This window comes from Schistocerca cancellata, chromosome 5, assembly GCF_023864275.1.
Source record: "Schistocerca cancellata isolate TAMUIC-IGC-003103 chromosome 5, iqSchCanc2.1, whole genome shotgun sequence".
NCBI classification, from domain to species: Eukaryota; Metazoa; Arthropoda; class Insecta; order Orthoptera; family Acrididae; genus Schistocerca; species Schistocerca cancellata.
Genome location: NC_064630.1, coordinates 443,905,816 through 444,194,173, shown reverse-complemented (window position 1 = coordinate 444,194,173; position 288,358 = coordinate 443,905,816).

The window sequence follows — 288,358 nt, the reverse complement described above, 5'->3', positions numbered from 1 at the left end:
CTGTTTTACTATCTGACTTTCCGTCAGTTACTACGAATTGTGACCTCTCTGACAGGAAATCACGGATCCAGTCACATAACTGAGACGATATTCCATAAGCACGCAATTTCACGACAAGCCACTTGTGTGGTATAGTGTCAGAAGCCTTTTGGAAATCTAGACGTACGGAATCAATTTGAAACCCCTTGTCAATAGCACTCAACACTTGATGTGAATAAGGAGCTAGTTGTGTTTCACATGAATGATGTTTTCTAAACCCATGTTGACTGTGAGTCAATAGACCGTTTCCTGCGAGGAAATTCATAATGTTCGAACACAATATATGTTCTAAAATACTGCTGCTTATCGACGTTAACGATATGGGATTTTTTCCTATTACCTTTCTTGAATATTGGTGCGACCTGTGCTAAAGAGCTAGCTGTGTTTCACAAGAACGATGTTTTCTAAATCTGTGTTGACTGTGTGTCAATAGACTGTTCTCTTCGAGGTAATTCATAATGAAGGAACAAATTTTGCGTCGGGCTATTACGAACGGAATAAGAATAATTTAATAGCTCTTTCCGTAGATTCGTTACTCAGAAGTGAACGGCAGAAATTAATGTAGAGAGAGTTACAGTACGATTAAACGTAATAGGCCGCTCTAGGAAACCTCATTGGAAAGGGGAACTTTCCATTGCGAGATTAATTTGAGAAACACGGAATTTCACTGATCAAGTTTTCGGACGTCAACAACTCTTTAAGGACGCAGTGACAAAAGTAATTCATCATAAGTGAAGAGCTCGCCGCGGTGGTCTAGCGGTTCTGGCGCTGCAGTCCGGAACCGCGGGACTGCTACGGTCGCAGGTTCGAATCCTGCCTCGGGCATGGGTGTGTGTGATGTCCTTAGGTTAGTTAGGTTTAAGTAGTTCTAAGTTCTAGGGGACTTATGACCTAAGATGTTGAGTCCCATAGTGCTCAGAGCCATTTGAACCATAAGTGAAGAAGCAATAGTTGCTATAAGCACATAACAGTTGATTTGATACCAAGAAATTGTGAAATTAGCTCTGACGAAGAGTACTGTAACGCATTTCGATTTTATTAATAATATGGTAAACTGAGTGCATAATTTAAAGCCTGTGACTTACTGCACCCTATACAGATAAGTTTTTGTTGTTTAGGTTTTAGTTCTTGTATGTCACTACCATATTTAAAACTCTCAGCTCGCACATGATGTATTTCGCGAGTTTCTATTTCCTCCATGTCACTGAAAAAAATGCGATGGATGCACTTCTTTCGTGAATAGAAAAAGTAATACTCTTTCTTGAAACAAATACTTGAATGTATTTACTGTTGAGATAGGAAGCTCTGAGTATTTTGATATTGATAAGAAGTCAGATGTGCTTCTTTAGGTGACTAACCTTTCTTCCTGTGTTAGTTCCGCAGGTTTTTACAGCAGCTGACAGCCGAAGCACAGACATACTAGCCAGCGTACAGCAGACTGAGCCTTATGATAATTTACAGGCAGTCCCACGTCCAAATAAAAAACCTTTTAAAGCTTCCGTTAACAATATTGTACGTTCTACGCTTTGCATTTTCATGCGGTAGTGAAAAATCATGTCTTTGGAGACTGTCGCTACGCACTGCAAAGAATGCTGCTTTACGCTTCCATGGGGACACATAATCCGTGCTGAAAAGTCTCAGAAGCTCGTGCGTGCTGCTTTCTTCCTTTCGCCGCTGTTTCAGATTGCCAACAAAACTCCAGCCTTATCCTCGTAGAGCTTTACCTTCTACATATTTTTCTTTTCCTGCATCAGGCTAATGGTCTCTTCAGACTAATTTTCAACCAAATTTTTCTAATTATTCCATCAAAATCCTTGTATCGCGTGATCTATATTCCTTTATCCTGCTACTTTAGCAGCACTAATTCGTCAACCGTTTTCTTGTTTGTAATTTTCCACTTCAGCGAACACTCTTCGTTTTCTTATTTACCAATGACATTATTAATTCAGTTATTATGTTACAACTCCTTTTTTTTATTTTCTAAAAGCACTATCGTTCGTTCTTCAGCTGACAGCATTCTTTATTATTTATTAAAAAACTGTTAACGATTCACTACCACAAACACATCACTTTGCTGAAGTTTATTTTTAGGTTTCGTTTGTCTTGCTCGTCAGTATTTTGTGTATACAGCCATAGATCGTTTGATATTTATGTATTAGGGGGACCGGAACTTTATGTCGTTTCTGTGTACGTCGATATTCATATCTCACTTATCAACTCCGTGTGTACATCAAAGTCATACCAAACCCTAGAAGACATCATATGCTTTTTTGAGTTTCGGAAAGGTATTAACGCAACAGGTGCTATCAAAAACTACCCAAGTGCATTACACGTTCGTAAATGCCGAAGATGACTTTTTGAAGTTTAAATCAGGTAATTTGACCAATTTTGACATTTCCGACCCATATCATTCAGGAAGACCAATTTAGACAATTCTTTAGTTTCAACATTTAGTTTGATTTTGACCTGGTAACAAGCATGTGTGGATTGTGGCATTCATCCTGCAAATATTTGTAGAGCACATGTTGCCACTTAATGTTTATTATTGAGATCAGGCAGTGTCAGTGCAGCCTCAGTAGGCCAGGCTTGAAAATGAACCTGAAGGTTCGAATCTAGATGCCTAATAATTACTGTATATATTAACAGAACCATTAATAAACGGTTTAAGGACTTTAGACAATGACAGAGGTAGAAGTAAATGCGTATCTTACAATCGAGGGACTACTAAACACTCTTAACAAACCTTAGTCGATCATCAAAGAACATTTGCAACAGGCTCCTAAAGACATAGATGACCGATCTTCCACATGGAACTTATTTATGGGTTCAGCGGCACAATACACAAGCGTCTTATGATCGCTTGCTTACTGGAAACGAAAAATGAATTCAGGATTTGGCAGCCGAAGACTTCCGGCATAAGAAGTCACTCTCATTCTGCCAACGGCTTTGTCAAAGAGGGCGGACGAGCGGACAGAGGTTCAGGGCTCTCTCTTGTCGCTGGAAAACTGCCCCTAAAGAGGGAAGGGTCAGCTATGATCAATGGCATGAGGATGCAGAAGACAATGAAAACCATTGCAATAAAGACACTAAACGTGTATCCACAGGACATGTGGCCTGTAATTGAAAAAGTCTCATGATGATCTCTCCATTGGCAAAAGAGTCTGGAATAGTCCCCCATTCGGGTCTCTGAGAGAGGACTGCCAAAGCGGTGGTGACCATAAGAACAAGACTTAATCAACTAAAGAATAACGTTCTACGAGTCGGGGCACGGAATGTCATAAGCTTGAAAGTGGTAGGGAAACTTGAAGATCTGAAAAGGGAAATACAAAGGCTCGATCTAGATATAGTAGGGGGCAGTGAAGTGAAATGGAAAGAAGGCAAGGATTTCTGGTCAGATGAGTAGAGAGTAATATCAACAGTAACAGAAAATAGTATAACAGAAGTAGGATTTATTATGAATAGGAACGTAGGGCAGAGTGTGTTACTGTGAACAGTTCAATGATAAGAGTGTTTCTTGTCATAATCGACTGCAAACTAACACCATAGTTCATGCCATACATGCCGACGCCACAAACCGAAAATGATGAGATAGAGAAAGTATATGAGGATACTGAAGGGGTAATACAGTACTTAAGAGGAGATGAAAATCTAATATTCATGAATGCAGCTGTAGGGGAATGAGTAGAAGAAAAGGTTGCAGGCAAATATGGCTTGGGACAAGGGATGACAAAGTTCTGTAATAAATTTCAGCTAGTACTAGCGAATACTCTGTTAAAAATAACAAGAGGTGGAGGTATTCTTGAAAAAGACCCAGTGATACGGGAAGATTACATCATGGTCAGACAGAAATTCCGAAATCAAATACTGGGCTGTAAGGCTTATATAGGAGCAGATATAGGCTAAGATCACAATACAGTAGTGACGAAGAGTAGGCTGATGTTTAAAAGATTAATCAGGAACAGTCTGTACGCAAAGACGTGGGATACAGAAGTACAAAGGGATGACGAGGCACGCTTGAAGTTCTCTAAGGCTACAGATACAGCAGTAAGGAATAGCTCAGTAGGCAGTACAGTTGAAGAGGAATGGACCACTCTAAATACAGCAGTCATATAAGCTGGAAAATAGAAAATAGATACAATGAAGGTAACTGCGATGAAATCATGGGTAACAGACGAAATACTAAAGTTGATTGATGAAAGAAGGAAGTACAAAAATGTTCGAGGTAATTCAGGAATACGGAAATACAAGTCGCCGAGAAAGGAAGTAAACATGAAGTGCAGGGAAATTACGAAGAAATAGCTGCATGAAAAATGTGAAGAAATCGAAAAAGAAATAATCGTCGGAAGAACTGACTCAGCATACACGAAAGACAGAACAACCTTCGGTGACACAAAAAACAAGGGTGGCAACATTAAGCGTGCAACGGAAATACTGTTAAATACAGAAGAGAGAGCGGATAGTAGAAAGAGTACACTGAAGGCCTCTATGGGGAGGAAGATCAGCCAGATGTGATAGAGGAAGAGTCGATTTCGAAGAGATACGAGATGTAGTATTAGAATCAGAATTTAAGAGAGCTCTGGAAGACTTAAGATCAAATAAGGCAGAAGGGATAGATAATATTCAATCAGGATATCTAAAATGATTGGGAGAAGTGGAAACAAAACGACTATTCAAGTTGGGGTGTAGAATGTATGAGTCTGGAGACATACCATCTGACTTTCGGATAAATATCGTCCACACAATTCCGAAGACTGCAAGAGCTGAAAAGTGCGAGAACTATGGCACAATCAGCTTAACAGCTCATGCATCCAAGCTGCTGACAAGAATAATATACAGAAGAATAGAAAAGAAAATTTAGGACGTGCTAGATGACGATCATTTTGGCTTTAGAAAAGGTAAATGCACCAGATAGGCGCTTCTGACGTTGCGGTTGATAATGGAAGCAAGACTAAAGAAAAATCAAGACACGTTCATAGGATCTGTCGACCGGGAAAAAGCGTTAGGCAACATGAAATTATGCAAGATGTTCGAAATTCTGAGAGAAATAGGGGTAATCTGTAGGGAGAGACGGGTAAAGTATAAAAGTAGACGATCAAGAACGAAGTGCTTGGATTAAAAAGGGTATAAGACAGGGATGTAGTTATTCACCATACTGTGCAATCTCTACATCGAAGAAGCAAAGATGTAAATAAAAGGAAGGTTCTCGAGTGGTAATAAAATTCAAGGTGAAAGGATATCAATGATACGACTCGTTGATGACATTCCTATCCTGAGTGAAAATGAAAAATAATTACATGATCTGCTGAATGGTACGAGCAGTCTAATGAGTAGAGAATATGGATTGAGAGCAAATCAAAGAAAGACGAAAGTAATGAGAAATATCAAAAATTAGAACAGCAAGAAACTTAGCATCAGGACTGACGGTCACGAAGTAGATCAAGTTACCTAGGCAGCCAAATACCCGAAGACGGACGCAGCAAGGAGGATATCAAAGCAGATTAGAACTGGGAAAAAGGGCGTTTCAGGCCAAGAGACGTCTACTAGTATCAAACATGGGCCTTAATTTCAGGAAGAAATTTCTGAAAATGTACGTCAGGAGCACAGCATTGTATGGCAGTGAAACATGGACTGTGGGACAACCGGAACAGAAGAGAATCGATGCATTTGAAATGTTGTGCTATGGGCAAATGTTGAAAATTAGGTTGGCAGATAAGGTAAGGAATGGAGAGGTTCTGCGCAGAATCGAAGAGGAGAGGAATATGTGGGAAACACCACAAGGAGAAGGGACAGGATTATAGGACATCTGTTAAGGTATCAGGGAATAACTTCCGTGGTACTATGGAGGGCTGTAAAGGGCAAAAATTGTAGAGGATGACAGACATTGGAATGCAGACAGCAAATAATTGAGGACGTAGGATGCAACTGCTACTCTGAGATGAAGATGTTGGCGTGGCGGGACGTATAAACCCGTCAGACGACTGATGAACCAAAAAGAAAAAAAAAGAATGATTATCCAAACCGCTAAAGGCGGTAGCTGTGCTCGAAAGAATCCCAACGAAGCCATGTTTACTCCCTACAAGGAACTTTTGTAAGGATGGACTATTCATGGGGTCGTTCATTTTGAAGTGCTGAGACCTGGACAGATTGTGATTACAAACTTTTACTGTGAATGTCTGAATGGAGTAAATGAATCTTTAATTGAGAAGAGCCCGCGATTGTCAAGAGAAAATGCGTTCTTCTCGAACACGGTAATTAACAACCACACTGCGCAAGACGAACTATGGAAAAAATTAATGAATTGGAAGTATTTCCACATCCACCACACTCTCACGAGACTGCGCCATCGGGCTTTTATTATTTCGATTCCTACAAAATTCTCTAAGTAGCAAAAATGTGATAGAGTGGAGAATGTCCAAAATTCCATCTCCAGATATTTTCTAAAAAACCAGTTGATTTTTATCAAGATGCATTAAAAATTTTCACACTGGATGGAAAAAGGTTGGCGACAGCGAGAGTGACTACATCAATCACTAAAAATAAAAACCAGTTAAATATTTATCTGTTTGAATTTAATGTAAGAAAAGACATTACTTTCCGTTACCCCTAATATATCTTTCAGTGTCTTTTCTTATTGACACCTGATACACACATCAAAAAAAGTTTTGCATCACCCCGGTTCCCAGAATTCCTGAAGATGGATGTTGACTGTGGATGTTGTATCACAGACACAGTCCCTTTGACGGTACAGCGATGTCACTAAACTCGCCCAAAGACGTAAACAACCACTCATGAGCGGCGCCCATTAGACAGAGGGGGTCCGACAGCCGATCAGTTGCAGTCATTCCACCAGGAAGGAGGTACCGGCTCGTGTTGTCTGTAGTTCAACCACGCCTAGACGGTCAATACCGCGGTTCGATCGCGTCCGCATTGTTACTTTGTGCCAGGAAGGGCTCTCAACAAGGGAGGTGTCCAGGCGTCTCGGAGTGAAACAAACCGGTGTTGTTTGGACGTAGAGGAGATACAGAGAGAGAGGAACTGTCAATGATATGCCTCGCTCAGGCCGCCCAAGGGCTACTACTGCAGTGGATAACCGCTACGTAAGGATTATGGCTCGGAGGAACCCTGACAGCAACTCTACTATTTTGAATAATGCTTTTCGTGCAGCCACAGGACATCGTGTTACGACTCAAACTGTGCGCTATGGCTGCATGACGCGCAACTTTACTCCCGACGTCCATGGCGAGGTCAATCTTTGCAACCACGACACATTGCAGCGCGGTACAGATGGGCCCAACAATATGCCGAAGGGACCGCTCAGGATTGGCATCACGTTCTCTTCACCGATGGGTGTCGCATATGCCTTCAACCAGACAACCGTCGGAGACGTGTTTGAATGCAAACCGTTCAGGCTGAACACCTTACAAGGGAATGGTCAGACGTGTCATGTCGAAACCTGTGTTGCTTTTCTTACCACTGTGAGTTAACATTGCAAGAAGTCTGTATGCAGAATTTTAGCTGCTGGCATGACCTGGAAGTCTGTAAACAATTTTATGAAGTAAGTCATTATTGTCGCACGGTTTCCGCGCTTATAACTGCCTCTTGTACAACCCTGACCTCTCTCGCTACGTTATACCAACGCCATCTAGGGACGACGTGGCGTTAGATACGCGCCGCTCTCTTGCCACAGCAGTGAGAGAGCTGATTCCCCCAGTGATGCGATCGTATGATAATGAAACATTCGTTGACAAATATGGCTGATATGTTATCTACAACATTCTTTCCAAAAAGCTATGAAATAGACACAAATAAAAATACGGTTTAGAACACGTCAAAATTTTATTTCTTGTAATTACCGCAAAAATGCGAAATATTGATGCAATGTTCAAAACATAGGTTTTTTGTGCACCAAGAACATACAAGCAAAGACGACATATGACAGCCCTGCGAATCACAGACGTTGTTAGATGTCCGTAGACAAAACTGGGCTGGTGTTAGGAATGAATCAGGCCTAGTATCAATATATTTCGAGGAGTGCCACGCATATTTAATCAAATTCTGAAACCGTGGGGAGAAAAATTGATAATGTACTACTGATTGCAGCTTGAGAATATTGTCACGGTGATAGACAGGAAATTGCAGTGACCTACACACAATAATTTTCTGTGTTAGTTTTCTGTAAAATGCCTTTCACTGACGGAAAAATTCTCTGTCTAAAGGTTGAATTACGTTCGTCGTGCCGGGTGGAATCTGAAGTATCTCTACTTGTCAGGGTGGGCTCGAAATACAGCTTTTAATGAATCAGACCTTTCATGACCTGACCACGAATCTAGAAGGAGAGGAGAGTTGTTCCCGCAGAACGGAAGAAAAGCATGACGCATGAAAAGTATAACGTTTTCATTTCCCATCTTTCTTGACTTCGATGCGTCTACCACAAGATTGTTTGCGTAGAACATTGTTCTTTTGACACGTGGTCCAAAACGTCCAGTTGGTTCTCGAAGACACACATATAGTTTAGGCAGCAATGAACCATCCAGACTAATTATGGGCATTATAGTGTATGAATGGGTGAGTGCAGTCGTGGACTGCGCAATCGCCTCAATATGTTTTTCCCCTTTGAATGACAGTGTTCTTTTCGCACGCATTTCTTTTTGAAAACCTGACTGATCTGCATTGTACACGTACGATTCGCTAAAACTATCGATCCTATTTTTTGCATTCGTAAGAAAAGCTTCTATCATATCGATTTGTGTCACTTCATTTTCCGACCTGTTTCTCGATACAAATTTTGTTATTTTTCTTGCCACAATTTTATGTGATCTTTTGAAGCGACTAATCCAACTTTGAGAAGCTGTAAATTCTTTAGCGCTTATCGCGTTGGCAATCTCTAATGCCCAATCAAGCAAAGTTGTATCGCTGACACTAAATGACTGTTGTCTGGCATCGGTAATTAGCTCAAAAAGTGGCGCATTTATCTCCGTCGCAATTTCCAGTCGACTCTTACGCGTCGTCCGGCGACTTCCTTTTTCCATCTATACAATTCACGCTCAGAACGGACAAAGCGATACTTATTTTAAACAGTACTGACACGTAGGAGTTTCTTACCACTTTCGTTCAACTACTACGTCACCGCTTTTTCTTTGTCTGATAACGTAATTGTAGTTGCTGGTGTTACTTTAGGAGATAATTGATGATGGTACGTGGCACTATCACTCGAAGAGTCTTCATGAGTTCAACTTTCGTCGGTGTTTCCGCCGTCTATAGATTCACAGTCTGCAATATCGAGTGTTTCAGTTGTTTCTAGCCACATGTCTGCGCCATTTACATGCTCGTCTAGAAGTTTAACAACCATGTCGCACAACACATAATCTTCACGCGTGTTTTCTGTTGATTGTTTCATTTGGCGTCTCTGGTATATCTCCATGGCAAGCAGCAAAACATTTACAGGATTCACCATCACATGTGAGGGGAGATTGAATGTTCACCGTGAAGTGGCTTGCGGAGTATAGATGAACATGTACAGAACATCTTTCACATCTCTAACCAGTTTCAGGACGGTATGTTTCGAAATACGTACCAGAAATTAAAAGGACGTGCATGCCACAGAAACGAATATTCGATTCCCCTTTCCACCAAAACCGTGCAGCGATATTCCTTTTAGTGAACGCTGCGATAAGACGGCCGCGCTTCCCGACTATGCGCACAACGCCCGCGACTCGCCATTTCCAGGGGTGGCCAGCCGTCACTGCAAGCGCCAAGCAGGAAACACAGCCATGTTCGTGATTTTTTTTAGGTGACTTCCAGTTCATGTCAGCAGCTACAATTTTGCATACGGACCTTTTGCACAGTTAAATAATAGTGCTAAAAAAAGCAATACATGTTTCGGCATGACAAGTCTGACCATTCCCTGTTAGACACACTGCCCATCGAATGCAGCAAGGTGGAGGATCCCTGCTGCTTTGAGGTGGCATTATGTGGGGCCGACGTACGCCGCTGGTGATCATGGAAGGCGCCGTAACGGCTGTACGATACGTGAATTCCATCCTCTGACCATAGTGCAACTATATCGGCAGCACACTGGCGAGGCATTCGTCTTCATGGACGGCAATTCGCGACCTCATCGTGCTAATCTTTTCAATGACTTCCTTCAGGATAATGAGATCGCTCGACTAGAGTGGCCAGATTGTTCTCCAGACATTAACCCTATCGAACATTCCTGGGATTGATTGAACAGAGCTGCTTATGGAAGACGTGACCCACCAACCTCTCTGAGTAATCTACGTCGCATCTCCGTTAAGGAGTGGGACAATCTGGACCAACAGTGTCTTGATGAATTTATGGACAGTATATCACAACGAATACAGGCATGCATCAATGCAAGAGGTACCGGTGTCTACAACAATCCGGGTCACCACCTCTGAAGGTCTCGCTGTATGGTGGTACAACATGCAATGTGTGGTTTTCAAGAGCAATAAAAAGGTCAGAAATGATGTTTATGTTGATCTTTATTCCGATTTTCTGTTCTGGTTCCGGAACTCTTGGAACGGAGGTGGTGCAATTTCTTTAATATATTTATTAAAGCCAACTTTAGATGTTCACTGATCATTATGTTAAGAATGTCATCGTTAAATCGCTCTAAGAGTCACTGATGTTAGATATCTGACTAATGAATATTATATACCTTGAATCTCATATAGTATTATTTGAATATACGGACAACAGCTTGCCTTTAAATCTGAATGTGTTGCTTAAACTACCATGAATAGCACATTTCAGGTATGCTGCTTCTACAGACAATACTGGCCTAATAGTTATCGGTCCAGATAATACCAGTTACGCAAACTGTAAAATAGGATCACAACTGCAATGGTCGTGTAATGTCGGGGTATCGTGTAATGGTATGGCTCTTGCGAGATGAAATCTGAAAAAATTATCAAAATTTCCTTATTTCCAGATTTGTTTGTTGTCTGCGAGAACATCCCAATTTTTGGAAATCTCACATGAAGGGCTTTACAGCCATTATATTCGGCTACAAGAAACTCTTCTTAGATCAGTTGAGAAGGCAGCAGTGGCAGGATGACATAATGTGGTGTGAGTTACCGATATGTTGTTCGGCACGGGTATCGCGAGAAAGACCACCTAAATTATTGTCCTTCTCCGCGATTGGCTGCTGCGTTCGGAAGTAGTGCGGCAAAATAGTAATCTGTTATTAATATTGGAAAACCTAAGTGACCTGTATGGGCAGGAAATCTACCAACACATACGGAAACTGGAGCTGCTGGGGATGAGGAAGGTGAAAATGCTGAATGATTTGGCGTTCCTTAAAAGGTGCCGAGATCATCATGTCATCCCGAAATTCATCAGGGTACGGCCTCAAATCGATACGAGAAGAGCAAGAACCATTTACTATATGGCCAGCCATGCATTATTAAGGGAGAGGGTACAACACCTCCGGAGCTTCACAGACAACAACAGGCAACTGTACAGCATGCATTTCTGGCTGTCAACTACGTTATCAGCGAAGGACAGGGATAACATCGACCGAATAACCCACAACCGGTCCTGCATGGAGGAGTACTTGCTCAGCAGTCGACAGAAAACGAAATTTGAGGAGCTAACGGGAAACAAACACCACTCACAGCTCGTACCGTGGTTAACATCTCGACACAGACCATCAGTGAGGTAACGACGTCAGTTCTGTCCAACAGTTACAGTTACGCCCACAAAGATTCCCACAGAAGAGGTCATTCAATCTGTGGAGGCGCCACTCCACCAAGTACCACGTGTCGAAGCAGAAAAGATAAGGCAAGAAACTGTAAGAATGTTGCAAACAGCAAAACCACCCAGAGCCAATATCACACGTGAAGATAGACCATTAAGGAGCTCAGGAATAACAAGGATATTGTGGTCCCGCAAGCGGACAAAGGAAACGCTACGGTTCTGATGGACACTTCTGAATATGAAAAGAAGATGGACGAACTGCTAAGCGATCCCATTTACAGAGTACTAAGGAGTGACCCGACGGCGAGGATAGGCAGAAATACGAAGGCCCTCGTAAAGGGCTCGAGAATTGATCCTGACGCAGCTAAGTGACTAATCACGAAGGTGCCTATTCCTCCTAGAATCTACGGAGTACCTAAGCTCCATAAGGAGGTTTATCCAATGAAGCCCATAGTGAACGGAATAGAATCACCTACGTATTATGTTGCAAAACATCTGGCACCTAAGTTACGCCGTCTTGTGGGACAAACAGACTCCTACGTGAAAGACTCTTCCCACTTCATGCAACTGATCAGGGAACAGCGAATAAAGCCATCAGACATTATGGTCAGTTTTGACATCAAGTCACTCTTCACTAACGCACCTGTTGAGGAGACTATGCGCATTCTACAGGATCGGATCCCACCAGATATCAGCGATCTGGTGCGCTTATGCCTGTCATCTACGTACTTCACCTGGCGGGTAAAATATTACGAACAGTTACAGTTAGATGGAATGACAATGGGTTCCCCGCTCTCCCCTGTAGCCGCGGACATCTTCATGGAGGGCTTTGAACAAACGGCCCTAGATTCTGCTCCGTTACGTCCCACTTGTTGGCTTCCATATGTGGACGACACATTCGTTATCTGGCCTCACGGTGAAGAGGAATTGGGAAACTTCCTCTAGCACTAACTTGCCTGCACAAAAATATAAAGTTCACACGTGAGACTGAAAACAATGGTACCATGCCATTTCTGGGTGTGGAAGTATACAGAGCTGTCGAAGGTAAACTGGGACACTAAGTGTACCGGAAACCAACGCACACTAATCGGCACCTGCCACGGAGAGCCACCACCACCCAGCTCAAAAGTATTCTTTTCTGCATACGTTAAGTGCCCGAGCCTACCGGATAAGCGATGAAAATACCGTCAAAGAAGAATTAAAGGAGATACAACACACGTTTCCTGCCAACGGCTATGATGACAACATCATAAGAAAGGTAGCTCAAACCAAAGGGAGCAGAACACGAGAAGAAGGCAAAGAAGAGAAGCTTCCACTGGTACGCTTACCATATGTAAAACGCGGCAGTGAACGGCTAGGCAAGGTGCTCCGCCGACGAGGTTTCAAACCGAGTTTTCGGAGCAGTCACAGGATCCACGAAATGATAGGTTCCACCAGGGATGTAGTCAACTATCTTAACACTGCAGGTGTTTACGAACTACGGTGTGAGTGCGGAGCTATCTACATAGGAGAAACAAGGAGACCAGCTTACGAGTAGCAGAACACGAACGCTATGTACGATTACAACAACATAATAAATCGGCGATAGCAGAACACCACCGTGACTGTGGAAAACCTATCAGGTTCCAGGAAGCCCGAGTACTGGCGTAAGAATCGTGGATACGAGAACGCAAAATACGGGAGGCGATCGAAATTATTAAGCAGCTTGACAACATCAACAGAGAAGATGGCCACAAACTCCCAGCGTCATGGCTGCCGGCCATCCAAGACCAACGGGCCGTAAGCGGTCGCGGGGCAGAAGCTACACGGGACACGGACAGCTGTAGAGCAACTGTCAGTCCACATCCGCGCACACCAGGAGGAAAACTTGCCGACCAGAAGCCGAACGCTGATTGGCGGATAGCTACCAATCGTTGACGAGATGGACATCCACGAATAGCCTCTTTCCTTCCATCTTCCCTTACGTCATGACTAGCCAATCATATTAGAGGGCCAATTAAAAGTTTTACAACAGTGATGTCAGACATCGATGGTCTGTAATAAACAGAAGCACGTATCCCCATGCAAAGCCAGTCGTGTCCTGAGGAAGTACGTTGCAATTAGGCCGAAACGTCGGTTTTCATTTATTATTGTTGTTAGTTTTTTGGCAATGACGCGGCATAATACCCAGAAGAATTTTAATCACTAAGCAGCGTATTTTCTTGCATTTCATATTAAAGCACCTTCCAATAGCGTGCTATCATTCCACTATTTCACAAGTATTATTAAACAGCAGAATAATAAACAACTGCTTAACAAAAAGGCAGACGAAGCATTTCGGTGACCTTCAGATCGCGCCCAACTTGGATGGCGGGCGAAGTGGTTCGGATGTAAGATCAGGACCGGTTCGGCAGTCTCGGAGGACAGGCATGTTGTCTCCCGTGGTCGTTATGAGTAAAGACTTAATTAGGAATGTCTAGTTTTGCCTCGGAGGACAGAGACGTTCTCTGCCGCGGTCGGTGTCAGTTAAGACTTCATTAGCAATTTCTGTTTATGTGGACATCTAATTGAGAACAATTTGATAGTAACTATGCAAATACGCAGTTCATTGTTTTGTTTTTATGAAGGTGTGAAGATTGGAGAGTATTTGTGATCCATAAAGTGGAATATAATTGTGCAGTTTCTCGTATTCTGCTAATAAAAAGCGAGTGGCATACCGTATAAACAAACTAATTGAAAATTTAGTTATTTATAAAATATGAGTTTCTCGCTAAGAGTTTATTACTGCCGTAACATAATGGATTCACGATCTACCTGCTGTTTTCTGAGCACAGGACAACAGCTATAGAAGACTGCAGTTTGCTGAACATAAATTAGAACCCACGCATTCCACTCAGGGCAGTGGACGCAAATAGGCACCTCGCCTGTATCTACATCTACATCTACATCCATACTCTGCAAACCACCTGACGGTGTGTGGCGGAGGGTACCCTCAGTACCTCTATCGGTTCTCCCTTCTATTCCAGTCTCGTATTGTTCGTGGAAAGAAGGATTGTCGGTATGCCTCTATGTGTGCTCTAATCTCTCTCATTTTATCCCCAAGGTCTCTTCGCGAGATATACGTAGGAGGGAGCAATATACTGCTTGACTCCTCGGTGAAGGTATGTTCTCGAAACTTCAACAAAAGCCCGTATAGACCTACTGAGCGACTCTCCTGCAGAGTCTTCCACTGGAGTTTATCTGTCATCTCCGTAACGCTTTCGCGATTACTAAATGATCCTGTAACGAAGCGCGCTGCTCTCCGTTGGATCTTCTCTATCTCTTCTATCAACCTCATCTGGTACGGATCCCACACTGCTGAGCAGTATTCAAGCAGTGGGCGAACAAGCGTACTGTAACCTACTTCCTTTGTTTTCGGATTGCATTTCCTTAGGATTCTTCCAATGAATCTCAGTCTGGCATCTGCTTTACCGACGATCAACTTTATATGATCATTCCATTTTAAATCAGTCCTAATGGGTACTCCCAGATAATTTATGCAATTAACTGCTTCCAGTTGCTGACATGCTAGATTGTAGCTAAATGATAAGGAATATTTCTTTCTATGTATTCGCAGCACGTTACACTTCTCTACATTGAGATTCAATTGCCATTCCCTGCACCATGCTTCAATTCGCTGCAGATCTTCCTGCATTTCAGTACAATTTTCCATTGTTACAACCTCTCGATATACCACAGCATCATCCGCAAAATGCCTCAGTGAACTTCCGATGACATCCACAAGGTCATTTATGTATATTGTGAATAGCATCGGTCCTACGACACTCCCCTGCGACGCACCTGAAATCACTCTTACTTCGGAAGACATCTCTCCATTGAGAATGATATGCTGCGCTCTGTTATCTAGGAACTTTCAATCCAGTCACACAATTGGTCTGATAGTCCATATGTATTGCAATCTTAGTACAAATGCGATCATTGGCAAGTCATTTGTGGCAACACAGAGGTGGTATTAAGGAGAGAAAACTTCTAGGGAAGGGGTTTATCATACGCGCGTGCGTATATATCTCCTGCTGTTTTTCTACCTAAGCCACAAGCGGCTGGTGGGCACCAAGGCGTCGGCATTTCGTCTGCTGCAGCAGGACTCTCTACGCATTCCACAACGGACCAGGCCGAGCACCATAGTCTTGCCAATACAGCAGAACGGCGGAACTCACTTGTATGAATAGCCGTTAATTCTAGCAAAGTTATTCATAATCCGTGCAGATTCTACTACAATGAGAGCCTACGCCGGCACGGAAACACTATGGATCAGCAAGCACTCACTAATGGTTTGGATTTCCGCCACCACTGGACCATCTTCTAGCACCAAGTCCTCCCTGGACTTGTCAGCTCTCTACTGATGGACCGCCTTCAGCAGCCAGACTCCTGTCCTGGGCGGCAGCAGATCGCGACCGGGGCAGGACAGCCACCGCCCTCCAACGCTGGTGTGGGAGAAGTGGCCCGTCGCGCCTTCGCTCACAGGGGCGAGTTCCATACACGGAGACTGTCATTGTTATTCCTGCCAGATTTCCTGTAGACTTCCGTGCCACTGGCGAATCCCGAGAGTAGCAACGCCGCTGCTGAGGGACACTCTACTAAGTGGGCTTCTTGGTGTCAGCATTCCTGGTCGTAGACGTCACGGCCGGCGACTTGGCCGACAGCTGACCACCGCAGAGCACTATTACTCAACCATGTCACGCGCTAAATCGGGCGTGGCGCCGCGCGAGGTAGCCGCTCGGTCTTGTGCTCCCTCCAGTTCGCGAGGCTCCCCCCCCCCCCCCCCCCACCCGTCGGCATGGGTATGTGTGTTGACCTTAGCGTACTGTCGTTGAAGTTAGTTTAAGTAGTGTGTAAGCCGAGGGACCGATGACCTCAGCAGTTTTGTCCAACAGGAACTTACCACAAATTTCCAATTTTTTTCTGGCGTGACCACAGCTATGAGCGTAGGAGCTTGAATCTCAATAAAGTATTGTTTTCCTGTGCTTCCAATAGCTTGCAACTCACCACAACTCACCGCACCAACGCACCACTGCACAGAAGTCGCTCTTCACTCCAGATCACTTCAGTACAAGCAATTGGTCGTAGAATATAGCGAGAAAATTAATAAGCATGCACACAGAAAATACACTGTCTGATTAGAAGTATCCATACAGTCCTATGTAAAGCGGAACTGACAGCTAGATGTCTTGAGAAACGGACCCACCACTCCAAAAGTAGGCAGAGAGTACTATGTTACCAGAAGAGAAGTAGTCACAGTAGAAAAGGTCAGCCAGGAGAGCTCAGTCTCTTCGATCATGGACAAGTCATTGGACTACACGAGTAAGTAGCCTATCAGAGAGGTTCCAACCTTTCTAGAGTTGCCCAAATTGACTGTTGGCAATGTGGTCGTGAAAAAAATATACCAACCACCAAAGCTAAATCAAGACTAGGCAGGCTTGACAGAGACGGACCATCGAACATTTTCGAGGGTTGTTGCAAAAAATCACCTGAGATCAGAAGAAGGACTCATCCGTGATTTCCAAAGTGCTACCAGGTAGCACAAGAACGGTGGTTGCGAAGTTAAAAATAATGGGGTACAATGGTCGAGCCGCTCCTCACAACCGACATACTTCTTTTATCAGTGTGAAACTATGGTTGCGGTGTGTTGTGGCCTGACGAAACTGTAGTCGCCTGGTCATAGCTCTATGTTCTTTGATTACTCTGGGAGATCACTGATCGGAGCTGCAACGTATGAAGAATTTGTTCACGTTATTACAAGAACTATAAAACAATTTGTTCAACTTTATACAATCCATTGCCACAGGAGTGTGTCGACTATTCAAAACTGTCTTTCAACAGTAAAACATGACTTTGTGCGCCCAGTTATAAACTCTTCGCGAAGTACAACACTTGCAAAAGTACAGTATCATCTCAGACCAGAATAGCACAGGTGTCCTAACTAGATAATGTTGACTGCTTCATCGGAGGTCGCTAACTGAGGCGAGTGAATCCATGCTCGACTATTGACGTTCGTGCGATCGCATTGCGGTCCTGAAAGAGAGGACGTGCCTTCAGGAGTTCCTCCCATTCGTCTTCATGGATTGCAGCGGGAAATCGCAAATGCCTATGGTATCAATGCGAGTTGTCGACTTCGATGTAGCGCTTTAAACCTGGGACGTTACCATAAGTCGAAAGGGTATACCTATAAAAATGAACAGAACACATATCAATGTCCAGCAGTTAGCCTTTTGCCAAAGAAAGAGAGTTTTACCTTCTTCAGGAAACGATACAAATATTATTGTAAACTCTTCCAGTCTTTTACTAAAGAAGCGAAAAATATGCACCATATAAGAAAGTAGAGTGTTGTGGCAGTAGCATTGAAAAGGATGTTTTGTGGATTCCAGCAGCGTCAAGTAGTTAAAATACCACGAGCTTTCGACCAAGTAATCCTACGACATTTCAAGTGTAATGACTGCTGATGGACTGCTGGTATACCGTTATTACTCCATCTGATGGCTGTGGCGTCTTTGCCTTATGTGGGCATACGTTTACTCGGCTTTCGATGTGAACATGGCCTCTCGATCGCTGGATCCCGCATTGTAGGATGCCGTTTCTATTAAGGGTATTGTCTCTCATTTTTGTTTCAATGACTTTCTTAATTACGCTTTTCCATAAGCCATTAGTGGGGGCCACGACAGAGGTGTCGTCAAATTTGTGTTGATGAAGTGGTCCGTGACGTCCCTGCCTGTGCAATAACAGGCAGTGCCGAAGAAGCATTCCAGTGAAATAGCTGAAAAAATGTGTCGTCAAAGTGAGTCAGTACTGCACAATCATCTAGTTCTCAGCTACGTTTAAAATGTCAGATCTGGAACTCATTTGGAAGATAGTTTATAATCAAACATTCTCGAGTTTCAAGCCGCGTCAAGTGGTTTACTGCCCACGTGCTTTCGACAGAGATCTCTGCCATTTTCTAGTGGATGACTGTCGTTTGGTTGTCATTGCCGTGCTAATATAGCCGCGCCGTCGATCGTGACGTCGCTCGTGTCGTCACTGGTGCTCGGTCCCGCACCATATAAGGTAATGTTTTGGCCGCGCGACTGCCAGGTCCGCTTCAACTCCCTCAGCACCGGATCCGTCGCTGTACTCAGCTGCAGTCCTCCGTCTCCATTGAAGGTGTAGTCAGAAATTCTATTCTCTATGGCCTCGTTTATCAAGCTATCCCAGAAGCCATTATTCCGTTTAATAATAGACATCTCATCGAATGCAATTCGGTGTCCGTTTTCCAGGGCACGTTCTGCTACGGCTGACTTTTTGGTATAGCGCAGACGTTAACACCTCTCATGTTCTATGTGGCGCTGTTCAATAGTGCGAATAGTCTGGCCGACATAAAACTGCCCACATCCACACGGTGTCTTGTAAATTCCTGGCGTTCTGAGGCCTATATCGTCTTTCACAGATTTCATTAGTTGCCGGATCTTGCCGGAGGCCTGAAGATAGTGTCTATTTTATGCCTCTTCAGGAGCCGACAAATCTTCCCTGTTGTCGAACCACAAAACGGTAACAATGCAACCTGCTTGGTGTCTTCTTCAGAGGTCTTCTTCTTTTAAGCACCAGTGACGTTATGAGCGACGGCGCGGCTATATAAGCACGGCAATGACAACCACACGACAATCATCCACTTGACAATGGCCGAGGAGAGCTCTTTCGAAAGCTCGCGGGCAGTAAACCACTTGACGCGGCTTCAAACCCGAGAATGTTTTAGTAACGGATATCGCCGTGAAAGCATGCATTCGTATATAGTTTAGAATCATTTACAAAATTTGTACAGAACACACGAGAAATAAATATCCATCTCCACTTTCTGCTCGGTAGTGGCTGACCACTTGGGTAGCTCCTTGAACACATTCCGATACTATCCGCTCAACACGCCCATGTTCCAAGGCAGCCAAGATGTAAGGCATCACCAATCCTTTTCAACGCCATCCCCACTCCTATGGATCAGAAAGCGAGTTTATAGTGCATTGGAATGTCATCCAGTTTTGATCTGTGTTTAAAGCTTCAGGTCTAACGATCTTCAGGAAGCTCGTTTAAAATCAACCGCAAAATCTGTAGTGAACACGCAGAAAGAGAAGAAAGTGACCAAATAAAAATATGGTAAAAAGAGAATCTTCTTAACACTGTAGTATTAAATTAAGAAATTCTTCAGGATATCTCAGCGATATGTTATTCAATGTGTGATGAAGTTAAGTGTTAGGCAATCTTTTCCAAGGGAATTTGTTTGGAGCATAGCACTGCACAGACAGAAAAATGGACGATTAATAATTTGGACGTAAAGGGACTAGGAGGTTTGGAACTGTGATGCTATAGGAGAATGATGAAGATTAGATGGGAAGGAAGAATAACTAATGACAAATAAACGAATGGAATTAAGTGGAAAAAGTTATGGCACAAATTGCCTAGAAGAAAGGATCGTCTGATGGGACACATCCTGAGGCATCAAAGTATCGTTAATTTGTTAATGGAGGGAAGTTTACGGGGCAAAGGTAGACCAATGTTTCACTGGAGAACTGGTTCAAACAGGTGTATGCTGCAGAAGTTATGCAGAGATGAAGAGGAGTGCTCGGAAGAGCCTTGTGCGGAGATCTGCATCAAGAGAGTGGAGACCCAACAACAAGTGGCTCAGTACGTATGCTGTTGCTTTTACAGTTGCAGAAAGTTTGAATCCTGGTTTTAACTAGAACCAGATATCGGTGGATCTTGTCATTAACATTGTGTTACGAAGTTCAGCTCATTGTTGGCAGCGAAGCGTCGCTCTTTGCTTCATTACATTTACATCGAAGCGAGTAAGGCAGCTAGTATGTGAACGTGGGCCACGGGAGGCGGCGAGCATGAGGGAAGTTCCCTGAGCGCGCTGAGTGCGCCTAAAGTTTCGCTGCGAGTCCCCGGACCGCAGCTATAGTGGTTCGGCCGCAACTCGGCTCTGCTGGGCTCTGCGCCGTCCGTCCTTGTGCCACCTGACGGCAACAGTTGGCGCGTGCTTCAAAGAGGCCGCGCTCGCAGCCGAAACTCGTGCGGGGCTGTGCAGGCGGCGTAATCTAACAGTTGCGCCCCCCTGTCACGTCAGCTACGCCGCGACCAGCCGGCGCGTGAAGCGGGCCACAGCGCCGCGCGCCGTAATTGCGATTAGCGCCGACACAGGCTCAGCCAGCCACCCGCCCTCAAAGGTCCCAGGTTCAGACGCGGAGCCGCATGTCGCAACTAGTGACGGACCCGTGCTACCACTGAAAACGTGTGTGTGCGTGTATGTTGCCAGGTGGGAGGCAATTACCGTAACTGCCACGAAGCGTCAAACGAAAGGCAGGTGAAGGCTGCGTAACTCATCCTTCAGCAACGCAACACGCTCGAGAGACTTTACAATTGATAACAAATAACGGAAGGCAACTCAACTCTCTCCGTCGTCCTCACACTTCTTTTTCTTCGTTAATTCCCATTTTAGGCTATTTACTGCCGTTGGGGCTCCCCCATCTTCCTCTAGGATATCGTTTACCTGTTGGACTGTACTTTTTGATTTTTATTGGTAACCTTTACACAGTGCCTGACCAAAGGAATTTGAACACCTACTAGTGAACATTAATAAGAATTGAAACTTCCTGGCAGAATGAAACTGTGTGCCGGACCGAGACTCGAACTCGGGAGCTTTGCCTTTCGCTGGCAAGTGCTCTACCAACTGAGCTACCCAAGCACGACTCACGCCCCGTCCTCACAGCTTTAATTCCGCCAGTACCTGGTCTCCTCTATTAATAAGAATTGTTTCAACTCCACGCCTTTATGACGTCTCCAACTCTGCTGGAGACGCTTTCAGTGACTTGTGTGAATGTCTGTGGTGGAATGGCAGACCATTCTTCTTCCTCAAGAGCCGAAACCAGAGAAAGGACTGACCTTGGACGCTGGAGTCTGGAGCAAGCCGACGGTCTATCTAATCCGAAAGGTTGTCTAATGTATACAGGTCGGGAATCAGCGCAGGCCAGCCCATTTCAGTAATGTTACCTCAAAGATGATTCTTGACTATGTTTTCTCATGATGATACCATCATCATCTTCAGACCGTTCCATTGCACGCAGTACACAATGCACAGTAAGTGGACCACATTCTAACCACAAAAAACATCCCACACCGTAACACCATATGTTTGTGCTTCAATACTGGTAATGCACATGATGACATGTAACGTTCTCTATGCATTCACCAAACCCAACACTTTCCATTGGATTGCTACGGGATGTAACGGAATTCGCCACTCCATACCACTCGTTTCCAATCACCCAGCTTACATCTACATCTACATATATACTCCGCTAGCCACCAAGCAGTGTGTGGCGGAGGCACAATTCGCGCCAAAGTCATATTTGCCCCCGTCTGTTCCACTCGCTGATCATGCGAGTGAAAAACGACTGTCTGAACGCCTCAGTACGAGCTCTATTTTCCCTTATCTTTGAATGGTGACCACTGCGCGATTTGTAAGTTGGTGGTAATAATATATGCTCTACATCCTCGGCGAAGATCGGATTTCCGAATTTAGTGAGCAGCCCCCTCCGCTTAGCGCGCCGTCTATCTGCAAATGTATCCAACTTCAAGTTTTCTATGAGATTTGTAACGCTCTCGCGATGGCTAAATGTACCAGTCATGAATCTTGCCGCTCTTCTTTGGACCTTCTCCATTTCTTGAATCAGACCCAACTAGTAAGGGTCCCATACACATTAACAATACTCTAAGACTGGACGAACTAAGTAAGCTATTTCCTTTGTTGAAGGACTGCATCGCTTCAGGATGCTACCAATAAACTGCAGTCTAGAGTTCGCCTTGCCTGTTGCTTGTGTAGTCTGATCATTCCATTTGAGATCATTTCGAATAGTCACACCCAGAAATTTGACGGACTTTACCGCTTCCAAAGACTGCGCATTTACTTTGTACTCGTACATTAATGGGGAGTTCCCCTTGTTATACGCAATAGTTCGAACTTACTAATATTGAGAGATAACTGCCAGTCATTATACCACGCATTCATTTTCTGAAAATCCTCATTTATTTGTTCGCAACTTTGGTGTGCTACTACTTTCCTGTAGACTACAGCATCGTCGGCAAACAGTCAAATGCCGCTGTCAATACCATCAAATAGATGGTTTATGTAAATCGTAAAAATCAGCGGACCTATTACGCTGCCCTGGGGCACACCTGGAGTTACGCTTGTTTCTGTTGAAGTCACCCCGTTCAGGACGACATACTGCTCCCTGTCTGATAGAAAACTATCTACCCAACCGCATATGTCGTCGGTTAGGCCGCAATAGCGCACTTTTTAGAGCAAGCGACAGTGCGGAACTGAGTCCGCCTTTCGAAAGTCGAGAAATATGGCATCAACCTGAGAGCCGGTACCTAGAGCCTGTTGTATATCATGCACAAAGAGGGCCAGCTGTGTCTCGCATGACCGCTGTTTGCTAAAACCGTGCTGGTTTCTGCAGATGAGTTTCTCAGAGTCTAGGGAGGTCATTATGTCTGAACACAAAATACGTTCCATGATCCTACAACAAATCGGTGTCAATGAAATTGGCCGGTAATTATGTGGATCCGATTTTCTACCCTTTTTATAGATTGCTTTGACCTGGGCCTTCTTCCAGTCCCGTGGAACTTTCCGCTGTTCCAATGATCTCCGATAGATGATGGATAAGATGGTGCTATATTTGTAGCATAGTCAACATAAAATCTTACGGGGATACCGTCTGGGCCAGATGCCTTCCTGACGTCTAAGGATCTTAACTATTTTACAATCCCAGATGCACTAAACACTATGTCAGCCATCCTTGCGTTTGTTCGATAATTGAAAGGGGGAATGGTGCTGCAGTCCTCTACGCTAAACGAGTTTTTGAAATCTAGGTTTAGAATTTCTACCTTATGTTTATCATCATCAGTTACGTTACCTGTACTGTAAGCAAAGAGAAGGTATTGAATTATTTATAGCGTTCATAGATTTTACGTGCAAACCAAAATTTTTTGGGTCCATTTTCAGAATCTGCGATTAAATATTGCTTTCAAATTCGTTAAAAGAATCTCTCATTGACCTTTTGACAGCTGCTTTCATTTCGCATAATTTCTGCTTGTCAACGGGGCAATGACTACGTTTAAAACGACTGATCAAAATTCTCTGCTTTCTCAGCAACTTCCTAATATGTTTGTCGTACCAGGGTGGATCCCCTCCCTCCCCTATATATTTGCTAGGCACATACTCCTCTAGCACATGGTGGACAATGCCTTTAAATTCCGACCAAAGATGCTCAATATCTTTGTGTCCCGCGGTGAATGCTTGCAGTTGACTATGAAGATATTCATTAATGACACTTTTACTTGCTTTCCCAAACAAGATAACTCTACCCTGTTTCTTTGGTTTTTTTGCAACATCTATTGACATAGAAGCAACAACGACATTATGGTTGTAATACCTTCTTCCAGATTAACTTCCTCAAAACGATCAGGTCTGTTTGTTGCCAAGATATCTAATATGTTCCCATTTCGATTTTGCTTTCCAACCAATTGCTCAAGGTTGTATGTTGAGAGCCCTCTTAGAATGACTTCACGCTAGTCTTTGCTTCTGCCCCCTGTGATAAAACTGTAATTCTCCCAGCCAATGGATGCCAGATTAAAGTCTCCAGCTATAACTAATGGATAATTTGGATATTTATTTCCTATGTACTCAGTCAGCATTGTGTGGGAGATCAGTGTTGTTGTATGGCTTATGAGGAGCTGCTGGATCTATACAAAGTCATTCTCCCAGCTGGACTACTGGTAGCACTTTGGAGACCACGAGTAATTCCTTCCATTGATTACATGCGACTGTTAACAACGACCCTCTGCAATGCTGGAGGGTTCCTATGGGTCAGTACGTGAGGTCTGCAGAGTCTAGGTTTAGCTGTGGTTGTGTTTCCACTTAACAATCAAATCACCAACAGTCGACTTGGGCAACCTGAAATGTCCCCAATGGATTTGTTACTTTGGTTGGTTGGAGGAAGGAGACCAGACAGCGTGGTCATCGGTCTCATCGGATTAGGGAAGGATTGGGAAGGAAGTCGGCCGTGCCCTTTCAGAGGAACCATCCCGGCATTTGCCTGGAGTGATTTAGGGAAATCACGGAAAACCTAAATCAGGATGGCCGGACGCGAATGGATTTGTTACTGAGTTCACATCCAGTCACTAGTCCACATTAGGACTCACAATGCTTCTGCACCGATCGATGCTCTTCTCTACTCAGAACAAGATACTCCCTGCCAACTTTTATACTGGTTGCTCTGCCTCTCCTGACATACTGCATACAGGCGAATTCCGCATATGGCGGTCCAGATGTTCATTCCACAATATCTTCCTTTTTTGTAACTTTTATTTTACTCTGTCGAAGTTCAGTTCATTTATGTTACCATTATTTCTGTGTTAGTTTACATTTTCCCAGCATGGTATGATTTTTTATTGTTCTCAGGCACTCACCTGGGTGTCGTCATCCAAATATTATGGTACATCCGCAAGATGACTTGTTGCCAACTTTAGAGGTCCTTACGACTTGTCTTCCTTTGAGAGACGTCATACGCTCTTCCTCCCTCATGTTATCGAACTCAGGAACATTATGTAAAGCGTATATTTCGCCTGCCGATCTAGTCAAAAGCCTTAACCACTGGGGACTCTGAAAATCAGAACCTTGTTGCATCCAATACCAATGCGGTAGAACGTACGTTGCTAATCCCATCGAGACTACACAGGAAAGAAGTGCGGGACACAAACGCCAAGCGGCACACATATAAGGAACAGCCAAGTCAGGTATGGCTGAGGGCTACCTCTCTGTTAACCTGCTGTGAAGTATAACGGTAACAAGTTGTTAAAACGGGCCAGCTCATTTTGCGATCGTGCATTTAAGGAATCTGTACAGCTCAAAGCACAACGATAATCTGAAGAACGATCACGCCACACTAGCTGAAGATCTAGATTACCCCAACCCGACGTGGACTTGCCGCCTCGGCATCGGCAGCGTCTAGAGCCCCATGGTGGTGGCACAGAATGCAGTTCCCCCATTATCCCGAACGCTCGGCAGCAGGTATTCTAGCTGAGGTGGTGTGAGAGCTGATACATCAAACGACTGGGAGAAGGTATTCACATATGAAAGTGAGGCGAAGTGCCTGTCGTTCCAAGAGTTGTGTGAGATAGAAGTCACTGACATTTTGGCATAGAAAAGCCTTGGCTGATGAGAGTCTTAAATGTATGGGTGCTATATTTCTTGTGAGTTTTAGTCTATTGTAATTTCTGAATGATTAGTAAGTGAGAGTTCCAAGGAAGTTTGTGTTGGTGGTTAGTCTGATATTTTAGTGTATTATTCCTATGGTGACACACACGGATTCAGGATAATGAAGTATGGAGTGCACGGCGATGGCCTGTCAGGTGCCCTGGGTGCTAATGAGACACCGTTAGCGGTCTAAACATTTATTAGTTTTCGTTTTGCAATTTGATCATGTTTCTGTGACACCAGCCATGGCAAAAGAGGCGTCTCGCTAGATTGGCATGCACTGACGTCAACTTCAGCAATCAAGAGGCTGTCGGTTGGATCACGGCTGCTAACACAGCAAAAGCGGCGACGTGCAAGATGGCTGGCCCAGCTGCTGGAAGCTTCGGTTGTCTAGCAGAGACGCCCCTGATTTCGGTGTCACGTTTCATTAGGACGCACTCATCTAACTAGAGCCCCACTAAGCTTTCAGCAGATCTGTACGGGACGCCGGTGGTGGTGCAAAGTTATGCCATGGCATCTCCACCAGAGGAAAGCTGTGGGCGCCAGTATCCGTTGACGGATCAAGCCAGGTGGCAGCAGCAGCTAGCGCACCTCTCCTGTGTGTTGACAGTTTGGCAGTATGCAAATACAATAGTTTGGCTCCCAGGAGCCAATTGTAAAAGACTCCAAGAAATCCCATTAGTGGGGGGAGAGGTCGGCAGCTCACAACAGCTAAGTCCAGCAAACCACACTGGTGTAGTAGTAGAAGCCCGCCCAGTTTGCCAGGATATCTAACGCACTGCTTTCTGGGCGGGAAGGCGTGCTGGTCCCCGGCACGAATCCGTCCGGCGGATTAGTGTCGAGGTCAGGTGTGCCGGCCAGTCTGTGGATGGTTCTTAAGGCGGTTTTCCATCTGCCTCGGCGAATGCAGGCTGGATCCCATGATTCCACCTCAGTTACGCTATGTCGGCGATTGTTGGTCAAACACTTTCTCCACGTATGCGTACACCATAATTACTCTACCACGCAAACATTGGGGTTACACTCGCCTGGTGTGACACGTTCGCGGGGGTCCTCTAGGGGCCGAACCATACAATAACCCTGGGTTCGGAGTGGGGCGGCAGTCGAGTGAGTGTACTGCTGTGGTCTGTTGTGGGGTTGTGTACCACTGAAGGCTGTGGCGGGGACGTAGCCTCTCTGTCGTTTCTAGGTCCCCAGTTCCATAAAATACAACACATCTAGCGAACGGCTGTCAGCACATCACATGTCCTGCCTCGTAGCTGCCTCACTGCAACTGGTATAGAATGGCCCCAGGGCTCAAGTATATGTGCTGTCTATTGGAGGCAATGGCAACCACTTGGCCAGGATGTCCGAATATGGCCTGTTTTCTGGGCTTGTCAGGGTTCTTCAGCACTCCACAGTATCTCAGCTACAGCTTCCAGTTGTTCATATTGGCACTTTCTGCCATTTAAGCGGGCTGATAGATGTTCTGGTGTAAGATTTATGTGTTAGTATGGCATGATGTTATGTTCCCTTCACAGTGAAGTCGTATTGCTGAACTGCTGATTCAGACACCTCACTATAGAAATGTATAGCAATGGCCTTGGTTATGTGCCACGATATTTGCAGTACCACCTGTTTGACATTCTATTACGACACTACTCTCCATCCTGTCTTGGCTTGGCGCATTGCTGGCTGGCTTTTCATTCGCCCTTTGTATATTTCTGCGCACATCAGTTCTGTGGGACGGAATGTTTGAGTTGTTTTCCTGTATCTTGGTTGTTTTCCACAATTTCCCTGGATACGGCAGGACTGTTGGTTTACTGGTTATACCAGGAGGTTATCTTGTTCTAATAGACCTAAAACTGTGTCGAGATGATGGATAGTAGGATCAACTGAAACCAAAGTATCTTCAGCATATTGGAGGAAGTACACAAGATGGGAGGGAGGGGGATGCAATTGCGTAGAGAAGGTAAAGGAGAGGTGATAGTGCAGATCCTTGGAACATACCTGCATTTGGATGGATGATCAGGGTTGGGTGCTGTTGATCGTTGTATAAGGGGAAGTCAAATGTAAACGAAACAAGTGGAAAGAACATAAGTAAACTGTTACGTGCTTTGAAGGTAATTACCTTAACTGTCAACACAATTATCCCACTGTGACACGTGACGGTCAATGCCTCTGTGGAAACATATTTGTGGTTGCCTACAGAACCATGATTGTTCCCAGGTGTCCGGAGCATATCAATGGCAACAAGGGCCTTCCTTCATGGCTCCAAAAATAAGTAAATCACACGTGGAGAGATCGGAACTGTATGAAGGACATGTGAGGGTTTCGCAGCAAAACTTCTGGAGCGTACTCGAAACAACCTAGGCAACGTGTGGGTCTCCCAAAGGTTGTTTCATCTACGCTCCAGAACTTTCGCTGGAAAGTCCTTACACATTCTCGATACAGTCCCAGTCCTTCCATATGCAATTTACCTACTTTTGGAACACTGAAAAAGAAGACTTTCGTGGCCGACCGTTCATTCTGGACGATAAGGTGCACTCCTGGGTATTACCATGGTGCCAAAGGTAACCACAAATATGTTTTTCATAACATCACTGACCATCTTCTCTCACATTGGAATAAACGTATTACCAGTTATGGCTATTGGTTCTGAAATAATAAACAGTTTACTTATTTTTTTTCCAACCATCCAGTTATCATTTGACTGCCCCTTATATACGATGGAAGATTATTTAGAGAGGACGCGTTTAGGCACATGTAGTTTCTTGGAAGCGGGTACTATTGGACTTCGAGAAGAAGACCGTAATACCAGACACAGTGTAGGCTTTTTTCGATGTCTTTAGAGAGACGTTATTCGTTGTGTTTTTGACGCGGGTCGGATGCTGAAGCACGTGAAAGTTGACTGTCGACAGAGAAGTTCGAATTAAAGCCAGACTGAATAACTGGGTACGAGAGACGTTGTGCAAATAAAAAAAATGTTCAAATGTGTGTGAAATCTTATGGGACTTACCTGCTAAGGTCATCAGTCCCTAAGCTTACACATTACTTAAACTAAAATATCCTAAGGACAAACACACACACCCGTGCCCGAGGAAGGACTCGAACATCCGCCGGGATCAGCCGCACAGTCCATGACTGCAGTGCCTTAGACTGTGCAAATAAATGGTAGTAAAGTAAACCGCAAAATAGCTGGCTTGCACGTCCATTTCTTTACTGTCACAAACGGTCGCGATGCATTAAAATAGCATACTTAGGTGAAAACAGTCACACATTAGCACACCAAGACGCCCGCAACGTTCGTGGTCAAAAATCACCGCACAATTCGCCACGAGGTCCTGTGTTATTTATTTTGACGACTTCCCATTGAAAATTCCCTTTAAAATTTATTATTTTCGTTTGTGTTATTTGACAAAATCCACTTGAAATTTACAAATTTATTTTTGTTTAATTTTGAGCTGGTGCTGGCTTGTTTTGTTGCCTGTAAATTTATTGTTATTTAGCTTTACGTGACATTGTGTGTTTCCAACTGCGAGAGAAACGAAATACATACGCCTGCGAGAATACGACATGGATATGGCCCTTTTTAGAATCTTTCTAAGAATATGCAAATTGATTAAATCCTGAACTTTACTATCAATCTCGTTAATTAAACAAAGTCGTCCCTGTGCGCTAATGACCTGCTTAATAATGCTATTTACGAAATGGTCAACGTTCTTCGATAATTTTCTAGCAAACTGATCCTGAAATGAAGATATCTTATCTAGTAATGTAATGGCTAGGAAAAGCGGTGCTTGCTGCTCGCTGTGCAGCAGTTAGAAATTGCTAGTTACAGTTGCTGAGAACTTAGTACAATGCTCCAAACAACAAGAAAACTATTTAATACAAATCGCAAGTTAGACACTCTGTAATAATGACTTGAATCGGAGATGTGGACAATGCTCGTAGGTGAAATATTTCCTTTATAAACTTTTTTAAAATTATGTGATACATTCTTCCTTGCATGAAATTCATTTTACAACATTCATTAACACTGACAAAGGGCAACAATGATATCAAACACTTACTTTCACAAATGTTAGACAAATAATTCATGAATATAAAAATTACGTTCCAGTGAAAATTACTGTCTTTAATAAAAAAAAATCTAAAGTTATCTCATATGGATGTTTCATTCAACAATGGTTACTGACTACGAGCGACTGTAATGCGACTACATAAAAATTAATACCATCCTTCCTCTTTATGGGCTTTTCTAATCTCATGCATCTCATTTGATTCTAAATCGCTAATCGAATCTTTCTCATGTTTCGCAATATTCATTGTGTTTGGTCACATGGTAGTGAGAATTTAAACCAGTTTTTGGAACACCGAATTCATTCCACCCGAATATTCAGTTCACTATGGAGGTGGAAAAGAATGGATGCCTTCCCTTCCTTGATGTGTTGGTCAGAAGGAAGACTGTTGGTACGTTGGGACATTCTGTTTATAGGAAGCCTACTCACACTGACTTGTATCTGCGAGCCCATAGTTGTCACCATCCAGATCAGCGTGAAGGAGTACTTCGTACTTTGGTTAACAGGGCCCACGTTATCTCAGACCCTTAAAGTTTGGCAGCTGAGCTATCACATCTCGAAGTCACTTTTCGTCAGAATGGTTATAGTGAGAGGCAGATCAAACGTTCGTTGCGCCATCAGCCTTCTGTGCAACGGGTGAGTGACGATAGCAACGAAGTGGCACCTAAGTCTACGGCCTTTTTGCCTTACGCAGGAAGAATTTCCAACAGTATTGGCCGTATTTTGAGGAAATATGATGTGAAATGTGTTTGTCGACCACCTTCTAAGATTAAGGCCCTGTTGGCGTCCGTAAAAGATGATCTTGGTTTGCGTAAGGCTGGCGTCTATCGTATTCCTTGCAGTTGTGGCATGTCATATATTGATCAGACAATAAGGACTGTGGAAGACCGGCTTACAACAGCCGAGCAAATCCGCTTTTGCAGAACATTGCCTTGACACCGGTCATCCTATGGAATACAACAACACGGAGATTCTGGCTTGCACGTCCAGCTATTGGGATAGTGTTATTAAGGAAGCTGTTGAAATCAAACTATTAAGCAAACTGATAAACAGAGATGGTAGATTTTGTTTAAATGCTGCTTGGAATCCGGCTCTGTCTCTCATCAAAAACACAGGGACAGAATTAGTGCTACCTCACCTGTTGAGTAATAGTCACCGTCGATATTTCTGATGTTGGTTATCTTTGGTTGTGTGTTGACTCTCCGGTTACTTGTTCTGTGTGTGGTATCTTCCTTGTTTCTCCCCTGTGAACCTAAGTATTAAATTCCCTTGCACATTGCTCCCTCCTTGCAGTTGTGCCTTGAGAATGGCAGGGTGTGCTCCTGTCGAAATATCGGCGGTGGTCGACGACGTCACCCGGCAGCAAACCCGTAAGTTATTTGAAGATTCAATTCGCCGGGAAAACTTAAGGTCTCACAATATTCATTTTACTTAAACACCGAGGCTTTTAGCTTTACGTCTACACGAGTCCTCTGTTTGGCGTCTATCTCACTACTTCTCTGAAGATAAAACTCCCGAGCTCCTACCAAGGAGCGATGACGAAAAGAGCACATCTTCCAGCGACACAGATACTCAGACCAGAGATTACGCGCGAATAATAAGCAATTCAGAACTGACGCTTAACGTCTTAGACATCCAGAGTGTCTACAAATTACAGAAATAAAAATAACGGACTCCCAATAGACCAGTTTCTCCCTCTTCAAGGATTTGCTTTTTGACTACGAAAATAGCGAGCTTCTTGGTGCCGTAATGTGTGACTGTATTCAAGTGAGCATGCTGTTAATGTAGCACAACTGATTGTGACAGTAAAGAAATCACCAATTACAACTGTCTTGCTGTTCATTTTGGCTCCATTCATCACGAAATTTAACGGCTAAGGATGCCCGCGTTACGAAGTTCTACAAAGTACCTCGCACAATATACACTGTATATCAATAAGAATCACCTGACTTGGCATGTCTGTATTTCTGAAACTAACAAACTTATACAATGAATTTTGTTTTCTGATGAACAGGAAACTCAAAAAGTTTTTTTTTCGCATCTTTTCATAGGTGTTCAATACGCCGCCTTTGAGATGCACGGCATATGTCAATGACATATTCGAAGTGTTCCCACAGTGCAGCGAGGATGTCTTGAGTTACAGCTTCCACAGGTGCTCTTATATGAAGTCTCAGTTCAGTCTCTCCACACGACATAATCACATACAGCAAGGTCCGGCGACCTTGAACGCCAGTAATGTAAGGCTGAAACATTTGGTCCAGTGCGACCGATCCATCGTCGAGTAGTCCTTTGATTTAAAAAAATACTACACTTCCAGATGGCACTGTGCCGGTCACCCATCCTGTCGGAAAATGAAATCGTTCTAATCAATCTCCAATTGAGGGAAGAGCAAGTTCTCAAGCGTATCGAAATATATGCTTCCTGTAGCAGTGTTATCGGCAAAGAAAAATGGACTAGGCACCTTTTCCCCTGAAACTAAACAAAACACATTAAGTTTTCTACATCTACATCTAAATCGGTACTCTGCAAAACACATTAAAGTACCTGGCAGAGGTTTCTTCGAACCACCTTCACAATTCTATATTATTCCAATCTCGTATAGAGAGCGGAAAGAACGAACGTAATCTTTCCTTTCGAGCTCGGATTTCCCTTATTTTATCATAGCAGTCGTTTTTCCCTAGGTAGGTCGGCTTCAACAAAATATTTTAGCATTCGGATGAGAAATTTGGTGATTGGAATTCCGTGAGAAGATTGCTCTGCAACGAAAACCGCCTTTGTTTTAATTATGTCCATCCCAAATCCTGTATCATTTCACTGACACACTCCCCTATTTCGCGATAATACAAAACGTGCTGCCCTTCTTTGAACTTTTTCGATGTACTCCGTCAGTACAATCTGGTAAGGATCCCACACCGCGCAGATGTATTCTAAAATAGGACGGACATTCGTAGTGTAGGCAGTCTCCTCAATAGATCTGTTACATTTTCTAAGTGTCCTGCCACTGCAACACAGTCATTGGTTAGCCTTCCACAACATTTTCTGTGTGTTCCTTCCAATTTAAGTTGTTCCCAATTGTAATTCGTAGTTATTTAGTTGAATTTATGGCCTTGATTTAACTGATTTATCGTGTAGCCGAAGTTTAACGGATTCCTTACAGCACTCATGTGGATTACTTCACACTTTTCGTTATTTTGGTTAATTGCCAATTTTCGCACGACTCATATATATTTTACAAATTGTTTTGCAATTTGTTCTGATCTTCTGATGACTTTACTAATCGATAAACGACAGCGTCATCTGCCAACAATATAACACGGTTGCTCACATTGTCTCCCAAATCGTTTATATAGATAAAGAACAGCAAAGGGCCTACAACACTAACTTGGGGAACGCCCAAAATCACTTCTGTTTTATTCGATGACTTTCCATCAATTGATAAGAACTGAGACCTCTCTGACAGGAAATTACAAATCCAGTCACATAACTGAGACGGTATTCCCTACGCACGCAATTTCACTACAAGCCGCTTGTGTTTTACAGTGTAAAAAGCCTTCCGGAAATCCAGAAATACGGAATCGATCTGAAATCCCTTGTGAATAGCAATCAACACATCATGTGAATAAAGAGCTAGTTATATTTCACAGGAACGATGTTTTCTAAATCCGTGTTGACAGTGTGTCAATAGACCGTTTTCTTTTATGTAATTCATAATGTTCGAGCACAATATATGTTTCAACATTGTGCTTCATATTGACATTAATGACATGAGCCTGTAATTTAGTGGATTACTTCTACTACCTTTCTTGAATACTGGTGTAACCTGTGCTACTTTCCTATCTTTGAGTGATACGTCCGTTAAACCCACTGGACAGAACAGGTAATTAATATTGTGGAAAGGGCCAAATAAGGTTGGGGTCAGTTTTACCTTCTAATTGTAATTCATTGTAATTGTATAACACTTTCAACTGTTTGACGGATGAAGGTCTCTAAGAAAGAAATCTTAACAAATCAATAAGATAAAAATCAAATTAAGACAGCAGTAAATAATTAAAAAGATATCACAGCAATGTAGATAGAACCAACATATGCAAGATGCAATACCAAAGGGCTTAAGGCTACAATTAAGTTACAGAATTTAAAAATATATTACCATAATCTTTTAAAGGCAGAAGGCAGCAATGTCCAAGCTTGAAAGATAAATTTAAGAATTAATTTTGCAAAATTTTTAAGAAAAAAGGAAAATAACCATAAGCCTTAAATTTTAAGCAGCTGAAAACAGATAATTAAACACCGGTGGCACTCAGAAGCCTCCAGGAAGGTCTGTCTGCCCTCGTTGACTTACGCGAGACACGTGGTGAGCCCAGCTACACTTGATCCGTCGGAATCCAACCAGGGGACAGCCACGGACCGACCGACACAACGACTTGTTTCCCATCAATCAGTACATGAGAACTGAAACAGAAAATGTTACGGAAGTAATTATCCATAATCAAATATGTACAAACACTAGGCGTTGGTCACAGGAAAACCTCCCCAACAGCGAACCACCGATACGAACCACACAACATGAATGGACGTGGCTTGGGTACTTGAAACCACTACTGAACTTTGACGTCCTGGGTCGGAGACCCACGAAACTTGTAGAGATCGGTCAGCTCCGCACACGCTCCGACACTGCGCAGGGACTGGTAGCGGACCCCGCTGACCGCACCGCACGGAGATGTCCTCCCTCGCCGCACCAACCGACCGATGACTGCCTGCGACTGCTGCTCTGTCGCGACTGCACTGCTGGTGCGTCTCCCACTCACTTCTAGACACACAACGGCGGAAATACTGGCTCGGACCCAACCATGCAGAGGAAACACGCCCACTGGCTAAGCGACATCCCTGCACTAGGAAAGGACCGGCCGAAGTTCCACAAGATGGTAACTGAAGGGGCCGCGATGCGCTCAAGAACCAGTTACACGTCGCCCGATGAGACGACCGACTTCTCAGAGCTAGTATGTCGCATTGCAACTCCCGACTGGCAGCTCCGGACTGCACTCCATACGCGTTCCAACTGAGTGGCAGATCCCAACTCCCGACCCGAACTCGCTGTCCGAACTCGCGACGCGAACTCTCCCAATTCACAACCCGAACTGCGACTAACTACCTTACAACAGACAACGAGCGGGAAGTAATAGCAGGTGAGCAAATATACTACGAGAGGGGATGTATCGATACGCGCTGCTAACGCCACTCACGGTCTGGCAAAGCAGCAACTCAGTGACAGTAATAATTTAAATTAACGTAGTGAGCTGGAAGCACGTTAAAAACAGGGTGTAAAATACATGATAGCAGGAACACGAGCCAATCACGGCTCATTGTGTACGGATCTTTCGTCAAGCGGGTGGTTCTAAATGATTGTTAAATATGGAGCTATTGCAGCAGCATACTCTGAAAGGCACCTAATTGATATACAGTTTGGACCAGGAGACTTGCTTTGATTAAGTGATTTAAGTTGCTGAACTGCTCCGAGGATATTTGATTCTACGTTATGTTTGCAGTACCTCTTGATTCAAATTCTGCAATATTTACTTCGTCTTATTTTGTGAAGGCATTTCGAAGCAGAACTGTTTTCGATAGTATCTCCATTGCTATCGCGCAGAGAAGGCATTGATTGTGTTGTCTTGCTGCTAGCATAATTCACTTATGACCATAATGTATTCGTATTTTCTGCCAGGTTTCGAGACAAAGTTTCGTTGTGAAGACATTCTAAGCATCTCGCATTGAAGTCCGCGCTAAATTTCAAGCTTCTGTAAAATATCGCCAATCTCGGAGATTTTGCGTTTGTTTAAATTTGGCATGTTTCTTTTGTTGTTTCTGCAACAGTGTTCTGACCCGTTTTGTGTACCAAGGAGGATCAACTCCGTCGTTTGTTAATTTATTTGGTATAAATCTCTCAATTGCTGCCGATACTATTTCTTTGAATTCAGGCTACATCTGGTTTGCATTTACATTGTTAATTTGGAAAGAGTGGAGTATGTATCTCAGGAAGGCGTCAAGTGTATTTTTATTTGCTTTTTTTTTAATAGGTATATTTTTCGTTTAGTTTTGGAAGATTTGGTGGTTAAAACATTTGATCTCGCTACGACAACCCTGTGTTCACTAATCCCTGTATCCGTTTTGATGCTAGTTATTAACACAGAATTATTTGCTGCTAAGAGGTCAAGTGTGTTTTCACAACCGTTTACTTTTCGCGAGCGCTCATGAACTAATTGCTCGAAATAATTTACAGAGAATGCGTTTAGCACAATTTCGGATATTCCTTTATGGGTACCTTCAGAATTAAACATGTATTTTCGCCAACATATCGAGCGTCAATAATTAAAGTCACCACCAACAATAATTGCATGATAATACGCTCAAGTTTCCTTTGAACCTTTCAGCAGTTGCATCATATGAATTGAAAGGTCGGTAAAAGGATCCAATTATTATTTTATTCCGGTTGACAACAATGATCTCTGCCCATATTAACTCAAGGAACTATCTACTTCAATTTCGCGACAAAATAAAGTACTTGTAACAGCAACAAGCAGGCCACTGCCAACCATGTTTAGCCTATCCTTTGGGAACACCGTTAGGTTCTTCACAAAAATTTCGACTGAACTTATCTCCGGTTTTAGCCAGATTACAGTGCCAATAACGATTTGACCATCAGTGCTTCCTATTAGCGCTTTGAGCTCCGATACATCCCCAGCACAGCTACGGCAATTCACAACTGTTATTCCCATTTTGAAGAGTCCCTATCGTGTTGTAAAACTTCATGTGGTTGAACTGTACCCCCATATTCTCACATTATGACGATACACCTTTCCATTTAAGTGGAGTGCTGCGTCGTCACAGCCGGCCGCTGTGGCAGAGAGGTTCTAGGCGCCAGTCGGACATCGGAGACATGTTGAGCTGTCGAGCTGCACGGCGAACGGATTTCTGCGGGCTCCTTGTGAAACTATGGCGGATCAGTGTGTCAAACACTCGGTGACGGCCCGACGATTTGCCATTACACAAACAACCTGTTTCTCGGAATTGTTCATGCCATCGCCTAATGCTCTGTGCTGTAGGGGGATCCACACCGTACCTAGAACGAAAGTCAGCTGAAGAGTTATTACTGACCCGCACTGCGCAAGACGTAGAACACAAAACTCTTTTTGTTGTCCCAATGCCATTTTTACTGGATCTGAAGTGGACGCACACTCCTACTTAGCGGAAACCATATAAAACTCGAGAGTTTGCTCTTTGCAACAGTACGTTGTTCACCCACATATCTCAAATAATGAAACATCTCAAATAATGTAACATCTCAAATAATGTGATTTTTTAAATCAGATGATTCTTTTTGATAGGCCCTTACGTATATCGTGCAAGATACTTACGGATGCGTTGGGTAAGGATTGTGCCAAGGATCTTATTGATGTTGGCGTAAGCCTAAGTGGTCGATAGGAAGTGGTTTGCTGAAGTTAGTTTCGCCGTGTATATGTGGTCTGCACGCTTGCAAAAGAAACGAGAGCGCTGCACGTGTAACGTGGCGCCCTGCCGGGGACGGAGGATCCTGAGGACTCGGCGGCGCTGTGGGCGTGCCGGTGATTACCGAGAATAGGCGGAGCGTGCAATAAATCAGCGACTCCGCCGGCGCTGCCGGCTGCCGCTGTTTAATATCCTGTTCCGACAACATTACACCGGCGTAAACACCAGTGCTGGGATCAATGCCGGGGCTCGCGACCGCGGTGCGCCGGTCGGAGCGCGAAGAGACCTCTGTCGCTAATGTTAATAATTTAGCGCTCGCGGCGGAAAACGGATCAGCGGCAAAGATAATTGAGTAATATCCTGTTTAAATACTGCGCCGAGCGCGGCGCTGGCCGCCAATATCTGCCGGTGGCCGCCGCTTTGGTGCCGGGCAAACTCCAAATTATCTAATGAAGTACTGCGTAATTAGGGCGGTTCGGTTCAGCGGCGTACAAGTTCAATCAGCACGAGGAAGAAAACGATTAATAGTGTTTTTTTTGCAAATGTATCATTTCCATTTCTCTCTCCCAGCCTAATTAACCGCCGCTGCTACTGGATTTAATATGTCTACGCTCGGAGCAGCTTACTCCCTACGTAAATGCACAACGATAATTAATTGACCCTTCTTCGCAGCTCCAAAAACGTTACATACATAACGATGTAGTTAGACTAGCAATGTTACAGTAAACGTAAAGAATTTGCTTTCGTATCAGTATAATGGGGTCAATGCGGCTGCCGTTGCTCAAAATAAAGTTTGCATACGAACAATTAACGTTACGCTTCCAAGCCTGCTGTCAATGCCAATTAACATTAAAGTTTACTGTGACCAGGAAAAATGTATTTTTATCTTCCCTACGCCTTTCAGGGGTTTACACTTCCCTTATATGCCATGTATGTCTTGTGAGTACGGCTTCTAGGTTCAAATGGCTCTGAGCACTATGGGACTCAACTGCTGTGGTCATAAGTCCCCTAGAACTTAGAACTACTTTAACCTAACTAACCTAAGGACATCACACACATCCATGCCCGAGGCAGGATTCGAACCTGCGACAGTAGCGGTCGCGCGGTTCCAGACTGTAGCGCCTTTAACCGCTCGGCCACTCCGGCCGGCCGGCTTCTAGGTAACCTGTGCCATTGTATCCAGTCTTCTATCGTATTTACATACATAAGCTTTGTTTATACTGAAGAAAAACGGCACCTTTGCTTACATCTGCGCTTACAAAATGTACGTGATTTTGCATAGGATATAAACAACAGTTCGACATTCTTCTAAAACTACATTTGACCCTCGTCGACAACTCAGTCACAGTAATTGTATTTTTAATACACAGTTGTGCGAAACTTAAGGGCGAGCTAGACGAATAATTCGATGGAAATGATTTAAAGTGCTGTAGCATGCTAGCAGAGGTCTCCCAGTTGTGAACAGAAATACAGAAGTTACTATAGCGTTAAATGGGACCGACCTACAACACAAGGCTGTTGGAGGAACGAAAAAAGACGGTGTGTGCCAACCAGTTTGCAGTTACGCTGCACTGTTCCAGAGACAACATTTGACTCACTTTACTCGTTGAAGAATCATTGGGAAACTGGAAGGAGGACGAAGTGTCACGAGTGTAGGCGAGGACTTTGATGTAGTTTACAGCATTGGATGCCCTCAGCATATAGGAAAGTCAAAACTACTGTCGGTGAAATAAGAAACAAGGCTGGTCACATTAAGAGTGCAAACGGGTATTCCACTGTTAAATGCAGAGGATAAACCGGATGGGTGGAAAGAGTAATTGAAAGCCTCTATGGGGTGGAATATTTGTCTGATGTGACAGAAGATGAAACAAAAGTGGATTTAGAAGAGACAGGGGATCCAGTATTCCGATCAGAATTTAAGAGGGCTTTGGAGGACTTAAGATCAAATAAGGCAGAGGGGATCGATAATATTCCATCAGAATTTCTAAAATATTTAGAGGAAGTGGCAACAAAACGACTAGACACGTTGGTGCGTAGAATGTATGAGTTTGGCGAGATACCATCTGACTTTCAGAAAAATATTATCCACACAGTTCCAAAGACTGCAAGAGCTGACAAGTGCGAGAGTTATCGCACAATCAGCTTAACAGCTTTTGGATCCAAGTTGCTGATAAGAATAATATACAGAAGATTGGAAAAGAAAATTGAGGATGTGTTAGATGACGATCAGTTTGGCTTCAGAAAAGATGAAGGTCCCAGAGAGGCAACTATGACGCGACGGTTGATAGTGGTAGCAAGACGAAGGAAGAATCAAGACACTTTCATAGGATTTGTCACATGAAGAAAGGGTTAGACATTGTGTAACGCTGTGAAATGTTCGGAATCCTGAGAAAAATAGGGGTAAGCTGTAGGCACAGACGGGCAATGTATAACATGGACGAGAACCAAGAGGGAATAATGAGAGTGGACGACTTAGAACGAGGTGCTGGGATTGAAGAGGGTGTAAGACAGCAATGTAGTCTTTAGCCACTACTGTTCAATCTAGACGTCGAAGAAGCACTAATGGAAATGAAAGAAAGGTTCAGGAGTGGAATTAAAATTCAAGGTGAAAGGATATCAATGATAAGATTCCCTATTGACAATGGTACCCTGTGTGAAAGTAATGAAGAATCACACTATATGCTGAGTGGAATGAACGATGTAATGAGTGCAGATTATGGATTGAGAGTAAATCGAAGAAACACGAAAAAAATGAGACGTGGCAGAAATGAGAACAGCGGGAAACTTGGCATCAGAACTGACAGTCACAAAGCAGATGAAGTTAAGGAATTCTACTACCTGGGCAGCAAATTAAGCAATGACGGACGAAGCAAGGAGGACATCAAATGCAGACTAGCACTGGCAAAAAGAGCGTTCCTGGGCAAGGAAAGTCTACTAGTATCCAACGTAGGTGTAATTTGAGGAAGAAATTTCTGAGGATTGAAAGGTGGCTGCACTGAGTCACAGCGCCAGAGATTGCGCCAAAGATTATTATTCCGCCGCCTCCACTGGGCGCAGTAGTAGTTCAGAGGATGTCAAGAGCAGCCGTTATTCTGTTGAGCGAGAGAGTAGACGATCTGAGTGTTAGCTGAAATGTTGTACTGTTCGGTTGGTGTAACGTATAGATGGGAGAAGATGAAGTTGTCAGAATATATTTGAGAAAGGAGATGGGCTTGGGATTTATGATGCTGGTGTAATGGAATATTTTCGTCAGTATATAATGAGATAAAAAGGTATTATAGTTTTCTTTAATAACAATCCCTCTTGCTCACAGATACAGTCTACAAAGCACCTGGCTTGTGTTCATTTATTAGACTTGGATTCTGGTTTCTATGTGCAATTATAGTATTTCTGGTTTTTCAATTAGTTCATTGTAAATGGTGTTTAAAATATTTTGTCTTATTGAGAAAGGACCGAACCAGATACATATACGTTGGGTCACACTACCACACACAGTACAGTTACACTTGCGCTTTGTTGTTTCGTAGCTTTTACAGTTGCAGGGGACTTAATTAATCAATTGCGTTAATGGAAATTCCTTGTCATTCTTTATTTTTATTTTATGGAGTCAGGTTAGGTGCTAGTACTAGTCAGGGCCAACGGTTACGAGACTTCGAAACCGGTCACACAGCTAGTAAAATTATTCCATTTATTCATTAATATTAGTCTTTCCTTTTTAATTATGCCCCCTTGCAGGATGCACGTTTGGACCATAGCATTGTATGGTAGCGAAGCAAGGAGTGTGGCCAAACCGGAACAAAAGAGAATAGAAGCATTTTAGACGTGGTACTACAGACGAAAGTTGAAAATTAGGAAAGGAATTTGTGGAAAACACTGACAAGGAGAAGGGACAGGATGAGAGGACATCTCTTAAGACATCGGGGAATGACTTCCATGGTACTAGAGGGTTTTGTAGAGGGAAAAAACTGTAGAGAAAGAGAGTGATTGGAATACAGCAAATAACTGAGGATGTAGGTTGAAAGTGTTACTCTGAGATCAAGAGGTTAGCATAGGGGCGGAATTCGTGGCGGGTCGCACACCAAATCAATCAGAAGACTGATGACCCAAAAGAAAAAGAAGCATTGGATCAGGTGCATGGGGAGCTTCCGGAATCCCAGGCGCCGCTGCCTGAAGAAGAGAAGGTGGTCGAACATGGTCAACTACAGCAGCAGATGACAGCTAAACAATGCTATACGCAACACAGGGCCCACGTTGAAACAGGGAGTACAACTGCAACCACATTTAAAAGGACTGCAAGGCATGCAATCCAGTCTCACTCTTCGCAGCAATACGGCGACTCCATGGGCGTGGTCTGTTTGCCCGACGATCAGTAGATAATGTTCCGTTGACACCCGCACATCGGCGGCACCGTTGCCATGTTGCCACGAGCACAGGGACTGGACCAACAAGGAGTTCGGTCGTGTTCTCTTTTCATATGTGACCTTATTCAGGCTGAGTAGTGACTCCGGACGTATCCACATCTGTCATACGTGGGATGTGGGTCCTATGGAGGCATAATGTTGCATGGGCGCACTAACCTCCAAATCTTTGAGCTGAGTACACGCAATCAATACCTTCACTGCGCGATAACAACAGTGAGGTCACTGATGACAGTGCCACTAAAGCCGAGTTTTTAAACACGGTTTTACGAAACTTCTTCATCGAAGAAGACGAAGTAAATATTCCTGAATTCCAATCATCAGCAACTGTCAAGATGAGAAACATAGAAGTAGATATTCTCGGTGTAACAAAACATCTTAAATAATTTAATAAAGGCAAGGTCTCTGGTTTAGATTGTATAGCAGTCTGGTTCCTCTCAGAGTACGCTGATTGAATAGCTCCATATTTAGCAATTATATACAACCACTCGCTCACAGAAAGATACGTACCTAAAGACTGGAAAATTGCTCAAGTCACACCAATACCCAAAAAGGGAAGTAGTAGTAATCCGCTGAATTACATACCTGTATCACTAACGTCCATTTGCACTAGAGTTTTAGAACATATACTGTATTCGAACATTATGAAGTATCTCAAAGAAAACGATTTATTGACATATAGTCAGCACGGATTCAGAAAATATTGTTCTAGTGAAACACAACTAGCTCTTTACACTCATTAAGTAATAAGTGCTATCGACAGAGGATGTCAAATTGATTCCATATTTTTAGATTTTCAGAAGGTTTTCGACATTGCTACTCACAAGCGTCTTCTAACCAAACTGCGTGCCTATGGAGTATCACCTCAGTTGTGCGACTGGATTTGTGATTTTCTGTCAGAAAAGTCACAGTTCGTAGTAATAGACTTAAAGTCATCGAGTAAAACAGAAGTAATATCTGGCATTACCCAACGAAATGTTATGGGCCCTCTATTGTCCATGATCTATATTAACGACATAGGTCACAATCTGAGTAGCCGTCTTAGATTGTTTCGAGTTGATGCTGTCATTTACCGTTCTTGTAAAGTCATGAGATGATCAAAACGACTTGCAAAATGATTTAGATAAGATATCTGTATTGAGAGAAAAGTGGCAATTGACCATGAATAAAGAAAAGTGTGTAGTTATTCACATGATTACTAAATGAAATCAGTTAAATTTCGATTACACGATAAATCACACAAATCTGAAGGCTGTAAATTCAGCTAAATACTTAGGGATTACAATTACAAATAACATAAATTGGAACGATCACACAGATAATATTGTGGGTAGAGCAAACCAAAGACCGCGATTCGTTGGCAGAACACTTAGACGGTGCAACAGACTGCTTGCACCACGCATATCCGCCCTATTCTGGAGTACTGCTGTACGGTGTGGGGTCCGCGTCAGGTGGGACTAATTGATGACATCGAAAAAGTACAAAGAAGGGCAGCTCGATTTGTATTATCGCGAAATAGGGGAGATAGTGTCACATACATGACATGTGAATTGGAGTGGCAATTATTAAAACAAAGACGTTTTGCGTTGCGACAGAATCTTCTCATGAAATTTCAATCACCAGTTTTTTTTCCTCCGATTGCGAAAACACTCTGTAGTCACCCACCCACATCGGGAGAAATGGTCATCACGATAAAATAAGAGAAATCAGGGCTCGCACAGAAAATTTTATGTGCTCATTTTCCCCGCGTGCCGTTCGAGAGCAGAACGGTAGGGAGACGGCTTGAAGGTGGTTCCTTTAACCCTCTGCCAGGCACTTTATTGTGAATAGCAAAGAAATCACGTAGATGTAGACATGTTCACTCACGAAATTTTAAAAGCTTTAGATAGTAAAATAACAACAGTTGGTATGTTCTGTGACATGTCTAAGGTATTTAACTGTGTGAATCACCGTATTCTCCTACATAAATTGAAGTTTTATGGTGTGGCTAGCCAATGGTAATGTCAAGGTAAGCAAAAGTATACTGAGATTTGCACTCAGTAATTCTATCAATTTAGTCCGAGGACGTAATTCTGACTGGGGAGAAAGCATGTAAGGGTTTCCCGAAGGCTCAATCTTAGGTCTGCTATTGTTCCTCATATGTGTAAACGATCTTCCGTCTAACGAACAATAAGTAAAATTACTTCATTTTGTAGGTGATACTAGGATTGTAAACAATGCAAGCATACACACAGAAACAGAGGAAACGGCAAACAATGGTCTTAAAACGATCATTGAAAGGTTTTCTGCGGATGGTCTCACCTTCAGTTTTAAAGAGGTGCAGATGTTCAGTTACGCACATTTAGGGGGATTTCACCAGCGATAAGTGTAACACATGGCGATGAAATAATAAAGTGGGCACACTTCAAAATTCTTAAGTGTCCATATAAAAAAATCTAAATGGGAAAGATCACATTTTGGAACTCATACAATCGCTTAGTTCAGCCACGTTTCGTAACGTACCAGTATATGGTCGTTAGGATAAGTATGACATGAAGTGTTGACTTTAGGTGTCAGGCTGCCACATTTACAGGCTTATATGAATTTTGTAACACTCTTTTATCATTTATCTGATCATTTTAAAGCTCAATTTATTATACTGTCATTAATTTCATTACATCTCTACCCTGGTTCGGCTGTTACTAATGGATACGTGAATATAAAACACAAAATATTCTCATTTTGTAATTCCTGGATACGTTTCACAGGAAATGAAACTAGCTTCTCGTTAATAATTCTGTAAATAACATTTGCACATGTTAAGAACGTTTTCCAACTAATAATCTTCATGACATAAGCAACATTATACAAGCATTGATATCGAACATATTTGACGAATTCCACTCCCAAAAGATAAAAGCCGTGTTCAACTTTAAGTCTGAGTGTGGGAAGAATGAATTAATACGTAACTCCGTGTTGTCAGTCTGCATACAGCAGCAATTTTTTGATCGTAATCCATAAATTATCTGTTTGTAATAATGCATGACGTAATGAGCGATTGTTAAAACAATTTTTAAGCAGTGTCAAAGCAGCCATCTGGGTCTTAGTTTCCCGGCAGCTTTTGTGAGCCACTTTTGTTACAGTTTTGCAATCGAGTTACGAAATAAACATGTAATGCTGAAAGAGAAACTTCGTGTCATCTTGAATTTCTTGTTATTTCTCTTGACATTACCAAATCATTAGCTACACTGTCAAGAACTGAGTGAGCTGCAGCAAATTTTGGTGGAGCAGATACTCGCAAATACCTTTACAGCCACTGCAGCATTAGAGATCGCCAAAAAACAAATATGAGTATTTGCTACTAACTGTAACGCCCTGTTGAATTTTTGTTTGCACTTAGAATCATTGAAAATATTGGGGAGAGACAAATCACTAGGCGACATATTTTGGGTACTTTTATTCAACAATGTCATATGGAATAATCTTGGGTGGTAACTCAGCTTTATGGAAGAATGACTTCATCGGTCAAAAACGTGCTGTAAGATTAATATGTGGTGCTGATGCACGATCGTCTTATAGACATTTGTTTAAGGGGTTGGGCGTTCTGACTACTGCCTCACAGTATATTTATTCCTCCATGTTTTACATAATTACAATAGCGCAAAGGAAAATGACGTTCATTACATCGCTTTAAAGTTGTCCTGAGCACAAAAAATTATACACAATGCTGCAACAACAGTTCTTGATCACATACCTAGTGATATAAAATGCCTGACCGACAACAATGTAAATTTTGAAAACAATTCATTCACAACTCGCTCTATTCTGTAGAAAAATTTCTATTGTAATGCCATATTTATAAATCAGTACGTGATGTGAATGTTCAGATACCTCGTTCCACACTGTTACTGAAACTAGCTATCATTATTTCACGTGTTTTAAAGTGAATATGCCGAAGAAGTCACTTGCGTAGACGGAATGCTAAGTATTGCACGCTCTCACACGGTACCAAGAAGGAAGGGAGTAAGAAAGACTAGAGTTTAACATCCTGTCGACACCGATGTCGATAGAAAAAGAGCAAATGCTCCGACAGTGCAAGGATGAGGAAAGAAAATCTGTCGTGACCTTTCGAAGGATCTGTCACGATATTTGCCTGGTGAGATTCAATATAGGGAAATCACGGAAAACATAATTCTGGATGGCTGGGCGTGAATTTGAACCGTCGTCCTCTAGAATACGAGTCCAGTGCGCTAATCACTGCATTTTCTCCATTTTTTTTATTATTTCTTCTCCTCTTTTCTGCTATTGGGGCTTCCCGTCCCAACCTGTCTTTTCGCTCTTAAGCAACGCCCCCATGGACGGCCTTCTCTGCTATACTTCCTTAAATACGGTTAACAGTTTCTGTTGTCGGTTATTTTCCTTTCAATTGTCTGTGCTCCTTCAGAACTGGGAGTAAAAAAAGAAAAGGTTACTTCTTCGTGAAGTAAATTAATGTAACACATCAAAGTTGGCTGTTACTTTCCTCCTATCAGAATTTAATTTGCTGTTTTTACAGTTCGGTTATTTCGTGTATTAATTATCGCAGACTCATTGCAAAGATGTACTTCTACAGCTAGTAGGCTATTGATTCTGAACAACGTAGTTAACTTTGTTTCTATAATTTCAAAATTTTTTGGCTAAAATGATCAACACCTTGAATGTGATTATTATTTATTCAGGTTATGTCAGAGCTGCGTACAATCTGTTGGTAGTGACTAGTATCGAACGTTAACGTTCATTCTCAAAACATTTCCTACAGAAGTTATTACTCGTATTACAGACGAAGAATGCAAATTACTAAAACCATTAATTATATGCAGAGTCCACATCTCGTTTTAATGGAAATATCGAGTAAGACATACCTACATTTTAAGTGTCTGTTAGAGTATAATTCCACTGATACACTCGTGTCAAATTTAAATCATACAGCTGCACGTAGCAGATGTGATATGACCGTTATACAGAAGAGGTACATTCAGCACACTATCCTGTAGTAAAGGTCCGCACTGCAAATGTGTTTCCAGGGACTCGATAGATGCCACTATTTGCTTATCATGTATTCTTGCACGCCGTCTACGTTTGAAGCCATTAGTATTCTACACAGAAATTTACTAGCAGAGAAAATCGGCGATGCACAGGTGCGTACTTACAGCTGTGCGTCCACGCCCGTACCCCGCAGTGCTGGCCGTGAGCTTAATGTTTGTGACTTTATATCTCCTCAACTGTGTGTGGGACAGTGATATAATTTCGTAGGTACATTCAGGGGCATATACGGATACTGTCTGCAAAATGAGTTGCAAATACAGTTAAAAGCAGAGAAGTAACATTTTTAAATATCATTTACTATGCAGCAATTTTTCACGCATCTCCCTATTTATGACGTCATATCACGTGAACTATGTAACAAACAATGATAAAATTATGTATTTGCATTCACTGCTATAAGTGCTTACATTTACAAAATTTGTCGCAAATGCAGTTGGTAGTAAAGAAGTAATAAATTATAACGTAGTGCCTCGCGCAATAAAATAACGGAAAAGCAGTAAGCGATAGGCTTTTCTCTTTTCGTCATTTTGTAGGAATTGTCAGAAAATTTCGTAAAGGTTTGAAATTATGTGTAGAGTTTGTTGCAAATTGCGCGCCGTGGGCTATGCTTCTTTTTCACCCTCCCCCCTTTGATAGGTGATTCTTACCCCCGCAACGATTGTTGCCTGACAGTAAGATACATCTGTACCACGCTTGTTGGAATCGGTCCAGTCGTTTAAGAGGAGAAATACATAGATCCATTTTTGTAGTATGTATGGATTTAGTGTTAACATGCGCTGAATAATTACGACAAAAAGCGCATCACAGTTCTTAGCTACATTCCTGAATAAAGACTTATCTAAATTTTATTTTTACTCTCACAAAGTTCTCTTAAAAATCTTGACCTTACACGATTGTAATTGTTATATAACACGTGATTCGAGATACATAGCAAAAGAGGGCATACAGGTATTTGAGTGACACGACCTCTGTTTCTGTAATAATTTAATACCAATCACATTAATCTTCATGACGCTTCTGTAAGCAAATAAGTTTTATAATAATTCACTGTGAGTCGGCAGTATGTTTCTTGGTGCAGAATAGCATCATTCGCCCATGAAACAGCTTTAAATCAAAGTTTTAACTACGTTTTATCACAGATAAGAAAAATTTCGTCTTTTGAAACAGAATGTTTTACCTGTGTGTTCCAAATATGTTTCGCCGATTCATGATAGGCATCTTCAGTAGTCTATAACGGAAACAGAATTTAATTGTTCGTAATTTGGTAATTATGTGCAGTAATTGTTGGTAGCTCATAAAAATTTTGTTACTGAGAACTGTATGGCTATGTTTTTAACTTACATTACGGTCTGACCTTTTCATGCAACCATGTATAACTTTGTGTGTAGTAGATGCACATAGTACAAGTTCCTTCCAATAAATGTGTCACGTTTAGACGTTTCTGTACACATAACTTACAATATAGCACACAGCACTCGTTCTTGATCACATTCTCTAGGGCTCACGGTGGTATCATGAAAGCTGTAGAGGGTGATAGTAGGGTGCGGAACGTGGAGAGGGGGTTGGAATGTGGGAGGGATGGGTCACTCTCTGCGCGCGCGCGTGTAAGTATGCGTGTGTGTCATTTTTTATTATGTTCTCCATTTTTTCATCTGTGATAAACGGCGAATCATTTTGAATATTGTTCTTCTGTTATTGCACATACGGTCACTGGGCACATTTTCGTTCTTATTTATTGCCTTCTGTGTGGGATATTCTTCCTGTAGAGCAAGCATTATCTTCTTTTTCTTTTTAAACCGTAAGACTGCCATATCTGTTTTTATCTCAGTGTGGTGTTGATTTTTGTTTATTAGACGTCAACGAGACGTTAAACCCTAGTGTTCTTTTCTTTTTCGTTATTATTTGTGCGTTATGCCCTGTGATGTCCGGTGAATGACAAGAATGGACATTTATATTAAGGTTGTGATGGTCCTTGGGTCTCTGAAATGATGAAATAGTGACACCGAGTACGCGTGATTTCTCTATGATGACACTGACAGGAGATATTGCCACTCTGTGCTACTGACGAATCGGTCCGGGGTGATTATTGCACGGTACACTTCGATTCAGTATTGTTAACATTTTCAGCCATTTTTCCTCATTTGCTACTTCACTTACGCTCTATCCAATAGATAACGATGTATAACGAAAATTGTGTATTATATAAGTGAATGTCTTATTTGTGTGTACCAAATGGCCTTCGCCTATTAATGCTAACCATCTTCAGTGGTTTCGTACACATAAAATATTTTGAATATTATAAAAAATTATATATATAAATATCTGAGATCACGTCTCTCCATTATCACATTGCCACGCAATAAACATCGGTCGTCTGTAGCATTAAGAAAATTATCATAATTATACATATTTTGATTGGAGATCTGTAATGATTTTGGCAGCTCACATACATCTAATGTCTTTATTAGCAAATATATGTGTTTTTCACTTATATTAGCTTAATGTCTCTTTCATACATCCATTTGTTGTTCTGTATGTACTAGAAGCACATAGGACAGGTTTCTTCCAGTAGATATGTCACATTTAAACATTTCTCTGTACAACAGCATGCTACTCATGCTCTTGCTCACATACTTTATCGCTGACTGACAGACCGTGGGGGCAGTAGAGGCTGGGGGTAGGGCACGGCGCGGAGGGGGGGGGGGGGGGGGAGACGGAAGAAGGGCGTGTGGTGAGGCACTACATGTGTGTGTTTTAGTTTTTATTTGTAGCGTAGTGTCAATTAGTTTGAATATTGTTCTTCTGCTATTGCTCTTTTGGTCACTGAGCATATTTTTCTTTTGATTTGTGACTTTCTGTTTGTAATACACGACACCATTAAAAGGAAAGTACAAACAGAGGATATCAAAAGAAAAAATCCAGATATACCAACACATAACAGTAACAAACGATGCACAACAGAAAACACATCATTCAACACAAAGACCCAATAGAACACCATAACACACCGCAACCAGCTCACACACTAGAGTAGTAACATTTTTGAAAACATGAAATTAATATATCTTCAAGACAAATAGCACAACACAAAAGAAATTAAAAACTGTGACAGAAGAGAGTTCGGAATATATAGATTAACATGTAATAGTTAACTCACATTGGGATGACCGTAAGAAATTTTAATGTCAAATAGAAAGCACATATAAGGACAAAGAATAGAGAATGCAACCACTCCACATACTCAGACATCTGAAGAGAACAAACTAGAATTGCGGCAGGAGAGAAAGAAAATCAGCCATGTTCTTTTCAAAGAAACCATCCTGGTATTTACTTGAGTGATTTAGGAAAACCTCGAAAAACCTAAATTTTTATGGCGGGAAGGGATATTCAGCCACTGTCCTCCTGAATGAGGATGTGGTATACTCATACATGAGCAACTCAACCGCAAATGTATTTCTCCAGATGGTATGCAACTTCTGAAGCTGTATATTATCCAACATTTACGATCAGTTGGGAAGGACTGTTGCTGTTTTCCCCCTGAATAACGTACCACTACTACTACTACTATTACACTATTACTATTACATAGTAGCAGTAGAGTAGTAGGAGGAGGCTACTTCTACTGATACTACCACGTAGTACTAGTAGTAGACTGCTCCCCCACCTGCGTAGTAGTAGTAATAGCAGATGGAGGACGAGGAGGAGTAACAGTAGTAGTTTTATGCATCAGCTGATCATTTTTACAGCGATGAAGGAATATGACATGGTATTCAGATTAAATTTCAATACCACATGTTCATTATGAACAACGAAAATAACACAATTCATACATACAGGCATTTACACATTTAAGGTGAAATTTAACAAATGGAAAACAAGTAGTCGGTTGTAGCCTTATAGTAAGAACTGCACTGGCGTTTGTCTGAACTTATATAGGGAAGCCAAGAGAAATCTAAACCAAAATGTGCATATGAAGGCTGGCCGGAGTGGCCGAGCGGTTAAAGGCGCTACAGTCTGGAACCGCACGACCGCTACGGTCGCAGGTTCGAATCCTGCCTCGGGCATGGATGTATGTGATGTCCTTAGGTTAGTTAGGTTTAAGTAGTTCTAAGTTCTAGGGGACTTATGACCACAGCAGTTGAGTCCCATAGTGCTCAGAGCCATTTGAACCATTTTTTGTGCATATGAAGACTGGAACCCCTACCCTTCCGGATAATAGAGCAGTCTGCTGAAAATAGTGTTTCTTCGTTCTTCTTATCCCTAGAGCAGAAAACTGGTTTGCATAGAAGACATATGTAATGTAAAAGGCTAATGCTGCACTATTCATTCACTTCTCATTCCCAGTCGCTGCACACACTACATACAGTATACTGTAGTGTCACTACCAAGTTCCTTAGTAAACGTAATAATTCTTTCAGTAAAAGTCATAAGAAGTAGTGAGAAAGCCGTCGTGCAGTTTTGCATTAGCCGCAGGCCGTAGTCGCAGTGTGGGAACAATTGGACCAGTATAATATACGCAAATGGGGTTGCCAGAGAGGCTATCTGCACTCAATGAAAAACACCGTACAGCTTAAAGACATTAGCAGGAGGGTCGACGTGACCACACCAGAACAAGTCTACATCTACATCTACATTTATACTCCGCAAGCCACCCAAAGGTGTGTGATCTCCTCGGGAGGTAAAAGTAGGTGGAAGCAATATATTCGATACCCCATCCAGAAACGCACCCTCTCGAAACCTAGACAGCAAGCTACACCGCGATTCAGAGCGCCTCTCTTGCAGAGTCTGCCACTTGAGTTTGCTAAACATCTCCGTAACGCTATCACGGTTACCAAATAACCATGTGACGAAACGCGCCGCTCTTCTTTGGATCTTCTCTATCTCCTCTGTCAACCCGACCTGGTACGGATCCCACACTGATGAGCAATACTCAAGGATAGGTCGAACGAGTGTTTTGTAAGCCACCACCTTTGTTGATGGACTACATTTTCTAAGGACTCTCCCACTGAATCTCAACCTGGTACCCGCCTTACCAACAATTAATTTTATTTTATTTTATTTTAAGTTCAAATCGTTCCGCACGCATACTCCCAAATATTTTACAGAAGTAACTGCCACCAGTGTTTGTTCCGCTAGCATATAATTATACAATAAAGGATCCTTCTTTCTACGTATTCGCAATGCATTACATTTGCCTATGTTAAGTGTCAGTTGCCACTCCCTGCACCAAGTGCCTATCCGCTGCAGATCTTCCTGCATTTCGCTACAATTTTCTAATGCTGCAACTTCTCTATATACTACAGCATCTCTTGTTACGAGCGGGGTGACAGGGTGCAAGTTTTAGTGGAACACATGCGCCTCGGAGCGTCTGCATTTTGAGACAGATGCCTTTTGTTACCATAGTCCAACAGCACCACCATGATGCCAGGACCAGGCCTGACCGTGAGATGAATCAGAATCGCCAGCAGACAGCCTAGTGTGGGTTCGAGACCGGGCTGCAATTCCTGCCACCAGCAGTAAGTACCTCACGGGACTTGGTGGCTCAGCAGCGCCAATCTGACGTCCGCACATCAACCTGTCAGCACTGACTTCCCACGCCGAGACTTAGTATCACAGTGTGAGGCGCCCTCCGACTCCTACTAGGGAGCAGATGGCCAGGCGTCGTTGTCGGCAGACCAGTAGCGCTCCAATTACGATACGACGTTGGCCTACAGAAGCCACCGACCGTACACGAGCGTGCCGTCCGCTTTGTGGGGCGCCTACGCAGCATCCTGTTACCAGGGCGGAAGCCACAGCCCACATGTCAGCGCCAACCAGGGTCAACAGGGTAAGGCGAGTTTCGCCTCGCCGAGCCACAATGAAGCCTGTAGAGTGCTTGAATAAAAGCCTTCTGCATTGTCAACAGAGTTTTCACTGGGCCCGCTAGCCTGTCGCCACAATCAATTACCTCTCCGCATGCAGCTGCACACATCAATACTTATCATATTTCGTAATGTAACACTACTGAGCCGTGGCGGCTCATATCGATAGTGCCACTCTGTTGGTTTATCTTTCCTGCCACGGTCAGGGCGGTAAGGAGCGCCCTCTGGGGCCTACGTGAGGAGCAACGAGGCGAGGTAGTGTCGGGGGTGTGCTCCGGGACGTGGTGGAAGACGGTTGTCGGGTGACGCAGTGAGTGTGGTACCGGACCTATCGCATGGAGATATACAAGTTGGCTCTGAACGGAAGGCGCCGTAGCAAGCAGCGGGAAGTGGGCGTCCTGTAATTGTGTGAATGAGTAACGATTTTTGCATTGGATGTCCCAGTGGTTCCCGAGAGTTGCGGTGGCTGCTTTCGGAGAATTGGTAAGAGCTTGTGTCTACGCTCTTTTCCGTAGGATGTTGCTGCCTGCCATTATAAATGGGTAACAATCAGGCGCTTGTATTGACTATACGGGAACTGGTGACGTAAAATCACATTTGTGATTGAGTCTCACTTGTACTGTGACAGTTTACAGGCGAAAACTGTGGTGGTTTCATTAGGTCTGGTTCTTTGCTGTGCAGCTAAGGGAGTCAGTTATTTGGAGTAACTGATGGAGCACCACTATGTAGGTCTAAGAGATACGTTCTCAACGTTTTGTATATGGCTTTGCGAATCGAAATCGTGGAGGAGTACAAGTGTCAGTAATTTGCTATTGTACTGATGGTTATGTTGTAAAGACTGTTCTCTGGTGTGTTAAATCACGCGCTGATTTGTAGCCAATCTGAGCAGAAGTTACCATTGCTACTTGCTTATGTGCTACTGTCCTTATGATTGGCGTTGTGTGTCTTTTGATTGTGGATGTGCTCACGTTTAAAAAAAAAAAAGAAATTACGGCTACTATTCATAAGGGTTGTATAGTAAGGAAATTTCCTAAGCTTTTATCATATGCTGGTCTGTTTGCGTATCACATTGGCTTTCTCTGCAGCAACTGAAGGAATGTGTGTGGTGGTTCAAGATTGTAGGCTGACTAGTATTTGAACTGGTGTTGAGGTTAAGGCCGAGATCAGCATCCCGCAAACCCGCACGCTGCGCGTGGTTAAATGTTCCGCTATTGGGGAGCCGGCTCTCTGTTCTTGGATTTTGTAAGGATACGTTATGAGTGCATCGCTGTAGTTTTTCGCGTGCTAAATTGCGGGGTGCCGGCGCGGTCCAAGGGCTAGACTTGTGATGTATGTTATATTGAAAGGGAGTTAACTGTAACAAACTTAAGAGAGCTTTTAGTTTGTTTTAGGTCTGTACATGGAATGATGTTGATATTTTGTCGATTGCGGCAATAACTTCCTGTGTGGAGAGATCCTCTGAGGGACTTGTATTGGACTGTTGCAATGCAGTCCATCTTAAACGTGCTGCTTAAAACTTGGGACTGCAGCTCTCTGATGTTATATATTACTGTTCAATCTTAAAGGTATTGGATGTAATATGGGTGTTGAGGATTATGTAATTAGTTTTGATCGCTGGTTCCTTAAAGGAAGTATTTCGTTTTAAAATATGTGCTTGGTCAGAGTCTATTTAAATATGATTTTATCTCATCATTCAAATTTTCTAGTCTTGCTTTCTTAAAAGGCTTTCAGTTAAATGATTGCTATTTGCCTGTTTAAATGTTAGAGTGACTTAAAGGAAAAGAATATTATTTTGTAATTTGTACTCATTGTTCCTTTTGGGTAATACCTGACATGTGTTCAATAAATGAGTTCTCATCTTTTGCATCGCAACATCGTATTTGCTAGCATGAAAAATTGAGTTAGCATCCGTCTATAATACAGCGAGACGTCAAGTTAAAAAAACGGACAACATAGTGTATTAGTATTACATAACGTATAATTTTGTGTAAGATTTTTCAGTGATTAAAATATATTCTTAAGGCTCAGTATGTCCATCTTTATGCAATATGGTTGTGGAAATTCAGATGTTCAATGTAAATCTCAACTCGAAACACATTCAGCTGTCTAAATTGCTAGTTTTATTTTATTTCTGTAACTAGTTTCGGAGTTACATTACGCCATCTTCAAACCTTCTGACTAACGTGTAGGAAGAAGCGCAGCACTGTACAGTCGAAATAGGGGCCAGCGTTAAGTGTGAAAGTCATTTAAAAATTTTATGTATTTCATAATTTACTGGTGTTATACTTTTTAATAAACCACTACTCCATGTTATTTAAGGAATCCTTAGCTCTAAAGAACATGTTGCTTAACAGGTACGTTTTAAGTGTCTTTTTAATGAGCATTTTTAGTAATCTCTTTGATCTCTGTGATTAATTTTTTGTAAGTTTCTTTTCTTGGCAGTAAATCTTATATAAAGGAGTATATATATATATACCTTTATTCATTATTTAAATTGTGATTTATGCACATACAAGGTAGGAAAAGGCACATTTCATATAGTACATACCATTTATACAAACTGCAGTTTTGAAAAAGCAGACAGTACATGCATAATATTATTAATATAGTTATAAAAACAAATAACAAGATTGAAAGAATAGGATAGCTAAGAATATTTGGTCAGTTATACTAAGAACTCAGAAACAGAATAGAAGCAGAACTCTTTCAGTTTCACTTTAATCATACATACATTTTGTATCTGCTACAAATAAGATGGCGTGCGATTATACAAGATAATTCTAACATGATACACTCCTGTACGAATGCTGTCCTTCCTCTGTTGGTATGTAGCTCATGCTTCTGTCTAATATCATAAGAGCGGAATTCACAGCTACACTTGAAAATATTTTCCTTTTTTAAGATACTTCTATTTGTGAAGATTAGTGGTTCTTAAATACATAAACAAGGAATGGGCAGTATATACTTACAGGAGTCTCTATATTTAACATGCTTTACGTTTCTAACAATCTATTTCCGTAACCTGTGTTTTTTTGCTACTTATGGAGTTCCTCCAAAACATAATTCTGTACACCAGTTGTGAACGGATACAGTTGTGGTACACGGTAACCACTGATGCGTGTCTTGTATTTTGTGGGAGGATTCTTACTTCATATACACATGTATGTAACCTTTCATTTACATTATTCAAGTGCACCTCCCATTTCATGTTTTACTCAATACGTAGACCTAAAATTTTTATCTCACCCACAGAAGAGATAATTTTTCCGCCAGTGTTAAAAATCGGGGCAGCATGGAGTTTCTGTGAGTTGCGGAAATTGACTGTCACTGCTTTTTAGAATATGTAATTACCCTGTCTGGTCTGAACCACTGCGTTTAGCTATATTTTGTAGGATGTCTTCATCACAGGATTTTATTAGGATATTAGTGTCATCTGCAAAATGTACTTTGTTCTCATTAGTTACTTTTTCTGATAGATCATCAACATAAAGAGAAAAAGAATGGGCACATAAACTGATCCTTGAGGGACTCCATATGTGGTCTTTTGCTTGTTACTATAAAAAGTTAGAATATTTGTGTTTTTTTTAATGTTGTATTTCATTTGAGTGATCTGTTCACCATCATGGATATAAGAATGGATCCATAATTAGTTTCTACAACAGAATATCATTCTCAGTTATTTCAGAAGCTTCACTAAAGTCAAGGAATATGCCAGGGGCATGCTGCTTATTATCTCCTGAAGTTAGTATTTCATGTAGGGAGGCAGAAACAGCTGACTGGGTTAACCTGCACATTCTGAATCTATGTTGTGAATCACTTATGAGCATTTATTTATTTAAGAACGCTGTCAGTTTCCCAAGAAAGTTTCTCAAGTACTTTTCCAAAGGTGGAGAGAACGAATACAGACCTATAGTTTCCAGCCTCACATTTGTCTCCTTTCTTACACAGTAGTGTTACTTTTGCCATTTTCTGGTTTTTATGAAAAATCCCACTCATGACTGGTGAGCTGTAAATAAATGTTAATGGTTCTACAATAAGTACTACATTTGCTTTGATGATAATACCCAGTAGTTCATCAGCACTTGCTGGTTATTTATTGGCAAGTTCTCTTATAATCGTTGATAATTCCTCAGATGTTGTAGGAGACATTAGTAGTGTTCTTGTATGAATTTTTCAATCTGATAGTAGTCTATTCCTATATGGTTGTGTGTTACTTTCTCTCTTTTGGCAATTGTAAGCTTAGTCTACCTCTTGCTCCGTGGTACACAACTATTTGTGCAGTAAATATCAATATTATTTTTATGTACAGTCTTATTGACTTCATGCCATGTGGTTGGTAATAACATGATTACACATGGTGTATAGTTATTGATGGGTGTTATATTTGTTTATGGGAATTTTTCTTCTAATTCCTCTGCAGTACTAGAAAAATGTTTATTCATATACAGTTAAGTCCCTCTATTCCGAACATTGTCATTCCGAAAATCCGCCTATTCCGAACAGAGTTTAGAGAAAATACCGGTATTTTTAACTTAACACAGGAGAAATTAAAAACACATTCGTGAAAAACGTACATTTGTTATTATGAAAAGAAGTTACACAGAGACGTACATAAAGCCTAAACTTGATGAAAACGTCTGTAACTATATTGGAATGAAAGTTGGTTACTTACAGTACAGTACATGTAGACATGTCACCCCCATTTATACAATTCTGTAAAAACATTTTAATCACATGCTAAACGCAAAAAATAAGCAATTTGCAAACATTTCAAAAGTAAAATGAGTCTTTTTTTCAGATGAACAGCTCTGAATCGACTTGAGGATGCAATGTTCCGCCATCACCACATAAACGTACATTATTTGGTATTGATTAAGTGTGCTGTTCGACATAGCTTAAAGCGAGAGAACTTGCCGCCTCCGTGTGTGACATGAGTTCAGTTTGAGCGTTCCCCTCCTCCTCGCTTTCCTCCGAGTCGATCTGAGCTGATGGGCCCTGCACCATTGCTACGATGTCTTCAGCTCCGTACTCCTGGTGCCAATTGCCGTCAACAGCAATCCGCTCCTCAACACAGTTGTCTTCTGCGTCTTTAGGGCAAGGGATTTTCTTGACTAGAGAAGAAGACCACAGTCTTTCACTGGTGCAAAAACTGTTTCAACAAATTTCAATGTAGCCGGAGATTTTTCCATGATTTTTGTAATGCGTCTTTATTGGTGGTATCCCATGCTTCAGCCAAACTGTAAATCACATCTTTCACTGCAATTTTCTGAAGTTTCTGCAGGATTGTCATTTCATTTCCATCCTCTTTAAGTAAGGTGCGAAGCAGCATTTTTCTGTATTTTTGTTTAATGGCCTGTAACACACTATGGGCGATAGGCTGAAGAATTGAAGTTACATTCGAGACAGAAATTTCTTGTAGGTGGGACGGAGTACTGCCTGTCAGCAACAGAGCACGACTGGCAATACATTTTCTCTATTGAACTGAGTCACTTCAGAGACAAATTGGTGTTCGAACCATTCCTTGCACAAGTCGCGCTCCATGCAAACAATTTTTCATTCTTATAATCCATAGGAAGTGAGTTGATGCTGATGTTTTTGAAGGCTCGTGGTTTACCGATTCGCCTGTTACCATCAGCGAAAGTTTGTTTGCTGCAGAGGCGTTGCTACAACCTACGACAGTTACACTTTGTTTGTCCATTTCTCTTCTTGCGAAGCAAGAGTTTTGGTGGGCAATGCCTTAAAATTTGGTCCGGTTTCATCCGCGTTGTGAACTTGCTGCGGTTAGAGTTTTGAGAGAAAACAAGGCCTACAAATTCTGCAGGTAACTGCAACTGCCAACTGATAGCTTCCCCTCAGCAATTGTGAGCTGCCTAATTTCTTTCTTCCTAATAACGATCCAAAAAACCACAGCTAGCTGAAAATGATGGGTGACCATCCATAAGCTTGTTCAGTTAAAGCACCGTTTCTTTTACCAAAGGACCAGAAATGGAGGATCCTTTCTGTGTTTCTTGAGTGAACCACAAGAATATGGCCTCGTCAAGCTTCAATATGAAGACGCAGACGTTATTTGATGCTTTTCTAGAGTTGTTTCCCTTGGCTCGGAGCAAAACCGCTCAATTTTAACACGAATTTTTTTTTTTAATGCAGTCACTAGTCCTTGCTTTTCCGACACCATATTCAAATGATAATTTAGTAGCACTTTCTCCCTTGTCCAGTCTTATTAACACTTCAAGTTTTCATTCTAGGAACATCACCCAGGCTGTGGTAAAGCCATGCCTCCGCAATATCTTTTCCAGGAGTGCTAATTCTGCATGTTTCGTAGAAGAGCTGCCGTGAACTTTGGAAGGTAGGAGACGTACTGACGGAAGGAAAGCTGTGAGAATAGGTCGTGAATCATGCTTGGGTAGCTCAGCCGGTAGAGCACTTGCCCGCGAAAGGCAAAGGTCCCTAAAGTAGCTCAACACTCACAGAACCAAGCTTAACAATAAACTGGAAATAATGTGTTTGGGACGCAGGAGGGAGAGGGTCAGGATTGTGTCTACGCTATGAGTCTTAGAAGATCAGTGTCAGATGTCCTCACATTTAATTTATGCCGTAACAAGACAATTCGTTGATATATTCATGAATCCATCTATAACGAATTCCCGCTAAACGGAACAGTATTCGGTTCCATTTAGTTCAGAATAGCGGGACTCTACTGTAGTTTACTAATTGGTATGGACGATTTGTTAAATTAGTTTACTAATTGGTATGGATTATTTATTAAACTAGCTAACTAATTGGTATGGCTGATTTATTAAACCTCCTCGATTATCAGTATAACTACTACTCTTTATTTCGTGACCCCCTATTTCTTGTTTAATGATGTTCCTGACTGTTTTGATTTTATTCATTATTTTAATATTATTTTGTTATTTTAGCAGCATTCAATACCTTCCTATGAATTTTTGGTACTTGTAATAGAAATACACTGACAGAAACATAATCACAACACCGAGAAGGAGTTGTGCGGCATAAACGAAAGTTGGTAGGAGTGTTTCTGCGTCTCAAAGCCATCTTTTCAAATTTCGCGCCAGTCGCAGAAGAGTGGCTCTATTAGCGTCACTATAAGGATGAAGGACATACTTGCTTTAAGTACACGCTGTAGCCGTCGACGGTCGTGAGCATTTGTTACCTTTGGACTTCATGGGTTGACGTTAGGCAAGAATCCCTTTACCGCGGCAAAGATGCCTTTATCAACATCTCACTGAGTTGGTCGTGTAATAGAGCTACAAGAAGCCAGATGTTCCTTCTGCGATCTTGCAGGAAGACTTGGGACGAATGTAGCCACTTGGTTCCTGACAGTCGTGATCACGAGAACATGCAGCCACAAGCAAAGCTGGTTCCGGACGGCCACGTGACACTAGCGAGAGGGAAGACCATCGTTTTCGGTGTATGGCTCTGTCCCATCGTACTGCATCTGCAGCAGCAGTTTGAGCATCAGTTGGCACAAAGAAGCGTTACAAATCGATTACTTCAACGACAGCTCCGAGCCAGATGCCCGGTAACATACATTTTACTGATCCCAAACCACCGCCATTAGCAACTTCAGTGGTGTCAAGCGAGACCTCATTGGGGGAGAGGGAGGAGGCTGTTTTCGGATGAAAGCTGGTTCTGCCTCGGTGCCAGTGACTGCGGTGTACTGGAATGAAAGAGGTCAGTTGAGGGCCAGCAACCACGCTGTCTTCGTGCTACACACACTGGACCCAGACCTCGAGATGCTATTCATGTGGGAACTTTTGGAAGTGTGTTTTCAAAGTTCAGTTTAAGTAAAATTGAAAAATTTGAGAATTTTGCATTTATTTGTTTTCTCTGAATACAAATCTTGTGTTTTGATTTCTGATAACTGTTTTTTGTAAGAGTGGAATTTTTAGAAACGATGAAACCATTGTCAAGAGGTTTAATAACCTTCCAGTTTGCAACTGATTTGCTGTTTATTATTTCTTCAGGAAGATTAATTTCTTGTTGATGTCAAGTCTCAGCTGCTAGTTAACAACTGATATTTGAAAGTGTTTGTCGTCATTTAAAGTACTACAGTCATGTCTTGATTTAAACAGTGTTCCTTTTACGATACATATATGCAAGAATCTCCACCTTTTGAAGTTGCCCTACAGTAAGAGTTCGTCATTTCACACAACGATAATGCTATGTAAATGGATTTCCACTCTGCAGCAGCGTTTGTGCTGATTTGAAATTTCCTGGCAGATCAAAACCGTATGATAGACCAGGGCTTTTGCCTTTCATGGGCAAATGTCCTATGGACTGTGATATACAATCATGACTTACAACGCGCCCACACAGCTTTACATCTGCCAGTACAGGCAGGTCTGAGTCCTGGTGCGGTACGCACTTTAAATCTGCCAGGAAGTTTCGATAATGCTACATATTGAATTTCTGTGTCTCTACTCTAGTGCACAGTAGCACAAACTGTTGTGTAGTTGAAAGACAGGGGTTCAGCTTTAAATTGCTATCTATGACTCACAACGTGCCTAAACAGTTTCACTTCTTCCAGCACAGTCATAGGCCCCAGGTGTGAGTCCCGGTTCGGTATACACTTTCAATCTGCCACGAAGTTTCGACAATGCTACGTAATGGATTTCTGTGTCTCTGTACTAGTGCACGGTGGTACAAACCGTTGTGCATTCAATGACTTGGGGTCAAAAAAATTTCTGTCTTTTACTTTCTATTCATTGACTATTTATGTGATCAACAGAGTCATTGTACGACACTGGTCTGCCCTGTCAAGCTCACCACTGTCTGACGAGCATGTGACATAAAAGGTGTGGCCTCTCCAGCTTGCCTGAGTCTCGTCAGTTTGTGACGGCAAAGTTGTGCCCTGTCTTGTCTGCCGCATTCTTGCGAGCCTTTGGCGACACTGAGTTGGCCTGTCCGGGTCACCTCAATTTCGCTAGGGTGTCACGTCAAAAGTGTTGCCTGTCCGGCCCACCTCAGTCTCGTAAGCTTGTGAAAACAAAGTTGTGACCTGTCTAGCCTGCCTTAGTCTCCGCTCCTGCGACGACACTGGGCTGGCCTGTCAACTCACATCACTTTCGTGAACTGGTGACGTCAATGGCGAGGCTCGTCCATCCTGTCTCAGTCTCATGAGCCTGACTGACCCGTGCAGCCTACCCAGCCCAACAAGCCCACTTGGCCCGCAGCTTACTAACTGCGAACAGGGCTAGTATGCAGCGCTCACTCCATCTGCTGCACCTGCCTCTAAGTCTGCACTGTGGCGTTCACCACATTTAATTTACATCTTCAAGTGACATATATTTTCATGTAGCCTAACCAAGAGGATAGTGTACACTGGAGTGAAAAAAGTTATGGAATACCACCTACTATCGTATTGGACCTCATTTTCCCCGGCACAGAGCAGAAACTCGACATTTTTGGAAGTGCCTTGCAGAAATATTGAGTCATATTACCTCCACGTGAGGCAATACGGACCCTACGACTTATCTCACAAGAAAGATTAAGGAAAGGCAAACCTACGTTTCTAGCATTTGTAGACTTAGAGAAAGCTTTTGAAAATTTTGATTGGAATACTCTCTTTCAAATTCTGAAGGTGGAGGGGTAAAACACAGGGAGCGAAAGGCTATTTACAATTTGTACAGAAAGCAGATGGCAGTTACAAGAGTCGAGGGACATGGAAAGGAAGCAGTGGTTGGGAAGGGAGTGAGACAGGGATGTTATTCAATCTGTATATTGAGCAAGCAGTAAAGGAAATAAAAGAAAAGTTCGGGGTAGGTATTAAAATCCATGGAGAAGAAATAAAAACTTTGAGGTTCGCCGATGACATTGTAATTTTGTCAGAGGCACCAAAGGACTTGGAAGAGCAGCTGAACGGAATGGACAGTGTCTTGAAAGGAGGGTACAAGATGAACATCAACAAAAGCAAAACGAGTATAATGGAATGTAGTCGAATTAAGTCGGGTGATGCTGAGGGAATTAGGAAATGAGACACTTAAAGTAGTAAAGGAGTTTTGCTATTTGGGGAGCAAAATAACTGATGATGGTCGAAGAAGAGAGGATATCAAATGTAGACTGGCAATGGCAAGGAAAGCGTTTCTGAATAAGAAAAATTTGTTAACATCGTGTATAGATTTAAATGTCAGGAAGTCATTTCTGAAAGTATTTGTATGGAGGGTAGCCATGTATGGAAGTGAAACGTGGACGGTAAATAGTTTAGACAAGAAGAGAATAGAAGCTTTCGAAATGTGGTGCTACAGAAAAATGCTGAAGATTAGATGGGTAGATCACATAACTAATGAGGAGATATTGAATAGAATTGGGGAGAAGAGGAGCTTGTGGCACAACTTGACTAGAAGAAGGGATCGGTTGGTAGGACATGTTCTGAGACATAGAGGGATCACCAATTTAGTATTGGAGGGCAGCGTGGAGAGTAAAAATCGAAGAGGGAGACCAAGAGATGAATACATTAAGCAGATTCAGAAGAATGTAGGCTGCAGTAGGTACTGGGAGATGAAGAAGCTTGCACATGATAGAGTAGCATGGAGAGCTGCATCAAACCAGTCTCAGGACTGAAGACCACAACAACAACAACAACACTTCCTCCATACCCATTCATAATTGCAAAAGTGTTGCCGGTGCAGCATTTTATGCATGAACAGACCTCTCGATTTTGTCACATAAATGTTCGATGGGTGATATGGGTGGCTGAACCATTGCTTCTAATTGTCCGGAATGTTCTTCAAACCAGTCGCAAACAGTTGTGGTTTGATGACATATCACGTTGTTATCCATGAAAATTCCATTGCTGTTTGGAAACATGACGTCACTAAATGGCTGTAAATGGTCGCCAAGTAGCCAAACATAAACACAGTTCAACCGTCATGGAACCATCGCCAGCTTTCACAGTGCCTCGTTTACAACTTGGGTGCTTGGTTTCGTGGGGTCTGCGCCATTAACCCTACACTCAGCTCTTAGCAACTGCAATCGGAAGTCATCTGACCAGACCATAAACTTCCACTCCTCTAGGGTCCAACCAATGTGGTCAGAAGCCCCGGTGAGGCGCTGCAGGTGATATCGTGCTGTTAGTAAAAGCACTCGCGTCAATCATCTGCTGCCATAGCCCACTAACGCCACATTTCCCCGCACTGACCTAACGGATACATACGTCATACGTCTCACATTGACTTCTGCGCTACTTCATGCAGTGTTGCTTGACCCTCAGCACTGACAACTCTACGCAAATGTCACTGCTCTCTATCCTTAAGTGGAAGCCGTCGATCACTGCGTTGTGAGATGTAATTCTGAAATTTGGTATTCTGGGCACACTCTTCACACTGTGGATCTCCGAATATTGAGTTCCCTAACGATATCCGAAATGGAGTGTCCCACATTTCTAGCTCCACATACCATTCCCCGTTCAAAGTCTGTCAGTTCCCGTCGTGTGGCCATAATCACATCGGAGACATTTTCAAGTGAATCACTGGAATACAAATGATAGCTCTGTCAATGCACTGCCCTTTCATACTTTGTCCACGCTATAGAACCGCCATCTGTAGGTGTGCATATCACTATCCCATGGCTTGTGTCATCTCAGTGTAAACTAAGGCTGCAGGAGCTATATTTCTGCAGCATGGGTAGTCACTTGTAGTCTTACATTTCTGTACAAGATGCTTACCGGTATACTTTAAGAAATACATCCATTATAAACGCAGCTATCACATCTCATCTAGGTAACAGTCACAAGAAGCAAGATACAGGATACTTTTGTTTCTTGTAAGCTCTCTCCATCAGATTCAGTTTATGAGAATATTATTTATTCGTCCTGTGCTTACATGAAAGAAAGCTATGCAATTTTACAACAAACAATATTGGTGAGAAAAGTGACAAGTTCTGTGTGAGTGACACTTTGTTCTGTGGAGACTCTAGTATTAAGGATAGTTAAAATCTTCTGTGACAGTCTACAAAGCTTTGAAAGGCAATGCTGACGTAATTTCTACCAGGAGAGCAACATATTTAAGTCTCACTGTCGGCGTTGCTTGTCGCTAGGTACAGTCCCATACACACATTCTCCGAAGTGTCATTCTCAAAAGTCCACTTTCTAAATCTGGATTTCTTGGCTGATGGGCTTTTATTCTCTGAAATTTTTCATTTCGTACATGTAAGAAACGAACAAGGTAACTGACACAAAAATACTGTCGTATGACTGTTATAAGAACTAAAACAAAGATCTAGTTTTTATTCCAATCTGATGCAGAAAGTTATCTTAGAAACTTTTGTTTAAAAATTTCTCGCCGTCCATTTTGTGCTTCCCATGAACAGTTTTTCCCGCCCACCATCTAAAATTTCAGAAGCCGGTATATTAACATTCTGTAGCTTTGCGCTATTTTATTTGAGAAAGAAGCGTGTTAATAGCATTCATTCAGTACCACTCAGTGATTGCGGTAGCTGTCACTAGAATACGTCCGCATCAAACCAGACCAACCATACCAATTGAAAGAACGCAATTAACATTGGTTCCCTTCGTTCAGTGGCACTACGTACACATGAGTAATTGTAAGCTGTAGATTTGTTTATCGACATCATTCTTAAATCATACTAACAAAGAAAACCTGATAACACGTTGCTTTCTCTGAGGCTCACAGCATATGACTTCCACCAACTTTCTGGGCTGATTTATTTATAGGTAAAATTTTTCGATTATCTACGTCTGGTCGTCAAAATTCGTCATTTTCTAGATCTTGCTCTGGGGTTATGTTGGTGTCAAATTCTGCGTCTATAAAGTCTGCGCATTCACACCTTCAGTATCATTGTCAAATTGTTTTAATTGTGCTTATTGCATCTAGAATTAATTTGCTACCGCAATACCTCAAGTACCAGTTTTATTTCACAAGTATTGGACATTCTTGTTGCCACCCAAAATCGCACAATCTCTCACCCTACGGAAAACGTGTTTGTGACAACTCTGAAACTGTTTTTCAAACAGTCGATTTGGTTGTCCTTAGCAACTATGTTTACCAGACAATAAATTAAAATGAAATATTCATTAGATCGCCCCAACTCCTCCCCATAAGGAACTGTAAAAGTTTTTGATAACATTTTATAATAAGAAAATTACTGGGAGCACTTAATTTTTCGATGGTCAATAATACGCATTTCTTCTTCATTTTAATCATACACTCTGGCAATTAAAATTGCTACACCACGAAGATGACGTGCTACAGACGAGAAATTTAACCGACAGGAAGAAGATGCTGTGATATGCAAACGATTAGCTTTTCAGAGCATTTTCACAAGGTTGGCGCCGGTGGCGACACCTACAACGTGCTGACATGAGGAAAGTTTCCAACCGATTTCTCATACACAAACAGCAGTTGACCGGCGTTGCCTTGTCAAACGTTGTTGTGATGCCTCGTGTAAGGAGGAGAAAACCGTACCATCACGTATCCGACTTTTATAAAGGTCGGATTGTAGCATATCGCGATTGCGGTTTATCGTATCGCAACATTGCTGCTCGCGTTGGTCGAGATTCAAAGACTGTTAGCAGAATATGGTATCTGTGGGTTCAGGAGGATAATACGGAATACCGTGCTGGATCCCAACGGCCTCGCATTACTAGCAGTCGACATGAAAGGCATCTTATCGGCATGGCTGTAACGGATCGTGCAGCCACGTCTCAACCCCTGAGTCAACAGATGGGGACGTTTGCAAGACAACAACCATCTGCACGAACAGTTCGACGACGTTTGCAGCAGCATGGACTATCAGCTCGGAGACCATGGCTGCGGTTACCCTTGACGCTGTATCACAGACAGGAGCACCTGCGATGGTGACGAACCTGCGTGCACAAATGGCAAAACGTCATTTTTCAGAATGAGTCCAGGTTCGGTTTACAACATCACGATGGTTGTATCCCTGTTTGGCGACATCGCAGTGAACGCACATTGGAAGCGTGTATTCATCATCGCCATACTGGCGTATCACCCGGCGTGATGGTATGTGGTGCCATTGGTTACACGTCTCGGTCACCTCTTGTTCGCATTGACGTCACTTTGAATAGTGGACGTTACATTTCAGATGTGTTACGACCCGTGGCTCTACCCTTCATTCGATCCAAGCGAAACCCTACATTTCAGTAGGATAATGCACGACCACATGTTGGAGGTCCTGTACGGGCCATTCTGGATGCAGAAAACGTTCCACTGCTGCCCAGGCCAGCACATTCTCCAGATCTCTCACCAATTGAAAACGTCTGGTCAATGGTGGCCGAGCAAGTGGCATGTCACAACACGCCAGTCACTACTCTTAATGAACTATGGTATGTGTTGAAGCTGCAGGGGCAGCTGTACCTGTGCACGCCATCCTAGCTCAGTTTGACTCAATACCCAGGCATATCAAGGCCATTATGACGGCTAGAGGTGGTTGTTTTGGGTACTGATTCCTCAGGATCTATGCACCCAAATTGCGTGAAAATGATTTCACATGTCAGTTCTAGTATAATATATTTGTCCAATGAATACCTGTTTATCATCTACATTTCTTCTTGGTGCAGTAATTTTAATGGCCAGTAGTGTACTATGTAAGCTTTCACGGCTGCCACTGACATCACATACTACTTCCGGGCTATTACGCCATGGTCTACACACACACACACACACACACACACACACACACACACACAAACAAAAAATGCATCACTCTGGTTCCCAGAACTCCGGAAGACAGACGTAGACTGTGGATATTGTATAACAGACACAGTCCCTCTGACTGTTCAGAGATGTCACTAAACCTGCCCAAACATGTAAACAATCATGCATGAACAGCGCCTATTAGACGGACGGGTCCCGACAGCCGACCAGTTCCAGTCATTCCACCACGAAGGAGGTACACGGCTCGTGTTGTCTGTAGTTCAACCATACCTAGAGGGTCTATACCGCGGTTCGATCGCGTCCGCATTGTTACTTTGTGCCAGGAAGGGCTCTCAACAAGGGAAGTATCGAGGCGTCTCGGAGTGAACCAAAGCGATGTTGTTTGGACATGGATGAGATACAGAAAGACAGAATTGTCGATGACATGCCTCGCTTAGGCACCCGCTGCACACTGCTGCAGTGAGTGACCGCTTCCCACGGATTATAGCTCGGTGGAACCCTGACAACAACGCCACCATGTTGAATAATGCTTTTCGTGCAGCCACAGAATGTCCTGTTACGATTAAAGCTGTGCGCAATGGGCTGCATGATGCGCAACTACACCCCCGACGTCCATGTCGAGGACCGTCTTTGCAACAACGACACCACGCAGTGCGGTACAGAAGGGCGCAACAACCTGCCGATTGGACCTCTCAGGATTGGCATCACTTTCTCTTCACCAATGAGTGACGCAGACAATTGTCGGAAACGTGTTTTGAGCCAGCCTGGTCAGGCGTAACGCGTCAGACGCTCAGCAAGATGGAGGTTCCTTGCTGTTTTGAGGTGGAATTATGTGGGGCCGACGTACGCCGCTGCTGGTCATGGAAGGCGTCATAACGGCTGTACGATAGGTGAATGATATCCTACGACCGATACTGCAACCATATCGGCAGCATATTGGCGAGGTATTCGTCTTCATGGACGACAATTCGTACTCCTATCGTGCACACCTTGTGAATGACTTCCTTCAGGATAACGACATCGCTCGACTAGAGTGGCCAGCATGTTCTCCTTATGGACGACGTGACCAATCAACCAATCTGAGGGATCTACGGCGAATCGCCATTGAGGAGTGGGACAATCTGGGTCAACAGCGCCTTGATGAACTGCGGATAGTATGCCACGACGCATACAGGCATGCCTCAATGCAAGAGGATGTGCTACTTGGTATCAGAGGTACCGGTGTGTACAGCAATCTGGACCACCATCTCTGAAGGTCTAGCTGTATAGTGGTACAACATGCAATGTGTAATTTTCATGAGCAATAAAAATTGCTGAAATGTTTATGTTGATCTCTATTCCAAGTTTCTGTGCAGGGTCCGGAACTCTTGGAATCGAGGTGATGCTAAACATTTTTGATGTGTGTATAAAACCTTCTCCTGACGTTTCCTCTCCGACTGCGGGAGACATTTTCAGATGGAAAGTGGTGAACTACAACCAGAACTTCAGGGAGCGCCGAGTATATACGCATTGTAAAGGACACCACTGTGTATCACGTGTCATCGGGTAGGAGATTATTAAGAATGTTTAAGATTTGTAGTTGTGTACAGGCTCATACTGGTACCACAAAAGGACGTGTTAACACCCCTCTCGTTGAACACATACGGATGAATCGGCCGTTGCGGTACAACTTTACCAAGAGGGTGATCACGAAATAAAATTCACTGAGAAGAGCGTCACATCGAAAACATCGCAGGTCTTAAATTAGATAAAATTTGGATGTCAACATTGCACCGTAAGAGTGACAATCTTATACTTTATTTATTGATTATTTTGAGCTTTTCCTCGTTACAGAGGCTTATCTCCAACATAATAATTTACTTGGAAATTACAATACAAACAATAAACGTTCTTAAACTATATTCTCAAAATATTCCTCCAGGTGTTTCGATCTTGTGTGTCTTCTTCATCTGTGCCCATTCTCCTCATTGTGTGCTATAAATTTTGGAGCCAGGTCTTCCTCTTCTTCTTCTCCCCTCTGGTTACCACTCCAGTATCAATTTTGGTATTCTGGTTTTCTCCATTCGTCATATATGCCCGTACCACTGTAATTTCTTCCTATCCATTACGTCATATATTCTTTCTTTTATTTCCATTCTCCTTATTACTTCCGTGTTCCTTATCTTTTCTTTCCTGGAGATTCTTTCCGATCTTCTCCAAATGTCCATCTCTAGAGTTTGTAATTTTTTAATGTGCTTTACGTTAATTGTCCAGGTCTCCGTTCCATACAGAAACACACTCTCTAATATGGATTTGTATATTAATTTTTTAGTTCTGCTCATTACATTCATGCTCCATAAGACTGAGTTAAGCACCCCAATGACCCTCCGTCCGCTACTAATTCTTTTATTGATTTCTGACTCTGACTTTCCCTCGATTTCTAAAATGGATCCCAAATAACAGAAAGTGTTTATCTTTTTGATTTTCTTTCCTTCAATGTATAGCTCATCTGAATCATTAGTCAAGTATTCTGTTTTTTGGTAATTAATCTTCAAACCCCAAGTTTTGTATGCTACTGCCAGTTGATTTCATCAGGGAATGTTGGCATAACCAGCGCTAATCCCGTAGCCGACCTCAAGTGATAGCCTTGGTGCCCTCTACATTGGCTATATATCCGGCGCTGCCTCGAGTTCTGGTTGCCGCTCGCCGTTTTACCTCTGAAAATGTCTTCCGCAGTCGGACAGGGAACGTTAGGAGCAAGTTTTGCACATCGACCACAGCGTAATAGCCCAGAAGTTTTAGGTTATATCCTCTGCGTTTTGTCTCTGTAGGCTATTTAGGCTAGCAAGTCACTCGACGGATTTGGCCTCTGCCGTGGTGAATGAACCACTGACAGCCTAGTAGCCCAACTGGCCAGCCCTGGAGACCACAGCCTGGACGGCCGGCCCAGCTAGAGCGGTATCTGGCGACACCGGGCCGAACTGGTTTTGCACGCGTTACACAAGCCAATCCAGCTCAATCCAGCTAGCAGCGTCCGGCAGCGAGCGATACACTTCTGCTTATAACAGTTCAAAAGAACTGGCGATCATATCCTGCGCAGGAGAGCTTCTGTGAAGTTTGGAAGGTAGGAGACGAGGTACTGGTGGAAGTAAAGCTGTGAGGGCGGGGCGTGAATCGTGCTTGGGTAGCTCAGATGGTAGAGCACTTGCCCGCGAAAGGCAAAGGTCCCGAGTTCGAATCGCGGTCTGGGACACAGTTTTAATCTACCAGGAATGTTTCAAGAGTGCATTGAGGTTATCTTTCCTGTTCCCAATTTTCATTCCAGTTCCCAGTGGTAGAGCGCAAACCCATTCCCTGAAATAATCTTCTCCAGTATGCAACTGAAGAACATGCTCAAGAGGTCAACAACTTGTCGAACTCCAGTTTGAATTCAGAAACTACAAGAAAGCTCATTTCCAAATTTTTTCAATTGTCAAGATCAGTCTTACTACCCTTCTTGTAAAGAGGATGGATTATAGAGGGGGTCCCACGTTCTGATAAGGTTTCAGTTACCCATATTTCCTGTATTAACTAGTGCACTTCCTATAAAGATTGTTCATCTGCATTTTTCCACACCTCCGCTACTATTCCACCTTCGCCTGATGCCTTTTTGTTTTCCAGGCTCTTGATAATCTTCGTTTCTTCTCTGGTCGGTGTTATGGAATCTGGATTCATAGAAGGGGGCTCATGGAAGGTAAGTCTCTCATTAGGTTCCTCTGCATTGAGGAGTTTTTGGAAGTAGTTTGCAAAGGTACTGACGCAGTCTTTGTTGTTTAACTGAAGCTTCCCACCGGGTTTGTGAAGCTGAGAAGTACCGCTTTTCAGCTTCACAAACTCGGTGGTTTGTGTACGACTTGGTCTGCTCCTTGAGACCCCGATAGAGGCCTTTTGAGCCGTTCTTCTTGAAGTCCTGGTCTGATTGTTGTATCAGGCACCTGGTGTTGTTTCTCTTTGTATTGCGGACGGTGTTCGCAGCTAACTTTTGTGTTAAAATGCCTGATAGTTGTGCTCTTCCTTACTGCTGCATTCACTCGCTGCTGTAGCCTATTCATTTCTGTTGTCCACAAAGGATGCTTACCTGTCATTGATGAGGCAAGGCTAGCCTCTTGTGAAGCGTCCTGCGGGGCTTTTTGTAGGTTGGGTCGCCCTTATTGCTTGTGTTTTCCCTCAAAGTGGTATGGAATGTGAAATCCTCGTCGTTTAACAGTAGTGTGTTCAACTTCTATATCTTAGAGCAGTTTATGATGTTACATGATCTCCTCAATGGCTGGAATTTGGTCCGTACTAAGGAGAGGTAACGGTCAGAGACTAGGTTATCTCCTTTTAGCACCTTGACATTCTGTACCTCCCTTTGATACTTTTTGTCTATAGCCACATACTCTATCTGAAATTCACCTGAAAATGAATTTGGGTTCTTCCAAATCTTGGGTTTGGGTTTGAAGGCGGCTGACTGTAGGACCATGTTATATTTGTCGCAAAAGTCTGTAACCCATTCTCCATTCCTGTTGGTCCTCTTGTGCGCTGGACAGTTTCCGCAGTCATTCTGCGATATAGTCGCATTTTGCCAAGTAGTACGTTAAAGTGACGCATGATTATGACGGCTTGCTGTTGTGAGATCTTGCCCAGTGTTTCTTCTAGAATGTTCTGGTAGTGTTTAACAACTTCTATGTTTTTCTTGTTCATGTCATTTGTAGGTGCATTGGAGTTCATTAAAGTATACGCTCTGTTGTGAAACTTTAAGGATAGTGAGGAGGTCCTCTCATCAAGTGAAGTAGAACCTGTTATGTGATCGATCATCCTTTGATGTACAGCAAAACCAGTGCCTAGCTTTGGGGCTGCCTTTATCACTCTGATTGTTGGTTTCCCCTCCTAGATCCTGTATCCTTGGGATTCCATCGCATCTTCGTCTGTGAACCGAATCTCTTCCAGTGTTGCTATTTTGATATTATACTTGGCCGATACATCCAGGGTATGTTTCAGTTTACCTAATTTTAAGAAGGACTTGATGCTGACTGTAACTAGGCTAGTGATAATCAATATTGCGTATACATGGTGACATATGAAAGTGCAAGCTTTCCAGAATCCAATGACCTGATTGCTCCAACGTAAGTTGGGGTGGTTTACCACCTGGAGTATTGTCTATGTTAATATTTCCATTCATGCTCAGTCCAACGAGTACGGCTACCCTAATTGGTGGTATGCTGTTTACTCTCAAGGCTATTGAGTTGTGATACCAACCGCTCCTAATACCGTCGACAGACACTGTTTGCAGCCACTCTATTCGTGTTAGACGCTGCTGAAATTAGTTCTTCCATCTTCATCGTCGTGTGGACTCGCAGTCGTCATCCGGTGTTAAAGCTGTTCACCATCTCCATCTGTAAACCAGACAGTGGTCCTCATTAGTTACTATCAGCCGCGCCAGCTAAACTCAGGTTTTTTAACGAAGCTGTTACTTCTCCCCTTCCTCCTTTCTCAACCGGGCTTGCGCTTATTATATTTCTGTTGGAGCGGTGGATTGTTTTGATCTCTTGCATCATTCGTTCTTGAAACTGATATTCTTGAAATGGAAATTGAGTGCAAAGGCTTAATACTCGTATACACGCTGAGGTTTAATATACTGTGTAATAAAGGAAATATTAATTATAAGACAACTCTCAGCGAAACTTCACCAAAATCCTGCGCCACATCACACTTTTCTTGCAGATTAATTTATGTATCATACTATCTAAAGAGTCTTGTATAGGCGAATATGATCTTATCGGATAATTAATTAGCCATCTCAAGCATGTAAATTAATCAGAACAGTATGCGATAGATTAGAAAGCAAAAACGAAGGCCAGCTGGAGGGATACCAGATATCTTTCGAAAAAAAGGCATTTGAGATATAATTGTAACGCTGAAATTTTGTATACAAGGGCGACTAAAGGAAAGAGTAATTTGCGGCCCCAAGAAAATTTGGGACTTAGGGAATGCCTCCCAAATAAATGTGATGTATTTAATCGTGAGAAGAATGGATCATAAGGAGGCGACCAACCAGTTACAAATGCATCGAAGAAGTAATGAAGTAGTTAAAGAACATTCCAGAACATAATGAAGATGCAAATATAATAGATATCAGCATACATTTGTACCCACGCCAGCAACAAATACGAAAGACAAAGATGAAGGGCTAAACCGAATAGACGGATAGACAGCCTACGTAACACAAAAGTGAGTCAAAAACGAAAAGAAAATAAAACAACCACGTAGTAGCAGAAAAGGGGAATGACGTTTTCCTAAACATCATACTGAGAAATATAAAGTATAAAAACATTCTAATATCTAGGCGTAAACATTAGGCAGGATGAGCGGAACTAGGAAGAAGTCTGAAAGGGATTAGCGAAAGTAACAAAAGCTCTCTCTAAGAAAAGCGCTCCACTGGTATAAATTATTTACGTGAAACTAAGAAAGGTATTTCAGAAGCACATACAGGGCACAGACGTGTTCTGAAATAAAAAGTATGAAAACATCAGAATGTGCAACTGAAAGCATTTCAAGCGTGGAGCCACACAGCGATATTTAAAATGAGTTGCACAGCTACATATGAAATGAAGATAGGCAGTAAGGAAGTTCAAGAAACAATTCCCAAATTAAACCACAGCCTAATGAAAATGTTCTACGACACCCAGTTGGTGTTAATTTGATACTGTTAGCAGCAGTAGATTCGTCCAGTGGGATGATCAAGCATGCTGTGTGAATCTGTGGAAGAACTACAGTTTACGACGAAGACAATCGTAAAAGTGCGAAAATAGTGTGAAGTAACGATAAGCGTTCGAAAGACCAAACTGATGAGGATCAGCAAATATTAAAGTTCCGGCAAAAGATCACTGCAAGGAAAGTGTTTGTAGGAACAAGTAGATACTATTATGTATTTAGAAAGTTTGCTGATAGAAAGTGGAAACTATATGGAGGAAATAAAAAGTAGAACATTATGGGTAACAGAGGTTATGAAAAAATGAATGGTTGGTGAAAGCAAAATTAATTGCGATAGAATTAAGGAAAAGATTTTAGAAGTGTTTTATATGGAATGTAGTATTATTTAATAGATGATCATGCACAGTCAAAAGAAAGAAGAAATATATTTAGATGGCTTCAAATGGGGTTACGGCGAAAATGCTAAATGTGGAATGGACTGACAGCGACGAAGGAAAGAGTCCTTGTGAGAGTAGGAAAGGAAAGAATACTACTGGTAATGACTGGAATGGGGAAATCACCTTGTCTGAGATGATTACTGCAGAGAAATTGTATGCAACGAAGAGTCATTAAGGGAGAAATTGCCGGGAAGACAAGGAGAGGAAATACAAGACTTGGAATGTCGGACAACTTTAAAAATAGACGAAGGTACCAGCAGCTTAAGAAAGAAGTACAAAACAGAGGGAAGTGGACGTCATACACCAAGAAGCAGCAAATAGGAGAGAAAAGCTATGGCTGTTAGAGCCAAAAATGTTAAAAATATACACACACAGCAAAAAAGTTTTGGATCACCTCGGTTCCGAGAGTTCCTGAACCTGTGCACAAAATAGGAATAGGGATCAACATAATCATTTACGCCTTTTTATTGCTCATGAAAACCACAAATTGCATGTTGTACCGCCATACAGCGAGACCTTCAGAGGTGCTGGTCCAGACTGCTGTACACACCGGTACCTCTAATACCCAGTTACACATCCTCTTACATTGACGAATGCCTGTATTCGTCGTGGCATACTACCCACAAGTTCAACAAGGCACTGTTGGTCCAGATTGTCCCATTCCTCAACGGCGATTCGGCGTAGATCCCTCAGAATGGTTGGTGGGTCACGTCGTCCATTAACTGCCCTATTCAACCTATCCCACGCATGTTCTATAGGGTTTAGGTCGGGAGAACATGCTGGTCACTCTAGTCGACCGATGTCGTTATCCTGAAGGTAGTCATTCACAAGATGTGCACGATGGGGGCGTGAACTGTCGTCCATGAAGACGAATTTCTCTCCAATTTGCTGCCGATATGGTTGCGCTATCGGTCGGAGGATGGCATTTACGTACCGTACAGCCGTTACGGCGCCTTCCATGACCACCAGCGGCATACGTCGTCCAACCCAAAACGGTAGGGAACCTCCACCTTGCTGCACTCACTGGACAATGTGTCTAAGGCGAACAGGCTGACCGGGTTGCCTCCAAACACGTTTTGTTGAAGCCATATGCGACACTCATCTGTGAAGAGAACGTGATGCGAATTCTGAGTGGTACCTTCGGCATGTTGTTGGGCCCATCTGTATCGTGCTGCATGGTGTCGTGGTTGCAATGATGGACCTCACCGAGCGAGGTGGCGCAGTGGTTAGCACACTGGACTCGCATTCGGGAGGACGACGGTTCAATCCCGTCGACAGCCATCCTGATTTAGGTTTTCCGTGATTTCCCTAAATCGTTTCAGGCAAATGCCGGGATGGTTCCTTCGAAAGCGCGCGGCCGATTTCCTTCCCACTTCTTCCCTAACCCGAGCTTGCGCTCCGTCTCTAATGACCTCATTGTCGACGGGACGTTAAACACTACCCACCACCACCACCATCAATGATGGACCTCGCCATGGACGTCGGGAGTGCGCATCATGCAACCTATTATGCACAGGTTGAGTCGTAACGCGACGTCCTGTGGCTGCACGAAAAGCATTAATTAACATGGTATCGTTGCTGTCAGGTTTCCTCCGAGCCATAATCCGTAGGTAGCGGTTATCCACTGCAGTAGTAGCCCTTGGGCTTCCTGAACGAGGCGTGTCATCGACTGTTCCTGTCTCTCTGTATCTCCTCCATATCCGAACAACATCGCTTTCGTTCACTCCGAGACACCTGGACCCTTCCCTTGTTGGTGGCCCTTCCTGGCACAAAGTAAAAATGTGGATGCAGTCGAACCTCGGTGTTGACCATCTAGGTATGATTGAACTACAGACAACACGAGCCGTGAACCTCCTTCCTGGTGGAATGACTGGAAACGATCGGCTGGCGGACCCCCTCCGTCTAATAGGAGCTGCTCATACATGGTTGTTTACATCTTTGGGCGGGTTTAGTGACATCTCTTAACAGTCATAGGAACTATATGTGTGATACAGTATTCACAGTCAACGTCTGTCTTCAGGAGTTCTGGGAACTGGGGTGCTGCAAAACCTTTTTTGACGTGTGTATTATCAAGGATGTTGATCGGAGCCAATAACTATGGATGATAAGATTATTCGAAGATGATAAAGTGATTGAGAAGCATCTGAAAACTGCTGAGCTTAATGAATTTTTAATGTATGATGATAGTCTTTACCAACACATACTTTTGTGGTATGAATTAAAGAAACTGTGTTACAGTGGTCTTGGATGCACGGCGAATGGAATAGGTTAGTTAGATATTTATCGGTGTGACATGAGAAGATCGTGGGTGCCAGACGCAGAAACAACACTGAGAGATAAAAGCAGCACCATGTGCAAAGTATTTCATGAGTACATTGTACGGGGAAAACGTGCGTTGGCCAATGGCAGTTGCTATGGACAACAATGTGTTTGTGTCAGGGGTAACCATAGGCGGTCGCAGATTATAACAGCAGATGGGTGAGCCACATTGCAGTAGGACAGCTCGTCAAGTCAATGCAGAAAGACGACAAACGGTGAGAAATAATAGCATGCAGAACTTTTCGTGGCTAGGAGTCCACATTCATTCAGTGTAATTTCCAGAAACTACGTATTACCCAGTATCACTTCCGCTGTTCACAGAGTGTCTCGTTCATTTTAAAATCCGTTAGTCCCTCCCGTCCTCCACTTACATCCTACCATCCGTTTTCGGATTAAGGTACAGAGCTTAGTTACGCAGTGGTAAAAAGAAAAGTGATATGGCACTGTCGGCTGGGATATTTCTATTGGTGTGTTTAGCCGCTGTTGGGGAAGGTGTTCTTCTTCCGTGTACATTGTCCCCTTTCCTTGCAGAAATGTGGGAATTGTGACGTGTGTATGAATGGAGTGTAGTTGAGTGTAATGTATGTATGTAAAATGTAGTGTTATAATGATGAGAGAAGGTAGTGGGTGAAATTCGATGCCAGCACATGGCTAGAAGGGGCCGCGGAACATAACGTCCTCATCCGACGAACGAATCGCCATCAACAGTGACATTGCAGAGAGGTTTGGAACTGAATCCAGGACATTGCCGAAATGATTGGGGATCAGGAACCTTACGCCACCACTTCTCCATCCCTTTCCAGCCAAACACAAGGAGCTGGCCGGAGTGGCGTAGCGGTTCTAGGCGCTACAGTCTGGAACCGCGCGACCGCTACTGTCGCAGGTTCGAATCCTGCCTCGGGCAAGGATGTGTGTGATGTCCTTAGGTTAGTTAGGTTTAAGTAGTTCTAAGTTCTAGGGGACTGATGACCTCAGATGTTAAGTCCCATAGTGCTCAGAGCCATTTGAACCAGTTTTGAACCAAACACAAGGAGTGAAAATTTCATCCACGACCAGGATTCGAACCACCATACCACCGCGTCGAGAGCCACCTCTGCGTTAGCGCTATGGAATGTGGTTACAGGTGACGCAGTGGTTTGTACAATAGAGTCGCATTCAAGAGGACGGCGATTCAAGTCCTCATCTTGTCATCGAGGAGTAGGTAGTCCATAGTTCCCCAAGATCTCTTAAGGGGCAGTACCAGGATGGCTCCCTTCGAAAGCACATAGTCTGTTTCGTTCCCCATCCTTCCCGCAATTCATGTTCCGTGTCTAACGACCTCATCGTCGAATGGATGTTATACCCCGATCTTTCTTTCGACAAATATTCAAAATATCTGCACTTCTAAGAACCCTAAACGCACGCTCTCGGAAAAACATTAGCTAATGGGCGTTTGCATGTTTGGATATTTATAACCAACTACGTAGTTTTAGTGCAAAGGTTGAAAATGTTTAAGAGTCATTTTTGCTCCAAGATAAAATTAGTATGATGCTGTAATCGTTTTCTTTCTACAGTTTGCTTATTTGCTCATCTCTGCATAACTAAAACTTTCCACGCTAATATAGCCAACATTTCCAAAACTTTTCGCTGTTGGTTCCGAAATTTATGTGACGTGAACGTAAAACCTAATTAGATTTCGGAAATATCGTCGAAAAATCAGTTAACTCCCTGGTGGAACACCGTTTTCCTCAAGGACTGGCTCTCGTGATGTTTATTCTACATACTTCTGGTGCAGGCTTTCTCACTCATCTCTTTAGTAGCACTTTGCTATCTACGCAACTTTATTTAACATTAATGCTCTCACTCTTTTATAGTGTTACAAAATCTGTATTGTTTCTACGAACCGGTCGTCGAATGCATTTCTCTGTTTTAATTATATATAAAAATATATGTCACTTCACTTTCTTCTTACCTTAAGAAAGTGCATGAGTGTTATGACAGAGCTGGTTTCTATTTGCCATTCTCCATATAGTAACTGCAACTATTAATGAATCTGTAACAAGACTGTGTCACAGTAAAAATTGGTAATGGAACGAAAACGAAAGTCAGTAACTGTATTTGGACATCTCAGTATTAACAAAATTCCATATACCGTTTTCTCCTTTCCTTACAGACGCAGCCTGACGTTCTTCCATTGACGGCGATGAACAGTTCCTCTGCTGTTGTACAGGGTTCATTACGAAGCAACAGCGTTCACAGTCTCTTGGCGTTATCCAGAAACGGCAGGTAGGCACGTTTCCGCAGGTGAAAAAGTTACTTTCACCGCTCGCCGTGCGAAACTCGTCTGACGTGGGCTCAAGAGAAACTCGGGCTCGGGCCGTGCTGAAAATTCGACGATATGACCGCCACACCTGTGAACTTTGCCTCGGCGTCGTTTCGGCTCGCAAATGTGTAATACGCAGTGTGCCGCTTCGGTGAAATAAATGAACATTTACTATGACAGTAATTTTTTTAAAATATCCTGGAAGCATTTGCCTCAAAAACGCTTTAATAATGTAATGGAAGATATATCATCATACCCCTATTTTAACACGTGTGAAGTATGGCTTCCAGCTTACCATAAAAAACGGAAACAAGAACTGTAAATACTAAGGAAGTTACATCATGGTATCCTCATCCCGTTTTCTTTACTGTATCTAAACCTGAAAACCACAACAGAATCTCACATTTGTAGTCTTCAGTGCAGTGGACCGAGTACATTTTATATATGCTGTGCTACAATCATTTTCCTCGTTCTTTTTACAAAGAAAAGTGATTATAGCGGAAAACATGCTGTTTAGATTACTGATAGTGTAACAGACATGTACTACAAGAGATGCTGCTAAAGAGATTTCTTGTAATAATTTCAATACTCAAAGTTAATCGCGGATGCTGTAGCAAACATTTGTTCTGAGTTGAATTAGCAGATGCAGCAGATACGTACCGTGGCGAAAAAGGAGGTATAAATGGTGAGTTGTTTTGATGTAACAAACTGACAAAGAGTGTTATCGGAGGGAAGATTAAGGTTTGACGTCCGTCGTCATCGAGGTTGCCAGAGACGGAGCACAAGCTCGGAATGATTCGAGGACAGGGTAGGATATCAGCCTTACATTTTCGAAAGAACCGTCCAGGCATTTGCCTGGAGCGAATTAGAGAAATCACGGAAAATGTAAATCAGGACTGTCGGACGCTGATTTGAACCGTCTTTCTCCCGAGAGCAAGGCCATTGACCCCTGCGCCACCTCACTCAGTCAGACATTATTAACAACTCATAAAAATCCTTTTGAATCTGAACAGAGTTGTCTTAGCTAATAGATTTCATTTTTGACGTAAGAGCTACAAAACAATACGTATTTATTTAAGACGTTTTGAAATTGACATTTGGTAACGCTCTTTCTGTGTTCTACTTAGTTACAATGTTCTGCTGTTCTTAATGCCGTTCGTGGCTGAAATATCCACACAGGTAGCTACCAACTTTTTCACAGCCACTGTTTGGACAATTATTTTTTTTTTTTTTTTTTTGTTAACGTATCCAATTGCGAACTACTCGCCTTAATATCAAATTTTCGTCGTGGATCAGCCGCAGAGCGAAACATTAGATACCGCGATTTATTACAGGTTAAAGTGTATTTTTCTGTGTTGTACATTACCCACATTTTCCTACAGCCATAATCAAACGCAACGTCAGAACTGCTTCTGTGATACCTGTAACTTTCTTGAAGTAAAACTTATTTTGTTTCCTTTCCTGACCTGCTGCTTTGATGCGTGACGTGTCACACTAACTTGACGATAGTTCTGTCATGTATCAGTCCTTGCTCTCTTTGGTATTGTGTGGATCACCTCTTCCGAAAGTTCAATGGTGTGTTTTGTCTCGCCGGCCAGGTTGGCCGAGCGGTTCTAGGCGCTACAGTCTGGAACCGCGTGACCGCTACTGTCGCATGTTCGAATCCTGCCTCGGGCATGGATGTGTGTGATGTCCTTAGGTTAGTTAGGTTTAAGTAATTCTAAGTTCTAGGGGACTGGTGGCCTCAGAAGTTTAGTCCCATAGTGCTCAGAGCCATTTGAATCATTTTATTTTTTTTTTTTTTTGTTTTGTCTCGTATCTTCTAAACACTGACGTGACGAATCCTTTGAGCGCTTTCTCCAATTATTTTGGAAATGTCGATGAAATATTAGACATGCATCTTGCGTTGCTTGATTGCAACTCTTCCAGATCTATGTGTCCACTGACCAACGACCATTTGTTCTTCTATCCAGTTAGCAAACAGATTCTCCATTTCACATATGCCATCCAGGTACTCTTTCCACCTATCAGCCGTTTAACGCTGAACTATTTTTGCACTCTTAATGCCTTCCTTTTTAAACACAAAGACAAGTATTTTAACTTTTCTGCATCGTAAACGCGTCTCGTGCTTTATCGGTGTACACTATTGGTATTGTTTTTACCGGTACGCTGCGATAGTATGCGTAACTAATACGTTCCTAAACGCTCTGCATAACAACGGCACTCTCCAGTGCTCATACCTCGGGTTCAGTTTGTGATGAAAAGGTCGGGTCAAGTGTTACGGATAGAACTTGGGCTAGGGACCATTTGTACACCCAACCGAAGCATCGTGTTGGTGTCCTGCCTCGAGATGACTGGGTGTTTGGGTTGTCCTCATCATTTCATCATCATTTATCAAAAGTGGCGAAATTGGGTTGAGAAAATGTTGGGAATTTGTTCGGGCGCTGATAACCGCGCAGTTGAGCGCCCCACAAACCAAACATCATCATCATCGGCATCGTCTTGGTGTCGTTATCCTACAGTATAGGGTCAAAGAAGAAACATTATCAGTCCCTCCTGCTTAGGCAAATGGAGAAAATCGGTTGGTTCTTTTTTGCATTTGACGCAGTGAACTGCGAGCTTGAAGAGACTTATGGGAACACCAGTATATCGTGGGCGATTCTTCGGAAAATCACAAAAAAAGGGTTTTTGTACTACGTTTCCGCCGTGACCAGCGGATCAAAAGCGTGACGAGAATTCAAAAACTGCCATTCACAGCAAATTGTTGGAATTTTTACGAGATATTTTGAATGACGCGATTTCGAACAACCTTGAAAATTTTTCAACCGTGTTCAAGATACAGAGGTTGGAATTCACCGTACTTGTATACGCAAAATACGGACGTAAAATCCGGTGTGAAGAGAAAACGTAGTTAATAGAGTGACGTAGGATGTTGTATAGTGTCTCCGTTATCATTTGAGAACACCATGTTTTAGCACTGAAGGACAGGCCTTTTTTTTGTGGCATCCAGTCTGGAGTGTGAAATTAGCAAAGATAACGAGGGAACCACCGGAAAAATGCTAATATCTTGCCTGTTTATTTAAATGATTATAATTGAAAGAAAAGTGGGGTACTAGCTGCCTCATTCTACCTTTCTGAGCACCTTTAAAAATTGTCAGAAAAATTTTGGCATGTGAAACTATGCATGCTTTTTATGTTAAGACAGAAGGAAGCAGTGGTAGTGGAAGATAGACAGAAAAGTGATATATACTGGGAGATATTAGACAGTGATTGTGATACAGAAACAGCTAAGGAGACAATGGCAGTGTGAGAGAAAGATAGGGACACATTGGCAGCAGAACTTTGTTGACAGTGACAGAACGTTGCTAGAAAAAATAGTGTAGGACTCATTGTAAGAGAGGGGGGAAGGGAGAAATAAAGAGAAAGTGCAAGTCGGTGAGAGCCAGTGATAACGAGAGACAAGAGAATACGACAGTGACAATGAGGAAGAGAGAGATGGTGACAATAAGAAGGGACAGCAGTAGTGGAAAGGAAAGAATGAGATTAAGTGTAAAAGAGAGCAAGATAGTGGCAGTGAGAGGAGACTTTAGCAGTAGGACACAACGAAAGCGACTGTAGCTGTGACACAGGAGGTCACAACAGAGAGACACAAAGAGATAATGATAATGATCTGAGCTGAATGAGTGAGTGAGAAAGGGCAGGTGGGAATGGATGGGTATGAGTGAATTACAGCGATTGATGACTAGTAGGTGTGAGTTAGTTATAGTTCGAAAAAAAGGGCGAATTTGTTGGCATATTAAAATTTTTGGGAAAATCTTAAGGTTACTGAGGAAGGCAGAATGGGGTACCTGATACTCTACTTTCCAATACGAGTATTTTAAACAAACAAGAATATTGTCGCATTTTTTGTCCTCCGATAGGAGCATTTTCGCGCTAGTTATGATAACTGATCGTGTTGTCTAACCTGTATATGACGCATTACGAAATAAATAATGCGTGCAGTATTTACATATTTACTAATAGCCAGTCAGAGCATGACACAGTTTGTGTCAGACACTCATCTGACGACGGTACATAGGCTGCAACTGTTCACTGCTCATTATTTTTGGAAACCTTGCTGGAGAGAGTCCGCGATCACAATCTAATATTTGAAATTAATTAAAAAACAGTCAAGATTGCTAAGCACGTTTATTAAAAGGTGATCGGTTTCGATCATTGCATGTTGACCTACCAACCTTCAACTGTAAAATAATACAGGATATAAATTGGAAGGCTAGGTAAAAAGAACGTAAAATTAGCTATAAAATTACGTAACACAGATATACCCATATTGCTGCATAATAGCTGTGCATGGAGCAGGAACCACTGAATGAGGATCGTCAGCCGTCGGAGAGAGCAGCACACATATTTCATAAATACTGGAGGTTCCGCCTATAGCTGCCCACACTACAAAAGATCGTATGTGAAATTAATAACTAGGTCGGTGGCCAGATGTGTTCCGAATAATGTACTATAAAGCTGGAAATACGCTCCCTTATACTTTGAAAATCCTTCAATGAAAGTAATCAAGTGCACTTTGAAATCGACAACTTTTAATCTGACGAGTGTACTGCGGCCAGAACTAATTCCTGTTGATTACTACAATCTGCCTCAAACACAGAAACTGGAGTACACTGTCTAAGAACAGAAAACATTTTATTGCATTCCACATTATCAAATTTTTTCTAAAAGTATGAATGAAGTCTATGTTTCCTTATTTTCCCATGTCTGCCCTCTATTACAGTGCTGGCGTCATACATCTAGCGACAAATTGCCATCAAGTGCCTTAATATGCATTAAGTAGCATTTCAGCGCAGTCCCAAAAGGAGAAACATCAACATTCAGCGTATAAGGAAAAATTATGGAGTGAGTTTTGCGTTTGCAAATCTCATCTGAATAAAGCTGTTTATGAGGAAATCCTATTATACCCTGTGTAAAAAGGAGGAAACGTCTAAACAGAACACCTCGGAATCCTATATCGGGAGGATCGTAGCCTATCGAGACAGCTGCTCACCTAGGTCAGGACCGTTGACTGTCACGTGAGCTTGGTGTAGGGATTGGGGGTGAAGAACCTCTAAATTGGGTGGAGGAGCGGGACCGTCAATGAACAGAAAACACTTTCGGTCTCCACACTCGCTGTGGCTGCAGCAATGTGGTGGTAGGTACTAGTGGATGTCAGACGTTCAGCTACAAAAACGGCTATTTCATATTGTGTGATGACAACACAGATGATTAGGAAAGTCCTACGATTCTGTAGGACCGATACTTGGTGACCTGCAGAGAGGTGAAGCTCCCCGTAAGATCATAGAAATGTAAGAAAAGGCAGTTTCACGGAACGGAGAAGTCTTATTGAGGAAACACTAATGGGGATTGCCCAATAAAGCAAGAAAATATGGCTATACCAACACGCGTGAATATAAAGAAGGGGCTCATCTAGCTACAACAGGAACTAGTCGACACTGTAACAGTTTAGTTTATTACAACGAAGCACCAACATACGAATTACGCACCGAGATACGAATATCAACATTTAATACATGGACAAGGGATTGTAATTATGATATATAATCTTGGCACATGTGGATGAATACAATAGAAGCGTAATAACGAGAATAAATTACGGATACGGTCAATGACTGCAAGAATGGTTAATGGTTTTAAGAAAGAGCACGGAATGATAAGTATGAAGACCAACAGAATCGCCAAACTAGATGATGAAGGCATCTAGCTGTCTGAAAATGTTAAAACTGTACACTTAAGCTGGCCGGTGTGGCCGAGCGGTTCCAGGCACTTCAGTCTGGAACTGCGCGACCGCTACGGTCGCAGGTTCGAGTCCTTCCTCGGGCATGGATGTGTGTGATGTCCTTAGGTTAGTTAGATTTAAGTAGTTCTAAGTTCTAGGGGACTGATGACCTCAGATGTTAAGTCCCATAGTGTTCAGAGCCATTTGAACCATTTGTAGACTTAAGCCCTAATGAAAGTTAACTAGCCTGGCGTCCCCCTTGAGTCATTGATTGCGTCCTCGGGATATTCTTACCACATTTGTTCAGTGAAAACGCGGAAGACTTTGGCAGTAAAGGCTGGAAATTCTGAGTCCAGCTCGACCTCCGTACTCAGTTCTAATTTGGAGACATGCAATTATACGTCGGCAGCTAGCATTTACTCATCGATAGCCTGCCAGTACTCACTCTTCGGTGACACAACAGCAAAGGCCTGTCACTTAACTCTCTTAAACTTGGCTGTTCCTGCCAATGTAGGAACCTCGCTGGCCAAGACATTGTTAATACTGAACAACAATTTGGCAAATACGAGGCATGTTCAGAAAGAAAATGTACTGTGGCCATAATGGGCGGTGGCTGTTCTTTGAAGGAGGGGGGGGGGGGTTTGGAAACACTGACTGGTAGAGGGAGGATCCCCTACCCACAGCAAACATCGCAGAAACACCGTAGTACGTGAAAGATGTCGGTAAGAAATCCCGCCAACTGTCAGCCACGTGCTGTGATCTATTTCCTACTGTAGATGGCAGTTAGCCAGGAGGTGGCCTACTGGGTGCAGGGAACAAAGTCAAGAGCATTCGCTCTTATGTGTGGATAGCAGGCTCACAGCTAGTCAAGACAGTGTCTATCAGCGACCGCCTGATGACCTGTTTTAGGACACTGATTAGTGTAGACTTGCCCTAATGTTATGTGTGTGTGTGCTCAGTCTGCAGTACTTTCTCCCCCAGCAGGCCCTAGGCTTGAGGTGCAATCGTTGTGCAGTCACGAAGCCACTACTTTAGTGGCCAGTCCTTCTGCTTTGTCGGTGGTACAGTACTGTAAACCTGGTGTAATGTGACTATGTCACAACATCACTTTTCAGTAGGGCCAGGTGATAGCTTGTAATGTCAGCATAGTCTGGATATGGCTTCTGTGCAGCACACTTACCATTAAGGTTTCTTGCGCCACCCTGCCGTGACATCTTTCTGCTGAGTTGGTCATAGGTCTCTTCCACCTGGTCAAGCCGAGCACAGTGGAATAAATGCATTCAGGACGGCCGTACTGAGTGCCAAGCAGGATTTTAGCCGTCCCAAACGACTAGCGCCTTAAACCAATACATTCGTAGCTTCCCTGTGCAGAGTAGTATAGCCTTGTCAAATATCTTGAGTTAGGAAATAGGATTGTTTGCAGAAAGACATGTCTACATACAGAAAGTTTGACGACGTCAGGAATACCGGTCTCAGGTTCGAGTCCCGTCTCGGCCATGGATGTGTGTGATGTCCTTAGGTTAGTTAGGTTTAAGTAGTTCTAAGTTCTAGGGGACTGATGACCTCAGATGTTAAGTCCCATAGTGCTCAGAGCCATTCAGGAATACCGATAATGTCAGCCCAGCGACACAAAAGCTGTTAGTTTCCCTGGCTATAATTTTCCTGAGTCCTCTCCAGCACTGAAAACATCTGTACATAGGATGCCAAGAGACTACTATGGCACTGCTCGCCAGCCACTACAAGGAATGAATTCTTGCATAAAGAATGCGGCATGAAATGAAGTACCTGCATTTGTCATCCAAGCTGTCTGGTTATTTACCCAGTGGGGCGACAGCCGCTGTGAATGCCAGAATTAGCTACTCTGCTTACCAAGTTACGCATCATCCACATCCCCATATCAATTACACACTTAATAATGCATCCTCCCCAATATACTGTTTATCGCACAATATCGACAATTTCATTATTTGATAGCCTTCCTGCTATTGCTGTTTCAATGGACAACATTGAATTAAGCTCAATGTCATAGTTACCTTTTGAGAGTCTGTGTTTCTCAAAACGTCAGATTGGTCATCTCCTAACACTTCCAGTATCTTCTTCAATTGCAGGCCGGTGTGGCCGAGCGGTTCTAGGCGCTTCAGTCTGGAACCGCGTGACCGCTTCGGTCGCAGGTTCGAATCCTGCCTCGGGCATGGATGTGTGTGATGTCCTTAGGTTAGTTAGGTTTAAGTAGTTCTAAGTTCTAGGGGACTGATGACCTCAGATGTTAAGTCACATAGTGCTCAGAGCCATTTGAACCATTTGCCATCTTCTTCAATTATTTGTTACTCTCGTGAGCATTTCTTAAGCGCGTGCAACAAGGACGTTAGTGTGGTATTTCTTACATCTTCAGATTATCTTCTAAACTGTAAAAATTACAGTATTTAAAAATATTATAAAATGCCACACTACCACAAACATCATTTTGAGCTTGTAAGAGTATAGTTTCTAGCAGTATACCTATGATGACTCTGGTGCACTTAAATGTGATACTGAACCTTATCACAGCATTGTGCTTAAGTTCAGGTACTAGTACAGGTTACCTCCATGCAGGGGAAATGACGTCAAAATCACAGATGGCGGTAAGCAATGCGCCTTATCAGTGTGCCCCGACCGGAATTTAGAACCCGGCACCTCCTGCTTACATGGCAGACGCTCTATCAATCGGAGGCACCGAGAGCACAGAGGATAGTGCGACTGCAGGGACTTATCCCTGGCACGCTTCCCGTGAGACCCACATTCCCAACTCTCCATAACCAGCATTTGTAGTGTTCCTAATAGATATTTGCCCATTCACTCATTACTCGCGCCAGACTAAGCTGACGAGTCCCGTAAGAGTTCGGGCAAAGTGTGCGCATTCGCACAGAAAAAGGTCAATGGCCGGGTAGCCTTTAACTATGTGAGGATGGTATCTGTTGTCGAAAGAACAGATACCACTGATAACCGTGCAGCTTCTCTAGAATGAAATGATAATTATATCGAAACCCTTAGCCCCCGACAGTCTGGCGCGAGTAATGAGTGAATGGACAAATATCTATTAGGAACACTACGAATGCAGGTTGTGGAAGGTTGGGAATGTGGGTCTCACGGGAAGCGTGCAAGGGATAAGTCCCTGGAGCCGCGCTATCCTCTGTGCCCTCAGTGGCTCGGCTGGAAAGAGCGTCTGCCATGTAAGCAGGAGTTCCCGGGTTCGAGTCCCCGTCGGGGCACACATTTTCAGTGGTCCCCTTTGATACGTATCAACAACAACTGTCGGCAGCTAAGGGTTTCGATTTAATTATCATTTTTTTTATTGAAATCATTTCGTGCACGGAAAACGTAAGATGTTACAATACCTCGACAATTCGGCCAATATTTTCATGTCTCCAGTGAAGTCGAATATGATCCCCCAGCTAGTGGTTCTTAAATACACTCTTGTTCAGAAAGAGCGGAAAATCTTGAATGACTAGAGACAGGACGCTCGTATTCACAGAACATGCACATTAATATGTTCTGCAGAAATGATTAGCAGTTGAACCAAGTAAGCCAGCGGGTTCAAGGTCATGATTGATATTGCTACGCAACACCAACTATCGGTAAAATGTGCCGGTAAAATGGCTCTCGATGTCGCTGTAAACCCAAGGTAATGAATAATTGTGACTTGACCAGGATGCCTCGCAGACGTATGCGCGAACCGTACCGTCAAATCAGTGAGTTTGAAAGAGGGCCCGTTATTGATATGAGAGAATATGGTGCGTCAATCCGGGAACTTGCTCCCTGTTTGGGACGAAGTGCTTCGGCAATGCGACGGGTGTGTAGAATGGTTCAAGGAAGCCCGCAGAACACAAGACGGGTCAGGTCGCGCAACCCTGACAACCCCCCGAGAAGACCGACACCTAATCCAAATGGCATTGCAGAGCAGATCTTCGTCCTCCTTGGGTCTGGCGCATCTGTGGAACAGTGGAACACTTCGTACTCTATCAGGGGTGGCAGTCTCTCGCTGTTTATTACGGCAAAGGTTACGTGCGCGTCATCCGCTTCTCCGCCTACTTTCGACGAATATTTAGAAACATGTGGACAGAGGTGGCATCAGATAGTGTTTTGGGACAAATCCGGGTTCCGTTTGCCTGTAAACTATGGCCGCATTTTGGTTCGCCACAGACAGGGGGAGTGGAATCACAGTACCTGCATTCGCACAAGACATTCAGCGCCAACTCAAGGCTCGGTGTGAGGAGCTTTTGGGTACGGGCACAAATCACAGGTGTTACGTGTCCAGGACACTGTGACCAGTGTGACCTAGGTGAATGACATCCTGCTAACTGCAGCCATACCCTTTCTGCACAACACCGCAGACGCCATTTTTCAGCAAGACGATGGACATCCACATGTTTCTGAATGAACACGTGACTTCTTTGTGGCACAGGATGCCATAATTTTGCCCTGGCCCGCCAGATCACCCGACTTGTCGTCAATCGAAAATGTGTGAGGTATGGTGAAACGATGGGTGCAGTGCTGCGACCTAATGCCAACCACCATAGAAGAACTTTGGAACCAGGTGAATGCAGCATGAATGGCTATACCACATGTCGCCATTCGCGCCTTATACACGTCGAACCCATCACACATGGAACTAGATATCAGGGCACATGGGAGACCCTGTGCCTACTAGTCAACAGGACACATGCTGAACCCAAGTGACTACTAGTCAACAGGACACATGCTGAACCCAAGTGACTGAAATGCTAATTATTCCTGCAGAACATACTAACTTACATATCCTGTGTATATGAACTGCCTATCCCTAGTCGTTCAAGGTGTTCTTTTTTTCTGAACATGAGTCTGGTATTTTGTATGTGTAGTAGTTTTATGTACTTTACAGACAAGTTCACCACCTCAGCAAATGAATGGTCATTTAATGGAATTATTTCGTTGATTTTAAACACTGAAAATAGTTTTCCGAATGCTAAATAGAGAATGTAACATTCTTTTGGTCTCCCCAGTGGATCCATTTAAGAAAACATACATGCTTAGTAAAAGGAAGATGGTGAGCTAAAATAGGAGGAAGTGTTGACCAAGTCTATAAGCGCATGTGCGTGAGCGCACGCGCGCGCGCGCTTGTGTGTGTGTGTGTGTGTGTGTGTGTGTGTGTGCGTGTATGTGTGTGTGTAATACCTAAGTGTACTACTTCTGAAAAGGAGTGTAAGTGCTTTAACGACAGTGATTTCTGTTTCATAGTGAACGAAGTACGAATTTGTAAATTTACAGTCAATTTTATATGCCAAATACCGACACTGAATTTACTGCCACAAAAATTATCTTACCCTAACTAAAATAAGATTCTGAGACATAGCATATGAGGAAAGGTAAGGTGCATATTTAATGTAGACAGTAATGTGACTGCATGGAAAGAATAACTCGCCCATTTCTTCATGGAATCAAATTTTAAACAGGTGAGCATTCTTGATAGTCCTACACTTAACAGCTGTTGAAATGATGAAGCACTTGTTGCTTCTGGGTTAACAATCGTTACATCTTACTGAAAGCATGAAGTAATTTTAATATTCATTGCACCCTTTACAGTAATTAACAGATATCTGGTTGTGACATATAGCACCTACCAAAACTTTGCCATTCACATGTACCACCAACAAACATTTGTGAGCCATAGGGCACGCTCAATCCAAGGATCATGTGTTTCTTCCCTTTCATAGATCCACCACAATGAAAACACATGTCTGGCCTCCGTTACCAGTATAACAGAAGCCATCTTCACTGAGTTTGTCTGATGCTAATTAACAGTTGATGAACATACACCAATGGATGCAAGTCTCTTATATGAATGGGTGGTGTCTGTTGTTACAGACATGCCTGAAAGAGCATACATCATGCGTAATCTCCTCCTGAGATACATATTACGTAACATGTAGGTGGGCGGTGAGAACCCACCATGGCGGCCGAGAGCGCAAACGCGCCGCTTCCTAGACTCGGGTAGGCGCGCCGGCTCCAGATCGAATCCACCCGGCGGACTCACGACGAGGGCCAGTGTGCCAGTCAGCCTGGATGTGGTTTTTAGGCGTTTTTCCACATCCCACTAGGTGAATACCAGGCTGATCCCCACGTTCCGCGTTAGATACACGACTCGCAGACATTTGAAACACGTTTGCACTTTTCTATGGATTACACTAGATGCAGACAGTTGGGGCGCACACTTTTCAGCCTGGGGAGGTACGGGGTGGCGACAGGAAGGGCCAACCCTTACAGTTAACGCACCAAATCTGTCTAACCCTAATAGCAAACCCGGCAAGCCGGGATAAATACTTTGAAAGAGAGAGAGGAAGGTGGAGGGTGAGAAAAGGAAGAAAAATTAAGGAACTAATGATATCAGCTGCATCAAGACTTCATACAGAAAAGAGTGAAAATGTGTGCCAGACTGGGACTTGAACCCGAGATCTGTTGCTTACTAGGTAGTAGCGTTAACCACTGCGTCACCCAGACACAATGTTTATCTTAAATGTGTAGGTTATCTCGGTATGCTCCCCAACAGGCACACACTCCCACTGTCTGCAGTCCCCATGCATGTCCTACATGCTCGCTGGTTCAAAAAATGATTCAGATGACTCTGAGCACTATGAGACTTAACTTCTGAGGTCATCAGTCTCCTAGAAGTTAGAATACCTAAACCTAACTAATCTAAGGACACTACACACATTCATGCACAAGGCAGGATTCGAACCTGCGACCGTAGCGGTCGCGCGGCTCCAGACTGTAGCGCCTAGAACCGCTCGGCCACTCCGGCCGCCATGCTCGCTGGTATTAGAGATCCAACGTTAATGTGCATCTGCAGTGAATGTTGTGAACCCGTTGCTCAGGTCGGACATGTCTGAAACAACACACACCATGCATTCATGTAACTGATTCATCTCGATGGTCAATGACTCCACAACCTTCAGCCTCCAATGGGAATCTAAAATTAGCGAGCATGGAGGACATGGACAGTAACTGCGGATAGGTGGCACTAGATGGGAGTGTGTGTCACCTGGACAGCGTACCGAGTTAGTCCATGAATTTGAAATAAACAGTGTCTCTGGAGGCGTGTTGGTTACCGCAACTGCCTAGTAAGTACACTATGTGATCAAAAGTATCCGGACACCCCAAGAAACATACATTTTTCTTATTAGGTGTGTCGTGCTGCCACCTACTGCCATGTACTCCATATCAGCGACCGCAACAGTCATTAGACATCGTGAGCGAGCACAATAGGGCACTTAGCGGAAGTCTCGCACTGATTAGCTGATGGGATGTCACTTGTGTCTTACGTCCGTAAGTGAGATTTCCACACTCCTAAACATCCCTAGGTCCACTCTTTCCGATGCGATAGTAACGTGGAAACATGAAGGGACAAGTACAGCACAAAAGCGTACAGGCCGACCTCGTTGTTGACTGACCATCACACAGGAATTCCAAACTGCATCAGAGTCCACTGAAAGTGGTATAACAGTTAGGCAGGAGATGAGAATACTTGGATTTAAAGGTCGATCGGCTGTTCATAAGCCACACATCACGCCGGTAAACGCCAAACGACGCCTCGCTTCGTGCAAGGAGCGTAAACATTTGACGATTGAACAGTGGAAAAAATTGTGTGGATTGACGAATCACAGTAAACAATGTGGTGGCAGGGTGTGGGTATGGGGAATGCTCCGTGAACGTCCTCTTCCAGCGTGTGTAGCGCCAACAGTAAAATTCGGAGGCAGAGGTGTTATGGTGTGGTCGTGTTTTCATGGAGTGGGCTTGCATTCCTTGTTGTTTTGCGTGGCACTATCATAGCACAGGCCTACATTGATGTTTTAAGCACCTTCTTGCTTCCCACTGTTGAAGAGCAACTCAGGGACGGTGACTGCATCATTCAACAGGAGCCGACCGGGGTGGCCGAATGGTTCTAGGCGCTTCAGTCTGGAACCGCGTGACTGCTATGGTCGCAGGTTCGAATCCTGCCTCGGGCATGGATGTGTTTGTTGTCCTTAGGTTAGTTACGTTTAAGTATTTCTACGTTCTAGGGGACTGATGACCTCAGATGTTAAGTCCCATAGTGCTCAGAGCCATTTGAACCATTTTTAAAAAAATTGATACACGATCTTCATAAAGCACGGCCTGCGGCGGAGTGGTTACACGACAATGCTGGTTACAGGACAATAACATTACTGTAATGGACTACCCTGCACAGAGTCCTGACTTGAAGCCTGCCGAACATCTCTGGGATGTTTTGGAACGGCGACTTCGTGCCAGGCCTCACCATCAGATATCGATACCTCTCCTCAGTGCAGCACTCCGTGAAGAATGGGCTGCCATTCCCCAAGAAACCTTCCAGCACCTGATTGAACATATGCTTGCGAGAGTAGAAGCTGTCATCAAGGCTAATTGTGGACCAACACCATACTGTATTCCAGCATTAACGATGGAGGGCGCACGAACTTGTAGGTCATTCTCAGCGCGGTATCCGGATACTTTTGATCATATAGTGTAGGAGATGACATGTTCGAGTCTCACTGCAGCAGACATTTTCACTCATTGCTGCTGATTCTGCGCTAAGTTACTGTCCAGCTGATATCATTAGTTCCTGCCCTTTCCTTTCCTTTCACTCCCCTACTCCTTCAATTTACATAAGATGCTAGCCTCACCTCATATTTGTTGTATTTGGAATGAACTAAATTTATGTGTGTGAGGATGTTTTGCGCGTCATTTGTTGAATTTTATAACGGTGTTGTTTATCGCCATATTAGACAGAGACCTTATTGTCCCTCTATGTGAGCAACCAAAGCTAGCACATGCACTTGAAGTCAGTGGTACCGCAAGACTGGAAGCGGCACATAAGTGCAAAGTGCGCCAGGATCACTATTCTCATACTACTGTTTCTGCTTTCCTTTTTGCCATGAACTTGCAAGAGTACAACTGGTAATTCATAAATCTAAATATCAGTTCATAAATCTAAATATCTGTTCCCTGGACATAATAGTATCCCCCTCGTCATATTTTTGGGCCAATATTTTATTTTCAATCTTCTAAGTTCTTTTGGGAAATAAGAAATCTCCAGCTAGTACTGAGCCCATATTCTCGCTTTATTTTCTAATTCCATTACCCACTTTCCTTTTTCTTTTTTCGTCTCTAACCGCTGTTCTCCTTGTTCTGTACCACCTAACATTGTCGTTTATTAGGGTTTACTTTAGTCTGTTTCAACTGTATACCCATTTCGTTGTATCTTCCCTCCACCTGTTTCTCTTTAGTTTTTGTATAGCTCCAGCCAATTTCCATTGTGAGTAACCTGTATTGTAACTATTGACTACGGAACATTTTAACATTTTCGTTTTTCTTTTTTTTATTTCGGCACTTGACATTTTTCATAAATGGCTATCTCTACTTCACCTCTTTCAATAATAGCATTTTTTCACCTGCCTTTATGTAACCTCTTTTACACGGTTCCATCAAATTGCAGCACTATTAATATATTTTACATCATCAGAAGTTATTCCCAAGCAGTGTCAATTTTAAGTTTCTTTGACTTGTTTCAGCTGCTTTCTTTTAACTTCCTTGGTTCGGAGTGGCGTATTACTACTGCCACGTTATAGCTACCATTAATATAAGCGCTTGGATAACTCTTGCAACGCTTCACAAACATACCAGTTTACATTAAGGTTATGCTGGATCTTTAAGTATTTATATCGCTTAAATTTATCCGTCTGTATTTATCAGTACAATGCTACTACGAGAAGGCACATTAAGCAGTCGATTCGACGTTAGCAGTTATAGAAGTACTCTGTCCGTGGAATCCAGCTCAAGCTCTACATGTGTAACGCTAAGCATGATTGTATTCGTGTCACAGCCTAGTGCATTACTAACTTTTTTCAGACAACTCTGAAAAACTGAGCGAATATTACAATATTTTGCTGGTATTTCGTCGGTCTTACATACAGAATATAAATAACTAATTATAATCGTTTTCAGACAGCGGAGAATCTATAAAATCGTGAGACAAAAGAGGAGCAGTTTCTGAGTTAACATAGGTACATTCCATTCAAAATGTTGGCGTCAAGCGATGCGTTGCAGAAGCCGTGTGTTTACATCGACTCTCTAGATTCCCACCCCTGAGGTTCTTCCACCTGTTGATGGGCTGGAATTTGTCTCTAGTTGACAGTAAATTAGCGCCTTTGTGCCAGTTTCACATGGCTATACCGTGAAAGCGCTTTTGTCACACTTTCGCTGGATCGTAGAATACAAGAGTTTTGCGTTAGCAGCAATATGGCCCACGCATCGATTGCCATTGGTCGATCGCATTTGGACGCATTTTAACGACATGCCTCTATGTCACACGAACGGGATAACAGCCCGATATCTGGAGAAATAAATGGAAGCGCTAGAAGCGTTCGTTTGTCCTCGTATTTGGATTTAATATACGAGCGTCAAGTGAATATTTTTCTTCCGCTTTCATCGGATTTATTGAATACCGGTAGCCATCCTCGTAACTTTTTGTGACCAGCAAAACACACTCACCCACACACACACACACACGCACAAACTGAAAACAGACACGTAACGTCGAGATCAATGAGGAGAGGGAGATGAGCTGAATAACTGTTAATCCTTTCCGATGTATCACGCCTGGTCGACAACGTGTAGTGCGTCGGAAGTGCCCTCCAGCTACTTAAATGAGTGGAGCCTCATCTCTTTGAAAAAGATTTCCGGTGCTCTGACTGCGTCAGTTATGAATTAAATCTGAAGCTTTGGAGGCTTATTCCCAACTTCCCGTCGACAGGGAGACTCTATAAAATTTCAGACGTCGCCTTTTTGGACCCTGCCGGTTGACTGAAGTCCGATTAAAATTACTTGATACTTGACATTTTACACGCTGGAGCTGGTTTCCTTCAATCAAAGGGCTCAACATCACGCCCGAACCGTTCGCAGTTTACCTTGTCCTGCTTTCTTTCGTGATGTGTTTGGATCCCGAACCCTGGGTCCGCCACTTTTATTTCATATTTCAGCAAACGTGATAACCACACCGAAGTCAAAACACACACACACACACACACACACACACACACACAAACACACACTTACACTCACAACAATGCTAATGATATACAGCACTAACAGCACTAGCCAACACTACTGGATCCTTCCGCAATTCAGCGTCATCTTTACAGTTATTATAATCACAGAAATCTGCTTACGTCAGATAAGCTTCGCAGGACATTATGTGACGCTGAATTTTTTAATACTGTAATTCATAGATGAAATTGGAGCCCATAGTCATAAATGTAACTGCTTTACGAAGCATAATGGCATAGTGCAATGGTAGGCACATAAACGTCTCGTATTGAACGTCACAGGTTCGAATCTCGTCAATTGAAGCGAAATTTATTTTATTTTTAAATCCAATCAAAAGAGTTTCATTGTTATTGTTATTCAATTTATTGTGTTAAGAGTAACTTTTATTACCTTACTGACTTCTTTATTTGCTCTTATTGTTTTCCTATTACCCTTATTTCATTTGGAATCTGCCGGAATCGGCTCTTACATGCAACCAAGTGCCAACCTCGATTGCTCGTCGGTTGGTAACTCAGCAAGCGATCGGGTTATAGCAGTGGTTATCACATTGGACTCGCATTTGGGATGACGATGGTTCAAACCCATGTCCGAGCATGATGATTTAGGTTTTCCGTGATGTCCCTAAATCGCTTAAGGCAAATGCCTGGATGGTTCCTTCGAAAGACGACGGTTGCTTTCCTTCACCATCCATCCCTAACCCGAGCTTGTGCTCCGATTCTAATGACCTCGTTGTCGATGGGACGTTAAACGCTAATCTCCTCCTTCTGCTCTGATCGCTACGCTAAGAGTAGTTTCAGGTAACTAATGAATGTTAGGGAGGAATTGTAGTTTGTTTTTAAGCGCTGAAATTGAAACGTTTCTGCCTTGAGTTCTCTCACAGAGGTTAGGTTTAATCGCCACGATTTTAGTTCTGCCGCTGATTTATAACCATTGTTTTCTCGCAAACATTGCATATCACGGGTATGTGGTTAGATTACGACTTCACTTTAAATGAAAGACGACGAAACGCGTTGCCCGTCGCAGTTCAGTCATTAATCTCTTAAAATCAACTGTCGACAAGGCATCTCGCACTACCGTCATACCTCGCGGCGGGCTGCTTCCAGCATTGCTCCACTTTACACATCGGCAGCATTTGTGAGGTGACCCGCCCTGTGTAGCGGCAAGTGACAGGCGTCAACTGTCAAGTAATTTTAATCGGACTATGGCCGTGGCTAATTTCTCCAACGAGATCAGCGAGAACTTGCTTGTATTCGAAATAATTTATATCCATCACAATGTATGATACTTTTGAACTGAAGGTCAATGGCAGCATGTCATGACCTCACACAAATGCAGGATGCTTTTCGATTGGTACCCTTGGGATTTGCAGTGGGATGATAGAGGCTAGCACGAGTGGGGTGGTTGTAGGAATCTGGAACATTCTATAATAATTAGTACTGGAATACTTTAGTAAATAACTTTTACTTAACTTTGTCCTGCTACTGCACTCCAGGAACATAAGTAATAACAACTATCTTTCTTGAATACAAATGACTCATTAACAAACATTAACTGGATTATACAACAAGCAAGATAACACAACACTGGTATTGCGTGCGTGATACATGCGCGAACTAGAGGCTGCGAACCTAGCGAGCTGAAGGCTATTCTAATCTGACTTCGCTCACGACCTGTATCTGACTCGGCCAGTGCGATCTGCAAGTCTCTGTCCGTTCCATACGGCGGCGCTGCAAGCGCCAGCGAGTCCTGAGAGGTTGCAAGTGCTGGACCGCTATCAATTGTTGTAACCTGTAGCGTGGTGTCTAACGTTGACACCACAACTTTCGTGTAGCCTCTTGGGAAATCTGCACAGCATTGGTCACATCCGCTAGGCTAACCACAACAGTTAAAATGGGGAGCGAAGATAGGCTGTCACCTGTGTACTGTTAATTCAGTGGCGTAATCTCCGACGGTTCTTGTACAGAAGATCTTAAAGGGGTCCCACACATGAATGATCAACTAGCTTGGTCATCAAATCAAATTTGTATGTCTATTTAACAAAATAAATGAAAGATGAGAACTAAGGTCCCACATTTGAGTGGTGGGCTAGCGTATAGGTATTTAATCAAATTTGTATGTCTATATAACAAAGAAATAAAGGATGAGTGCCGATTAGCGTAAATAATGGGTTAAATCCTGCACACTCTAGTTTGCATTAGGACCTGCTTTAGTTAGTATTCGTCCTGTAATCGAATCCCTGTTAAATACATCCAGCTGTGGCCGCAGAGTCCAACTACCAATAAATGCTCGATCAGAGTATCATGTTATCCATGTGGATCAGGGTGTGAGGTCTGCATCAGCTTCTTTGGCTCACTCTATGCCATTGAGTTCAAAACGATGTAAAAGTAATTAGATTCACCAAGAGCTACGCAGTCATGGGATATTTTGAACCTTCGTCTTGACGCCATTGTGGTGGTAAGTGTCTTTTCGGCTACATGAAGAAAACTGGTGAAGAGATGCACAGCGTTTAACTGCGGTAGTATATTAGAGAAAGGAACTAATAATACCTTGCACAGGCAAGTGGATATTTTTTGACCCTTTCATTAATGCACTTCATTGATAAATCTGCCTACAACATGATACTAACTTAATGATCGCGCATTTATTTTCAGGTTTTTCTGTTTCAAAACACAGCATTTCACTGGAATTTATAGCAACTTTGATAGTATAGGTTATTTGCAAATTATAAATAGTTATAATTTCTAAACTCCGTCGGAACAGGCCTTGAAGGTCCAACAGAACCGACCGACCATGTCATCCTCAGTTTCTAGGCGTCGCTGGATGTGGCTATGGAGGGGCATGTGGTCAGAACACTGCTCTCCCAGCCGTTGGCAGTTTACGAGAGTGGAGCTGCTACTTCTCAAACAAGTAGCTCTTCAGTTTTCCTCGCAAGGGCTGAGTGCTGCGCTCGGCAGACCCAGATGGTCACCCAACCAAGTGACAGGCCATCCCACCAGCGCTTAACTTCGATGACCTGACGGGAACTGGTGTTACCACTGCGGCAAAGCCGTTGGCAATCGTCAATAACAGCGTTACTAATTTTGATGTTACATGAAATTTGAATCATTATTAAACATCTGTCGTCTATTTTTTTCTGTTGTACAGTACTATGGATTAAAGGTACGTCACACAGCAGCATCTTATCTGTTGATCTTAGCTACCTAATAAAGCAATGATATAAGAACGGCTTAGTTTTCCTGCTTAATAGCATTTTGGTCTATATTTGGAAAGCCATAGAGCACCGATTCAGCATGGCACGTATTTAACAGTCCTTGATAGATGTACAAATTAATGTGGCACCTGATTTCTAACACTTTGCCACGCAATCCCGTATATCACGGGCTGGTTGTTTGTGGATGTGAAACTGACATCCGCTAGTGTCTGTGTTCAACTCGGTTCGGACCAGGTGAATGTAGTAGCCAAGACATCAGCCTGGGTTCACTGTTATGCTGTTCAAACAATTGTAGCTTGATTAGTCCTAGCTACACACGTATATATATTACTGGAAGATACCATCGTCGTCGGGTAAGACTTCAAAAATTAAGAGATGCAGGTGGTCCGTAATGATGCTCTTGTAGTCCACAATTGTCATGGTGTCTTCGATCACAACCACAGGTCCCACCAAGGCCAAATTGAATGTCCCGATAGCTTAATACTACTACCAGTGAATTGTATCCGTAGTATGATGCATGTTACGAGCAGCTGTTCGCCTGGATAAGTGCGTAGCTGGTGTAACAAGAAATATTCATTCGATAAGGGACGCGTATCAATAACTGCATGCCCACTGTACCCGTAACTGACGATGAGTTCGTTGAAGCAACAGGGTAACACGTTAGGGTCATTTAATGCAGAGTATCATGTCAACAGCGTGCGCTCAACGGTGTGTGCTCAGAAACACTTGTCCCTGCACCAGCATTGTACTCTGTCATCAGTTCTGCCACAGATCGTTGCCCGGCCTGCTTTATAGAGCACGCTAGGCCTCAGCCTTCACGTACAGGGAAGAGACGTGGATATCCGACAAATTGTCACCTACTCGTAGTTCCACCCTCCTTCAATTCTCATAAATCGTAACGACAGAAGCACATCTTCGCATTCACCGAGATGTTCTTTCGTAGGTGCTGGGCCGTAACATTCTGTTCTTAGTCGTAGTCCTGTACGTCAGTGGATTTCGCCATTTGCGGCCCGTAACGTATATACACTCCTGGAAATTGAAATAAGAACACCGTGAATTCATTGTCCCAGGAAGGGGAAACTTTATTGACACATTCCTGGGGTCAGATACATCACATGATCACACTGACAGAACCACAGGCACATAGACACAGGCAACAGAGCATGCACAATGTCGGCACTAGTACAGTGTATATCCACCTTTCGCAGCAATGCAGGCTGCTATTCTCCCATGGAGACGATCGTAGAGATGCTGGATGTAGTCATGTGGAACGGCTTGCCATGCCATTTCCACCTGGCGCCTCAGTTGGACCAGCGTTCGTGCTGGACGTGCAGACAGCGTGAGACGACGATTCATCCAGTCCCAAACATGCTCAATAGGGGACAGATCCGGAGATCTTGCTGGCCAGGGTAGTTGACTTACACCTTCTAGAGCACGTTGGGTAGCACGGGATACATGCGGACGTGCATTGTCCTGTTGGAACAGCAAGTTCCCTTGCCGGTCTAGGAATGGTAGACCGATGGGTTCGATGACGGTTTGGATGTACCGTGCACTATTCAGTGTCCCCTCGACGATCACCAGTGGTGTACGGCCAGTGTAGGAGATCGCTCCCCACACCATGATGCCGGGTGTTGGCCCTGTGTGCCTCGGTCGTATGCAGTCCTGATTGTGGCGCTCACCTGCACGGCGCCAAACACGCATACGACCATCATTGGCACCAAGGCAGAAGCGACTCTCATCGCTGAAGACGACACGTCTCCATTCGTCCCTCCATTCACGCCTGTCGCGACACCACTGGAAGCGGGCTGCACGATGTTGGGGCGTGAGCGGAAGACGGCCTAACGGTGTGCGGGACCGTAGCCCAGCTTCATGGAGACGGTTGCGAATGGTCCTCGCCGATACCCCAGGAGCAACTGTGTCCCTAATTTGCTGGGAAGTGGCGGTGCGGTCCCCTACGGCACTGCGTAGGATCCTACGGTCTTAGCGTGCATCCGTGCGTCGCTGCGGTCCGGTCCCAGGTCGACGGGCACGTGCACCTTCCGCCGACCACTGGCGACAACATCGATGTACTGTGGGGACCTCACGCCCCACGTGTTGAGCAGTTCGGCGGTACGTCCACCCGGCCTCCCGCATGTCCACTATACGCCCTCGCTCAAAGTCCGTCAACTGCACATACGGTTCACGTCCACGCTGTCGCGGCATGCTACCAGTGTTAAAGACTGCGATGGAGCTCCGTATGCCACGGCAAACTGGCTGATACTGACGGCGGCGGTGCACAAATGCTGCGCAGCTAGCGCCATTCGACGGCCAACACCGCGGTTCCTGCTGTGTCCGCTGTGCCGTGCGTGTGATCATTGCTTGTACAGCCCTCTCGTAGTGTCCGGAGCAAGTATGGTGGGTCTGACACACCGGTGTCAATGTGTTCTTTTTTCCATTTCCAGGAGTGTATCAACATTAATACTCCGCAAGCCACCTGACGGTACGTGGCGGAGGGTACTTCTGTTACCACCAACTGACGCCCCGTTCTCTGTTCCACTCCCGTATGGCGCGTGGGAAGAATGATTATCGGTAAAGCTGTGTATTAGCTCTAATTTCAAGAATTTTCTCGCTCTCGTCATTTCGCGAGATGTATTTGGGACAAACCAAATGTCCGATTCTTCCCGAAAAGTTCTCTCTTGAAATTTCAACAGAAAATCTCTAAGTGATGCACATGGCTTCTCTTGTAGCGTCTGCCGCTGGAGTTTGTTGAGCATTTCTGTAACACTCGCGTTCCGACCAAACGATCCGGCGACGAAACGTGCCGCTCTTAATTCGAACTTCTCAATTTCTTCTATCAGTCTTACCTGAGAACAATGCTTATGAACCGGTAGAACAAGCATTTTTAAGCCACTTTTTTCGAGGATGAGTTACGTTTCAGATGATTCTTCCTCTGAGTCTCAGTCTGGCATCTGCTTTTCCTACTATTGTTTTATGTGGTCATTCCACTTAAGGTCGCACTGGATAGTTACTCCTGGATAGTTTGCTGACTATTTTTGTTTCCAGAAATTTGTCATCAATAGTGTAGTAGTACAGTTGTGGATTTGTTTTTGTATGATTGCGAAATATGTTTGCATTTAACTATGTTCAGGGTCAGCTGCACCATTCATCAATACTCTGTAAGTAATTTTGCAAATCGATACTGTCCTCTGCCATCGCTGCTTTTCTGCAGACAACCGCATTATTTACGAATAGCCGTAAAGAGATTTCCACCCCCTTTTTATCGCATAGTTTTATACACATTGTGAACAGTAACGGTCCTTATCACACTTCCTTGCGGTTCCACGGAAATTTACATGGTTCAAATGGCTCTGAGCCCTATGGGACTTAACATCTGAGGTCATCAGTCCCCTAGAACTTAGAACTACTTAAACCTAACTAACCTAAGGACATCACACTCATCCACGCCCGAGGTAGGATTCGCACCTGCGACCGTAGTGGTCATGCGGTTCCAGATTGAAGCGCCTAGAACCGCCCGGTCACAGCGGCCGGCTACGAAATTTACGTCTGTCGATTTTGTTCCGGTAAAAGTGACATGTTGAGCTTTATCTGCAAGGAAAGCCTCAGTCCAGTCGCAAATGTGGTCCGATATACAGTCAGATCTTATTTTTTATCACTAGACGGCAGTGTGGGACGGTGTCGAATGCTGTCCTGGAGTCAAGAAACACGACATTAATCGGAGCGCCGTTGTCTACAGCGGTACGGATCTCATAGAAGAACAGAGCGAGATAAGTTTCGGAAGATGTCTGTTTACGGACTCAGTGTCGACCTTTATAGAGGAGATTCTCGTTCTCCAAAAGCCTCATAATTCTTGAGCGTCAAAGATGTTCCATAATTCTACAAGAGATTGACATCAACGATATAGATCTATAATTATATGCGTCTGTCCTACTACCGTTCTTGAAATGATCTGTGCTTTCTTCCACTCTCTAGGTACCCTTCGCCGCTACGGCGATCTACGTCAAACAGCTGCTGAAAGGGAGCAACTTCTTTCGCATAATCTTTGTAGAATCCTATAAGCATATCATCTGGACCTGTAGCCTTTCTACTGTCTTTCCACTACTAAGCGATCATAGTTGTTCTCTACTCCGCGATCGATTATCTCAATACCTGTCATTTCGAAATCTGTACGGTGACTGAAAGGAGGAACCGCATTACGATTTGCCGTTGTGCAACAATTCCGAACACCAAATTCAGTAATTCGGCCTTCTCTCTGTTATCTTCAATTTCGTTGCCTGTATGGTCACTCAGTGACTGAATAGATGATTTCGTGCCGCTTACTGATTTCATGTAAGACCAGAATGTCTTACAGCTTTTAGCCATATCCATAGACAAAATTTTACTTTCAGAGTCACTGGACATTTCTCTCCTCGATCTTCTAACGCCCATTTTCGATTTGTTCAGCTTTTGTTTGTCTGCTAAGTTTCGGCTTCTCTTGAACCTGTGCTGAAAGCGCTCGATGTTTACATGGCAGTTTTCTACCACGGCTATAAAGCAAAGTTGGATCTTTCTCATCCCTTAAAATCTTGCTCGGAACATACTTACCTAGGGCATATTGAATGATGCGTTTAAATTTTTTCCACTTATGCTCCAGTCCTCGGCACTGATTACTGGCTGTCGATTGACCGATACTCTGCAATACTAATCCTGACACTCTTGCTAAACAAAGATATTTTCCTTCCTTTCTTAACTTTCCGTCTAACAATCGGAGTCCTAATTGCTATCACAGCCTTATAACTGACACCTTCCTCTACGTTAATCGATTCGATGAGTAATGGTCTGTTCGTAGGTATGAAGTCCAAGATATTCCCTTCTCGAGATGTTTCTCTAATTATCTGCTCGAAGTAATTATCGAACAAGACATTCAGAATAATGTCTCACGGACCACTGTCTCTAGCACCTGTTTTGATAGCATATCTCTCTCAATCTATAACTGACAAGATAAGGCCAACTCAACGGCGTGACCAGAATATGTACTAACAATATTCTGCACAGTCTCTCTGAAGAGTTCTACCACTACAGCTTTTGACCTAGGTAACCAACAAAAGCATCCGATTACTGTTTTTGACTGACCTTTCATACTTAACTTTACTGTTGAAACTACTTCTCTATAATGATTACTCATTAGTGCGTACTCCGCTTATATATTTCCCTTACCACACCACATGCCCAGAACGCCACCAAGACTGTAAGAGAGTAAGCCAGTTGTACCAGTTAATTTGGCTCTTCAGTGTAGAACTGAAGCTTGGCAACAATGCAAGATAGGTTTGGCCCTCCTGTCTGAGGTGTGGGGTTGATCTGTTATTCTGTTATTCTGCGCAACGGATTAATCCGAGATGTACCCCTTACTCTGTGGCTCCTGCAAGATGCAATTTCCACCCCCACACTACTATAGAAGTCAGACAGACGCTCCTAAAGTTCTAAAGAGAAATGCCTGAAAAACTTTCAGCAATAAATATCTTCTGGAGTCGTCCGCTGTAAGGAAATGACACAAAAATTCACAAAATTTCTTACGTAACTAGTGGGATACTTGGGTACAGGAGGAGTGCTAGTTAGTGTAAGAAAAACATGAAACTAACGAAAGTTATTATTTATTTTGCAAGCATTCTGAGAAATCACAGTGGCACTTTTAGTTATGAATTGAACAAGCTATATCCTGGTTTTTTTCGGAATGTGAAGTTACCTCTCAAGGATAGGATTCGCTAATGAAATTTTTATACAGAGTTTAACATGGTTATTGACTTGGCAGAATGGCTGAGAGGCGCACCTACTCAACTTGAATAATTATCCTTTAGAATGTTGCTAGGTACGGTCGAGGCTGTCGTGTGTGAAATGCAGTGAAGTGTACTGTTGTGGAGGAAATATGGGGCTCGCAATAGCTGTAGCGCACAATACTGTAAGCTGCGATGACTGCTGTCTGCGCCGCTCACTGCTGGCAAATAAGATAACTCTCGTTCTATCTGGATTGGCCTTCGCCAATCAAATTTTCCCTATGCCTTGATGAAGTCAAAGATTCCTATTCACCCCTAGTCTAACTATTGGCGTGGTACACCGGTCACATAATAACCAGTCCCCCGTGATGCCACTCAAAATTCGCTCACAGGCATTTAACTATTACTCTGTCCGTTCGCATCACACAGGAAGTGTGTTGGCCAACACAGTGGACAATGCTTAATCGCAAGGACTCAATATAGAGTAGCACTTCGATTCGCTCTCGACAGGGGTGCTCTCCCAGTGAAGTACTGAGGAGAGACTTGTTCCTCGCTCCAAGAGCAACAACAGAAAGGCGCTCTCGTCTCGCCAGTTGCTTTTTCTAACATTGTGACCTCTTTCAAAGTACCCTTGACCGTCGGCATTTTGATTCCTAAACCTGTATCCGCCACTGTATGAGTGTCCATTACCGTTCCTATTTCGGTACCAATTATTCTAGTTATCGTTTCTATGCCAATTGTCTCCATTGTGCCACTGTCCTTGTCTGTTAAATTGCCTGAAATTATTGGTGTTAGGATTACGATTATTATTATTATTGGAATATTCGTTCCTAGTCCTCTCCTTTTGCTGTTCCCTTTCCTTTCTTTTTCTTTTTTCTTCCACGACGTCTTCTCTAAACATAAATTCAAGTTCCCTCAAAACCTCTTTGAATTCTTCGGTATTTTCATTTTTTCCTACTGTTGCCTGTTGATACTTTACCGGTAATTTCATTCTACACAGCCGTATCAGCTCTCCGTTACTGTATGGTTTGTGTAGGCATTGATTCCTTTTGTCCATTGTATCAACGAATTTTAGCACCCTTTTCTCTCCTGAGTTTTCGTATGGTGTCATCTGAAGTAACTCGTATTTAATTTTGTTTTGCGCCTCCTTAGACCAATGACTTTCGAGAAATGCTGTTCTGAACTGTAGGTAAGACGTGCAGGTAGCCGCGATCTTTTGCATCACCTCTGCTACTGTCCCTGACATGTGTGCACAAATGAAGTTAAGTTTGTGAGCTACGCTCCAGTGGTTTGGTAAGCCTACTTGAAACTGGTCGATGAATGTGCGTGCATCCGAGCTACCGCCTTCTTCCATGAAATGTTGAAATTTTCTAACTGTAAGGAAGTGGTCTGTATCATATCTACTCATAAATCCGGTTTGTGGTTGATTCATGGACTCAAATAATCTGCCATTGCTTGTGTCGTCGTGTTTATTCTCTGGTAATCTACTGCCTGTCTACCTGTTCTCAATTTCCTGCCTCATATCCGCGTCATATCGTATCATTGGTGAACGAAAGTGTTGTTCGTGTGTTTCTACTCTCGTCGTTCGTGGTATAGTACCTGTGCTGCTGTTATGTTGTGTCATTGGATTTACTGGTTCAGTTACCTGTCTTTCGATTGGTATCGGTTGAATGTAGTTGTTCCGTTTTTCTGGGTACTGTGCCTGGTCCTGTGGCGTTCACGTATTACTTTAATCGGGGTTTTCTGTTTCGATTTCTGCCCGAGTGTTACGTCTAGCCTTGGTTCTACTTGAAATTTCTTAGACGGCCGTGTTCGTGTACTGAATTAATGCTTGACGCGTCAGTTGTTTCGCTACAGGTGTAATCGGTCTCGATCTTTTCTTCAATAGTTTGTATCAACTCTGTTCGAAGTTTTTCAGACTGATCTTTGTTTTTAAGTTCTATTTTATTAATCCGCTGATCATACTTTTTCAGTGCAACCTTTGCGACCTTGCTTTGAATTGCTTGTTCTTCCGAAATTTGTATTGCTGTTCGAGTGGCTTTTTTCGTAGAACGTTCCACCTTTCTGTCAACGTTTACGATGTTCAATTAGACTTTGTCCAGGTCAGTGCGTAATTGCTGCTGACCTTGTGTTAGTACCTGAATTCTTTCTCTAGATTCTTTCGCGTCTTTGTTTATCTGATGATTTGACTATCAATTCTGGCGATCCCTTCTTCCATCTGGATTTTAACCTGTAGGATCTGTGTGTTAATAGCCTGATTGTCCTGTTTCAATTCCTGATTATCCTATTTCAATTCCTGATACTGTTTTGTTATCTGTGTATTCTGTTTCGTCATACTAGCGTTCATTTTTTGTAACATCTCCATGATCGCGTCCTGTCCTGTACCACTACCTTCTGCTGAACTATGTATTCTCGATCTATTGTTTTCTACTATGTCAGTTACGTCGTTTACCGAGCTACGCTGTGGTGTGTCTAACTTTGATAACTGCAATAAACCGTGCTGTCTGCGTTGAAGACTAGTTGCGTTGGTCATTTAACCATTACGTGGCGCAAACAATTCAGCATTCTGCCCTCTCTGTTGTGTATGTCTTGTGTTTGCAGGTACAGTTGCGTCTGTTACGGAAACTTTTCGTGGCGCTCGTAACTCCGCAAAATTCTGTGTCTGCTGTTCGGGCATATTTAGAATGTGTATGATGGGTTCGACGTATTCTAAATGTTTCCCCTCTTCCTCACTGTCTACTTCTCTTTGAACGTTAGCTAACTGCCGGTTCATTGACTGCATTGACGCGTATTCTGTCCCTGAATATGCCGTAAACAAACGCGTTTCCTGTACTCGTTTCGCTTCTAATCTTTGCCATTTCCTACGTGGGCTGTCTATTTCTGGCTCAGAATGTGCCCTACCTGGCATTTCATATTCTGGAAATTCGGTGTTCTCATCCCTTCGATTCCCATCTGTCTGAGCTGTCTCAATTTTATCCCAGTCTAACTGAGCCTGCTGATTCTGCAGCTCCTCGACTGCCCTATTCTCTGATTCACCGTCTGTCCTATTTTCAGGTTCACCTTCTGTCCTATTCTCAATAAGCTCGTTTACTTGCTGCCTATCAGGTAGATTCTCCCCCATCTTGTCTACTTGCTGTCACTCACGTAAGCTTTTAGCTTGTGCTCTCGTTAACATGGAAATTCTTTCAACACACCACAACCCTATCTACAAAATTGTAAGACCACTTACCAGTTGGTTCAACCAACAACAACAACAACAACAACGTCGTGACTTCTCGGCTAATGTTCTGTCTGCTCTGCTACAGTCTCCAATCTCTACCTGTGCGCTTGCAAAGAGAGAAAAATGTTATTTCTTAATTCTAATTTATATGATGTGTTATTTCTTAATTCTAATTTATATGATGCTGCGTCACACTACGTCTCTGCGTCACTCTGCGTCTGTACCTATCACGTGAAAATTCTATGCCCTAACAGCTACACAAAAATAGTAAAAAAATGCAAAATTTTCCAACACAATAACACACGCCCTTTTCCCTAAATCTCTGCTTTCTTCACTACCTGTATTTATTCTGATCTCAATCTTTGCAAATATCTATTTAATACATGAAAGAAAGTTCTTCAAAGTGCTACTACTGCGACCTGCTGTACCTAACTATCCTGACACTTTCCTATCCTGGTAGCTTACCTATTTTACCTATCCTGGCTGGGTCGCCATTTTCTGAGGTGTGGGGTTGATCTGTTATTCTGCGCAACAGATTAATCTGAGATGTACCCCTTACTCTGTGGCTCCTGCAAGATGCAATTTCCACCCCCACATTACTACAGAAGTCAGACACACGTTCCTTACGTTCTAAAGAGAAATGCCTGAAAAACTTTAAGCAATAAATATCTTCTGGAGTCGACCACTGTATGGAAATGACACAAAAATTCACAAAATTTCTTACGTAACTAGTGGGATACTTGGGTACTGGTGGAGTGCTAGTTAGTGTAAGAAAAACATGAAACTAACGAAAGTTAGTATTTATTTTGCAAGAATTCTGAGAAATCACAATGGCACTTTTAGTTATGAATTGAACAAGCTATACCCTGGTTCTTTTCGGAATGTGAAGTTACCTCTCAAGAATAGGATTCGCTAATGAAATTTCTATACAGAGTTTAACATGGTTATTGACTTGGCAGAATGGCTGAGAGGCGCGCCTACTCAACTTGAATAATTATCCTTTAGAATGTTGCTAGGTACGGTCGAGGCTGTCGTGTGTGAAATGCAGTGAAGTGTACTGTTGTGGAGGAAATATGGGGCTCGCAATAGCTGTAGCACACAATACCGTAAGCTGCGTTGACTGCTGCCTGCGCCGTTCGCTGCTGACAAATAAAATAAATCTTGTTCTATCTGGATTGACCTTTGCCAATCAAATTCTCCCTATGCCTTGATGAAGTCAAGGATTCCTATTCGCCCCTAGTCTAACTATTGGTGAGGTACACCGGTCACATAACCAGTCCACCAAGAAGCCACTCAAAATTCGCTCGCAGGCGTTTAAGTATAACTTTGTCCGATCACACCGCACAATAAGTGTGTCGGCCAACACAGTGTACAACGCTTAATCACAAGGACTCAGTATAGAGTAGCACTTCGATTCGCTCTCGACAGGGGTGCTCTCCCAGTGAAGTACTGAGGAGAGACTTGTTCCTCGCTCCAAGAGCGACAACAGAACGGCTCCTCTCCACGCCAGACGTGAACGGATATATCTTTCGGTCTCTTCCGTTATTCCTTCAGCTCAAGGCGTCAGAAATATCGTCTGCCAATCAGCATTGCTCTTCTAAAATGGGAGAATGACGTTTCGTTTAAGGCGACCAATCCGCAAACCTGTAGCATTGGTGTTTGGCGTTGGCTGTCTCCCTGTGAAAATCTCTTAAAGTGCATGCTATGTGTAAAGAATACGTAGGCTGGCCGCTCCCACACAATGTAGCGGAATTTGCTTTTACGCCGAACATGGGGTTGTTCCCCCCCTTTCACTCGGGCCCACGCTGTCCGCTACACGGGTGGCCACCGGCCGACATAGGCTGGGTCGTTCTCTGAAGGGACCGGCGTACCATTGTGCGGTATCTCTCCCGAACTAACAGTTTCTGTGACCGTCGTGTCTGGAATATATGTGTGTACGCCAGCCTCGAGTATTTCAACCACAGTGCGCTTACTTGTTAATTGCATATCGTTTACATGAATTCATACAACATTGACTTTATCTTATCGAGTTTGGGTTCGAATGAAGCGTGTTGATGTGCGGAATATGATTGTGAGGGCTGAATATGCAAGCAATGAAGGTCAGGAGACCACGACGTCTTACACCTGTAACCGACGAGTTACTTCCTGGATGACACAAAATTGGCCTTTAGAATTCACTTGATTTATCTGTACCATTTCCATTAAATAATGTTATTAATTTTCACATACGCTGTGGAAATAAAGTTATCAATTTATGGTTTCGAGTTCGAGAAAGTCATTCGATGTGGAAATTGCATTTTATTTCGTCTCTAACTTCCTGAGCTTATCTGTCTTATCCAGCACTGGAGCAATTTGGGATAGCTGACCGTCGTAGTATTCCGCTAGCTGTGAGGCAATGTGGTCCCCGGTTCCAGCCTCGCTGAAGGGTACATTTTTAACAGTTTAGTGACAGAGTTACACGCAGAGAGATCGAAAATCCGGAATGAAATTTTATTTATTTTACTTTTGTATTGCCACATTGCCACACTACTTCATTGTAACATAGAACAGCAAGTAAACCCAGAGCATTTTGAAGCCCAGAATGAGTAATACCTCATTAATTCGTGTTGATATAGGCACACTTCTGTTACTGAAGTTTGCTAGATCCTTCTCGGAAGTACCCGGAACAGTACGTCATTTCATTTAGCGTTGCGGTGTGGTATTCTGCGGTCGGCACAACTCTCTGAGTTCGGCAGAATCGTGGTGTCACGGACGTTTACCATTTGCTATTTGTTCGTGGTATGAAGAACGTTCACAGGTGCAGTGGCTGTTTCTACAAGAAAGTCAATTTAGCAATCTATCATCACAATCTTTTAAAATGAATGGGAATGACAGCAGAAAGGGATGAGAATCCGTAATTCATATAAATGATGGGTACTGCTTATTTGCTACGAAACGACATTATAGTACCAAGCAAAAAGAATTTGATCTTTTAGATTAACGAATGTGCGAAAAATTAAAACGAGGAATAGACGGAATTCATTGTTCAATACACCAAGAAACACTTCATGCTAAATTTGCAGACAAGTTGATAGTACGAACAGTAAAATTTCTGTATTCGCACCTAGTACTCTATTTTCAGTTGCAACAGTTTTCAGTGGAAATGAATGAAGAGTATTGAGACTTCATATATTACTGTAAAGCACACTGGTTAAGTCAGGGGGAATCCCTGAAAGAATTCCCAAAGGAAAAAGGAGTGCAAAACGAAAATAATAACATCCGGAATGGATTGCAACCTTAGCATTTTGAGTGGACTTAACTGCACACTGCCACAATCAGACACTGCAAGGTAACATGTTTATTTGCTTGAGATGCATTTAAAACGAAAAATCTGACAAAGACAATGCAGTTCCTCAAGCTCACTGGCTTTAATGAATGCCTGAGGTTTGATGAATTCACTGTGCCTTGCAAGAAATACAAAGATAGTTTCATAAAGGTTTTGAGGATACTGCCAATCTTACATCTATTTTCAAGCTGCTTTCGAGGCCATTTGCCGTTTCAGTTGGAAGCGCCCATGCTCATGCGCTACTGTAAATGACTAACATGCAAGGTAACTCCTGTTTCAGTTACAAATATTTTTATGTCAAAAGTGCCCACGACGTATGCATTGCTTTTCTGAGGAAGATTTTCCAAGTCTCCACAACGAGGTTGCAAAAGTGCTACAATATTTCGGTTGACATACATGTGTGAATGACCTTTTTTCGAATATGAAACTAAATACGAGAGTGGCCACTTGAGTGCAAAACTCTGTGACAGTGTCTGTATCTGTCCATCTGGCGACAGTCTGTACCATAAAAATTATATTGCTTCTCCAGCGCACCAAAAATAGTTAATTAATACTGAAAAGTTATTTTTTATGATTTATGTTGTTGAGAAATGTGAAATACGAAACCAAATCGTATGCAGTACGACTGTACTGACATTTAAACACGGCAAGTTCGCTGTTTTTCCCTCTTCCCCCTGCCCGAGTTCAGACAGCGTAGCTTAACGGTGGAGAAAATGTGAAGTGAGGCTGAACACTTTGGCACTTGGGCCCGGGAATGGCCTGCGAGCCAAAATCGTGGCCACTCCTGGTCTATGGGAACGACGACAATGCAAATTTGTCCAGGACCAGGACCCGAACCCGGATTTCCCGCTGTACGCACGCGGTAGTCTTGAACGCTTTCGCTACCCATGCTAGACTCATGACCAGATGTATACTTTCATATGTAGTCGCTCCTTCGTCACAACCTGTACTCGTACACACATTAAGTAATTCCCTGGAGTGGACGACATTTCAGCTGAAGGTCGCTGACTGGTACTGACGGATGAATACGCTATTGCAGTGTCTGTGTTGATGAGAAGAACGACGATGTGTTGACTACAACCATTATGAAGTACATGCAATGTATTAAAAGTTACGAACACGAACTGCTGCATAAGGGAATGACGACAGTGAGAATTGGTGCCGTACCAAGACTCGAAATCGAATTTCCTACATTGCATGAGTGGACGCCTTATCCGCTTCGGCAATCCGTGCACGACTCATGGCCAGACCAAAACTTGCATATGTCGTCATTCCTACGTCATAATCTGTACTTCATACACACTTTATAATTCGAATACAGGTGAGGACACTTTAACTCAAAGTCGCTGCTTTATATGGGGGATAAATACAATACTGCAGTTCCTTCGGGCATGCTTGCTGTTGTACCATTAACCAGCAAAAGAAATTCACCTACTTTGATTTCTTTCTTTTTTTAAAAATACATGAGTCCTTTTTAGGATTCCGTTCCTCATTCGGAAAAAACGGAACCCTTGCAGGATCGCTTTGTTGACCGTCTGTCGGACTGTTTAAAAACCCTTTTTCTCAGTTACGGGTAGACATAACAAGTTGAAAATTAAGTCAGATACTGAGGTCTGTGGTCCCCTGGAGGCCTGACAAAGTATAGCTATAAGTCAATGCAGACAAAAGATACCGTTTACGTCACGTATTTTACTACTCGAAAACTCACTCATCAAAATCTATAGTATTCTCCCCGTTAGCCTAAAATCATGAAATTTGGCAAGAAGGAAGGTTTTACAGCAAAATCTAAGGAAGAAATCGGTAAACGGTAAATTTGTAATTTTATCACATGAAAAAATATTTCTTTTGTTATTTGTTATCCGACATAAAGTTGAAATCAGAACACTCAGTAGTTCTCCATTCAGGCTGACCGGACTGCAATGGTAAAAGTCAAACATCAGGCAAGAAATGACTTTATTGTTCATATGACGTGTTTCGGAATATATGCATCATCAGATATTACTGCACGTAGAGAGCGGCGTATCATGTTGTATGTAAAACAGACCAGTCTGATGTTTGACTTTTGCCATTGCGAGCCAGTCAGCCTGAACGCAGATCTGCTGATTATTGTAATATGGTCGCCTGCCTCCTGCATGGCTTTGGTCACATTTATATCATTGAAATTAGTACATTCTTGAAACTCTTGGAATCTCTCGAACAGATATCTTGCCAGTATCAGTGTCAATAACAGGCAAAAATGGTGGAGATCCTCGTTCCCAGACTGGATGAACTATCTATATACGGAAGCCTCAGTGCGCGAATCCTACTCGCACGTCGAAAATAATTATTTTTATTATTGTTATCTCAGATTCAAATTCCAAAATGAGATACACTCACTCATATATTTCGTTGGTGTGACAACATATTACGAATTTAAGGACTTAAAAGTTTTTTTTTAAGTTGTATATGCGTCGGGTTGAATAAGCAGCACTTGACTGCGTCTTTCAATACCAGCATAAAGACCCGCTGACCAGCCAGAACATTATGACCACCTACCTAATAGCCAGTACGTCCACCTTCGGCTCGAATATCTGCGGCGTCCTGTCTGGTCTGGAGGGAGCTGGCACCACATCTGCACACACGTCGCCTAATTCCCGTAAATTCCGGGGAGGGGGCAATGACTCTGACGCCACGTTCAATCATATCCCAGATGTGTCCGATCGGGGACCACCACATCAATTGTAAATCGCCACTGTGTTCGTCGAACCACCACAGCACACTCCTGGCCTTGTGCATGGCGTATTACCTTGTTGAAAAATGGCATTGCTGTCGGGAAACATGATGGTCATGAAGGGATCTAATTCGTCTGCAACCTCTGTACGATACTCCCTGGCCATCATGATGCCTTGCAAGAGCTCCACTGGATCCATCGATGCGCACGTGAACTTTTCCCCAGAGCATAAGTAGCCGCCGCCAGCTCATCTCCGTCCCGCAGTACACGTAATAACTGTTTAACTGGAAGAAGACGGATTCGTGCCCTCCCATCGGCATGATGAAGAATGTATCGGGATTCATCAGAGCATGCAACGCTATGCCACTCCGCCAGCTTCCACTGCCGATGATTACGTGCTCATTTCAGTCGTAGTTGCTGATGTCGTGGTGTTAACATAGGCACATGCATGGCTTGTCGACCCATTGTTAGGAGTGTTCGGAGCACTGTGTGCTCAGACACACCTCTGCTCCACCCAGCATTAAAGTCTGATGTTAGTTCCGTCACAGTTCGCCGCCTGTCCTGTTTTACCAGTATGCCTAGCCTATGTCCGACATCTATGAGGACTGGCCGCCCAACCCAGAGACATTTGGACATTGTTTCACCTTGGTCTCGCCACGTGTTGAAGACACTCACCACAGCACTCCTCGAACACCTGACAAGTCGTGCAGTTTCTGAAATGCTCGTGCTGAGCCTCCGGGCCATCACAATCTGTCCTTGGTTAAACTCAGATAGATCGCGCGCATTACCCATTCTACACACGGACAGCACGTTCACTGAGACTAAATGCGACGTGTATGTGCCTGACTAGCGGTCATCCCATGCCGGATAATGCTGCCATCGCCTAGACGGGATTATATCGATGGCAGGTGGGTTTTCCTAATGTTCTGGCTGATCAGTAAATATGAAATGATCGTATGGCATTGATGGCCGGGAGGCCCCACCAGGGGAAGTTGGGTCGCCGAGTTGCTAGCCTTATTTCAGGTGACGCCACACTGGGCGACTTGCGTGTCGGTGATGATGAAACAATGATGAGCACATCACCCAGTCCGCGAGCGGAGAAAATCTTCAACGCGGCCGAGAATGTAACCCGAACCCGCTGCAAGGTAGGCAAACACCTTACCACTCCGCTAAGCAGGCGGACTGGCTTATCGGTATGTACATCCCTATGATAAGACGAAGAAGCATGATTCCCTTCATTTAAATTTTTTACGCAAAAGAATGCGACAAACTTAAAAATTGTTGTATCATTAAGAGTAGTTACCCTGTAACCTCCCCACAAAAATTTTGAAAGGTCAATAATTAACTGTTAATGGGAATCGTGCTCAACGCAACCTCCCAGCAGAAATAAAAGTAAAGTCTATGATAATGAAAACGTGCCAAAAGTCATTTCCCCACAAGATTACTGAATAATAATGACCCTAATATTGTTGAGTTCCCACAAAACATCGTTAAATTGAAATAAAAGCGACTGTACCTTCGCTACAAAAATATTGAAAAATAATGGCCCAATGTAAACTCGACACAAAAATTGAGAAATGAACATTCAATTGTAATGATTTTTTTTCTTTTAATAACTATTGCTTTGAAAACAGAATTATTATTGGCGCATTTCTTGAACAAATTAATTACAATTACAATACATTATTAGCTGAGCGCAATGCTGCTTCATTACCTTATTTAACAATATACCTCGTCCTGAATCGTGACCAGAGACCCATGTCGACGCCCGCCGACTCAGACCGAGTACATCTCGCAACTGCTAACTCGCAACTGAACTACATGCTCTCGCGACTCGCTACGTACCACAACTGTACTGACTGACTACTGCAGACAGAGTGCGACTTGCACCGTACAACAACTGTTCCTGCCGGGTCGCTACACGCAACTGAACTCTCGCGCGGTCAAGCGCAGACTAGCAACGATAAATAACTTTCTGGTCAGAGATTCTCTCATGGCTCGCCATCGCTGGTACTGAATACATACGTGTTTCATAACCCTCCACTGGGTGGGGGGCAAAAATTTGGCAGCGATGGTGCGTCATTTGGACTTGCCATGAGCAACAAATTTTTTCATAATTAATTAACTTTAGAATTACAGAATATATACAGATATAGTAAATATAGTGCACATGCACTGAGTACAGGACATATCAGACAAAGACAAAATATATACAATGAGCACAAAACATATTCACAAATGGGAAAAGTGCACACGCACAGTAGTGCAGAATATATCAGCAAATGACAAAATATATATACAATGAGTAACAAATGACGTAAGTGCATACGCACTGAAGTACTGAACATATCAGGAAATCACAAAATGTATACAGAATGAGTACAAATCATATTGAAAAATGAGAAAAGCGCACAGGCACTGAAGTTCAGTACAAAACATATTAACACATGACATAAGTGCACATGCACTGAAAAATTCTTCAAAGTCTTCACAACAAATAGACATCATGAGTACAAATCTCATTGACAAATGACATAGGTGTACATGTACTGTAGTTTAGAACATATCAGCAAATCAAAAAAAAAAAAATATGTACATACAATGAGTAGAAATCATGTTAGAAAAATCAGCAAATCACAAATGTATATACAATAAGTAGAAATCATGTTGGAAAAATGACAAGAGTGCACACGCACTGAAATGCAGAATATATCAGCAAATCGAAAAATAAATGTATACGCCATGAATATAAATCATGTTAGCAAAAAATGATTTTCATTATGTTACAAGAATTAGGATAGGAAAGGGAAGGATTACATCATGGTTGTAGCACTTTAGGTTGCACGCAGCTGCACTGAAAGTCCATATCTTTCCACAGAAGTACAACACCAAGTGAGACAATCTGAAGTTCTTTTCCCATAAGTGTTTATCAGCGTACCCAAGACACTGAAATGTCGTGGTAATATTCCATGTTATCATTTTGGCAGTACATCAGGTACGCCAAACAGTGGGACCATAATAACGTCTCCATCGCTCACGGTGGTGGACAGCATGTCGTGTCAACACCACGCTTTTACAAGGCACACCAACGTAGAATTAGTGCAAAAACCAAATATAGTGCTCCATGATCAAGAGGATATACAGGACAAATGGATATTGCAGTAATTCAGGGTAGTCAGGTCAGAAGGTGAAGGACATTAAGTCACATATTAGTCTTCAATCAGAATTACACTAGTCTAACAACTGATTTAAGTAATTTGTGGCACTCATCGCCCAGTTACTGAACATTTCTGTACCATGTATGAAGTATTACAGAATAATGTTCATAAATCATCTGATTACAGCGAACAGTGGCAATCAATGGCCAGTTACAAACCAACAGAAGTCATTATTCAAAACAAGAGCTAATGAGTGTAGCATCAAGCTACTAGTATTCATATATATAGCATAAAAGTGACATAATACAAATTTAAAATATAAGAAAAAGTGGCATTCGTTGGCCAGTTACAAAGCATCATTATTTTTTTTGTATTATTAAGAAGTCATTATTGAAAATCAGTTAATTACAGTCATAGCATTAATAATCATGGGCATTATAAGTAGTCTCTTTACAATAAACAGTGGCATTTATTGGCCAGTTACAAAGCACTATTTTTTTTGTATCATACTGAAGTGACATACTAGTCAGAGCTGATCAGTATTATTCAGAATTCTCTTAAAGTAGTAGCATTATTTGGGACTAGTAATTACTTTGTTTGCTTTTGAGTTATTGCTGCAAACGAAAATGTGTAACGTCATTCGTCATGAGTCAGCTGTAGCAAGGTTATGAAACAAGGCAGTATATGTGATCACATTTATAAATGATAGACGCAACTGGGTAAAAAAAATGCAAGTGCTAGTACAGGTTTAATAAGTAACAGGTTTACTAAGTATCATGATGGCTCAAATGGCTCTGAGCACTATGGGACTCAACTGCTGTGGTCATAAGTCCCCTAGAACTTAGAACTACTTAAACCTAACTAACCTAAGGACAGCACACAACACCCAGCCATCACGAGGCAGAGAAAATCCCTGACCCCGCCGGGAATCGAACCCGGGAACCCGGGCGTGGGAAGCGAGAACGCTACCGCACGACCACGAGATGCGGGCAAGTATCATGAAAAGCTACTCCTGAAAAAAATACAAAATGGATTATTGAGCTGAAAGAAGAAACGCATACTATGCTGAAAAGTAGTGAACTTCGAATTAACAGGTAGTGAAATGTGTATAAAAATGTGTTCCATAGCTGTCCTTTCCAAAACTTTCCGTCATCCTACTATGCAATATAACACCTGCTGTCAAAGCAAACTGCAACAAATACTTAAATAACTACATAGCATAAACACATATCTCCAACAATATCCTCATCTGTAAAGAAAAAACTTCATTATACATCACTTCATTACCTATATTATCATAACTCCATTATTATCATCACCTGTAAAGAAAAAACTTCATTATTCATAGTAGCATATTCTTCATCATTATTCATCACCACTCATTATCATCTGCAAAAAATAATCACTTCATTACTCATTATACAACTATTCCTTATTTCTATCATATTTCATCACTAAAACTAAGATGTGTAGTTCTGTCTGATAGCCTGCATCAATCGCCTCGTATTCTGAAAGAAAAAATTAGTTAAGACTGCTATTCTACGATGTGTATAGTATATTCTTGTAAATGCTTGTTAATCCTGATCGATTTACTCTTCCTCATAAGGTTTTTGCATCTTCTTTCGTCTATTCCGTAGGTGAAATTCCCATTTCTGTTTAATTTATTTCCTTTACACGTTATTTCTTTCTGAAAATGATGAACAAAGATTATGTCTTGCATTTAAATCATATACTCCTAAATAATGACTAGTTTATGGTAACATAATTAAGCATACAGCATAACATGACAGAAAACGTAATATGTCAGAAACGTAGACAGTGTTCAAAAGCAAAATGTACACAGAATATCATAATGCAGCAGCAAAAAATGTAAAAATAGTCACGATGTTGAGATATCTTAAAGCAAAAATGTCAAAGTCAACTGGTGTTTGCTATGTCTTAGCTATTTCATAATGCATACAAACAAAACAGGAAAACAATCATACATACAAAAAAATGGAAAATGTGCACGGTCTGATGTGTAACGACAAGTAAAGCGACCTGCTAACCTTATCTTGCCGAGCACTTGCCAAAAAAAAAAAAAAAAAAAAAAAAAAAAAAAAAAAAAAAAAAAAAAAAAATCATCAGTAAGTAGTCACATAAATATAATTGCATAAGTGGTCATAAAATGTGTAAGTTCGTCTGGAAAAATATGCACGGTCTGATGTGTAATCGACAAGAAGAGCGACCAGCTAACCTTACCTTGCCGGGCACCTGCCAAGAAAAAATACGATAGCCATCAGTAAGTGTTCATGTGAATATAACTGCATAAGTGGTCATAGATAAAAAAATAGGAAATGGCATTACAGTGTGATAAATCACAAAGTATGTTCATTCAATAAAGGATTTAATATTGGAGACATGGTGATTGCCCTTGCTTTTTCTGGTTCTCAAAGTTTCAACGTGTACTACATTGGGGTGAGGAATGCTGCGAATTCGATATGGACCTGCGTATAGAAGCTCAAATTTACTGCATCTACTCTTTCCTCTGTTGGATAAATAGTGTGTACATACTAATATCTTCTGTCCAATGTGAAAGTCACGGCGTGTACAAACCTGATTTTGCTGTCTTCTCCGGCGCTCTGCGGCACGTTTGATGTTGTTCAGCGCAATTTCAATTATTTTATGGTGTCTTAGTCGACGAGATGTAGGAAAGGTTACTAATTCCTTAATTTTGTTAGGTGGTTGAACATCTTTCAGTATAACAGACGGAGATAGCATAGTAGATTCATTTGGTATGGAGTTAATTACATCATGGAATGAGAATATGTCTGTCTCCCAATCAATATGTCTTTTATGGCAGTACATTCTACACAGTTTACCAATTTCTTTCATTAATCGTTCACAGGGGTTCGAAGAAGCATGGTACCTGGATATATAGATCGGAGAAATTTTTCTAGTTCGTAACATACGTGTCCATATACCAGAACGAAATTGTGATCCATTATCGGAAATTACTTTCATCACATGCCCTACATGAAATAAAAAATGTTTTATAAATGCTTCCGAAACGGTTTTAGCAGTAGCTTTGCGTAACGGAGTGAAAGTAACAAATTTTGAAGTGAGTTCAACAGCGACAAATATGCAGCAAAAACTTCTATTAGTTCTAGGAATCGGACCAAAAATATCTACAGCGGCCATATGTCTTAATTTAACAGGTACAATGGGATATAATGGAGGAATATGTGAAGTTGTGTCTGACTTAGCTTTCTGGCAAATTTTACATGACGCTAAAACTCGTCGAATACGTTTCTCCATGTTGGTAAAATAACAGTTCTGTCTCAGTATAAGAAAACATTTTCTAGTTCCGTAATGTGCGTAACTTAAATGAGTGTACCAGATTAATTTGTTAACAAGTTCGTCAGGAACGCATAATAACCAACTGTTGCTGTCAGGGTGAGAGTGGCGAAACAGAATGTCATTGCGTACAGTGTAATGGTTTCTAATCGTAACGTTATTCTTATCTTGCCAAAGGTGTTTAATTTCTTTCCACACGTTGTCTTTATTTTGCTCTTGTGCTATGTCCTGTAATGATGACGAAATGAAATTTTCAAATGCAACTTGTTGAATGTACATGACGCTGAAATTTGCTTTGCAGAAGTTGGTTGCGATGTCTTGCTGATTGTTGCCGAGAGAACGAGATAGTGCGTCTGCTACAACATTTTGTGTGTCGGGAATGTGAACAATTGTAACATTAAACTCCTGTAAATAAAGCTTCCATCTACTTAGTCTGTCGTGTGTGAATTTAGCTGAAAGTAAAAATTGTATCGCTCTATGGTCTGTGTAAACTATGGTGTGTCTTCCATAAAGAAAGTGCCAAAATCTCGTGAAAGCCCAAACAACACATAATGTTTCCAGTTCTGTGACAGAATAATTACGTTCAGCAGGTGATAGAATGCGACTCGCAAAGTCGATTTTTTAATTATTGTAGAACCATCTTCTTCAATTTCCTGGAAAATGTGTACGCCTAAAGCGGTGTTAGAACTGTTGGTAGCAATGGAAAAATTTCTGGTAAGATCTGGGTGCGATAAGAGTGGTGCATTCAACAAAGCATGTTTCAAATAACATTTTCGTGAACAAGATTCTGCGTGTCAAAAGTACTGCTTGCGTTACTGGAATATGCAACCTGTACAGTATCTAGTCAGATTCTATCTGACGTGTTATTATTTTCGGGAGGATGCTGTGGCATTTCCACTATTTGAACTGTTCTGTTATTTCTTCCAGACGTATTACGCTCTGGGTGATATCTACTGTCTGGTACATTAATGATTATTTGTTGTTGCTGATGTTCTTGCTGCTGATAAGACCGACTGTTATTATACGTACGCTGAAAATTGTCCTCTTTATTTTTACGTTTGTCGTGATAATCATTTCTATACGGCGCATTGCGATAGGAATTGAAATATTGTGTTTTCTGCACGTAGTTATTTCATTGCTGCCGTGCGTTACTATTTGTTGTACCAGGGACTATACGTGCACGCGGCGAAACATTAGAGCTTGGTTGACGTTGTAGACTGCATTGTTGGTTACGTATGCTAAGCGGCTGACTTTCATGCTGTTGTGGTAAAAAACATTTATTGTTACCAAAATGTGTTTGCGACTGCTGAAAATTTTGTACATACTGATGATTAAAATTTTGTCAGTTATTAAAATTACGCTGGTAGTTCTGGAGTGCCTAATAAAAATTAAAAATTTGTCACATCGGGTTTTTTATTACTACGTTTCTTAATTCTAGATAGAACAATAGTTAATGAACTGTTTTGATAGACATAAAGGATAGTAGAAGAGAAGGCAGAAGTGCAGAAAACTAAAGATGAAACAGCACTACTACAGCTCAGGGCCCTATGCACGCTACGGTACATATTCATTAAAGCGTAATGAATCCCCTGAGGTCTATTATGCGCTACAAATAAATTTTAGCTTTTGCATTACATGCAATTGCGGTAAAAATTCGAAAGAAAATTGTAGTATCCAGTCCAATTCCAGTTTCTGCATTACAGGTAACAGCGGTGAAAGTACAAAAATAAATCGACGTATCCAGTTCAAAGCGTGTACCTGTGTTCCGCCATTATTAAATTCCTTAGATTTTCTTACGGATAAAAATTGCTCGTAATCAACGTTATCGTCTCTGAATTTGAGAACACGTTCACGTTTATGTGAGAATCTGTTTGTCTGTGTCATTTCGGATGTCTAGTTGCGTAGCTTTTCAGATTTTAAGTCGCGTAGCTTTTCGGATTTTAAGTCGCGTAGTCTCTGCAAATTGCTTAAGTTACACTGGCTATGTGAGTGTCACAAATGCTCGTAACGTGGCGGATTTTGCGACGTATTATTAACTGAAATAGTTTTCAACTCTGTTACTTTAATACTCTTGTCAATTTGGTTGTTGTGTCGTTCACTTTTATTATCGACTTCCGCATTCACATTGTGTGAAATTTCTGGTAACTCTAAATTAAACTCGTCGCGTATCTGTACTGCGTTTTTAGAACATTGTTCAGTGACTGCATTAATTTCGTCTTTATGTGATTCTGTTGCGCCTACACGTGTAATACATAATTCTTGTACAACAGTGCCAACTTCTTCATTACTGTTATTAGCACAAGCCTTAGTATCGTCACGTAGTTGTTCTTTACTGTCCTGACATTGCACGGCAACAGCTGTAATCTGTTCGCTAGCTTGTTTGTTCTGTTCATTAAGGTTGTCGTGTTTTTCGTTCGACAGTTTGAAACTTTCATTAATTGTTTCACTAAGTTGCTTGAAATAGTTGTCTAATTTTTCACTAAGTTTGTCTTGTTTTTCACTCTGTTGTCTGAAATCTTCCTTAAGGTTGTCTAGTTTTTTATCCCGTTGTAGCAATATTGCCCTAATTTGTTCCAAGGTAACATTACCTACTCTATTCTCTGTACTGTTTGATGGTGTATCTGCAATTGTCGCGTTTTGTGTGACCATTTGGTCATTCTGTAATTTACAAAAAGGTTTGCCAGTCGGATGTACGCTGTCAGTCACTATTTCGGAATTAAATAATTCTCTCCTACTTTGAGTATCCTGTTCATTTTCATTAGAAAAATTCGTCTTTTCGTCACGTGAATTTTGCAATCCGGTTGTGTTGAGCTGGGCAGCGCTCATTACAACAGAGCGCCCCGCGACATCAATTGTCGTCAAATTAACAGAGGAGACAATTGAGTTCGCTTGTTCATCATTAGGATGATTGTCAGTAAACGGTGAATTGTCATCATTATATTGCGTATCGCAAGTACTATCGGTGAAGTTATTTAATTCGGTTATTTCATTCATAATACCTCGCGATGTACTATTAATAGTCTTTCGCGGCATTTTTATACAAGTCACAATTATTCACAAATGAAATAGGCACAATGCAAAAAGCAACAACCACAAATACAACAGAGCAACGAATTGCCGATGATCTGTGGAAGAAAATCACAAAATTAGTAAAAGCATTGCGCAATAATGCTAATTATATTTTAGTAAATGAGAGCAGATATCTGGCTACTTTTCAGAAGATTCTCAAAGAAATACGATCCTGGCAGGGTCGCCAAGTGTAGCCTCCCCACAAAAATTTTGAAAAATCAATAATTAAATGTTAATGGGAATCGTGCTCAACGCAACCTCCCAGCAGAAATAAAAGAAAAGTCTATGAAAATGAAAACGTGCCAAAAGTTATTTCCCCACAAGATTACTGAATAATAATGACCCTAATGTTGTTGAGTTCCCACAAAACATCGTTATATTGAAATAAAAGCGACTGTACCTTCGCTACAAAAATATTGAAAAATAATGGCCCAATGTAAACTCGACACAAAAATTGAGAAATGAACATTCAATTGTAATGATTTTTTTTTCTTTTAATAACGATTGCTTTGAAAACAGAATTATTATTGGCGCATTTCTTGAACAAATTAATTACAATTACAATACATTATTAGCTGAGCGCAATGCTGCTTCATTACCTTATTTAACAAAATACCTCGTCCTGAATCGTGACCAGAGACCCATGCCGACGCCCGCCGACTCCGACCGAGTGCATCTCGCAACTGCTAACTCGCAACTGAACTACATGCTCTCGCGACTCGCTACGTACCACAACTGTACTGACTGACTACTGCAGACAGAGTGCGAACTGCAACGTACAACTATTCCTGCCGGGTCGCTACACGCAACTGAACTCTCGCGCGGTCAAGCGCAGACTAGCAACGATAAATAACTCTCTGGTCAGAGATTCTCTCATGGCTCGCCATCGCTGGTACTGAATACATACGTGTTTCAACCCGGCTGTCAGACAACTTATTGACACAAATACTACAAAAGCTTCCTTACTTCATTGTACGCACATCTCTAAGAAGCTGCTAAAATCGCTACTTTGCTGCAAGTAATTTCGACAGTATCGTCATCGTTTGGCAGACTAAGAAGTATATACATACGACTTATCCAGCCTTGCAAGATAGGTTATATATATAGTTAATTTAACACATACTGCGATGATGCACATCCGGTACATACCATTAAATTCAGCACCATGCAGCACCTTAAAGGTGGCTTCCAACACACGTCAAATTACAAAGGCGTGTAGTACATGCTGGGGTATGCAAATGATTAACGTTTCAACGCAATTTTTATCTGTTAGAGTCATCTTGTTACGGACCGAAGTTTCTATTTAGCGTGTTGGTTCTCCATTTCTACGAGTCTGTTATATCACACTGTGTAGTAATAACACTACCTATAGTCTGTGTGTAATGAAACATGGCACAGTATATTTCTTTCACGAACCACATGTACCTGTGATTTGTCAAAAGATCTTGTTGTACTTCGTGTAAGAAGCAGAAACTTCTACCAGAACGGCTCAGTATCTGAGTGTTGGTCAAGATACCATGACGATCATGGGAATATGCTACCAAAGGTTCCAGGAGGGCTCAGAAGGTTATAACTATCTAACTGTCCGCCTATAGCAGCTCTTAAAATTGTTATATTGCTCTTTCATTATGTATATATGAAGGTTGTAGCAAAGGTCACCGTCCTGGAACAAAACTCGAAGAACTTGCTTTTCAATAGTACTATTCTATAAGAATAAATCAGAACCGAACTAATGTCTGTTCTGCTCTATATGATATGCGGTCATATCTCATATCTCCACTTGCTATTAATACACTGAAGAGAAAAAAATCGCATTACCAAAAAATTATTAATGCGGAGTAACTTAAGTAAGCGATTAACATTGCAAGGTTACACGTTAATGTAAGCGCGAGATAAGCCATTGCAAATCATTAACAACCGCTGTAACATCCAGAAAGTTGTATGCAAGCATGCAAACGTGCATGCATTTTGTTGTACACGTGCAAGATGTCAGTTTGTCGGATGTAGTTCCATACCTGTTGCACTCTGTACAAAGATAATTAATGCTTTTGTGGATGACGCTGGAGATGTCGTCTGATATACCATATGTGGTCGCTTGGAGACAGACATAGTATTCGAGTAGGCGAAGGCAACATGTCGACACTCTGTAGAGCATGTTGAGTTACAACAGTGGTATATGGGTGAGCGTTATCCTGTTGGAAAACGTGAATGCTGTTCATGAATGGCAGAACAACAGCTCGAATCACCAGATTGACGTACGGGTTTGGTGTCAGGGTGCGTTGAATAACCACGAGAGTGCTCCCAGTGGCATACGCAATCGCAAAAAAATGGTTCAAATGATTCTGAGCACTATACGACTTAACTTCTGAGGTCATCAGTCACCTAGAACTTAGAACTAATTAAACCTAACTAACCTAAGGACATAACACACATCCATGTCTGAGGCAGGATTCGAACCTGCGACCGTAGCTGTCGCTCGGTTCCAGACTGCAGCGCCTAGAACCGCACGGCGACTCCGGCCAGCAAAATTATTCAATGTGTGTCAAATCTTATGGGACTTAACTGCTAAGGTCATCAGTCCCTAAGCTTACACCCTACTTAACCTAAAGTCTCCTGAGGACAAACACACACACCCATGCCGGAGGGAGGACTCGAACCACCGCCGGGATCAGTCGCACGAAATCGCGCTATAGACTGTAACACCAGGTGTAATTCCAGTGCGTGTAGCATGCACACAGTTTGCTTGCAGGCCCTCAACCGGCTCCTAACCAGTACACTACCATCTCCGGCAACCATGCAGAACCAGCTTTAATCAGAAAACGCAACAGACCTCCATCCTGCCTCCAATGACCTCTCGACTGACATCACAGACGTCGTCGCTTGGCGTCTACATACTACTAACGTTACAAGCAAGCAGCGTGCTGTTATTGAATACTTGTGTGCAGAAAAAAAAAACTGTGGTGAACATCGATAAATATTTGTGTGAAGTGTATGGAGATGCTGCAGTTGATAGTACAGTTGGGCGGTAAGTAAAGAGAGTTACAGCTTCAGGAAATGCAGAAAAAGAGTTCCATGATCATCCACGGTCGGGACGTCCTGTCACAGGACAAGAGGTTTTACCGGCAGGGAATACATGCTCTTCCACAGCGCTGGCGTACGGCCATAGAACGTGATGGAGACTACGTAGAAAAATAGTGTAAGTAGGCTGTTTATGTTTTCTTATTGGCAACGTTACGTAGCGCTCTCTGTATGAAAATCACTGGCTGTCCTGTGTGCAGTCTGTGGCTAGTTTGCATTGTTGTCTGCCATTGTAGTGTTGGGCAGCGGCAGCTGGACGTGAACAGCGGGTACCGTTGCGCAGTTGGAGGTCAGCCGCCAGCAGTGGTGGATGTGGGGAGAGAGATGGCGGAGTTTTGAAAGTTTGTAAAAATGGATGTCATGAACTGCTGTATATATTATGACTTTTGATTACTGCCAGCCGAAGTGGCCGTGCGGTTAAAGGCGCTGCAGTCTGGAACCGCAAGACTGCTACGGTCGCAGGTTCGAATCCTGCCTCGGGCATGGATGTTTGTGATGTCCTTAGGTTAGTTAGGTTTAACTAGTTCTAAGTTCTAGGGGACTAATGACCTCAGCAGTTGAGTCCCATAGTGCTCAGAGCCATTTGAACCATTTTTTTGATGACTATTAAGGTAAATACATTGTTGTTCTCTACTAAAATCTTTCATTTGCTAACTATGCCTACTACTAGTTAGTGCCTTCAGTAGTTTGAATCTTTTATTTAGCTGGCAGTAGTGGCGCTCGCTGTATTGCAGTAGTTCGAGTAACCAAGATTTTTGTGAGGTAAGCGATTTGTGAAACGCATAGGTTAATGTTAGTCAGGGCCATTCTTTTGTAGGGATTTCTGAAAGTCAGATTGCGTTGCGCTAAAAATATTGTGTCAGTTTAAGTACAGTCATGTATAAATTGTTCTAAGGGAACGTTTCATATGTCGACCCTTAGCCGAGGATACCTCATTGGAATCTTCTGATTTTTTCTTGTAGTTTCTGTAATTAGTGTAGATTTTGTTTATTACTAGCGCGTAATCATAGAGAGAATCTCCTTTGTAGTTGCAGTCTTTCATTGTTGTACAGTAAAACAGTTGTGGCATGCATGTAGATTTGCACCAAGTATTTCGCAGCTGCGCTTGCAATTAACTAGATATTATTTTCAGTGCTATGTTAATGTATTCCCCTATTTTTGCTCTTCAAATTGTGTTTTTCTGTGTTGTCGTGTGAAATATTGTGACAATAATGGCGTGTGAAAAACGTAACACTAGGCTCCAAAGTAAACTGAGAAATGACAGTGAAGACGAAAGCAGTGTGTTAACGCCACCATGTAATGAATTAACTAATATTCAAAGTAGTAATTTGGTAACTGTGCATAGGGAAATGGAGCGGGCGTCAAATAATGGTGTAGACAGTCAAACAGGTAGTAAACAGGGAAGCATTATCGATCGATCGGTCGGCAGCATCTCGCCTCAGGAATCGGGAATGACCGAACACTATATTGCAAATACTGTAGACTCAGGTTTTGGGTTCTCACCGTTTTCTCAAATGAGTCAAGACACATTTTCCGCTTGTCAAAATGTGAATGTTGCCGGTGCAAATTCACTGCCGAAAAGCACTGAGGAACATCTTTCAGACACCAGTGCATTGTTATTACAGTTAATGCAAATGGGACAAAGGCTACAAAAGTTAGACACAACGCTTGAACAAAATCAGAAACAAATGGGACAAAATCTTCAAAAGTTAGACACAATGGAACAAAATCAGAGACAAACACAGCAACAGTTAGACACAATGGAACAAAATCTTCAAAAGTTAGACACAATGGAACAAAAGCTTGAAAAGTTACACTCAGTGGAACATAAGCTTGAACAAACACGTGAAGATTTAACTACTGAGTTACATAACATTGAATCGAAATGTCAAAATTCTGTAATGATGTAAAAACACAAATTTGTGAGCATTTTCAACCTATTTTTTCGCGGCATGAAAATGCATTACAGAATCACGAAGCAGCCATAAAAGAACTCCAAACTATTGTTCATGAAAATCACGACAACTTGCTAGCTAAAACTGACTCAGTTGCATGTGCCGATTCGGTTACGCAACTTGCAAAAACTCAAGAAAACTTAAAGGACACAGTAGATACGATTTCAACACAAATGGACACTCTGAAACTTGGTTCAGAAAAACACAGTGAGGAAATAAGTACACTATCGGAGAAAGTAGCCAAACTTTCGGATCGGTTCACTAACTTATCTGCAAAGGTAGATGATGATATGAATGACCAAGACCTGTAGCCATCACTGACACAGAAGAGTGCGAACAAATTAGGAAATTCAAACAAAATCAGAATCAAATTAATGCGCAACACCAAAGAGAAATCCGGGAAGTACAAGATCAGCTGACACTGGTAACACAAGAATTACGAATTTCAGAGGCCACTCGCGCTCCAATACGGGAAGAGGGACATAGAAATGCGGAACAGCCACAAAATAATAACTCAGGGCACTTCAGAAATTATGAAAGAAATTGGCAAGGTACACCGAATTTTGAGATGGAACCGCCGACACGACGGAACAATGACCGATATGCTACACGCCGACACGATGATTTTGGCTATAAGCTGTTCATTACTACACGTAAATTCAAAACGTTTAAGAATTCTGCCAACGACATTCATCCACAAGCGTGGCTCCATCAATTCTCTCATTGTTTTCCTACCAACTGGTCATTGGAGCACAGGTTAGAATTTATGTGTGGCTACTTGCGAATGAACCAGCTGTAAGAATGCGATCAGTCATTCACGATTGTCACAGTGAAGGAGAATTTTACCATGCGTTCCTCTCAGCATATTGGTCTCAAGCTACACAAGACCGAGTAAAACGTTGCATCATAATGATGAAACATTTCAAACAATCTGTATTTTCCAGTCTTGTGAAATATTTTGAAGACATGTTGCACAAGAATCAGTACCTGTCAAACCCATACAGCCCCCCAGAACTCATACACATTTGCTTAATCAAATTACCTGAACATTTACGACATATTATTTTGGCAGGACGTTGCAAAGACGACATTGAAGCTTTTCAGGGACTGTTACACCAACTGGAAATTGACACTGACAATCGCGGAACGCGAAAACAGAAGCACAACAATTATAGATCACATCCGTCACAATTCCACGATGACAGAAATAATATACGACAAGGCTATTCTTTCAATGTAAATCGTGACCGAAACAGACACCACCCGTATGACAACCGTTGGGAGAGTAGTAATAATTACAGGGAAAGATCACCTCTCCACGGTAATGACTATCACAGAGACAATCAGAGAAACAGACAATATGGGAACCAAAATAATTATTATCAAGGGAGACAGAATACCTTTAGACGCAACGGTCCAGCGTGGAGTTACGTCTCAGGGAGAAATTCTCCACCACGTGACCGACAAGAAAGAAACTATGGAATCTACCGACATGACGACAGACGATATGATCGTAACGACAGACCTGAACTGCATCAGAACTGGCGGGATTTAAACAGGGCAGGGCCCTCTCGTCACGGTGAATTTGTAGAAGTTAGGTCTCCAAATCCCAATAACGACGCGCGCCAACAAAGAGACAATAGGCAATGATTCACACCGCTGGCAGCCACAAAACGTACTTATGAAACTGACGACGCAGCTGCCGTAGCTAGTAATTACGTAAAAATGGAAGACATTAGGGACATCTTACTCCAGGAACACGACGTAAAACATAACAACATTGCATATCCTGTGATTCACATTACTGTAAATGACATAAAATTTACGGCAGTACTTGACTCTGGCAGTCCCATTTCAGTAATTAGTGAAACAGCTTCTAGCAAATGCAACAAATCGAACGATTGCCCCACACTTCCGTTACGTAAGATTAAATTACAAGGTGCAATCTTTGGAAAAAGTGTAGATGTACGCCAACAAACCAATTTAGAATTCTTTTGCCAAAGCGACAGATTCTCTATGAACTTTCTTATTGTTCCATTATTGTCGACGGAAATTATACTGGGAGTAGACTTTTTGAATGAATACAAAGCAATCTTAAGCTTTCACGATGCTGAAATATGTTTAGACAAAGAAGGTAAGTCAATAGCTTTGAAATTTGAAGATTGACTCTCAAACCATGATGAGGAAATTACGGCTTTACGTTCTGTTAGACAACAGTTCGGAATTTTCTGTGGAACTAGACACTAACAATCACTCTGCAAGTACTGACAGGGATGATATCGATGGCATATTTGAAATTAATGAGTTAATTCAGAATAAAATTCAAACAATTGAGAATTGTAATGACACTGATAGGCAGGACCTTTTTGAGATTTTAAAAGCACATTCCACAGTTTTTACTCACAAAACAGGAACAATCAAGGGATTTCAATACCAATTTCGTGTTCGTGAACATACTAAATTTTGTGTTAGACCATACGTAATTCCAGCACATTATAGGGACTGTGTTAGAACAGAAATACAATCTATGCTTGACAAGGGCATTATTGAGCCTGCAGTAAGCTCATACAACAATCCATTACATGTTGTTGAGAAGAAAAATGGATCGATCAGGCTTGTCTTAGATTCGAGACAAATCAGTACTATCATTATTCCTGAAACAGACAGGCCGCAAACGTTAGAAGAACTTCTTCAAAATTTTAATGGTGTAAAAGTGTTGTCTTCCATTGATCTCAGATCCAGCTTTTATCAGATCGAACTTCATCCAGAATGTATAAAATACACAGCTTTCCTTTGCTTTGGCGTTTGTTATCAGTTTCGGAAACTTCCTTTTGATTTGAACATTTCTTCAGCAGCATTCATTCACGGGCTAAATTCCATATTACCTGAGTTCTTAAAACGTCACATCACCTTATATGTGGACGATATTCTAATTGCAGAAGCTTCATGGGAACAGCATAATCGCATCCTCAACAGTTTGTTACGTATTTCTGCAGAATCTGGAATTACAGTTAACTTGGAAAAGTCTGAATTCGGTAGGTCAAAGGTGAGGTTTTTGGGACATATTATTTCTTCTGAAGGCATTCAGCCGGATCCTGAAAAGTTAGAAGCAATCAGAGCCATTCCAGTTCCATCCACAAAAAAACAAGTCTGCAGTTTTCTAGGTCTCGTAAATTTTTACCGTCGTTTTCTGAATATGCAAATTCTTGTTACACCAAAACTTTGTTCTCTCACTGGAAAAAATACTATTTGGAACTGGGACGAACAAGCACAGTTGGAATTCAATTCTTTGAAAGAATCGCTACTTAACGCGCCAATACTAGCTCATCCAGATCTGTCACAAGATTTCTGCCTTAGCACGGATTCTTCTAAAGTCGGTCTTGGTGCCCATTTATTTCAAGAAGCCATAGAAAATGACACTACCATTCAGAAAACCATTGCTTTTGCTAGCCGAGTGCTAACAAAATCTGAAAAAAATTATTCCGTTACTGAATTAGAAGCTTTAGCTATCGTTTGGGCATTTAACAAATTCCGTTTCTTTCTATCTGGCAAGCACGTAAAAGTATACAGTGATCATCGTGCATTACAATTTCTTATGTCTTCAAAATTAAATCATGACAGGTTAAAACGTTGGGCATTGTTTCTGCAAGAATTCCGCTTCACAATAGTCTACATTCCCGGCAAGGAGAACATTGTTGAGGACGCGCTGTCACGCGCACCGGCTGGGCTTGAGAAAAGTAACACAGAAGGCAACCTTGAAAAAAATTTCAGTATTCTTTACATTCAGAAAGTCGCCTTTGAAAACTTTATCACCACATCTTTAAAGGACATTGCTCATGAACAAGATAAAGATCCGATTTGGAAAGACATCAAAAGTAAATGGCATGAAAAGACACACACTCAGATTCGGCATTATTACCTGGTTAGAAACAACATACTCTTCAAACGCTGCATTGTTGATGACAAGCTATGGGTACTTTGCATTCCAGACGATTTTGTTAATAAGCTCATTTGGTACATTCATTTCAGCTACGCACATTTTGGCCCACGAAAATTGTATCATATTCTTCGAACGACTTGTTATTTTAACAATATGGAAAAGCGAATTCGAAGAGTCTTGTCTATTTGTAAACTTTGTCAAAAGGCGAAACCATCTACTATCTCACATCGTGCTCCGTTGTTTCCTATTATTCCTTCTAAATTAAAAGAATTTGCTGCTGTTGATCTCTTAGGACCGCTTGTCAGAACATCTAATGGATTTTCGTACGTTCTAGTCACTGTTGAACTTACTTCAAAATTTGTTTCTTTCACACCGTTACGTAACGCCACTGGACGGTCTGTATCCAACGCCTTTGTTAAAAATTTCTTACGTGAAGTTGGACACGTCAGTAAAGTCATTTCAGATAACGGACCGCAATTCAGATCTGCTGTTTGGTCACGCATGCTTCGGAACCAAAAAATCAAACCTGTTTTTATTTCATTGTACTCACCACATTGTAACCCGTCTGAAAGGATTATGAAAGAAATCAATAAGCTTTGCAGACTTTATTGTCACAGAAAGCATCAACATTGGGACAGATATTTACACTTATTTTAAAACGTGCTGAATGAAATGCCTCATGACTCCACTGCTTTACCACCTACTCTTGTACTGAAGAATGAAGAACCACCGAACAGAATCAGAGAGCTTGTACCTTTCCCGAATACACGTAAACTTCGACACAAAGACATAACTGATTTGGCTCTTAAAAATATAAAATCTGCAGCAGACAAAAGGAGAAAACTACACGGTAAAGCAAATGCAAAGAAATTATATATTGGTCAGAAAGTTCTCATTAAAGCTCATTCATTGTCACATAAGAAGAAACGCTTGAGTCACAAATTCTTTCTAGTTTACAATGGACCTTACAGAATCTGACGTATACCACGTGATAATTGCGTTGAAGTTGAAACTCTGCGTACTAGGAAGAGTAAAGGTTTACACCACATTTCACATGTAAAACCGTTTATTGAAAGATAATCTGCTTTTTAACGTTGTCTTTGCCATAAAACGTTTCACTTCACGTTACTAGTATGCTTTAGAAACTGTTACCATGCAACAATGTTTGAAGTTAAATATCCAGTCAAGAACCAAGAGAACTTATTTAAACAGAAATTCGAATGCATTGTTATTGCGAACAGACGACACAGTGTTATTGTGTGTGTACATTCTTGCTTGTTAGTTGCACGATTACGTAACGACTATAAGGCTCACATACTTAGAACATTTACCAGTACTGCTAATGAGATTTTAATGCAACATTTTGGTATACTTGAAAATACATTCTGAATTAAAGTACTTTCAGAGAGATACCAGATGACACAGTGGTTAGTTTATGTGACAGCTACACGATTATATCACGATGTTACTAATGAGTGACAATTTACAATGTTGCTTTTGCGGTGTATCTGTTTTATATCTGCACAGTTTTTCTGAATTATTCTGGAAAGTAAAACATGTTTTAGTAGTAACTTTTGTGGTATAGCTACAAGGAGACAGCCTTTTCCGTAGCACAACAATACGTTACAGCACAGTACTTTCATCATCACAACAATAAGCGTAATAACTAAAATATCTCTACGCAAAGCATTTCACTTTTGTTTATCATGAGGTAAGTACATTGGCTTCTGCAGAACTTAGCTTTCGGAGGAAAATAACTACGACACTTCCACAGAGATTATCTCACAACAAGATGCACATTTAGCGCTACAGGACACGAATTTCAGTGATTAATTTTGTACTTAAACATTTATTTTTAATATTTTTAAAGATTACAAAGAAAGTTTTCCGTGATACATTACATTCAATTACTGTAATCTGTAACACCTGAGGGTATTACATTAATCCTCAGGCGGTACACGCATACTTTTGTGTATCATTTGTTTGGCAAGCACAAGGAGCCCAAGCTAATATGGTATTTGCTTATACAGCTTTACACATCGGTACCATATTTCTCTAACACATAAATTACACAGCTATCTGATTATTTAACTGAGAGATAAACTTTTTTTTACTACCTCAGTGACCCATGTTTACACAATTACACAGTTGGATAACTTCACACTTATGAAACTGTATTTTGTCTGTACTTTGTGAACTGTTCATATTTTTTCGGACCCATTGTGATATTATGAGAGCTTTGAATGAAATATTTGGTATGGGATCATGATTTTTAAAGAACGTTTGAAGTAGATGACACTTTTGACATGAGCAGAGAATTTTTTTAATTATTAGAGGAAGCTACGACAATTTGGAGAGTTGACTGAGGTGTTATGATGTTATTATTACGATGACTATGTGTATTATGCTGTTGCGGTATGTTTATGATCAATAAGCTGGGTCTGCATCTTTGATGGCCCACCAATACCATTATTTCTACAAGGACTGCAGTGGGTCTGCACCTCTGGTGGCCCACCAATACCGTAATCTCTACCAGGACTACAGTGGGCCTACTCTGTGATGACCTACCTACCAATATTCTTCATAACTTCGACTGACTCTGCTGTGGGTTTCCTCTGTTGTGGCCCATTACCTGTCAGCATGTCAAGAGTCGGCACTGTCTTTCCGATGGAAGGACAACACTTCTTCAAGACTGCATGGAAATCCACTACATCCGTGTGCATTCTCTTTTACTACTCAGACTTTGAGAAAAAAAACACTGTAATATTACTGTGATAAATGATCAGGACTGTCTTTATGGACTGTGAGAAAATTTTAGCCTTTGACCAACATTGTATCAATAAGTGTGTGCATTTGATTTCTTTGTTATTGTAATTATGAAAAATTTTATCAAATCATTATTGGCCACTGCCCAAAACAATTTGTAAAATTTTTCGTGGGGAGCATGGGGGCTATGTAAGTAGGCTGTTTATGTTTTCTTATTGGCAAAGTTACGTAGCGCTCTCTGTATGAAAATCACTGGCTGTGCTGTGTGCAGTCTGTGGCTAGTTTGCATTGTTGTCTGCCATTGTAGTGTTGGGCACCGGCAGCTGGACGTGAACAGTGCGTACCGTTGCGCAGTTGGAGGTGAGCCGCCAGCAGTGGTGGATGTGGGGAGAGAGATGGCGGAATTTTGAAAGTTTGTAAAAATGGATGTCATGAACTGCTGTATATATTATGACTTTTGATGACTATTAAGGTAAATACATTGTTGTTCTCTACTAAAATCTTTCATTTGCTAACTATGCCTACTACTAGTTAGTGCCTTCAGTAGTTTGAATCTTTTATTTAGCTGGCAGTAGTGGCGCTTGCTGTATTGCAGTAGTTCGAGTAACCAAGATTTTTGTGAGGTAAGCGATTTGTGAAACGCATAGGTTAATGTTAGTCAGGGCCATTCTTTTGTAGGGATTTCTGAAAGTCAGATTGCGTTGCGCTAAACATATTGTGTCAGTTTAAGCACAGTCATGTATAAATTGTTCTAAAGGGACGTTTCAATAGTACATCAACAATACATGTTTACATATATTGTCAACAAATTCTGACTCTTAAGAATAAATATATTCTGAGAAAAAAATCTGCCGCATTACTTATTGAACGACTCTCGTACTTCGCTGTTATCTACAACGTGTTCCTAAACTAGTAGTGCAAATTAATAAAGGGATAGAGAACAGCGCCGGCCGATGTGGCAGAGCGGTTCTAGGCGCTTCAGTCTGGAACAGCGCGACCGCTACGGTCGCAGGTTCGAATCCTGTATCAGGCATAGATGTGTGTGATGTCCTTAGGTTAGTTAGGTTTAAGTAGTTCTAGGGGACTGATGACCTCAGATGCTAAGTCCCCTAGTGTTCAGAGCCATTTGAACCATTTTTTGATAGAGAACATCAAAACATATTTAGATCAGGAGCATATGGTCTCTGAAGTCAACTTGCAATGTCAGCCAACACGTTTTTAGCCTTGCTGACGTAAGCTATTGTGTTGGTGTCACTGACTGGGAATGTGTGCTGACATTCAATATTCACAAACTGCATGTTTGGGCACATCTGAGTCCACGAGGTACTCGTCCTCGGGCTTGACGACAGCGATTCGTTGTTAAAAGTGTGCGTCAGCATTCTCGGTGATAGGTTGATTGGACTATACATTCTTCATTCTGTCTCTACGGACGGAGCTGTTACATCTTCGTAGAACATGTATTGTGGAAACGCCTGGAGACTGTCCCTCTGAATGTCAGACAAAGACTGTACTTCCAGAACGATGCGGTGCCAGGCCATTTCAGAACTGCTGTGAGGAAGCATCTGAGAGCGACCTTCGGGAATCAACAGATTGGCCGATATGGCTCCGTAGCCTGGCCACCCAGGTCACCTGACCCCATGTATCTGGACTTCTTCCTCTGGAGGCATATGAAGCAGCTGATGTATAAGACCGTTGTGGATCAGAAGAAGACTTCATCTACAGAATTTGCCTTCGTTGCTGGTACCATTGCGAACTCCCCAGGAATCTTCAGTCACGACAATCAACGATCCGACGATGTACTGCGCGCACATAGGCCAGTCGTCGAGCATTCGAGCAACTCTTGGAAATGACACCGCTCTTATTAAGCATGCTAAATTACCCTCTTTGTAAATCGATTCTAGAATGAGAAATTTCCGTCAGGGACCATACGTAGCACAACTTAACATATATGTTTTAATGTTCTCTACCTTCTATATAGATTTGGACCAATACTTTCGGAACACCCTGTATATTTAAAAACTATCCGTAGCGTATTGGTCAGTTCAGAGATACATACTCATCTGTTTGTTTTGAAAATGGCTGCCCAAAGATGTGCAACATTTTCCCCTCACCTGCGGTTGTAGCAATGGCACCGGCTGAAAACTATAGATTACCTCCGGTTCAGTAGACGTGTCACGTGCTCTCAGACCTTGAGAATACGGTTCTGTGCCTTCAGCTCAACAGTGAAAAATTAAATAAAAAATGCTATCCATCAGATAGCTGTTTCAAAAAAACTTGGTGACATAATAGTATGGAATCACTTCTGATGCTATATAGAGGTGGGGATTCTTAGGGCTGTCTCGTGAACAGGAAGTTTTTTTAACGATGACTGCGTGAGTCATAATTTATTTAAATGGTATGATATATGTTTATTCAGTCTATTTATTTCGAACAAATTCAGTGCTTGCCGCTCTCAGTAAATAATTTTTACAAACTTGACACTATTTCAACCCTATTTTCAGTAGCACAAGGATAGCATAACAGTCACTTTCCTTTGTACAGTCATCTGTTGCTATATTTCACTGGCTCTGCCCCCTCTCGATCTAAACAATTAGCTGATAACCTCTCCTCACTCAGTCACTGCGGTTGTTCCGTACACTAGTGCTTCTTTGATGGAAACCATATATTTCTGGTTCATCTTACGTATTCTTCACCTATGATAATCGTCTGCGTCATTTCTCTTGAAAAATCTTCTGTTTCCTATTCTGTAGTCTTCTGTTCTTCTGTCTCCCATCTTCTCCCTCGTCAGGATCTCTTCTTAAGCGAAACTGTAAAACCTCGATGTAGAGTGGTAAAATTTAATGACTCAATATAATAATGACGCCATCATCCACCTTTGGCAAATTCTTCGTTCCACTTGCCGCTAGAAGTTAAGAAACTGCTTCCACTTCCTCAGTGCCTCGATTCTCCTCTCCTCATTTAATCATCCAACCACCATTATAGAGGAAAAACTTCTTATTTCAAAACATAAGTTATTTCTCCACTAATAAACCGCCACGTCCTCTCTGTCCACCTTTCCACCTCAGCATCCCATCGTCAGCCACCCCTTCCTTCTTTAGAAAGTAAGAGATCAGTTTTAACCTACCAGCCCATAGTACTTGATATTTACAGTTAATATTACATAGAATTTACATCTGTCACATCTGATGGTACGTCAGATACAACAGGGTTACATTTGCAGAGTATTCGTACTCAAAAAAGTTTAAACACCTATTACATTGGAATTTCTATTCAGATGTTAAATCATGAACAAAAGACACTATGCTAACTGTAATGGAGAAAATGTTCGTCACAGGGCCAACCTTAGTGTCATCGAGGATCTCAACGGCAGCTCGTGGCAAGCTCCTGTGAGTTACGTTCTTGTATACAAGAAAGTGTATCACGTTGTACCAAGTTATTCTACACCATGGCTGATATAACAATGTAAACATGTTCTTGCATATAATAACAATAACAAATTTTGTAATGTAACTTGCGCTGTTTGCCTATACTTCCGCGACGGTAAGATTTTACCTGGCCCTTTTTAAATGTGTATATTGTAAATATCTTCATATGAAGTTATGACTGGCATTCAAATCCATATTTTTACTTTTTTTAAGCCGTAGTGAATTTGTGATGGGAATATTTTTATAACGTAAGAAAATGATAGTCATGACTAATGCAATTAGAGCAGAGATTTGGTAACTGGGATACAACTCTATATCAGTTTTGCAGTTTCAGACAATTTATAGCGCCTATTAACTTCGTTATTCTAGTGCAATGCCCGTGAATAACATTCTCAAATCATTAGGCATCTCGCATTTTATAAAATACAATAATTTAATGTGTTACGAGTTGTTTACTAAAGTCAATGTAAGATGCTATGTTCAGTCGTCCAGAGCACATTTTCTGTGTAATGATATAACGTAATATGGCCATAACTTGTACGCAATTTTTTCTGGTTTGACATAATGGTTTGGTCTGTCATCTGCAAGTATAATAATGACTTCATTGCTTCATTTATTCCTGTTACGTTAGGTGCAGAGTAAACGACAGGAAAGTGTGTTCCTAACATGTATTTTCTAGCAATATTCATTGATCCTCTATATTATCTTTGATTACGATTCTACCACCTTTGCCGATGTTTTTATGACTGAAAATCGCATGCTCTCTCGTTGTTGCCATGTACTTCGATACATTTCCGTCTGTGTGCTGCATATGCTCCAGTATTATAGCTGGACTAATTTATTGGTTTATAGCATAATTCTTGTTAACCTTATGATTGGTCCTGCAGCTGATTAATGATTTAGCGTGTAAGAGCACAACAGACCATGAATGATGAATAGTATTATGATCATCTTTGTAATTACTCACTGTAATTAATCTTTTGTCTCCTTGTGGCGTGTGGATACCTGATAATAATTCATTTTTGACCGCAAATGGCTGTTTAAAAAGTGACAATGCAACTGTGTGCAAAGCATAATTTTATAGAGGCTGTAAATCGTCGCCTCCTCAAAATAATGTAAAGGAGAATAACTGTAAATCGTCGCCTCCTCAAAATTATGTAAAGGAGAATAACTTTACAAATAACCGTAGTACGTCCTTGAACGGTGCAGTCTTTCCAAAAGACAATAGAAACAATTCTAATAGGGTAAAGTCTGAAGACTGCGATGTGAACTATTGAGTAGAATTACTTACTTTATTCCATTCGCGAATTTGGAAATAGCTCTTTCGAGATATCTATACTACTAAACGGTTAACTCTAGTCGTGGTTTATCGTTCATGGCGTACGAATACCTGTTGCAGGTTGCCTCTCTAACGGATTCTACGGGCAATAAATATTTGATTTTATTTATTTCATACAACTATTGAGCGAATTTAAAAATCTAAAATGCTGTCTTAATCTACTCATAAACAAATGCAATCTTAGATTAAATGTTTAACTTAGTAAGACAAATATTACAGTTATCAACTGTGTACATATTTTGCAGAAGCGTAACACATGACGTGCACATTACCTGGACTATACCGGCCCGTCATTTAAGAATGAGCGCACTTACCGACTTCCAACAAATGGAACACAAAGCTTTTCACAACTTTTCCTCGCTAAACCCCTCTTAATTATGAGAGGAAAAAGGTCTATCGCTTACTATATTTCATTCTTCATGTAGCATCAGCGATTACGTTTCAATTTATTACTTCTTTACAAAATTTAAATTCGCAACACGTCTTGCAGACACTGTTCTCATGTGCCTGTAAAGTTATATTATTGTACAACGCTTAGTTTGGGAGATATGACGTTTTATGCATGGAACTTCAGTTCTTTAAGGGATCGGAGTTCCGCTGATTTACTAGTAATAACGATTCGACAATTCAGATCCCTACAACGATCTGTGAACGAATGCCACCACGCTTCAAAACAAACCGGAAAAATTTCAAAATCTCATATTTATCTAAAGTGAAACATTGTTGAGAGAGTATAAAATTTGTGGTGTGTTATTCAACCCGTAGCAAAGATAACAGAGAAACACGGAATATAAAGATTTTTTTGAAGTAATGCTTTTGAAATTAATTAAATAGTTACGCTACAGAATTTTTATGACCGGGCCAGCTATTCTGGGGAAAAAAGCGTACTTGTATCTGAATAATCAAAGATTATTTCTGTGTCCGATTAAGGATTAAGGTTGCAGAATTTCCTTGGTCGCTATTTCCTGACTTGTGTGTGTGTGTGTGTGTGTGTGTGTGTGTGTGTAGTCTTCGATGCGAAGACGTTTAGTAATGTGTTGAACGTTTCAAAAGACATTTCAGGTTAAGAATGTAAATTATTTCCTCCGTGTATACCTAAGGAATTATTTACTATACCACCAAATGCCTTTCGGAGAACAAAAATATGTATCCGATTACATTTTCCACTTCTTGATTGTCTATGGCTGTAATCGAGCACAAGGCAGCAGACTGTGTTACCAGACTCGGGGAGCATTGTCTTAAGCTGGAGGCTTCCTCTACACGTGGATTCTCGATGCTATTTAGTAACTAAAATATTCTGTAAAAGAGGGATCGGTTTACCTTTCAGTTTTAAGCCTTTAGGTATATGTTGTTTCAGTATTTGTGTAACTACTCTGAAAAAAAAAACAGACGTGCTATAATCCGTCGTCAAAGCGACTGCTCGCGCACAGCCTTCTGCTTCACATCCTTGCATAATTTCTGTTATGTGATCGCAATACTAGGATGCTGTCAGTTGACCACAAAATTTTCGAAAAATGTGATTTCCGACGATTGGAGATAATCTGTTTTATTATTTGCCGATGTGAGTTATACGTCTCTTTTCTTATTATTGTCGGCCACAATGACTACGTTTGTGAATTGTGACTGTGTGGGATAATTATTCATTAGTAATTGCTGCTACCAATCACTTCATAAATTACAAATAAATATTAATCGTCTCTCTTCTGCCTACAACGAACGAGGAGGTGCAGTGTTAAAACAAAGGAATCGTATTCGATAGTACATTCAGACATTTCCGCGATGTATCTAAATCGCTTAAAGCAAATGCTGGGATGGTTACTTTGAAAAGGCGCGACCGACTTGGAGTTACTTCCCGCAAACATTCAGCAAATGACCAAACAGTACTTAATGCTGAAAATAAAAGCAAAGCCGTCTAGAGGGTTATAAAACAAGAATGAAAATGAAAGCAACCGAATCACAATACCTCTCACACAAAAGAAATGGGTACGTCGATAAATGCTCCATAGAAATTAGCAATTTTTGTGAACGAGTAGTTATCAGTTATAGCAGACGAACTACAGTAAAGATTTCCAAAACCGAATTACTTTCCAGTACGGTACTATTCAAAATAATGCAGCAAGTACAACGATGTTGTTACTCACCAGAGATTATGATGCCAGGAAAACAGCATGCAGATTAAAAAAATAATCAGGTATAGACGAAGTACCAGTCTGCGTACTTCTGAATGCATAGGAAGTATACAGGCCACATTAGCTGTTACAATGAATGAGTCCTTCAGTCGAGAACATCATAAACAGGCAAGAAGATGCAGAAGATACCGATATGTAAAGGAACGTTTCTCTGCTGTTATTATCCTCAAAAATAGTTCAATCCATTAAAAAAGACATATTAATGAATTTCTAGAATTAATACAACGTCCTCTGTGATGCACAGTTCTATTTCTGAAGTAGCACGAATACAGAATCAGTCGTAGTAAAGTTCACAAAATCGGTACTCGATGCAGTAGATGTGAATGAATGTATTATAAGTATATTATTTGGATTTATCAAAGGCCTTTTGTAGCATGGACCATTCTACTAAAAGAACTAGAAACATTAGAAATACGATAAACTGCCAATGGCTAGTTCCATAATATCTGAAGAAGATGGTAAAAGGGCAGAGAAAGCACAATCTGCAAACAGTCAAATTTTTCCTGAAAGGTACGTCATATCCTTAGTATATCAACACAGAAAGTTCTGAGGGGAGAATATTAGAGGCAACTTTTTTTATATGCATCACTGACTTTCAAGACAGTGTAAAAAGTGAAATAAAATCTTCTCTGCTCATGCTAGTAACATTTCAATCAGAGATAAAACACCAGATCTCCTAACAGAGAAAGCAAATGAAACCCTAAAGACAGTGTATGTATATTTTTAATGAATAAACCTTTATTCATTCAAAAAAGTATTGCATGACTGTGCTGAACACGCCATCGAAAACTTTTCAGTTTATAACTGATCATCAAGCAATAGACGTACATTAAACACTAAGAAAACGAATAGTATGAATCTCTGCTTAAAGTGCAAAACTTATTCTGTAAAATTAAATGTAGATGAAAATGTCATACAAGTTTACGTATCAATATTCATTGTCATCTAAAGTGGGAAGAACAGATATGTACTAGTAAGGAACATGTCTTCTGTATGCTATGCTCTTACAATATTGTCGTCACTGTGCACCCATCACCATTATTCTTGGGGGTCCGATACAGAAAACATGGGGCACGTATTTCAAAATGCAGCAAATTAACTAAAAATAGTAACCCGTAAAGGTCTGTTTAAACAGATCTACCTTCTGATTATATCATGTGAGTATATCTAACAATTAATTATTAATCCCTAGTCAATTTAGAACTGGTATTCGCAGAGGAAAATGCCGTTTCACAATATCACTACCTGGCGAGTTACTGTGAGGATTGTCGTGAACAGCGCACTCGTTCTGAAAAAGAAGGATGTATAGCTTCTTTTTCGTGTCTTTATCCAGGATCACCAGGCACATATTTAGAAATTCTGTGGTCATATCCGTATTTTTGTTGGAGTGGTACGACAAAGGAAACTGCCTGATAACCTGTAAACATTTATGATTAGCAGCCTTCGCTACGCAGAGATATTTCAGTTTCTGACACTTTGTTCTTTATGCTTGTACCACAACATTTTCTATCTTAAACCGTCCGAGTGGGGTTGGGAAGACACTTAAAAAAATAGTCCTTTTCAGTCTGTGTTGAACACATGTGTGCATTGTTATGACAAAAGTCATGGCATAGCGATATGCACATGTGCAGATAGCGGCAGTATCGCGTACACGACATATACGAGGGCAGTGCATTGACGGAGCTGTCATTCATACTCAGCTGATTCATGTGAAAAGTTTTCAGTCGTGATTATGGCCGCGAGACGGCAATAAACATATTTTAAACAAATAATGACAGTCGGAGCTAGACAAATGGGACATACCATTTCGGAAATGAGTACTTCAAGATTTTGAGATCTACAGAGTCAAGAGCATGGCCTGCCAGGGTGGCCGAGCGGTTCTAGGCGCTACAGACTGGAACCGCGCGACCGCTACGGTCGCAGGTTCGAATCCTGCCTCGGGCATGGATGTGTGTGATGTCCTTAGGTTAGTAAGGTTTAAGTAGTTCTATGTTCTAGGGGACTGATGACCACAGCAGTTCAGTCCCATAGTGCTCAGAGCCATTTGAACCATTTGTCAAGAGCGTGACTAGATACCATTATTCAGGCATGAACCCTCACCACAGACAACGCAATGGACGACGACCTTAACTTAACGACCGAGAACAGAGGCGTTTGCGACGATTTATCATTGCTAACAGACAAGCACATTAATAGGCTATAGCAGCAGATGACTGAGCGAGTGCCCTTGCTAATTGTAAGACACCGCCAGCAGCACATCTCCTAGGATCGTGACCATAAGTTGGACCCTAGACGAGTGTAAAAGCATAAATTATCAAACACTGTTATTATTATTAGCTTTGTGGAAGTTTTATTATCATAAATTATTATTATTGCAACAGATGTTCGGAAAACTGTAAATCATTATCTCCGACAATATTATTGTTATCCATACTTTTTGTCTAAAAGTCGCTACGATACCTAGAGAAATTTTGTTGTGCTTATCATAAAATCTGATATGTAGTCGTACAAATTGTATTACGAAAACCCATATGCCTACATTCAGTATTCAAACATCTGGAACTTCCTACTATTGGATATGTCGTTATACCGACACAAAAAAGGAATTAATTGCTATCCCTTTTTTGCGTTATGAGCCTTCTGACTAATTTGATGCAGCCCGCCACGAATTCCTCTTCTCCACCAACCTCAGAGTAGCACTTGCAACCTACGTCCTCAACTATTTGCTGGATGTATTCCAATCTCTGTCTTCTTCCACAGTTTTTGCTCTCTACAGCTCCCTTCAGTACGATGTATGTCAGTCGCTGATGTCTTAACACATGTTCCACCATCCTGTCCCTTCTCCTTGTCAATGTTTTCCATATACTTACCTCTCCGATTCTGCGCAGAACCTCCTCATTTCTTATCAGGCCACCTAATTTTCAAAACTCGTCAGCAGCACCACTTCTCAAATGCTTCGATTCTCTTCTCTTCCAGTTTTCCCACAGTCCATGTTTCACTACCATACAGTGCTGTGCTCCATACACACACTCGACAGCAAAAAAAAAAAAGTGGGTCACGCCTGAATTCCAATGTGTAGACTGCACCTGAATGTATGCAACCAACATAGCATATTTGTGTTGCTCATCGTCGCAACCCTCCACAGTACAGTCGTTGTAAGAAACATGATGGGTACCATTAGAGACTACTAGAGAACACCGGTCTTTATGACAGTCCGTACAGATGTAAAGTAACATCACAATAGTACAGAAGAGATCAGACAGTCCTTAACGTTTGTAAACTAAACTTAATTGTAATAAGTGACATTTCAAACGTTATGGGACAACTAATTTTGTCACATAAATCGTTCTGTAATCCTTAGGCGCAATTAAATATTTGAGACTGTATATGGATTTATAAAGTTGTATGGCAATTGGAAACAAGTTCTTTGCTGTCTAAAAGGTTTACCCAACACATGCTGAACGTCGTTCAACGTTCGTTCAACGGGGAGTGGTTTCGCATCAACTTTATGTAATACTAAGTAGTTAAAAGAAAACGTGATATACGGCGCCAAGCACTCTACAGAAATCCCAACATTAACAGCGAATCACAAGTAATATCATTATTCACATTACTCACCAACAGTTACTTGTACACAAAGTTGTACTTTAAATGACATGACCAACAGTTTCGTTCTGGATCCGGATGCAAACCCAGGACGTAAAGCCATTGTTAACCAAGCAAAGCTTTGTGCCTTATCGAGACTCGATCACTAGCCTGAAAGAGACGTCAAATATTGACGTTTGCGCCAGTATCAGATATCAGTTATCAACTTGAACGTAAATGACGATAATGTTTATACGAAACCAGGAACCCTAGCATGACAATTACCTTCTTGGTAATTAACCTCGAAAGACGTTGTATATTGTTGCATTGTCAAGGAAAAAAGGATGCACATGTTTAAAATTGAAATGCCATCATGTAATGCTGGTGACAAGGATGCGAACCCAGCATCTAATCGGATTGTTGAATAAGCACGTAAAATCAGAATGTAGGTATCACAGTTGTCATCAGTAGTGAGGTTGGAACCTTAAATTGCCTGACCGAGATTCGAACCCGACGCCTACCACCGTCGTTGTCTAACCAGGAACAGACGAGAAAAGTCCAATGTTGGTCCACCATTAGCGATATGTGCGCACGTTTAACTAGAAATAAGGAGACGAAAACGTCTATGCTGGCTGAGAGTCGAACGCCGCACACATGGTTATGAAGACACGTTAATAATCAAATACTTATTCAGTAGTAGCTAGGAGTAGCATGTTTAGTTGCAAACCTTAAGCACTTTCTCATCCTCAGTAACGTGTTGCCTAATATCTGCGATATCATGGTGTTAAGTTACTAGTGGATTGACTGCCGTAAAGAGCAACGTTCTCTAGTAGTCGTGTATCATTGAGATGTAAATGAAGTGCCTCAGCAGAAAGTAATTTCCGTCGTGCAGCACGTATTGTTTCAGAGACACTGAGTATATGTTATAAGTGCACAAAACGTGTATTATATACTACGTACATACTATTATTTGGAGAAGCTGCCGCCAAACCTGTTTACTTTTACATTCCGCCAGTTGTCGTGGTTGAATACAGGTTTTTTTAAGGCTACATCTAATGCAGAGCGCTTACAAGAAAGAATAGTTCCCTGCGTCATGCTGTTGGTGAAATATTTTGTGGTAGCTATGTTTAAAATGAATGTATTTTTGAACGTACTGTTCGTCAAATATTTGAATGAATCGTCAACTGTAGGTGTGCCGGCACATGTTATAGCATAATAGCTGCAGCTGCGTTAGTTTATACTTCAGACTTGGGTAGGTTAGGTGTAACTTTTGATCCTTCAAGAGGTGATCGTGGCCTTGCGGCCCGGGTCTGTACTAGCCGCGGCTCGCGAGCTACGGGTCAGCCAGGCTGGCCGAGGCGAGACGGAAGTGAGTGAGCTGGAGGTGGCGTTGGTGGGCCAACAGCCCGGGACGAGCCAGCACGGCTGCGCCGCATGCCTCTGCCTCTGCCGCTCCGTTTGACGTAAATATGTTTACCTCCTCTCCTGGCATCAGTATAAGAGCGGCAAGCAGAAATACACATCAGGCTGTCTGCCGCAATGGCTCACTGGAGCAGGTCTATTCGAGATAGAGTCGTCGCTCTCACTGAAGAAGGAGGATGTTCCATCAGAGAAGCTGGCAGACGAGATGGTGGAGGATCTGCCTTGAAAGAGGCACCACCAACAGGGTTCCTGGCTCAGGCAGGAAGAGGGTGAGCTGACAGCAGGAAAACAGGGACCTAGTGTCTAGGAGCAGAGAAAAACCCTTTCTGAACGCGAAGGAGTTGCGGCGGGAGACCAACTTCCCCGGCTCCAATGACACTATTCGCCGAAGGCTGAGGGACGCATGCACGACGATCCGCCGTGAAACAAGAGCTCAGTGAAGACAACATTTTATACCGGCTAGCATTTGCGGGGCTCCATCTGAGAGCATCGTGGAACAACATCATTTTCACTGATGAGAAGGTGTTTTCCACCAGTAACGACGGTCCACGAATTGTTTACAGGCCGCAAGGGACTCTCCATCGCCGCAAATATGTAACCACGACGAGAAGAAGTGGCCGGCTATTTGTTACCTGCTGGGGTTGGATTTCTGCGAGAGGGGCGGGAATTCTTCACAAGGAAGGAACTCTGGACAGCGTGCAGTATGCCCACATATTGGAAAATGTGATGCTTCCGTCAGTGTTTTTTTTTTTTTTTTTTTTTTTTTTTGTGGTTTTAGGGCGCAAGACTTCCGTCAGTGTGAATGCTGTACGCAGAAGGGGACGTCACATTGCAACAGGACCATTCTCCCATTCACAAGTCTGCATTTGTTCAGCAGCGGCTCTCCACGATTGGCGTCAACGTCATGGACTGGCCGCCACGGGCGGCTGATATGAACCCCATGGGAAACTTGTGGGCTGAGGTCCTCAGAACATTAACAGCGAACTGGCCACGAAACCAACCGACTACTGCGGACGCTCTTTGCGACTGCGTCCTGGAACCCTGGGAGGAAGTTGCTTCTTCAGGCTGTTACGTCCGACGGCTTATACATTCTATCCCAAGACGCATGATAGAAATACAAAATAATGAAGGATTCTGGATAAAATATTAGAGTCCTTAAAATGTTTTGTTATGTCTTCCTTTTCGTCATTTTTCCTCATTGGGAGCTAGTGGAAGATCGCGTGGCAACAGAAAATATACAATATGCGTTAGTTTTCCTTTGAGTTGCCTTTTTAATTCAAGTGGGTTTCTTTTGAATATACAGTTTGTTAAATATTCTATTTTGATTTCATTTATACCCTGTCTAGATACTTACAAACTAATCAGCGTAGATGGACTCTGTCACAGCAGTTTTTGTTATTTGAAATACATCTCTCTCTTCCCCTCCATCCATGAATACACCCTCCGTCCTCCACACAGTACGGAAACGATTTCATATTATGTTTACTCATTGTTAATATATCCTCTGTTCTCTCTCACACACTCTCTCTCTGACACTATTATCGCAAGTGCCCTTCTATTCCATTTCCCCAAAACTTTATAAACAAATCTAGCGGTTTCCATTGACGCTACATTTTCTCTTTTAATTGCTGCTGTCTTTACTCTCTATCATTCCTTTCAACACCTACGAAACCATATTCTTTGATCTCCACTTCCCTATAACCCATTCTTCGTTCTGAAAACAGTCCTTTCTTATCTCTCGGTCCTAAGATAAAACGAACTGTGGCACACATCTTGTTGTTGTTGTGGTCTTCAGTCCTGAGACTGGTTTGATGCAGCTCTCCATGCTGCTCTATCCTGTGCAAGCTTCTTCATCTCCCAGTACCTACTGCAACCTACATCCTTCTGAATCTGCTTAGTGTATTCATCTCTTGGTCTCCCTCTACGATTTTTACCCTCTACGCTGCCCTCCAATACTAAATTGGTGATCCCTTGATGCCTCAGAACATGTCCTGCCAACCGATCCCTTTCTTCTACTCAAGTTGTGCCACAAACTTCTCTTCTCCCCAATCCACACATCTAAGTAAGCAATACTTTGCAAGCATTTCACGCTTATATTTTGCACTTCTGCACTTCTATCCATTCCGAGCTCCCTCCCTCCTTCCTGTTACCCGTCCCTTGACATTTGCATCTACATCTAAATGAATACTCTGCAATTCATAATCAGGTGTTTGGCAGGGGGTTCTGTGGTCTGGTGGATTACTCTTGTATTGATGTGTAAAACGTGTAGGTTCACATTTCACGTCAGGCGTAGATTTTTAACACACACAAGTAACTCTCCTTCACCCCTAGCAACACCAAGTGCAGAACGCCAGTAAGTTCCGTAGTTCAATATCCGCAGTAAAGATAACATCCCTTCGCTGCCGACTGGGGCAGAGCGGCATTCGTTTGAGCTGTGACATGGAGAAACCCCGGAAGGCAGAGACTCTGTCACCAGCAAGCCGTCGTAAACTAGAAAACGTATTTCATTTTATCAACTAATGGCCATGTAAGTTCACAAGGCTCTTACATTATTTGAAACTGAGACGCTGAAAATTGTGGTGCTGGATTGGGATTCGAATTCGATTTCACTGTGTTCCCCAAGATTGCAAACTCTTCTAGGCCTCCTCGAAAGGCATCTATCTGGTTTCGAATCCTGATCAGCACAAAATATTCATTATTTTATTTCAAGCCCTAACATGTGCACTCCGAACTACTAGTGAAAAATAGTTGCATTTTCAACGTCTCTTCGTGCGTTGCCAGCTGTAACGTGTTCGTTTCAACTCACAGCCACATGATGAGCTTTTTGTCGCAACATTACAAGATCAAACGTTTCCTTACATCTTTTCAAGTTCAAACATTCCTCTCCATCCTACTGGTGAAAACGGATTTGGGTTTGAGGCTGTGTTCGTTGTGATCACCAACGACGATATGTTGTGGATTCAACTTCTGGCCAGCAGAGTATTTTCCATCACATCACTGAAAGTACAAACATGCCACGACTAGCTATCGTTGGAAAAGAATTTGATAGTTAAAGTGTGTTAATGACCACGTGTTTGAATTCCATTCAGCACAGAACTTTTCGTCGTCTGATGTCTTGCTAAACATGCGCACATCTCGCTACTGGTGGACCAACAATAGCTATATATCGTCTGTCCCTGGCTAGAAAACGACGGCGCTAGATGCTGGGTTCGAATCCCAGTCAGGCAAAAACAATTCTATCGTCATTTAAGGTTCCACATCTCGCTATTGGTGAAAATATTTGATATTTAAATTCTGATTTTACGTACTTCTTTAACAATCCGATTAGGTGCTGGGTTCTCATCCCTGTCTTAAGCTTTACATGATGGCGTTTCAATTTTAAACATGAGCGTACCTTGTTCGTTCTGAATGACACCATTTTAAACGTCGTTGGGGGTAGTTCCCAGGAAGGTAACTGTTATGACAGGATTCCCAGTTCAGTACAAACATTTTCGTCATTTATTTTCAGGATCTGAATCGACAACTGATACTGGTGCAAACGTCTGTACTTCACGCCTTTTTGTGCCTAGTGATCGGGTCTCAATAAGGCACAAACAAAGCTTAGCTTAGTTAGCAATGGGTTTGAATCCAGGTCCAGAACGACGACGTTGGTCATGTCATTTAGAGTTCAAATTTGTGTACACGTAGCTGTTGATGTGTTACGAGAACAATGATATTACTAGAATGAGATTTTCACTCTGCAGCGGAGAGTGCGCTGATGTGAAACTTCCTGGCAGATTAGAAGTGTGTACCGGACCGAGACTCGAACTCGGGACCTATGCCTTTCGCGGGCAAGTGTTCTACCAACTGAGCTACCCAAGCAAACTACCTTCCAAACTTTACAGAAGCTCTCCTGCAAACCTTGCAGAACTAGCCATGTCTCTGCAATATCCTTTCTTTCAGGAGAGCTTCTGTAAAGTTTGGAAGGTAGGAGACGAGGTACTGGCAGAAGTAAAACTGTGAGGGCGGGGCCTGACTCGTGCTTGGGTAGCTCAGTTGGTAGAGTACTTGCCCGCGAAAGGCAAAGGTCCCGAGTTCGAGTCTCGGTTCGGCACACAGTTTTAATCTGCGAGGAAGTTTTTCGATGATATTACAGGTGATTCGCTGTTAATGTTGAGATTTCCGTTGAGTACTTGTTGCCGTTAATCGCGTTTTTTTACCGGTTCGTCCAATATCCAGTTTCCAGAGCCACTCGCCGTTGAGCCTCGTTCAGCACGTGGATGGATACCCTTTTCGAAAGTGAAAGATTTTTTCCAGTTGCCGTACAGCTTTGTAACTTTGTCTCAAGTATTTAATTTTGACTAAGGATTACTGTATGATATATGTAAAATAATCCGTTTCTCAGAACTTTTGGAATGTCACTTGTTGTAATTAAGGTTAATTTATGAGTGTTATGGGGTGTCTCATCGCAAAGAACGTGTTTTCTAATACATTTTGTATGACGATATTAGTTGACGCTTAGACTGACTGCCATAAAGACCTTTGGTCTCTAACTAGTCTCTTGCGGTACCCATTGTGTGTAGTCAAATGACTGTACCCCACAGGGTTTTGCTGTTAAGAGGACCTGCAACACAGCTACGTTATATTGATTGTATTCGGCAGTGACCCACTTTTTTTGTTGTCAAGTGTACATGCAAACAAATTTCTTCCTCAAATTAAGGCCTACGGCTGATACTTATAAACTTCTCTTGGACAGCAACGCCCTTTTTGTCAGTGCCAGTCTGCTTTTGATGTCCTTGATTCTTCCATCTTTGGTTATTTTAATGACTAGGTAGTAGAATTCCTGAACCTCATCTATTTCGTGACCATGAATCAAGATATTAAGTTTCTTGCTGTCCTCATTTACGCCAATTCTCATCATTTTGGTCTTTTTTCGATTTACTCTCAATCCATATTCTGTGCCGATCAGAATGTCCATTCCACTCAGCATATCATGTAATTCTTCTTCACATTCACTCAGGATAGCAAAGTCATCAGCGAATTGTATCATTGATATCCTTTCACCTTGAATTTATTTCCACTCCTGAAACTTTCTTTTATTTCCATCACTTCTTCTTCGATATACCGATTGAACAATAGGAACCAAACACTACATCCTTCTTGTACACCATTTTTAATCCGAGCACTTCGTTTTTGGTCGTTCACTCTTATTATTCACTCTTGGCTCTTGTACATACTGTATTTTACCCGTCTATCCCTATAACGTACCTCTATTTTTCGCTAAATTTCGAACATCGTGCTCACTTTTGCATTGTCGAACGCATTTTTTCGGGTCGTAAAAACCTATGAACGTGTCTCGATTTTTCTTTAGTCTTGCTTCCATTATCAACTGCAACGTCAGATTTGCCTCTTTGGTGCCTTTACCTCTCATAAAGCCAAACGGATCTTCATCTAACGTATCCTCAATTTTCTTTTCCATTCATCTGTATACTATTCTTGTCAGCAACTTGAATGCATGAGCTGCTAAACTGATTGTGTGATAATTCTCGCACTTGTCAGCTCTTGCAGTCTTCGAAATTGTGTAGATGATACTTTTTCGAAAGTGAGATGGTATGTCGCCACACTAATACATTCTACGCACCAACGTAAATAGTCGTTTTGTTGCCAATTCCCCCAATGACTTTAGAAATTCTAATTGAATGTTATCTACCCTTCTGAATTATTTATTCTTAAGTCATCCAAAGTTCTCTTAAATTCGGATTCTAATATTGGATCCCCTATCTCCTCTAAATCGACTCCTGTTTCTTTATCTATCACATTAGACAAATCTTCCCCCTCATAGAGTTCTTCAATGTACTCTTTCCACCTATCTGCTCTCTCCTCTGCATTTAACAGTGGAATTCCCGTTACACTTTTAATGTTACCACCCTTGCTTCTACTTTCACCGAAGGTTGTTTTCATTTTGCTATATGCCGAGTCAGTCCATCCGACAATCATTTCTTTTTCGATTTCTTCACATTTTTCGTGTAGCCATTTCGTCTTAGCTTCCCTGCACTTCCTATTTCTTTCGTTCCTCGGCGATTTTTATTTCTGTATTCCTGAATTTCCCTGAACATTTTTCTACTTCCATCTTTCATCGATCAACTAAAGTATTTATTCTGTTACCCAGGTTTTCTTCGCAGTTACCTTCTTTGTACCGTGTTTTTCTTTCTAACTTCTGTGATTGCCCTTTTTAGAGATGTCCATTCTTCTTCAACTGTACTACTTACGAGGCTGTTCTTTGTTGCTGTATCTACAGCCTCAGATGACTCCAAGTGTATCTCGTCATTCCTTAGAACTACCGCATCCCACTTCTTCGCGTATTGATTCTTCCTGACTAATGCGTTAAACTTCAGCCTACTCTTCATCATTACTACATTGCGATCTGAGTCTATATCTGCTCCTGGATACGCTTTACAATCCAGTATCTGATTCCTGAATCTCTGTCTGACCATGATGTAATCGACGTAAAATCTTCCCGTATCACCCGGCCTTTTCCAAGAATATCTCCTCCTCTTGTGATTCTTCAATAGAGTATTCGCTATTACTAGCTGAGATTTATTACAGAATTAGTTTTTCTCCTCGGTCATTCTTTGACCCAAGCCCTTATTCTCCTGTAAAGTTTCTTCTACTATTTCCCCTACAACTGCATTCCATTCCCCCACAACTATTAAGTTTTCGTCTCCATTTATGTGACGTATTACTCTTTCAGTATCCCGAAATACTTTCTCTATCTCTTCATCTTCAGCTGCGACGTCGGCATGTGTACTTGAACTATCGTTGTCGACGTTGGTTTGCTATCGATTCTGATAAGAACAACCCTCTCACTCAACAGTTTACTGTAACTCACTCTCTGCCCAACTTTCCTATTCATAACGAAACCTGCTCCCGTTATACCATTTTCTGCTGCTGTTGATGTTAGCCTATAGGCTACTCATTTGACGAGAAATCCTTGTCTTTTTTTCCCATTTCACCTCACTGTCCCCTACTATATGCAGAGGTTAGTGCATATAGGGTAGTCGTAGAGAGATTGAATAATGTAACCACCAAATACTCCAAAAATAAACGAAAAATATACCTATTCAAAAAAGCAGATAAGAATTCACTTGAAGCCATACTGAGAGAGAATCTCCACTCCTTCCAAATTAATGATATAAGTGTAGACCAGATGTAGCTTGAATTCAGAGAAATAGTATCAGCAGCAATTGAGAGATTTATACCAAATAAATTAACAAACGACGGAACTGATCTTCCTTAGTACACAAAACCGGTGAGAACAGTGGTGCAGAAACAATGAAACAAACATGCCAAATTTAAACAGACGCAAAATCCCCAAGATTGGCGATATTTACAGAAGCTCGAAATTTATCGCGGAGTTCAATGCGAGATGCTTATAACAGTTCCCACAACGAAACTTTATCTCGAAACCTGGCAGAAAATCCAAAGAGATTGTGGTCGTATGTGAATTATGTTAGAGGCAAGAAACAATCAATGCATTCTCTGCGCGACATCAATGGAGATAGTATAGAAGACAGTGCTGCCAAAGCAGAGTTACTAAACACAGCCTCCCTAAATGCCTTCCCAGAAGAAGATGAAGTAAATATTCCAGAATTCGAATAAAGAACAGCTGCCAATACGAGTAACATAGAAGTAAATATCCTCGGAGTAGTGAAGCAACTTAAATCACTCAATAAAAGCAAGTCTTCTGGTCCAGAATGTGTAACAATTAGGTTCCTTTGAGAGTATGTTGATGTATTAGTTCCATACTTGACCATCATATACAACCGTTCGCTCCACGAAAGATCAGTACCCAAAGACTGGAAAGTTGCACAGGTCACACCAATATTTAAGAAAAGTAGTAGGAGTATTCCACTTAATTACAGGCCCATATAATTAAAGTCGATATGCAGCAGGATTCAGGAACACATATTGTGTTCGAACATTACGAATTACCTCGAAGAAAATGGTCTATTGACACACAGTCAACACGGGTTTAGAAAACATCGTTCTTGTGAAACACTACTAGCTCTTTAATCGCATGAAGTCATGAGTGATATTAACAAGGGATTTCAGATCAATTCCGTATTTCTTGATTTCCAGCAGGCTTTTGACACTGTACCACACAAGCGGCTTATAGTGAAATTGCGTGCTTATGGAATATCGTTTCAGTTACGTGACTGGATTTGCGACTCCTTGTCAGAGAGATCACAGTTCGTAGTAACTGACGGGAAGTCATCGAGTAAATCAAAAGTAATTTTTGGCGTTCCTCAAGGTAGTGTTATAGACCCTTTGCTGTTCCTTATCTCATTAACGATTTTGGAGACAATCTGAGCAGCCCTCTTTGGTCGTTTCCAAATGACGCTGTCGTTTATCGTCTAATATAGTCTTCAGAAGATCAAAACAAATTGGAAAACGATTTAGAAAACACATTTGAATGGTGCGAAAAGTGGCAGTTGACCCTAAATAACGAAACGTGTGAGGTCATCCACATGAGTGCTAAAAGGAGTACGTTAAACTTCGATTACACGATACATCAGTCAAATATAAAGGCCGTAAATTCAACTAAATACCTAGGTATTACAATTACGAACAATTTAAATTGGATGGAACACATAGAAAATGTCGTGGGGAATACTAACCACAGACTGCGTTTTATTGGCAGGACACTTAGAAAATGTAACAAACCTACTGAGGAGACTGCCTACACTAAGCTTGTCCGTCCTCTCTTAGAATACTGCTGCGCGGTGTGGGATCCTTACCAGCTAGGACTGACGGAGTACGTCGAAAAAGTTCAAAGAAAGGCAGCACGTTTTGTATTATCGCGAAATATGGGCGAGAGTATCACAGAAATGATATAGGATTTGGGCTGGAAATCATTAAAAGAAAGGCGTTTTTCGTTGCGACGGAATCTTCTCACGAAATTCTAATCACCAACTTTCTCGTCCTAATGCGAAAATATTTTGTTGACACCGACCTACATAGGGAGGAACGATCACCACCATAAAATGAGGGAAATCAGAGCTCGTACGAAAAGATATAGGTGTTCGTTCTTTCCGCGCGCTATACGAGTTTGGAATATAGAGAATTGTGAAGGTGGTTCGATGAACCCTCTGCCTGGAACTTAAATGTGATTTGCAGAGTACCCATATGTGGATGTAGATTGATCCTTAGTAAGTCCCATTTAAGGTTTTCTAGCTTCCCCACCACGTTCAAGGTTCTGACATTCCACACCCTGACTCGTAGAACGTTATCCTTTTGTTGATTATTCGGTATTTTTCTCATGGTCACCTCCCAACTGGCAGTCACCTTCGGAGATTCGAATAGGGGACTATTCAGGAATCTTGCCAGTGGACAGATCATAATGACACTTTTTCAATAACAAGCCATGTATCCTGTGAATACATATTATGTGTCTTTAATGCACTGGTTTACACTGCCTTCTGCATCCTCATGCCGTTGATCACGGATGATTCTTCCGCCTGTAGGGCCAGTTTCCCACCCCAAGGACAATAGAGCACTGTCCCTATAAACCACAAATAATCTATTGTCTTGTATCTGCGATTTTAAACGTTCTGTAACATTTCCTAACAATTATAATGAAATGCTCATGCACGCTACAGACAACATACTTCGTCTTGTGCCTGCAACTGCACGAATATTTTGCATCCAGAAACATGCCAAAATACTTCAAAACAAATATTGCGATCCACGCAGAGTGCAATGCATGGCCACAACTACTGGTACAACTACTCCCGTTCTTCTTTTTTATAGAAATTAAATGATCAGGAGGGGTTTAGCCAAGAAGCCTTAAGCAGTGGAAAAAATGAAAGGAATCAGTAAAAACTTTTAATTTGCTATATTCTGAAAATTGACGATTCACAAATTGACAATCTTCACTCAGACTTTTCTTTCCCTTGGACAAATTGATTAGGAAAAACTTCAATTACTCCACAATGTCTTTAATCAATAATCAGGTATCTGGTCACAACAAACATACGAATATTACTTTCAATGTATGCACACAGAAATCTGACAAAATCCCTCTAGTGCGCAAGCAAGCAACATCTACCTGCAGCAAAAAGTCAAATTACCAAAAATCCTCGATTATTACAAAAATCACCTCTGGCGCTTCTAGCAGGGTCATGACAGGCCGTGACCTCTCCTGACGCCCAGCTTCTCTCCGTGCCAGGATGTGTCTGACTATTCTCAGCAACTGTTCGCCCGCTACGACTCGCGATAATAATGTGTATGCACGTAACAGCAGAATCAGTAGCCAACTTACCAAAAAACCATTTGAACATCCAATTTTCAACTGGAAGGCCGTGGCCCGGTCAGATGAGACCCGACTTCATGCGCTTAAGAGGTGATGATAGGGTCCGAATTTGGCGCAGATCCCACGACGCTGAGGACCCAAGTCAACAAGGCGCTTGTACAAGCTGGCGTTGGCTCTATGGTAGTGTGGGCTGTGTTTACATGGAATGTAGTGCGTGCTCTGGATGTTCGGCTACTTGAAGACATTTGCACCTGTTCATAGACGCCATGCTGCCAAACGACGATTGTTCCATAAACGTGTGGGCTGCGTTTACATGAAATGAACTGAGTTCTCTGGTCAGACTTAACAGATCTTTGACTGGAAATGGTTACTTGGAGACAATTTGAAGCCATTCATGAGCTTCACCTTCACGAAACAGTGATGGAATTTTTATGACTTACAGTGTTTCATGTCACCGGGCCACAAGTTCGCGATTGGGTTGATAAACAGTCTGGGGTATTCGAACGAATCATTTGGTCACCCAGATCACCCTACGTAAATCCATCGAACATTCATGGGACAGAATCGAAAGGCCAATTCGTGCATAAAACCCCGCACCGGCAGCACTTCCGCCATTATGGACGCCTAAAGGGGACGCTTGGCTCTATATTTCACAAAGGACTTCCAAAGACATGTTGAGACCACGCCACGGCGACCTGCTTCACAACGTTGGGCAAAAGGAGGTCCGGTACGGTATTACGAGGTATCCCTCGTCTTTTGACACCGTAGTGTATTGTAATTTGCCAGAAGCTCTCTAGTTGATTTTTCCATGCTAAACAGTTTGGTCAACGCTTGTACTTTCTCCAAAAATCTTATTAAAATGTTCTGTGGGTGAGGTTCGTATCCGTGTAGTACATTTGCGTAAAAGCGTAGGTTTGATAACAAGTGTTTCGTATCAGTATGTAATTTAATTATGAATATCTTTAATAAAATGGCAGCACTGTGCTGTATACTCGTTTCAGAATAAATAAATCATAGGTTTGGACTGTCACTGGCGTCTTTATGCCCGATGGGCCAGCTGTGTATTCGCATTGCACCGTTTTTTCATTTCCATTTCGATGCTGCGGTAGCTGGTGCATTCGCTCGGCGCTCACCATGGGATTGCTTTGCCGTTTTCGATTCCTTTCGATACTAGCATTCCTCTGAATTGCGTTTCCTATAATTCCAAGCTTATTTATGAGCCATATGAGACGAAACCTTCAATCATTTTATATTTTTCAATTTAATAAAGATTTTCGTTTACATTACGGTGACTATTCCTCCTGTCTCGTTTTGGGTCCTAGCAGTGCTCCGCAAGCATTTCACAGTGACAGCCGTCAGTGCCCTAGCTAAACTTATTTCCATCAATTTATAACTTTACACACGCCTAATTCGTAACAATCACGAGCAAGCACCCACATTGGTACGATGACGTCAAAGACAAAGTAAATACTGCGCGACAAACACGTACAGACGTGACCTATCCGTTGTGGGCTCAAGCGCTGTTTACACATTATTAGTCTCGTAGTTATTAGCCATTCAAATCTGACGGTATTTTGTCACACGAGAAAGTTCGACCGACGAGCAGATGCACGTTTCTACCTTAACAGGATGTTATGTTTCTTTTTAAAGTTAGTCAACTATACCTCACTAGAGGCGAACTTTTCAATACAGAGACTACGAGTTGGCCTTTTTTCAAAGTATATAACCTCCGACAAGTATATTTTGTTGTCTACAACGACTAAGCGATTTTAATAAGATACTTTAATTGTAAACTTAAAATCCACGTTCCGACCTATTACAAGAGCAAGTCTTGCCTTGAGGAATGCCTCTGTAATGCGGTCGAAACGTGGGTTTTAAGTTTATAATTAAAGTATTTTATACAATGACGCGGTTTTTATCATTATGAAACCGGCCTCGGGAGCCTACGTAGTTATGTCATTTTAATAAGCTTTCTTCAGGACACAGGAACTAACCTTGCGAGGTCCGTTGGCTCCGTCCGTATGGTGTGTTTTTAGCAATGCTTTCTATTTCAGGGTTGTCGGCAGCGCGAATGGCAGAAACGGAAAGTTTTTGCTATGTTATTTTTCTTTCACTCCACAATCCATGGCCTCAGTAAACTGGTTCTTATCCGCGAGAGCCAGGCATTTGTACTTCTTTGAAGCCATTTTTGCAAATGATTTATGCAGTGTAATTCACTACGCATCGTGGAATAAAAAAAGGATGGTCGCAAAGAGATGAACGACGGAACGAGAACGAAAACAAATGACGAAATGATTCGAATTGCCGAAGTCGATATCTTCAGATTATCAAATGATTTCGAGCTATACGTCGTTGCGTCTTATTGAGTGTACCAAAAACATAATGATTTCTTCGATTTATCGAGATTTTTTCTTCAAGAGAGCACATGTTTTTCTCCAAGAGACCAGACAAACCAGACAACTGTTTCTGTCTGTCAATAAAATGCATTCATCGATGTTCGAATTAGCAAGAGTCAGTTGACTCTTCCTACCCCTATTGGAATATATCAGCTATGACAGCGTATAAACACACGCTCGAATATTAGACACAGAGTTTAAAATTCAGTATTAAAGTTCTGCAAACATAAACAACTAGAAAGCCGCAGTACCACCACAGGATCCGCTCGTGGTTGGGTCACCGCAAGCACATACAAGAAAACGTCCACATCCCGCCGCTCTCGAGACCAGACGCTAGTTTTTCCCGGAACGCAGTGGAAATTTCTCTCTTAACTACGACGCTTACAATTCCAACGGGGTGTGCCGTTTATGCAGCAGTCATTTAGCTTCGCTCGCCATAAATGTTTTCATAACCGCACCGCGGTCGTAATGCGTCTCCATTTAATTTAATGAACAGCTCTGCGGACAACGGTCGGTTTTTGTAATCAGTGCCGGATCCGCGGGACGCACGTTGTGTGTAAAATGAAACCAGCAGAAGGCGCCCCGGCCCTCCGCCCTTTGCTCTCACCACAGCGCCCTTCCCAGCTCACCCAGCACTCCACACTACGCAGGCTGTGCAGCCTCAAGTGTCGAACGGTACAGAATGAGCTTTTTACCCCAAAAATTCCACAGTGATTCCAGATAACAGCGAACGTGAAAGTGAGATACAGGACGCCGATGTATTTCCGCTAGAGCGTAGAGTCAACTATAAAGGAAAGTGATTCAATCACATTATCTATAATACTTAAACTTAACTATCCCGTTACTTAGACTAATGGCATTTTAATGTTAATTATGGAAAAGATTTCCAATTCAATTTCCAAAAAAAATGTGGAGATGTACAATTACCATATACGTGAATGTCTTTCCCGAAGGTCTTCTTCTGTCTGTGAATCAATCACTTCAGTATGGAGCACCCAAAGTAATTAAAGAGCTACATTGCATTGACAATAATACTTAGAGAGGCATCAAACTATTAACGTATTGTCAACATACGATTGTAGCCGTCTTACTAATGTGTATATTTCCTTATAATGAATAGTACAACGTAGAATTTTCGTCTCACAATGTTAAAAGTCTGTTTCTAATCACACGAATTACAGGAAAAAACTTACGTCAATTTTCTTAAGTGCAATGCAGTCCACCAGTGGAAGAGATGTTACTGTGACGGCATTATCCAATCGGTATCACATTACAGGAAATTTTCCAGGGAAATGGAAGCTTAGTATTTACAGATATTTTCAGTGAAACTATTCTATATAATACTCCCATCTGAAGTCATCATTTTGGGCTCATTTTCTGTACTTCCGGGGAAACTCTGGGCGTTTTGAGAGGTTATTGTGATAGTTACCGTTTAATTTGTGCTGAATTGTGGAGTTTGAAGTACATGTAGAGATAAAACTTGCTGAACTGTTTTCATAAAATCCATGGCATAGAGCACACTGACGCTGTCGCCAACATATTAAGTAGCAACGCACTAAATTTTCGGATGCGTCCCACTTCGACTTGCCTTATAGTGACTGATTACCTAATAATACATAAGCGATTGTTTTCGAAGAGAGGTAAATCATTGTCACGATTCAGTAGTTGTTTAATGACGATGTAAACAAACAACAGTGGCTTCGCAAATCGTTACCTCATATTACACGATTGATTGTTTTCGAAGGCGTATGACGCGGAAAAGCTCGAAATCTGCAAACTATGCGAGAGATGGGCACCAAAAATATAGGGGAAGCTCCGGTAGTGTAGGACGGTTGGTTATATCGGACAAAAGTAGTTTCTTAAACTCTAGTGGTAGTGGCACTATCAGTCGAGCTGCTGCAGATTCAAGTATGAAGAAACAAGACCGATCACTAGAGTTTGAATCAAGACAACAAGTGCGTTTCGAAACAATAACAAGTTATTAAAAAACTAAAAACCCGCCTCGATTGCGAAAAAAGCACCTAGTTTTAAGTGTTAACCCAGGTTTCGGCGTAGATAACTACACCTTCAGAACAACAATAAAACCCACAAGTCCCTAAGAAGACCTTTGTCAATGATTGTAAGAACACCATAGCTATACATTTATAAACGAAAAAGAAAAGGAAAACGCAAACAGTACATATGTACAAAGTCAAAAACACTACTTATCTTAACGGTGTACACTCCCTGTCACACCGACCTATGTACGATGGGCCATGACATGTTCTCCATTCCTAGTAAGTTTACTTTGGAGTGCAGTGTTTTGTTTGTAAATAATTTAACAGCATTTTTATTGTATCTTTAACATATGGTGTTATTCTCTTTATTGTGGGCTGCAACTATTATTAGGGCAAGTAGTAACTACATTATTTAACAGATGAAACACCTACTCAATACAATTGCACGTTGCCTATCTAATGACTTCCAGGGACAACAAAAATTTGATTTTCACTATTTCATATAATTACTGAACGAGTTTAAAAATTTAGAATGCTGTTATAATCTACTTATAAGGCGTTGTCTCATCAAAAGTTTAACACAATAAGCCACATATTAAAGTTAGAAACTGTGTACATCTTTGGAACAATGTTCCAAAAACTTTGTGTACACGTCTTGAGGCGGTGTAACTCATGCCGCACAATCACCCAGAAAGTATTCTTCGAGTGTTTGAGAGTGAGAGTACTTCGCGACTTAAAACGAACTTGCAGGACAGCTTCAGCATCAAGTATGGCATTTTAATTTATTATTTATTCGGTTTCTGTTTACGACTAGCATCAATTTATATCACTGAATGTACCCCTGCACAGTAATATAACTGTACAATACATAGTTTAGAAGAGATGGCATCGCCTACCTAATGCTCGTTGTTCGTACTGTCAAACTTCAACATAAACGTTGGCGTTTTAAATTTAAATTTTCTTTATTACCGGATCTATTGGCTATCTGTATTGCAGGCAGTATTCATACATACCACCGGAGATAGACGTAAAATTACATGATGTATATATGCAAACTGAAGCGATGAATGAAAATTCGTACCTAGGCTGGGATTTGAACTTGGTTCTCATGCTCACTAAGAACCGCTACCCACTACGTCAATGTGGCGCAGCTGCTTTGCATATATGCACGGAGTACCCTACGTCTATCTCCTTGATCAAAATTTCCATTCACGCCTCAGTCCACTTGGTAATCCGCCTATACTCGAACAGCATTGCAGAGGCTGTATTGGAATCGAACGAAATGGAGGATCCTACCTGAAACCCAGATATAGGTGCTTCAATCAAATTAAACTATGTGGTTCCAGAGAGCTCATCGTGTCTCAGCCATCTACTACATATATGTAGACTAAAGCTCCGAATGAAAATTTGTACCAGGTTTGGGATATATACATCATAAATGTTTATATAAGAGGATTGTCCAGAATATAAGTTCCGATCTGCCGCTAAATGGAGACCACAGTGAAAATCAGTAACATTTTATTTGCAAGAGTTAGCTACACTTTCCAGGTACTTCTCTACATAGCCGCCGCTCCGACTTAGACATTTGTCAGAGCTTTATACCAAATTTCCAACACTATCGTCATAGAAGGCAGCCGCCTGTGCTTTCTGATAATTCTCTACGCTGTTCTATAGCGCTTAGCCTGCGCCCAAGTGTTGTCTTCGTATCCAGCACTTCATGTGAACAGAGATGATACTCAGGACGAGCCAATTAGGGCTGTGTTGTGGGTGATCGAACACTTCCCATCGAAAAGGCTGCAGCAACGTCTTCACTGCCCCTGCAGAGTGCTGCTGAGAATGTCCATGAAGAAGAAAGTGCATGGCAGGTGTGTTAGGTGGGCTGCAGACATTAAGGCGAAGCCTCTCAGCGGGCCCTCCTACTTGGCGGGAGACGTCGTTGTTCCGGGCACCTTCACTCGCCCACAGTGCGCTCACAACTGAAAAGAGCGTCTTGATGCGTTCAACGGGCACACTAGAGACTCTACCCAACACATCTGTGCAAAGCTTCATCGGGTTTTCACTGTGGTGTCCATTTCGCGACCGATCGGAATTTACTTTCTGGACAACCATCGTACATCACAGAGACCTGACGCTTGAAAACATCCCTGGAACCACATAGTTTCATTTGATTACAGCGTCTATGTCTGAGCCTCTGTAATGCTGTTCGACTTAATAGGGAGTTCCAAGTGGGCGGAGGCGTGAATGGGAATTTGGATTGAGAAGAAGGGGGACGTGCTACAGTCGTCCGTGCAGTAGCGCAGTGCGACTGTGCCAGGGTAGCGCAGTGGTTAGCACATCTGTCTTTAGAGCAGGAGTATCTTTGGTACACATTTTCATTCGTCGCTTCTCTATATATACACAACATAGATGTTTGAAACCTGGAAGGGTCTCTGGAACCATATAACTTCATTTGACAAAATTACATTATTATATGACATACACAGTTTAGAAGAAAAATTATGTTTTTGGTCTTCACCCATGCTTGACGTCAGTTATTTAACACATAAACTCACTTGTAAAATAATCAGACGTTGGAAGCTGTTCTGTAGAAGGAAGTTCATTCTATAAACCACTACAGCGGTTACTTTCGTATCGTGCAAAGCAATTTAGGGTTAAAAAGAAGTAACACAACACTTAAATATTCCTCGCTTTCTTCTTTAACAGGTAAAGATGGAAAAGTTAGATCATCAGTCAGATGAAAATAACAGATAGGAAGCCACAGAAAAAGAATGATTTCTTGAAATTACAATGAGGAAGGCGAGTGAAAAATATTCATTTACAAGAAGTACATTACGTGATATAGCTCTATGGAAAAACAAAGAGGTGGTCATGAAACGTGTTTTAGGAAATAATAAGCTTTTTCCGAGAGAATTCAGTATTGCAGGATGAAGTTATTAATTTAGATAGCCGGGTTACTTTGAGTAATGACGAGTTCTTAAATTAACAGTACAAATATTCAGAACAACTTAAAATACACTTAGGTGACAAAAGTCACGGGAGACCTTCTAATACCGTGCCCGGTCTTTGGCCAGCATAATGCGGCAACTCGACGTGGCAGTTCCCAGCAGAAATATTGAGCCATGCTGCCTCTACAGCCGTCCAAAAATCGCGAAACTGCTCCCGGTGCAGGATTTTGTGTACAAACTCACCTCACGATTGTGTCCCACAAATGTGCGATGGGATTAATTTTGGGCGATCCGGATGGCCACACCATTTGCTCGAATTGTGCACAATTTTCTCCAAACCAACTGCGCACAGTTGTGGCCGGTGACACGTCGCATTGTCATCCAAAAAAATTCCACTGTTGTCTGGCAACATGGCGTCCATGAATGGATGCAAATGGTCACCAGGTAGCCGAACATCCAGAGGACCCAGCCCATTCCATGTAAACACTGCTCATACTACTACAGACCCACCACCAGCTTGCAAAGTGCCTTGTTGACAACTTGGACCCAAGGCTTCGTGGGGTCGGCGCCGCACTCGAACCCTCCCATCAGCTCTTACCAACTGATCGGGCCATTATCGTCCAGTCATCTATGGTCCAACTGATATAGTCACAAGCCCAGAAGAGGCGCTGCAGTAGCTGTTGTGTTGTTAGCGAAGACACTTGCATCGGTCATCTGCTGCCATATTTCGTCGCACTTCCCTAATTGCTACGTTCGTCGTACGTCCCTCATGGATTTCTACGATAATTTCACATAGTGTTGCTGTCTGTTAGCACTGACATCTAGCTCTACGCAAACGCCCCTTCTCTCGGTCGTTAAGCGAATGCCGTCGGCCACTGCGTTGTCCATAGTAACAGCTAATGTCTGAAATGTAGTATGTAGTCGGGCATATATACTTCGCTCCCTGAATTATAGTTCAGTGAGTCGCCTGATCACACACGGAATATTACAGCGGATGAATGAAATGATAATTTTCATAAAAACTGATCCTATAAAGACACAAAGTAATTGCAGTCACTGGCTGCGAGTGAGAATTGATTTAAATTAATAGGGAATGTTAAAAAATTGTACAGGAAAGGGATTGGAACTCTGGTCGTCTGCTTACTAGGCAGGTACCCTGGCCATTACGCCATCAGTACACAGTGGTCATCGCAGCTGCACTGATAACCGCAGCACGCCTCCCGTCAGACCCAAATTCTCATCCAGCCCATACACTTTGAATGTAGCGCCCCCTGCCCGTTATCCTCATTACTCGCGGCGTTTCGTCGATTCCCGTAAGAGTTCGAGCCTGGTGTGCATCCGCACCGAAGAGATCATTGGCCGTCCTAGCTTAAATCATGAATAGTGTAGGGTCCCGCTATTCCGAACTAAATGGGACCGAATACTGTTCGATTTAGCGGGAAATTGGAATAGGCGGATTTCATGAATAATACCAACGTATTGACTTTTTGAAGCGTAAATTAATTGTGGGGACATCTGCTACTGACCATTCACAGCCCACACATTTTACCTATCCCTCTCCTTCCTTCGTTCCAAACTCATTATTGCCAATTTATTGCTAACCTTTGTTCCGTGAGTGTTGAGTTACTTTACCGAACCACTGTGTCTTTTTTATTTATGTTCGTAGTCCTTGACATCAACTGTTAAACATTAAACATGGCACGTAAACGAAGTCGTTCTTTGGGTATTTTGAAACGTAAACTTGAAGCGAAACTTCCTGTCAGAATAAAACCGTGTGCCGGACCGAGATTCTAACTCGGGACGTTTGTCTTTCGCAGGCAAGTGTTCTGCAGACTGACGTACCCAAGCAAGACTCACGACTGCTCCTGACAGCTTTACTTCCGCCAGTACCTCGTCTACTACCTTCCAAACTCCACAGAAACTCTCCTGCAAAACTTCCAGAACTATCACTCCTGGAAGAGAGGATGTTGTGGAGATGTGGCTTTGGTACAGCCTGGGGGATGTTCCAGAATGAGAACTTGAAGTGTTAAAAAGACGGGACAAGGAGAAAGTGCTACTGCATTATCACTGGATTTATTTCTTTCTTTCTTTCGCTACTGCCTTCATTCCACATTGTGCGCAGGGTTCAGTACGGATTTGGCATGGTGAATTTTAAGGGGTGGCCAGATGCCCTTCCTGCAGCGACCCCCCCCCCCCCCCCCCCCGCGACGGAATTAGTGTACCCCAGCTGGCTGCGTCTAGTGTAAATCATGAAATGTGTGAATGTGGTTCAAATGTCAGCGAGTAGTGTAACTGAGGCAGGACGTGGGGACTAGCCCGGTATTCACCTAGTAGGATGTGGAAAACCGCCTAAAAACCACATCCAGGCTGCGGCCGTCGCCGTTAATCCGCCGGGCGGACTCGATCCGGGGCCGGCGCGCCTATCCGAGTCCAGTGCTCTCGGCTACCCTGGCGGGTCGCATTGTTACTGGAATATGGTGTCGTAAAAGCAACGATTAGCGACTGGAAAGAAAACCGCCTTACAATTGAGCAGTCTTGCTCGGCTTCAAGTGAAATAACTCTTGAAAAATGGTAAGAAACGACTGTTTCTTCATAGGAAGAACTTGACAACACCTCATTCTTGCGGCTCACTCAAGAAAGACAGAAAAGGAATCCACATTTCTGGTCCTTTGTTAAAAAAAAAAAAAAAAGGTTCTTCATCTGAACAACCGTATGGATGGTGACCCATCATTTTCTGCTGGCTTTGGTTTTTTGGATCGTTGGAAGAAACGATATGGAATTAAGACGGATCACGATTGCTGGGGAGAAGCTGTCAGTGCACAACAAAGCAGATGCCGATTACCTAAAAGAATTTATAGGTCTTGTCTCTCCTCAAAGCTTCTCACCGCAGCAAGATTACAGTGCGGATGAAACCGGAGTGAATTTTAAGGCCTTGCCTTCCAAAGTCTTGGTTTGCAGGAAGATAAATCCGCTCCAGGCTTTAAAATGACCAACAACGCCTAACTGTCTTAGTTTGCAGTAACGCCTCGGCAAGAAAGAAACTTCCATTAATGGTAATAGGCAAATCGTCGAAACCACGAGCGTGCAAAAACATTAACATCAACTCACTTCTTGCGTGATATAAGAATCAAAAAAGTGCTTGAACGGAGCGCGACTTGTTCAAGGAATGGTTCGAACACCAATTTGTCCCTAAAGTGACTGCGTTCAATAAGGAAAATGGATTGCCTAATTGCTGTTGATAGACAACGCTCCGTGCCGCTCAGAAGAGACTAACTTGTTTGTGGAAATATCAAAGCAGTTTTTCTGTCACTGAACGTAACTACAGTTCTACAGATTGCGGCCAAGGGTGTGTAGCAGGCCATTAAACAAAAATACAGAAAAGTACTGCTTCGCACCTTACTTAAAAAGGATGAAAATGAAATCGCAATCCTGCCAAAACTTAACTAAATTGCAATAAAAGATGTGATTTACTGTTTGGCTGAAGCCACCAAAGGCGCATTATAAAAATCATGGAAAAATCTCTGGCTTATGTAGGAATTAGTTGGAACAATATTTACAACAGTGAAAGACTGGGACCTTCTTCCACTAGACAAGAAAATCCCTGACTGTGTATACACAGACGAAAGCTCTTTTGGAAAGTGGACTGCTGTTAACGGCAATGGCCACCAGTAGCACACAAAGATGCGCCAAACGCTCTAGATCTCGCCTTAACGATATGTCGAACAGCACACCTCGTCAACACAAAATTACGTTATGTGTATGTGGCGATGGCGAGACAGTGCACCCTCAGTTCAATTCAGTGCTCCTCGTCAAGAAAATTTACTGACTTTACTTCTTAACTCTCTGTAAATTGGTTATCTTTTTTGTTTAGCAGTGGTTAAAAAAGATTCTACAGAATTGTATAAATGGAGCCAACAAGCACTGCACCGTAGGTAACCAACTTATTCCAATATGGTTTCAGGCGTTTTCTTCAGTCTTAGGCTCTATGTATGTCTCTATTTAACTCCGTTGTATAATAATAAATGTAAGTTTTTATCGAAAGTCTTTTTAATTTCTCCTGTTTTTAAGTGGAGTTAGAAGGGGAAAATTATTTTTTCACATTTTTTGATTTTTGTATCTCATTATAAAATTATATATATATATATATATATATATATATATATATATATATATATATATATATATATATATATATATATATTTTTACGTGCATCACTTCAAGATCTAATAGATTTAATAAAATCGGAAATTTTTTATATGGAAGGCTGTGGATTTCTGTGTTATAAAGGTTAAATTACGTGTTTGTATTGGTGGCACTGTCAAAAACAGTATCGTATCGTTTCATGGTATAAACACGCTTTGTATGTCGAAGTGCTAACGTTTTTCCGAGAAAAAGTGACGAATAGATCGGAAAATGTCTCAAAAGATGACGTCAAAACGAAGTGTTTTTAAGAAACATTGCTTTCATGGTAATAGATTTACGAATAAAGGGAATCATTGTGTTCAACATGTAGCGTTTGAAGTTACAAACAACGAAATACAGGCAAACTCGTCAGTATCTAGAGAAACACCCATTAGTGCTTCGAAGATTAAAATAAAACGTAATACACAGTTTTCTCAAAACGAAAGTCATGTAAATGGTAGGTCAGGATATATTCTGATAGATTTACACATCCTAACAAGGGTATTAGGTAAATGTGTGTGTTGTAAAATATGTGGAGGGCCAATTAGTTTACATGAAAACAGTGAGGTATCAAATGGAGTAGCCAGGAAACTTACCATTAATTGCGCCAGTTGTAAATATACTCATTCATTTTGGAAATCTGATAAGTGTAAAGATAATTATTTTGAAATAAATGTTAGTTGGTTTTGAGAGCTATTGGCAAAGGACACACTGCAGTTGAACGTGTTACACAAAGTTCTTAGGTGATGGAGACTCAACAGCATATAATAGTGTAGTAGCCACTCAGCCTTATGGAGAGAAGATTATCACAAAACTGGAATGTGTTGGTAATGTCCAGAAGAGGATGGGCCTCGGGTTGAAAAAGTTGAAACAAAGTTTGAGAGACAAGAAACTTTCTAATGGTAAAACCATAAGAGGCAGGCTGACAGACAAAATGATTGATGAACTACAGCAGTATTATGGGATGGCCATTAGAAATAATACTGAGAAGATGTTGAAAATGAAGCAGACAGTATTGGTAACTTCTTGCACAGACTGTCAACTGATGAAAAACTAGTACACCACTTTTGCCTTCCTGGACCTGAAGCATGGTGCAATTACCGCAATGCTCAGTGCTCACAGTTCATACAGCCATAAAGATTCCTTCCCGGCAGCAGTCATTAACATCATAAAACCTATTTAGAGAGACCTGGCAAATCCTGAATTACTGAAGAAGCGTCTGCATGGTTCGACTCAAAATCCCAATGAGTAGTTCAATAATCTTATATAGACTCGCTTACCAAAAAATGTATTTGTTGGAATGAAGACACTGAAGAGGGGGGCCAGTGATGCTGTTATTAATTTTAATGGTGGAAACATTGGTAGGGTGAAGGTGCTACAGGATATGGGAATTAATCCTGGAGCAAACTGTATTAGAGAACTCGTTCAGATGGCCAAAGTTCGTATCAATAAAGCAGAGCACGCAGCACAGTTGGCCACTAAGGAGTCCAGAAAGTAGAAATGAAGAAAAACCTTGGAAAACGATGAAGAGGATAATATACAGTGTGGTGCAGGGTGCTTTTGAGTGACTAAAAATAAAAAAATAAGCATATGTTAAGTGTTTGGACAACGTGACTATGGAGAAACATCGATTGCTATAAATTACCTCAGTATTAAGAAAACAGCCTTAAACGCGATTTTTTATTTATTTAGTGATGACCTGTTTCAGCTCATCACAGTGGCCATCTTCAGGACGAACATATGGTCGACTGCTGGTGGCGTCACGTCTACCGAGGTGTGGCAGGAGACACCAAATTTTAACTGTGTAATTAAAAAATTGTATTTCCGAAAGCAGTGGCTGAAATGCAATTATTGTATTTCAGTAGACTCAGAACATACAGTTTAATGTACTGTAAATGTTTTACGTCAATGGCTATAGTGGTTCCTGAAATACAGGGAAGCCAAGTCACTAAATTTAACATTGTCAGCATAGGGCGTTCCAACTCCCCTGTTCGGAGTAGCTGGATTTTCGGATTAGCGGGGTTCAGAACCATGTTCATCTACCAACCACTACGAATTAAGACACAGAAGCGTCACAGATATTAGCTGCGAGTGGCCATCGATTTAAATAAATAGGGAAGATTGAAAATTTGTGCCACACCGCGATTCGAACGCGGTCCTTCTGTTTAATAGGCCGATGCACTGACCACATGTCCGAAAGTTTATAAAATTCAGACGAGGACGGCCAGTGATCCCTTCATTGTGGACGCGGATACTACATTCGTAGCGTGTCTATAGGCTGAGACTTTGGTCTGGCGCGCTGGGGTAATTCGTACAGTTGCGATGATCACTTTTTGCGGATGGCGCAGTGGTCAGCGCATCTGCCTTGTAAGTAGGTGACCCGATTTCAAATTCCGGTCCAGCACAAATTTTTCTATCTTCCCCATTAATTTAAATTATCGCCCACTAGTAGCCAATGTCTGTAAATCCTTTCTGTCTTAATCCATAGTGGCTCCTGGATCAAAATGGTTTCGGTTCTTCCACTCATGTTCAAAACATCAGATCCTACGTAGTTTGCACTATTGTGTGCTGTACGTACACTGCGGCAGGTTTCCGACACATCACGTTGTAAGTAGGCTGTTTAGGTTTTTATGTTGGTAACGCCACGCAGCGCTCTGTATGAAAATCACTGACAGTGCTGTGTGCAGTCTGTGGCTGGTTGCATTGTTGGGATATTTGGTATTGTAGTGAGGGGCAGTTGGATGTGAACAGCGCGTAGCGTTGTGCAGTTGGAGGTGAGCCTCCAGCAGTGGTGGATGTGGGGAGAGAGATGGCAGAATTTTGAGAGCGGACGATCTGGACGTGTGTCCACCAGAAAGAGTAAATTTGTAACACTGGATATCATGAGCTGATATATATATATATATATATATATATATATATATATATATATATATATATATATATATATATATATATATATATATGATGACTTTTTGAACATTATTAAGGTAAATACATTCTTTGTTCTCTGTCAAAATCTTTCATTTGCTAACTATGCCTATCAGTAGTTAGTGCCTTCAGTAGTTAGAATCTTTTATTTAGCTGGCAGTACTGGCGCTCGCTGTATTGCAGTAGTTCCAGTAACGAAGCTTTTTGTAAGGTAAGTGATTTGTGAAACGTATAGGTTAATTTAGTGAGGGCCATTCTCATGTAGGGATTATTGAAAGTCAGATTGCGTTGCGCTGAAAATATTGTGTGTCAGTTTAGAGTTGATCAGAATAAGTAAAGAGAGAAATGTCTGAGTACGTTCAGTTCTGCTCAGCTGTTTGAAAATCAAATAACGTAGGAGGTTAACCAGTACAGTAATTAATAAATTTTTCTAAGGGGAGGTTTCAACGTGTTCAACGCAATGAGCCACATTCTAACAATCACTTCTTCACGTATTTCACAAACACAGACTGATGACTGAAGGCTTCACCCTGGGTTACACTGCAGAGGAAAAATACCGTAGCTTATATCCTGCCATCAGTTAAGAGAAAGCACTCAAACGTCGCCACTAGATCATTTCGACTTGCCTTTTAACAAGATGAGACGTTCCACAACGCTCCTCATATCAGGCGTTTACTAAGTAAAAGCTGCGGTCTGCTCCTGTACGGTTTAATAAAATGTGATATCCATTTCATCTCACGAAGAGAGCTGAACATTCATCTGTACAGATAACACATTATCAGCCAAACATAAATGTCTCTTACTATAAGTGACAAAAAATTCCCTCTGTTTTTCCTTTTGAAATGTTAGGCGAAACGTCCAAAGCCGTTCCTGCAGAAGCAGTATCATCCGCTGTATTTGAATCGAACTGAAAACTCAATTTAGAGCCATGAAGCCTATCACGCAGCAATCAACACTCGCGCTGTATCAATACCGAAAGAGCTTCCGCAAATTACCAGCCCAATACTGGGGAAAATAGTAAGTCGTGAAATTAAATTAAGGGTGTTGGGTATCGATCGTATATTCCCGAGCCTGGGTATTGCACATGTTGCTGCCTCTAACTCGTGACGATGACTCGTGTACCAGAGAATCAATAGGTATTACTTAGTTTCATCAGGGTGTGTGGCTGTCTCACTTTGGTTCGCTACTCAAACAGGGAACAATGCAGTAATTTCTAAATACATGAATGAAACCGAAAAATTTATAAAAGCAGGGATATGCCGGCACCGTGTTGAAAAACAAATTAATGAAAGTTGTGGAATGACGTTTCACCAACGAATTCTCAACAAAGTTTCTGTGGTATTCTTGAAAAAGTGCAAATAAGACTGGGGCATTTTCATAGATTCTCGGACGATTACTTTCCCAATGCACATCCAGGTGAACTTGGCGTCCTTCTTCAGTTGTTTAGACTTGGAGAGTGAAAGTTCCTTTTGGCCTTACTTCAGTTGGATAAGAATGGCGAAAGCAATCGGCCGTGAACCTATGAGGGTACCCCAGCGTCGCACCTTTTTAAGCGATCTACGAGATTTGAGCCACGTTCATTGCTAAAATGCCGATATCTGAAACGTGATTCCACCATCGTCAGTAATTATTTTTCTGAAGGGTGTAAGATTTACATCTACATAGATACTCCGAAAGCCACTCTACGGTACGTGGTGGAAGGGAACACTGTACCAATACTTGACATTTCCCCTCCTGCTCCACTCGCAAATAGAGCGAGGGAGAAACGACTGCCTGACCGCGGCCGTATAAGCCCTGATTTCTTATGTCTAATCATCGTGGTCCTTATGGCGCAATCTATGTTGGTGGCAGTAGAATCGTTCGGCAGTTAGCTTTATGTTTCGGCTCTCCACATTTTCTCAATAGTGTTTCTCGAAAAGAACTTCGCCTTCCCTCCAGCGATTCCCATTTGAGTTCCAGAAGCATCTCCGTAACACTTATGTGTTGTTCGAATGTACCGGTATACAGTCTAGCAGCCTGCCTCTGAATTGATTCAATGTCTTCCTTCAATCCGACCTGGTATACATCCCAAATACTCGAGCAGTACTGAAGAATAGGTCGCACCAGCGTCCTATATGCGCTCTCCTTTACAGGTGAACCACTCTTTCCTAAAATTCCTCCAATAAACCAAAGTCGACCATTTGCCTTCCCTGTCACAGTTCTCACATGCTCGTTCTACCTCATATCGCTCTGCAACGTCACGCCCAGATATTTAAATGACAGGACACTATTAATACTGTACCCGAACATTACAGGTTTGATGTTCCTACTCATCCGCATTAACTTACATTTTTCCACATTTATTGCTAGCTGATATATTGTTTCACTGAGAGTGCTTGAGCTTTACAAATACACCAAAACGGATGCGCCATTGGAATCCTCGATCACAACAGTGCACAGAGTAATGAACTACGAAATTTTATTTACAATATTTGGTTTGCGACAACGTTAGCTTTTCTTCCTTCAGAATGCTGCCTTCATGAATATGAAGAATTTTTCTATTATTTTAATACGTGGACCCAGTCTCATCGCTGTTAGATTGCAGTCAGAATACTGTAGACAGTAACTCACCAGTATTTGTGAACTTGCTCTGGTACGTTTGTTTTCGCATTTTAAGTACTTGTAAGTTGTGTGTCTGAGACAGAGATCGGGAACCAAATACCCATTATGTGCCAGAAAGGAAAGGAAAGCAGCATTGTCCGCGTAGTACTGTACAAACGATCCGTGTAGTACTATATAAAAGATCGTTAATCTAGCGCGCGGGCTCCATCACACTTTCTCAAGGGTTACGCTGTGTGTCTGTTGTTATTACCGTAACAACCAGAGCGTGGCCTCTACTGCTTTCAACTTTAAAACATTCATTGTCGAATTCTGACCACTCGTCGCACTTTTCTGTTGACAAGTTGTCATATGTTTAGTAGTACAGTTAAAATAATACATATACGCTGCTCATGTGAGGATCTGCTCGAATCCATACGTTGTTAACACCTAGATAGTGGCATTTATAATTAAATTCATTAAAGGAAACACAACGGTACTTTGTCAACAGAGAGCCACCACATACATCAAATAGAACCAATACGAAGGAAATTCATTGATCACAGCTAAGACCCGTTGAGATTCAATGATCAGACTTGACGCGAGCATGCACTGATAGTAACTTGCTGTATAAGTATCAGGCGATGGGCGTGTCTTACATAACGTGTCGTATATAGTGACCACGCCACGTGCACCAGCTCGTCGTCCATGGGCTGCCACAACGCTTTTGAACAGCTCTCTGACAGGGACAAAACTCTGAGCCGTTATGTCACGCATCACAATAACTGTTTTGGAACAAAAATGAACGAGAAATATTCCATTATATTTCAGTGTTAACCAGCACACAGAGGAAGAAACGAAGGCAGCGATTCGTAGCGAAATAATCTTAAAGTCACTGTTGTTGATATACTGATTCTTCAACATAACCTATACACTGTGACAGTGCTGAGACACAGTGTACTTAATTGTTATTTGTATTTTTATAAAGATGGGAGAAAATGGCAAGAATCAAATGTAACTCCTTGTAACGCAGTCCACTGCCTCCATAAATTCTTTTACACCGCGCCATTTTTTGGGGTTTTGCTGTAACTGTTTTTATTTTGATGTTGTAGTTAGACCTTATGTGCGATAGGCAAGTATCTACAAAGATGTAAGTCCATTTTGTTCTCCATAAGACAAAAGCTGCTTTAATAAAGATGCTTAAATCACTCAACAATGAGTACAACATTTAAACATCTGTAGCATTTCACGTACGGTTCTACCAGCACTGCCGTATAATAGTAAGAAACCTACGAGTGCTGGATTTTGGCGCATTTTGTGGAAATAACAAGGGGTTATTCTGCTTTTTGTAGAACAGCAAGATTTTCAAATGGAGATTTCTGTGGTTCTTTATGGCTTTCGCCGAAACAAATTCAGCCAAGAAATAGATGTGGAGATAGAGGAGAGCAAGGCGGTATTAAAGCAAAAAGTACGTTTTCTGGTCTTGTCGGGTTTTTGTAACAAGCCCCTAAAGCCATTTACGTGATCAGGGATTCATAGAACCACATGTCGGGAATGTGAGAGTTTCCATGTGGCGTAAACCAGTAGGTGTTTCTCCACCAGGTTCAGGGAATACACGAATACAAACGAGAACTGTAAATCTTCATTTATTCCACATCTGCGTATTTGCTATCGTAATACCAGCAGTGTTGAGGAGTCTTCGATAGTACTATATCGAGTGGAGAAGGGTAGATTTATGGACGCTCTGGAGGATATTGAGATTTGTAGCGCCTTCAAGGGGCAACCGAAAGATATACCAATGAGAAAATTGATGTCAGTAAAGAGATTTTTAAATTGTTTTAGGCATGTAGTTTACAGTGCTGTGAATACACTACATTGTTATGACATATATGAAATGGAGTATCGTAGTCGATAATGTGCTGATATTACTCTTTGAAGCGTGTATGCTTTACGTTGTTCTCTTTACCCTTCGTTGACTGACTGCAAGTTGCGTGTAGAAAACACAAGACTACGTATCATGTTACTAATGTCACTGATAATATTTGTTGACTTTATTAGCATAACGGATGACACAGAACGACAAGAACGTGTCCTGAAAATTTGTTGTACTTCTTGCTGGTCTTGCATGCAAGTCATATTACATCAGCACAGGTGCTTGAAATGGCAAATATGTCGAAATTTATATAGGGCAATAAAAACAGTTGTAACCAAAAGAGGAGGAATGACTTCATTCAAATGATGTAATTTTGTTATTCAAGATAGTTGACAGCCGAGTGGAGAACAATGACTACATGGCCGGCTGAAGTGGCCGTGCGGTTCTACGTGCTGCAGTCTGGAGCCGAGCGACCGCTACGGTCGCAGGTTCGAATCCTGCCTCGGGCATGGATGTGTGTGATATCCTTAGTTTAGTTAGGTTTAATTAGTTCTACGTTCTAGGCGACTGATAACCTCAGAAGCTAAGTCGCATAGTGCTCAGTGCCATTTGAACCATTTGCTACAAGGTTTTTGCCGGCAGGGAGACCTTTGAGGACAGCGCTCTTCTTATTTCTTCATACTATTGGGTTTTGGATGTCAGTACTCGGGCATCGATTTCCTTCTCAAAAATATCGCCTTAGAAGATTTCCGCGTGCTGTGAAGTATAAACATTTGGAGCCGTTCTACACAGACACCGGCAGCAGAGCTGTTTCTCTAACAGGTAATAAAATGATTATGCTCATACAGAAACAAAAATGTGTAGTCTATAAATCTTGTAATGACGAATTGAATACTGTAGTATCAAACGGAAACTTTACTTAAAAAATATTGAATAGCATTTTTATTAAAAGTAATATATTTTAATTTTAAATTACTAATCGCATGAAAATGCAAGTATTCATAATAGATCAAAATTTGGTAGAAAGAAGAAAAAAATCAAATACAAAACTGAATACTGTTTTCTTTCGTTTACGTGTACCACTTTTTTTTTAAAAATGGTTCAAATGGCTCTAAGCACTATGGGACTTAACATCTGAGGTCATCAGTCCCCTAGACTTAGAACTACTTAAACCTAACTAACCTAAGTACATCACACACATCCATGCCCGAGGCAAGATTCGAACCTGCGACCGTAACAGCTACATGGTTCCAGACTGAAGCGCCCGAACCGCTCGGCCACAGCGGCCGGCATATCAAATTTTAATTTAATTTCGCATAAATAGGAATCAAAAATAAAAAAGATATTTTTATAAAAAAATTGTAAATCAAAAGTTGTTAGTAAATATTTCCATTTGATAATAAATATGGACTTTTTAAAGTAAAGGAAAAGATACCAGCAGCGAGAATGGAACCAGCGACTTCGCGATTAAGAGAAATATAGAATATTCATTCAGCTATCAGCCTTATTTACATGTATTCCAGGTGTTTGTACTTAAAAGAACCCGGATATCTTCTGATTTTCACAGTTAACTTTTTATTGCTTTGTACTGCGTTAGGAAATTGACGTCTGGGTACTGACCTTGAAATCCCGCCATTACGAAGGAAACTGAACAGGGCAGAGCAGTCCATAATGTCCTCTGGTACGTCATGTTTATATGTACGAAATCAAAAAAAAATGTCACGCAAATAAACGTAAAATGCATTAGTTCCAGTCTACTGACTAACACTGCCTACGTGTTGAATATGAAATCAGATAATATCATCATTAAATGTTTACTTCTTTTGCATGTCGACGTTCCTACACGGAATTCTGTGTTACATGTAAAGAAACAATCCATGACGTCAACTTCTGTTAAATACTGGAAAAGTGTCAATTCTAATGCTCGATTCAACTCGTTGGATTTGAGCAATAACGTCATATCTAAGGCAGAGACGCTACGTAGAGGCAGTCTTTGAAAGCAACTGATCATATTCGTAAACTAACGAATGTAGCACATGACAAAATTACAAAAGTGTTCACGTGATTATTTACTTAGCCACAAATTATACTGACAAGAATTAAACGTAACGAAAATAAATAAGAGAAGAAGAAAAGTATACATGTCAAGAAAAGTATACATGTCTGAAATAAATCTCTGTCGAAATTTAAGCGAGTAAGAAAAGCACAGAGAACCTTTAAATCCAGTACAGTACAACCCATGATCAAGTTATAATACTGTGAAATACCGTTAACTTTTAATACGAGTTGTTAAATCTTAGACAAATAACGAAAATTGACAAAAAGTAGCGGCTAACCAATACTGGGATCATTAACTGGAACTGACATATATAGGTTAAATCTAGTTACCGGCGGTATAACTCCGTTCACTAGTATGAAAAAGAGAAAAATTTGTAAACTGTACCTACAATATTTATTAGCTTTTTGTAGTAGTTCTAAGATCAATAAGAAATCTAGAAATCCTATAAAAACACAGTCAACAGATTTAGTACAAATATGCCCAAAATTATGAACTATCGAATAGTTGGAACCAGTATGTGTTTATTTATGTATGTACAGACCTCCGGTATAGGTCATTTCTAGTTGCCGATTCCAGCCATTCGATGATTCATTAATATGTTCGTTTTTTCAGCACGTGTGCACACTAAAACGTAGGCTAAAATGATTTCTGCACTTGTAATTTTTCTCTGAACTACTGCAAATGTATTCACTATATTTGGAATCGGTTACTAGAATTAACCTATGTAGTAGGTCAGTTCTTAGCGATCCCAATTTTTGTTTAACACCGCAGCTGTTTTAGAGAACCATTACAAATGCAGAAAAGCTATTACGTTTCAGTGCATGCAGCTGCAAAAATAATTTACATATGAATCATGGAGCTGTTGGAATCTGTAAGTGGAATTTGTCTACATAGGTAATTCTAGTTAATGATTCCAATATTCTTTATTTTTTTGTAGATATTCGTTAGTCATGTACTGGATTTTCTTTCAGAATTTAGTGTGTCGGTTTCTCCACATTTCATGTTACTATTTCGTATTTGTTGTCATTTATTTCATTTTCCCGTTTTTCTGTTATATTTTAGTTTCTCTCCACCCAAAACCGCAACATTCCTGCGCTTCTACCGTTGGATTCAATAATTAATAGTAAACTTATTGCTATTTTATAACTTCATGATCTCACCATGCGCTTTACTCTAAAGCAATTTAAGGGTTCTCTATGCTTTTCTACTCGGATAAATTACGAGAATACTTCTTATCAAACATGAGAATTTGTTTTTAATTCCTTTTCTTAATTATTTTCGTTATCTTCAGTTCGTTTAGATACGATTCATTACTAAGTACATAACTGCGTGAATGTGATTGTAATTTTATCGTATGCTACATTCGTTTGTTTACGACTATGAGCTGTTGCTTTCATAGATTTCCTGTACATAGCATCTTTGTATTAGGCATGAATTCATTGCTCAAAGCCGACGAGTGGAATCGGACACTACAATTTATCCCTGTGAAACGACCCACCAACATTGATATTTTTGTGAGGAATAGTCCTTACAGTACTACTGTCTTGATTTCGCTTATGGATCCATGTACCTATAGGTAACCGAATGGGACACCATTTACAGTTTTAACCTGCTCATAATCGGAATTACTCAGTGTCTTTGTATTCTACGATTCATCGCCATCATTCTTTTGGCAAAATGAAAAGTCGAAGCTCTGTATTTATTACCACAACTCTGACTAGCCGTAATAATTGTGAGTAAAAGTTTGAAAAGGGATGTATGCTTGAACTCTTATTTGATATGTGTTTTTGGTCTTTTTATTGCTGTTTATTCAGTAGCACAGTGCTGTGAAAAGCAAAATAGTTCAGGGAGATATCGTACCTTCCACCATGGTGTTTAAAATTCTCCAACATGATCGCAATTTGATTATAACTAGTAAGTTTTGCTGACAACAAGAAATTTGTTTTTGTTAGAAAACATGAGAACAACGGGTGCTTCTTAAAATTTGCATGTGAATGCTCATAGTTCGGGATTGTTTGGGTAGCTCCATGGGTGTTTCCCGGTACGTGAGAAACAAATCAGTGTAGTACTGATGTTGTTTAACCACAAAGACGCAAAATAGGTGCAGTGTTGAGCGGAACATATAGAATAATTTTTGTGGTTCGCATCAATACCAATAGAATCATTCTTTATATGATAGCGAATTATTTATTAAAGACTTCTTTCTGTGTGCAAATATGAAGTTTCAGGGACAACTGCAATTTCGTAATTATTATTGTTCACCGTCATTAAGTGGCTCAGACTTCTTATGCGCCTGACGTTGGGGGTTCGAGTTCTCCCTCGGACATGGGTGTGTGTGTCGTCCTTAGCGTAAGTTAGATTACGTTAGGTTAGGTAGTATGTAAGCTTAGGGACCGATGACCTCAGCAGTTAGGTGCCACAAAACCTTACCAGAAATTACCAAAAAATAATAGCATAATGATTATTTAGTAAAGAGGAGATTCCCAGCGTAAACAAGGAATTTCTGAAGTCTCCCACACAATAAGTGAAATCAGTCACAGGTCTTTTATTCTATTTATAGAACACTATAGCATTATACCAAGATTTTATAATTTTATGTCACACATGTGGGTAAAAAATTTCCGATCTAGACATATTGCCATAGTGCTGCCATTAACTACGACAAACTCTTCCGATATTACGAGCAACATAAAGTTAAATTAATACTCACACAACCAGCGTTTGTCGAAAGTTAGGCAAGTCATGAACTACGGAAATAGGATTATGAAAGTAGAGTGGAAATCAATAACGGGCGAAGAGTCAGATATTTTTTTTTTTAGTTTGACCAAGCGCTGTTGCCGTTGCCGTCAACCTGAAAAGCGGGCTAAGCAATACCATCATTTTTAGCAGGGCATATAAGGCCCGAAAGATAGAATGAGCGATATTTGACAGCCCAGTGGTGAGGCTAAGGCGGGCTAAGTGTCACAAAGCTTTGTAATGGTTAGGATTGACATTCTGTCGCGCTTAGAATTCAGCTAGCGGGAATGTCAGAGTGTCAGTGCTTAAGGGCATTGTAAAACTTACGGAGAATGCGACGCCTGACAATCCATTTACAGTTGTTATGCTCCAGCCTGAGCACTTTTTTAATTTTAAAAAAGGAGCCGATAAAAATGTGGCTGTATACAAGTGAAGAAAATTGTACCTCGTGCCGTCAAGATGACAATAATGTTCAACGAACTTGAAGGCTGGGGCAACTACGAAATTTCCAAGAAAGAGATTACCACAGACATAATATAGAACTTTGTGTTACCGTCACAACAATGTAAAAACGACTTGTCAACTGAAAAGAAAAAGGATCTGCAAGAAATGCTGCAGTATTTAAAATTGGGTAATAGAACATTTTTCAAACAGTTAATCAATTGAAATTGCTTTGTGCTCTACAGAAGTAAAAGGATTAAAAATAATTTAATCCCAGGATTGTACATCTACAAAATGTATGTGAAAAATTGATAAATGCTTGAGATTTCTTTAATTGGCACTTACTTCTTTTTTGCCGATACCTGTATGGCATTTAGCACGTTCTGCGTTTTTCAGAATGAAATATTTATTTTCGTTCATGAGAGGAAGGGAACTTAATAAATGTTGCAGTAGTTAGGTGACTCTTACTGTAGACAATAGACAAAAAATATTGTCTAAGTTTTTTTATTAAAATTTTTGTATAACAAGAAATATTAATAACTCGGAATCAGTCTTATGGCACTTAACCCGCTATTGATTTCCACTCTACACATTATCTGGGAACGAATGACATGTTGAGTCAAAACGTGTGTCTTTTTCTCTTCTCCCAGAACAGAAACGATCAGTTTCGTCATAAACGTCCCATCAAAAGTACCGTGTAATTTGACAGCGTAAGATTATTAGAGAAATGCCTTCATTCCAGCAAGAATCGCTACGAAACAGCCACTATTTCACTAGCAAAACATTCATTTGTTTGCTGACTTGTTGCAATCGGTAAGATTAAGACTTACACATAACACTGCTATTGAAAATGACGAAAACTGCAATTGCATAATATGAACCGTATGACTAATAGTCGTACACACTATAATCCAAAAAATTAACGTCAAGAACAGCAGAGGATTAGTAAAATAATAGTTATGTTAAAGCTGGGAACCATAAGGGCCTAAAGCACATCGCAACTGATTTTGAGATTTTAGCATGAATGCCTACTCCTGACATCTGTTGATGTTATGGTGAACCAATTTTATCTACATGTGTAGCCCCACACTGTAAAGCTAAAAAGCTATCTCACTAATTTCTCGAATATTTGTGTCCATAAGCGCCCAAAGCACGAAGTATAATTTCATTGCTCTGTGTTGCTCATTTGTTATCAGTGGTTGACAACATAATTTAATTTCTACACAGTGTACGTAGTAATACTTGATAAACGAAGATTTGTCAGCAGTTTTATTTGAACATCAATCCTCTGAATATGCTTAATGAAAGTGACGATAAGGCACACCATTGGGTGTTGGAGTAGGTTATAACTGAGCGTGTAGTGTATTTAGTACCTGTTGTTGTTTCTAGTTCCACTTTAATTACAAATTTTGCAACTGTCACTACCCTATATATGTAAATTCTGTGAATTAACATTTACAATAAATTTAATCTTAAGTATCAATTAATAGTTGGTAACATAAAGTGGGTACAATATTTATTGTAAGAAGTATAGGATGTTGAGACATGTTCAAAAAGAAATCAAATCTATATGACAGGTGGTTTGTCTATAAATCTGAGTTTCACAAACGTTTATTTTTCTCAGGATTTCGTTTCTGTGCCCTGGGCCCTTACAGTTCTCAGCGCCTCACTTATTTTAGTAGAAGTGGAAGTCTAAATATGAAATGATAGCTACGAAGGCAGCAGCTGTCACAGTATTAGAGTGCAGTTTACAATACGCAGACAGAACGAGGTACTGGAGAGGCAGACTGGTGAGATGTGAACTGTTAAATGCCTGTAAAATGATATCCTGACAATCAACAAAGAGCTTAAGCATCCTCTCGATCCAATACAGGAGCATATTAGGCCTCCCTTTTGGAAACTACGAAATTGTCTAGTCTTAATAAATGGCAAATAACAAATGGTTCAAATGTGGAGAGATATAGTATGGAAATTGAAAACTGTTTAGCTGATACAGATACACAGCGGAGGGTAGTTATTTCTTTCTTCTAATTGTTTACAGGTTACTTAAATATATAGAGCACTTTATGTAAGCAGTCATGTTCAACTCGAGTTCAGTGAAGATATCACTACCATTCCTACAATGGTGAAGCTCTGCTGGGTATTGTTCATACCTCATTGAAATACAAACAGCTAAAAACAGCTTACAGGTTAGAGGGCGTCTGCTGCACCCAGTCATGTCTTTACATGCTCAATTAATTCACCAAATAAAAGCAAGAATTTTGCGGTCCTTTATTAGGTATAGTGGTGACGAACAGCAACAATGTTTCTTTATGCAGTGAAAAATGGGCTATTCATCTGATTACCAATTAAACTTACCTGGGTACGTTTTATCCTCTGTTTTGGCTCTGGCCCTCCACACGACGTTATGCTTACTTAAGTTAAAGCCCACATAAGGGTATCTAGCCAACGCTGCCTCGGTTCCCGAACAGTTCGTTTACCATCGTCTTTCAACGAAATCCTGCGTTTTGCAACTGCATCTTGGTTTTCTCGGTGTCCACGCCATCACAGCATCACAGGCGAGTTTCCTTCACCATCTTTGTTACTGTATAAACAATGTCTTATTTCTTTACTTAGTAGTTAGCAGGGCCTCTTTACGTGGGGGCAGACATCTGTAGTGTGGTAAGATTGGGTTTCTTCTCCGTCGGAGAAATGATTTCTACGATATTTGCTATTATCGTTCACTAAAATTTAGCCGGCCGAGGTGGCCGAGCGGTTCTAGGCGCTACGGTCTGTAACCGCGCGACCGCTATGGTCGCACGTTCGAATCCTGCCTCGGGCATGGATGTGTGTGATGTCCTTAGGTTAGTTAGGTTTAAGTAGTTCTAAGTTCTAGGGGAGTGATGACGTCAGATGTTGAGTCCCATAGTGCTCAGAGCCATTTGAACAATTTGATCTTCTTCAAACCCCGAAGGTCTTCCTCAACTTGGAGAGTCACTAATGTCAAAACGATCCTCCTTAAAACGAGAAAATCAATTTCTTGCCGTGTTTGTCCATTGGCGTTATCCCCATACACGGCGCAGATGTTCTGGCTCCCTCCGCTGCTGTCACCCCTCTACTGAACTCAAACACAAGAATATATCGGAAGTGTTCCAATTTATTCTTCATTTGGCACTCTTTTTTCTGATTTCCACAGCTCCCACTCACTGTCTCCAAATGCGGTCTTGCGGTTCCTGACTGAAGCGCCTAGAACCGCTCGGCCACACCGGCCGGGTGATGAAGATCGTTTAACGCATTAATTCACTATGATCCACGTCAGTGTACTGGAGAACTGGCAGATGTGAACTGTTATCATTCCACCATCGTGCGACATTTGCGTGCAACGGGGAAAGTTCAAAAATCTCATGCTCTAAGAGAAAATTACAAAAATCAACATTGCTCATGAGCAATTGGCGAGTGAATAGGACCGACCTTCCCTGTCCTGTATCGTTACTGGTGACAAGAAATGGTGTCTTTATGCTAGCGTAAGGAAATGCTTGAACCCAGACAAAGCAGCGCAATTCCCCATGCAGATACCTTTGTACATCCACAAATGATAACGTTATGCATCTCACAGCACAGCAGCTGTGTGGTGTACTAAGAATTACTTCCCCGAATCGTAACCATCGTTGCTGACATTTATTGATCACAACAAAGACGTTTTGCGGAAGCAATCCAACAACAACGACCAGAAAGACTGCGTGAAGTGATGCTACTCCACGATAACGCCTGCCCGAATTCTGCAACACTCGCAAACACCATACGCGAGTTGGGGTGGAAAGTCATTCCGCACTTACCTTATTCACCTGACTGTGCACCCTCAGATTTTCACCTTGTCCGCTCTCTATCGAATAGCTTCCAAAAAACTTCCGAACATGCCTAGACGAGTTCTTTGCATCAAAATCACGTGATCTCTACAGCCGCAGAATCGGGAAGTTACCCCACCGTAAGCAGACTGTCGTAAATAGTGAAGGAATATACACATCAAAAAAAAAGTTTTGCATCACCCCGGTTCCGAGAACTCCGGAAGATAGACGTTGACTGTGGATATTCTATCACAGACATAGTCCCATTGACTGTTCAGAGACGTCACTAAACCCGCCCAAAGATGTAAACAACCATACATGAACAGCGCCTATTAGAAAGAGGGGGTCCGACAGCCGATCAGTTCCAGTCATTCGATCAGGAAGGAGTACACGGCTCGTGTCGTCTGTAGTTCAACCATGCCTAGACGGTCATAGCCGCTGTTAGAGCGAGACCGCATTGTTACTTTGTGCCAGGAAGGGCTCTCAACAGAGGAAGTATCCAGGCGTCTCGGGGTGAACCAAAGCGGTAGTTCGGACATGGAGGAGATACAGAGAGAAAGGAACTCTCAATGACATTCTCGCTCAGGCCACCCAAGGGCTACAACTGCAGTGGATGACCGCTACCTACGGATTATGGCTCGGAGCAAACCTGACAGCAACGATACCATGTTGAATAATACTTTCCGTGCCGCCACAGGATGTCGTGTTATGACTCAAACTATGCGCAATAGGCTGCATGATGCGCAATTTCACTCCCGACGTCCGTAGCGAAGTCCATCTTTGCAACCACGGCACCATGCAGCGCGGTACAGATGGGGCCAACAACATGCCGAACAGATCGCTCACAACTGGCATCACGTTCTCTTCACCGATGAGTGCCGCATATGCCTTCAATCAGACAATCGTCGGAGACGTGTTTGGAGGCTACCCGGTCAGGATGAACGCCTTAGATACACTGTCCAGCGAGTGCAGCAAGGTGGACGTTCCCTGGTGTTTTCGGATGGTGGTCACGGAAGGCGCCGTAACGGCTGAACGATACGTGAATGCCATCCTACGACCGATAGCGCAACCGTATCGGCAGCATATTGGCGAGGCATTCATCTTCATAGTCAATTCGCGCCCCCATCGTGCAGAGCTTGTGAATGGCTTCCTTCAGGATAACGACATCGATGGACTAGAGTGGCCAGCATGATCTCCAGACATGAACCCTATCGAACATCCCTGGGATAGATTGAAAATGGCTTTTTATGGACGACGTGACCCACCAAACACTCTGAGGGATCTACGCCTATTCGCAGTTGAGGACTGGGACAATCTGGACCAACAGTGCCTTGATGAACTTGTGGACAGTATGCACCGACGAATACAGGCATGTATCAATGCAAGAGGACGTGCTACTGGGTATTAGAAGTACCGGTGCGTACAGCGATCTGGACCACCACCTCTGAAGGTCTAGCTGTAAGATAGTACAAAATGCAATGTGTGGGTGTCATTAGCAATAAAAAAGGCGGAAATGATGTTTATGTTGATCTCTATTCCAGTTTTCAGTACAGTTTCCGGAACTCTGGGAACCGAGGTGATGCAAGACTTTTTTTGATGTATGTATTATTGACGACTAAAGTCTATGTTATGCGTATCTGTTGTGTTTATCAAACTTATGGAAAAACGCAACGAACTATACAATAATTTTATAGGAAGTGTTACTAGCAGTTAGTTCAACAATCACCGCGTGGTAGTTACAGGCGTGGATCAATCGTTGAAAATTTTAACTGATTTCTGTAAAATTCGAGGTATTCGTAGCAAATTTGACTGCCTCAGTTCTTTAAACTCTTCATGTAATGATAAATACAAAATTTTATCGCAAGTTAAGATCACGAGTGTAATCGTAATTGTTATTTCACGCTCTCATACACATGGTGTAAGGAGGAATTATCAAAGTTCAGGGATATGACAGGAACGATCATACGAAGCAAAAAAGTCTTGTAAACGTAGCCTCTAAAATGTGTTTCGCTGTAGTGACAATGTACAAATGCTCACATCTCTCAAGATTTACATTTTAGAGTCCTTGTTTACTAGACCTATTTCTTGAAATGATCCTCCCTCTCATATACCTGAATAGTGACCCTTCCTTCTGGTATACACTATTTGTCGACTGTTTAAGATATCACGAACTTTTCTCCTCCAACGCCACCAAGCTCCTTGCATTCATCTACATCTACATCTACATACATACTCCGTAATCCTCGATACGGTTCATGGCGGAGGATACCTCGTAACACAACTAGCATCTTCTCTCCCTGTTCCTCTCCAAAACAGAACGGGGGAAAAATGACTGCCTATATGCCTCTGTATGAGCCCTAATCTCTCTTATCTTATCTTTGTGGTCTTTCCGCGAAATATAAGTTGGCGGCAGTAAAATTGTACTGCAGTCAGCCTCAAATGCTGGTTCTCTAAATTTCCTCATTGCGATTCACGAAAGGAACGCCTCCTTTCCTCCAGAGACTCCCACCCGAGTTCCTTAAACATTTCCGTAACACTCGCGTGATTATCAAACCTATCAGTAACAAATCTAGCAGCCCGCCTCTGAATTGCTTGTATGTCCTCCCTCAATCCGACCTGATAGGGATCTCAAACGCTCGAGCAGTACTCAAGAATGGGTCGTATTAGTGTTTTATAAGTGGTCTCCTTTACAGATGAACCAAATCTTCCCAAAATTCAACCAATGAACTGAAGACAACTATCTGCCTTCCCCACAACTGCCGTTACATGCCTGTCCCACTTCACATCGCTCTGCAATGTTACGCCCAAATATTTAATCGACGTGACTGTGTCAAGCGCTACACTACTAATGGAGTATTCAAACATTACGGGATTTATTTTCCTATTCATCTGCATTAATTTACATTTATCTATATTTAGAGTTAGCTGCCATTCTTTATACCAGTCACAAATCCTGTCCAAGTCATCCTGTATCCTCCTACAATCACTCAATGACAGTACCTTCCCGCACACCACAGCATCATCAGCAAACAGCCGCACGTTGCTATCCACCCTATCCAAATGACCATTACTTAAGAAGTCTTCGAGCCACTCACATATTTGGGAACCATTCCCATATGCTCGTACCTTAGTTAGGAGTCTGCAGTGGGGCACCGAGTCAAACGCTTTCTAGAAGTCAAGGAATATGGCATCCGTCTGATCCCCTTCATCCATGGTTCGCAAGATATCATGTGAAAAAAGGGCGAGTTGCGTACCGCAGGAGCGATGCTTTCTAAAGCCGTGCTGATGCATGGACAGCAGCTTCTCTGTCTCAAGGAAATTCATTATATTCGAACTGAGAATATGTTCGAGAATCCTGCAACAAACCGATGTTAAGGATATTGGTCTGTAATTTTGAGGGTCCGTTCTTCTACCCTTCTTATACACAGGCGTCAACAGCGCTTTTTTCCAGTCGCTTGGGACATTACGTTGGGCAAGAGATTCGCGATAAATGCAAGCTAAGTAAGGAGACAATGCAGTAGAGTACTCTCTGTAAAACCGAATTGGAATCCCATCAGGACCTGGCGATTTATTTATTATCAACCCATTCAGCTGCTTTACAACCCCAGGGATGTCTATCACTATGTTCTCCATATGGGAATCCGTACGAGACTCAAACGGCGGTATGTTTGTACTATCCTCCTGCGTGAAAGATTTCTCAAATTCTAAATTTAAAATTTCAGCTTTCGTTTTGCTGTCTTCCGTTGCCAGGCCAGACTGATCAGTGAGTGACTGGATGGAAGCCTTCGACCCGCTTACCGATTTTACGTAAGGCTAGAATTTCCTTGGGTTTTCAGCAAGATCTTTCGCTAAGGTATGACGGTGGTAGTGGTTGAATGCTCCACGCATCGCTCTTTTTACAACAGCACGAATCTCTACTAACTTTCACCTGTCCTCATTCTCCCGATCTTTCTTGTACCGCGAGTACATCTCTCTTTGCTTCCTGAGCATTCTCTGAATTGCGCTGTTCAACCACGGTGGGTCTTTTCCCTCCGTAACCCACTTTTTCGGCACATACTTCTCCAATGCGTGATTTACAATGTGTTTAAAATTTGCCCATAATTCTTCCACGTCCATCGTACCGGAAGTAAATGAAGTCGATTCATTCACTAAGTGGAATGCTACATTGTAGTTTCGATCCGCAATAATGACTAATCTTGGAAACTCAATAAGAACCAGCCGCGGGGCAAAAAATACACCACCATTGTTAAGGAAAACCTACCCAGTATACTTAAAGGGTTGTCAAAATCAGTTTCCTTGCTGAATCTGTAAACCCATGTTCAGCTGATAACAACAGACGTAGTATGCTCAACTATCATTTATAGCAGCATGAATCCAGATTGGCTCTACAGCAGTCACTAAGTGTTTCGCAGAAAGTTTTACACTGTTTACTACGTAGTTTAGCTCTTACAGCTACGTTTATCACAAAGTATGTAATCGTTAGTTGTACCTAACTGACACGGCAAATCTTCGAAAACTGTGCTTTCGTGAAGGTAATATCTGGAAGCGTGTTCCATAACAGTAGCCCGTTTCTTTCCTACCTGCTTTTCTTCCTCCTATGGCAAGTGTCCGCTCACAATCTCTGAAATTCCTTTTCTACTAAACAATGATTTTCTGGTCCTGAGGACATTCACGATCTGACGAGTAGGGTGAGCATCATTCGGCATTTGTTTGCTGATAACGCTGTAGTGTACGGAGAAGTGGCGTCGCTGAGTGACTGCAGGAGGATACAGAATGACTTAGACAAAATTTGTATTTGGTACCATCAATGACCGCCTGCTCTTCATGTTGAAATATGCAAGTGAATGGAGATGAAGAGGAAAAACAATCCTGTAATATTCGAACACAGTATTGGTGATGTGCTACTTGACAGTGTAAAGTCGACTGAATATCTAAGTGTAACTTTGCAAAGCGATGTGAAATGCAACTATGTTGTTGTAGGAAAAGCGAACTGTCGACTTCGACTTATTGGGAAAAATTCTAGATAAGTAAAGGAGATTGGGATAGAACACTAAAGTCGAATTACAATTATTTGATAGTTGACCCTTCACTCGTTGGAGCTGTCTTCCTCGCCTTCACCAAACTGCCACAACAGAATGGTGAATTCACTACCAATTCCTCGTATGGCTTTTTTTCTTGATGTGTTTGGATCCTGAAGCCTTTTATTTCGCATTTCATCACACAAACACACACACACACACACACACACACACACACACACACGACACACGACAATGCTAACGTCATACAAAGGTTTTTCATTCACAGCACTAACGAAACGCCACTGGATTTATTCGCTTAAGACGGTATTCAGCACAGTGTAATAAAATCACAGAGATCGAGTTACATTTTGTACAACATTGCATTAAAGCCGACCTTTTTAAAGGATGCAATTCATCGTTGCGACTGGGTCAGCAGAGGCATAAACAAAAAATGGGTCAAATGGCTCTGAGCACTATGGGACTCAACATCTTAGGTCATAAGTCCCCTAGAACTTAGAACTACTTAAACCTAACTAAACTAAGGACATCACACACACCCATGCCCGAGGCAGGATTCGAACCTGCGACCGTAGCAGTCCCGCGGTTCCGGACTGCAGCGCCAGAACCGCTAGACCACCGCGGCCGGCAGGCATAAACAGAAGAATAGAAGAGTCTAATGTTGTCACTGGCTGAGTGCAGTGGATAAAATACAGATGTGCTGTGTAGAAGGTTGTGGGTTCGATGTTATCAACTGCTTAACAGTATTTTTGTTTCTAAATCTAATGAAAATTATATTGATTATCATTCTTATTCAATTAACTGGTTTAGAGGTGACTTGTCATTCGTAATAGTTTGCCGTGTCGTTTTTATCGTTGAATTGCCTTTTTTATTTGTTCTTAGTTTTCCTCCTATCATTCATTTTTCGCTTGGAATCTGTCTCGGTCGCGTGTAACCTGTGACGAAGTACCGAACAGGACTGCTCGTCGGCTGATACGGAAGCTAGCGAAGCCAGTGTGTGACGGTAGTAACCAGTGATAGCAAGAAATGAATGATAGCGTCTAGTGCTGAAACTGAAATTTTTCTTTCTAGAGTTGCCCCTTAGGTAGATGTGATTTCTAATAGCCGTAAACAAAGCGGTCGTGATTTAAATTCTGCGCAGATGGCTGGCCGCCGTTTTCTCGGTTGCATTGCACGTCACGCGGTTGTTATGTTAAGACATGAGTATAACTCAGGGCTATAGAAAGCGTCGTCTGCCACAGTTCGATCATTTGGCACCAAAAATCAGCTGTCTACAAGAGTGTCTCGCGTTTCCGTCACACTTCGAAGCGGCTGCTTCCTATATTGCTCCGCGTTACACATAGGGTTGCCATATCTAGCTGAGATCTCGTCGGGACACTATGAGCTGAGCATGTAGAAATGAAGAAATAATTCATTTAATATATTTTTTTTATATTTTGAACACAATTACATGGAACTTGTTGCGGCAGAAGTAGCTGGTACACCACATTTTTTTTTAAGATCTCAACTTTTTTCAGCGAGTTTTTTTTCCGTTTTACGTACCGGATGGTTTTAATTAAACTTTCCTTATTTAACACGTTATAAAACGGAAACTAATTACCGTACGCGTACCAAACTTGGCAGCATTAATGTCCAGAGTATGGGGGTGCATGATTGCCATGCGTCACAGCGACACCTTCATGATCCAACTATGGGCACCAGGTGCCGCGATCAGTCATCGTGATTCATAGTCTCACACACCTGACCAGTCGCAGTGTACTTGTCGATGTATGAACATGAGCTTGGACAAAAGGAACAGGGCAGCAAACAAGTGAATCTCTATTATCAAAACAACAGTGATGCTGCAGCTGTATTTCGAGAATACTGGATTACGGAAGGATGCTCTTTCTCCACCTGCTGTGTGGAGCATGATGCAAGACGTTAGAATCAACTGGAGAACTTGGCGTCGCTCCGGGAAGACGTCGGTGACCAGTTGCACCACAGATGCTTGATGAAATCGCTGTTGCTATGGCAGACAACGCTGCGCATAATTCCCGATCGTCAGGCAGTGGGCGTGCTGTACAGTTGAACATACTGTGCTCCACTGTACGGAAGATGCTTTGAACCATTCTCAAATGGCTCAATATCGCACAGCGGCTAGCACCACAGGATGCACAACGGCTTTTTGACTACGATCTGCATCTTCTCGCAAGGACTGAAGCTGACGAGGGCTTGCCCTGGACCATCCTATGGACAGACGAAGCTCATTTTTCTGTGATGGGTGAGGTGAACGCACAGAATTGCCGAGCGTGGGGATCTTTACCTCAAGTCTCTATGCATGAAGTCCCTCTGTATGCTGAACGTGTCACCGTAATGTGTGGCTCCAGGGCTACGTTCATCATGGGCCCATTCTTTCTTGAACAGGTTCGCGCTCAAGGACGTGCAGTGTGACTGGCCAGCGTTACTGCGATATGCTTCGCCAGCAGGATTGACCAGGGGAACATTCATACATGTGCCGATCTGAAGCTAAACATATCAAGAGAGGTAGACCGCATACCTACCGACATGCTTCGTTCTACTGTACAGAATTCAATCCTGCGCTTTCAGACTCTTCTGAACACTGTCGGGCGCCATACTGAGCCCCTTTTGTAGCAGTAATGGTACCGGTAAGCAATGGTATTGTGTCCCGCAGCTGCAAATTAAAAGTGTTTCAATTGAACTGATTCTATATTATTTCTCTTACCCATCTCCCCGACGTTAATGCTATCAAGTTTGGTATTCGTACGGTAATTTGTTCCAGTGTTGTAACATGTTAAATAACGAAAGTTTAATAACAACAGCCATTTATTTATAAAGCTCTATGCAATTCAGCTTGTAGTTAAACTGGCACTGTAGGATTGATACCACAGTCCCTGGTAGCAGTCGATTTCTTTCATCAGTCCTTTGGGCCAACATCAGGGAAAATACTCTTTCCAAAGTGGTATTGTGGGCGGAAATAGACAGTAAATACTCGCATAATTTTAGCACTTAGCATTTGCGTTCAAGATTTTCGGTTTACGTAAGAAAGTAAATCCACATTTCTTCCACGGAGTGTTAAGACTTCCATTATTTCGAATCACGCTTAGTTTCTCAAAAGCTCGTCAGATACATACACTCCTGAAAGCAACTGTCGCCTGAAATCTTCACATCATTTTTAGTCAGGTATATAATAGTATTTTTATTCATCACGCAATCTGGAGTGTTATGTAGCGTCACCCAGTCACATGCTTGACATTTATTATAAGTAGTAGTCCATTTCTCCAAATAATCAAATGGTATGGTATAGGAAGCAATTGTCTCTGCCCCAGATTTCGGAATCAGATTAATTATTTCTTGGTTAACTGGTTCAAATTCATCTTTGTTTGAAAGCCAGTAAAACTGACAGTCTTTCTTTGATCCAGAAGCCTTTGAATGTCGATTAACATATTTCATATTTCAGTTATCAAGCCTTTACTCTTCTCCAATCTTTTTGTATTTTCTTCAAACAGAGCCAAGTTTGACTCCAGAAACATAAAGTAAAATTCACTGATTGGACAACTGAAAATATCTTAAATTATTTTAGGTGGTCTGTCTTAATGGAATCCAAAGATTAAGAATTTTCTCATCTGTGGGCATTAACGACAGCCACCTTGTTTTTAAGTGAGATAGAAAGGTCTGACTTGACATCAACGTGTAAGCAGAACTCTTTCAGCTTGTGTGTCCTTACCGTGTATATTGAAAAATAATTAAATATTTTCATGATGATTGTTTCAATGTCGACAATTAAGACTCCAGCAGATCTTAAAATAATATTGTGGAGAATATGGACAGAGCATGCAATTCCTTCTTTATATTTTCCTAGTTCTTCTTTAATTTGGTGAAACACATTCCGTTGGCGCGTCGATGAAGCACTCCGAAGTTGGTTTTGGTAATGTCTCCATAAAAAACGATTAATTTATGTAATGAAATTTGTAATTCTCTTAAAGTGTCGAAACTAAACTTTGCAGCTGTCTCCGATGTTTCGTTATTCAGCGAATTACACTGCAACAGCTTCTGTTGGATTCCGTTAGTTTCAATAAATCATCTTTCGAGCCTTGTAGTTCGATGCGTCGGCGCCTACGCCGTAAAATGAAACTTCTTGCGATTGTTTTATGTATTCGGACACAAAGTGTGGTGCAAGAATATTTTGAACAATTATGTAGCTTTGGTAATAGCTGTAGACTGCTTTGCGGCGACTTTGTAGCCAGGATACACTGCGGCATTCAGTTTCATTGGACACTCAAGAGAACCGAATGTTTAATGATGCTTGACAACTTTAAAATCTGTGGTTAGTTCTGCAGCAGCAGTGAGCAATTCTTCCTTGGTATCTTCTTTAATCATGAGTGTAGAAATAGGCTTTGATCCCTGCTACCGTGAATCTACTTGTACGATTCTTATTAGAAATGTGATGCCTCACATCTGCATTACCTCCTTGAGTCACTGAGATGAATCGGCTACAAATCTCACACAACGCTTCCTGATCCAGACCTCCTTTCTTAAAAAAAAAGACCACTCTTTTATGTAATCATCCGAAAGATGACACTTTCTCTTTCCATATTTAGGCATATACGAAAGCTATGATAACATAATCTTGAAAATTTCTTCGGGTTTGCTACCTGATCCTAAAATCAACTCGATTCAATATTACGGTGATCCATGTGTTAGTGCTTCGGGAGGAACCGTATACGGCGCATGCTCAGCCCGCCACAGTTGCTGCCTTCCAAGGCTGGGCAGGTGGCTCCGCCCTTATAGAACACCTACGGCAGCGATATATCGCACTCAGAGACGATTTTCGAACATTCGAACTGGCCGTACCAAAGAACATTCTGTAATGATGCAGGGTAGTGCAGGATTCCACGTGCTGCTAAGAGGAAATCCGTTGCCTCTATTAATCAAATTATCTGCCAACCTAATTTCAATTGCCTTTTTATAAATACTGTCCCAAAAACCCAGAAGCATTGGTAACCATTTCAATTTCGTCAAATTTCATGCCGTGCCCCTCGTTTACGCAATGCTCTGCTACCGTCGATTTTTCCGGCTATGCGAATCGAACGGCCTATGTAAGCCTCCACACACGGACGCGGAATTTTATATATTCCAGGCTTCCTAAGCCTCAAATCATGGTTCACAGAGACGAGCAGTGCTCTAATCTTGGAATGTGTGTGAAACGCACGCTTAATGTTAAAAGCCCTTAAAATTAGATAAGTTAGATAAGTTTATTAGACGGTACATCGTCGACAATAACACTTCAGTCACCGACGTACCCATCATTATACACATCACTCCCTACATACCTGCAGTAAACACCTCAAACATTTATGTTCAGAAAGAACCATCTTATCAGATCACTATTCGAATGAGAACTGCCTGATTCTTCTCCTTGACGATGCTTAAATAGTTCCAGCCACGTACTACTGGAGACGTCTGGTATTTTCTCGAATGATGGCGCTAAGTCTAGCAGGTGCTTGCATCGTCGATGCAGGATAAGTAACATGCAGCACCATCTGTGAGACGACCTTGTCAAGATAACTTGTTGACATAAATAAAACTGAGGCTGAATTTGCGTGTTGCGCTAACAGATGACGTTACTTCAGTACTTGAGCCAAGCTCTTAACAGTATTTTGCAAAATCGGGACAAAATTGGGCCTTGTCAGGATGTTCTGACGAGACGATACATGACGGTGACGGACCCGATATATCGGGACGGATGGCAAACCTAGTAACATATTAACAGTAGCTAATTTTGAAGACACCCGCCGTATTTGTGTGTCGCCTGCAACCGAGCGGCAGCCAGCAGCCGATATGGCAACAATGTAGCGGCAAGTGACAAAAGTCAACTGTCGAGTAATATTAATTGGTATATAGTGCGGTAAGCTCTTCCGTATTATTCGAGTGTTTGTGATTCTCTCCAGGTCGGCTTAAAGGAAGACATCGAAGCAATTCAGAGGAGAACTACAGATTTATTATAGGTACAGTCGATCAACACGTATTACGGAAATGCTCCGTGAACTGAATTGGAAATCCTGGTAGGCAAGTCGACGTCCCTTACGCGAAACACTGTAGAGAAAGTTTAGAAAACTGGCAATATTGGCTGACTACACAACCATTCTACTGGCACCAATGTCTTTTTCTTGTTAAATGCACAAAGACAAGGTAAGAGAAATTAAGGCTCGTACAGAGACACACTGACTGTCGTTTTTCCCTCGCTCCATTTACGATTGGAAGAGAGGAGGGAATCACTAGCGATGGTGCCAAGTACCCTCCGCATTGCAAGGTATAGTGACTTGCAACATATGTATATAGATGTAGATGTAAACTGAAACTGACATCATATGAATATTGGTCTGCTTTGTCAATAAAGTAGCCACTAAATATGCATCGTTCCAAAGTAATTGGATTTTTATTTATCAACTTTCTCGATCATTGTTTTAGTGACACCATTACTTTGTGTTAATCGAAAGAAAATGTTTTTAAGATGACGTACCTTCCTTTGTCTCATGAAATACCTTCTAATTGGGCAACATACCACAAACACATATATCGGCTATACATAATTATGATCATGGCAGCATGAGCGTCGATAAACGCTACAATGAAACCGCTTACTGCCTTACAGCAGGTCTGAAAATGTTAAAAGTTTTGTCTTCGTGAGTCTACTTGTTCAAGTCGTGGTAGTAAAACCCCAGACCCTATACAGGGTGGACAGAAGGTTTCTCCCTCAAAATTTTTTTGAATATTTTTACTGTAAGTGTTTTATTTTTCTTTTACAAAACACGTTAAAACATCTAAATGTATGACTTACACAGTCATCTGTTCAATTTTTCAGTAATTTTCATGGTGTCTCTGATTATGAAGGCATTCTTCAACTCGTCTGCCAGTACTCTCCACGAGCACAGCTGTATCTGCAGGGTGACAGATTCCATTCCTCCTGAACACGTGCAATAAGCTGGTCTCTGCTCCATGGACGAGGTTCATTGAAGACTGCATCCTGTAGTATGACCTACAAGTGCGCTGTAGGGTTTAGGTCTGGACTGCTTCCTGGTCTCTTTCTTTCAATTGTAATTGCAGGAACCATGAGACATTATTGCTTCACAAAATGCCCGATCAACATCATTTTCTTCTGACAGCATGGCGTTTTGTAGGCTGGTTATCAGTATGTTTTCCCCGTAATTGTCTACGAATAAAACCTTTTACAGTTGTCCTTCCTTACGTTCTTTTGTCTTTGCTCGTAGTTATCTCAGAAATTCAGACGTCTGGCAACTGGCCTAGTACTGACGCCAAATTTATCCTTTACCACGTTTTTGTTTTGCGTGAGCTATTTTGGTTGTCCCAGTCTGTTCCTGTCACTGACGTTACTATCATCTTTATCAACCCCAAATCTAACAGTCTGTCGATCAACACACGAAGTCTCAGCAGTTTTGTGTAGACCATTCAACCGGTTTTTAGGCGTTGTATCTGAGAACGAACATCTTCACGTTTCGGTCCCATTTTTAATGATAACCTTAAAAAAGACAAAAAAATACAAATAATCACGGAGCAGTAAACAAAGTAAAAAAAATGGTTCAAATGGCTCTGAGCACTATGGGACTCAACATCTTAGGTCATAAGTCCCCTAGAACTTAGAACTACTTAAACCTAACTAACCTAAGGACATCACACATACCCGTGCCCGAGGCAGGATTCGAACCTGCGACCGTAGCAGTCCCGCGGTTCCGGACTGCAGCGCCAGAACCTAAACAAAGTAAAAAATTAGTTTAAATAACAAATGTGTAAATCCATTAAACTGAAGAAAATTAGGCTTTTACAACACTGTTTTTAATTAAGAATTGGAGATAACCTTAATTATTCTATTCTTTCATTAGGTGGAAACATAAGAATACGTGAAAACATTACTGAGTGACAAATTCTCATTCACTTTCCCAGTACAGATGTCCTAAAAAGAAAATAATTTTCTTACAAGAAATACACCAGCACAGCAACACTTTCCAGCAGCAGACAAACTACTATCGTAATGTGTTCACTACAATTCGTCAATTTATACTAGCATATGGCTCATACACCCTGCCACATATGTAGATGTAAAGTAGTACTAACTCCACACAGCATCAAACCTCGGTGGGTCTCTTAATAAAATAACAGAGAAACTTTTATTTCCACCCTACACTATGTTAGCAGTAGTTGAAGTATGTGTTACGTACTTTCCAGCAATTGATTTTTTCGCATCATGCAGACATTAGGAAGCGAGTACACTAGCAACGTAACATTCGTTTCCGGTCTCCTCTTCTTATATTTATACATAACGTGTCCACTTGCTGCCCACTCAGATTTCATTCCTAGAAGGAACTGGCAATGTAACGTACGCAAAGATGTTATCTGCTGATATATTATCCTCCTTGCTTAAGTGACTTCATATGAACACGACCTTAGTTCTCAATGAAGGAGCTGCTGACTATAAAGTGATACAAAGAAGTGAACCGAAGCTAGATGATTTTTGTCTGTTGGCAGTTATCGACATTGATACTAGCAGGATATCGGTCCCATGGATTTCAAGACTTTCGACTGTGTTTTAATTTCACGTTGAAGTAGGGACAAAATGACGAAAGAAATACTCTGTATCAAGGGAAACTACCCCATGGGTTTTAATGAATGAGTTTGTACCAAAATATGCGAGGAAAATGACCGTCACGTATATCTCAAGGCACACAGAATTTCGTATGTGACATAATTTTCAACTTGATACTTCTACCAGCTCTGAATATAGGGTTTTGAACAGTAAGACAGACAGATAGATAACAACACAGTGATCCTGTAAAGATTCCGTTTTTACCGACTGAAGTACGGAAACCTAAAACTGCACAAATTAAGGAACATCAGATTTCAACAGCTTCACTCAGCTTCCTATAGTTCGGCAGATTATGGGGGAAGGCTGAGGTGTTACCGGAGGACCTCTGGTTGGGCGATAAAAAGAGCATACTCATCTCCTAAGCGGCTGGGGTAAAACATTCCCCTGTTTGGAAGCAAAACAGAAGCGTGCGGCCGACCGCGAAATCGCACCTACTTTCCACTACCAAATTGGGGCCGCTTGTTGTTATACGCCATTACAAAACCAATTACGTGTCATAACAATTGTTTTTGCGGGCCGCTCGTCGCCGCCTCGTTTATGGGGTCGCTGCGAACTGACGGCCATTAAATGGGGGCGCGGAGCCGGTGCCCCGGCCAGGGCAGATGCGTCGCCAGCACTACCGGAAACTTCTTTTTTTACCCAATATCCAGCTGGCACGGTCCGTGTTTGCAAAATTCCCGATTCGCTCCACTTATGACATCAGCTGTCGTTTTTAAATCGTGGACTCACTTAATAATGCATAAGTGGCGTCGAACACAAACTTGTTATTTCAGCGACTGCAACATTTTGAAATTACTCTCCTTTCTGTTACCTTTCCAGAGTTCACATTTCGCACCAGTTCTGCTACACTGCACTGTAGTACCCTACGGTGCCCTATTCGATATATAATGTGTTCCAGAAGACGTAGTTAACAATTAATTACACAAAAATATGGGGTATCCTGAGTAAAAAGAGTTCACGTAAATATGTTCCAAATTTTTCGTGAAGCTACAGCAGCTTGCTTTAATGTTAAGGAAAGTGTCAATAGTGCACAGAGCAATTATTAAATTTATATTTGTAAGAGATAATATAATAATTTTTGCCTATTTTAAATACATTTCATAAAAACTTCACTGATTTTGTTCAGTTTCAACTCCTTACGCAATAATAAAAGCCTGTCCCAAAAGTACTTGCACAGTTCCAAGAAATTATGACAGACTACAGTAATCAGCTAGCTCCTGTGCTTTATACACTACAGGCCATTAAAGTTGCTACACCAAGAAGAAATGCAGATGATAAACGGGTATCCATTGGACAAATATATTATGCTAGACTGACATGTGATAACATTTTCACGCAATTTGGGCGCATAGATCCTGAAAAATCAGTACCCAGAACAACCACCTCTGGCCGTAATAACGGCCTTGAACGCCTGGGCATTGAGTCAAACAGAGCTTGGATGGTGTGTACAAGTACAGCTGCCCATGCAGCTTCAACACGATACCACAGTTCATGAAAGGTAGTGACTGGCGTATTGTGACGAGCCAGTTGCTCGGCCACCATTGACCAGACGTTTTCCATTCGTGAGAGATCTAAAGAATGTGCTGGCCAGGGCAGCAGTCGAACATTTCTGTATCCAGAAAGGCCCGTACAGGACCTGCAACATGCTGTGATGCATTATCTTGCTGAAATAGAGGGTTTCGCAGGGATCGAATGAAGGGTAGGGCTACGGGTCGTAACACATCTGAAATGTAACGTCCACCGTTAAAAGTGCCGTCAATGCGAACAAGACGTGACCGAGACGTGTAATCAAGGGCACCCCATACCATCACGCATGGTGATACGCCAGTATGGCGATAACGAATACACGCTTCCAATGTGAGTTCACCGCGATGTCGCCAAACACGGATGAGACCATCATGATGCTGTAAACAGAAACCGGATTCATTCTGAAAAATGACGTTTTGCCATTTGTGCACCCAGGTTCGTCGTTGAGTACACCATCGCAGGCGCTCCTGTCTCTGATGCTGCGTCAAAGGTAACCGCAGCCACGGTCTTGGAGCTGATAGTTCATCCTACTGCAAACGTCGTCGAACTGTTCGTGCAGATGGTTGTTGTCTTGCAAACGTCCCCATCTGTTGACTCAGGGATCGAGACGTGGCTGCACGATCCGTTACAGCCATGCGGATAAGATGCCTGTCATGTCGAGTGCTAGTGATACGAGGCCGTTGGGATCCAGCACGGCGTTCCGTATTACCCTCCTGAACCCACCGGTTCCATATTCTGGTAACAGTCATTGGATCTCGACCAACGCAAGCAGCAATGTCGCGATACGATAAACCGAAATCGCGATAGGCTACGATGCGACCTTTATCAAAGTCGGAAACGTGATGGTACGCATTCCTCCTCCTTACACGAGGCACCACAACAACGTTTCACAGGCAACGCCGGTCAACTGCTGTTTGTGTATGAGAAATCGGTTGGAAACTTTCCTCATCTCAGCACGTTGTAGGTGTCGCCACCGGCGCCAACCTTGTGTGAATGCTCTGAAAAGCTCATCATTTGCATATCACAACATCTTCTTCCTGTCGGTTAAATTTCGCGTCTGCAGCACGTCATCTTCGTGGTGTAGCAATTTTAATAGCCAGTAGTGTAATAAATATATCCTTCATGCACTAGACATCAGAGTAAATTATTCTGGTGTTTTCGTTTTCTCTTAGTGCTATACAAGTTTGCTAACGGCACACATAGTCCTACCTCATGTGTTTTTAAAACGTGTATAGTAGTTTCGATGGGGTCAAACGGAGAACGCAAAGCCACTGTAATACAAGAGTAACAATTCAACCTTACTGTAGCGACCAGTGTCTCACCGTCTTACAGCACTGCCAGTTTGCGATAATTTCTTGTGTTAGTAAAAACTCAGAAAAAAATTTTGACGCCTCTACTTTTAAGATAAAATATGATGCAGTACTTTGTAAAAGAAAGTTCTTGACAGATCCAACGAAAAACACAATAAAGTAAAATTAAGTAAAAACTAACCTTTCAAGAAATTTTGAAGAAGAAAAAATTGTCCTTTAATCTGTTGATAAAATAGAACCACTAACAAGTTTGGAGAGAAAAAAATACGAACGTTCAGAAAGTTTATAGATGCATGCGATTCATATTTTAAATGGTGAAAACTTAAAAAGTGTTCCGAGATAAAAAAAATACGGTAAGAGGAGTTAAAATGTTCCATCTGTGTAACGAAATGTGTTGTTGCTGCTGAGTTTGTGTTCTGTTGGACCTTGTAGAAATTTCCAGCGAGGAAGTTGATAAGAAAATCATTGTATTACGTACGAACGCAATTTATTTGAGAGACTCGATGCGAGTAGTTTCGGGGCGTCCGCCCGGAATTTTGTTCCGTCGGCCTGCCTTGACACGAACGTGAATAGTCTCTACCTCCAGAATTTTTTTAAAATTGTTTATTTGCAGCTCTTGCTGACCCTTCGTCGCTGCACCCATCTCTCAAATCGCCGATATACACAGCAGAAAAGTAACTGTAGGTACTTTCGGGATACTACTTCCGCTGAAGTCGAGCAGTGGACATTTGTGCGCATGGTTCTGTGAAAGCCAAGTTTTATCTGAGTACACTACAAGGCTATTTTCCTCAGTAGGCAATAGATGCATTGTACAAAAAACTTCGCTATTGAAGCTGCAGTGTTTCTGGATTTCATCAAAAATTTTTGTTCAACATTACACTTTCGGAATCAAAAACTAAGTGTGCCTGGAATAAGAACGCAGATCTCTGAGTTTTTCACGCTAATCACCAAGTATTTTCTAGCTGCCGCTGCTGCTGTAAGCACTTTGGGATTTAACATCTGAGGTCATCAGTCTCCTAGACTTAGAACTACTTAAACCTAACTAACCTAAGGAAATCACACACATCCACGCCCGAGACAGGATTCGAACCTGCGACCGTAGCAGCAGCGCCTAGAACCGCTCGGCCACTGCGGCCGACATTCTGTAGATTTCCGTTTACATTCCTATCCCTTTCTTGGCGAATCAAAACACATGCTCACAGCTAGGGTTTGCGCCGACGTCACTGCACTGTTAATATGGAATACAGTGGATTCTGAAACATTTCAAGATTCACTTGCCATTTTATGAACTTCAGCAAAATTTATATTATTCCTGGTCTCTTCATATCAGAAAAAAAACTTAAGTACATTCGATAGGACAACTTTACATGGTTTTTGAATTTGTTTTCGTCTTCTAAGGCTCTTGCTTCTGCATTTCGAACACTACCAGACGGACGTGAATGCACCGTTCCAAGGAAGACTGAAATCGTACGTGAACACACGGTATTGAGACGGCGCTAGACTGCTGCACTGCCAGCGGAGTACAAAAAAAGGTATGAGGCGGGCGAATCACAGCGCTTAGCGAGCCTGTCAACTGCAGGCAGCGGGTGTGACGTAGAGGTGTCGAACTTCGTGACGGCCGCTTTAGTGCTACTATAGCATGCTGTCGTCAGATGAAAACTTTTCCATTACTGACACTATAGCTCAATCTGCTGTATAGTTGACAGAAATACAAGTACTTCAGATTTGTGTAACCCTTTAATTAATGGGGGAGACAAAATTAAAATCGACCTGTGGCAATGTAATTGCTCATTTTCTTGAGGTATCGGATATTCTGTGGGATTTCGACAACGTGACTCGTTATCTTCATCACATGCAGCCTGAGACTGACACCCGACAGAATACCCGACTCCCTAAGATATCAAGAGATCACCGGGAAAGCCTGAAATATTGCAATATAATGATTTAGTCTACATTACATTTGTAATCTAATCCGACTTCAGACAGAAAATTTCTCAGTGAAAACATTATTAATAAGACGGAAATATGAAATATCTGTTCATCAGGTTAATTTCTTTACTAATGAACTTAATGGTTGATGATAACCTAAGTAGGGGATGCAGTTTTTTTCCGTAATGGCGTATGTAAAGCCCCATGCTGATCTATGAATTATTCTGCAATATTTAAGTCAGTGTTTAGACTACAAAAAAGCTATTTCATGTTCGCTAATATTTACGATTAATTACTAAAGCGTAAAAGTAGCAAATGGTAATCAATATCGATTGGGTTCATACACTTCAGCGACTACGTATGCTGCTATTCAAGATGAGTGGTATAAATCATCCATATAAAAATTTAATCATAACATTTCCCATGTTATCTCATCAGATTCATCTTCACTACAAGGAACTTCATTGAAAATCCAACACTCATATTGCGTCCCCGTCCCAGCAGTAGATCGCTAATTGTCATGCCGCATACAGTAGCCACAGTGTTTGTTTATGTCAGAGTGCTTAATTCACTTACTTCAATACGTGATTCTTTGAGGAACTCTGCGGTTACAAGTTTCTCACGAAGTGCATCAGCTTTCAAAACGTAGCGAACCCCTTCATATTAGACACTGCTTTGGATTGTTCAAGATAGTATTGAACAACAAGACCAAAGGTAGGAGTACCCTCTCCTCTGAACTTCATTGCGCTGTCCTTATACGGTAGTCTGCGCAATACATGTGTACAAAGTTAGTTGTATTGCGCGTATTTCACCAGCTAATGTGACTAGAGACTGCTGTCCATTACATCTAAAAGCTGCCTACATTGTACACCAGTTATACAACACCCCAAGTAGCGAATGTGGGATTTTTAAAAACGTAAGTTCGACCTTCATATTATGATAAAGTCAGCACATCTTTAAGCAAGTTCTTTGGAAATCTACATCTACGTAAAGCCAATAAACGAATCGAAACATTCCTTAGTATCCCATGGAACTGTGTAGTGTTGAAACTGACAACAACAAAGTGCGAAATATTAAATTCTGCATTAAAAATTCATTAGCATGTGAGAATACAAACTATAGTTCAATTCTTTTATCTTGGCGGCTCACGCATGCCCGCCCAGACGCGGGAGATTGCTGCGTTGCCAGTTGCACGCGCCAAGAGAAGCAGCGCCATAGTATAGTATAGTATAGTTCGCAAACTTACGTTTAGGGGAGAACGCGCAGTTTATGAAGTAAAGCCACCACGACCGCATTAACTCTTTCGCTGCTACAGAGACGTTCTCCCCGCATTCTGCGCTGTGCGCGATTTTGTCATCACTGCACTGCTCGCATGTGCAGACACATGGTGTTCCGACTGCTTTGACATACTTATCATTCGATATCATGGAATGGAAAGCAATAATGTAGAGCTTCCATGTAATGCCACATCGTTTAAGGGATTTACTAAACCTGACCTACTGGAACACGCGCGAACGCACTTCAGGTTGCAGCAATATCTTCTGAAACGTATTTTGCGATCAATGGAGAAGGAAATTAAACTTCTGAATTTGCCTGTAGGCACTGCATATTGGACGCCAGTGAACGTATGTGCACATTTATCAAGAACAAGGTAGAAAAGGAGGACAAGAATTTTAAAATAAATGATATTTTACAGTTGTGTCGCTTCGCTCTGCAAAGTGTCCCTCAAAGTGTCTGGAAGAATTCAGTGAGTCAGTACACAAACTTGAAAAAAAAACAAAGAGCCTATTGTCTTGACACAGCAATAGAACCGGTGTTGATCCAAGTAGACGACTCAAATAACAGCAGCGAGATCTCGGCCAGAAGCGAAAGCGATTAAGGTAGGTTTTATTTCAGTCACCATTCTTTACGGGAACATTTATTCGACCTGATCGACTTTTCCATTTACTGTTGAAATATGACACAAAAATGTTCATTTATTGTGAGCTGCTTGCATACCGAGCATTTGTTTGCAATTTCCCATGTTACTTTCCTCTACTCGCAACAAAAACTGAACAAGGCAATGCTGTACCGGTATGCGACTACGAAGTAGCCGTTCTTCAATTATGAACAGGTGCTCATGGCGCATTACAACAGTGCGCCGGCCGGTGTGGCCGAGCGGTTCTGGGCGCTTCAGTCTGGAACCGCCCGACTTCCACGGTCGCAGGTTCGAATCCTGCCTCGGGCATGGATGTGTGTGATGTCCTTAGGTTAGTTAGGTTTAAGTAGTTCTAAGTTCTAGGGGAATGATGACCTCAGATGTTAAGTCCCATAGTGCTCAGAGCCATTTGAACAACAGTGCGGCCGCGCTGGTATGATAACTACGCTCCGCCACAGCCTCCCAAATATCGCAGCTACTAACACTATTGCTTTACAAACTCTTAACTAACAAACACGAGGAGCACTCATTAGTAAAGACACATAATGTAACCAACAAACCGTGCCTTTCCGATTGCAATAACTACAACGTAAGTTCAATCGCAATGTGTTGCGTTTGACATTATAGCGATAAAGCGAGAAATATGAAAATAACTAAAATCCGCCAATAAATAGTACAAGGTTGTCTCTTTAAACTGTGCAAAGGAAATTTTCCTCCTAATTAGAATCGGATGTTTATGAGTCCTTAAAATTAACACTCGCTGGAAAAAGCACTGTCTTTCTTAAACGTTACCGCATAAGTTGCCCCCATACATTAAATAAAAGTAGACATTTGCATGAGTGCGGAAAGGGATAACATGATTTTCGTAATGCAATGTGACCAGAATAAGAACTCAACGTCAGGGGTCTATCACACCCAGTGAAACTTAAATGAAATAGAAACTCTATTATTCTCACCATAAATATACAATTCATTTGATAGGTTGAGCAGCACTTGCAAATAGTTCATCAACGACACTTTCCGCGGAGTGCCCCACTGTGCTGCCTCACTAAGTCTAATGACTACTGAGGTCACTGATATGGAGTACCTGTACCTGACAGTAGGAGCCACCATAATGCACCTAATATGAAATACACAGTGTGACTTAATACATTAGTTATGTTGTGAAATGCACATATCAATTCAGCTTTTGTGATTTCATTTTCATCACTGTCGTCAACCTTTAGCAAATTCTGGAGATTACGTGAGGCTTCCCGTATCAGTACCAGTTTAAAACGATTTCTTGTGTGCTTCTGACTGTCTAAAGCTACGACTTCATGACTGGAGTAAGAGTTTCGACACAATTTGCATATAGCAATTTTTTTAATCAATGTCAAGCAGTCAGGAAGAATAAACCAGGTCTGGTTTCCTTTCTTCTCTAGATAGTTCATATTTCGGCGTTATCTAAAACAGAAACAGCTTTATCGGCACAACACGAGAAACTCATGCCGCCATAATGAGTAAAACAGAACGTACAAAAAGAAAAAGCAGCTGGTCATTGCATATTTTACTTAAAATCTAGTCATTAATATTAGGTATATTTAGAATGTTTTTCGGTAAAGTACTTGTTCAAAGTCCGCTGCTCGTGATCGTGCGGTAGCGTTCTCGCTTCCCACGCCCGGGTTCCCGGGTTCGATTCCTGGCGGGGTCAGGGATTTTCTCTGCCTCGTGATGACTAGGTGTTGTGTGATGTCCTTAGGTTAGATAGGTTTAAGTAGTTCTAAGTCTAGGGGACTGATGACCTCAGATGTTAAGTCCCATAGTGCTCAGAGCCATTTTTTGAACTTGTTCAAAAACGAAATGTTACGTTGTAGTGTAAATCTGCAACGAGGTTTTTGAATGTCTGTGGAGAAATGGCGGCCCACCCTTCCTGGAGAGTCGAAAACAGGAAAGGTACAGTTTGGCTACGATAACTTGACGATTGCACTGGCGCTGCCAGAACCTGAGGAAATCGGCACCACTTCAAAGCTATTCATTTGTTTGCCAGCGTCAAGCTGCACTAGACGCTCTGAGCACTATGGGACTTAACATCTGTGGTCATCAGTCCCCTAGAACTTAGAACTACTGAAACCTAACTAACCTAAGGACATCACACACATCCATGCCCGAGGCAGGATTCGAACCTGCGACCGCAGCAGTCGCGCGGTTCCTGACTGAGCGCCTAGAACCGCTAGACCACCGCGGCCGGCACACTAGACGCAAAGTATTACGAAAGGCTTGTGTTACTAGCAAGTAACTTCTGTAAGCATTTGTAGAGATGTTCGCATTAAAACAAAATCTTACTGAAATTTACTTGTCCAAGTCATTGTGGCAACATTATTTCGGTAACTTCCTGCATTTACTTGTGGCAGAAGTGCACTTATTCTCAAAAATCAAAGCAGTGTTCACTGTTGTTGCGTTATTATAAATGAATAAAAAACGTGACCAAACATTAAACTAAAAAGATAGAAAAAAATGATAAAAGAACACGTAGTGATGTTCACACAGGGACTCTAAACTGGGAATCCGATCTGGCACACAGTTTTAGTCTGTCAGGAAATTTCATGGAAGAAGCTGTTTTCACTAATTTGCGAATTTCTTGAAATTTACGAAATTGTCGGACGTCGATGGAAGGTGGAGAGTACTTTACAGATATGATGTTTTCTATATTCCACCCAATTCTCTGGACTGTATGAATAATTCCCCATACCATAGAAGGAAGTTCGGCAGAATGTCTAATAAATATACCATTAGAATGTTTGCGAGACAGCCGAATAAACTGCAACGACTCACTTGTCAGTAAGGATGACTGAACTGTTGGGTAAAAAAGAAAAGAAACTAGCCGTAAAAGTGTAAGTCATGGATAAAATCGCACAGCGGAGGCCATAGTATAGTCTATTTACCGCCCTAGAACTGCGATCTAAATCCGATAGAATTGGCATGGGCCAAAATAAAATATAATTCCAAGGAGAACAATGTCATTGTGACACGTCGAAAGAAACGCTGCGGAATCTCGATAATACACATACTTCACAGGACTGGCAATGTTACTGCAGGTAAATGCAACAGCTGGAGCAAGAGAATTGGAGACGAGATGGAAGAATGGAAATGGTCATCTATTAAGTTATCATCAATATCATCCCTCAAGCTATGCTGATGATCTTGAACAAACAAAAAAGATAGCGATCTTTAGCGAACACTATTTTGACAGTTCTTTCACACACAGTTAATTACATTTTGCGAACATTACTGCTGTGCTGTGTTTTACAAATGCAATGTGCAAAGAGTTTTTGACATTCGATTCGTAGTTTCGTAAGTTGTACAGTCATATACTTTCATTTTTCATTATTTGCAATAAGCAAATAATACGTAAGTTGTAGTTAAAACTCTGGAGCATGAATATGTCAACAAATTAGGTGCTGTCCGCTCCGAGGAAAATGTCACTTAAGAAGGCGATATTTCCGCGAGTGCCGCCCCCGACTTCGTGTTGAGAGCGAAACGCGGGTAGTGCTGCCAGCAGCGACGCTGCCTTACCCTCTCCGCGGCAGCCGTAATGCGGGAACACAGTCGAACAAGACAGCCACGGTGCCCATCGCTAACTTATCGTGAACAAACAGTAGTGATGTTGGAAGCCGGGTCTGGCGTGAAGTTGTTACGTCCCAAAGTGCTCGATTGTTGACAGTCCTCGAGCACGCCAAGGCAACATGTCTAGCGGCCGGCAGCAATTTTATTTGTAGTAACCACAACCAACAGCGGGAACGCCTTGGGCTGCGGATCGGAGCCGCCAGGTGGGGAAGCCGCCGGCGGTGAGGCACGCACCACCGGGTAAACACAGGACGCGTCGGACGACAGAGCTACGACAACTGACAACAACCGACCACGACCGTCTATGAGCGACACAACGAGGAAGAGATAAACAACGGAGGCTTGTGGAAACCACAACACCACACCAAACGTAAATCCACTCGGAACCAGAGCCAGGCAAATGTCAACAACGAGCAACGACCAGAACGCAGTACCGCCGAGATAGAAACGAAATCCAAAGCGAGTACCAGACTGGCAGGACTAGGGTTTTTTTGTCCTTTATTGATTTTCAATTCCCCCCGAAGGGGGCGGGCTAGCAGCAGCTTAGTACGCTGCTCTACAGCCTACAGACTTTTATTTTAAAAAACGGAAGAAGAAAAGAAACAAGAAAAACAGGCTATAAAACGGTGACGTCAAGTGTAAAATGGCGGAAAAATGCGGAAAGTTAAAACAGAAAGCAAAAGGGGTTGGCAACGTTAATAAAAGACACAGGAATCAGACAAGTAACATAGTACACACACAATTAAAAAACACGGCGACAGTCTGGTTTCTGTTCGCAAGAGATAAAAGGCACACCCAGCGACAGTATGATGGCCGTTCGCAACACTTCCCAAAAAAAAAAAAAAAAAAAAAAAAAAAAAAAAAAAAAAAAAAACACGGAACACTCACTGTAGAACACTCAATGTAGAACACTGCACGGAAGTGGCGGCACAAAGATGACACTCCCGTGCCAAAGGCAGATGGGGAGGGGGGGACCTGGAGGAGGGGGAAGAACAAGGAGGGAGGAAGGAAAAAAACGAAAAAAGGGGGGGACCAAGGAGGGAGAGGACTAATAAAGGGGGAGAAGGGCAGACGCGAGGGAGAATGAGAGGCAGAGGAGGGAAATGTAAAAGGACTCGGGGGAGAGAAGGGGGCAACGAGAGGGGAGGTGGGGAAGAAAGATGTTGGAAGGGGGGGAGAGGGGGCCCAGGAAAAGGACAGAGGAGAGGAGAGGGGGTGAGGATCAGAGTTGATAGGAGGGATAAATGGAGGGAGAGAGGGCATCATCCGGGAGGGGGAGTTGATGGAAGCCACTTTGGGAAAGGAGATGTAGGGTGTAGAAATGGAGGGTAGGGGGGACACAACAGTGAAGACGTGGCAGGGGGCGGGGATGGGAGAGGAGAGGAGCAACCAAGGGGGTGAGGGGTTTCAAGGCGGCGGGAGGTGTAGAGGATGCGGATATGTTTGAGGAATAGGAGCAGATGGGGGAAAGGAATGAGATCATAGAGGATCCGCGTGGGGGACGGGAGGCGTATACGGAAGGCGAGGCGGAGTGCATGACGCTCAAGGATCTGGAGGGACTTATAGAATTTGGGGGGGGGCAGATATCCAGGAAGGACTGGCATAACAGAGGATGGGACGGATTAAGGATTTGTAGGTGTGGAGGATGGTAGAGGAGTGCAACCCCCATGTCCGGCCAGAGAGGAGTTTGAGGAGTCGTAGGCGGTTGTGGGCTTTGGATTGAATGGAGCGGAGATGAGAGATCCAGGTGAGGTGACGGTCAATGGTGAGGCCAAGGTACTGGACTAGGGCATAGCGGGTCCCTATATACGAAACCGGAGGGAGCGGCTATTGGCCGCTGTCTGCACGTGGCTTAGCGGTGGCGCCCTCGCTGCGCGAGAGCCGCTGCGCGGAATAGCTGCCGCGGAGGCGGAGCCCTCTATGGGCTGACCACGTCCATTTGTTCTGCCGCGTGTTCGACTTCCGCGGCGGATGGTACTAGATTATTCATGACAAATAATTTTACGGCTAGTTTCTTTTCTTTTTTACACAACAGTTCAGTCTTCCTTATTGAGTCGTTGCAGTTTATTTGGCTGTCTCGCATACACTCGTATCCGGAAATTATATTTTTTGGGTATTCTGCCGAACTTCCTTCTGTGGTATGAAGAATTATTCAATCACAGAATTCTGTGGAATATAGAAACCATCATAACTGCAACGCCGCCTCCCCCCCCCCTCCCCCAACATCCTCCGTCGACATCCGACAATTTAGTAAATTTCAAGAAATTCGCAAATTAGTGATAACAGTTTCTTGCATAAAATTTCCTAACAGACTAAAACTGTGTGCCAGATCAGATTACAAGTTTAGAGTCTCGGTGTAAACATTAATATGTAGTTTAATGTTTGGTCACGATTTTTATTCATTAATAACAACGCAGTAACAGTGAACACTGCTTTGATTTTTGAGACTAAGTGCACTTCTGCCACAAGTACTTGCAGGAAGTTAACCGAAATAATCTGGCCACAATGACTTGAAAAAGTAAATTTCAATAAGATTTTGTTTTAATGCAAACACCTCTGCAAATTCTTACAGAAGCTACTAGCTAATAAAACATGCCTTTCGTAATACTTCGCGTCTAGGGCAGCTTGACACTAGCAGACAAATGAATAGCTTTGAAGTGGTGCCGATTTCCTCAGGTTCTAACAGCGCCGGTGCAGTCGTCAAGTTATCGTAGCCAAACTGTACCTTTCCTGTTTTCGACTCTCCAGGAAGGATGGGCCACCGTTCCTCCACAGACATTCAGAAATCTCGTTGCAGATTCAAGCTACAACTTAAGATTTCGTTTATAAATAAGTACTTTACCGAAAAACATTGTAAATATACCGAATATTCGCATCATCACTAGATTTTATGTAAAATATGCAATAACCGGTGAGAATGGACTTTTATACAGATACATACACTCGTCTCTAGTAACGCTATTGAAACGCTATCGCCGTCACGTCAGAGGGGCCAAACTTTTGTATGTTTTTCTTTAATAATTTTGTTACGTATTAGCTACTTTTTTTTGTACGTTTTATGTTTTACGCATTATGGCGGCGTGTGTTTCTCGAGTTGTGCCGTTCTGTGCCGATAAAGCTGTTTCTTTTTAGATAACGTCGAAATATGAACCATCTGGTGAAGAAAGGACGCCAGACCTGGCTTATTCTTCCCACTGGGAAAATCATCCTGACTGCTCGAAATTGATTAAAAAAAAGATGATTGTATTGCTATATGCAGACTGTGTCCAAGTATGCAAAATGTGTCAAGTATGAAGGAAGTCGTAGATGTAGACAATCAGAAGCACACAATAAATCGTTGTAACCTGGTACTGCCGGTCTGGATGGACGAGCGGTTCTAGGCGCTACAGTCTGGAACCGCGCGCCCGCTAAGGTCACACATTCGAATCCTGCCTCGGGCAAGGATGTGTGTGATGTCCTTATGTTAGTTAGGTTTACGTGGTTTTAAGTTATAGGGGACTGATGACCTCAGAACTTAAGTCCCATAGTGTTCAGAGCCATTTGAACCATTTTTAACCTGGTACTGTCACAGAAAACACTACGTAATCTCCAGAATTTTTTGCTAAAGGAAGACGACAGTGATGAAAATGAAATCACAAAATCTGAACTGATGTGTGCATTTCACAACATAACCAGTGGATGAAGTGACACCGTGTAATCAAACGTATTTCATATTAGGTGCATTATGCTGGCACCTACTGCGATGTACTCCGTAGCAGCGACCTCCGTAGTCATTAGGCTAGGCGCAAATTGAGACGCGTATAGCGGGACGCAGCGCAGTACGCGCTTTTGTAACGTCACTGGTTCAAATGGGAACGCGCAAATTGTGACGGTACGCGACTGGGACGCGACACGCGCCAGCGCCAGGTCTGGCGGCGTTGTGGTTGGAGCACAGTTTCTCGGGCCGCGCAAGTACTGCGGGAGGGGCGAGGCGGGAAGCGGAAAGGCAGTCCTGCCGTATATTCACTTTGGCATGGCGCATATGGGCAGTGAAAGTACTGTATTGCCCATAAGAAAAAAAACGGCCTTACGGTATACTGAATTTTCTTTTCACCGAGTAATGTTTCGCTTATCGCCGTTTAAGTTTTTGTTAGTACATAATAGTTTTCAGTTATATATGTCTGTATATTTCTTTTGTTTTGTTTATTCTTTTGTCAACAATGCACAGTTCAATAACTGGTAAGCCATTAGCCACTGGGGGTACATCTTCTGCCTCCACAATGTTTTCAGATCGTAAGACGGGACAGACGATTCATCGTGAAGGTAGTGAATAAGGAAGCAAGGAATATTGTAAAATCACGTCATTTAGAAGCAAGGTAGGAATGTAAAACAATGTTATCTACTTGTTGCCTGTTACGCTGACGTATCTGCACGATCTGTTGCAAAAAAGTCGAAAAGGCGTAATTTCCACAGATGTAACCCCTTTGTGCATCTAGAAAAAATCGTCCAAGGACTGAAGTACATAAGTTTCACTATCGTAACTTGGATATGGATGTAATAAGAGGCATTATACTGTGTGCATGTGGACATCACATTTCCACTGCAAGCTAGAAACAGTCGAAATGCAGTCACATATAACGTTTTAATTGGCTCACCGTGTTGAAAAAATGCATTTCAATTGTTGCATACAAATTATCAGCATTAATAAACTAATTATTCAACAGTCTACACAAATGAAAAATATGTTCGGTACTATTACTATAGTAGGAGTATTCTGAAAGAGTGTGGTGATTAGATACATTTAATCTGTTGAAATGTATTGCTGACAAAGGTAGCTCTGCTGTCATGACAATGTTTTCCGAACTCCTGCTCACAAGGCACACAAGGCTAGCTTCTGCATTCCTTTCGCGCGATTATGCTCAGCTGCTGACAATGCACTGACCATTGTGTTGTGCGACAGATCAATTGTTTGTTTTTCTCAGTAACAAATATTTTATTCGCGAATCACATATTGTCAGTTTGGCAAGCCGTAGGTGAGTAACCAGCATCTGGCATATCGTCATTATTTTAATACTGCTCAGATCAGGAGAAGGAATAAAATCCTTTGGTAAGTTTCCATTCCTGTCGTTCGGTACTAAAAATACGATGGGTTACGGGGATTCCACCAAAATTCCAACAGAATTGGCAATTTATTTTTGTGTGAACTGCTAATCTTTTCTTAATCGAAGAAGCATCGCCATTTATGAGTAACGGCCACATTTCTCTTGTTAACAGGTTTAATTGTACTTCGTTTGCCAAAACACAGTGTAATTTGCACAAACTCATCTCATAGCAGCTATTGCGACAGAATTCTGAAACAGAGTGCCTCATTAAACAAGTAATTGACAATCAAAGAGCTCAATAGCTTACGAAAAACCTCGTACTGTCGGTTTGCAGTAACATAAGAGAAGAAATGTCATGTTTATTTTCATACTAGGAAACTCTTGTTTCACTGGCTGTCGATAACGCTCAAAAATTACAGTGACTGGAGTGAAAAAAATAAAAAGGAAAGTATAACTACGGGTATATCGCCATGGGTAAGAAAGTTCCGTGTGTTTGCGATCTGGAAAAATACTGTACTCCTTGTGTACAATCATACGCCAAACTCTCGTTTCGATGTCTCGAGCGGTTTAGGAGATATGAGAGATGTTACCGGCCACTTGTAGCCGAGCGGTTCTAGGCGCTACGGTCGCAGGTTCGAAATGTGGCTCGGGCATGGATGTGTGTGATGTCCTTAGGTTAGTTAGGATTAAGTATTTCTAAGTTCTAGGGGACTGATGACCTCAAATGTTATATCCCATAGTGCTCAGAGCAAATTTGAACCATTTGATATGACAGATGATGTGAATATTTAATTCATGCGGGCGTCAGATCAGGAGTGAGCGGGCTACATAGGATCGATTTTCTCGAGATCGGAGGCACATAGAGACTTCCTCCCAAGTCTAAAGAAAAACTCAACATGTTGGCTAAATTCCATACGCAGCAACATATGGTATAATACGCACCAAACGCAAACTCATAATGACCCCTATTTTTCATTGCATACTTTTCGAATTTTGTGTAGCGTCTTACTAAACTGTGTACACAACAATAAGTATAACAATTAGCGAGATTATGGGCACTTCGCCACGAAGCTGTCAAATAACGCTACAAGCAAGGCAAAAATGAAGTATTTTTGCTGAATAGTTTCTCTAAAATCGTTTGAGGAGGATTACAGTGTGCGCGCGATTCGTTGCTGTCAGCCCCGAGCGTCGCCAACCGGCGCGTGCAAAGTACGTGTACGCGTCTCAATATGCGTTGGACCCGCGCGACTCGTGCGCGTTGCTCTGTAGTGTCGTGTCACGCCACACTTGCTACACGCGTCTCAATTTGCGCTTTGTCTTAGACATCGTGACATAGCAGAATGGGGCCCTCCGCGGAACTCACGGACTTAGAACTTGGTCAGGTGTCACTTGTGTTACACGTCTGCATGCGAGATTTCCAAACTCCTAAACATCCCTTGGTCCACTGTTTCCAATGTGATGGAGTACTGGAAACGTGAAGGGACACGTACAGCACAAAATCGTATAAGCCGACCACGTCTATTAACTGACAGAGACTGCCGGCAGTATTGGGTCTTAATGTGGAATAGGTAGACATCTATCCAGGCCATCATACAGGAATTCCAAACTGCATCAGGATCCACTGCAAGTACTACGACAGGCGGAAGGTGAGAAAACTTGGATTTCATGGTCGAGCGGCTGCTCATAAGCCACACACAACGCCGGTAAATGCCAAACGACGCCTTGCTAGGTGTAAGGAGCGTAAACATTGTACGATTGAACAGTGGAAAAACGTTATGTGGAGTGACGAATCACAACCCGAAGGCAGGGTGTGGATATGGCGAATGCCGGGTGAACATCATCTGCCAGCGTGTGTAGTGCCAACAGTAAAATTCGGAGGCGGTGGTGTTATGGTGTGTCTGCGTTTTTCGTGTAGGCGGCGTGCACCCCTTGTTGTTTTGCGTGGCACAATCACAGCACAGGCCTATATCAATGTTTCAAGCACCTTCTTGCTTCCCACTGTTGAAAGAGCAATTGGTTGGAATGGTGGCCGGTGGCTGAGTGGTTATGCAACAATAACATCCCTGTAATGGGCTGGCCTGCATAGAGTCCTGACTTGAATCCTATAGAACGCCTTTGGGATGTTTTGGACAGTCGAATTCGTGCCAGGCCTCACCCACCGACATCGATACCTCTCCTCAATGTTGCACTCCGTGAAGAATGAGATGCCATTCCCCATGAGGCCGTCCGGAGTGGCCTAGTGGTTAAAGGCGCTACAGTCTGGAATCGCACGACCGCTACGGTCGCAGGTTCGAATCCTGCCTCGGGCATGGATGTGTGTGATGTCCTTAGGTTAGTTAGGTTTAAGTAGTTCTAGGGGACTTATGACCACAGCAGTTCAGTCCCATAGTGCTCAGAACCAGAGCCATTCCCCATGAAACCTTCCAACACCTGATTGAACGTATGCCTGCGAGAGTGGAAGCCATCATCATGGCTAAGGGTGGGCCAACACCATATTGAATTCCCGCTTTGCCGATAGAGGGCACCACGAACTTGTAGTTGTAGGTCTTTTTCAACCAGGTGACCGGATATTTTTGATCACATAGTGTATAACAGCGTTGCTGCCAGACAAAACTTGCTCTTTCTCTGTATTCTAACAGCAAAATTGCCATCAAAATGCCTGCCGCTTCCATATCCACTGGAACAAGTTGTTGCTAAACTTTCGGACGCCGAGTACTGTTCCGTAGGATTTTAATGCTGAGATAGGGATATATGAAAGGCTATCTATCTATATCCGAATCCCGCTCCAGCTACTGCCGGGTCTGGGTGCTGACGAATCCTCTCCATTTGGCTCGTCGGTTTATATAATCATCCGTTTGAATCATCCACGGCCGTATTTGCAAAAATCAAAACACTAACAGATGAAAATGTTTTGCATTTTGACTCAGTGAACTACTTACGGCGCGGATAACACTAAATTATGTGTAAACAATTCAATATTCCTGTATTACAAGTGACAAACGATCATCTTATTAAAGCAAACCGTAACTGCCTTGTAATTAACAATTACGTCATATACGTCCTTAAGGATTTGTCAGTATATATCGATAGCATCGTTATAAAAACATTCGATTGTTCAGCTCATCTACAAACACAGGGAACTGAAAGAACGTTTAATATTTGTAAGTGTTGAGTACAATAGCCTTCTTCATGTCCCAAAGAGATGACTGTCTCTTTTACTCGCTTTAGGCCATTTACTGGACTACTGGGCCGTTGTATGGTTGTAATATTTGTTGAAAGGGGAAGATGAATTCTGAGAGGAATATGATATTTAAGATACAAAATTCTAACGTATTTCGATAACTCTGAAGGGTCGACTTTTTATTGTAAATGGGAAGGGATTTCAGAAGCTTATTTTTACTTCGTACACAACGTAATGTTAAGAGTCTCAAGAAGCAAGTTTCGCACCGCAAAGTAAATGCATGCACTATTATAGAATCACACAGAGTAATGTGAGGCCACCTTCAGAACAATTGCATGACAAATTATTAGGTGGCATAAGGGGATCCTTATTAAGAAATGTATCCGATAGCGAGAAAACCCTTTTTTACGCCTAAGCTGAACAGTTTTTAAAGAGAGACCTTCACTACTTGCAAGATCGCTATGGTCTTTCTTTATGACTCTTTACATAGGAAGCTCGCCATATTATCCGTAGAAGGCGCGTATTTGTTTACATGGTAAGAGCTCTCCAAATTGCCCGACGTTGTTGTTATTTCAGATTGTAATGACAATGGTGCCTCATATGTCGATTACTACTGTCTTCGAGAAATACTTGAAAATCTGCCAAAAGACAAGGACACATCAAATGAAAAAAATTGGGCGTTTTTTTAATGCTATAGAAATGAACTCAAAAATTAAAACAAAAAAATTGCAGTCGGCTAGATGATTTATGTGCCTAACACAGAAATCGTATGGTCTTTGATTTGAGAAAGGCTGAGTTAATGATCAAGCTGAACTTCGTGCAAAATTGTTTGAATTTTAACCCGTTTCTAAATACAGGGTGTCCGAAAAGTCCTGATTACATAAATTGATAATTCAGGCTAAAAGTAAGATACAAATATGAAACTTCTGTCTAATTGTTTACAAACTATCAAAGTTCTTTTCACACATCAGTAAACTTCCACATGAGCACCCTCGGTAGCACGTAGCACATCTAGGCGATATTCAGTTTCCGTCCACACATTAGCGAACATCACTGGAGGGATCGATTCAACGACTGTGGTTATCCGTTGCCGCAGGGTTTCCAGATCTGGTACACGTGTTTGGTAGACCTGGTCCTTGACATAACCCCATAAAAAGAAGTCTAATGGGGTTATGTCAGGAGAGCGTGGAGGCCAAACCGTTGGCCCATCAGGACCAATCCATCGCCCAGGAAAGGTCTTATCGAGATAGGCACGGACGTCCAAACCCCAATGAGGCGGTGCACCGTCTTGCTGAAACAAGACATCAGGGTGATACTGAAGCAGCTGAGGAACAGCATACAGTTGCAACATGTCCAGATACACTGCTGATGTGATGGTAGCCTCAGCGAAGAAGAATGGCTCGATAATTCGATCGTGCAATAGCGCGCACCAAACATTCACCTTTGGACTGCCTCTGTTGCACTCCATGACCTCGCCAGGAGGTTATGAACCCCAAAAGCGCAAATTATGGCGATTCACTTCTCCACTGACTAAAAAGGTCGCTTCGTCGGAAAAGGCAATTCGTCTGAGATAACCATCATCGTTCTCAATACGTGATAGCATTTCGACGGCACAGTCATATCGACGTGTACTGTCATTGGGCAACAATGGAAGTGGAAGTTTACTGATGTGTGAAAAAGACTTTGACAGTTTGTAAACAATTAAGACACCAGTTTCATATTTTTATCTTACTTCTTGCCTGAGTTATCAATTTATGTAATCAGGGGAAGACTTTTCGGGTAACCTTTACTACTAAATGTTCCAAATTGATGGCCACAGTAAAATACATGTAGCAACATTAAAATTAAGTGTTAATTAATTATGCGTTTATAATATTGTCTTTATTTTCTTTAGTTTAAATTAAAAGCAAAGTTTTTATTTGTAATTTTTATCTACACCGACAACAACTAAAAAATTAGGCTTTTCAAAATTTTTCGAGTTATTCTATCTTTCATGTCTTCCCTTTGCTGACGAGAAAAAACAATTGCCTGTTGGAGCTAAATTCTTTTGTTTTAAACCGAACAGCTACTAGCATAACACGAAATGGGCGTGAGGAAAATGGAAAGATCACACACGAGGGCGGCAGATTGTTTATTCAGCCTAATCGCACGCCCCCCCTTCCCCTCCCCCAGTGCTGCGCCAACGTTCCGCAACGCTCGCCTGTAGGGGGTTTTAAACTGCCTCTGAGCGCCCTGCCATTTCCGGGCACGTAGTCTACTTTATACCACTGCAGTATTTAGTAGCCTGTGCTGGGTCTCCGTGGCCTTTCCACCTACAGCGCGGTCCTCCCACTCACCCATGTAACACAGATAACACAACGCAAGAACTGTAAACAGGCACGGAGCGCTGAACGTGCTTAAAACGGATGTTACGTGTTTAATAATGTGACAACCGTAATGAAGGCAAACCGTTTCGGGGGCAGACAAATCGTAAAACTCAGACAGCATACTGTTTTCATGTCGTCTGTGAGTGACGGGTCTATAACAATCCGCTGACAGCGGTCGATACACACTCCGATTCTTTGTTGATTGTGACCCTGGAGGAGCGCTATACTGCAAACGCAGCAACAATATGTCCACCAACCCATCGATCGAATTTCCACCGAGTGCTACGATTGTTACGTCATATTTAAGGAAGAGTAATACATTGTAGCATAAACTGAGGTCAGACGGTTAACAAGGCATGAATTAAGTATTTTCTACTGCGGAATCTTAGATTAACTATTAACTTGTGGAGTGTGGTCTCTCAGACAGCGAGAAAAGTTTCGAACTCTCTCTACACCGTCAGTTCTGGCGGAATGATTCTCTACCCCTCCTACCCTAGTCAAATCGCCAAACCTACAATGTTTTGTTCTCGGCTACATACTATCGCCTTCTTTATTTGTTGTTGGGGGTGGGGTTATGGGCTTTATTTGTTGTTGCCACGAATTATTGACATGTGTTGGGGTTTCCTAGACCCGGCCTCGTGTACTATGTACTATACGCGCAAACACAGTTGACACTTGTCGCGGTGGCTGATGGGAGCGACCGTAAAGGCATTTCCCGTTTACAGTCCCTCCCATCAGCCAACGCGCCAAGGGTCAACTTTGTTTGCGCGAATAGTACCTGTTTTCTTCCTTACAGTAAAAATCTTATTAGAAAGGAAGTGTCAGTTTGAACGATCCAAAGTTTGATGCAATTGATAGTCAATGAATGGAGTAAGATGTCAGTGATATAGGACAATAAATAGACGATTTCGTAATAGCCAGGGAAAGGGGGGGGCATTAAGAAGCAGAACTTGAGGAGATTGGTGATGAGGACTTTCGTGTTTCTCCAATAAAATATCCGACGTGTTAGTTAAAATTAAATGTGTTCCGAGTGGGTATAATCAAAAATGTAGATCCCAACATTGCTATCCCAAATTTTCTAACTTTCTTTTTGTGCTTATCGAGAGGAATTTTTATGTGTAACTTCAAATTCTGGAATTTTTTTTTGTGATAGTTTGCTTGCCATAGAGGTACTATTTTTTTCAGAATGTAATACTATTTAAAAATGCACGAAAGTACTGGTATGTGACTTATGTGATAAAAAGTAAAATACTTTAGGCTTTAATTAGTGCAATAAAATCAGCGATAAGTACTGAAACCGACGAGTACTTAAGCAACGCTTAAGTACAAGGGGCATTCAACAGTAATGCAGCACATTTTTGTCACTCTCAATTTGTAATAAAACGATGCAGAATTTGTTGTGAGACATCGCGGAAAATTCCCGATTCCGCCCCTATTGTTTCACGGAAATCTGGTAAGTGGAACCGCTATACGTAGCCTTCAGCATGGCGCCCGTAAAGGAGTGCACTCCAAGCAGAGAACTGTCATTGAGCTTCTACCTACGTTACTCCGGTTTCTCCAAGAAACCTGAGTATTGTAGATATTCATAACTCGGCCGCACACAGCTGATTCCTACAACCTTGTAATGCGCGGACACTTTCATTCGAAGTGATCAACGGATAAAAATCCAACCCCTCGCTAAACAATTGGGCCTCTTATGTTGGCAGCGTCGAACTGCTGATACACTCGTCCACCAACTGGGACACTCAATGGTGTGTGCCGGCTGGGTTCCTCATTGCCAACAGAAACCCATAAAGAGCAACGAAGCACCATCTGCACAGAATTGCTTCCGTGTTACGAGGCTGAGCGCGACATTTTTTTTTGTCGTACATCGTCACAGACGATGAAACATGGGTTCATCATTTCCAACCCGAAAGAAAAGGGGCAATCCATGGATGGCGCTATACTACCTCTCCTCCGAAAAAAATGTTCAAAGCCGCACCTACAGCCGGTAGAGTCACCACCCTATAGGAGCTCACTAAATTTCATTGGATCGTTCTTCCTCATCCACCCTAAAGGCCGGATCTCGCTCGCACTTTGCGGAGTGGTACCACGCTAGCATTCAGCCCCCCCTCCCCCCCCCCAGTAAGATGGCTTAAGGGCGTCGCAATGAACAGAGATAACACTGTAAAATTGTGTTTTGAAGCCAAAAGAATGGGGAATAATATGGTGTACTGGATCCTGAATAAACCAACCCGCTTTGCGAAAAAAATTCGTTGCATTACTTATTGTTTTAATTGTAAAAATAAATGTTATATAAATTAAACGAAAAATTTCAAATGATTTGAACCTTAATTCTTGGTTTAAACATAGGAATCCCACAGACCCCACCTCGTGTAATTAACAGAAACTTCACCTCGTGGGTTAAGGGCTGCAAACCGTATTACAAAATACGTGCGCTTAGTTTTCGGTTGAATTCACTATATTACATATCCGGTAAATAATAACTGTTGGAGGTTTTGATGCATGGTGTATGGTGGCATACATTAAAGTCGATGACATTGGAGTACGTGAAGAAGAACGATGTGAATTCAGTTTATATGCCTAAAGAACTCGTTCAAGACACTGAAGAGGAAATCTCTGCAGTAATTAAGCACACAGAGAGCCACCAGATGCAGGGAGTGACTCAAGCTAGGACAAATGAGGAGTGTCGCAGTTATTTTTGTCTAGTCGATTGCATTGTGAAGACAAACCGTGCTCATGGGGCAGTCTATCCTACTTACAAGCTGCAGAATTTTCTCTACAAGCGACTGTGCACCTGCAGTTTACAGTAGAGTAGTAGTCGTGAATCATCCTTCAGCGATTGTAGACAACCAAGGTTTTGACTTTCTAATCGTATCCAAAGCTACGGCCGCCCTAAACCGCTCACGGGTTCACCATAGGCCACCATCACTATTGTTAAGTATTGCATACTGCGAAATGCCCGTCCGTAAACCGCTCAAGGGTTCGCCATAAGCCACCATCACTATTGCTAAGTATTGCAATCTGCGGAATGCCCATAAGGAATATTAGATTAGATAACATTACGTCGAATCAAGAAAAGCATAGCTGCAAAGTAACCCAAAACGTCCACAACACACACCAAGAACTGGTGCAAACTGATTATCACATTCTAACATGTCAATGTTAGAGTCAAAATATAAAAATATATATATATATTTGAAAGTGCCACAGTCTGAAGCTTCTGAAAAGTAGCCTAACAATCGGTAACGAGGATTAACTGAAATGATAAATTGGTCGTAATCTCATCTCCTCGCCAAATGTAAGTGTTCCCTTCAAAGTCAGGCAGCGGAGCATACATTGTGCCACATGGGAAATGCTTTTCCAAGAATACCTATCAAGCATAGGGTGAAAGTTACCGGATACATCTATAGAAGTAGCTGAAAACATCAGAGAAAATCCCAGTTCAACAGGGCGTATATTCCCACTAAGAGCGTAACATTTGATGAAGTTTATACCAAACTCAAAATATTTTACGGAATTAAAAGAAATTATTACGATGCTGATGAGCAGCACCTTTTACGAACGTGTTGTACAGTTTTTCATCACATCGGAAATTTACTATTCTGATCTGCTACAGATGTGATATCCTTGAAACGTTGGCACTATAAATATTTGTGATTTTTTAGGCAAAGCTAACTGTCAAAGACAAAATAATTATCCTTCAAAACCACAATACAGTGTTTTGTTATTAGAGACTGCAATAATTTACCAAGTGGATTGCATATTATCATTTAGACACCTGTTCAAGTATTAAAATAACGTGTAAAATAGTTACTAGTTCTTAATCAGCTTCAAAACAAGATGGTAGCATTCAGATGATACAAGGAAGAAAATTAATAGTGAATCGAACGTCTAATAAAAGAAATATCTCATCTTAGACTGACTGCAGTTGCGATCGCGAGAATAAATAACAATGGCAACACGAGATGGTACCAACACACGTCACTAGATCGCAAAACGAACAACAGCATGACAATTAGACGAATCGTGATTGTAATGATTTCATGTATTTATTAACACCTATGTTTGAATATGGCTCGTATCCTACAATATATGTAAGTATTACCCGGCAAGGCGAAGTGGTAATGCGGCAATAGGATGAGCTAACTTGGCCACATGGCTAGGTACAGTCACATCCGTGTTGTGGCGACGCAGCGGAAGCATGGAAGGTGAGTGCAGAGACCCTTCGCGGGTAGGCGCGACAGCTAGCTGTTAACATGATTTAATTTGTTGACAATCAGAAAGAAAAGAGAGTTATCATGCCGGTGGTGGAGCTATCTGGATGTGCAGCTAACATGTTAAAGTTGAGCAAGAGGCTAGTGACGATATGAGTAAACGTATCATCACACAGTAATTTCTACGCTCTTACGAACAATGTAAAGAAATACCTACTTTGGGAAAACTACACAGCGTTTGTCACGCAAAACTGAACTTCAACTGTAGGAAGGAAACTGTTGGAAAAATGGTTCTGTTATGGGATTTAGTTTTAAAACGTGCCAAAATAAACTTTTATGTGCGAACGAGAGGCATAGTTGCAAAAAGGGCACTGCGATTTAGTTTTTTACTGAAGAATGAAGCATAGAGTAACACACATTACCTATTAAATAAATGTCGGGAAAGTGTCATTGTGCTAGGAGTATTGTCGAATGAAGATACCGGTCAGTGTTACCGGTAATTGTTGTGGGTGCAGGGGGTTGATTGTTTCATGAGTCAAAAAACCTAAATGTCCGACTGTCACTCAGAAATGGGCCATGAAGTCATTTCTTTATTTACTTGAGGAAAATCACGTTTTATCTTTCTTTGACGAAACAACATATACAAATGCCGAAATATTTTCTAAATTAACCAGACAAAACCGATTGGCGACAACGGTATTCGTAGCAGGGTATTATATGATACCCACATTCTCCTAGTGGCAAACGCTCTCGTTAGCAGTCATTTGAGCGAAGGGGTGGGGTCGTCTTTTTGAAACACTCTACAGGGTGATGGGCAAATAAAGAAGTTAATACGTTGATTTAAATGATGTTGAGATGATTAGAAAGTAGGTAAATACAATCAATCGAATAAACATACTAGGTAAAGTCATTTTAATATCATTTAAAAATAAAAATTTCAATTTGTCTGGCAGGATTCGAACTCACAACTTACTTATTGTTGGGTATATGAAGCCTCCACTCACGATACCACTATTCGTTTTAACGCTCAAGCAAGTTCTTTTTGAAACTTCCTGGGTGATTAAAACTGTGTGCCCGACCGAGACTCGAACTCGGAACCTTTGCCTTTCGCTGGCAAGTGCTCTACCATCTGAGCTACCGAAGCACGACTCACGCCCGGTACTCACAGCTTTACTTCTGCCAGTATCTCGTCTCCTACCTTCCAAACTTTACAGCTCCTCTCCGCAGGAGATACTGGCAGAAGTAAAGCTGTGAGTAGCGGGTGTGAGTCGTGCTTCGGAAGCTCAGAAGGTAGAGCACTTGCCCGTGAAAGGCAAAGGTCCCGAGTTCGAGTCTCGGTCGGGCACACAGTTTTAATCTGCCAGGAAGTTTCATATCAGCGCACACTCCGCTGCAGAGTAAAAATCTCATTCTGCAAGTTCTTTTTGTTGATTATCCGTAATGTCTGCGGATGTAATTCAGTGAATGGCTCCAACAACAACCACAGGAAGCCAACGATGAGTTCATAAACACGGTAAAACGGTAGGATGGAGCAGCGTTGACTCGCGAGGGTCTTCAACACGGGCATTGCCCACCATTGGTGTGACGTTAAATAGCACATCATTCTGTGTGTATCAAGTTCGCTTTGGTATCAACGTCTGGGCTGGAATATTGGGAGAAAGGTGTTTGGATCCCTACTTGTCGCCTACCGGTTGGCTGCAGGACGGTTCAAGCATTGCCCTCAACTATTTGCCTGACGCACTGGAAGGTGTTCCACTATATATTCAGCAGAGGTTATGGTTCCAAAATGACGGTGCACCGCCACTTTGGAATTAATGTGCGGTGGTATTTAGACAATATTATTTCCAGGGAATGGCTCGGAAGGGAAGGTCCAGTTGTATGGCCTCCGCGTTCACCTGACCTAAATCCCCTGGTTTTCTTCGTGTGGGGACACTCGAAGGAGCACGTGTATTCTACTCTGCCGACACATGTGAACGAACGGATAGTGCGTGTTCATGCTGCTCTTGTATCTGTGGATGCAGTCATGTTGGAAAGAGTCCACAGCTCACAGATCCCAGATCCAGCGGGTCGCCCAATGTTTGGACGCACAGGGGGTCGCGTTGAGTATTTGCTCTGAGGACGAGCAGAAGAACTACATGTAGCACAAATGACTTAATAGATGTTGCGTTATTTAACTGTGCAACCATCTTTAGCACCTCGAAAACGATATTGTTTTTGTAGTTGTTCTGTTCTATGACAGGTTATATGTTTCAACTGTCTATTTCTGAAGTATCTGACCAGTTTTTTGTTACTTTCACCATTACAAAACACTGTACTATATAGATGACGGATATATGTACCTTTGGAAACGGAGTATACCACAGTGTTATATGGCAGATTGAAATTGGCAAATAAAAACAAATACGCCTTGATCCAGAATCGATCCCTTGACCCCCTGCAGCTAACCCAAAACGCTATAGACTCCACCAACTGTACAGCGCTATTGCTGTATGCTGGTAGAAGTAATTGCCGTACATGCGATTACAGTGCTGTCAGACTGCCAATTTTTAACGTCAATTTACTGCCGGAAATTTGCGCAGGTAGAAATTTTGTGACCGGCTTTTTTTTATTGCTAGTATGTGAGGAATCGCGCTGCGAATTTTTCTTCACCCTGTGTAAATCGAAGTGTTTCGTATCGTCTTGCAGGTTAAGTTACTCGTACTGAAAACTGTGCTAAATAAGGAACGTATGTTGGGAACGAATGAGACCGTTCCGAATCGTACTGAAAACTGTGCTAAATAAGGAACGTATGTTAAGAACGAATGAGACCGTTCGGAATTATCAATCAGAACCAGTCACAAATTATTATTCACAGGCCGCTATAATGACGTCTGAAATGGCAGTGGGCCCGAGGAGGAAGATACAAAGTAGGTTACCGTATTTGTCAAGTGAGTTACCATTAAAGCTACCAAAAACAGTAGACAATTATCAGTGCAACTGCCATCGCTGCTAGCAGCAATTATATTTATGCTAAGCAATTATATTTATGCTAGGACATCGCAGACTAGCACAATCTCTGAATACGCACTGTATTCGAAGGAGATGAGAAATGAAGGAGAGCGCTACCATTCTAATTATCATTGCTGCTAGTTCTGCTCACAAGCAATTTCAGCCTTACTATCTGATCCCATCCTGTCACCACCTTGACATACCCAAATTAGTCGATGGAGATCAGGAATATATGATAATACCTATTGTAATTTACTAATATCTATATGCATAAAATATTTACGAATTTGAAAAGAAACACTCACTGCAGCAGACGACATTCTTTCTAAATTATTCTGCTGAAGGTGGGTCATAAATTTCTACCTCCTGCACTGGAGGTGCTTCAAAATCTTTGTTATCCGTCATTGGCTATTTTAATGCAAGTAGACAGGCTAAAATGTAGATCATGACCAGGGGCAGTCACTGCGGTGTTTCTCTAATGTTCATAGGTTGGCAACGTGTCAGTCTAGTGTCGCCAGTGTCATGACGCTTCCACATAACCAATGAAAAGCGAGAAATGAGTCACAGTATATCTAACGCCGAAATTGAAACCATTGTCTTGTTCGCAGTTTTTCAGTGTGTATTCTTGAATTACTTGAGATGTTAATGCAGCGAATTCTACAAAGTAGAATAATTTAAAAATTTGGTTCTACACATCGATGTCGTTCGGTTGTACATATCGCGTGGATTAATTGCGGGGACATGTAAGTACAGCAGATGTGGCGAAGAAATGCCTCTGAAAGAGTCAAAGGGGGTTTGTGTGGATAGAATAATCAGGAAGTGAAGCAAAAGCTGTCACATTTCAGAGTTTTGTATCAGACAGAATTCCTGGTTTTCTGGAAGCAAGACGAAAATTAGTACCATTCTGCAGTTTACGTATTACTAGATTTATATGTGTAAATCAAAAATGTATACACCGAGAAATCGATTTGGCCCAGAAAATTGTTGTCGAATAGAAACAATTTGATAGAGTAGTTCCTGTGGAAATTGGCGAAGAACAGAACGGGTAACTTGGTAGCGAAGGATAGATTGTTGATACTGGCGAATCTCAGTTTAGGAAGATGAAGTTTGGAAGAGGGAACAAAAGAACAGAAAGATGTGCGCTTCGGGGTATCCAAAGACGTAAATACAAATGTATTTTTCCCTTTGTACCTAGGCGTTCAACAGTTGTTCTCTTGAAAATTATTGAAGACAACGGTAAGTTCTGATTATTTCTCTAGATATGAACGTCTAAATAACTAATGTTTCCAGCACGTTACCATCAGTCACAAATTCCAGAATCCGCAGGCAAGTATCCATACAAGTGCCATAGAGGGAACAAGCTCTGTCATTCAAAGGTACCTGCGCAGAAGAAGACAATGCAAGATATTTTTCGATAACTAACTCTGAATATGAGTGGACGAAACAAAATCGAAATAAATCAGACTTGTTATTCTATTTTTTGCGGGTTGCTGCTTTGGTGTAATCCAAATAAATTAAAGTTGTTACAGTGTCGTTTTTGCTTTCTTTTCACGAGTAATTGTTGTTTCTAAACCGAGCCGCAATTCCATTAATATTATTGGATGCCACAACTCTATTATCCGCGGTTGCGTAAGTTACTAATGGATGTTGTTAATGTCTGATGCGAAAGGCCAACGACTTTCAAAGCTAAGAAATCTGCTTGTAGTGACAGGTTGGTTCTGTAGTTTAGCCCAAGGCCTAGGTTCAGTTGGGATGTGAGAGTTGGCGGAACCAACGAATCTGAAAGCGAAATAGACCTGTTTGCGGTAACAGACTGATCTGTACCTTGGCCGGAGATTTAGATTTGGTTGGGAACTTCAAGTCTCATTCACGAACATTACACTCATTGCATTACTCTTAACAAATATTTCATTGTTTTTTTTTACGAAGACGTTGAATTGTAACGATATGCTGACATTGGGACCTAGTAAAGCGACTTACATTGCTCGCTGCAAGTAAACAAGGAGATTTATTTCAATAATATTAGTCACCACAGATCTTTAAATCCCTATTCCCTAACATGTTATGAATTAGTAGGCTGTTCTTACATAGCGATAGAATATTTTACTTAGATCTGGTGATACGTGCATCAATTATAATAATAACCTTCGATATGACAAGTATTTCATTACATGTCACGAATTACGACATTTTCGTTAGGTTGTGTTCCAACAACACAGCATGGATTGTTGCGTGTGAACTTTCACTGTGACAAACAGTTCACTACGTTTTGCGAACATGTCACGAATTACGTTTGTTGTTAGGCTGTGTTCCAACAGCTCAACATGAATTGTGCCTTGTGAGACGTGTTGGAATGGCATTAATAAACTAGTTGCCACGACTATTTCATTGCTTCTTATCGAGTATGTAAGCATGTGAATATGTAGCCTGCGGTTAGTTTTGCAGCTAAATCCACAGTTTAAATTGACACGGGCAGCAATTAGATTAATAATCTTGACTGTCTAAAGTGCTTTACTGTTTTCCCTAATGCCTCGCACATTACAGTGGTGTCCTTAGGTTATCAGATACTAGTACACACACTTCACACAGCTAAGAGTCAAACTAGGAGCAATTAAAATTGAAATCTTCGTGCACAGGAATGTTACATCAGTTTTTACGCATGTATAATCTTCATTCATGTGAGTACGTAATATTTCTTCGCATCGTACTTCCAAACACATTATCTGCATGCTGCTCTCGCTTGGACTGTGAAGAAAAAACGGTTGATCCGCCCTCATTAGTTTCCATAAGAAGCTCATGGCGAGTGTTCACATTCCATCACAAAACGCGTAAGAGTGCCGCAGGGGATTAGATTTAGATTTTTACCCAAGTAGACTTGCGAAAGAATATATGTATGAACAAAAAAAAGTATCAAATCAAAGCCTGCAACTAATTTAAAGGAAACAGCAAATGAAAGCATGGAAATAAAACAATTAGGGGACAGTACGTAGCTCTAGTTAAAATAACAAACGTTCAGTAGAATTGCGGTAGAGATCCTTCATACACGAACAACAGGAACATAGAAACAACGCCAAATAAAAGTGGGACACATACAAATACATATTTTTCAGTATGTAATGACTGGTTTTTACGTTTGCCCCTCCTACTGAAACAACTTACAAAGTTCAAAATCAATACTTATAGAATAACGATTTTGACACATTTATCGTCGAATTATGAAGTGTAAGAATCATACATGACGAAAAACACAAAAACGTAGCATAATGAACGAACGCTGATTTAGTGCTTCACTTGTATTCAGAAGAAGTTCTTTTGCCCCTCTGTCTTCTATATGACAATGTACTTCCGCACATTGCAATTCAGATGCAGCAGGAGATCCTTTTACCTGATTTTTAACAGGCTACATACCTCGGGAACGTGAAGTAAGTGCGTTAGTCTGTTTTCTCCACTGTGTCTGTTACGGTTTTCTCCACTGTCTCTGTTCCGGAAATTCTTCTCCGAAGACGTTCACACTCTATTTGATCAACAAACCAGTACAGTCTCAATAGCTCATAGAATAGATACACTACAATAAAAAGAAACAGAAACGAACCCAAAAATCCGAGGATCTCGGTAATCGACATTTGCGTAAACAGTACAATCACCGAAACGATATATGTATTTGATTTTATCTTAACACTGAAACAAGTGATAGTGTATGATAATATTTTTGACTGTATCTCAGAGACGTTAACACTCAAGTAATACGGTCGATGAAGTCATAATAAAACAACATGTTATTTTCGTTTCATCGATACAACTTAGATCTTGCAGCTGGTTTCTGTAGCACCACTATACGCCGAAAGTGAACGTAGTTTCACGTCATGTGTGCGGAAATCGCTTTCAAATTTCTTCTCGTGACTGGTCTTCGGCATCTTTCATCCTTGAAACATTTAAACATGAAAATAATACAATTTTAGCAATCGAACAGTAGAAATAACATAGATCAAAAAACATTAAATAAATTTGTTTGCTATTGCACATGATGGAAAATAAGAAACGCCCCATAACTTCGCCACCGCCGGAAAATGATAAACAACCCATTTATTTTTATTTTGACAAAAACGCATGCATTTACGAAACCATGTAAAAAATGAATCATTCCATGCGATTTGGCATTTCTTTGTTAGCCAATTAGGCAGCCGTGGTTCCTCCTCCTATCTGTCTCCCTCTTTCTCTTTCTCTCTCTCTCTGTGTGTGTATGTGTGTATTTATGCGACACCTGTATGATACATCAGGTAGAGCTTCTGCCATGACACGTTCGGAATTTACAACAGGAAACAACTACGAGTAACTGGGATCAATATTTCCTACAAAAATAGGAGGTTCCATTTGCTGTTTGCTAGCCGAGGAGGAAACTGAGCTAGGTCTACGATAATTAGACGGCTTCTCAAGGTGTCTGTTTTAGAGAGTGAGCTGGAGAGAAAGTGCTTCTTCAGACAGGAAACTCCTAGTCCAGAAACGACCGACACGAAAGTTACATGCAAAATGAGAAAATTTCATTTTCATCGTTCGTCAGCAGATGATAAAAAAAACCACAAGTACCCTATGATAAGAAGATAAAAAGGCGTTAAATCATAATAATCGTTGAAAAGTGTTCACACTGCGTTCCATCGTATCTGTTCGAAATATGTCAAAGACTGAGTTCCCAGTATATTCTCCTCGGTCTCTATAGATGTTTCCTACGAAAAACGACATTCTAACGCGACATGAAGAAATCGAATAAGGCCAAATCAGATAACGAATGTGGTCAGGAAATACTTTTTTCTACTCACGTTTTAAAGAATGTCTAACATAGCTGTTTACGAGAAACGTGTGTAAATAAAGCCTGGGCTCGCGTCATGGTTGAAACACTTACCATTTGTTCACAACGTCCTGAACGGGTGCTCCCTAGTTTTCACCGGCTGAAGTCGGTAGAAGTCGACCGACTTCCAGGCACATGTGTTTTGTATTAAGAGAGCAGTTACGAAGTGATTGTCAAGCAGATGCAGTGCGTACATTTGTAATGCCAGCAACGCAAGAAGAGAGCGCAGCCTTTAATCCCGTACGAACACTCACCGAGCTCACCAGAAAACTCGGTATGGACATCGTGAACAATATTTATGTGTGCGATGATCAAGTGGGATAACTTTCAACGGGGGTGCCATGAATCACATGTCAGACATTTGGTATAGTTAAACAAGTAGGATGCAGATACTTATGGGCCTATTAAACAATAATTGCCCATGGTCTCCCGTAATTACAATGCAAATATACATGTTTAGAGGTCTTCAGAACTGTAGCGCAGGGATTCTTACAAGAATAACTTTAATTGGTGGTTGTTAACAGTTGTAAGATTGTTTTTCTTTTTTAATTTCATGGCTGTTTCTGGGAACTGACTGAGCCACGTAATTGTTATTACAACTGTTCAGAAGAAATATCTTAATTATCCTGTTGTTTTCATGAAGATCTAACATTATTATCTGAGCGCTGTACGTTTTTGGTTCACTTACTAACAACTGAAATGTTCAAAGAACTGATGAAGTATCTGAGCAGCAATTACAATCTAATGAACACTGTGGGGCGACAACGTATTTTAAAAGCTTGCCATTGTCAATCTAACAGAAAAATCTCCCTCTAGGAAGAAGCTGTTTGTAAACTTAAGTCTCTCAGATCTAGCCTATAAAGTTAGCGAAATTATAATGCTTCGCAGTAATCTCTAATCTTCGCGAGTAGCAAAATGAGCAAAAAACAGAGAACTGCTGTACACTCGCTGCACGCCACATCTAGGCACACACTTTATGCTTTTCTCTGTGTGATTGAATGAATGTAATTTATTCCTGTCAAATTTTAAGGGCATTTTATCAGTGATGCGCTAGATTAGCACTGCCATAGCTACGGCGCCTTATCAATTACTTTTTTATGTATTTTAAGTTATGTCATTCTACTTTATGTTTATTTCTGTGTTGCACCAGTAATTGGGCACTTTTAAGAGTGAATAAAATATTCCTGCATTTATTTTTGTTTGATTTGTTACTTTTCTGAGTTTTTACTAATGTAGGACATCCTACAGGAGTATTGGGACAACAGTTAACTACAGTATATCGCACATACTGTGGAACTGTTGGCAGAGGATTAATATGATCTGCTTTTCGTTACCTGAGAGTACGTTAGCTTAATATTAGCGACAGATTTGTAGTAATGTCTACTTACTGCGGCATGCACGTGTAATATATCGCCGTGCTGCTCGTGGACGATCATTGCGAGATGCACTATTTTGACAACACCGGTAGCGACGCCACGTACTCACAGAGAAAGTAACACGCGTTTCTGGAGCCAAGAAGAGCGAATTTAAACCGACTGCGTGATTGTTGGTGGTGATTGTTGAAAATTCGGTAGCTTATGTCATGGGTGTCAAACTCGCGGCACTCAGTCCGAATGCGGCTCGCGACGAACATTTTGGTGGCCAAACATGGGATCCAGTGGCGTAGATAAAGCCTCTATTACATAATGCACGTAAACCACACACCTACGCACCAGCGCCCCTATCGTGCATATTTGTAACTACAAGGTGGTTCACGTAGACCTATTATACCATCCACGCGGAATATACCTGGCGCAAATGCGCAGTAGACGCTGACAACATGCAAAACGCAAATAGATCTCTTGTGAAGTCATTCGTTCTGCCTCGCGAAACACAAGGGGGACCGTGTGACATATTGGAGTCATTCATTGAAATTATTTATTTGAGCTCAAAGTGCCTATTTAATAAGAAATTGTTTTTTACCATTATTTATTAAGTAATTGTTATTCTCTTATGTAATTTACTACTGTTCTGAATTACACACTCAACAGTTAGTTTAACGTTATGACATTTTGTTACTCAGGTATATGTGTTTACACAGCATTTTGCACATGGAGGACCCACCTGTTTCTGGAGCTATTGCCCTGGCAGTGACAATAAATCAGATTAGGGCAGAACGACGACGAAAACAAAAAGCCAGGCCTTGTTCAGTTCGACTCTGCTGAAATGAAGGGACTAAGGCAGGGGATTATATTCACTACTTATGAATGAACTGAGGCTCGAAGATCCGCAAGAAATTCGGAACTTAGTGAGGATTTATATGGCCTGTTTCGAGAAGCTGCTGTCTTTGATAAAAGGTGGAATTAGCAAGTGTGACACAGCCTGTCTCACATCCTCGAAAGTAAGAATTAAACCATATGTTTTAACATTTTGTCATCATACCAGCCTAGATCACCAATAAAATACCTGTAAAAACCCTGCGACGTTGCAGGCTGGTTGTAACATTATGTTTCCTGGCGATTGGGGAATCTTTTAGGAGGCTGGCTTTTAGCCACTGAATAACAGAGCCCACCATTTCAGAAGTTGTTGTGGATATATGCACTGCAATTTGCAACACTTTAAAGGGCGAATACTTAAAGGTGCACTTGTGTTATTTTTCCAAGTTTGGAATATATATATGTCCTCCTAAGAGTTTTGCAGTCCTCGTCTAACGCAGTGGGCCAAACTGCACACAATTTCTTCCCTATACTGCCAGTTTCTCTTTTCTGGCATGCTGAAATAAAGCAAGGGATGCAATAAAAACAAATATGAACTGTCGTAAACTAAGTCATTACGATACAAATCGAAAATCACCATATAACGATATATGCATATTACTCAGAAACAAACGACTGCCGACGTACCTTATGATACAGCGGATGATACATACACCTTTCCTCGCTGTATGCCTGAATTTTATGGTGCTTAACGTTTCTCTGCTCCATTTCATTTCTACAATATGAAGGAATCAATAGAAAAAAATGCTTTTACAAACAGCTTGTATAAAAGAGAGCGTATTTGAAAAAAAAGATTTTTCTGCACTTATGAAACCTACTTACTGACACAAATCACGGAAAATCGCCAACAGAAAATCTGAAATTAGCCACTAGCCATAAGAATTGCAAATAACAAGCAGAAAGCACCGTGGTCCACCCTTCTGCGCAAGCGCGAGTTATCGCTGCCTAGTGCGCATTCGCGGATTGATGGCAGTTTAGAACTGTTCTCTATTCTGCTGCGCGGATAATGTGTCTGCTAATTTTCGTAGTTTCACCAGTTTTACAGCAAGATGTCTGTCGCGCTAGACCAGTACCGTTCGCGGTGGATCGTCGTGTAATACCCACTTAAGGAGGACGTGGGGTCGGCGACGAGGGCAGGCACAACACTGCGACTAATTTTTTTTGTTGTTGCTATAATAACTAAACAGCGTTATTTCTTTCTTTTGATTAACATTCTGTTCGGGGTCTCCAGAGCGGTTACAATACTGACATAAGCATAATAGTTTGTCTGTCTATAGTTATCTTTCCTCAAGGAGTGTACACATTACGCCAACGATCAATAACCAACGGCTTCGCTGGCAGAGATCTGCTTAGTGTGTGCGAGCTGCAAATCGGAGCCAAAGAAGAGATTGGCCTTGATTGCGGTTCGGTCTCCTGGCGGTGACGCCAAAGGGTTACTTGGTCTTGGGAAAGCCTGTTTCTGTGGAGCCAGGTCGAAAGTTCGTTGGTTCAATGTCTCTAGGAAAGGATTAATTTTTCAGGACAGCCACAAGTCGCAATTACGTTTATTTTATTGGCCGGTTTTGCTTTTTAAATTAACAAGAGCACCATAAGGAGCTGTGAAATATACGATTTAAAGTACAGCAGTTGTCTGTTAAGTCAAAGAGTAAAACCAGTCAATAAAACATACTGAGTGAAACTTGCAGCTGTCCTGAAAAACTCGTAAACAGTCACTGTTTCCACTGCAGGCAATGCCCGCTCTCGCTAGGGGTGTAAATTACTGGAGAATGGAGTGGAGTATGCAGAGATCATTAATCTAATAGTGTTTTATCGTGAATGTGAATGTTTATGGGCACCTACGAACTGCGACTATAAAAATAAAGTGCAAAAATTAGACGCTTGGAGGGAAATAAGTGTGCCGTTAGAAAGAAATGTGCACGATGTGAAAAAGAAAATGCCGTAAACGATAAAGAGAAACAAGCAAATCTGGGAGTGACCACTAATTTCTCTGCTGCAAGTACAGCCCTACTAAAAGCGATGTCATCTTTGAAAATTTTAGGGCCTACACAATCCAATAACAATTCGAAATCTGTAGCTTACATACGGAAAAAATTATGAAATAGAACTTCTTCCAATCCATATGTGACATACAGCAAACCAGTGCTTAACAGTATTGGTTAAAAACAGTCTTGGTTGCAATTTTAGTTCTTTATTTTTCAACGACGCGTTTCGCCTTATTTAGGCCCCTTCAGGTTATCTTTTCTAGATCGACGCGAGAAATGAAATAGCCCACATTCCAATTCAGCTTTAAGGTAGACATTAATTTTGTCCCACCATACTGCTCCCTACTTTTTAAAAGGGAGGTGGTCCACCTGCGTCATATCTTCTTTTTCTGATGACCAGTCTTGCAGCATATTATGTGCTGCTAAATCCTCTTCTTGTCTCGTAATATCGGCCTGTGAAACTGCGATTAGAACGCTACTTTATAACAATAGCAAACCGGGAGCAACCGCGGCAATTTACTAGAGCCAACTGCAATTCCATGTGGCCGAAACCCTTGGCCCCAAACCCTTCGTTCGATGAGGACGATAAGCCGAATGTCAATGCATTGAAGGCCAACGTATCGCCAAACCCAGCATCTGTCTTTCGTTGGCCTTCGTTGACGTAGTGCGTACGTGCCTGCAGTGGCGTTTGCGGGAAGAGGGGAAATGCTACGTACTGTACATCTACATCCAGGCGAGCATTGCCGGTGCGGGGTACGGCGTATCGTGCAATTCTTACCCCGTTTACATGGGTCTCCCAAAACCGGGTTTAGTAAGCTGATTTCCCTATATTGCTTTTGGGTGATCATGTAAACACGTCAAAATCGATTCTGGAAATCCGCTTCTGGTTGCCGGTTTTCCAATTCATTCCGCAATCGGTTTTCACTCTCTTGTAAACGCAAGCGGTTTTGAAACATGCTTGAGCTGTCAGGTTCCGTATTGTTTTTAAAAAATTTCGACTTATATGGACGGAGTGGATTTTCGTACAGTGAAGGATAAGTAGAAATTGTAGACTGAAGCTGTTTACGCCTCGTCCAACTGAAGACTGAGGAAATCATACACGGTGCGGCGCTTAAATCCGGGCAAATGAAACTTTTTTTACAAGCAAATTTGTTAAAATAAAATACAAACGAAAATGAAAATCCTTCTACATATAAGTAGTGGTATCTTTCAAGAGAAACATTACTCGATGTATACCCACTTTAGCCGCAGTGATCGCCATCAACCTTGTCCTGAAACGATCGCACGCACTCTTTAAAACAGGCCTGTGGATATTCGCGGATGATGCTTCGATAGCGCTGCGTAGAGATGCAACGTTAGGGTGCCTCGTCTTATTGGTAACTCTTTCAACTACGCACCTAATAGTAGTCGATGGGGCCAGAATTCCTTTGACCAGAACAAGTCGACGTTATTCGAGAGCAACTTTTGGAGTAAGTGGCTGATATGAGGTCCTCCTCTGCCATCCCACTCCTTGTTCGCTTGCAGACATTCAACACTGGCGCCAATTTCCTCTGCGGTTGCCCCCGGTCCTCCGACATCGGCGCCTGAGCATTTTCGATGACTGCCGTGACACGCCTTCCCTCGAATGAGGTTTACTCGCCGGGTTAGCAGAATCTCCCCCAGGCTTCTTCGAAGCGATATATTTGGCCACACTATCGTAAACAGTTGATCTCGGATACCTGAAGAATCGAACTATTTCAGTGGGCGAACGCCCAGCACGAAGACTTCGATAATCGCAGCTCCTCGGTTATACTCCGTACTCGTCCGTAACATCTCCGCCATTTTCAGGTTCTGACTGTTTCCTAGATGTTTATGGCTTTCAAGAACACCAGTTACGACCTCCGGCGGAACTGCGATATGGCGGGAAATTGAAATCAAAATTAATCCGGTTTTAAGCGCCGCACCCTGTAGATTGTAACAGCTGTTTTCCAGGCACCATATTTAACAGATCTGGCATAACTGCTTCAGACCTTGATATTTAAACACGGCAGCGAAAACCGATTTCCGAAATTTGGTTTTCACCTTTCGGAAGATGTGTCGCACGTAAACGTAGTTAATCACAACTCAGTATGGCAGTAACAACAACGCACACAGTTCACGTGCAATACAACGCACCACGATCACTGGAATACATTCTAGTAAACGTGTTTCGTATCAAACAACAGATCGCAAGGATTAGCAACTGTGATAGAAGGTACGAAGGACAGCGTTTTCTATGGAACTGATCATCAGGGTTTGACCTCACTATTGATTGACAGACTATATCTGACACCCAGCCTTTTGTTTTTATTTTTTAGGTTTGTGGGTCTGTCGAGGCTGCCCCAAAATCGTGATTGCTTATTGAATGTTTAATGCCGTGTTTTCTTCGTGTGATTGCTGTGACATGAATCTTTGTTATTTCCAAAGTGGGTTATAAACGAGCTGAAAATATATCGTGTAAAAAACGAAAACCACGATAAGTGGATTGGATAGTTTAATAATTTGTAGGAAATAACGGAGAGGTGATCGCCGTCGCTTGAGAAACTGTGATACAATTGAGAATGAAAAACACAGCCACCAGTTTGCTTGGAAAGGAATTTTTTCTTGGGCAGTTTCGATTACCGGAAAGATTTATGACAGGTCTGTGCATGTACAGCAAAAGTCAGATACATAAATCACGACAAGCAGTAATAATTACTTGAACGTTAACGATAGAGTCCACAGATCGAGCGTACTAACAGTACCACTTCTGTTAGGTTTATGTATGTGACGTATGCTACCCAAGCACAGACATGTCTTAAATCATCTCATGTAATTGTAGAAAATGGCTGACTTAGGCAAACCAAAAGGATTTTAAGATTAGAGTATTATTTTTTGTATGTAATTTTGGAGAAAAAGCAGGCCATGCGGAAATCTGGAGTGGATAAAAGACAGAACGAGTGGCCCATGGAAAGAACTATATCAACATTGGGGATCATCTATAATTTAGCCAGCACTTGGACCTTTCGTAAATATTTCACTTCCTTCTGTACAAATAAGTCGGTAGATGACCCTTCTTTCTGCTGGGCTAACTAAGTGAAATTTTCCAAGGCACAGTCACCTTTTGTTTGAGGACAGTAGCTCTAAGGGGACACCATTGCTCATAAATTAGAAATCGTTAGTGACGCACCATACTAATATTTTTTTTGAGAACTCGAAAACATTGAATAGTATCTGTTTGTCAGTGCCATTCAGCACGTTTCTTTCACACAGTAACTCAAGCTAAATTAAGCCATTTTCACAATACCAACGAACAACTGATGCATACAGAAGAGAATGCGACTGTCCTTATTTGTTAACAATTTGTAAACAGTTGTATATATTCGTCAAATACGTGTATTTGTTGTAAAATGCATGCTTATAACACTACAAAAGAGTACAGGGTTATTACAAATGATTGAAGCGATTTCACAGCTCTACAATAACTTTATTATTTGAGTAGGCGTTACGCCCCTTCTCACATTCTTCCTTAAATAAAGTACGGAAACTTTCCGGGCTTTTCGGAAAAAAAGCGACCGTGGCGCAGGGCGCGGACACGGGAGAGAGCGCGCCGCGGGCGGAGGGTATTTGAATTGGTCGCCGCCGCGACCGAACCCAGTTCCCTCTGAGCAGCCATAGCGTACGGATCTCCGTGCCGGCACGTTCACAGGAGCTCAGTGCGTCAGTTCACCTGATGATGGCGACATATATGATCGCCGAAATATTGTGCCCGTTGGACACTGTAGACCGGCAGTACACCCTTGGATATTTTGATTATCAAATACGCTGGGAGAAACTCAAGAATCTTTTCATTTCTTGTTTGTCGTAGGGGTTATGGAACTGTTGACAGCGTCTTCTGTGTCTATTGCGTTGTATTTTGAGTTCTTCTAATAGTGGTGGGAAGGTGTCGTGGTATATTTCCGGGTTTGTATATATTGTGGATGCTCTTTTTGCGGCTGTTTTTATTTTCTTGGTAAGTGCTTCTATTGCGATATTCTGTTTTTACTGTCTACATTCATTGGCGGGCGGATGTTGTTTGATAAATATCTGCTGTGTTGGTCCCAGTCGATTTGTATTTGTTGTGTGAGTGGAATTTGTAGAGCTGCTCGTTGGATGAGGCCGAGGACAGGTAGATGGTCAGATGACAGGTCGTTGATGGTTCATAACTGTAGATTTGGATTTATATTCTTGATTAAGGCAATGTCAAGGACATCTGGAAGTTGGTTTTGGACGTTTTGAATTCTTGTAGGTTGATGTGGAGCGTGTATTGTGCATTCGAGTTCGGCTTGTGCGTCATATAGTTGTCGTCCTTTTCTGTTCGTTTTGATGGAATTCCAGGATTCGTGCCTAGCGTTGAGGTCTCCTATCATTAAAATCTTCGGAAAACGGTGAAAAATTGTAGTCAGGTCTTCTTTGATTAGTTGTTTACTGGGGCTGACGTAGGCTGCGATTATTGTTATGTTTCCTATGGCGGTATGGACGGTGATGGCGATTGCTTCTAATGACTGGAGTGGTGGGAGTGTTTCTAGATGATGTACTATGTTTCTTTTTATGAAAATGGCGGTTCCTCCTCCTCTTCTGTCTTGTCGGTCTGTTCTATATGCATGCATATTACGAAGTCTAAAGGGCGTCGTCGGAGTAAAGTGCGTCTCTGTTATTGCTACTATATCGAGTCGGTGTCGAGCGTTAAATTCTTTGAGTTCAGTTTGTTTCTGCTTGAGTCCGTTAGCGTTCCAGTTACAAAATTTTAGATGTCGTGTGTTGTTTTCGTTTGGCATTCTTTAATGCGCAACGAAGGCTTTAATTATTCCTTCAACCAAGTTGGGGAATGTTGTTATTTTCTGTTGAAGGTGAATGAGTAACATTGCACAGACATGTCTTAAATCATCTCATGTAATTGTAGAAAATGGCTGACTTAGGCAAACCAAAAGGATTTTAAGATTAGAGTATTATTTTTTGTATGTAATTTTGGAGAAAAAGCAGGCCATGCGGAAATCTGGAGTGGATAAAAGACAGAACGAGTGGCCCATGGTAAGAACTATATCAACATTGGGGATCATCTATAATTTAGCCAGCACTTGGACCTTTCGTAAATATTTCACTTCCTTCTGTACAAATAAGTCGGTAGATGACCCTTCTTTCTGCTGGGCTAACTAAGTGAAATTTTCCAAGGCACAGTCACCTTTTGTTTGAGGACATTAGCTCTAAGGGGGCACCATTGCTCATAAATTAGAAATCGTTAGTGACGCACCATACTAATATTTTTTTTGAGAACTCGAAAACATTGAATAGTATCTGTTTGTCAGTGCCATTCAGCACGTTTCTTTCACACAGTAACTCAAGCTAAATTAAGCCATTTTCACAATACCAACGAACAACTGGTGCATACAGAAGAGAATGCGACTGTCCTTATTTGTTAACAATTTGTAAACAGTTGTATATATTCGTCAAATACGTGTATTTGTTGTAAAATGCATGCTTATAACACTACAAAAGAGTACAGGGTTATTACAAATGATTGAAGCGATTTCACAGCTCTACAATAACTTTATTATTTGAGATATTTTCACAATGTTTTGCACACACATACAAAAACTTTTTTTAGGCATTCACAAATGTTCGATATGTGCCCCTTTAGTGATTCGGCAGACATCAAGCCGATAATCAAGTTCCTCCCACACTCGGCGCAGCATGACCCCATCAATGAGTTCGAAAGCATCGTTGATGCGAGCTCGCAGTTCTGGCACGTTTCTTGGTAGAGGAGGTTTAAACACTGAATCTTTCACATAACCCCACAGAAAGAAATCGCATGGGGTTAAGTCGGGAGAGCGTGGAGGCCATGACATGAATTGCTGATCATGATCTCCACCACGACCGATCCATCGGTTTTCCAATCTCCTGTTTAAGAAATACCGAACATCATGTTGAAGGATGAAGTCGGCGCTATCGGTCTCCAGTTGTGGCATGAGCCAATTTTCCAGCATGTCCAGATACACGTGTTCTGTAACGTTTTTTTCGCAGAAGAAAAACGGGCCGGAAACTTCAAACCGTGATATTGCACAAAACACGTTAACTTTTGGTGAATTGCGAATTTGCTGCACGAATGCGTGAGGATTCTCTACCGCCCAGATTCGCACATGGTGTCTGTTCACTTCACCATTAAGAAAAAATGTTGCTTCATCACTGAAAACAAGTTTCGCACTGAACGCATCCTCTTCCATGAGCTGTTGCAACCGCGCCGAAAATTCTAAGCGTTTGACTTTCTCATCGGGTGTCAGGGCTAGTAGCAATTGTAAACGGTAAGGCTTCTGCTTTAGCCTTTTCCGTAAGATTTTCCAAACCGTCGGCTGTGGTACGTTTAGCTCCCTGCTTGCTTTATTCGTCGACTTCCACGGGCTACGCGTGAAACTTGCCCGCACGCGTTCAACCGTTTCTTCGCTCACTGCAGGCCGACCCGTTGATTTCCCTTTAATGAGGCATCCAGAAGCTTTAAACTGCGCATACCATCGCCGAATGGAGTTAGCAGTTGGTGGATCTTTGTTGAACTTCGTCCTGAAATGTCATTGCACTGTTATGACTGACTGATGTGAGTGCATTTCAAGCACGACATACGCTTTCTCGGCTCCTGTTGCCATTTTTTCTCACTGCGCTCTCGAGCGCTCTGGCGGAAGAAATCTGAAGTGCGACTTCAGCCGAACAAAACTTTATGAGTTTTTCTACGTATCTGTAGTGTGTCGTGACCATATGTCAGTGAATGGAGCTACAGTGAATTTATGAAATCGCTTCAATCATTTGTAATAGCCCTGTATATGTTGAATATGTGAGATCGAATACAGTAATTGAGCAGATCCCAAAATAAATATTAATCGGTAGTTAATAACATAAAACAAAAACTGGATTTCGGCAGACAAAATCAAAACAGGCTAAAACTGAAGCGCCGGCCGGTGTGGCCGTGCGGTTAAAGGCGCTTCAGTCTGGAACCGCGTGACCGCTACAGTCGCAGGTTCGAATCCTGCCTCGGGCATGGATGTGTGTGATGTCCTAAGGTTAGTTAGGTTTAAGTAGTTCTAAGTTCTAGGCGACTGATGACCTCAGAAGTTAAGTCGCATAGTGCTCAGAGCCATTTGAACCATTTTTAAAACTGAAGCACTTTAGACATGTGTGAAGCCACTTTCAAATATCTTACAAAATCTGATGACAGCCGAAGTTCATAAAAAGAAACTGATTCTCTTGTTAACGCAAGGAATGATTCAGATAATATCAGCTCATGCTCAGAAGGCAACAGCGGTAGTACTGAAACGATGAAAACCCATGAAGAAGGCGAATCAGAAAAAAATTCTGAAAATGACTGCGATAATATTGATACTGCTATCACTATAAAGACTATAGTAGTATGTTCGAATCATTTCACGACTTGAGAGGTGTCTCTAATTGGAGCATTCCCATTCCAGATAATGTTCGCAGAGCGATCAGAAAAAAAGGAAGTAAAAATTTCCAAAACAGAGAAGCGCCAGTTGGTACTGTATCTATATTGCCACAGAAATATTTACAGGATTGCTTTACGGTATTGGTTGAGACAGTCCAGCGAAGCTTCGGCGCCCAGCCCACTGCAGCAGTCAGGGATCAAATTATACCGACTCGACTATAAGAGCGGATCGGAAATAAAATGTGATGTACGATATCTTTAAAAAGAATAGTTTTACAGTGTGATGCCTAAAGGTGAAAAAGTCTGTGATTTTGGTGGTTTACTCTCCTGTCGCTAATAACTACACCGCGGACCATTCGTTTTAAACCTGTTCTTTTCATAAGTCCCTATATAGTTGCAAATAAACTTGTGCTTATGCATTTCCTGACTAATTAAATTCTAAACTGTTAATTTTATGCCACCTAATAATGCCTATTTTTATCTATTTTAACTTTAAAATCCTAAAAGGTACTAATTTCTTTTTTGTAACATAATATTATCGTATTTTCAAAAGATTAGAATTGTTTACAAGAATTGAAGGTGTCGGGACTGAAGGTGATATTTGAAAAACACCGTAGCTCATAGAATCATAGCCAACTGCTTGTTTCACGGAAGATATTCGTACGTCTTGAACTAATCACTGAGAAGGGGAGAGTTAAACGTTCGAACCATTGTAATAAAAAAGAACTCACCTCTCTCGTTGGTTATACAAACACTCTCACTGTAGAAAAGTGCTCGAATTTTTGTTGTCCACCCGTCAAACAAAACTGGTACGTAGATGGGTGTGTAAAGTTTAATATGGTCATTGTTAAAAATCAGTTCTATTTTCAGTGCGCGAATCTGATTGTTGGGAAGTTGGACCCAGATGCGCCATCCAATAACAAAACAATTCTCCAAGACTAACCTGCAAACAATTGCAGGCTTTGTTAACAATGGGCTGAAGGTGCTATATCCAAATGGGATGGATGAAAACAATGTGCTTCTGGCCTTCACAGATGACGCTGCATATATGGTTGCACTGTTTCAACTGTTTCATATATTCTATCCTTTGATGCCGCACGCAAATTGTGTAGCATAAGGTATCAACGTATTGCAGAATTTTTTAAAGTAAATAAATTGATATTCACGGAAAAGAAAGATTTTCGTAATGCCCAACCGAGGATATAGGCATTCAAAGAATAAATTCCACGTGCCCGCCTGCCATCTGAACCTGTTATTACCCTCTGGGTCTCGTGGTTAGCAGCAGTGGAAAACTACGGTAAGCCTCTCAACAGTCCGGAGGGTGCTGCCTCTGTGACTTCAACAGAACAATTACTCAAAGATCCCTCACTCCAACGACGCTAGGCTTGTTAGACCTAAATACAAATTTATGACAAGAACTGTTTCCCATTTAGAAGGCTCAAGGAGACGTATCTACAAGAATAGCTCTTTACCAGGAGGAATGGCACATATAAATTCAAAGTTTCCCTTGCAGTTGTGGATATTCTTTGTCTCCATGCAGCAGGCGTCAATCTTTTGAGAATTAAATTCCATTTTACTTACGGCGCTAGCAGCAAAATCAATGTGTTTCTTTCATCCTTGTGCTCATATAAGCCAGTTGTACTACGCACGAAAATGGATCTCATCTGTGCCCGTTGTCAGCTTCAGAGTTCAGTTCCGTAAAATAAGTTAGTAATTTCTCTTCCAAATTATGCAAGCTTAGTAACATGAAGGGATGTGAGAATCTACTGCGAACCGATTGGTCCATTGCAATTTTTTCGAAAATTTTCTGAACGCAAGGGAAACACTCAACCATCATCTTTTGTAAAGACTTCGACAACAAACGAAATTTTGCGAGGAATCCTTTGATTTATGCTTGGCCGTTATAATGTTTTAGTCACTCCCTTGGAGGCTCTTGGTTAAAATATATAGGTGGTTAAAATATCAGCGAGAAAAGCTGATTTTAAATACCCAAACTAGATCACAAAAATAGTTCTGATATCCAGATTTTGGATCTTGTAAGAACATTAACAATTCGGCTTTTAGTTCCAGCACTCATGTTAGTACCTTTCCTTCGGAAAACACTCCCACCTTTGTGGGATGCCGGTAAAGGATATTTTGATGGAGCGAACCCACATCTTCACAAATGATTCTAAACAGATAAGTCAGCAACGCTTTACCTTTAACTGAGTTCACAACTTTGATTACCTCTTTAAGCATATCATATAAATCGGAAAGTAAAACCATGGCTGGCACAGTTTACAGATGAAGAAAGGAGTGTGCCTGTGAAACATTTAGCATTATTGATGTTAATTTAGCAAAGAACGCACTTTTATTGCGAGTCATAGCTTTAGCACCATCACCACAAAAGGCGACACATTTTGTCCAATCAGTCTCGTAGTTGGGTTTCTAAAAAAAATGTCGTACAAACAACGGCAAATAGTGTTTGCTGGAAGTGCTTTCCATAATGAAATGTCTTCCACGATCCTTTTATCTGCTCGAAAGCGCACAAATACCATAAATTACGCACAGTCTGAGTTACCAGTTGATTCATCAAACTGCAAAGCTAAACGTGGGCACTGTGTGTTGGCAATAGAGTGGCAACATCTTCACACTGACATTTATTTGCACTCGGTGATCGCCGTCGGCCACCGAGGCGGGTTCAGTATATTTAGTAATATAATAATGGAGAAACACAACTGATTTAAGTATTCAAAACCACTCGGTATTACACAGGCTATATATACACTACTGGCCATTAAAATTGCTACACCAAAAAGAAATTTAGATGATAAACGGGTATTCATTGGACAAATATACTAGAACTGACATGTGATTACATTTTCACGCAATTTGGGTGCATAGATCCTGAGAAATCAGTACCCAGAACAACCACCTCAGGCCGTAATAACGGCCTTGATACGCCTGGGCACTGAGTCAAACAGAGTTTGGATGGCGTGTACAGGTACAGCTGGCCATGCAGCTTTAACACAATGCCACAGTTCATCAAGACTAGTGACTGGCGTATTGTGACGAACCAGTTGCTCGGCCACCATTGACCAGACGTTTTCCATTCGTGAGAGATCTGGGGAATGTGTGGCCAGGGCAGCAGTCGAACATTTTCTATATCCAGAAAGGCGCGTACAGGACCTGCAACATGCGATTGTGCATTATCCTGCTGAAATCGCAGGGATCGAGTGAAGGGTAGAGCCACGGGGCGTAACACATCTGAAATGTAACGTCCACTGTTAAAAAGTGCCGTCAAAGCGACCAAGAGGTGACCGAGACGTGTAACCAATGGCACCCCATACCATCACGCCGGGTGATACGCCAGTATGGCGATGACGAATACACGCTTTCAATGTGCATTCACCGCGATGTCACCAAACACGCATGCGACCATCATTATGCTGTAAACAGAACCTGGACTCATCAGAAAAAAATGACGTTTTGCCATTCGTGCACCCAGGTTCGTCGTTGAGTACACCATCGCAGGCGCTCCTGTCTGTGATGCAGCGTCAAGGGTAACCGCAGCCATGGTCTCCGAGCTGATAGTCAATGCTGCTGCAAACGTCGTCGAACTGTTCGTGCAGATGGTTGTTGTCTTTCTAACGTCGCCATCTGTTGACTCAGGGATCGAGACGTGGCTGCAGGATCCGTTACAGCTATGCGGATAAGATGCCTGTCATCTCGACTGCTAGTGATACGAGGCCGTTGGGATCCAGCACCGTGTTCCGTATTACACTCCTCAACCCACCGATTCCATATTCTGCTAACAGTCATTGGATCTCGACCAACGCGAGCAGCAATGTCGCGATACGATAAACCGCAATCGCTGTAGTCTACAATCCGACCTTTATCAAAGTCGGAAACGAGATTGTACACATTTCTCCTCCTTGCACGAGGCATCACAACAACGTTTCACCAGGCGACGCTGGTCAACTGCTGTTTGTGTATGAGAAATCGGTTGGAAACTTTCCTCATATCAGCACGTTGTAGGTGTCACCACCGGCGCCAACCTTGTGTGAATGCTCTGAAAAGCTTATCATTTGCATATTACAGCATCTTCTTCGTGTCGGGTAAATTTCGCGTCTGTAGCACGTCATCTTCGTGGTGTAGCAATTTTAATGGCCAGTAGTGTATAATGTGGTGATTTTGATAAAAAAATCGTTTAAAAACGATTATTATAATATCATGAGAATGTGAGTCAGTTGCAGCAGAAAACTTGTAAACGGCAATTCCATGAATTCAAACATTTTCCCGAAATTCTGCTGATAAGATCCAGAGTAGCAGGGCATCTAAAACATCATACAGATTGATTATTGATCATGAATTTCCGGATTTCACGCCGTCTATCTGCTGACACTAAACGGCGTCAAGCGATTTATTGCACTGCAAGATTCTAGTGATACTCAAGGGAAATCTTTTCACCCCGTTGTTCGCGACTGATAAACAAAAGGTAAATAATTTACAAAAATTAGACGCACTACAGGATGTGGATCAGGCACTCCTCAGAAACGAATATGCATATATTGTCATCCTGCACCATAAAAATGGGACACGAAGGCTACCAGCCTATGATTACTAGCACGGTCTGGGGACTAAAGAAAGTCCCACGGCCCAAAAAAAATATGAGACTGCTTTGAAGCGCCGAAAGTTAAAGTTGTTCACCCAGAATTATCTTAGGCTCCTTTATTTCAAAAGTAAAGGTGGTAGAGTGCCTCTCGTACACTCGTGAACATGTGTGATCGCGCATACATGTCATAGACTTGATGCATATTTAACCTTGTATAGAAAAAAGGTGTTACTTATTGTTGCATCGTATTCAAAAGACGAAAATGCATGTCACATGATTTGATCCACTACAGAGGCAAATTACACAGCAAATATGTGAGGTTTTTCCTTCTTTTTTTTTTTTTTTTTTTTAAACTCAAGCGCCAGTATTCAAGTACTTAAGAGTGCGAGAATAGGCGTTACGTCCCTTCTCACATCCTTCCTTAAATAAAGTGCGGAAACTTTCCGGACTTTTCGGAAAAAACCGACCGTGGCGCGGGACGCGGACACGTGAGGGAGCGCGCCGCGGGCGGAGGGTATTTAAATCGGTCGCCGCCGCGACCGAATCCAGTTCACTCTGAGCAGCCATAGCGTACGGATCTCCGTGCCGGCACGTTCACAGGAGCTCAGTGCGTCAGTTCACCTGATGATGGCGACATATATGATCGCCGAAATATTGTGCCCGTTGGACACTGTAGACCGGCAGTACACGCTTGGATATTTTGATTATCAAATACGCTGGGAGGAACTCAAGAATCTTTTCATTTCTTGTTTGTCGTAGGGGTTATGGAACTGTTGCCAGCGTCTTCTGTGTCTATTGCGTTGTATTTTGAGTTCTTCTAATAGTGGTGGGAAGGTGTCGTGGTATATTTCCGGGTTTGTATATGTTGTGGATGCTCTTTTTGCGGCTGTTTTTATTTTCTTGGTAAGTGCTTCTATTGCGAAATTGATTCTGTTTTTACTGTCTACATTCATTGGCGGGCGGATGTTGTTTGATAAATATCTGCTGTGTTGGTCCCAGTCGATTTGTATTTGTTGTGTGAGTAGAATTTGTAGAGCTGCTCGTTGGATGAGGCCGAGGACAGGTAGATGGTCAGATGACAGGTCGTTGATGGTTCATAACTGTAGATTTGGATTTATATTCTTGATTAAGGCAATTTCAAGGACATCTGGAAGTTGGTTTTGGACGTTTGGAATTCTTGTAGGTTGATGTGGAGCGTGTACTGTGCATTCGAGTTCGGCTTGTGCGTCATATAGTTGTCGTCCTTTTCTGTTCGTTTTGATGGAATTCCAGGATTCGTGCCTAGCGTTGAGTTCTCCTATGATTAAAATCTTCGGAAAACGGTGAAAAATTGTAGTCAGGTCTTCTTTGATTAGTTGTTTACTGGGGCTGACGTAGGCTGCGATTATTGTTATGTTTCCTATGGCGGTATGGACGGTGATGGCGATTGCTTCTAATGACTGGAGTGGTGGGAGTGTTTCTAGATGATGTACTATGTTTCTTTTTATGAAAATGGCGGTTCCTCCTCATCTTCTGTCTTGTCGGTCTGTTCAATATGCACGCATATCACGAAGTCTAAAGTGCGTCGTCGGAGTAAAGTGCGTCTCTGTTATTGCTACTATATCGAGTCGATGTCGAGCGTTAAATTCGTTGAGTTCAGTTTGTTTCTGCTTGGGTCCGTTAGCGTTCCAGTTACAAAATTTTAGATGTCGTGTGTTGTTTTCGTTTGGCATTCTATAATGCGCAACGAAGGCTTTAATTATTCCTTCAACCATGTTGGGGAATGATGTGATTTTCTGTTGAAGGTGAGTGAGTAACGTTGCAATGTCCGTCAATGCTTGTGAGAGTGGTTGCATGAGGTTGGCCGAGGTCATGGACCTCGTGTCTTCGTGCATTGTGCTTGGACTGTTTGCAGTAGCATCTGAATAATATTTTTGATCGTTAGTGGGAGAAGCAGGGCCATTTCTTCCAAGGCGCTGATTTACGGATGATTTTATCTCTGGTCTGGTTTGTTGTGTAGTTCTTGGCTGAGCGGTGGATGGTTGTGATGTGGATGGTTGCTGGTCGGGATGAGGTTCCAGGTTGAGACGAGGTTGATATTTCAGGAGCAGCTTGTATGATGTGTCTTGTCTGTCTTGTTCGGTTTTGCAGCATGTTCTTTCGGATTCTGTATTTGCGAAGTAAGTCTTGGTACTTCTTACATCCCAGGAAGGAGGCAGGATTTGCCTCGTCGCAGGTGACACATTTAGGTGCTGATGTGCGTGGTGCGGTGCAATTTTTCGATTCGTGTGAACCCGCGCAGCGTACACAGCGCGGCGGTAGTTCGCAATAGCTGGCGGTATGTTCGAACCGTTGACACATTTTTTGCATTGTGACGGTCAATCTTTCGGTTCATATGTTTCTACTCGTATTTTGGTGTATAAAATGTACTTGAGGTTGTAGATTTTGTTGCTGTCTTTTTCTTTCGGTAGTGTCACGGCATATGTTGACAGTGGGATGAGAGCGTTTGTTTTCTCATCACGTTTCTTATATTGATAAACTTTTGCTTGTGTAAAACCTTTCTGTTATAAGGCGTAGGCCAATTCTTCTTCGGTTATCAGTTCTGGTAATTTTTTGATGACGACTTTTAGTTCTTTGTTTTCGAAAGCCTGGTGAGTAAAGAATGGGATACTGTATTTTCGGAAAAATTGCAGTGCTTTAGCGTGGTCTTCTAAGGAATGATATTTAACTCTGTCTCCTTGGTAAAGTGCTTTTAATGCCCCTGTTAGTTCTTTTATAAGAGCATTGTTGAGCTGAATGTATTTCTCTGTGTAGTAGATAGTGGTGGGCGGAATCCTGTAGTTCAATTGTTCCGCCTGTGCGGCTCGCTCGTGATTGGCTGTTGTATTGGGTGCTGTGATTGGTTGATTTGTCTCCGCTGAAGCGATCGGTTCGAAACGGTTAGCTGTTGGGATTTCCGCTCTTCTTTTAAGTGGGTTAGAAACGTTTTGCGGTGTCCTGTGTTGTCTCTTGTATTGTATAGTAGTGAATTTCTGTTCGTCCTGATCTTGGTTAATGTCTTGCATTTGTGCATATTCCGCTTCGGAAGAGGAGAGCGCATCAGATGATTCGGATGATGTGGTCATGTGGGTGTCTTGCATTTGATTTTTGTCGAAATTGTGTTCTTCTGATTGCTGTTGTGACGTGACCGGGATGTGCTGAGCACTGGTATTTGTATTTTCTTGTTGTGGGCGTCTTGGTGTCTTGTTGATTTCTGTTTCTTGTGTCTTTGATCTGTTGTTGTACATGCCTGAGGATGGCCTACTCGCGTTGTCCTTTCTACCCCTATCCAGGCTGCCTTAGCGTGGGGAACGCGAGCTTGCCACCCTCGGGTGGGGCCCTGGCCCCCGGCGTCCCCTACTAACCTGCTCTATTTCGGATGCTGGTCACACAGCGCTTGCTGCTCGGCCTGGCCGATTAAACGTAGCCTTTTTTTTTTTTTTTTTTTTTTTTTTTATGGGACTTGTAGTCCGGGGTGATAGGTTACAATACAGCATCACCGGTCTATTGCGGTCTAACTGTGTTGGTGAGCCAGTAAATTTCCACTGTGCAGTGACTGCGTCACTGCAATTCACTTTGGAGGTGTGGCGGTGGGACTCGTGGTCCCGTACCACCCTCTGACGGTGATAGTACTACATGAGTCAGGCAGAATTTATTGCCTAACATGTGCAGGTGAAGGTGTGGCGGTGGGACTTATGGTCCCGTACCGTGGGTGAAAAACGTAGCCATACTCGCATATGTTAACGTTTCCTATAATGTCAAAACTGACTGCGAGAAATAACGCAAGACATCACATTTTTATAATTGTACATTTATTTCGAAATCATCATATCGTACAGAAGCTACGTAATATCCAATATTTTCGAATAAACAAAACAGTTAAGTTTGTTCATGATTATGTAATGAATTCATCGCCTCCGTAGTCGAGGACACGCACTTAGTGGAAATGATCATGCGATGCTATTGCCACTCGTGTGACAATATCCACTGTCCGTAATGTAGGCTCTTCCTTAATTTTTCGGCTAATTGCTCCGAGTTTCACCTGCTATCTCGTTTACTCTGCGTTCATTGGTATTATCAGAGAGTGATACGCGTTTTAGCTTGTTTGCTACCTTCTTACATAACATTATTTCAATCATATCCATGGCTGCTTGCCAAATACGATTCTCGGCGTCTGTATGCAGCTTCCCTGCTTTAGCGTCTCGGTAGCTAGTTAATAACGCTTTCAAGTTGACAATGGATATTTAAATTCAGACAGAAAATATAGTTAAACCCGGAAAACGTACACATAATCTATACCATAATATTATTTTAATCAACAAATAACAATACCATCTTATTACTTGAATCATAGTAGTTAGCTGCTGGTGTAGTGTTTCAATGTTCTTTCCAAGAAATCCAAGGATTTATCAGCTTCCTTGGAAAGTTTAGTTCAGCGGTGACATCTAAGCTACGACGGCTCTGAGCACTATGGGACTTAACTTCTGAGGTCATCAGTCCCCTAGAACTTAGAACTACTTAAACCTAACTAACCTAAGGACAGCACACACATCCATGCCCGAGGGAGGATTCGAAACTGCGACCGTTGCGGTCGCCCGGTTCCAGACTGTAGCGCCTAGAACCGCTCGGCCACTCCGGCCGGCAGCTATGACTCTCACCTAACAATATCTCGCTGCAAAATACACATTGAGCTTCACTATTCATGACAGTAAAACCACACTTCAGCTGTTTGTCGTCACAAAGTATATTTTTATTCAATTCTGATTCGCTTCCGCCACTGGCACCTGTACCAGATGTGGTGAACTGTAAGATCTTTTGAGAAACTTCTCCATTTTGTGCTCGTTCGGAGCGAAGCGCAGGCACAGTAGTCACGTCCACACTCGCTAGCGTATTACTCGGACAACTGACTAAAGCGAGCGAACAGGCACCTATAGACCGCTGACCTCTTCTAGTCCCCCGCCTCCACCGCGCAAACCATTGCAGAAGAACCAAACATTGTACAGATATCGTACATATGTCATTTTGAAGGGAAACACTGAAAGCTTTTTTTTATGTCTACCGCCATAGCATAGTTTGGTAATTTGCCGATAGTCAGCGCTAGTCGCAAACATGGCAAGTTCAGGTGCGGAGCAAGCTTTCTGTGTGTTAAGAGTTCGACAAAAAACAAGTGTGCTGCAGCTGTTCAACGGATGTTTAGAACCAATTGCCGAATCTGGGGTACAAAACATCCACACGAATGCATTGAATTTGAACGTGATTCCCTGAAGGTAAAAGTTTTTTGCGCCTTGTCACATCGAAAATTGTATGGGCCATTCTTCTTCTCCGAGAGCACTGTCACTGGATATTCCTACCTGGACATGATGCAAGCAATGGCTGATACCTCAAATGCAATCGGACTATCCGTTCATCTTTCAGCAGGATGGGGCTCCACCACATTTTCATCGTGAAGTTCGTGGGTATCTGAACACGGAGCTGCAGCATCGATGGATCGGCCGTGGTACAGAAGGGGACAGCTGTTTCAAGAAATGACCTCCCCGAGCATCAGATCTCACTCCGTGACTTTTTTCTGTGGGGACACATTAAAGATCTGGTCTATGTACCGCCTCTAACACGTGAGATAGCAGAGCACTGGGAGAGAATACGGGAAGCGACTGTCAATACTTCTAACATGCAGGTACTGGTTTCTGTAATTATGCCTCCGGCTCGTTTCTTTTTGAACTCCCCTTATATTAAGAGAAGTAAATTGCAAAGAGGTTACATAGCAAAATAAAGGTTCGAGTCTTGATCAGTTAACTCTACAAATTGAAGCACTTTGTCTTTATACTGAACAACAACGAGGTTATAGCGCTACTATAGAGGTGGTAGTAGGTCTTCCTGCGATACCATCGGGGGACAACGACATTCCAATAGGAAGATAAATTTGCGCAAAAACGAATTGCTGGTGATATGGCCACCGGTGCACTACTCACACTGAGAGCAGGACATCAAAAAACATGTTGGAATATCTTGACCGAATCAGTATTGAATTCCGAACCAGATCAAAGTCCATTCAAGATGTCGCCTCAATATTCGAGGCTGCGCAGCCACATACTTCGCTCTTGCCAAACGATGAGGAGTTAAAATTAGTCGCTTCAATATTTACTGGTTTTTATGACGAAGCAGAACTCCTCTCTAAGATTACAAGGCTGAGAAGACGCTTAAAAGCGGAAAATGTTACAGTTTCTGATTCGGTATGTCTAGGCATTTTGAAATGCATCGTGGAATGGGATTTTAAAGACTCTCTTCCAAGATGTTTGCTCGTTCTGAAGTAATTTATGACGATTTGCGTATCAGTTGCTTCGTGTGAGAGGAGCTTCAGTAAATTGAAATTAATTAAAAATTACGTACGTCGCTCTAGAAAGTGGTGTTCTAAGGAATGTATGCTAATACACTATAAGATTGAAAGTATCCGGAAACCTGACTGAAAATGACTTCAAAGTTCGTGGCACCCTCCATCGGTAATGGTGGAGTTCAATACGTTGTTAGCCCACCCTTACCCTTGATGACAGCATCCACTCTCGCAGGCATACGTTCAGTCAGGTGCTGGAAGGTTTCTTGGGGAATGGCAGCCCATTCTTCACGGAGTGCTGCCCTGAGGAGAGGTATCGATGTCGTTCGGCGAGGCCTGGCACGAAGTAAGCGTTCCAAAAGATCCCAAAGGTGTTTTATAGGATTCAGGTCAGGACTCTGTGCAGGCCAGTCCATTACAGGGATGTTATTGTCATCTAACCACTCCGTCACAGGCCGTGCATTATTAACAGGTGCTCGATAGTGTTGAAAGATGCAATCGCCATCCACGAACTGCTCTTCAACAGTGGGAAGCAAGAAGGTGCTTAAAACAGCGACGTAGGTCTGTGCTGTGATAGTGCCATACAAAACTACAAGGGGTGCAAGCCCCCTCCACTGTTATCACTACACACGCTGGCAGATGGCGTTCACCGGCAATTCGCCGTACCCACACCCTGCCGTCAGATTGGCACGTTGTGTACCGTGATTCTCACTCCACACGACTTTTTCCACCGTTCATTCGTCCAATGTTTTACGCTCCTTACACCAAGCGATGTGTCGGTTGGCATTTACCTGCGTGATGTGTGGCTTATGAACAGCCGCTCGACCACGAAACTCAGGTTTTCTCGCCTCGCGCCTAACTGTAACAGATTTGCAGTCGATCCTGATGCAGTTTGGAATACCTGTGTGATGGTCTGGATAGATGTCTGCCTATTGCACAGTACAACCCTCTTCAACTGTCGGCGGTCTCTGTCAGTCAACAGACGAGGTCGTCCTGTACGCATTTGTGCTGTAGGCGTCCCTTCACGTTTCCTCTTCACTATCGGAAAAAGTCGATCTAGGGATGTTTAGAAGTGTGAAAATTTGGCGTACAGACGTATTAGGCAAGTGACAGCCAATCACCTGACCACGTTCGAAGTCCGTGAGTTCCACAGAGCGTCCCATTCTGCTCTCTCACGATGCCTAATGACTACTGAGGTCGCTGATATGGAGTACCTGGCAGTAGGAGGCAGCACATGCACCTAATATCAAAAACGTGTTTCTGAGGGTGTCCGGACAATTTTGATCACATAGTGTATACAGTATAGTGCTACATAATAATGTGTAATACGTAATAAAAGAATGACATTATTTTATATTGTGGCTTGATGCATAATGACTAATGATTCTCATTAGTATCATTCAAATTCATATTTGGCACTTACCCGGTTTTATTAATTTTAACAGTTTTTATTCGTTGGGTAACTGCCGATACCCTCCCTGGGTGCCACCCACGCTAGCTGCTCCACTGATACGGTCGCCTAAAGACATAAGTGTTTAAGTGTAGATCTTGAAATATGTTGTATATGGAACCTTTCCGTATTTGTTGACGCATGAGTGGGTAAATCCCACATTATCTTTCGTCGCTTCTTCTGTAGATGTAGCAAAAGACATTGTGGCTTTTTCTTAGAACAACAATATCAAATATCACCAAAACATTGCAAGACGCTGCCAAGAACCGACCATGCCTTGTTTGAATTGGTTGGTCTGATTTTCGCTATCGGGAAACAATTTCACTTTCGGTGAACAACAAGACATTTATTTACGTCAGGCTTGTTAATTTGTATCGTTTTTTAGTGTGCGATTAGTTACTGTTTAAGAAAAAATATTAATTTTCGTGAATACAGTTTATTATTTTATGTTACCTAACCATTATTAATTTATTTCAGCCATTTTCATGCAGTGTGTATCTAAATTAACTAAACTCTTTCGATCAGACGCTGACGACCACGCGATGTCGTCCGAATGCCGCGTCATGCTCTGCCATATGGAGTCAAGGCGGTAGGCTATGGAGGGACATGGGGTCAGGCCATTGTCGACTTTTCAGACTTTGGAGCCTCTACCTCTCATTGAAGTAACTCCTAAATTGGCCTACGAGGCTGGATACACTCCATCCCAGTCCACTCATCAAGGAAAAAATCCCATGTAGTACCGGGTATTGGACCCGGGTCCTCTGCATGTCAGTAAGACGCGTTGTCCACAAATTTTTTTATTTATACTGTTTTAATCTTATGTATGAGAAACTGAAATTAATCTAATTATGAGGAAGTAAAGTAAAAATTGCTTGTTTGTAATTTATACGTATTACATTGTTTATCCTAAAAGATATAGTCTGGATTACGTTTGCATGTTTAGAAGCACTACAATTGTCTCAATTGCAATAATCATTTGACATTCCTATGAGGGTGACGTTCAGGATCCTGCTGAGGTTTTCATTATTACCGCAGAGCCTCGGACCCACCAAGTCGTCCCCCCCCTCCCCCCCACCCCCACCCCCCTCCGTTCTTCACCCTCAGCTGCTATTCCCTACTTATTGGCAACACTTCTGTACTTTTTTCCGAGCAAAAGTTCTGGCTCTACATATTCCTTATCCTACACATCACTTTTAGGTGAGGAAGTTTAGCACACCCTTAAATGCGTTTTACGATATTTGAAAGAGTAGGCTCTGAAATATTTTGTTTTTCAGTATAAGCTCCGAATTTCTCCATACGTCCGTCTCCTTTCTTGTTGATAATACAGTTGACTTAACTCCTATAAAGACATACGATGACATTGTTTTCATGTTTGAATATGGTACCTTACTGGGAATCAGTGATTCCTTGCAAAACGTGCTTACCAGAGAATCTAATGCAATCACAAAAAGCAACGTAGATAATGAACTTCCTGGTCTGACATCTCTTTAATCTTTAACCTGCTTTGTACACTAGCCACTAACAGCCATTTTCGTTTCCTTTCCTTTTAGCATGTTCCTTATTGCTTGCAGAGATCTATACGAAAGCCCCCTTTAGGCATTGTTGTAAACATATCAGTGACTCAGCTGGTCAATTGCTTTTGCAAAATCAATATATCCGAGACCTATTTTTATAATGATTGTATAAAAAAAATTGTGATAATATATACACATGCTCGCTAACGTTTGTGTCGTTGCATTCTATTGGCATCGTTAGACATTAAATTATATCGCTGATTTAGATAATGTTCATCATTGGACTCAATGTGCTAAAGACGATGTAGTATTTTAGATCTTATTTTGTAAAGAACAAGGGAGCCGGCTAAGAGTTCCTCTTGCACTTCGTCTTGTTTGTGATATAAAGTCCGTTTAATTTTGTTGGGCAGTGCTACGACTTTCTTCCCATTGTGGAACATTTTAAAGCGGACGACCACCAACGAAATTAGCGCTCTTCTACAGCGATTCCAGCGGCTGGGTTCATAACAACGGAAAATCTAAGGTAACCGAGCGCATATTCCGACTAAATGGAAAGTTTTGTTTGAATCTAACATAAACTTTAAAGTAAACGGATTTTTACTCCCACTCCAGCCTTTGTGGTATGTCCCGTCCGAGAGTAATTAACGTTCTATCTTGACTATAGAGCTTATTTGACGGGAAACCTCACAGTTGACACGTTTGATCCCTACGTATTATGCGTTTCACTACTATCGTGACATGTGATTTGATTGCATGATCTGTCACCTTATAGTCTGTATTCAGCAACCATTTTGGGAGCATTTTATTAGTATCTTTAATTCCCTTCCCTTTCTGAGTGAGGATTATTATACTTCCTTTGAGTGCTGTGGGAACTGGTAATTTGCAACCGATAATATTCCAGAATTTTCTGTCAAATTTTACAAGTAAACCGTCAGAAACAGCTGTTTTCTTCGACAGTGTCGCAAATGCCATTTCCAGTAGCTCCTCACTTTCGAAGCCTGTCACGAGATGTGTGTTTGCTTCTCCTGATGCGCTTTCAGTTATCCCTTCAAGTGCTTTTGCTGATGCGCTTCCGGCTATCTCATCAAGCATTTCTGCACTTGATAGTTCATTGTAAGTATTTTCACTGTACGGTTCAGAGAAAAACTGAAGCACGTCACTGATTACGTCTTTTTGTTTTTCCAGCAACACATTGTTGCCAAATCTCATTTGTCGATGAAAGTATTTCACATCTCCGCGCGATCCTCAGCAAGTGTTCTAACGATGCACTTTCTTCTTCCTGTGTTGTGTTTAGACCTTCGATCAATTTTCTTTTTAAGTCTATCAGTTTCGGTTTTATCTTTTCAATTCCGATACCGTGCTCAGTAGAAACCTGAGGATGATTGTAAAGCTCAATGAAGCACGTATAAAAAAATTCTGCTGTATATTTTGTTAATTTAGCCTTCTCGTTCCGGTACTGCATCACTGTAGACCTTAATTTCTTTTCGGCATACAGTGGCCACCAGTCGGCAGTAGATTTATATTAGTACGCGCTGTGAGGCGTGCTCTATAATTAATCTGAATGCCTTCTTCCTACTCTTTGTCGTCGAGCATGCTTGCATTCAGCTTGCAAAGACCACGCCGCCGGAACGTTTTCTGGTTGGCCACCTTCATGCAAGGTTTCTCTGCGCAGTGATCTGTAAAACTGGGCGGAATTATATGTGGAGGAGTTACATATTTTTGTAAATTGTGTGATACATAAACTCCGTCTAGACGACAGGCTAACGCTTTAATAAGAAAGGTAAACTTGACTGTGGGTGGGTGTAACATTACCCAGCAACCATTCAAGTCTAGATTCTTTCGAAATAGGGGAGTTCACTCGAAAAATTGAAAGTGGATGTTTTGCCCTTAGCGTCTACTGCAGAATTCCAGTATCTTCCGGATAACACACTAGAGGTATATAACTTCACATTTGAAATACCAGGTGATCAAAAAGTCAGTCTAAATTTGAAAACTGAATAAATCACGGAATAATTTAGACAGAGAAGTACAAATTGACACACATGCTTGGAATGACATGGGGTTTTATTAGAACCAACAAAATACAAAAGTTCACAAAATGTCCGACAGATGCATAACAAAGTAAGACAATGCAAAGATGATGTTCTTTACAGGAAATGCTCAATACGTCCACCATCATTCCTCAACAATAGCTGTATTCGAGGAATAATGTTGTGAACAGCACTGTAAAGCATGTCCGGAGTTATGGTGAGGCATTGGCGTAGGATGTTGTCTTTCAGCATCCCTAGAGATGGCGGTCGATCACGATACACATGCGACTTCAGATAACCGCAAAGCCAATAACCGCGCGGACTGAGGTCTGGGGACCTGGGAGGCCAAGAATGACGAAAGTGGCTGCTAAGCACATGATCGTGACCAAACGACGCGCGCAAGAGATCTTTCGCGCGTCTAGCAATACTTTTTTTCCGTGGTTTATTAAGTTTTCTAATTTATACTGACTTTTTGATACTGCGGTATATAGCCCTCTCCTTTTCAGAATTATTTCCGGATGGAGTTCGAATATTAATAAAAGACAAGTCAAAAAACAACGAGTGTGTCTTCTCTAAATACTGAGGGCGTCCCGCAAAAATTTTCGGTTGCCACATATAAGATCTCTTTTCACTTGGGAATATGAAGATCTCAAAAATTTACTTCTTGTAACCTCGGCAGGTTTGCGTCTGACTCATAGAAGAATTCATTTAAGGCCCCATTCTCCTCACTCACTCTGTAATATAAGCGAATTATACTACCGTTTTTAGAAAAACTAATGAAGCAATCAGCGCAAATCCTTTTTCACATTGTTTATTGATCCTTGAACGAAATTTTCTATATTTTTAATAAAGTCAGTCATCATTATGCCCCCCATCAGAGGAGTTAAAATTGGTCTGTCCAAAATGTGGTGTGTCCACTACGGAAGTTCTGAAAATCTTATCTGAAATTAAGAAACAAGCATCTTTCTTAATCCATATTGCACACTGAATAATAGAACACTTTTTGAAATTTGATAAAATAATAAAATGGTGGACGTTTGAAACGAAGATGTAGTTTTGCGATGTGTTTTTGGTCATATTTTTGAGCAATTCATAACGAATAAGTTCAAATAAAAAAATTAACTCTTACTCGTTGTAGACATGCCCGAGGAGTAATTCAGCCAAATTTCAGAGTGCAAGGTTCCATTTCGCCAGCTAGAAATATGCTGTATCTCAAACTGACTCTTCGGAAATGTCCGCAAGGAGTAATAGCCAATTTTTTTGTATTAATTTCTTCATTTTCCACTGCAAAAAAGTGACCAAGAAACACATGACAAAACTACATTTTCATTTCAGACACGTCCGCCATTTTCTTTTTCGGTCAAATTCCAAGAAACTGTGCTATTACTCCGTGCGCAATATTATTTAGATTAAGAAAATGGTTTTTTTTTTATTTTAGATAAGATTTGCGGACTCCAGGGGCACATGGGCACATGGGCACACCTTATTTTGGACAGAGCACTTTAACTCCTCGGATGGGGTCATTGGCGCTACCAACAATTTTCTATAAGGAAGTAAAATTATGAAATTTCCGATTTTTATGTAATTGAAAACGTGGTGGGCCTCACCAATTAAATTTGGCAAGAATTAAAACAAAACTTATAGTACTTCAAATAATCGATAATTATCCAGCCAGTACTTTAAGCTGGATCACTTTCAAATCGAATCGGTAAGCTTGGACAGCTGCATACTTAAAGTACTACTTTTTATATTTTTAATGTGAATATGAACGCCACCTTCTCGATTCAACTGTCTACAATTTGTTTCTCATATGATTAAATGCAGCGTATCCAACGAGTTAGAAAAGGAGGCTATAAAACGATTAAAAATGATCTACAACCCTGTAGCCGACTAGATGAAAGTGCTAAATCTTCAAAAACAACCCTCCAATAGACCGTAGAATCGACTTCTAACAGACAGAGACTGGACCAAGTGAGTCCTCGCCTCTCCAGCGTGTCACACTATTGTGCATTTATAGCGACTTGACAGCTGAATTCATAGCTTTATTGCTGCATGTGGCGCTTTTACACACCATAGAATTGAGAAAGGTCCCATTACTGTACAGGACATTTTCTGTGTCTTCTAGTCCATAAAAATGGATCTTCTGTTTAGAAAGAAGCATTGGTCCCACAGATTATGTGCAGATGGCTGTTCTCTTCACGGTCTACTGAAATAGCTCTCCTGTGTAAAACTGAATTTAGAATTTGTAAGCCATCATGGGCCTCCTTTCTCCAAAGTCAAAATTAACCACTATTGAGATTCAGTTGCATGCAGCAAGGCGATGACGAGTTCTTAAGGAAGTCGTGGATGGCTGATGGGCATGTGTATGCTGCTTCCATGTTCATGGTATGCTAGAAATCGCCCTCAGGGGCACAGCATTCGTTTACAGGAAACAGATCGGTGACCCTGGGGTTCCTGAGTAATGTGCAAAGAATGTGCAGAAAGTGAAATGCCTTGGAGAATATGCCATTGGAACTGAGCTTCGCAATTACGCCAAAGGTGTTGTGACAAGCAGGGATCTGGTGGAACTGTTTGTTGTGTGGGCCCAAGAAGGAATAGTTGATGTGCAGAATATTGTGAAAAGGATGGATGGTGGTCTTGTCAATTCCGACATTATTATACTGCCTTTCAATAGCATGCAACTTCCAGAGCGTGTTAAGGGAGATTTCCTTTGCCTCAGAATACGGCTTTATGTCCCCAAGCCTATGCGCTGTTTTACATGCCAGTGCTATGGCGCGTTACCTTAGGTTTCAAGGGAGAAGCCACTTTTGGCAAACATGTTAAGGTTGTCCGCGAAGGTGTTGGTTGTACGTCTACTCTGAAGTGTGTAAACTACTCTGGGAATCACTCTTTCTGGGGACTGCAGTGTCTTCCTTGAAGAAAGGAAGCTGCAGAAAATCAAAACAACTAAGAGCATGTTGTATGATGACGCCAAAAGATCTATAAGGCTGTGCAGCCTCGGATGGTCACTACCTCCTTTGCATCAGTTTTTAAACTGTCAGTTTGGAAGACTGATGATGCTACACAAATGGAGGCTGCTAGTGTTAGCACTAGTACCTACATTTGTCAATGCACTTGTGCTGCTGCAGTTACTTTGAAGTCCACACCTCCTCCCAGAACTTCCTGACAGGCTATCGTTGCCATTGTTTGGACTCACCTCCGTGGTGGAAAGACAGGGTGAGAGTGCAACCCCCATGATAAATGGTTCCCATATAACAGTGGAACATTAACAGTTTCAGGACACATGTGGAAGAACTAGCACAGGTACGCCTCCTTCATGGAAATGACGACCTTACTGAAGACAGAGCCAAGGGTGGGATTTCTGTGTTTGTCAGTAAGACGCACCACTGCTCTCCTCTCTCCTTGGTTACTAACCTCAAGCAGTAGCCATTTCAGTTCATGTGGGTTGAAAAATCGCTATATCGTCACTGTACTTTCCTTCACATGATGCAATAGACTCTGAGCTCTCGTAGACCTTACTGAATAAGTCCCCCCTCATTTGTCCTACTGAGTGATTTCAAAGCTCCTAATGTATTAATGGGCTCGAGCTATACTTGCCCAAGGGGTAGATTCTTGGAGAACCTCAACATCTATTCTGATTCTTTGGGCATTTAGAGGTCTACATTTTAGTTTTACTGGGTTTTGGTATTGTTTTGATGTATCAAGAGCTGTGCATGTTCAATACAGGCAGTTCCACTCGTTTCTAGGCTGCTACTGTATTATCCTCAGTCATCGACCACTCTTTCTACTCGACAGCCCTTGCAGACACAGCTCAGTGGGAAGTAACTGATGACCTTGAGAGCCACGGAGCGTAACACATCTGAAGTGTAACGTCCACTGTTCAAAGTGCCGTCAATGCGGACAAGAGGTGACCTAGACGTGTAACCAATGGCACCCCATACCATCACGCTGTGTGATACGCCAGTATGGTGATGACGAATACACGCTATCAATGTGCGTTCACCGCGATGTCGTCAAACACGGATGCGACCATCATGATGCTGTATACAGAACCTGGATTCATCAAAAAAAATGACGTTTTGCCATTCGTGCACCCAGGTTCGTCTTTGAGTACACCATCGTAGGCGCTCCTGTCTGTGATGCAGCGTCAAGGCTAACCGCAACCATTGTCTCCGAGGTGAGAGTCCATGCTGCTGCAAATGTCGTCGAACTGTTCGTGCAGATGGTTATTGTCTTGCAAACGTCCCCATCTGTTGACTCAGGGATCGAGACGTGGCTGCACGATCCGATACAGCCATGCGGATAAGATGCCTGTCATCTCGACTGCTAGTCATACGAGGCCGTTGGGGTCCAGCACGGCGTTCCTTAATACCCCCCTGAACCCACGGATTTCATATTCTGGTAACAGTCATTCGATCTCGACCAACGCGAGCAGCAGTGTCGAGATACTATAAACCGCAATCGAGATAGGCTACAATCCGATCCTTATTAAAGTCGGAAACGAGATGGTACGCATTTCTCCTCCTTACACGAGGCATCACAACCATGTTTCACCAGGCGACGCTGGTCAACTGCTGTTTGTGTATGAGAAATCGGTTGGAAACTTTCCTCATGTAAGTGTCGCCACCGGCGCCAACCTTGTGTGAATGCTCTGAAAAGCTTATCATGTGCGTATCACAGCATCTTCTTTCTGTCGGTTAAATTTCGCATCTGTAGCACGTCATGTTCGTGGTGTAGCAATTTTACTGGCCAGTAGTGTACTATAGTAAGGGAAGCCATCAGAAGATCTGATAATCAGAGTATCTGGTAATCTGGAGGCATCGCACAGGCAATGCCGGACATTTTGCACCGACTGTGCCACCACTAGCCACGATCCAGTGTTCTGTCATTACCATGCCGTGCCATCTGGGAAAGGGGTGAGTAATACTTCACGTCTGACAATTTGAAGTTCTACAACTGCCCATTCTTCTAGTGGGGGCTGCACTCGGCACTGTCTGGAGCTCGTGATACTGCGCCCAGTAACGACCAAATCCAATACAGCATGTTGAGGAACATGCAACCCTCCTCAAAAGAAGTCCTCATACAATTTTTCAATTCGATATGGCAGACAGGCAACTTTCCCAACTCGTGGAGGGAGTCAATTTTGGTACGTCTTCTCAAACTGGGAAAGGACCGAACGTGTCCCAGTAATTACCGGAGTGTCACCTTAGCGAGCTGTATAGGAAAGACCGAATAATTAACTTTCGCCTGGTCGGGATGCTAGAGACCAGGCAGCTCCTAAGTCGGTCTTAGTGTAGCTTCAGGAGATTTCGATCCACTGTCGACAGTCTGACGTTGCTAGATGGGGTCATGCAGCAGGCTTTTCTATGTAAACAGCATTGTATTGGTATAGTTTTTGACATCAGTAAGGTGTAAGATACTACTTAGTGTATTCTTGGACAGCTCCACCAATGGGGCTTCCAAGGCCATCTCTGCATCTTTATTCGGTCCTTTTTGTCAAAGCATTTTTTAGTGCCAAGTGGTGACGCGCTTTCGGATAGTTTCGAGCAGGAGAATAGTGTTCCTCAAGACATATTTTAAATGTTACTCTCTTCGCCATAGCCATAAACAGTATATCATCAACAGTAAGGAGTCCTGTACAACGCTTCTTATTTGCTGACGCTTTTGCAGTTCGCTGTTCCTCCTGCAGAATTGCAACAGCAATTCGTCGTTGCAGCTTGCAGTAAAGAGGCTGGAGGAGTGGGCTGCAAATACTAGTTTTACATTTTCTACAAAGAAGTGTGTGTGTGTGTGTGTGTGTGTGTGTGTGTGTGTGTTTGTTCTATTCAATCCTCATGGTATTTTTAATTTACCTGAATTTCGTATGTGGAAAATCATTCTCCCTTTTAAAGACTGTGTGCCGTTTTTTGGCTTCATTTCTAACTGTAAAGTGTCTTGGTTATTACACCTGAAGGAGTTGAAGGCAAGGTCCTTGAAAGCACTGAATATTTAGGTCTTAGACATAAGGTACCTAAAAGCACTGAACATTTTTGACTTCGCCACAGGTCTTGGAGAGCAGACAGGACCCTTCTGTCAAAGTTTTACAGAATTTTTGTGTGATCTCGACTGGACTATTGATGCACAGTTTACGGGTCAACGAGGCCTTTGTACGTGAAGATCATGGACGCTGTACACTATGAGGGGTTCAGGCTGACATCAGGCGCCTCTGTGTTGAGGCTGGGAAACCGTCACTTACCATCCAGTGGCAACTTTTCGTGGTGCAGCAGGGGTGTCAGGTCCTTGTTACTCCCACTTTCCCAGTTTGGTCGTCTGGTTGGGAACGCTTCTTTACAAATCGTCCGCAGGCTACGAGACCATTTGGGATCCATGCCCAGTGTCTGTTGGAGTCCCTTGGTGTTCGGCACTTATAGGCTCAAATCTGGAGTTTTAACCGAGTGCCACCCTGGTTACTGCAGATACCCCGAGTAATTTTAGACTTAATGCAGTAAGGGAATGGTGGCGCTTCTATATACTTTGACACGTCCACCCAGACATCGTCTTCAGTTACTCACACCGTCAGTGGCCTAGGAGGAACCTGGCCGGACCCCACGGACGAGTGCCGAGAAGCGGATACTGCACACATTCTGCAACCACGCAGTGGGTAGGTGAGCGGGCGCCATCGTCTCACTTAAGAATGAACACTTTGCAAAGAGCCTGGTGGACAATGGGAAGTGTGAAGAAACTGATGGGCCTCTGCAGCCATTATGACGGAACGTCAAGAATGTACATGCAAAAGCATATTTCTTCTGGACTTGCAACAGTCGTTTACCTGCCTTAGAAAGCAGGACTATGTCGATAATTGCAGCACGCAGGGAGGCGTGTGAAAAAAGTCAAACCTCTTAAAAAGATACCTTGTGGTCAGTCAGAATGTTCCTTATACATCACGTTACCCCAGCAGACTCTGAGATGAAGCCCAGACATAAGGCTTTCCAGACCTCAAGCACAGATAGCTGTTACAAAGAAGTGTTGCTTAATTGCTCTCACAACAGCTTCGGAAGGCAGAAAAACACCGTAAAAACGTGAATCATGAGAAAGACGCCAGTTCCAAAAGCACACACAAGCCCACGCCAGACAGGAAATTTGCTCTCTGCACGGAGAGGCCTGGCTATGAATCGGTGATCCGTCATTCGGTTGTATTGAAAATTTAGTCCGCCAATGACAACGTCGAGAAGAGAAAAATTTCGAGAAATCGTTGGGATGAGGGGTGAAGTGGGCAGTCGGCGAGAAAGCGGGGAACGAAACATCACTAACATCCGACTTCAGACACCGTAATATCACAGCTTCGACCACGCAAACGACAACGACCAGACAAAGTGAAGACCGTACCTGGGCCCCGCCGCGTAGCCCTGACTCACGCCGCACAGCTCCGAGGCGATGCGCCGTACCGACGCAACGCCTGCCGCCGACAGCACTACATGACGTATGATGACGATAAATGGTGAGATGATTCATCCCCTGATTCCCTTCAGTAACTGAGTCGTGCCGCCGCCTAGTCAAATCGGCCCAGAAATTTGTAATTTTGTTTTGGTTTGGGTAAACGGTACTGAAATAAATACATTTATTTCATGTTTTAATCATCGAAGCCATCTGTTCTATTCACACATGAAACCCTTAATCTCATAACATTTTGTGTTTTATTTCAATTAATTATTGATATTAGTTAATTGTTAGCTCCCAGGGTGGGGCGATCTCATTGGTAATTTTCGTGTTATGTGATGCCACAAACAATTTGTGTAGTTCCCTACAGTATCTTTTAATACAATATTTAAGGAAATTTTAACGAAACACTACAACTTTACACCACAACTTTAGAGCTGTCTTTACGGATGGAACGTAACAGGGGTATTCCGTTGGTGCCTCTGTAGTTTTCCCTGATCGTGTTCTAAAGTTCAGCCTACCTCAAGACTTTGAAGACTTCGACGCGGATTTTTATGCGATCTCCCGGACGCTGGAGCAGATCAGATGTGATTCAAGTACTAAATTGCTTGTCTGTTCCGTTTCTGTGAGTGCCCTACACTTTCTAAAACGATTGTACCCAGCAGATAAAGTAGTCTAGAACATCCAGGACGCGCTCCTCCAACTACACCGGCTGGGGGAGGACGTGTCTTTCCGCTGGGTGCCAGGGCGCACAGGTATTACGAGAAATGAAAAGCCATATTTAGGAGCCAAGGAAGCGTGTTGCGATCCCCAGTCAATTCTGTGCGCCATCTCCTTGCATGCTATCGCCTCGCTGCTGAGATACAGTGTCTTGCCTCGATGGGAGAATGAGTGGCTGAAAGTGAGAGACAATACGCTGCGTCTAATATAGCCCACAACTCGGTCGTGGCGAACCTCCTTCCAGCCACGTCGCCTGGGTGAGGTACTCCTTACTCTTCTTCACATAGGCCTCACTCTATGACCCATGCCTTCTTGCTCCGGCGAGAGAACCCTCCAGTATGTGGTGCTTGTGGCACACAGATCACTATGTGCCACATTTTGGTAGACTATGTTTCAATTTTAAACCAGAGGGTAGCGGCACACTTGCCGACAGTCCTGCCTGTATTTTAAGTGAATTGTCCAACATTTTTCCCAGGATTTTGGAGAGATTGTCTTAATGTGTTGAAAGGGCGACTAGCTCACCCATTTTTTTGTAAGTGATCAGCGGGTCCCATTTCCCTGTGGAGTTGTTTCAGATCTTGTGTCGTTTCAACAGTGTTTTAATGCCTGGTGTGGCACCTACCACGCGTTCTCCGTTGTCTTAATGAGTGTGAGATAGAGTGACTGTGTGAATGAATACGAGTACATGAGTGTCGTTTTATAGTTTTCATCCTCACTGTGTGCAACAATGTTAGTGATTTTTTCCACGTTCTTTTCTCTTCCAATGTGCAGGGCGCTGGTAACCTCACCGTTGAGCGCCCATAAAGTCCGCACACACACACACACACACACACACACACACACACACACACACCACACACACACTTACGCTAGTAACGGAAACTCCCTAGCGCACCCCGTCAGATTTGGTGGTAAGATGGCCCTGAGGATAGCCCATCAAAAAATGAATTGAGATCAAGCATGAATACAGGGAAAAGATGTACTGACTTTGAAAAAAGAAGCAAAATAGAAACATTGAACGGTCCAAGCATCAAGCGATTTCGAATAGCGACGTCGTCGTGGTTATGTGGTCACAATGTTAGACTGCGAAGCGAGAGATCTCTATTGAAATCTGCCTCGTGCCCATTTTTTTTCACAAAATTATAAATTGACCGTCCGCTCATTGATGTATCTGTTCGCTCTATTCAAACTTCTCTTTGTCTTGGTGCAACGTCCGTTTGCAACAGCGTGGTGTAAGGAAGGGACTTCGCGTCTTCTACTTTTTCTACACAAGCACCACATATTATTACTCTTGCGGTCAGTTTTGAAAGTTTTGTCTCTTCAACTCCTTTGTTGCAATGTTGTTCATAACGGTTTATTTGTTGTCTTAATTTCTGTGAGAGGTCTATGCGATATCTTGCCTACTCTCACCATTTATCATATTTATTTGCGATAGTAATATATTGCTACCACATGACTCATATTCTATAACTACTGTATATAGCATGACAATTGCCAAGACTACAGAAGGAGAACAGACAAGTCAATGACAGGACGGACAGTTCATAATTTTGTTAAAAAAAAGTGGGAACGAAAAAGATTTGATGCAGGATCACCTCCTTTGCAGTCCAACACCGTGACTACACAACCACGATGCCGTGGTCGTGCGTAGTCCCTCAAGTTTGCATATCTTTAAGTGTGGGCCGCTCAATGTTTCTATTTTGCTTCTTCTTTCACAGTTCAGTACATCTTCTTCCTGTTTTCATGCTTGATATGAGGTCACTTTTTGACGGGCTATCCACTGTGTCATTGTACCACTAAATCTGAGAGGGATACTATGAGGAGTTTCCGTTCTATGAATATGATCGTCAGGGTGTAGGACCGGTCCCATACTGCAGCTCGGAAAGGTATGTATGATGAAGAGATAGAAAAGAACTGAGGACGCTACTACAACTCTGTTTTGTACAGGTTCGCATCCATCTTGATTGCAAATTAACACCGCAGCTGGAGATCAGTATAATCTGTCGTACACGGCATAAAAACCAAAATCGTCAGAAGATAGGCAGTCACTGATAATGCCACAGTGTTTTACTCGTCGAGCAAGGCATAGTTAATCAGCAGATTGGTAGTGCAGCAGACAATCATTGATAGAAATCCGAGAGAATTTTGTAGTGAATAAAAAGTCCGTACTCAGATTCCAGGAGGGGAAAGTGCCCCGTCTTGCCCCTCAACCCTTGCGGACACCTTTGGATGAAAGCCTTAATGATGACTGGATTTCTTTTAAAAAATCAGAAAATGTTATCCAAGAATCAATAAATAATATGCTGAAAGATTTACGTTCATTGCTTCATCAGTTATTTTCTAAAATATCGAATAAATCGCTTATTTCATAGACCGACCAAGGAGAATGAACCATTAACGTACTTATTTCATTGCGAAATTGCATTCTGTTTGTAATTCATGTAATTACACAATACGTTTGATCCAGTATTTCAGGATATGATTGGGTTAGTGGTTGTCTGTAACCATGCAAAGCAATTTGTGTATATGTAGCGGAAGCTCACGCTAATCGTCAGAGAGTGGACACTGGGTTGATCTTCTCCCTACGGAGTCAGTGAGTCAAAGCTCCAATCTGTCCTGAATGAACCGACGCCGCTTCGCTTTCTCTCCACTCCGACTACTGCTGTTACCACCGATGCCTGTGATGGCTGGCATTGGATCTTCGTCTCTTTCTGTGTCATTTACTCAGTTCATTTCATCTTCTGCCACTTAAATTTTAATTTTCCTCGTCGCGTGTTTTGTTTGGATCACAGTTTTTCAGATTTGCCAATCACTGTACCGCCACCACTGGCGCGAGAGACTATGCTCCTTCAAATGGCTCTGAGCCCTGTGGGACTCAACTTCTAAGGTCATCAGTCCCTTAGAACTTAGAACTACTTAAACCTAACTAACCTAAAGACATTACACACATCCATGCCCGAGGCAGAATTCGAACCTGCGACCGTAGCGGTTGCGCGGTTCTAGACTGTAGCACCTAGAACCGCTCGGCCACCCTTGCCGGCGACTGTGCTCCTAGTTGGTTTTTTAAGACCAGGTTCTCATTAAAATGGTCAAAAATTCGAATGTTTCGTTGCATTTTCTGAAAGATATATGTATCTAGAACGTTGGGACAAAAGAGTTGTTTAATCCATGTGTTGAAAAGTTGTTACAGCCCATTCTTCGAAGCAGGCGCCCGGTTCAGGTAGAAAACTTGTCGTGCCGTCGGTCACGCACGTTCACAAAATGATTTACGAGGGCCGTTCGATAGGTAATGCCCCTTATTTTTTCCTCAGATCATATTTTTTGTTAAGAGTCGGAATTTGGTGACAATGTACATCAACAGGTCTTGTCCATGTACTATTTTTCTACGTAGTCTCCATCATGTGCTATGGCCATACGCCAACGTTGTGGAAGAGCATGTATTCCCTGCTGGTAAAAGCTCATGTCCTGTAGGCGTAATGATGTTTCCACTGCATTTTCAAAGTGTTTTCCCCATAGAGAATCTTTTAGCGGCCCAAAGTGATGGAAGTCCGAGGGTGTCAGGTCTGGGCTGTAGAGTGGATGAGGCACTGATGTCCAGCCCAATTTGGCGATGTGTTCCCTGGTTCTCAGACTTTTCTGTGAGCGTGCATTATCGAGTTGGAGCAAGGTTTCTGCTGGATTCTTGTCCGATCGAACACGTCGGAAATGGTTCTTGAGTTTATTTAGAGTCTTTACGCATGCCTCTTAAGTGATGTTGGACCCTCTTGGCATCACATCCACGAGAACGACGCCGTCACAGTCTCAGAAGACGGTTAGTATGACTTTTCCGGCAGAGCGAGTTGTCTTGAATTTCTTTTTTTATGGTGAATGAGGATAATGCCACTCCATCGACTGCCTTTTTGTTTCCGGCGCAAAGTAGTGCACCCAGCTTTCGTCCCCCCTAACGATCCGTGACAGAAAGGCCTCCCTGTCGGCCTCAAAACGCTCCAACCATTCAGATGAAATGACCCTTGATCTTGTGGTCCTCTGTGATCTTTTGTGGAACCCATCGTGTGCACCTCTTTGAATATCCGAGTGTCTCAATCATTGCAGACGCACTTCCAATGCTGACCGACAACTGTAGAGCCAATTGTCGAGTTGTGATGCACCGGTCGGCACGAATAATGGCATACGCACGATTCAGCATGTATAGAGCAGTGGCTGTGATAGGACGTCCCGTGAGTGGCTGATCATGGAACTCTTTCCGAGGTTGTAGCTTTCTTTACCCATCACCAAGCTGTACTCCTATCAGCTGCAGCATCGCCAAACACAGCACACCAACTTTTATGGGTGTTCACCACGGTTTCTTTTTCTGCCCACAAGAATCCAATAACAGCATGTTGCTTGTAACGTGAGTCGTATGTAGAAATCATTTTGACGCTGTACTACGGCTCTGTCATCTGCCAGAACGGTTCGAAACTTTACCGGCACACAGAACAAACACCAAATGTGTAGCACCAACAAGGATGTTTGTCTATGTATATTAATGTTTTTTTTTAAATTTGGGGCATTACTTATTGAACTACCTTCGTATTTTGCAGAATGCATGCAAACATATTCGCCGAAAGATCAGACTAACAACTTGTGCAGGCTGCCGAATGCAGCATATCCAGCTGAGCCATGTCAGCTTTTCTTGCTAATAAGAACGAGGGAATTGCTCTCCAGGAATAGTTCGAGCTAGAGGAAGAGTATTTATACGGTCCTGGTATTGCTGACTAAACGTGCGTAACGAAAACACTTTTTTTTGTCAAATTTTGGTCAAAACATAATTTTTGATCCGCCATTTTGGATTAGCCATTTTGATTTTGAAAATCTAACTTCATATTTGCGTTCAGCGACATCAAAAGTATATAATAACAGATAGTTTTTATGCAATAACTAATAACAAATATAAAAGTTTTCGCTAAATTTTAAACAAGTTTATCTTGAAAAACGATTTGTCTACGCTGAGTGCAGCATAAAATAAAAACTGTTCAACGTATTAACTTCTACCTTTGGCCCCCAGAAAGTAAACACTTTTCTTGGGTGCTTATACCCATAGTATATGAAATTGGTTAATATTAACTACTTTTTGTAAAGCCATAAAAAGCAAACAAAACCCCCGAAAATCGAAGTCAAAGTTCGAGTTAGCACCAAATCGTTACATTTAAGTTTATTTAATTATGGCTAGTATACGCTCCCATGCATTTAATATAGTATCGACTGATGTTATCCATTTTTGATTTCAAATAACTCCTGAGGAGCTACACAGCACGCAGTCTGCGTACTTTAAACTCGCCTTGATCAAACCATAATTACCGGCGCTATTTTGTTTTATTTTTTTGTATTCAAAATCTAAAATAAAGTTCAAAGTCGATTAGTCATAATCCCCAAACAGATTCCTTGTATGGCTTTTCATGGTCGCAAAAACTTTTCTAAACTTTGGCTATTTTATTCTCATTTGAACGAGAACCAGGCCTTAATTACGCACTTGGCTGCCATCGTCTTTTTTCACACACTGGTCTTTCCCTATCCTTCAGATCTTAGATAGTTTCCGACTTGCTTTAGGAGTCCGTTTCTCTGTCACTGGATAGTGTGCACATCGCTTTTTATTTTTCAAATTATCTCCGAGATCATCAGACAATCCAAAATGTTTTCCTACCCTTGCGATTTTGCTACCCGTGCGTTTTCCTCCCCTGAAGTTTTGCGTAATTTTTGGTCACTGGGATCAACACTTATCGCGTCACAGGGGACATCACTACTTGTCCATCTGTGTGTATACTGGGTGACGTCCGTCAGTAAGAGCTGTTTTCCTGCTTACACCTAGGAAAGAGCTATTATCGTGTCTGGCGCTGGCTTTTCCGCCTGCATTGACCAGTCAGCTAATGGAGCAGTCAGTCAGCTGGGCCAATAATGGGGAGAGCGGTGGTGGTGGGAGTTGCGGGCGGGGAAATGACGAGCGCTATGAGACACTGTTTGCCCGCTTTCGGTGCCAACGAGCGCACCCTGCAGTCTTTCTCAAAACTTTTACAGAAGTTATTCGGCAGAAAATTTAATTTTTGCGTTACTTACAGCTTTATACCTCAGCATCATGATGAAATGCCCATCATGTAATTAATGATCATAGTTATTGTGATATTTCGTATTTAAAATGAGACACTGCACGAAACTCGAAAAGATTGTAATGGAAAAGTGGGGTCGCTGTGATTTTGTATTTAGTACATATTATGCTATATGGTCCCATGTCTGAAATTTAGCTAACGCATTGAATTTTTCTTTAGACGTGAGAGGAGTCTGTACCTGTCACCAGCCTCGAGAAAATTTATTTTATGTAGCGCACTCGTCTGCAAGTTGGAATGCAATGAGACGTTTTTCTTTCGAAACTGGCGTCTTTACTCCTTTACGTGATGTATCTGACCACTCATTGGGTGTTATATACGAACTGTGAATATGTGTGTCATCGACATATATGATAGATCTGACGGTACTTCTATATTTTGTAAAGGGCGTTCAAAAGGAAACGAGCCGGAAGCATAATTACAGAAACCAATACCTGTATGTTAGAGGTGTTGACACTGGCTGTTGCGACACTTGTCTAACTTGGACACTAGGCAGTAAATGGCTGTCTCTTTAAATGTTAACCAGTGCTGCACGTACAGCTGGACATCGTCATCTTTGACCAAGATGGCCTCCTTCTGATTCACTTCCTGCAGTACGTGACAACAGTGAATACCCAATGTTACTCGCCAACCTTGACCACCCTTTGCCCAGTGATTAAATCAACGACCAGGCAATCTGCTCCACGACAATGCAAAGCCTCAAATGGCCAACACAGTCGCGGCACTCCTGCAGAAATTAAAATTGCATGTTTTCGGCCACCCTCGATACAGTCCGAACCTCTCTCCCTGTGATTACGCCATTTTTGGTCCCCTTAAAAAAGGCTCTGAGGGGCAAATAATTCACCTCGGACGAGGATGTCCAGCTGTGCATGCGGAAATGGTTAACATCGCAGCCCCAGGAATTTTATGAGATAACCATTCACTACCTTGTGTCATAGTGGGACAGGTGTCTCAGCCGGCCATTGTCAATACTTCTAACATACAGGTATTAGTTTCTGTAATTATGCCTCTGGCTCGTTTCTTTTTGAACTCTCCTTATATTTAAATAGTCAATATATTTATTGCGTATTTCTCACAAGCACCTTCCTGTCAGCTGTAGTTTTGAGTCACCTGGTAAATGTTAGACGTTTTAATTACAAAAAGATGTGGAGTAGTACTTGGACATCACAAAAACTGATATACCTGACGCCAAACTTGTGGGGTAGGTACCGGAATGAAGAAATGCTTATCATAAATGACGTATTTCCTCTTATAATGGATAAAAGTGATTTTATTGTAGGAGGATGTTTGTTTGTCATATGGAAATTGCATTCATATTCGTCAAAATGATCTAAATATAAGCTTTTTTTCCATTTATTCCACTTTTTCCCTGGAGTACAGAGTGGAGAGCGACTACCATTCACAAACTGAACCCATTCTATGAATCTTTTCACAAGGATTGGGAATTTCATTGTAAATAATCCCTCCTGCCTGGTTATGCAGAACTCTTGCTGCACCCACGCTGCTTGGAGACTGCGATGTGATGCTGCGTACAGTCGCTATAGTCCGACTGAAATTACTTGACAGTTAACATTTTCCACTTGCCGTTACAATGTTGCCACATCGGCCACCACTCGGTTAAAGGCGACACGCGAAAATGGAGAGTCACTTCACACTTTGCAAGTGCTGAAGTGCTGTTCATGCAACTCGGAGCAAAAGGTGGACGTGGCTGCCGTCAGGTATGGCGGGAAAGAGCAGAAACTCCGCCCAAAGCCTATTTTGCGTGACCAAGAACGTGAACTGCGGCAGACGACGTGTTTCGTAGCGTTGCATTTATACGCATGTTCTAACCTGAGCACAACCACGTGATGTGCAGTGTATCCGAGAAAACAGCGGCCAACAACCTAGGGAAGGACTATTAACCACGCGTTGTTCGTGGCAACTGTTTAAAGCAGACCTCTTTGCGCAAACAAAAGACAGAAAATTTTCATTTTTATCACTAAAAGCGAACGGAGACTTCTCACATTCATCTGTTTCCTCAAACTACCTTCAGATTAGCTATACGATCTGATGTGATACCAAACGACGAGGATTCCTGGTTGTTACTCGACTAAATATTGTAGGCAACACTGGCGGATTCCAAACGCAAAAGGAATGATACGAAGAAAAAATAAGAGCAAATTAATAAGTCAATCCAATGATGCAAATGGTGCGGCAAAAAAAGGAAAAAAAGAAAAAATTACATTGAAACCAGTTAACTGAAAATAACTATATCTGCATCTACATCTACATGGATACTCCGCAAATCACATTTAAGTGCCTGGCAGAGGATTCATCGAACCACCTTCACAATTCTCTATTATTCCAACATCATATAGCGCGCGGGAAGAATGAACATCTATATCTTTCCGTGCGAGCTCTGATTTCCCTTATTTTATCTTGGTGATCATTCCTCCCTATGTAGGTCGGTAGCACCAAAATATTTTCGCATTCGGAGGAGAAAGTGTGATTGGAATTTCGTGAGAAGATTCCGTCGCAACGAAAAACGCCTTTCTTTTAATGATTTCCAGCCCAAATCCTGCAACGTTTCTGTGACACTCTCTCCCATATTTCGCGATGATGCAAAACGTGCTGCCTTTCTTTGAACTTTTTCGATGTACTCCTCTAACATTCTGCGTGGTGTCTGTTTGTTCTATATCGTGTCTCCCTACCACTTTCGCGCAACAACGCTCTGAGCGTGTTTTTTAGGGAACTGACTGGTTTGAACCTGGGACCTGTTGCTGGTAAGGAGACGTCAGACCACACATGACATGTAGAGTTCAGAAGAGTTCATTGAAACCAGCGATGATATAGCCAAATACTTAATGATTTCAGCGTCAGCTCCACTTCACTTCCTGTAAAAGAATCTTAATACTAACTAAATTTAGTGGAAGGGGTTCAAGGCTTTCCTATTTTTAATTAGCTGGTAAAATAACGTCGAAAAAGCAGTTAAGTTTACCATTGGAAATTTTATTCTACTCACAAAACATTGTGTTATCGTAAGATCTTTACTGTTCTTCTGGAGGGCTCTATCTTTTAACATGGGCTGGGGGGTGGTCCTGACATAACAGAGACGCGAAAAAGTCTCACTCCAAAACTTGCGGCTGGGGTGGTCCTTTTAGTGTTATCGTAAGATCTATACTGTTCTTCGGGAGGGCTCTAGCTTTTAACATGGGCTGGGGGGTGGTCCTAGCGGTTAGCTGGCAAAGTGGTTGTCGTCCCTTATCGTAGGGCCTTCTAGCTTAACACGGTTCTGTTCTCGGCTTCTGTTCTCGTTTCTCCCCTCGGAACTGCGTCTGTCTCACGGTGGGAAGGTATGACATGCATTTAGGCATTCTTGTGTTAGTCTGTGGTATTCCATTTGCTCACTCGTTAATCGTATTACTTTGGTTAATTTAATGTCACGATTTATTCGGAGCTATGTGACATACTACTGGATTCGCTTATCATGTCAGGGTTTTCATGGAAGGTGTTGGATTTGCCTGACACCTTCCACTCCGTCAGTCCTATCTGGTAAGGATCCCCCATGTATAAGAGGACGGACAAGCGTAGCGTAGGCAGTCTCCTTAGTAGGTCTGTTACGTTTTCTAAGTGCCCTGAAAATAAAACGCAGTCTTTGGTTAGAATTCCCCACAACATCTTCTATGTGTTCCTTCCAGTTTAAGTTGTTCGTAATTGTAGTACCTAGGTATTTAGTTGAATTTACGGCTTTTAGATTAGACTGATTTATCGTGTTACCGAAGTTTAATGAGTTCCTTTTAGCACTCATGTGGAGTCAATTTCATAAAGATTTAGAGGAAAAAGGTATTATATCACCTGACGAGATTCGAACCCTCGAATTTCAGCACGTAAGGACGATAATTTTACCATTGCGTCCCGGCACCATGGACTGGTGCTGTGTCATTAATCGCCCTTAATAACCAATTTCAGCGCTCTGTTGCCTCCAAAAAATTAGGCGTCGTGGAATGTCATCTGTACCTTATCCATCGTATGAAGCACACATACTGTAGGCCTGTCTCTGTGATGATAATAACTGAATATTTGACGCCCAAATGTGTCTTGTGCGAAAGCATTCACTAGTGTTTCGCTAAAGCTGTGTACGAAACGTGCGTATTACGTTCCCGTCAATTTGTGTGTCTTGTTTTTGAGATGGTTATCATGTCTGATGAAATGCGAAATAAAAGGGCCAGATCCAGAAATCGCGATCAACTCAAGAACAAAAGCCAGACAAGGAATTGCAAGTAAACTGACCATTTACTGTGGCAACTTGGCAATGGCGAAAAGTTCGGGCGTGACGTTGAATGCTGCGGTTGGAGGACACCTCCAGCGCGTGAAGTGTCAGCTGTCAAGTAATTTTATTCAGACTATGGACGTGCATTGGGCGGCAGACGGCAGTGGACTGAGGTGGCCTTCTTCCGAAAAAACGAATGAACTCGCCCGGCACTTCGGACGAACATCCGTCACTGCACGTCGCCCACCGTAACTTGCATGGACACTGCCCGTAATCAAGGGCTGAGAGTTGTCGCCCTGCCTGCATAGAAGTTCGTTGCGTCGCATTCGTTTGAATTCGGCCGCGGCCGAGTTGGACAGCGGCATGTTTACAGCTGGCTCTGCATCGTGGCCGAGCGCTAACCGGGCCATCGCGACGCGACGGTGCTGTCGCTCAACACGTACGGCTGTGGCGAGTCGCAAAAAGCACATGTTCTTGGCTGGCCGTCATAGATCACAAGAGCTCTATAGCCTGACACACTCGTAAACGACGGGATGTGCTTCATCACACCGATTTTCACCTGGCGACACCGTTAAGCACAGACACTGGAAAACCACTATCGCATTTTTCCTCAGTAAATGAAATTACACGCCCATATGGACTAGCGCCCGCCTTATGCGGTGTGGAAGACTCTCGAAAGGCTGTTAGAAAACTCTCACAGTACGAAAACACGTATCAACATGAGATACTTCCTCATCGCTGACGTTACCACCTGATTGTGGCAGCTTTAGGTAACAACGACAGTTTTCTACCGTTCGATTACACAATTGAGTATCCTTCAATTTCACACAAATAACAACAGCATACTGCGACATAGGAGTTCCAATGATATGTTCTGTGGAGATACTTGCCTCTTCAGTAATACACAAATGAATTTCAGAGCAGCCGGTTTAGGGCTTCGGCTTCAACGTAAATTTGATAGTGTCCCTACGAGAAATCGTTTCCATCTTCAAAAATGGAACATAGACAGTTCAGTTATCCATCTCCAGACCACACTTAACACGAGAAAACAAACAAAAAACAACTACAAAGTTATTACCAAATACAGCTAGAAAAAGTAATCAAAGGAATAAACAAGCTTCCCTCGCAAGAAACAGCCACAGAGAGCTCCGTCGCTACGACGACTCGAGTTAGACTGGCCACTAGGCTGTGGAGGGATACCTGTATGTTTCCAATGGAACAAAGTGGAATCTGAAACATAAGATTGTTGAGGAGCCTCTTACTTTCTGATAAAAATGGAAAGCAGAGTATTTTTTAAGTTACCTAAGAAATAAAATAGGAAGAAGCTAGATTAGGATTTAACATCCGATCGATGATGAGCGTATTAGCGACAGACCAAGGACTCAGATTTGCGGACGATAGGAGACATCCTGGCATCTGACTTAAGCGGTTTAGGGAAGTTACTGAATATCTGAATCTCAATGGGGTTTGAAACCTCGTGTTCTTAATAAGAGTCTGTTGTGCTAACTACTGGGCCATTTCGCTCGTTTACGAGATATGATAATAGTTTTAATGTCTAGTAATGCTGTTATTAGCATACAACATTAGTCAGTACTGAAAACAAAATTTGGTACTTAAGGGGGACTGCCGAGGCAGCTAAGGTTGAAAAAGGATATATCCTGGGTGAAAAAGCAACAGTTCAAGTTTAATTCGAATCTTTACCAAACACGGTAACGTTTTGGTTCAGATGGCTCTGAGCACGATGCGACTTAACATCTGAGGTCATCAGTCCTCTAGAACTTAGAACTACTTAAACCTAACTAACCTAAGGATATCACACATATCCATGCTCGAGGCAGGATTCGAACCTGCGACCGTAGCGGTGGCGCGGTTCCAGACTGTAGCGCCTAGAACCGCTCGGCCACACCGGCCGACTACCGAAACGTTTTACTGAAGATAATTTCGTTAAGGAATGTCTAATTAAAACTGCAGAGATTATTTACAAAGAGAATTGTGAAACCATTAAAGCAATTTCTTTGTCTCAAAATACAATTGAAGAAAGAATTAGTATACTGATTTGGGTGACATTTTCAGCAATCAGATCAACGTGACAGCATTTCGTTTCGAAACTGTTTCCATTGTCGGTGTCGAAAGGACGGTCAGTGGGGACATAGCGCAATTTGCTGTATTGCTTCGTGCTTGCCACATGGATTTACATATTGATGAGGCGCTATTATTATCAATGTATAACACTAATAACGCTAAGATTCATTATATTTAATGTGATTTGAGAACTTATGAGAAAAAAATTCACTCTACCTATGAGAAGATTAATTGTTACAGATGGCGCTCTTATAATCAAAAAATGAGTTTTTGTCATTACTCTAAAAGAAACAAAGCTAAATTAATTGTAGTTCATATGTATTTCATTGTAAATCAAGAGATATTTTACCTCAAAATAATAAACAACTTATATGTGTAGACGCCTGAAAAAAATCATAAATTTTGAGGTTTAGTGACGATTCCTTAAACTAACTTACCACTTAAACTACTTAAACTAACTTACGCTAATGACAACACACACACACCCACGCCCGAGGAAGGACTCGAACCTCCGACGAGTGGAGGCGCGCGGGCCGTGACAAGGCGCCTCAGAATAACGGATATTTGATGCACTTTCCCGACATGCAATATGAACATTTTCAATTAGAATGAAACAGTACCATATCAGGAAGAGGCGGAAAGAAATTGTAAGTCTGAGACCTGAATCTGAGACAAGGATTACGAATTAGAAAACTTTGAAACACAAGTTTTCTTTGCTTTATTTTATTCCATTAAACTGAGTCAGTGCCTAATCGAATACAAAAAGAGGCGTCTGAGATTCCGTGCAATTCAGATTTGCGGACATAAATTTAGTGAAGTGGGTATCCTCAATTTTACAAATATGTGCCTGTCAGGTTTAATAATATAAAAAAATTCCATACAAACCCATATCAGTGATTGGAAGTAATTCTCACTGCAAGCTGTTATGTACAGTTGTGGAGGGAAATAAATCTTTTGTCTATTGCTAAAAGTCATCTTAGATCAGTTTTAAAAGCAACCAATGCAGTCAGTGTTTCGTCTGGAGTAGAAAAGATAACAACAAAGAATCGATCTTATGTGTCGATAAGAAAAACATACGTAGATTTTTTGTTTCGTTTTTACTGTGCTTTCAGAATAAACGTACATCTCTATGAAAATCTAGGAGGATCAGTTTTTGTGACAGATAGCAAACATAATTCTATAGTTATTCATATTCCACTATTATTTTTTATTCTCGTAACCGACCTGCAGTTATACGAAAACTCAACGTTTTTTCAGTTGCACGAAATCACATCTCTTTCATTTGCCCTGGGTCTGACATGCATACTGTTACAGCGTGGGACAGCGAACCCTGCTGTGGACTGCAATTTTAAACAAGCTTTGAGTGGACACTGTTGTTGGAGTCAGAATGCCCACATTATAAAGAGAACACTCACGTCAGGCTGTAGTCGAAACTCTAGTGTTTCTCCACAATTCATGGTGTGTGCTGCGTGGGTTTTTCAAGAACTAGTGTGAAGTTACTAGAGACAGAAACATTGGCGCATAGTGCAGTTTACTCTTTTGTTTACATTTCACTGCCAAAGCAGCTACGCATTTGTTAGGGTTAGAATGTTGCCCTCATGTTCTATTTTTTTCTGAAGCACTGCGTCCTTTGTTGTTTTACCTGTAGTGCGTTTTAAATAACTTGAATGTTGACTCTTCACGGGCTGGAGCCGGTTTCCTCCAATCAGAGTGCTCAACGTCACGCCCGAACCGTTCGCCGTTGCCAAACTGCTACAACAAATGCTCAGCTGACTTTTATTATGTGGCTAGTGTTGTGTATAAAATGTGCGTGCTGCGTTACCACCGTTGTGCGCCTGTTTTTCGTGTGGTCTATTATGTCTGATGAAATCCCAAAGAAAAGGGATGGAATAAGGTTCCAGGATGCAAACACATCAGAAAAGAAAGTCGGGCAACGGTTTGCGTTTAAAGGACAATCGTGACAACTCGTGTGCAGTGTGCGGGTGTATTGTAAGAGGGAGGCGGAAAATGGGGGCTCCCCCTTACCGGTTCCCAAAGTAGTCGTGTAATCAGCAGCCACCCTTAAGGTTTATGAAACGTCCATAGTATCGGTAAAGACAAACGACAATTAAAGAAGTGAAGCAGGACCCTCTTGTTTTCATACGCCGGGCAAGAAAATAAGTATGCAGAAACGAGTAACAAAGCTTGGTGCTGTCGCACAAGACGCGATCCGGCGTGACATATACCGGGTGATGAAAAAGTCAGTATAAATTTGAAAACTTAATGAACCATGGGATAATGTAGATAGAGAGGTAAAAATTGACACACATGCTTGGAATGACAAGGGGTTTTATTAGAACAAAAAAAAACAAAGTTCACAAAATGACCGACAGATGGCGCTGGACAGCAAAACGTCAGTGACTGCGCATGACAATCGTGTATAAAAGGAGCTGTACTGAGAGAGAGAATCAGATGCGCCAGCAGTCGCAGCATGTTGACGTTACCTGAAAAGGTGCTTTTAGTGAAGGTGTATTATCAGAATGGGGAATGTGCTAGTTCAGCGTTACGATCCTATCTCCATAGGAAGGGGTTTCGAACGGGTAAAGATCCGTTGACAAATGCAGCTGTGGCGAGAATGACTTCGAAGTTCGAAGCCACGGGTTGTTTAGACGATAGACCCTGTAGTGGCCGACCGAGCACAAGGCGTAATGCTGGTGAGAGAGTTCAGGAAGAAATGGAGACTGTAGCGGGTTCGTCTATGCACGGGGAAGTCAGCGGTCGTGTAGTAGCACGTCGCACCGGCATTCCATACACTAATGGTTGGTTGGCACTTAGCCGTACCCTCCGATGCTATCCGTACAAAATCCATCGGCATCATGAACTGTTACCTGGCGATTTAGTGAAGCGGAGGGCATCTGCGGTGTGGGCGTTTCAAAAGATGGCGGAAGATGACGATTGGTTGAGTAACGTGTTGTGGACCGACGAAGCTCATTTCACGCTCCGAAGGTCTGTCAACGCCCACAACTGCACAATTTGGGCTACCGAAACTCCATTTCACGACGTGAAAGTCACGGTATTGGTTGGATTTACCACATCTACCATTATCTGGCCTTTTTTCTTCGAGGTAATGCGTGATTCTGGTTTTGTAACTACTACCGTGACGGGTGAGAAGTACGCCGATATGTTACAGAATCGCATCATCCCCAGTCTGGCTGATAAACACCTGCTGGGACGTACGATGTTTATGCAGGATGGCGCTCCACCCCACATTGCTAGACGCGTGAAAGGTCTCTTGCGCGCGTCGTTTGGTGATGATCGTGTGCTCAGCCGCCACTTTCGTCATGCTTGGCCTCCCAGGTCCCCAGACCTCATTCCGTGCGATTATTGGCTTTGGGGTTACCTGAAGTCGCAAGTGTATCGTGAACTACCGACATCTCTAGGGATGCTGAAAGAAAACATCTGACGCCAGTGCCTCACCATAACTCCGGACATGCTTTACAATGCTGTTCACAACTTTATTTCTCGACTACAGCTATTGTTGAGGAATGATGGTGGCCATATTGAGCATTTCCTGTAAAGAACATCATCTTTCCTTCGTCTTACTTTGTTATGCTAATTATTGCTATTCTGATCAGATGAAGCGCCATCTGTCGGACATTTTTGAACTTTTGTATTATTTTGGTTCTAATAAAACCCCATGTCATTCCAAGCATGTGTGTCAATTTGTACCTCTCTATCTACATTATTCCGTGATTTATTCAGTTTCCAAATTTATACTGACTTGTTGATCACCTGGTACAATTACTATCATACAAGACACTGGCCTACATTAGATAAGCGTCGTACAAAACTTCTTGAGGCCAAACTTCCTGAGGGCAGCAGATCGTCGTTGGGACTGGTTCTGCTGAGTCTCGGTTTTAAATGCAAAAATATTTTAAGCTGTAAAATGTTGATGGGACGAGAAGACATGGCAGCATGGCGATACAGATTTTTGCGTGAAATATAAGAGATTAATTTCGAGCACACTGTAGGAATCGATGAAACGTAGGTGAGGGCAAATCATACTGTTACGAAAGGTTGGAGTATGACAAAGTAGAAGGTTTGGCACTCCCCACTCGAAAAGGTGATAGAATTATTTTTATGCAAGCTGCAAAGAAGAAGAGATAGAACTACAATGGACATATTATTCCATGGACTCTTGCGCTTATATGCATGAACTATCTTTCCTTTGTCTTTCACTTATCTTATCTGCTTGGATTCGGACCTAAGAGGACGTTATTGTGTAAAGCTCATCTTGCTGTACCAGCTGATAATGTAAGTTGTACTTAAAACCCGAAAAATATAATGGTTATTTTGTAAAAAGAATTAGTGTACGTGGTCAATCAATTGGTAGTCTGATACCTAGATTGTCTTAAGGAGATATGTGAATATGGGCCTTAACATAGAAGTTTCATTGTTAGGCGCCATCTTAGAAAAATCTTTAAAATTTTTCTTTTAGCACATCTACGAGACTTGCCGTCGGTTATGACAATTAACCTTATTTCAGATCCCACGAGACCGGAGGCAGCTACTAATAATTTGACAATTTTACTTACAGATTTTCTTTATATAACGAGATAACATCCCAAGCCGAAAAGGTCTGGTCACAGGATTCCAGTTCCATTATAGGATTTCATATGCAGATGCTACTCTTGTTATATTCTATTGGAGAATCGAGACGAAACCACGATGTTAAGTTACGTAGTGTACATCAGGGGGGTGAAACTCATATTGGGATTTTCGGTAACACGACGTTGGTTTGGTCCCAGGCCACTTGGAGCGCTGCAAGTTTAGCAATCTATAGTCTCGCGTTCCTATTGGATGACTTAGTCTTTCATAATTGTTTTGGTATCTAACAACGTGATCGTGATTTTTCGTTTGAATTGCAGTGTAAGTATGTTGCTGTTATTCTGCTTAATTTTTGGATGCATTCGTAATATTTGATGGTGTGATGATTCAGTATTTACTTTTTTACTTTTGTTTCATATAGAACACAAGGTTGTATCATCACATTACGTTCTGTGGACTCTTGTATATTTGTTCCTGCAAATAAATACAATTTCCGTTGCTCAGTTTACTTAAATGGTAAGTATATTTCTTATTTCTGTTCATAGTTCCTTGTATTTCATGGAGAATCCCATGCTAGCAGCTTTTGACATAGTTGGTATTCAACTTTCCGAATCCTGTAATGGAATATAATTCCGGCTTTGATTCATCTTCCTTTTTGCCACGAAGTACTCTTAGTGACATAATAAGTACCATTTATTGTGCCGTTTACTACATACCAAATATTGGACGTGTTAAAATTCATTCGACATGCCTCGAGTGTGTTCTGTTTCCCGTTTTCGACAGTAAATATTCTGTACAGTACATAACACTCTATCCAGGTAAAAAGTGATGGTTTCTGTTGTATCGACAAAGGTTGTGTTCTCACATAATAAGACATTTGTTTGGAAGTCACATAAAGCAGGTCCTTCAAGCAGTTGGACATTTACACGAATTATTGTGGCAATATCCAATGCAGTAGAAATCTTCTCGCACTTTAATGCTCAACACAATGTAATACAGATTTACAGCTGTAACTGTTACTGATAATGTACAGTTGAATTTGGTATCTATCATGGTATCTAGATACTGAAATATACTGAAATGGTATAAGAAGCAGTGTTTCCACTGTCTGATCACTGTTTAACGAAGTAGTGTTGAATATAGTGCAACAACGCTCACACAGTTATAAATAGAGTGATGTGCATATCCGTAGTAGAATTGAGACTTTCTTTTGTTTTGTTTCTTCACTATTTTGTAGCAATACCACATCAGATTACAAGCCATGATAACAGTTATCAATACTTCAGTACAGGATAGCTGCATTTAGACATAAGCTACCCCCCTGCGGGTTCGGGGGTTAGAATAGGCCCGCGGTATTCCTGCCTGTCGTAAGAGGCGACTAAAAGGAGTCTCAAATGTTTCGGCCTTATGTGATGGTCCCCTCTCGGGTTTGACCTCCATCTTTCTAAATTATTCCGAAGAGCGAGCCACTTGGGGAAGGGCGCCTTACATGGTGCATTGTATCCGTCGTGCAATTAGACCTTTAGCCGTCTTTCTCGTCGTTGCAATGGTGTCCCGCTCGTTTTCGATCTCTTGGGCGATTACCACGCTGCACTCTGCAGTGTTTCTTTTAACTGCGACGACGACCTTGGCCATTTTTGCACCTAAGATCCAGCACGGTAGCCAGTCCGTTGTGGTGGGGCCGCCATGTACCCTCTTGGTTGTAGCCCCCTAACAACACAGGGATCGCTCTACTGATGCCTGCGCCGTTAACTCCCCACGTATGCCAAGGAGTAGATGCCCATCGCCCTGGGGCATCGGGACTCCCGGCAATGGCCATCCTGCCAGGTGGCCTTTGCTGTGGCTGGGTGGCGCCCGTGGGGAGGGCCCTTGGTCGGAGTAGGTGGCATCAGGGCGGATGACCCGCAATGAAGCGTGGTACATCATCTCTCGCTGGCGGCCAGCCGTCAGCAGTCTCTAAGCGTTCCAAAGCTCACTTTAAGGCTAATGTGTATGACCCCAAATCGTTCCCCTCCCTGGCCACACCATGGGAGGAACGAAAGGCTGTGAATGAGAGCGAAAGATACTCGCCCCGGTATCTCGTCTGTACCAGAGCTGACGGGGACTCGTTTGTGTCTGTGAAGCCTCAGTTCTTTGTCGAACATTTAGAGGACAAGTTCGGGGAGGTGGAGGGCTTGTCCAAGATGCGGTCTGGATCGGTGTTGATAAAAACGGCATCCTCTGCCCAGTCACGAGCCTTGCTGGCTTGTATGAAGTTGGGGGATGTGTCTGTTACTATCACCCCACATAACAGCTTAAATATGGTCCAGGGAATTATTTTTCACCGCGATCTCCTTTTACAGTCCGATGACGAGCTGCGCGCCAACCTGGAGCGCCGAGGTGTCCATTTCGTCCGGCGCGTCCACCGGGGTCCGAGGGATCGTCAAGTTGCCACCGGTGCCTTCATCTTGGCCTTCGAGGGTGACACGTTACCTGAGAAGGTCAAGGTGATGGTGTACCGTTGTGATGTCAAGCCGTATATCCCTCCCCCGATGCGGTGCTTCAAGTGTTGGAAGTTCGGCCACATGTCTTCACGCTGTGCTTCCGACCTCGTCTGTCGCGATTGCGGTCGACCTTCCCATCCTGATCATCCCTGTGCGCCGCCTCCAATCTGTGTGAACTGTGGTGCGCACCATCCGCCTTGCTCGCCAGACTGTCCGATTCTGCAGAAGGAGCGGAATATCATGGAAATCAAGACTCTCGACCGCCTGACGTACACTGAGGCGAAGCGGAAATATGATCGGCTTCATCCAGTGCGCATGACAGCTTCTTATGCCACAACTGTCACTCCTTCTACAATTCCAT